The sequence below is a fragment of the Pinus tabuliformis genome, chromosome 7, assembly GCF_031772625.1.
Source record: "Pinus tabuliformis cultivar Carrire ecotype Pingquan chromosome 7, CPIR1, whole genome shotgun sequence".
In the NCBI taxonomy this organism is placed as follows: Eukaryota; Viridiplantae; Streptophyta; class Pinopsida; order Pinales; family Pinaceae; genus Pinus; species Pinus tabuliformis.
In genome coordinates this window covers 646,737,568-647,025,925 of record NC_142293.1, presented here as the reverse complement: position 1 = coordinate 647,025,925, position 288,358 = coordinate 646,737,568, and the positions used below count along the sequence as shown (strand labels likewise).

General features: G+C 39.2%; 1 protein-coding gene across 1 annotated transcript; it reads right to left on the bottom strand.

Moving 5' to 3' along the window:
• Positions 1 to 66,380: 66,380 nt before the first annotated feature.
• Positions 66,381 to 261,222, bottom strand: LOC149249109 (peroxisomal membrane protein 13-like). The gene is made up of 5 exons (XM_089458636.1): positions 261,067 to 261,222; positions 170,762 to 170,980; positions 92,825 to 93,147; positions 67,002 to 67,094; positions 66,381 to 66,893 (listed from the first exon to the last, which is right to left on the bottom strand). The coding sequence occupies exons 1-5, from the start codon at positions 261,077 to 261,079 to the stop codon at positions 66,681 to 66,683; spliced, it is 861 nt and encodes a 286-aa protein (XP_089314762.1). The 5' UTR covers positions 261,080 to 261,222; the 3' UTR covers positions 66,381 to 66,680.
• Positions 261,223 to 288,358: the final 27,136 nt, after the last annotated feature.

Genomic DNA, 288,358 nt, shown 5'->3' with positions numbered 1-288,358 from the left:
CTACAACAAAATGGGGCACAATTAGAACTTTGTTTTCTCTTGCAGCTCAAAATAGTTGGAAGATACACCATATGGATGTTAAAACAACTTTTTTGAATGGTGATTTGAAGGAGGATGTTTATATGTTTCAGCCTGAAGGTTTTGTTGTTAAAGGAAAAGAGCAAAAGGTATGAAAATTGGTTAAGGCTTTGTATGGACTGAAACAAGCATCTCGTGCATGGTATGAAAATTTAACTGAACACCTTCTCAAGTTGAATTATAAGTTATTTGATCTGGATGATGCAAATCTTTTTGTTAAGAAAATTGGAAAGTCAATTGTATATTTAGTTGTGTATGTGGATGATGTGATGATCATAGGAAACTATGATGACTATATAGCATTCGTTAAAAGAGAATTATTGAAATTTTTTACATGACAAATTTGGGTTTATTACATTATTATTTAGGGATTGAAGTTGATCAGAAACCCAAATATATTTTTATTTCTCAGAAAAAGTATATTGGACAGTTATTGGATAGATTTGGGATGCAGGATTGTAACCTTGTCGCTACTCCTATGGAGCAGAATTTGAAGCTTACTTCCACTGAAGGAAGTATGTTTGAAGACCCAACAAAGTATAGAAAACTTGGTGGAAGTTTAAATTTTCTAACTACTACTCAACCTGACATAGATTTTGTTGTAGGGATACTTTCTAGGTTCATGTATAAGCCATGTGAAGGTCATTGGAATGCAGAAAAGCGAGTTCTCAAGTGTTTGAAAGGCACTCAAACATATGGCATCAAATATTCCAAAGTTGCAGATTTCCATCTCACTGATTATTTAGATTATGATTTTGATGGAGACAAGGAGAATGGAGTCTCTACTTCTGGTTATTTGATGAGTCTTGGGTTAGCAGCCATCAATTAGAGATCACGCAGGAAATATGTTCCTGCTAATTCTACCATTGAATCCAAATATGTTTCAGCAGCTCAAGCTACAAAAGAAATCATTTGGCTTCGCAAAATACTTGAAGACTTGCAGGAGAAACAAAAGGCTTCAACTCCACTACTCGTCAACATCTCTTCTACAATTCAGTTGGCCAAGAATCACAAGTTTCATGATTGAAGCAAGCATATTAACACCAAATATCATTTGATTCGATATTATGTAGAGGCCAAAGTTATTCATCTGACACATTGTCCTACTTCAGAGCAGATCGCAGACATATTTACAAGCCACTGGGACGTGAAAAGTTTGAAACATTCAGAATGTTACTCAGCATGTTAGATGTCCCTTCGGATTAAGGGGGTAATGTTAACTAATCATTCAGGATTTTTATTGTATATTGTATAATATGTAATTAGTTTTACATTCAGTTTTTACAGTTAATAAGTTACTAAGACACAATTGTCTCGTACCTAGATTTCGCATGTATAAATAAGTAATTTTATCACTAATATGACGCTCTTTCCTTGTAATCTTTCATTGTGTTCTTTTATTGTGGAGTTTATTTGGGCTTGTACAGTTTTCAGATTGAAACAATTGTATTATAAGAGATCTACTTCTCAATTCAATAAAATATCAATAATAAAGAAGAGGGTTTTCCCAATTGGGTTCCTTGTAAAAAAAGTGTTGTTCATCTGTGTGGTCGTGTTTTTATTTATGTTCCTTATTCTACTGCAAATTGAGTAGAGAAATTATGTGTCTGTAAGAAAATAAAGTGTTTTTCATATTGTTCTTATCAGCAGATCGGAATTTCATGAAAATTCTACATCAAGAAGGAGAAGAAAAGACAATTTCCTGATATGGTTTGAAGCACCCGAGCACTAAAGAAATAATCTGAGCAAGCTTAACTTAAATAAGCCAATATGATTCTCTCATGAATGCTGAATTAAGGAGGAGGCTAGCAAAGTTAGCTAATTCTGGGAACAAGCTTGAGAGATTGCAGGTCGAGGAGATAAGTTATGTACAAATTTGGTGAAGAAAATTCTCTATCTTGTAGGTTGAGTTTGGATCCCTGACGATTATTGAAGGAAATATTTTAACCAAATCAGAGCTTGGTTCTAAAGTATATTTATCTGTACAAGTAGGCTGAAGGGACAATAGTATTTCAGAAATCCGAAATTGTAGAAGAGAAGTTTTAGAAGTCCAAAAGTTGCAGAGGTGGTACAGTGGTATGGTGGTGTAGTGGTTGTGTGAAAAATGGAGAAACGTATACCCCATGTAATAGAGAAAAGTCTTGAAGGAGCCTAGATGAGTTGGATTTATTAAATATAGAATCTCTATGGCAAGACCACAATCCTATACCAATACCTCATTTCCTTGGAATCAAATATTTGAAGTAAGGCAACTTACTGAAAGTTACAAGACTGTAACATCAAAGTTCTTTTATAGTAACCATGGTGAGCCCTAACTAGAGGGCCGACATTGCAAAATAAGCTTCATTCCTATCATCCACAATAGGGGAAGATTGACATATATAACTCAAGGTTTGTTTCAAGAAAGAAGCTATACTTGGAGTATAGTTTGAATAAATGTACAACAACTATAGGATAACTCTAACCACTCTAACGAGACTTAGTGAAAGAGCATAAATAGTCTCATAAAAAACAAATCTTGCTTGGCATTCTAAAGATCATTGGAAGTCAAACTTTGGCTTTGGCATCTTGGAATCAATAAGAAAGATCATGACATCAATGGAAGTGACTATGTCTTGTGAGAACAAGTAGAAGGCATTTGTAGCAGATTCTTGCGATCATTGAGGACTAAGGTATGTATTCCTTGAGGTACGTATAATTGGTTTTATGCATATAGGGTCTAGCATGAATTGTATTAGGGTTTTTGTGACATATTTGATTCTAGGGTTTTGTAATATTCATCTTGTTGAAGGTTATTGGTAACTAGGATTTGTAAACCCTAGTTGGTATTAGAAACCCTAGTCATATGGAAACCCTAACCCTAATCTACTTGTTCCCTCATAGAAATCATAACTCTTGATTTATAGGGTTTGTAGGTAGTCTAGGGTATATATCAAGGATGGAATTAAATGAATTCTAAGGTATTACATCATGTCCCTAAAGATGGTTAGGGTTTGTACTTGGAAACCCTAGGAACTCACCCTCTAAGATTCCATGAAATCCCTAGATTAACAAGACTAATCATTATGCTCTTGTGCTTGTACGTTTTGCTTGGGGTGACTAATGCAAGCACACCATGATGGAAGAAAAATGAGAAGGATAAGAAAAGAAAATCTTGTGCTTTGGTGAGAATGATGGACAAAGGGAACTGTAAAGACCCTGTAATCAAGTTCATTAAAGGAGTAAGCTTGCGTTATTGTATGTTTTGATTTAGTATGGCATCATGTGACAGTAGCATGTCTAGAGTCTGCCTAGTTAAATCATATAGTCTTTCATAAATGAAAAATTTGATATCAACTTGCATAAGGATCATCCTTTCATTGTCTAACATTATGTTATACATAGTCATTTTTGCTAAGGGGGTCCTCAAGATCCTATAAAGAATCATCAATTTGGAGGTTCTTGAAGAAGCATTGTGACACATAAGGATGATAAGGTGCAATTGGTCAAGTTGTAGCCTCACAAGGATAGAGATCCATTCCTCTTTGAAAATGAGATTTTGAATCATTTAAGGTCTAATAGCTAGATGATTGAAAGAAAGCATAGTAATGCATATTTAAAGATAGATTTTGGATAAGACTTATATAAATCTTGCAAGAAAAGTTTATGATGCCTAGAAAAATGAAGTTGACTTACTCTAGAAAGAATGAAATATTGATATTTTGTCATTAGAATCTAAATGTTCAACATCTAACATGATCTCCGGAAGAATATGGTAACTTGGTAATCAAGTTGGATCCTTGGGCACTCTAATGCATAAAGGTAGACTCGTGTGGAGATGGTCTATGAATATGTTTATGCCATTTTTAGAAGGTCGTCATGATGAGGTAATTATGTTGTTAACATCTATTATTGTTTATCTAGTTAACATGTTGTTTTTCTACATAGAGGAATGTTACAGATATTCATGATGAAAATTGAGGTAAGTTCAAGTGTGTGGATGAAAGACTTGAACATTGTTGAGAGGAGCTCAATCTTTGAGACCTAGCAATTATGAAGATCAAGATGTGTTCATCTTGTGATTGGAAAGTAGCAGTGTAAGAAGATAACTTGAAGGTCAAGAAGGAAGATCACTTTCGTGAGGAAGCCATGGCTTGCTAGAAGTTTGAAAGGGCCCAATAGAAAGCCTTAATTAATAAAGCCAAGACAAAAAGTGATGTGCAAGATGGATGACCTGGAATCTGTTGTGATAATATGGCTCCATAATTCATAATACCATGAAAGGAAACATGATATGTACTATGAGATGTGACGAAAAGAGGGAGCCATGTGATTTTATGAAAGAAAAGTAAGAGGATTTGTGATTCTGAAGTTGGGAATCTCATCTAGGTTTGAGAGGCAGTAAAAGGAGTCTCCTTGAATAGGAGCAAGATATATTCTCTAATTAAAAGGAGAATAGGGATATCCTCCTTGATTAAGTATGGTTGGACCCGGTTCTCCCCGTGTCATGTACTATGCCAAGACTAACAATTGTAATTCTAGTGCATGCATCATGGATAGGGATAATGATTGCTTTTTTGGTTCTCCTTGTGTCAAGTACTATGATGGATTAGGACTGATGTCCCAAGTTAAGTACATGGACATGGATAAGGAGAAGGTTTGATTGGATAAGCATCTTGGACAAGCATACTCGAGTCATTTAAAGTGATGGATAGGATGAAGATCCTAAGTCACATGGACTTGGATAAGAATGGTCTGGTGGTAGGAATACTCCAGGTATCCTAGGTGGAGTATGTACAATGATGAGGTGGTATGGTGTCCTATGAAATTACTCCCACCATTGTGCTCTAATCTTGTGAGAGATAGAGTGTACCTGTCAAGGCCTTGGATAATGTGACAACGTTGGCTAAGATGAGTGATGCTTATCAATCTGGATCCCTTCTTATGAGAATATTTCAATTTGATATGGACTTATTTATGTTGAATAAAATGTAACTAGGTTCACTCTTCATAAATGTACTTTTGATATTTTTATTTGTTCAAGAAAAGAAATATTATTTTTATAATATATGTCAATGAGTTTCTTGCTCATTGAAATAGGTCTAACACTATTTAAAGTGCTATAGGTGAGTCAAATAGAAAAAAGAAAGGGTTGAAGACCTTAAGGACATGTTACATCTTGTATGTGTATGTATTATGGTCAAGAGAATACCTCCAAGCAAAGTCACAAGCATCCTCCAAGCAACAAAATCCTAAAAAGAAGAAATCTGAAGCATGAAAGTCAAGTCGGCCTCAAGTGAGCCTAAAAGAAGGAGAAAGCACCTATATATAAGGGTCATACTCCAATCCAATACAACGCACTCATATCTCTAAAATTAGTGCAAAAAACAAGGAAGAAAAAGGGTGAACAAGTGACAAGAAAGGGAGCCTCTAGTGCAGCGTACAAAGAAGAATCTAGGCCGAAGTTGAAGGGATTGTTTTCTAGGGTAGAAAATAGTCACACATGTGAGAAACAGAGCCTCTTCTTGCAGTCATAACAAAACTATCATTACAGTCACATAATATCATTGTTTGGGTGCAGATCGTAGACCTAAAGAGCCTCCCACTCAAGTGAGAAAGAAAGGAAGGAGAGTGAAGTAAATAGGGCTGATTTGAAGCTTATAACAGCCACACGTGCAAGAAAAGAAGGACAACCTGTGGTCATCACATCAGCACTATCACATCCACATATATCTCATTATTTAGAGTTCAAACTAGGCCTACAAGGCCTATCTATTAAGCATAGAAGAAGGCTATGCAAGTGAAGAAAGGAAGACAAGTCTAACATAGTTTTGTGAGGAGAATCACTCGCACATATGTAGAATTAGGGCTACATTGCTTTTGCCCTAAGTCTGCAACAATTTTCAGAAGAAGTGTCGAAAGAAGGAAGACGAAGTGTTGCAAGAGGAAGTGATCTTAAAAGGACTTGACTTGTGCTTGGAGGATATTCTTTTCAGGGGTCTAGGGTTTGGCATTGATTAATAGAAGCTTCAATAAGAGAAATTCATGAAAGGGTTTTCCTCTCAAGAGAAGAGAGGTTTTAGCCCTAACAGAGAGCCAACATCTTGTGTTCTTGTTTTTATGTTTTGGTAGCAGTTTGATGAAGTACATGTTGAGATTGCAACAAGATTATGGAGCTTAGTGAAAAGAGTCGCCTTCACTAAGTGGGCCCGCAGGCAAATTATGGCACAAGTTCTATTTTTGATCACAGTGTGAGTGATCACAATGTGGGCGACCAAAGTGTGGGTGACCACAGTGTGGGTGATCAAAGTCTATTTTTAGACTGGCTGTCAAAAATAGAAAAGTCAAATATTATTGTCTCATAATAATATTTGGACTATAAACTTGATCTTATTCTCTTGGAGCACTTCAGTTTGAGCTATAGATGTGGCCCATGCAGCTGTCAGAAGGAAGTACGCTTTTCTTATGAGTCAGTTGAGTTGTTGCATGCATGACTTCAGTTAGAACTCAATCAGTTGAGTTTGGTGGAGTTGATTGTGGAGTTGATGGAGTTGTGTTCAGTTTGACTTGGTTAAACTAGTTGTAGTTAGTCTAACTGCAAATAGACTAATGATGAGTTGTTAAACTAATTATTAACTCATAATACAACTATAGAATACATCAGTTAACTCAGTTGCATGTCAGTGCATGTTCAGTTCAGCAGGGACAAGTGTTAGAGAATCAGATTGCTATCAGTTGTGACTATAGTTGTGCATCAGATCTTGCACAATCAAGGGATTGAGTATGCCAATGAGTTTGCTCATGTATTTTCCCAATTTGTAGCTTCTACACACGTCTTACACATTGTGAGTGATTCTTTGGAGGTGAAATACGAGTTTGGTAGACCATTCTCATTCAATTATTGAGTAGGTATTGAGCAGTGGAGGTAGGCAAGCAGTGGAATAGATTTGGAGATCAGATCTTAGCTGTATTGTGTGTAACAGGTGGAGCTGGTACTGGATTGCTTGTGATAAGCATTGTACTTTGTAATGTTACATGGTCTCAATCATTAATATACAGATAGTGTGGGGTTTTTAGCGAGATGCTTTCCCCGGGTTACATACTGTGTTAATGTGTGAATGCTCTTGATGTTTTATTGTTATTGATGCTGTTATATTGATGATCAACGTAGAGGAGCTTATGTATTGTGTATGTATTCCGCAATAGTACATGATCAGGATAATCTCTGTTGAATATGTGTTAAATTATTCAAAATTTCTACATGGTATTAGAGCTGTTGATCATCAGATCTACTATTCAGGAAGTGTTTACATTCTATTTCTTCAGGCAGAGTCTATAATCGGGCAAGTAGCCTCTGGATTCATCCTTCCTTTGGAAGGTGAGATATCCAGTGAATGCCCATACAGTCAATCTCTGTACGAAAAATGTTGTGTTCTCACGAATCTTAGATCCGAGGCGGTTGAGTTGGTTGCTGGTGGAAATCGAATTTGCAGCAGTGTTGTTGAAATGTCTTTCAACGGATTGCAAATATTATTCGAAAGCAAGAGCGACCTGGCGCTCAAGGATAAACTCAGAAACAATAAAGGTGAGAATGGATCTTCGTCAAAGGGAGCTGATGAAGAGAATTGTGCTTTGGCTGCCAAAGCAAAGAAAGGGAAGAGCAAGAAAGCTTCTTAGTCTGGTGCGAAAGGCAAGAAGAAGGATATGTCCAAGGTGAAGTGTTTTCACTGTCACCAGCACGGACACTATGCCATTAATTGTCCGCAGAAGAAGAAGAAAAAGCAGGCTGCTGGATCTTCAGCAGGAGAGGCTCTAGCCTCACAGTTTGAGCTTGATTTTTCATTGATCACATGCTTGGTTTCAAGTGTGATGGGATCAGTGTGGTTCTTGGACAGTGGTGCGTCTTTTCACATGACGGGAGATAGAGATTTGTTCTCTGATCTGGAGGACAAAGATCTTGGAGTGCACATCGAGATGGGCGATGATGGTAGATACAGTGCGACCGGTATCGGTACCATTTCCTTTGAGAGGGAGTCTGGTAAACCCTTCGTATTGAAGGAAGTCATGCACGTTCCAGGATTGACGAAGAATCTCATCTCAGTGGCGATGTTAGAAGACAAGGGGTATGATGTTGTTTTCAACGAGGGAAAGGCTTTCCTGCGCAGCAAGACAACTGGTGAGAACCGAAAGATAGGGGTTCGAGTGAGGAACCTTTATCAGTTGCATGTAGATGGATGCACAGCAATGGCGGGCAAGGCAGAAGGATTGGTGAGCCGAGATGATGGCGAGTTGTGGCACAGGAGATTGGGTCACCTTCACCATGGAGCCTTGGAGATACTGCAGCAGATCACTACAGGGCTTCCTAAAGGCACACTTGCGCAGTCAGATCAGTGCAAGGGGTGTACTTTGAGGAAGTTTGTGAAAGCCACCTTTCACGAGAAGGATAGTCACGCCACGATGATCCTTGAGAGAATTCACACAGACGTGTGTGGACCTTTCTCAGTTGCTTCGACAGCAAAACACAGGTATTATGTGATTTTTGTTGATGATTTCTCTCGTAAGTGCTGGATCTTCTTCATGTAGAAGAAGAGTGAGACATATTCAAAGTTCTGTGAATTCAAAGCATTGGTCGAGAAGGAGTCGGGGAAGAAGGTGAAGGCTCTTAGGAGTGATAATGGTGGTGAATACATCTCGGATGAGTTCAAGGATTTCTGCAAGGCAGAAGGGATTCGTAGAGAGCTCATAGCTCCCCATAACCCACAGCAGAATGGGGTAGCTGAGCGGAAGAACAGAACGATTGTGGGTGCTGCACGGGCAATGTTGCATGATTAGGGCCTACCCCTTCACTTGTGGGCAGAAGCATGCAATACAGCAGTTTATGTGCAGAACCGTTGTCCTCATAGGATACTTGGCATGAGTACACCTGAGGAGACTTATTCTGGTAAGAAGCCTGATCTTTCTCATTTGAGGATTTTTGGTGCTAACGTTTACATGCATGTGATGAAGGATGCCAGGAAGAAGTTGGAGCCGACCGCAGAGGTTGGGATATTTGTGGGGTACAGTGATACGCCCCACAACTATTGTGTGTATTTGCCAGACAGTGGTAAAACTGTTGTGCGACGGGATATAAAATTTCAGGAGGAGAAAGCCATGAAGTGTTCACTTGAGAGGGAGCTACACTTGCATGCAGATGAGGAGCTATTAGTTCCTAAGGATGAGCTTCAGGACGTGGATCAGCCACAGGACGAGGTTCATGGAGTGGAAGAGACCACTCATGCAGCGCCGACCATCAGAGGGCGAAAGCGCTTGACAGAAGCTGAGCGACTGGCTCAAGATGCAGAGAAAGTTGTAGGACCACCTATAGCCCAACGCAGGCAGAGACAGTCACCTAATCGGTACACTGGATACATGGCTCTGATGAGCAAGTTTGTTGTGACTGAGCCATCCTCTTTCGAGGAAGCTATGAAGGATCCTGCATGGGTAGATGCCATGGTGGAAGAGTATGATTCTATTGTCAGAAACAGTGCATGGGAGATTGTTCCTAGACCGGAAGGGAAATCAGTGGTGGGTTCGAGATGGATCTACAAGGTCAAGCAGGCAGCTGACGGGAGTGTGGAGAAGTACAAGGCAAGATTTGTTGCCCGAGGCTTTTCACAGATAGAGGGGATCGATTATGAGGAGACCTTTGCACCTGTCGCAAGGTATTCTTCCATACAGACGATTCTTGCTCTCTCAGCACAGATGGGATGGCACATTCATCAGATGGATGTGAAGACTGCGTTCCTCAATGGAGTCATTGAGGAGGAGGTGTACATTGAGCAGCCTGAAGGCTTTGAGGTCTTCAGCAGTGAGTCGCATGTGTGCAGGCTCAAGAGAGCGTTGTATGGGTTGAAGCAAGCACCACGTGCTTGGTACACACGGATAGACAGCTATTTCACAGGACTTGGATTCTCCAAGAGCGAGGCAGATCCTAAACTATACCAGATTGTGGTGGAGGGTAAGTTTCTTATCATTGTACTGTATGTTGATGATTTGATTCTAACGGGTGATGAGTCGTTAATACTGTCATGCAAGAAGGATCTTGCTACAAAGTTTGAGATGAATGACTTGGGCCTCCTTCACTATTTCCTAGGATTGGAAATATGGCAGCGCATTAGTGGACTGTTTGTTTCTCAGGGCAAGTATGCTCAAGAGATACTGGAGAAGTTCAACATGCATGGCTGCAAGCCTGTTGATACTCCTCTTCCTGGAGGTTGGAGGAAGGAGGATGCCACTTCGGGAGAAGAGGTGGATGCCACTGTTTATCGACAGTTGGTGGGGTCGCTGATGTATTTGGTCAATACACGACCTGATATATGCTATGCAGTTAACCAACTTTCACAAGCTATGGTTAAGCCTACCAAGCTCTTCTGGAAGGCGGGCAAGCATGTATTGCGCTACTTGAGAGGCACATCGGGATATGGTTTGTGGTACAGACAGGAGGATGAGGTGAAGCTATGTGGCTTCACGGATGCAGATTGGGCAGGGAGCCCAACGGACAGAAAGAGCACATCAGGAGGGGTCTTCAATATTGGATCGACAGCAGTTTCTTGGTACAGCAGGAAGCAGAGATCCGTGGCACTCAGTTCAGTGGAGGCCGAGTATATGGCAGCAAGTTTGGCTGCATGCGAAGCTATATGGATGAGGAAGATCCTGGTTGGTTTGTTCGGTTCTCATTTGGATCCTACTGTGATTTACTGTGATAACCAGAGTTGCATTAAACTCTCAGCTAATCCTGTATTTCATGATAGATCTAAGCATATTGACATCAAGTACCATCATATCAAAGATTGTGTGCAGCGGAGGATCATGTTGCTTTCATACATTCCAACGGAGGATCAGGATGTTGATATTCTGACAAAGGCTCTCACCAGGAGAAAATTTGAGTACCACCGAGGCAGGATAGGGGTTGCTGATAATCCATATCTTGTCGAGAGGGAGTGTTGAGATTGCAACAAGATGATGGAGCTTAGTGAAAAGAGTCGCCTTCACTAAGTGGGCTCGCAGGCAAATTATGGCGCAAGTTCTATTTTTGATCATAGTGTGAGTGATCACAATGTGGGCGACCAAAGTGTGGGTGACCACAGTGTGGGTGATCAAAGTCTATTTTTAGACTGGCTGTCAAAAATAGAAAAGTCAAATATTATTGTCTCATAATAATATTTGGACTATAAACTTGATCTTATTCTCTTGGAGCACTTCAGTTTGAGCTACAGATGTGGCCCATGCAGCTGTCAGAAGGAAGTACGCTTTTCTTATGAGTCAGTTGAGTTGTTGCATGCATGACTTCAGTTAGAACTCAATCAGTTGAGTTTGGTGGAGTTGATTGTGGAGTTGATGGAGTTGTGTTCAGTTTGACTTGGTTAAACTAGTTGTAGTTAGTCTAACTGCAAATAGACTAATGATGAGTTGTTAAACTAATTATTAACTCATAATACAACTATAGAATACATCAGTTAACTCAGTTGCATGTTCAGTTCAGCAGGGACAAGTGTTAGAGAATCAGATTGCTATCAGTTGTGACTATAGTTGTGCATCAGATCTTGCACAATCAAGGGATTGAGTATGCCAATGAGTTTGCTCATGTATTTTCCCAGTTTGTAGCTTCTTCACACGTCTTACACATTGTGAGTGATTCTTTGGAGGTGAAATACGAGTTTGGTAGACCATTCTCATTCAATTCTTGAGCAGGTATTGAGCAGTGGAGGCAGGCAAGCAGTGGAATAGATTTGGAGATCAGATCTTAGCTGTATTGTGTGTAACAGGTGGAGCTGGTACTGGATTGCTTGTGATAAGCATTGTACTTTGTAATGTTACATGGTCTCAATTATTAATATACAAATAGTGTGGGGTTTTTAGCGAGATGCTTTCCCCGGGTTACATACTGTGTTAATGTGTGAATGCTCTTGATGTTTTATTATTATTGATGCTGCTATATTGATGATCAACGTAGAGGAGCTTATGTATTGTGTATGTATTCCGCAATAGTACATGATCAGGATAATCTCTGTTGAATATGTGTTAAATTATTCAAAATTTCTACAGTACACACACACGCTTTAATAATAAGAAGAAAAAGATTAAGCTAACAAGAAAAGTAAAAAGACTCCACAAATTGTTATCAAGTAACGAAGAATCACACTACACTACCTTACCCTTAGATTCTTCAATATGGTATCATAGTTAAGGTGACACATTAAGGAAAGGGAAACTCAAGAACACTCATCTAGGGGAAGCATCTACAAAGTTGAAGCATCAAGCCTAGAAGTCTCAATCACTTCAAGGACAAGAAGGGTATACAATCCATCATTCATCAAGGAGGTCTACAAATCTAGAATAAGAGCCTTACATAAAGGCACCTACAAAGAAGAGCAAATTGAAGCAAGACCTACATCAAGCTACAAGTCTTCAAGCAAATCTCATCATCAAGCAAGTCCACTTGGAGAAGGAAACCTGAAGAACGTCAAAGTACAAGGAAGGCAAGACATCAAGTCTTCAAGGAGGAAGAAAATCCATCACATCTCAAAAATCTATCAAGTACGTGTCCCCTTCTGAATATACATCAATGTCTTTTTTCAAGGAAAGCAATAAATTAGTAGGTACCAATAACTTTCTTGCATGGAAGAAGAGCGTTGATCTACTTCTCAAGGAGAATGAACTCCTAGAACAAGTAAAAGGGAATATCACTATCCCTGATAAGGAACAGACTCAAGCCTTAGCCAAGTACAATAAGGATGAGACAAGAGCTCAAAGGATTCTAATAGAATCAATCAAAGACTCTCTCATTCCCTATGTCTCCAAATTCGAGACATTGAAAGAAATTTATGATAAGCTAGTAGAGCTAATCTCGATATCCACAATCGGAGAAGTAAGATCTCTAAGGAATCAATTGTACAAGATGAAGATAACAAAGGAAGGAATAGCTCCCTACTTCATGAAAATATCTGAAATGAGAGATCAACTTCAAGAGCTTGAGGAAGTCAAGTCTGACAGAGAGATGACAACTGTAGTACTCAATGCTCTACCTGAGGAGTGGGGAAACTTCACATCAAGAATATATGCAAAGAAGGAAGCAACCACTCTCAGTGAAATGTGGTCTCTATGTAGAACAGAGGAAACCAGACTCAAGACAAAAGAAGACTTGGGATCAAAGGAGCAAGCATTTGCTACCATGGACAAGAGAAAGGGTAAATTTGGCAAGTTTGGTCCACAAAGAACTAAAAACAAAGACATGTCCAAAATCCAATGTTTTGGATGTCAAGAATATGGAAGCTAAAAAAGGAATTGTCCTAATCTTAAGAAGGACAACAACAACAGAAGAAAGAGGGAAGAAACTCACATAACTCAAGAGGTGAAAGAACAAGGAAAGAAGCAAAAGAAGGAAGATCCTCTGAATCTCTACTATGACTAGGTCAAACTCTTTACTTCTAGACTTCTTTCAAAGTTTTGAGTAGGATAGGAGCATGTAGGAATAGATTAAAATTTCATGGCTAGAAACATCCTCTAGAATCTAGAAGCATGATGTACATAAAGTTCTATATACTCATGAAGATGTAGCATTTATGATAAGAACAAAAAAATGCATAAGTAGAAATATCTTCTAGAATATAGGAGCATGGAAGATATAGCTCAAGATATTCATGTAGAAGAAGCATACCTATTATAGGACCTCATCCACGATGAAAGGAAAATTGATCATGATTAAGAATCTTAGAATACCTCCATCACAAAAAAGAAAAGAAACATTTGCAAGGCAAGGATCTTTAAGATCCTACGATAGAATCTTCAAAAGAAGGTTCATGGACCAAAGCAGATGTCTCATTGGGAATCCCATTCATGGGATTCAAGAAAATGATGATATGAAGACAAGCGAAGATGAAGCAAGAAGGGTCATACCAAGGACAACCAAATGAAGCTAAGATGATCAAAGGAGAATCAAGATGAGGTATGTATAAATCAAAGGTTTAGTTATGTTATCATTTGTATATTATTGAGTCATGGGAATAGCTCTATAACATGATCAAGTATGAAAGAATCTCTTTTACCATAGAAATGCTTGAAGGCATGCACTACATTGCAATGAAGGTCAACAAAAGAATATTCTCGCATAAGGAGCATAAGATTGCTGACTAAGAAGTAAGAAGAAATGCTGACAAGTCCATAAAGCAAGCAATGAAGGAATTCTCTCACAAGAAGCATTAGATGGTTGACCTATCTATTTGAGAACAAGAAAGTGAAGAAATATATCAAGCATGTGAAGAACACCATGATCACCAAGAATCACTATCTGACGAAATGCTTTGAAGATATCTTCCGAAAGAAGGCAGGACAACTCTGATAAAGAAAGAAAGGACCCTTGACACCTATCAAGGCCTTGGAAATATGAAATATGAAGATAACTGATTCTACTCTACAAAGATGTTGTGATGAATAAGCCATCCAGTGAAAGAAAAAGAAATGTTGAAGCAATATCAAGATGAAGTCATAATGGGCTACTAGGTCAAATCATGTAAACAAGAAAGTACAACAAAGCTTCCATGAGAAGGGTATTGCGAAGCATGGAAAAGATGACAAAGGAGTAGCCAAGATGACAAGAAAACCTAATGTATGACATGAAATCCACTTTCCACGAAGGAAGCAATGACATGAAAAACTAGGGAGGAAATTGATCGATGGATGGTGCCCTACCTAGAATAACTCGGAACAAAGACTTCATGACATCAAGAAAGGAAGGAGATCAAGCAATCGAATAACCCACAAAGAAGAAGCTACTAATGAAGGAAAGAGTCCCTAGTTTAGAGGGAGCTTTGATAGGTCCCTAATCAAGATGGAGTTTTGAATCACCCATAATTACAAAGGAGTGACAATTGTGTTTTTCCATTTCATGGGTCATGCACTAGACCATGACTAACAACCGTAAGTCTAGATGAAGGCCATGAATGGAAATGTAGACACAAGATATACACTACATTCTTGTCTTCAATTGGGAAGAAAGAATGCGAGGATTAGGTAATCACTTGGAATCTGATACTCTTTGAGGATCTGTAGGGCATCCAAGAGAAGAGTAGGCAACAGGACCAATATTCTTTGAGGACTGGGAACCCAAGATAAGAATAGTCCTAGAAGGTCATACTCAATGAACACCCGGGTGGGTATGTACCTTGAGAGACAATGATGAAGGTGTCTATAAATCATTGGTCTCGCCAGCATGTTGGCTCGTGATCTCATGATGAGATGGAGTTATTAGTCAAGGCCTTGTACTATGACAATGCTGATGGATATGATGTTATAATGGATGGATTGAAAATCTGGTTTCTATTATGTGAATTCTTCAAGATTGATAATAGCCAAACACCTTGTAATTTTGTATAAATACCTCCCTAGTTAAGAGGGAGTGTTGAAGCAAATGTAACTAGGTTCGGTCTTCATAAATGTACTTTTGATATTTGCATTTATTCAAGAAAAGAAATATTATTTTTATAATATATGTCAATGAGTTTCTTGCTCATTGAAATAAGTCTAGCACTATTTAAAGTGCTATAGGTGAGTCAAATAGTCAAAATAAAGGGTTGAAGACCTGTTGTAGCAGCTACAACCACCCTCCAAAATTTGTCCTTAGCTTCGTTTTGGAGCCTCCCTACCAACCATCCTAGCAGCATGTCTTGCGCTGTCAAGTACATCAGCTTCATTGGTTTTTCAACAGCTTGTCAACATGTGCATGATATCTTTCTTCACTCCCCTCACAGGTTTCCACTCCAAACTTGGTCCAGCTACTGGTTGAGCAGCTCCATCAAGAAATTGCACAATTCTAGAGGGGAACCAACCTTCCCTCCAGAAATTGCGCAAATCTGAATCGCAGTCCGCTAGGGTCAGAAATTGCGCAATCCTGTCAAACAGCCCTCCCCTAGAAAATTGTGCAATCTGGCTTAGCAATGCAGCTTAGCCCAGAAATTGCACAATTATGGGCAGTAGTCAGTTGATCCTCCCAGAAATTGTGCAATCCCTCTAGATAGCCAGCCCAACTTCCTCCCATAAATTGCGTAAAAATCTCCCTCAATCAAGCAGGTTGTTGCATGTGCCTTCAGGTTGACAGGTTCCCTCTAGGACCAAGAAAACTTTACTTGCATGCATGGGCTAATTTTTCCCGAAATAGAAAAAAGAAACATGCAAAAGCATCCCTAGATTTTAGGGAGCTATTTTTAGCAGCTGGAAGTTACATGCAAAGATCGCTTTAGGAACTTTCCTCCAAGTGTCACTTTTTCCTATATTTGTGGCATGCGTGTCATGAGCCCTAAAGTTATTTGTTTGACACTTCAGATCTCATTCTTCACATCAATATTAGAGCTCTAACATCCCACAACACATCCAGGAGTCTTCGACACATCTAGGTCAGTTGTTTCCAGGTAAGCCTGTTTTACTTGTCTTTTGCAACATTTCTGTCTCTTTTTGTGTTTTGGCTTGTGTGAGTGTTATCTGCTTGATTTATGTGAAAGATTTATGTCATTTGCATGCATGTTAGCACGTACAAGAAACAATTTAGTTTTCATTAGAATCTCACCATTGTCACATGCATGGCACTGTTTTGCATGAACAGTCGCTGATTTGGTGACTCGTTTCACACAGATGCTTGTTGTTCCCTTTTATAAATCTTGCATTCGATGTTTTCATGCATGATCATTCACTCCTACTTACACTCAGTATCACCATGAATTCACATCTTCATTTGCTTTTAGTTTCCCATTGGCGAGTCTTGGAAACCTTGGCCCAGACTCTGCCTTGCCCGAACAACATTGCGCAATTCTGAGAGGAAAGGATCTGCCTTCCTCCCAGAAAATGTGCAATTATGTCCAGTCACTACCCTCCAATATTTCTTTGTACAATTCTAAGAGGAAGTGACTACTGGCCCAGAAAATTTCTCAATGCAGTCCCTGGGCCTGCATCACTTGCCAGCTGAAATTGTGTATTGCATAATCTCAGCACCCAACAGGCTAGTCTAGATTACATATTACGTAATTCTAGCAGTCAACTAGCCTCTCAACAGTGGGGAATACCTTTTGTGCAGTTCTGGCAGTTAGTCTCTTGGATTCCCAGTGAAAATTGTGCAATCCTTGCCAGTCAGTCCCCGGGTATGTTGCATGTCATCCCTCAAGTTTGCTTTATTTTTAACTGACAGATTTATTTCCATGCATGTCGCCATGTCTTTAGATATAGCAGGTGTTCATCCATCTCTCAGCAGTTTGGGATCAATGGCCTCCAAGAGAGCAGGGTCAAAGGACACCGACGAAAGTGCAACTAGAGAATCAGTTGAGCAAGTGTCTACAAGTTTGTCGATTTATGAAGACACCAATTTGATCATAGACAAGGACATCAATCTGAAATGTCAAGAGGTCAATGATGCATTCTCAGGCACATTTGGGGAAGATCTCGAAGACTTCCAAGTCTATGTGAACATTCAAAAGTCTGGCTTGTACCGAATTTCATGCAAGTATCTCGCGTTCCCATGCGCGGACATGATACATTGGATCGTCTCGCACACTGATCCTGAGACGATGACATTAAGCAGTGACAACGAAACAGATATTTCTACCTTCAGGGCACAGTATTATTAGCAAATGTACCATTTTCTGAAGCCAATGATCACCATGGAGACACCCTTCAACATGCATACCCAACAGCAATGTCAACTCCAGGGATGTCTTGAATAACTGGGTGAAGGAGCCAGCCAAATTCAAGATGACATCCAACCAGATTTACAAGACGAAGATACTGCGGAAGGCATATCAATACTTGGTCATCTTTGCATGTCACTTGTATGGCCAAGAGAGCATCGATACCTTCCGGCGGAGTTGGGTGATCGCGTTGGACCAACTAGTCAATGAAGGCAAAGCATGCAATTGGTCCGACATGTTGGCTCACAAGCTGAAGGAACAAGTAGCAGGAGATCGGCAGCCGCCCAAAGGTTAGCAAGTAGAAATCTACATGTACGCCTACATCTTGGATGCAATATGTGCCCGTAAGCAGTTCCTGGGCATGAAGTGGGCATGGACATCAGCGAAACCTCTGTCAATACTTATTGTAAACTATTTTCTAAATGCAGCTTCAGAGGGTTTATCACACAGCTGTTGGATCATTTTTTCACCCCGGTGTATAAGATGATATTTGAGCATGATCTACCTTGCATTTCTAAGTAGCGATGGAGGCATTGATCAACATAGCGGATTGGTATGCCTCATTGTCTGACACCTTCATACAGATGTACAACGTGGAGAAGCCTCTGCATGTTTTGTAGAAGTTTTCCATGGACAAGCTCGTCATGCAAGAAGGGTCATACCACATCTTAGCAGGACTGTTAGCTAGGTTGCACTGAAAGAAGAAGGCACATTGGCCCACACTTCTGTTGCAGATCAAGTTGTACAAGATACAAAACCTCAAGCATGCAGATTTTGAAATAAAGGCGATCAAGAAATATCCCTTCGACACCCAAAATATAACCTATATGACTCGCATTGTTTGGTGAAGTATCACTGCATGAGAGTACAGTTTTTGTGGATCCACGGGACATGTCATTGAGCAGAGGAAGACCCATGGAGATATTGTTATAGCTTCTCCTGGCCGAATGAACCGATTGGCATCACTGTGGAATGGTTAGCGAAGCAGCATGAAGTAGCATCCAGGAGAGAACCAGTAGCAAAGGTAAACATATCGGCGCGTGACAAAGGCAAGAGAAATATTGTTGATAATGAAGAGGAAGAACAAAGCTGCAAGTTTAGAGCAGATCCACTTGTGCAGAAAGTAGCTTTGGCAATTGAGGCGAAGAGGCAATAGCGCGATAGGAGGACCGTGCAAAGGTAGAGAGAAAAACAGAGGATGGAGGAAACAGTGAAGGAGTTGCATGAGTTGAAGGAGAAACTCTGGAAGGAACAGGGGTTGCACAGACAGGAGAAGGAATCACAACAAGAACAGGCACAATAGGGGGCGCAACATGTACAAATAGATGAAACTGCACCCGTACAGGTAGTAGACTCATTCAAAAAATTGCCACAAAGAAGACAGGGTGAGCAGTCGTAGGAGCAGGACTTTGCTCAAGAGATTAAATGAGTACTTGAGCAGATGGATACAGATATGGAGCAGCAAGAGTTAGATAAAGACATTGTCCTCATGCTTTACCACCAAGAGGTCGAACCATCATCTTCACCGAATCTGAAAGCAGAGAAAGTCCCAAGCGACCAAGGAGACACTGAGATCCTTGGAGACAATCCAGAAGAAGAGATGCACAACATATCATTCGACGAGTCGCAACATAGATTTGTGAAATCACGCAGAGTGTCTACTCTGAATGACAACACTCTCCTACATAGTTTGAAGAATGAGTGATCGTATCTGACTTCCGCAAGCATCCAGCAGCATTGGCTGATGCTACCAGAGAATATGCCAAATCCACTAGCTCGAGTGTTCGCTTCTTGATAGTTGAGAACGAACGAATGGCTAAGGAGTTACAAACGGCCAAGAAAGGAGGAGAACTAGTTACAGCATCCACCCGAGAAGAGTTGAAGAAGGCGATACTGGATGAAGTATCATCCCTTGAGATAGTCATGCGGGCATTGTATTCCAAGTTTGGTACTGTGCATAAGGAAATTTTCCATCTCAACAGTTGGCAGCAGCGATGTGCTAGGAAAGCATGTCCCTTGTCAAACTTGCATATTGTTGTTGACTACATGAAAACATGAACAATGAGATACAAGGGAGCCCCATTATACTTGCCCAAAATGGTGAAGCTTAGAGCGATCGAGTTGAAGGCATGCATCCAAAGTCAGATCTGGAACTATGAAGAACTCCCGTAGCTCATCACTAGTTTTTAGGCTTCCCATGCACGGGTATTCAGGTGTATGGATGTTGTTGTGCACGCACATGTGATCCCACATATTGGGACACTCACCGAGGCAAAGACAAAGGCACAATTTTGACTGGATCTTGGTAATCAGTGCAGACACCATGCATCAGTATGTTGCTGATCTGGCCAGACTCAAGACAATGATGCACATGTTATTAGATGAGCTGGACAGAGGAGTGAGATAAATGTACCCAGATGCAATGGAGGCAAGAGTACATTTCCAGAAATATGTCTCCATAGAGTACACAGACACCATCGCGGACTACTGAGCTTGGCATAAGTTTGCCATCATCGACCATCGTGAGGATGTGGAAGAGTTGGTCTTCCCACAGTTGTTTGAGTCATATTGATGTCTTGCATGGCTTTCTCAAGCCTATTTTGTCTCACATGGGTACATGTGAAAATTGTATATAATGTCTTGTCAAGTGGAAGTTCAAGTGTCGATAGTTGAATGTAACAGTCATAGAGTAGATGAACAGTCATGAGGGTAGATGAACAGTCACAAAGGGGAATGTTAAGGGCCACCCCACCCTTTTCTATATATAGTCCCTTATAACTCATTATAGAGGTTTTTGGTCAACCAAGCTTCTAATAGGAGTATCTTAGAGAAAGCTTTGAGAGTATTGTAATGATCCTTGGATTCTCCACTGTGCAGAGCTAGTATATCTCTTTAGAGGAGCAAGTGGTAGTGACTGTAACGTTCCACTGTCAGGACTAGTGGTTGGTCATGGTTGTACTGTATGATTGGAACTTTCACTTCTTAATATAGCAGAGCCAACATGTTTCATGCCTATGTTGTTATTGTATTTCAAATAACTTGTTTACTCTAATGATATATGTATGTTTGCTTACGCATGCATGTATGGAATTTTTCTGTATAAGAATGTATGAATCTTACTAAAATGTGTTGTTGGTTTAACCATCACTTTGGATTTCTAGCTTACTTGCCTTCCAGTTTGTGATGCATCTTTTCTCCTGTGTTCCCTTCTTAACTCCATGCTTTCACAGGTTTCCAAGGGGCGCACTCACATCACCCTCTATGTGTTAGAACCGTTCATGCACCTTCCTTGACTTGCCGCATATGTTAGACCCTTGCTACCAATAGGGACATCTTACTTTCCTTTGCGCGCAACCGCTGTCAAGGCGATACCGTACGACCCACTGTGGGGACTCCTACACCAAACGGTTTAAGTTCTAGTTGGGACTTCTTACCGGGGATATCCCTTGACATGTTGGCGGGTCTAGCATTGTCAACAATACCTTAAGGATGTGCTATACCTTGTATGTGTATGTATTATGGTCAATAGAATACCTCCAAGAAAAGTCACAAGCATCTTCCAAGCAACGACATCCTAAAAAGAAGAAATATGAAGCATAAAAGTCAAGTTGGCCTCAAGTTTTCTAGTCGGATTTAAGTCGGCCTAAAAGAAGGAGAAAACACCTATATATAAGGGTCATACTCCACTCCAACACAACACATTCATAGCTCTGAAATTAGCGCAGAAAACAAGGAAGAAAAAGGGTGATCAAGTGACAAGAAAGGGAGCCTCTAGTGCATCGTACAAAGAAGAATCTAGGCCGAAGTTGAAGGGATTATTTTCTAGGGTAGAAAATCGTCACACATGCGAGAAACAAAGCCTATTCCTATATTCATAATAGCACTATCATTATAGTCACATAATATCATTGTTTGGGTGCAGATCATAGGCCTAAAGAACCTCCCACTCAAGCGAGAAAGAAAGGAAGGAGAGTGAAGTAAATAGGGTTGCTATGAAGCTTATAACAGCCACATGTGCAAGAAAATAAGGACAACCTGCGCTCATCACAACAACACTATCACAACCACATATGTCGCATTGTTTACAATTCAAACTAGGCCTACAAGGGCTATATCTTAAGCGTAGAAGAAGGGTATGCAAGAAAATAAAGGAAGACAATTCTAACATAGTTTTGTGAGGAGAATCACTCACACGTATGGAGAACTAGGGCTACATTGTTGCTACCCTATGTCTGCAACAGTTTTCGGAAGAAGTGCTAAAAGAAGGAAGGCGAAGTGTTGCAAGAGGAAGTGATCTTGAAAGTACTTGACTTGTTGTGGGAGGATATTCTTGTTAGGGGTCTAGGGTTTGGCATTGATCAATAGAAGCTTCAATAAGAGAAATTCATGAAAGGGTTTTCCTCTCAAGAGAAGAGAGGTTTTGGCCCTAGCAGAGAGCCAACATCTTGTGTTCTTGTTTTTATGTTTTGGTAGCAGTTTGATGAAGTACACACATATGCATTAATAATAAGAAGAATAATATTAAACTAACAAGAAAAGTAAAATGAATCCACAAATTGTTATCAAGTAACGAAGAATCACACTACACTACCTTGCCCTTAGATTCTTCAAAAGTTGAGTCATTATGAATACCTCCCTGGTTAAGAGGGAATGTTGGAAAAGTAACTAGGTTCAGTCTTCATTATTGTCATATGATGTAAATAAGAAAGAAAAAATATTTTTGGCATGGGTTTCATGCTTATTACATTTTGTCTTTATGTCAAGAATTAATTAAAATGCCCCTAGGATCATCATGAGTCTAAGTGTCAATGTAAAGAATTTATTTGGAAAATTGTAATCATGTAACTGATGTATAAGCCATTATACTCCTCCAAGCTTGAGCCAGACTTACCTTGTGCAAGTTGGCCTTGAATATGAAGCATTCAACCTTCAAAGAAGTATATATATTGATGAAGATCTCGATTCATTTGAAAAAGAAATGTGTGGTTCAATCTGAGGTGAATAGGAGCATAAGGACAACGAGAAACATGTCAAAGAAGCAACCTTGGACAGTTCACTAATTTTTCTGTTGAAGTCACCCATTCAAGATCAAAGTTGCAGGATGGTTCGCGTTACAGTCACTCGTATAAGACCAAAGTGGTAGCCACCCATATAGACCGAAGTGGGAGGATATGTTCAGAGGGTCGAGACCCTTAAAGTGTAGAAGAGAGACTTCTTGATTTGGACTTTAACTCTTGAAATAAAGACTTGAAGCTTGGAGGAGGTTGGGCTTTGGCATTTGGATCTTAGAGGTCTCATTTTGATTTGATGCTAAAAGAAGGAGATTGCTCAGTTTTTCCCCAAGTTGTGGGGTTTTACCCTGACGTGGAGCATATATCTTATGTTCATTTGATCTTCGTTGTTTTGGAATTATTTGATGAGAAGAAAACAAGTATAATCAAGTTAAGAAGAACCTAATAATCATAGATAAATGTCAAGAAAGGAAAATGTAAAGTTAAACATGCTTCCCTAATCAATTTTCCAACACTTTCCTCTTGGAAAATTTTGAAGCTACATGAGTAAGGATGAAACTAATTTCTACTGTTGATGTGTTCATGTTTGACCATTGGTTGACCATTGGTTGAATCCTACCATGAAAGGACAATCAATGGATTCAATGCACATAGTTTATGGTCTTCCACATCTCCATATGTTATTACTTCTTGTTTTGATATACGATATTCATTTATATGTCTAGTGTAAGACACCGATGGAAATTTCTATCAAACAACAACATCTCTATGTTAAAAGGTGTGTTGTCAAAGGTTGCTCCATCAAAATATAAAACCCAACAGGGACCCTAAGGTGCATATAGCTTATGACTTAAGAAGATTATTGTCTATGAGTGTTGATATGGAAGTCTGGGACAGAACTATGCAAACAATGGACCTCTTTTTGCAACAGATCAAGATCTAAAAAGGAAAATATGTGATTAAATATACATGTGCGATAGTATTTGGAGCAAGGCCAACCTAACCCACAAATTTGTTGACATTTTAATTTTGTTGGAGCTCACCTATAATTGTTATTGAAGTTAATGAACAAGTGAACTAGGACTAGGTTTTCAATACAAAATACTAAACTGATATAAACAAGGCTAACCTGTGAAAGTGTAAAAATTGGTATGGTTTGAAGGGACTAATCCCTTTGAAAAGTACCTCTACACCAAGTAGATCACTGGAAAGCATTTATGTCTCAATGTTAGTAACATCTCAACACATTCACCAATTTCAAGAACTTTCGTAGGTAGGCAAAGACGTATGTAGATCATATAGCTCGGTGGGCCTCGTAGTTTGTGAGAAAGAGTGAGCATATCATAGAGTATTTGTTTATTTCACTCATTGCAGCATATATACAAATTTTTTAAAGTAAATTCTACTTATTTTCATCATTTTAAAGGGGTTTAACCGATCATGAAATAGTGAATGAATTAATGGAACATGATCTTACTAATTGTGACAACATCGTCGACACTTCGGAGCAGCTTGTCCATTCCCTTAGGGCTGAGTGTGGTGAGGAGGATTCTCACAATGGCCCTGGTGGCCAAAAATTTGGCTTTCTAAGCATCTAAGCCTCTTACTCAAGTATTTTGTTCCTGCTCCTTTACTATGTTAAATGACCCAAACTCATCAAATTCCAATACCATCCCTGCAAATAGTAAAAGAATGAAACACATAAATTAAAGCCTAAAGATTCAAGTGTGGTTGCAAAAAAAACAATGGATTTTGAACGAGAGACCTAAAGTGCATGTACGCTCTTTGTGGAAGACTAAATGTGGGGTGGAAATGCATTGAAGTTAAAAATGGAATACCTTGACACCACCAATGGACTGAAGATCCCATGGTGAGGTTCGTTATTGGGTCTGCTAACGATAAAACTCCAATTCACGACTCTTTGCGATCTCATTTTCGCTTTGTCTTTGTGAAGAGTGAACAAATAATGTAAATGAAGTTGGGTTGGGAGGGGTTTTGTAAAGAAAAAGTAACAGGAGGGGTTTTGTAAAAAAAATAACGCTCAACTTTTTCAAAAACGTTGAAATTTCCCTTCATGAAAAAATAATAGAGACAATATTTGATTTTCACTTACATCATATTTTTGTTGTATTTGAGAAAATATGATGTAAGTGAAAATCAAATATTTCCTAAGGCTCTACTTCCATAAACTTTAAGAGCAAAATCATTACATAGAAACCATAACCTTAGGGAAACAAGTGCTCTTAACTTGGTTGTATTGAAAGCATATAAGTGTTCTTGCCTATTAGATGGGTGCAAACAAAAGAGAGTATATAGTAAGTAGATTTAATAGTTATAATCAAGTGTTAGTTTCTTAAAATTCATATGAAAAAATTGGAAGGAATAAGGTATGTGATGGGCCTCTAAATTAGACATAAATTAAGGCCCATCTAACCATCTTTCAGCACATTAAACCTCTCTTATTGCATTAGATAATGTATTTTTAACTTTAATATGTTAATTAGGATGGTTTATGGATAATTGCATATTGGTGCCTAATATTATTTATTTTTGTGGAATATTGTGAGAATATCGGGCAGATTATGAAGATTTGGAGGAAGAGATAATTTAGGGACTTGCTCCCTACTAAATGGAGGATCAATATTAAATAATAAATCAACAAGATATTTTGGAATTATGACACAAATTGTGGAGCTCCAATGATTGAGAAAATCTAGGAATGTGTTCTCTGCCATTTAATGCAAATTCTTAGTATTGGGAGCTAAATCCACTAATCAAGGGATTTTAGTGGGAAAAGGTTCCTCCTTTCATGGGGAATGATTCCTAATAATTTTTTATAAGTACCAAGTCGAATTTGCCTCTAGGGTTGGATTTTCTTAGTCTTCTTGTGGAGAGAAATCGTATTTTTGCAACTCCACTTTCTTTTCTTGCAGGGATGTAATTATATTGATGGAAATAATGAAGATTGTTGTCATGTTCAGCTTCTAAATCTTGGTCTCCTTCATAGGACTTTGACTTTCCTTGGGCTTGGCCATCCCAGGAGCCTCAAAGACCTTTTGTATCATTTACTTTTTTCTTTTCACTCTTTCTACACATGCATCTCTTGTTCTTTTTTTCTTTTTCTTTTTTCTGCATTTAGTATTAATGATTTCTTTTTGTAGGATTCGGTTCAATGGTTGAAGTAAGTTCTTTTGTAGGATCACAAGCATAATTTCATCCTTGTAACAGCTTTGGAAGGTCATAGTAATCATTGAGCTACTTGGATTAGCTTGCTTATTCCCAAATCTAAATTTTTGGAAGTCCCTTGTGGCAAATAACAATAAATTTCTGTTATTTTTTAGAGCATGTTAACGAGCTTCAATCAATTTGACTCCACTTGCATAAAATCACAAAAACATTCTAGTTGATAACAAAAATTACTCCATTTCAGTTGCACTTGATTAGGTTAGGAATTTTATAGATTTACTAGCTCACTAGTTCTCAAATTTCTAGATTTTAGACTAGTAATTTTCTACTATTTTTTAGCGTGGGTTAACAGAGGTCTTTTTGAGTGATTCCACTTAGAATGGAAACCTAAGACATCCTAATCAATAAAAAAAATTCTCATCCAATTCGGATTTGATTTTCTTTGTAATTTGGTGAATTATATTTTCCTGTAGTAAATCTGTTGTTTCCTGTCATACTCTTCCAACATGTATATACTTGCCCATATTTGCTCAAAAAGATTAGTTTTGGTCCCTTACGGTTGAATCATGACCCCTAGGCTATAAATCAATGATTAGGGAAGACTAAAGACCACTTAGTACTTGCTTATTTATCCATGCAAAACATTTCAGCTATTTGGGCTAATGGACATATTTATGAAATAGGTAATACAATGATGATTGCCACATCCAATGAACTTTGTTAATGGATATAAACTCTTTGAAATGTAATGGTTGACATGTAGTTCATGATATTTATTTTATGCAATTATAATAGGTTTCTTTCCTTGTATTTTCCTTCTTGCAATAGGTTAAGGTTTCCATTTCGAGCATTTCATTTTCTGCAATTAGCTTAGGAGTTGATTTCATTACATGCACTCCATTACATCATGACAACGAAGGAATGACACATTGTATGCTACACACATAGTGTTGATACCTCTTAAGTTTTTACAAACCTCCGGTTGGTAATTCAAGTTGGTAGCCTTGGGAGTTGCAGCATTCTTGTTGCAATACCGAGGCTCATCACTTTTTGGTGCCATTGCTGAGGACATGTCAAAGTATGCATTGTTTTCTTCCATAGTTGATTCATTTCTTTTTACTTTCTGCAAAAACAAAAAATATTTGCATTAGGCATATTTAATTTCAAAAACAGAAGAGTGCATTGCATTAGTGTTTTCATTCAATCATAAAAACAACAAAATTTGCCTCTAACACCAACCCACCCACCCATTTGATAACGTAGTGCAGTAAGAGCCACATCACCATCCACTTTTGTAGGTAGAAGAAGAGATGACAAAGAAGGTAGAAGAAATGGATGGAGATGATGACAATGAGGAAGATCCTCTTGGATTTCCCTTCAAGATACTAATATCAATGTGCATATGAAGAACATACCTCCATCTTTTCTTCCAAACCTTCATGGTCTAAGGTTAGAGGATTCAAAAACCTTTCTCTTTGAATTTGAGATCTTATGGTTACTTATTAAACACTCAAAAATTGAGATTTTTTCTGGCAACATTGAAGGATAGAGCTCTTAAATGGTTCATGAGTTTAGGGACTAATTTAATAAGATCATGGAGTAAGATGCAAAAGATATTTCTTGAAAAATATAAAGATCATGATCTTATAGAATAAATATTTAGAATGAATCAAAAAGAAGAAGAGATTTTAGAGGATCTAATAGAGAGGTTCAAGTATAATGTTAAGAGGGAAAAACTACATCGTTTAGGATCTGCCACACTAAAAACCCTTACTTAGAACAATTAGGGATGAGTGGATTGATATCCTTGATCTCATGAGTAGAGGAGATATATACCAATTATCGTTTGAAGAAATTTGTAAAACATTCAAACACATATCAAGAGGAAAAGAGTAAGTAAATCAACATCAAGATTAATAAGTCAAGCTAAACTTGGAAATTTGTTTAATGACTTTAAAATAGAAAGTCTTAGCAGTCTAACCAAACAAGTAGAAATATTAAGAATGCGAGATGAGGAAAAAGAAGATGTTGATATTTGTGTTGTCCATGCAAAATCTCATGATGTTAAATATTGCCCCTCATTACCAAGGTTGAAGGAAGTTTACCAAGAGGACAACGGAGAAAGTCAATTGCCAATGCAACTATGTTATGTAGCTCCAAGAGGACCATGACAACCTATTCAACCCAATATGATGCAAGAGCCTAATTCACAATTTCAAGCTAATGCACATCCATCTCAAAGTAATTGTAACACACCCTTTCCTTGGAAACCTTGGCCATCTCAACCCCAAAACCAATCTTGGAAACAAGGTTGGCAAGGAACTTATGGGAGCCATCCAAAATATCCTCAATATTTTCCTCAATATCCTCCATACCCAACTCCATGTTATCCCTACCATCCACCTCCACCGCAACCACAACCCCAACCACATCCATCTCAAATACCCACTCAACTACATGTACCACCATTTCAAAACCCACACAATGAAGTAGCTCAACCCACTTACAATGCTGAGGTATAACACTTCCAAACATCACCTCTTGATCTAAATGGTATTCATCTTAGCTCAGGAAGAGTATTGCAAAAAAGAGATACTCATGCTATCATTGAAGGACCACATCCAGAAGAAGAAGATTCAAATGAGAATACCAAAGGATCATGGTTGAAATTGATGAAGAGCAAACATCAAAATCAAATATTGATAAATATCCCTCATGGTTACCATCAAATCCTCCATGTGTTCAAGAAAACAATCAGCAAAAAGAGGAATATTTGAAGGTCATTAAAGAAGAAGACATCCAAGATGATCCAAATCAGCAAGTGGACCAAGGGCATCGCAACTATATTGAAATATGGTTCCAGATAGTCATTAAGTTGCAATAACACACTCTTCTTAAACAATTCCTAATCTCATCTCAGTCAAAACATTTGGTCTCTTACATTCAGGTACATGTCAAAGCATACATTTCAAGCCTACACATCAGTTTGTTTGTCATCTTGATGTGCACATGGCTCCATTGGAAGTATTATTATACTTGAAAGAGATTTTGTTTTTCAAGTAGAGTAGGGTAGAAAAAATAAAAATGAAAAAAAATAAATAAAAAATAAAAAATCTCGGGTAGAATGAGGCGCCTAAGATTAGCTCTTTGATTGAAAACCTCCTTTGAGCTGCCTAGGCAGACCTACTAGTTGAAAAACTCATTGAGGCGGCCAGTAGGTCTAGAAGAAAAAAATAAATAAATATGTGCTCCGTGTATCTCTCTCTCATAAATGCAGTGCTCTCCAACCTCTATAAGCAACCAAAACAAGTTAGCCACCAAAAGAAAAGTTGATCACAAGTCTAGTCAAAAGAAGTCAAATTTTGACTTTCTCCTCCTTTACTCAAATGCTCCAATAGGACCAAGGCCATCCAAATCCCATCACCCTCATCTATTTCCACCATCCACTCATCATTTCCAAACTTTTACCACTCATTTTCCTTATTGTCCTTAAATACTACTGGAAATCGTGTAGTTACTACAAGAAACATAAATACATAGAGAAGAAAACTATTTTTGTCATATTTTGAAAACCATGCATCCATTTTCCAAGTTGTTTCAGGTGGAGATTCATATGGATTATAGTAACATAGTCAAGAAATTTCAGTGCACAATTTTTGAGAAATCAACATCCATCACCTACAACCATTTTTAAATTTTCTCGATATTCGTGCATCCATTTGAAAATTTATTTAATGGGGAGATGCATATGGATGATAGTAACATGCCCAAGAAATTTTAGTAAATTCCATTACACGGTTTCCAAGAAATCGACCTCCATTAACTTCAACCATTTTTCATTTTTCGCAAGATTCGTGCATCCATTGGCCAAATGTTTTTTATGGGGAGGTGCATAAGGATGATAGAAACATGCTTTAAAAAGTTCAAATCAATCCAGTATACCATTTTGGATATATGGGTTTAAACAAGCTGCTACAGGGTTTCCTATAGTATTACAAGATGTCATAGTTTACTACAGGAAATAGACTGAAAGTTATATGAAGGTATGGAAGGTGAAATAAAGTGTGGGAAAGGTGTCTAATGGTGGAATAAGGTATAGGGAAGGTGAACATCACCCATGGCCAAGCCCAACACTCCAAGAAATCTGATTTTTACTAAGATAGCTTGCTCATGGTAACTGGAAGACAAAGGTTTAGAATCACCAAGCTATGAAGACCTGTGCAGAAGCAAACAAAGGAAATTATCACCTCTAGAAGACCATGGACCAATCATGAACTCAGTAGCAACATGCATGTATCTCCAACAACCATCAGGTAGGTACACGTATGCAATATTCTTGACCTCTTCTCTTGAGCATATTATAGTTAGAAATTTGTTGTCAATGCATAAGGGATGAGGTTTAATAAGCTAAGGACGGGTCAGTAGTCTCAACCACCTTCAAGTAGTTAATTGCAGCTCACTCCTTCACTCATGCAATGTGGAAAACCCAAATTAGGAAGGGTGATGATTTCAAGGAATGGGGACAATAGTTAAAAGAATAAATTTCTACAAAGGCCAAGTCACCACAACACTCCAATCCCTCCATCCACTTCATATCCACTATCTATCCATCATACACCCATCCCATTTCATAAGAAAAAAATAATATTTTTCAAGAACAAACCCTACACTCTGTCTCACCCTAAAATTTTCTTGAAAAAACAAATAGAGCACATCCTCTCCATTTTCACAAACCTACACTACTCCCTCTGAGCCCTAGCATCATCCTCCAACCCCTCTACATCATTTCTCATCACTCCCATACAGTTAGAAGACCCTAAAAGAGAAGGAATGACTGCTACAGGAAGGAATAATGTTGCTACAAGAAGGAAGAAATGAAAAAATTGTGCTAAAACCCAAAATGGCAGTGCCTAAGAGAGACCTAATTAAAACAGAAAACTCCAAGGCCATTAGGCAATCATATAGGCCACAAAAGAGAAGAAGAAGGAAACAAAAGGCAAGAAGACATTTACCATCAAAATAGAACTCAAATTGCAGTGATAAAAATAGGTTTTCTAAGAGGTCTCTAATCTCTTTCTAGATTTTTTCCAAGGCCTAAAAAATGTTATAGAAAGGCATGGAAGTCAAGTTGAGGGCCTATCCTAGGCTCAGACTATCATTTCTGCTCAAAACAGGTTTAAACAAGCTACTACAGGGCTTCTTGTAGTTACTACAAGAATTACTACAAGATGTCCTAGTTCTCATCTAAAGGCGTTTTGAAGATTTCATAGGTGTCCAAATGGTGGAAAAATGTAGCAAAAGGGTGGAAAAATTTGTGGAAGACCTTGCCAAACTGAAATTATTCAAGAACCCATATTGAATGAGGGGCTAATGTTCTCAAGAAACACTGCCATTTTTTCTATGCACAAACAATTTTTGAAAAATGAGTGAAAATGGAATGAAGGTTTCAAGGGTGAGGATATGAATGAAATGGATCTACAAGCCAATAAAGTTCACTTGCAAAGAGGAAAGTTATGTTTTTTTGCTTGAAATATTGTTAAACGATCATGAAAAGAACAACTACATTTTTGTGCTTGTCCTTGCATAATTTACAACCAAGATTCTTAAGAGAAAGGACTGAGGAATGCACAAGAGAGAGGCCACCATGGCCATGAATGAGGCACAATGAGGTCAATAAGTTGCTCAGAGGATGAGCAACACTTTCAGCAGGGGGGTATGATGGGCCTCTAAATTAGACATAAATTAAGGCACATGCCTCTAAATTAGACATAAATTAAGGCTCATTTGGTCATCCTTCAACACATTAAACCTCTCTTTTTGTACTAGATAATGTATTTTTAACTTTAATATGTTCATTAGGAAGGCTTATGGATAATTGCATATTTGTGCCTAATATTATTTATTTTTGTGGAATATTGTGAGAATATTGGGCAAATTATGAAGATTTGAAGGTGGAGATAATTTAGGGAATCATTCCTTACTATAGGAAGATCAATATTAAATAATAAATCAACAAAATATTATGGAATTATGGCATAGATTGTGGAGCTCCAATGATTGAGAAAATCTAGGAATGTGTTCCCTACCATTTAATGCAGATTCCTAGTATTGGGAGTTAGAACCACAAATCAAGGGATTTTGGTTGGGAAAGCTTTATCCTTTCATGGGGAATGATTCCTAATCATTTTGTATAAGAACCAAGTCGGATTTTCCTCTAGGGATGGATTTTCTTAGTTTTCTTGTGAAGAGAACTCGTATTTTTATAGCTCCACTTTCATTTCTTGCAGGGATGTAATTGTATTGATGAAAATAATGAATATTGGTGCCATTTTCAGCTTCTAAATCTTTGTCTCCTTCATAGGACTCTGGGTTTCCATGGGCTTGGCCATCCCAGGAGCCTCAAAGCCCTTTTGTATCATTTATTTTTCTTCTTTTCACTCCTTCACATGCATCTCTTATTATTTTTTTTTCTCTATTTCTGCGTTTAGTATTAATGATTTCTTGTTGTAGGATTGAGTTCAATGGTCGGGAAATCTTCATCCTTTCATGGGGAATGATTCCTAATCATTTTGTATAAGAACCAAGTCGAATTTTCCTCTAAGGGTGGATTTTCTTAGTTTTCTTGTGGAGAGAACTCATATTTTTGCAGCTCCACTTTCATTTCTTGCAGGGATGTAATTGTATTGATGGAAATAATGAATATTGGTGCCATGTTTATCTTCTAAATCTTGGTCTCCTTCATAGGACTCTGAGTTTCCATGGGCTTAGCCATCCCAGGAGCCTCAGAACCCTTTTGTACCATTTACTTTTCTTCTTTTCACTCCTTCACATGCATCTCTTGTTCTTGTTTTTTTTCTCTATTTCTGCATTTAGTATTAATGATTTTTTTTTTGTAGGATTGGGTTCAATGGTTGCAGTAAATTCTTTTGCAGGATCACAAGCATCATTTCATCTTTGGAACAACTTTGGAAGGTCATAGTAATCATTGAGCTACTTGGATTAGCTTGCTTATTCACCAAATCTAAATTTCTGGAAGTCCCTTATGGAAAATAACAGTAAATTTTTGTTATTTTTTAGAACATGCTAATGAGCTTCTATTGATTTGATTCCACTTGCATCAAATCACAAAAAAATCTAGTTAATAACAAAAATTACCTCATTTCATTTGCACTTGATTAGGTTAGGCATTTTATAGATTTACTAGTTCTCGAATTTCTAGATTTTAGACTAGTAATTTTCATGGGTTAACAGGGGTATTTTTGAGTATTTCCACCTGGAAGGGAGACCTAAGATATCCTAGTCAATAACTAAATTTGTCCCATCCAATTTGGATTTGATTTGCTTGGTCATTCGATGAATTATAGTTTCTTGTAGTACTCTTCCAATGTGTATATACTCGCCCAGATTTTTTCAAAAAGATTGGTTTTGGTCCCTTAGGGTTGAATCATGACCCCAAGGCTATAAATAAATGATTAGGGAAGACTAAAGACCACTTAGGACTTGTCTCTTTACCCATGCAAAACATTTTAGTGATTTTGGCTAATGGACAAATTTATGAAATAGATAATACAATGATGATTGCCACATCCAATGAACTCTATTAATGGATCTAAACTCTTTGAAATGTAATGGTTGACATGTAGTTCAGGATATTTACTTTATGCAATTAGAATAGGTTTCTTTCCTTGTATTTTCTTTCTTTCAATAGGTTAAGATTTCCATTTCAAGCATTCCATTTTCTGCAATTAGTTTAGGATTTGATTTCATTACATGCACTCCATTACATCATGACATCGAAGAAAGGACACATTGTATGTTGCACATATAGTGTTGATACCTCTTAAGTTTGTACGAACCTCGGGTTGATTATTAAACTTGGTAGCCATGGGAGTTGCAACATTATTGTTGCAATATTGAGGCTCATCAATATGTATCCTTCTTTATGATCAAAACTAGAGGGGGGTAGAGTATGTATGCCTTTGTAGACTTAGCAATAAAATTGTTGCGCGGAGGTGGGTCCCCTGTCCCACAAATAGGGGGGTCTCATACACCAATTTGATGTCTGGCTTGGTCGTGACCTTAAAATTGGATAATAATAATAATAATAATATTCAAATTGTTGTGTGAATGGGGTTATAAGGCCCTATGTTTTCACCTTGAGAAACTATAGTTCTCTCCAATCACTCACATATTTTAGGTTGTTATAAGAAAAGTTGGTGCTTTGCCTTAAGATGTGAACATTTCATTTTAAGCAGTGCGATAATGTGGTTTCAACAAGGCATTAAAATATGGAACGAGCATGCACATTTGGGATGTTAGTGTTATGTTTTTCTTGAGGCATGAATGCACATCTAGGAAGACTCTAAGGGTTTAATAGGTGGAATAATTAGAGAGGTTGGGGGGGGGTGTAGTCTCACTTAGTGGTGTAAAAAAGTAAGTTAAGCACCATAAGAAGTTGTGAAGCAAACTTAATACATTTGACGAGTTGCATGAAGGCAACTTGGTAGTGGTACTAAGTGAATATTCCTTGATCGAAGTTCATACCCTGTCCTTGGCACTACCACTTTGCAAGATGAAGAAGAAATGTGAAATAGATGTGCAACCCACTAAAGAAGTTGGCAAGGTTGTTGCAACATATACAAGTGGTTATGTCATGTTGCAAAAGGAGGTGTTGGAACTTGGAAGGTGACCATTGGAGTATATTTTTTATGGACTGCCAGAGAGGTGCAAGGATTTGATAAGGAGAAAATTATACAAATCCAACAAATATGCTATATTGGGTTAGAATATTACTATTTTCAGACCTCCAAAGTGGAAGGAGCATTTTATGGAGGTGTAGTCTAAGTGCTTGGGTGCATGACACATCTTAAGGTTATATTGGACTTTTGGTGTGTGTTAGTGGTGTTAGTGCATTGTGTTTGATGAGCACTAGCTAGAATGTGTTCCATGAAGGAAAAAAAACCCACAAGTTTGAGATGACTTAACCATTTGGCATTGTTAGGTCTCTTATGCCCTAGTTTTGAAGAGACAACTGGAACCATCTTAGAGTGTGATGGGTTCTTTCATGGACTTAGGTAAACTTACATGGGTTAATGTGTAAAGGTACCCAATAAGTTGATGAAAATGATTACAATTCTTACTTATATATATTGTTTATGATATAAGATTAATTTATTTTTTTTGGAGAATGAAAGAGGAAGATAAGAAAGAAAATACACTAAGGTTTTGTTGTAAAATCAAAAGGAAGGAAAAATGCCTCTTTTTAGGAGGATTGTTCAAGTTTTCTCTCCAATAGGACTAAATTTTAGTTGGGGCTAGGGAGTTGGACTCAAAAGCATTGATTAGGCACTCAAAATCCAAAACCTGACATATCCAAGCTAGTCCATTAGATAAATTCATCTTGGGCAAAGGTTACAAAGGCTAATCTCCCTTCTTTAATGTGGGTTTTAAATCTTGCATTTAAGAATGATAAAACAAGATCATAGTATTGAAAGGAGGTCCTTGATTTTACCAAAACTTAATGTGAATGCTTAATCCATAGTGTGATTCTTTCTATTTAGGTTTGGCCTTGAACAATGAGATCTATCTTTGGGTCCATGTAATAAGTTTGTTGTTTCATTTATGTGTTGAGAAGGTCTTAAGGGCTATAGGGGATAAGATGGTTATTTTTCAATACCCCTCCCTTGAAACCTTGTAAGGAGATGGTGTGTCTCATTTTGTTGTCATAATATTTCAACCACAAGCTCTTCTTGTGAGGATCCCCTTGAAGGGAGGGTATGCAAAGGAAATGGAAAAAATCAAAACTTCATGTTGAGTCAAAAAAGGAATATATATTGTAGGTGTCTCTAGAGGTCTTGACAAAGGTGAAGGGGAATGGAGTTTACCTCCTATTGCAATGCCTTCTATTCCACCATTAGAGGTGCTAGAGGGCATTGACTTTAACAATCATAGGTGAAAGCTCATAGATATCTTAAAAATGAGAAGGTAGGTGTGATTTAATATAGGTTAGATTCTTTAATGGTTGAATTTTTGGGTGATATTTCATAGCAAATGGAAAACAATGAAACCCTACCACCTATATATTAAGTAGAGTATGAGAAAATATTTCCTAATCTTCAAAGAGTCTAATCTCCATTTTTGGTCCATGAGATCCATGGTAGTTATGTTTAAGTGTCAATCACTCGTGTCAATTTTGGCTCTAAGTAGACAGGGAAACATGGAAGGAGGTGACCCCCTTAGAAGAGTTCAAAAGGGGAAGACCACATAAGGCCTTACATAAATATCTAAATCAAAGGACCTCCCTCATAAAAATGTCTAGAGATGTATTGAAATAATCTAGACAACGACACATCCAAATATTGATAAAGATAATAGAACATCCCCTCAATCTCACAATAAAAGGGGCACCTATAGATGAGGTGATCCTATAACTCTATTTCTTGTATATGGCAAAGCTAGCAAATGTTATTGAGAAGAGGAAGATCGCGATGATTAGTTTCAACCTGACAACAATGTAAACCCACCAAGGTGGATCAATTTTTAGCGATAAAAATATATATTTTTTAACTACTTTATATATTATATACATATGTACATAGGTGACATTGAAATATTTTACTTAATATGGACATTGACATATTTCATTTATAAATCACTTTGTCTCTATTAAAATATCATTATTTTATTGATATTTAAAATGCATTTCAATTTTATTTAACCTTGCATAATAAAATATTTTATTTATAACATCCATTGAATATTATTATTATTAATAATATTACTAATGTTCATCGAATATCCAACAGAAACATTATCGTCGAATATCCAACGATAATTGTGTTCATTAGATATTCGATGAAAGTTGAGGCTTTTAAAAAAATACAAAAAATGTAAGTAAAATATGACAATACAATTGAATTGTCGGAGTATAGTGTTGTATTTTCCACCCATATGTACTAGTGCATTAAGCCATTAACCACTAACCCTTAAACCCCCTAGACCTCAAACCCTTGGCCCTCAACCCCCTAATCTCTAACCCTTTACCCTTTACCCTTAACCCCTGACTCCTAAACCCTTAAACCCCTCAACTCATAGAATCCCTAAGCCTTTTCCCCAAACCATAGGTGCTAGTTAATGGCTTCAAGGGTTAGATTTAAGCACCAAAAGCTTGGGGGTTAGTCGATTTAGGGGTTGAAGGATCAAGGGTTATGGGATTTAAGTGTCAATGGGTTAAGGGGTTAGGGATTAGGGGTTAAGGGTTAAGGGTTAGGGTTTAAGAGGATAAGGGGATATGGCTTAGGGGGTTAGGGATTCTAGGTTAGGGGCTAGGGATTAATGGGTTAGTGGCTTAGGGTTTAAGGGATCAAGGGGTTAATGGGTTATGAATTATGAGTGTAGGGGTTGAGGGATTATGGCTTAGAGGTTAAGGGGATAGGGAATTTAGTGGTTATGGGTTGTGATAATTGGGCCCCTAATCCACTTGACACAACTATTTGGGGTTCCCTTATCAATTTCTCTCATTGCCTCCCCTCTAGGCCCCCTAATCCCTATGCCATTCAGTGATAACTCCCTTCTCATTCTCTAATGCTAAGATTATAGATCTTAGTAAACCATGTTTGGACCTCCCACTTCTACCCAACCATGTTATCATTATGTTCCCTTGCCTCGTTCAATACACCAAAAGATAACCCTACCCTAAAAGTCATGAGAATTGAACATTTGGAGGTGTTCATTTAACAACTGTGTATGAAATTAATTATCATGACTTATTTTTTTCCGGGGGGGTGTTATATGCTCTTTGTAACTGATAAAAAAAATTCAATTATGTCTTGAGAATTAGAATTGTAGCACAAAGAACATGGTTGAAAATCATTTAATGGCTATAGCAATTCACAAACACTGACAATTGTTTTTCCTTTCTCCTTAAGTTTTGCAATCCAATTTGACTTAAACATGCTTAACAACGAAAAAACCAATTTTCAATACTTCAAGTCTCCCAAAATTTCTATAGACAACTATCTCTACTTTGTAATTTCAAAAATATCAACAAATTCACAATCTCATATATTGGTCAGAAGAGGCCATCATCAAAGTGAAACAAATACCAAGAATGATCTATGTTTACTAAAACGTATAATAACATTGTTGCCCTAATAGCAACTAAAAACTTCTATAGTCAGTTGTTGAACTTTTGAAACCAATTACAAATCTTCAACCACAAGTTGTTTTCTAATGAGGATTATTGCCATATCTTCCTTGGTTTGACGAGGAAAAAGAAATATAATTTCATTGATTATCAAAGCTAGACCAAATGAATTATTTGCATACGTCCAAAACCTAGGATTTCTTATCCAAAATAGGTCCTAAGCACATCGATAAAACCAACTTTGTTTTGATTTATCATCCAAACATTTTGTACAATTACAAGCTCACCTCTAATTCATTGTCACTGAAAATGTTGAAGATTTTCACAAATGATATATATCCTGAACAGTTGGACAATACAAATAGTTGTCATTGTTATTCTTCCATTTATATGCTCTTTGCAACTTATTTGAAAGCTCAATTTTGTCCCAAGAATCAAACTTGTAGCACAAATAACATGGTTAATACATATGATTTGACCTAGAAATAGTTAATACCAAAATTTAACAAAAAATTTCTTATTGTGTAAAACAAAAAAAAACAAAAAAAAAAAAAAAACCAACTTTATCAAAACTTTTAACCAAAATTTAACAATTTTTTTAGTGTTAATACTAACACCACCATTACAACAGGATATATTTCTAGTGCTAATATTGCTATTACAACAAGATATCCCAAGAGGGATAGAAAATGCAAAAAGTTTAATAATAATATGTATGTAGAAGATGGTCTTGAAACTAGTGATTTCATGAAAATCCATGGGACTGTAGTCAAAATAATTGTATGTTATTTAGTTTTTTACATAGATTGTCCAAATAATTTCATAAATCAAAATTTTTAAACCAAAATTTAACAAAAACTTTTATGGTGCTAACATTAGAACCACCATTACAACAAGATATATTTCTAGTGTTGACACCACCATTATAGTAAGATATGCCAAGATATATGGAAAATGTAAATAGTTTGATAGTAATGTGTATGAAAAAGATAGTCTTGAAACTAGTAAGTTCATGAATCCATAAAACTGTAAGGTCATTGGCATCATCATAATCGCGGTCATCATCTTCATTATCATCATCATCAATGCCATCATTGGCATCATTGCATTATCATCATAATCACCATTCATGCCATCATCATCATCATCATGATTATGGACATTGTCACCATTTGTTCATGATTATAGGTGTTGCAAGAAATATCATCGACCCCAAAAATGTGACGAGTGCTAGAAAATGGTAGCTTAGGACACATATGATATATGCAAGAGAAATAACAACTCTATTTTGAGAGATGATCGATGATGACCATCATCACCACCATTGTCATTGTCATTATAATTTTCATCATCCTCTTCATTGTCATTACTGTAATTTCCATCATCATTGTTGTCATCGTCGTCATGGACATCATCATCATTGACATCATCATCATCACTCATGCCATTATTGTTGTTGATGATGACAATGATGATAATGATGATCAGATGATGATGACTTGGATGACGACACCAAAGATAATTATTATGATTATGACAATGATAACATTTAAAAATTGGGAAGTTTGGCCAAGGTCATTACCATCTCATCATGATAATCATTCTCACTGAAACCACCATCGCCTTTATCATCATAATCACTATTTATGTCATCGTCATCATCATCATCTTCATTATCATCATCGTCATGATTATTGGCATTGTCATCAGGTGTTCATAATTGTCAATGTCATAAGAAATATCATCAATGCAGAAAATATGATGAATGTTTGGAAATGGGATGAAAAAACGAACACGAAAATGGGAGCAACAATAGATGCAAAATTGGATGAAAAGAGGATGCAACATAAGTAAATGTGAAACAAGACATAAAAGTGGATGCAAAAGCAAATGTAATAGTCAATTCAAACTTGGACGCAAAATAGGATGCAAACACGGATGCAAAAGTGGAAGAAAACATGGCTGCAATAGTAGGCGTAAAACTTGGCACAAATTGTGGTGAAACAAATGTGGATGCAACAACAGACGCAGAAGGGAACAAACTTGGATGCAAAAATGGCGGGCTAGTTGCAAGTGTTAAGGATAATCATTCAAAACTAGCAACTATTCCTTCAAGTTCGGGTGGAACTTCTTCTCGGTTTTCATTTGGAGTATCAGTCATCAACCTCCAATGTTAGTTATTCTGCTAAAATATCAGAACTGTTTAATTTACCTGGTATATGGCAAAACTTCATTTTTTCCACGGAACCAAAAGGAAATAAAACCCCAGTACATAACCTTATCACATCCACCATTCCACAAACCTTTAGTGCATTAAATCTCTGTCGTCGATCTCATTCCTCAATCCAATGGTTATCGCGTCACCCGCTCGCCAACTAGCTTAACCGATCTCCACCGTCAATCAATCCCGCTTGATCCAATGGCTATCACGTAATCTCGTATGGATTCTTGCACAACCGATATCAGGTCGAGGGCGCGCGATAAAAGTAGTTTTCTCATGCTACGTGTCACCCGCTAAGGGTAATCATGTGAAATTGTAGAATACCACTTACCACTTTTTGTCCGTGTGAGACACTGCTTACACCTACAAAGGCCGCTCTACTATTCTAATTAACCTTGTGGTAAGTTTTTAAAAATCCTGAGTGCCCTCCTAAGGGAGAAGTGTGCAATTCCATAAGAATCTTTTGTTTTAGCTGGGAATTCTTACAGAGGTATAACCGATCTTTGTACCATAATGAATCATTTATGATTCCAATGTGGAAACATCTAGTGAACATAATTGTGAAATTACACCTCTTTTTGTACCTTCTTATGAAATTTCAATCCGATCCCCAGAGAGAAAGTTATGACAATTTTCCCCAGGTCACCTGTTTTGAATGTAATTCAGGAGTCTGCAAAAAGACCAACTTCCTCAGATCATATCTCTGCAAATATCTCGCGAAAAGCTCTGAAATTCGGACCCAAGGTTCAACGCGATTTCTTCTCAAATGGGTTTTTTTTGCGACTTCTAAAACATCACAGAAAAAAAGTTATAGCGAAAATGCCATGATGACCTGTTTGGAGGAGCAAAACCCTAGAATCCAAAGCTCTGATACCAAATGTTATGAAACCAGCTCAAGAAAATATAGAAAAGATAGATCAACGCCTTAGAATTCAGCCTCTTCGAGGGGGCAACCTCCTTTACATTACATAAATGAACAATTCTTGGATGATTCAAATGACAAAACCTCCTTTCTATATATAGGAGTCTAAGGAGTCACAATATAATCCAGCCGACCTAACAATAATAATATAAAGCCACAAAAATAACAATAGAGGGATTCTATGGGGCACAAAAATAACAATAAGGGGGTAATAGGGGCACAACAATATAAATAAGGGGTATAACTACAATAGTAATGGGGTAATCACTAGTATTATAGGGACCCAACATGTTGGCATGCGATGACAATTCGATTTGTTAGATATGTCGATCAGATGATTCAGATCTTCTTCTGGGTTTCTCATGAATCTGTCAGGTTTCCTCATTCCACCAAACTTAGCACTTCCACCAAATTTATTTAAATACACAGTGAGTGAAGATTTAGATGCGACAACACAAGATTATGCAAAACTCAGGTATATTTTGAAGGAAATTAAAACCTCCGGGATTTGACCATTTATGCACAGTATTCACAGAGATACAGAGAGATTCCAAATTTTACATTCCAATCTTCTTAAGCCAAAATCTATCAAAATCCCATTCAACTAATTCAAAACTTACATAAATACCTGTATATACAAAAATCAGATCCTAAATCAATGGATCGAATCTGCCTAATCCTAGATAACATTTAATCTGCATGATATTCTCCTCGAGAATCTCAACTAAGCCTAAATACTTGAATTAATTACAAGATAATTCAAATCCCTGAATTCTAGCCCAAATCCTATCTAGAAAGCTTTGTAAAGTGACAGCTAAAGGATCCCACTCCTTTGCTTGTAAACGTTTTTTGTATTTTTGGAATAAAATTCGAAATCTTTTGTCTTCAAGCCTCATGCTCCTGCATCAGACTCCTAAGGACAAAATTATTCATGGTCTCCTATCCGTGAGCTCTTCTATAGAATTTCCCAACTTATGTGGCATGGCATCTGTCAACCAGGTAGCATCAGCAATCGGTTGATCCTTCCACTTGATCAAATACTAAAAATACTCCTTTCCTCTTGTCTTTTTAAACAATCTCTTATCTAAAATCTTTTCTGGCTACAATGCCTTTGTTGTAGGTAATTGTTTTACCCAATCAACCTCTTGTTCTTCTTTATCTTCTGTTGTATCATCTGCATTTCTATTTTCATACCTGTACAAATCAGCAACATTGAAAATTGGAGATATTCCAATGTCAGGGGGTAATTCAATTTCATATGCATTTGCAGAAAATTTCCTCAAGACTCTGCATGGTCCAATTTTCTTAAATTTTAACTTGTTATACTCCCTTTTTGGAAATCTTTCCTTCCTTAGGTGTGCTAAAACCAAATCTCCAACCTCAAAATTAACTTCTCTCTTCTTCAAATCTGCTCTGCTCTTATACTTTATGTTGCTATCATGTAACCGTTGTTTTACTTGTTCATGTATTGCTTGAATCTTTGAAGCAAAATCTTCTCCTTTAACACTTCTCATTTCAGCTTTTCCCAAGTCTCTTAATTCAGACACTCCTCTTGGGTGCATTCCATAAACTATATGGAATGGACTCTTCCCTGTACTCCTGTTATAAGAATCATTATAAGCATATTCATCCTGTGCCAAAATTTGATCCCACTGTTTTGGATGTTCACCTACAAGACTTCTCAGAAGATTACCCAAGCTTCTATTTACAACTTCAGTCTGTCCATCAGTCTGAGGATGATAAGCTGAACTGAAACTTAGTTTGGTACCAAGTTTCTTCCACAAGGTCCTCTAGAAATGACCAATAAATCTGGTGTCTCTTTCTGAAAAAATTCTCTAATAGGTAACCCATGCAACCTTACAATCTCCTTAAAAAATAGATTAGCAATGTGAGTAGCATCACTGGTTTTATAACATGGAATAAAATGTGCCATTTTAGAAAATTTGTCAACCAAAACATAAATTGAATCATTTCCTCTTTGAGTTTTTGGTAAACCCAAAACAAAATCCATACTTACAAGGTCTATCTGGAATAGGTAATTGAACATAAAAACCTGTGTTTTGGCTCCTTCCTTTCGCATACTGACAGACTTTACAATTTTTTACATACTTCTCCACTTCAGATCTCATCTTTGACCAGAAATAAAACCGATTTAACTGTTCATAAGTCTTTTCTACACCAAAATGTCCTCCAAGTCCACCATTATGTTTCTCCTTGATTAAATTTTCTCTCATAGAGCAATTTGGTATGCACAGCTGATTTCTTTTAAACAACAATCCTTCTTGCAAGAAAAATCCAGCCACTTACTTCTGTCTAACAAAACAAGATTCTTCAAATGCCTCTTTAAAATCTAAATCTTTCTCATATAATTCTTTAAGAATATCAAAACCCGACACTTGAATTTGACTTTCCTAAACTATGATACATTTTCTGCGTAAGACATCTGCTACTTTGTTTGATTGGCCATTTATATGTTTTAATACAAAATTAAAACTTTGAAGATATTCTACCCATTTTACATGTTTCTGATTAAGCTTTGGTTGTTGCATAATAAACTGCAATGCATGATTGTCTGAATATAGTATAAAATCCTTAGACATCAAGTAATGTCTCCACTTTTTCAATGACTGTACAACTACATAAAATTCCTTATCATAAGAAGAATATTTCTTCTTTGATTCATTCAGTTTTTCACTGAAATAAGCTACAGGTCTGTCCTCCTGACTTAAAACAACGCCAATAGCTTCTCCACTAGCATCACATTTCACTTGAAAAGGTTTATTAAAATCAGGCAAAATTAAAATAGGCTTCTCAGTGATCTTTCTTTTCAACAGCTGGAAGTTCTTTTATGCATCAACAATCCATTTAAATGGTTGTTTATCCTTCTTTATAGTGTCAATAATAGAAGCATTGATCTTACTAAAATTCCTTATGAATTTTCTATAAAAACTAGCAAGACCATGAAAACTTCTTACCTCAAAAACACTTTTCGATGAAGGCCACTCTATGATTGCTTTTATCTTCTCTGGATCCATCTTTAATCCATCAATAGAAACAACAAAGCCCAAATATACCAACTCTTCCTTCATGAATGAACATTTCTTTAAATTTAGCAGTAACTTTTCTTGTTGTAGCTTCTGTAAGACATAATTTAGATGTCTCATATGCTCCTCTTTAGATCTGTTGTAAACTAATATATCATCCAGATATACTATTACAAATTTACCAATAAATTCTTACATCACTTCATTCATAAGCCTAATAAATGTACTAGGAGCATTTGATAACCCAAAAGGCATTACCATCCATTCATATAGCCCTTCATTTGTTTTAAAAGCAGTTTTCCACTCATCTCCTTCTCTAATCCTTATTTGATGATAACCACTTTTTAAATCCAGCTTTGTAAAATATCTTGCTCCACTTAAAAAATCCATCAAATCTTCAATTCTAGGTAAAGGAAATCTGTACTTGATTGTTATTTTGTTGGTTTCTCTTGAATCAGTGCACATTCTCCAGCATCCATATTTCTTTGGACTCAACACTGTTGGCACTACAAAAGGACTCAAACTCTCTTTAATCAGTCCGTTATCTAACAATTCCTGAACCTGTTTTCTGACTTCTTCATTTTATGTGGGAGTCATCCTGTAATTTGCTTTATTTGGCAAGTTTTCCCCTGGAATCAAATCTATATGATAACTGATTTTTCTAATGGGTGGTAACTCATTAGGCAAATCATCTACAATGATATCACAGTGATTTTCCAACATCTCTTGAATTTCAATTGGAAATTCAGAGATTTTAGTGGAATTAACTATTACCTTGGGTTTCCAAATCAATGCAAAATTTACCTCATTCTCTTCAATCTACTGCAAGTATTCTTTTCCAATCAGCAATAGTCTTTGGATCAGATTTTTTTGATGCATCCTCTTCTTCCATAGGCAACAATGTATGATTGACACCATCTTTGCAAAATTTGTATGTGTTCTTTTTCTCATCATGCATAGCTCCTCTGTCATACTGTCAAGGCCTACCCAACAATATGTGACACACATCCATAGGCATCACATTGCACAGAATTTTGTCTTTGTAGCTACCCAACTGCAACTCCACTTTACATTGTTCCTTCACTAACAATTGATGTCCATTTTGAAGCCATGACACCTTGTAAGGTGTTGGATGTTTCTTTGTCTTTAATTTCAAATTTTCCACCACTTCTGTAGAGATCAAATTATAGGTGCTGCCACTATCAATTACCATTTGACAGCATTCTCCTTAAACCTTGCACACAGTCCTAAACAAAGTCTTTCTCTGCACTTGTTCAACAACTTCCTTTGTTAGTTTAACAAAACTTTGTTAACTACCAAAGATTCCCCTTTCTATGGTACATTTTCTTCTGCTGGAACCTTTGTTGCTTCCTCTTCAGTCTAAGCAACAATTACATTTCTCTGATTTCTCTCTGCATTTTCTGGGCACTCATAGGCTATGTGTCCCAGCTTGTTACATCTGTAACATATGATTTCTCTTCCTCTGTCTCTGCCTCCTCTTCCTCTGAAAAAACTCCTTCTGCCACTTACATCACCTTCAATGGGTGTATGCTGATTCGAGCTACTGCTAGCTCCATTTCTAGGTGTTGTAGATCTTCCTCTACCACCTTGACTTCCTCTTCCTCAAAAAGTACCTCTACTTATGGAAGATTGCTTCCTCATGAGTTTTTCTTCAGCCTTCAATACCATCTGATAAGCCTCTTCTACTGTTTTAGGAGACAACACACTTATCTCATCTTGGATCTCCACTCTGAGACCATTTATATATCTTGCAACCTTCTCGTCTGTATCTTGAATTTTTCTAGCTCTTATGCTCACTTTGTAAAATTCCTCTGTGTATTCTTTCACTGTCAAAGACCTCTGACTAAGATTCTGCATCTGTCTAAATAATGACTATTGATAATCACTTCACAAAAACTTACCTCTCACCTTTGTCACCATCCTATTCCAATTTTTAATTGGTTTCTTACCAAGTCTCCTTCTTTCTGCCTGCACTCCATCCCACCAAAGTACTGCATGTCCTTTCAATTTTGTGACAACAAATTTACTCTTTCCTTCTTCCATTTCTTCATAATCAAAGAATTTATCCATGTCATTAATCCAGCTTATCAACTCCTCAAAGTTTAAACCTCTTGTATAAACAAAAACCTCAAGTTTGGGTTTAGATGTGGATCCTAACACTGATTTAAAAAATCTCATTTCAGGAGTAACTTCTGCAGGTTCCTCTTCTTCTGCAGCTTCAACTTTAGGCTCACTGACATCTCCAGCATCTGCATCTCTTTGATTTCTCATTTCCACTGCTTCTAATCTAGCTTGTATCTATTGCATAGCTTCCAACACTTCAACATTTGCAACTGGTATTCCTCTTCTTTAATGACCACCACGTCTTCCTCCAACTCTGAAAGCCATGTTGGATTTCCTTTTTTATTTTTGAGATCTTGCTTAGTGTCAATAGGTTGCTTTGATACCACTAATGGTGGGATAGTTGCAGGTGTTAAGGATAATCGTTCAAAACTAGCAACTATTCCTTCAAGTTCAGGTGGAACTTCTTCTCAGTTTTCCTTTGGAGTATCAGTCATCAACCTCTAATGTTAGTTATTCTGCTAAAATCGCAGAACTATTTAATTTACCCGTTATATGGCAAAACTTCATTTTTTCCACAGAACCAAAAGGAAATAAAACCCCAATTCATAACCTTATCACGTCCGCCATTCCACAAACCTTTAGCACATTAAATCTTCGTTGTTGATCTCATTCCTCAATCCGACGGTTATCGCATCACCTGCTCGCCAACTAGCTTGGCCAATCTCCACCGTCGATCAATCCCGCTTGATCCAACGACTATCGCATAATCTCGCATGAATTCTTGCACGACCAATATCAAGTCGAGGGTACGCGAGAAAAGTAGTTTTCTCATGCTACGTGTCACTCGCTAAGGGTAATCACGTGAAATTATAGAATACCACTTACCACTTTTTGACCACGTAAGACACTGCTTACACCTACGAAGGCCGCTCTACTATTCTGTTTAACGTCTGCGCTTGTTGGCACGCGATGACCATTTGATCTGTTGGATCTGTCGATTAGATGATTCAGATCTTCTTCTGGGTTTCTCGTGAATCTGTTAGGTTTCCTCATTCCGCCAGACTTAGCACTTCCGCCAAGTTTATTTAAATACACAGTGAGTGAAGATTTAGATGCGACAACACAAGATTATACAAAACTCAACAAAAATCAAAAATATTTCGAAGGAAATTAAAACCTCCGGGATTTGACCATTCATGCACAGTATTCACAAAGATACAGAGAGATTCCAAATTTTACATTCTAATATTCTTCAGCCAAAATCTATCAAAATCTCATTCAACTAATTCAAAACTTACATAAATACCTGTATATACAACAATCAGATCCTAAATCAATGGATCAAATCTGCCTAATCCTAGATAACATCTAATCTACATGATATTCTCCTCGAGAATCTCAACTAAGCCTAAATACTTGAATTAATTACAAAATAATTCAAATCCTTGAATTCTAGCTCAAATCCTATCTAAAAAGCTTTGTAAAGTGACAACTAAAGGATCCCACTCCTTTTCTTGTAAAAAAATTTTAAGTCTTTTGTCTTCAAGCCTCATGCTCCTGCATCAAAAAAGGAGGCAAACTTGGATGCACAATAATATGAAAAAAAGGATGTAAACGTGCACACAAGTATGGATGCAATAGTGGACACAAAATTAGATGCAAAATGAGATGCAAAAGTGGACATAAAAGTGGATGCAAAAACATACACAATATTCGATGCAAACTTGGACACAAAAGAAGATGCAAATGTGGATGCAAAAGTGGAAGAAAATGTGTGTTGCTAAAGTAGGTGCAAGATATGGTTCAAATAGTGGCGCAACAAAAGTGGATGCAAAAGTGCATGTAATAACAAACACAAAAAAATATGCAAACTTGGATGCAAAACAAAATGCAAAAAGGAATGTAAAAGTGGATGAAAACATAGGTGTTGTAACACCCCCTCCTCCCAGGTCCACCCAAGCAACCTGCCAGCCGGGATAAACATGTGATGAGAGAGGCTACTATAAGGTATTCAACTTCTTTGGTGACCTTAAGGAGATGGAACCAATGGAACATATCAAACAAACTCATCCACATTAACAACACCACCCTCAGGAGACATGTCAGCGACTCATACATCTTGTCCCTGAGTCCCACTGATTATTTAAGCCTTTTAACCCATGGTTGCTTTCATGCTATAGGCATGACATCGTCCAACAACCCAAAGTTGCTCTCATAGGCCTATGTGCCAACGACTATAGACTTTTCTCAACAGACCAGTGCCAGTGGTCTCAAGATTTGAGCCACTTTTCTAGCCCATAATCCCGGCCTCTACCCAGAACTTGCCACAACCTTCAAAATCCATCAAAAACATGATAACAATGCTGATAAATAAAAAATCAACCTCACGACTAGGCCTAAGCAGCACCAACCGGGACTTACATTCTGTCAAACACTTAGGCATCAATGTAACCTACAGGTCTAAGATATAAGACAAAGCATAAATGACTGAAAAAGCATATGAAACATAACCAAAAGGATCACCTCCTTCTCCATTGAACTATTATATCATCAAAAAGGTCTTGCATCCATCCATTTAACAATTACAAGTAAATACATGAACAACCATGATATGAACCAATCATTTAACCATGCTTATAACCAACATAAAACCATACAAATATCAGAGATATGACAACCATTAAATCTACATATAAACCAATCCAAAATTAAGAGAACTTAGCTTTTATTAATCATACGCAAATCTGACCAGGTCCGGGACTTCCACGTACCACTCGACTATAGACATGGCTGAACCAATTCTTCTTTCGGCTAGTCACCCTCGTGCCATATTCCAAGCATGAATGTGGGATCTCATAGAAAAACCAATCCATGAACAACCAAGGGAATCCAAAGGTTAAACCACCTCCACCCTCATCAAACCACGATCACACCAAAATCGGTGCTCCGATCACAACCGAACCGAACTTGGAATGCCATTTGGAATCCATCACTATCCTTGAGGAATTTTCTATCTCCTTGTCTCTTAGGCTTTACCGCAATCCAATCCCGGATCACTAGGCCCTAAACCAAGACCAGTCTCTCAGGCTCTACCGCAATCCAAACCCAGATCACTAGGGCCTAAACCAAGACTTCTCCCTCAATATTTATCATGTATCCTGCCAAAACCGGTCAAGGGATTCCTAGGCCTTTAGGAATGAACCTTGAGACCACCTCTACCCCAAATTCTGAAATCCATCCGGCAAACCAAAGCTCAAAACCGAGATAAACATCCCAACATACCAGGGCATCCAGCAAAAGGAAAGGCTAGGATGAAAACCACTATCATAACCTGGGAAAACCATGCCACCGACAACAAGAGGACCATACATCAACATGCAAATCCATGGATGTTTAACCAGTGGTCACTCTCATGCTATAGGAATGACAGCGTCCAACAACCCAAAGTCGCTCTCATAGGCCTATGTGCCAGCGACTGTAGACTTTTCTCAGTAGACTTGTGCCAGTGACCCAAAATTTGAGCCACTTTTTCTAGCTCAAAATCCCGGCCTCTACCCAGAACTTGCTTCAACTTTTAGAATCCATCAAAGACATGATAAAATGTTGATAAATCAAAAATCAACCTCTAGACTAGGCTTGAGCATCCTCAACTGGGACTGACATTTTGTCAAACACTTGGCATCAATGCAACCTATAGGTCTAAAATACAAGACAGAGCATAAATGACTGAAAGAACATATGAAACATAACCAGAAGGATCACTTCCTTCTCCATTGAACTATTATATCATCAAAAAGGTCTTGCATCCATCCATTTAACAATTACAAGTAAATACATGAAATAACCATGACATGAACCAATCATTTAACCATGCTTATAACCAACATAAAACCATATAAATATCAGAGTATGACAACCATTAAATCTACATATAAACCAATGCAAAAGTAAGAGAACTTAACTTTTATTAATCATAGGCAAATCCAACCAGGTTCAGGACTTCCACGTACCACCCAACCGTAGACATGGCTAAACCAATTCTTTCTTTCGACAGTCACCCTCCAGCCATATTCCAAGCATGAATGTGGCATCTCATAGAAAAACCAATCCATGAACAACCAAGGGAATCCAGAGGTTAAACCACCTCCACCCTCATAAAACCATGATCACACCAAAATTGGTGCTCCAATCACAACTGAACCAAACTTGGAATGCCATCTGGAATCCATCACTATCCTTGAGGAATTTTTCATCTCCCTGTCTCTCAAGCTTTACTACAATCCAATCTTGAATCACTAGGCCCTAAACCGAGACCAATCTCTCAAGCTTTGCCGCAATCCAAACCCGGATTGCTAGGCCCTAAACTGAGACTTCTCCCTCAAGATTTATTGTGTATCCCACCAAAACGGTCAAGGGATTCCTAAGCATTTAGAAATGAACCTTGAGACCACCTCCGCCACGGATTCCGAAATCCATCCGGTAAAATGCAAGGCTAGACTGAAAACCACTATTATAACCTGGGAAAACCATGCCACCAACAACAAGAGGACCATACACTAACATGCAAAGCCATGCATGTCAAAACTAGGTAGGAAATCACACAGTCAAAACATACTGCCCATGGAGCTTTATAACTTAGCTCATTGCAGTATTTACAATGAAATACCTGCTCAAAAGCAAAACATCATGACAACATGACAATATAAAAATCATAATAACATGACACCCATACCGCTTATTGGAGCTTTATAACTTAGCTCATGGCGATATTTACATTCGTATACATATACAAAAACATCAGCAAAAAAATATGCCAAACTTATACCAACATAAAACCAAAATTGGTTTGCCTCAACTAGAAATCAATGAAGGATACATGACCCGCATCTGATCCGCCATCTCCCATGTAGCTTCTTCAGGCCCAAAGTGCTTCCACTACACTTTAACTTGCTCTATGGCTTTGTTCCTGAGAATGAGATGTTTTCGCTGCAATATGCACTGAGGCTTTGACTGGAACTCTCCTTCTTGCTCCACCTGCAATACAAACCAATCAATAACATGATCAACATCCTTTATATACTTCTTAAGCAATGAAATATGGAAAACATCATGGACTTTCACTGTTGGAGGCAGTGCAAGTTGATATGCCACTGGTCCAATCCTCTCAAGGATCTCGAAAGGCCCGCAATATCGTGGTGCCAACTTGGCACATGAACCAATCCTCAAAGAGATTTTCTTGGGCTTGATGCGCAAATACACATGCTCCCCAACCTGAAACTCCTTGAATACCCTGTGCTGATCCGCATAACTATTCTTTCTATTCTATGTTGTCTTTAGATCCTTCTTTATAACCTGCATTTCCTGCTCCATGTTCCAACATGTCTAGTCCAATAAGTACCATGTTCACTAGATCACTTCAGTTGATGAGAGTGTTACAACTCCGCCCATAAAATGCCTTGAAAGGACTCATCCTCAATGACTCTTGATAACCATTGTTGTATGAGAAATCAACCAATGGAAAATACTCCTATTTCTTCTGTGGGTGCATCACGTACATCCTCAACATATCCTCCAAGATCTTGTTGACCCTCTCTGTCTGTCCATCTGTCTGTGGATGATAAGTTGTACTGAAAGCCAACTCTATACCTAAACCTACAAATAGCTCATTCCAAAACTTGGAAGTGAACTTTACATCCCTGTCCAACACAATCTTCTTTGGAACACCATGTAGTCTCACTATCTCTCTGATGAACACCTGTGCTACCTCACTGGCTGAATATGTAGTCTTTACTGGAATGAAGTGAGCTACCTTGCTCAACCTGTCAACCACAACCATAATAGAGTCATGCTACCTCATTGTCCTCAGAAGACCTGTGATGAAATCCATGGAAATAACCTCCCATTTCCATTCCGGAATCGCTATAGGTTATAGTAAACCACCTGGATGCTTACATTACACCTTGACTTGCTGACAATCTAAACATCTAGCCACGAACTCTGCCACTTCCTTCTTCATATTCGGCCAATAGTAGAACTTCTTCACCACCGTCAACATCTTCTGATATCTTGGATGACCCGAGTATGGCTTGGCATGAAACTCCCTCAAGATAAACTTCTTGAGATCACTGCAATTCGACACATAGATCATGTCTCTAAACCTCACCAAACTATCTGTCGTGAGACGATAATCTGCATCCCGATCACCTGTACCTATCCTTGTACTTGTACGTGCACCTGTACCTATACCTGCACCCCCTACCTGTACTTGTGCTTTGCTATAGCCTGTGCATGATCTCCATGGATTTGTCATCCTGTTGTCCTGCCTGCAAGATCCTATCCTGTAACTCTATCCCATAAAAGCTCATAGTTGCTATATGATTTACCTGGAACTTCCTGCTAAGAGCATCTGCAACTCGGTTCTCCTTCCCTTTGATATATCTGATCTTGAAGTCGAACTCACTAAGGGTAGCCAACCATCTAGCTTGTATGTCATTTAGATTTAGCTGGTCAAACAAATACCTCAACCCATTGTGATCGCTCATCAATGTAAATCTCCTGCCAAGAAGATAGTCTCCACATCTTCAATGCATGTATAATCGTTGCTAGCTCAAGATCGTGTGTCAAGTAGTTCTACTCGTGCTCATTTAGTTTCCGTGACTCATAGCACACTACCTACTCTTCTTGCATGAGAACTCCACCGAGTCATCTTTTGCAAGCATTTATACACACTACAAACTCCTTGTTTGGATCCACAATGTTTAGCACTAGTGCTTGTGTCAACAACCGCTTAAGCTGCTCAAAACTAGCCTCACATTCCTCTGTACATTTGAACTTATTACCTTTTTGTTGCAATGATGTGATAAGATGTGCAATGCGTGAGAACTTCCTAATTAACTTCCTATAGTAACTTGCCAATCCCATAAATGATCTCATCTCATCCACATTCTTAGGAGTTGCCCACTCCGTGATGACTCTTATCTTTTCTGGATCCAATGTTGACATTTTCATAAGCTCTAATGAAATAGTTTAAATGCATCATGTGAATAATTAACTATATAATATTTTTTTTAGCAGAAACGAGATTATTGTGTTATATTAACAAATCTACCAAGGGTGCAACTAGTACATCGCATTTGGGTTTTACATTGGGTTCCTACTCCATGCATTTTCTTTGAAAATTCCCTTTGGATTTCAAATGTAATTTTCCCTTTTCTAACCATTCAAGTTTCTACTTTTATAAGTGTTGATACACTAGAAAAACTAACAAAATTAGGAAAAATTTACAAAACATGGAGAATTTACTAAGGACAAAGAACATCTCATGGCCTAGCTTCCTTTATTCAGATCTACATTGATGCTTGAAATTGATTGATATGTTGATATTTTGTTCAAAGATTACTACAACTCTTCAATTTGTTGCCTTAAACTTGTTATTTCATCTCTAGTCTTCTACATGGTAGTTCTTTGATCTATAAGAATCTCCATGATTGAAGTGAGGCTTGAGGTTAGTTGTATCTCATTTGTAGCGTATTCATTTCAATCTACAATGAATTGATTTTCTCAAGGATTTTCATATGTTTGTCTTCAAAATCCCTTGGGAAACATTACAATTTCTCTACTTTGAGTAATTTTATTCATAGTTCTCAATATATCATTGTTGGGATAGAAAGGTTTTGATACTTTTACTTTTAATTTTACGAATATGTCATAGTAAATGAGGTTTGATATGAGGTTTGAGGTTTGGTAGTTTTATTGTTCACTGTCTTATGGAGTTTTCATATTATAAAAAGTGACTTGTTCAAGATTCCATTATTCCCTCATTTGTCATTATTTAACAACTAGGATAAAAATGTGTTGTTTTAAATCATTTGGTATGTAGAGGCATAACAAAAATTACATTTGCATTCTCAGCTAGGATTTCTCCATTCTAATAGACTATGAATGTTGCTTCTAAAATGGCTTTTGATTACAATGCCACAAACAATATGGAATAAAATGACCTAGGTTATAAGCCAAAATCCTCATGTGACAAGAAAAAGAGGCAATCCATCCAAAATACACATCATAATGTGGTTACAACAAAAAACATATGACACCCCTATTCTTGATGGCCTCCAGAATCTTCAGTGCCCAAACTTGTTGAGTTCCCTACTTGAGCCAAGTAGGTTGTCCTACCTAATAATGGTTGATTAGGATGTGTTGGATTGCTACCATATAATTGAGTCCAATTTTCCCCTTGTAGTCATGGAGGAATTGAGTACCCATACCTCACACTTGCACTACTAACCCCTGCATTAAGTGGAGGTGTCTGATAAGCATACATAGGATTGACACCTGCACTGGTAGGAATATAGCAAGTGGGTAAACCCCCATTTTGATAGCAAGGGACTTGGATGTTTATGAGGTCTTAGAATAATGGTGTATTATCTGCAATATGGTCTAATGTGTTTGACATCATCCTGGTTTCATTAACTATGCTTGCATCATTGTCAACCATATATGCATCCCTTGTTCTTTTTGAAGCATTTGTTGAGCCTTTCTTGATTCCTTTTCCTGCCTTGCCAATTGTTTTTGATGGTCCTTCTCTTGCCTTACTTTCTCTCTTTCAAGCCTTTCCTTTGCTCGACGTTGTGCTACAACAATCCTTGTTGCCTTCTTTTCCTTGGCTAAATCCTTCTTTTTTTGTTTTAATTCCTGAATTTCAAGTTTCTTTTGTTCAAACTCAACTAATAGGGTTATATAGTCTTCTGAGGTGAGTAATTGTGAACTTTGTCCCAAACGAAGACTACCTAGTGTTCTTTGTTTTTTTTTCATTGACACTCTCTCTACTGATAGCTTTAAGAACTGACCAAGTAACTTCTCCTTCCCTGCCCCCTGCATTTCATTGCTTGACACTTGCGTTTCCATATTAGAGACAACTGATTGAACTATATTGTTCTCTTCATATGATTCCCCATTATGTGCACTATCTTCTTCCATTGATCTAATTGTCCATAAAAAAATGAACAATTTCATCATTCAATTATGTTGGTTGTGAAGGCATGTTCCTCCTTTCTTCAGATTCTTGAGACACTATGTTTGTTCATACTCATCATGGCTTCTGTCAACCACGATGTTGGGGTTACTTGGCTTGGCAATGTCAATTGGTCATTGTTGCATCCTAGTGCAATATCAACAATATCATTTCCAACCACATTCTCATTGTTAATTCCATGATCAACAAAGTCATTAAGAATATCAACAACATAAGTTCCATGTTCTTCAGTTGGTAGAACAACCTCCATGTTACTGTCAATTGGTTCATGATTATACTGTGTTTCACTTATATATTCATCATCATCACCATAGAAGTGTCCTTGAGAGGGAAATTGTTGAGTTTCCACGATCTTGGGTCTAGGATAGAATTTTAAAATCTCTGACACTACCAAACCAAGAATTTCAACATAACTACTTTGCACATCGAATATAAACAATAGTAAATCACACATGAACATAGTATTAACAACCTTTTACAATTTTTAACCCAACTTTGTTATATTAATCAACATATAATACAATAGTGTAGGGATCTCGTACCAAGGATAATGGCCGTCATACATCCGCTACTACAAGAATACAAAACTGGGGCTTGGTGTAAATACATCGACAACCAATCTTCCCTCAACAAGATACTTTGTACATATGGATGATGAAGTCGACTCTCTCATCTCCCCTCGATCGTACCATGTACTTGCCCAGCCCATTGGCTTCTAACCTGTAGCTCCTGTCTCTATCAATGCTCCAATTCCATCTTGCCACTGAATCTCGGTTGTCAATCTACTCTCTAGTTGTGCCTTAGTCCATCAAACCCACAACACATCGAGACTCTGGTCGAGTTGTTCACAGCTCCACTTGTGAACAACTCTCAATCTGCCCATTACTTCTCCTCAATTACTCAAGGACTTCCGCCCACTACGGTCTTCTTGCGCTGCTCTAATGAAGACCAACATAGGGCACGGAGAGCTGCCACCTGTCATTACAAGATGTCCATCTCCCACAATGAACATGGGCTAGGATGGCTACCCATCATCTGTTGTAGAATTCCTTCTCCACACACAAGCCTCAGGCTCCACAAATTGTTTCTGGTTGATCAGAACCTTGAGCTCAACAACTACCTCTCTTGCAACCACCAATGCACATCAAGGTGTTTCTCACCAGGCTCCAACTTGGACACTATCTCGTTGTCCTCCAGTATACCATTAGTGCCCAATCCACGTCCACACTTGGTCCACTCTCATGTTGCCCTCCTATAGACCACGAGTGACCAAGTCCATGCTGTAGCACAGGCACCTAGTTAGGGCATCCCCACACCTAGGAGACCCTTACACATGGTTGCCAACAAAATTCTCCACATCCACCCTTGCTCTGCAATAGAGGATTTATTGCATAAATCTAAGCTCTAAACTTCACTATGAAATTGCCCATTGGTTAGGGCTTCTAACATGCCACGTCATCCCTACCTCCTTAGCTTCCACAGTCTTGTGGCATGCTCCACAAGGGTCAGACCACCCTCCTTTCACCACAAAACAGTGTCCAATAACCACAGCCTTCAAGAACAATAGCTCAGCCCTCTTTGCATGAGCTCGGACACCCTCCAGCCAATGTTTTAAAACTCTGACTCCGACTCCGACTTGGCCAAGGGTCGACTCTGACTCTTACTCCGACGCGTTATTGACTCGGCCAACTCGATTTCAATGACTCGGTCATTGTAAAAAATACATTAAATATTTATTTTTTATAAAAACACATAATTTTAAAGATTTTCATTCATGTTTCCAGAATTCAAACACACAGCATTAGAATATAGATAGAAGACAACATATGATCAAAGTAGGCTCATGAATATATCCATTATACCAAAATGGCACCCAGTGCACTGTCCAATACATACACGATGATGATATAGAGATCAAAACAAAAACACATAACCAAGGAGGCTATAAATGGCCTCTACAACAAAATTCTGTGACCATTAATATTGGCTACTGCTAGAGTTGCCAACATCATCTGGCTCAGTGTTACTTAAGAGCGGGAGCGAGAGCGAAAATGGGAGCAGAAGTGACATTTTTAGAAGCTCCCGGTTTGGGAGCAAATACCGGAGGAGTTCGACAACCAATGTCACTAACGTCAAGGTACATAGAGGGATTGGTGCTCTTGATTAAATACGAGTTCCATACCCTAATACATGACAAAATTCAATGGAAACATTGCAATCCCCAACCCTGAAATCCTGAAAAACTGATAAGTCTGCTGGATTTTGAATGAAATCTAAAATTCTACTTTCTCCATATGAAATCCAACGAGGCCGGAACCACTCTCAAACATCCTGAGTCATTTCATGGTAATGTTAAAAATTTAAGTAAAAGAATGAAAATGAAGATCAAGGAGAATGTCACTTTTACTTTAAGAATTTAACATTACCATGAATAGCATATCAATACTAGGAGAGGGAAATGGACCCCAAAGACCAACAAACCAATTAATAAAACCATTTGGAGTCCCCCACACTCAGAAAAAACATAGAAAAATAAAAAAAATTGCATTTTTGGGGGTTCACTGGCCGCTTTCCTTGACCTGGCCGGGTTGATACAGACTCGGCCGAGCCCACTGAGTTAATACCAAGTCGTCTTGAGTCATGCAATGACTCGGCCGACTCGGTATTAACTTGGCCGGCCGAACTAGTTCAACCACCGAGTTCAAATTTTTTTCGTCGACTCGGACCAACTCGGCCGAGTCGGTTCTGAGCCAGCCGGATTTAAAAACATTGCCTCCAGCAGCCCTGAAACAACCTTGTAACCTCTTTGTATGTCCTCTTCTTGCTGCGACCTCAAACAAATGTGTTTCCCTCTCCAACAAGCTCTTTGTGAGGTAAGTGTTGCACAAATGGATGAGGAATAAGACTCATACTCACCCTCTATTTATACCAAAGAGAGGGGCTCCAAAACATCACATTTTAGGGTTGTCCAACTGTCATGAGCCTAACATAACCTTAGGCCGACTTTGACACTTATGGTGTCAACCCCAAAATTACATTCAAACTTTTATATCTCCACTTCTACAACTCAGAATTCGATGATTATCGAAGTGTTGGATTCTCCTTTCCGCCCCCTATCATTTCATGCCATCACATGTAGAAATGTGCTCCCAAAAATGCCCAAAACACGATTTGGTGCAAAACCCCAAGCTTGGGTTCCAAGCCCACAAGCGTACTTATGGCACTTTGTCCTCAATCCCCGAACCCTAGGTCTTGAAGTACCTCCCAAGCTACACAAAAATCAACACTCCCTCTTAGCGATGGAGGTACTTCCAAGACTAGGAAGTAACCATCATCATCCGGTGACACTAGTCTATCCGGCATCCATCACTGCATCATACCCTTTAGAATGAACTCGACAATCTCAGTAGTGCCTCTACCTCATCACATCCGAACCTGAAGATCCTGAACCTCCATAGAGATGCTCCCTCTAAGGATAGACTCTCTCTATGCCTTACATGATCTCCACTAGCTCAATCCTGCAAACACTCATCCTCCTGGATCAAATACCACTCGTGCAAATCCCACCAATCTTGAATATGCAACATCACGATCCGATGAAGACTCTAGCATGCCAATATCACATGAAGCCATCTTGATCAACCTGATCTCGTCCATGCCAAAAGAACCTTCGAGTTGTCCCAACCATCCATGACAAGTCAACGGAAGTCCATGATCAACAACCTGCCCTACAACAAATTGTTGTTCACTGAGCTCACCACCAATCCACCAAAACTCCCAGCAAATCTCATTGCCAAGCCAGTCAAGACCACATCTCCCTGTCTTCAGCTGAACTGTCTGCTCCATGATCTAAACGCTGACAACTCTCTCTGAGTTGCTTTGTTGTGCACACTTTAGTTCATTGTCCCTCAAAGTAGCTCAGACATGCTCTGATACTATGTTGAATTTCCACGATCTTGGGTCTAGGATAGAATCTTAAAATCTCTGACGCTACCCAAGAATCTCAACAAAACTACTTTGCACAGCGGAATATAAACAATAGTGAATCACACATGCACAGAATATAAACAACTTTTTACAATTTTCAGCCCAACTTCGTTATATTAAACAACATATAATACAACAGTCTAGGGCTCCCGTACCAAGGATAATGGCCTTCATACATCCATTACTACAAGAATACAAAACTGGGGCTTGGTGTCAATACATCGAAAACCAATCTTCCCTCAACAATATACTCTAACCATCTGGATGATGATGTCGACTCTCTCACCTCCCCTCAGTTGTACCATATACCTGCCTGGTCCTTCGACTCCCCATCTGCATCTCCTGCCTCTATCAATGCTCCAATTCTAGCTGGCCAATGAATCTCGGCTATCAATCTGCTCTCTAGTTGTGCCTTAGTCCATCAAAGCCACAACACATCGAGACTCATGTCGATTGGTTCACAACTCCACTTGTGAACAACTCTCAATCTGCCCACTGCTGCTCCTCAGCTACTAAGGGACTTCCGTCCACTATGGTCTTCCTGCGCTACTCCGATGAAGACCAACATAGGGCACAGAGGGTTGTCACATATCACTGCAAGATGTCCATCTCCCACAATGAACACGAGTTAGGAGCACTGCCCATCATCTATTGTAGAACTCCTCCACACATAAGTCTCAGGCTCCACAAACTGCTCCTGGTTGATCAAACCCTTGAGCTCAGCCACTGCCTCTCTTGCAACTACCTTTGTCCATCAAGGTGTTGCTCACCGGGCTCCAACTTGGACACTATCTCGTTGTCCTCCAGTAGACCATAAGTGCCCAATCCACGTCCACACTTGGTCCACTCTCACGCTGCCCTCTAACATACCACGAGTGACCAAGTCCACTTTGTAGCATCTGCACCTAGTTAGAAAATCCCCACACCTAGGAGACCCTTACACACAGTTTCCAACAAAATTCTCCACATTCGCCCTTTTCTCTGCAATAGAGGAGTTATTATAGAAATCTAGGCTCCAAACTTCATTGTGAAACTGCCCATTGGTTAGGGATTCTAACATGCCACATCAACCCTACCTCCTTGGCTTCTATAGGCTTGCGGCATGCTCTAGAAGGCTCAGACCACTCTCCTTTCACCACAAAACAGTCTCCAGTGACCTCCGCCTTCAAGAACAACAACTCGACCCTCTTTTCATGAGCCCGGTCACCCTTCAAAAGCCATGAAACAACTTTGTACCCTCGTTGTTTGTCCTCTTCTTGTTGCAACCTCCAACAGATGTGTTTCCCTCTCCAACGAGCTCTTTGTGAGGTAAGTGTTGCACAAATGAATAAGGAATAAGCCTCATACTCACCCTCTATTTATACCAAAGAGAGGGGCTCCAAAACATCACATTTTAGGGTTGTCCCACTGTCATGAGCCTAATATAAGCTTAGGCCGACCTTGACACTTACGATGTCAACCCCAAAATTACATTCAAAAATCCACATCTCCACTTTTACAACTCGGAATTTGATGATTCTCGAAGCATTGGATTCTCCTTTCCGCCCTCTATCGTCTCATGCCCTCACATGTAGAAATGTACTCCCAGAAATGCCCAAAATATGATTTGGTGCAAAACCCCAAGCTTGGATTCCAAGCCCACAAACCTACTAGTGGCGCTTTGCCCTCCAATCCCTGAACCCTAGGGCTTGGAGTACCTCCCAAGCTACACAAAAATCAACAGAAATCATATTATCATTTGCAACTGCATCTTCCTATTCATCTGCTTCTTGCACTTCAACATCTTCTTGCACATGCCATTTTTCTTGACCATCCACATGAAATGCCTAGCTACAACCAGTGTCATGCATAAGAGCATCATAATTCAGTGGCCAAATTTCAATCCTCCTAAAGCCAACCTTGATATTTGATGGTGAGATCCCTTTTAAAGACTTTACTTGTAATCTCTACTAGCTCAAACCTTTTCACTTCAACCCCTAGATTCCTTTCCATCCAAGAAGCTCACTCTAACCTGAAATAGTTATTAAAAGGACCAAACGCACTGACATCAAGGGGTTGCAATTTGTGAATGCTATGAGCAGGAAATGTTAACAAGTTGATGCCCAAATTGTTTGTCTCCTCAATTTTTTGCACAACAATGTGGCTTCCATGGCCATCTAAAATCAATAGGTGTTTGTTCTCAGGTGAGACACCACCTAGTATAGATGCAACAAAGTGACAAAGCCAATTCAAAAAAAATTCTTTAGTCATCCATGCATGGGGATGTGCAGCCATAAATGCACCTGGTTCACAATTTTATATATAGTTTTTCCTTTGATTTTTACCTTTGAATAGATAAAACCCTGGGATTGAAGCACCAATTGCATTGACACAACATAGAATAATTATCCACTCCCTACACTTAGGAAAAATATTTGGCATGTTTCATCTCCCTCTCCTGACAATTACCCACATGCCACAATTCCTTCATTCCTGTAAACCTGTTTCGTAACAGTTCCATATATGGTCAACAACATATGAATGCTTATTGTATGCACTAGAAAGAGTGTCATGGAACATAGACACAATTGCATGGCATAGATATAAATCTTTGCCTCTATCAAGGCCCTCAATTGTAAGCACACCGGATCGCTACATATATGGAACCGATACAAGGTCTTGATGCCTTTTTTTAAACCCGAACCACTAGGATTTAATGGGAAACCCATCTTTGAATGGGTTTGGCCTCCCCTAACAGATTCAAGCAACTGTGGATTTGAGTTGTATCAACTCTAGCCCATGTCCCAATTAGGCCATCTCCTTGCACCACTCAACCACCTCTGTGTCCTCCTCTTCAATCATAACTGTAAGAAGCCCTCTATGTCTTGTACGAGTGAGCCCATTTATCCAATAATGTATTGATGAGGGAGCAATATCATGTTTTTTTGCAGATGCCCAAACTGAATATCCATTAAACTCTATATCGTCAATTGCAGTTAACATGTCTTCTTTTGTCCAACCTCTTATAACGTTGATCTTCTTAGTTGAACTTGCCCCTTGGACTGTGGTTGATGGTGTCTCTGTGGTTGACGGTGGAACAACATCAACTTTTGCTGCATGGTAATCCTCAACAACATTGCTAGGAGCAATGTTGAAATTCACATGATATGTCCTATCCTCATCTAATGAAGGGCATCGCAGCTGGGCACCCATGGTCACTCGTCTGCCACTTCTCCTTGTACGAGCAACATAACTAACTCTTGCCATAGATGCAACTACTTGCAAATTTATTGCATGTGTTTAGTTAACAATAATTGAAATTCTACTTTCTTATAGGCTATTAGTGTTTTTGCTTTCCTATAGGAAATTAACATGTTAGTTTATTCAGAATTTTTATCAAATTTCAATATAAAATTTCTAATAACATGGATTATAATAGACACAATTCACAATAAAAAAAATAATAGCAGCTTAACAAATTTTCATACATATGCCTTTTTGACAGTATCCTTGAAGAATCAAATCAACGAAAGGCATTTGTTATATGTCTTCAAATATATCAGTCATTGTTTTTTGATAACCTGTTTTTCCACTTAAAATACTATGATTGTATTTGCACTTGGAAAATCGCTGTCAATATGTTGAAATTGACCTAGAATTGGTTGTATGTCTTCAATTATATCAATAAATGTTTTTGATAAAATGGTTTATACGTTATAATAAAATGATGTAGACATTGGAGGAATTTCAAATAAAAACAAGTGACACCTAGTTCCTTTTTTAGTTAAGACGTTGATCTGGTCTAGTTCTTTTTGATAAATTGTTTTATGACTTAAAATAAAAAGATGTACTTTGTTTTAAGGCCCAAAATATATGGTTAGTTTGTCAATATTGTTGTTATTATAGATAACACTCTTCTTGCATGAAGGAAGCTCGAGGATCGTCTTAGTAAAGGTTATATTGAGTTGTTAATTACCTTTTAAAAGGTTCAACCTCATGTCCATGAACACTAACTTTACCAACATAAAACTCAATTAATTTCTTTATAATGGTTAGTGATTCTCCTATTGTGGGAATGGTTCTTAGTTTGCCAATATTGTTATTCCTATAGATAACACTCTCCCAGCATGAAGGAAGCTCTAAGATTGCCTTGCTAAAGGAAATTAGTAGCGCAATAGAAGCTTTAGACTCGCCTTGGTAATGGATAGTGATTCTCCTATTGTGGGAATGGTTTTAGTTTGTCAATATTGTTATTCCTATAGATAACACTCTCCATGCATGAAGGAAGCTCTAGGCTTGCCTTAGTAAAGGTTTTATTGAGTTGTTAATTTCCTTTAAAAATGTTGAGCCTCATGTCCATGAACACTGACTTTACCAACATAAAACTCGATCAATTGCTTTCTAATGGTTAGTGATTCTCCAATTGTGGGAATGGTTCTCAGTTTGCCAATATTGTTATTCCTATAGATAACACTTTCCATACATGAAAGAAGCTCTAGGCTTTCCTTAGTAAAGGTTCTATTGGGGTTCTAGGATAACCAAGTTGATGTGTCTATCTATGATAACTTGAATTTGAGATTTGAACCTAGATAATCGAGTTGATGTGTCTATTTATGAGAAACGCAATTTGGTCTGACGAGAAGTAGGACTCTTGATTTAAGATTATTCAAAAAGAAACTTTTTTCCAGCCCTAATCAGTCCAACTTTATGAAAAATATACATCAACCCAAAAGATCATTGAAAGTTTCAAAACCAAGTCACATAGAATTTGCATAGAATAGCTAAGTTGATGTCAAGGAATGATTTACAAGATCTGCCGAGAAGTAGGACTCGGCATTTAAGATTATTCAAAAAAAACTTTTTTCCAGCCCTAATCAGTCCAACTTTATGAATAATATACATCAACCCAAAAGATCATTGAAAGTTTCAAAACCAAGTCTCATAGAATTTGCATAGAATAGCTAAGTTGATGTCAAGGAATGATTTACAAGATCTGCTACAGAGAATAACCCAATAAACCCTTATTTATAAAATCAGTCTTCGGAGTAGGTCATGTGAATGCTCAACAACAACTACAAGTCTCTAAATAGCCACCACTGATCCAACTGAAGTTACCAAGAGGCATGACTAAGTTTTGTCTAGGTCGAGATTTGCATTAATAATATGGTCAAAATTTGTCACATTAAATCCTCCTAGAACCCAACGAAAATGCCTCAAATTTGTCTCATACATGGTCAAAATACATCACAAAAAAAATGCATTAGGTATTCTTGAATAACTAAATTCACTTTTGAATAATAGGACTGGAACCATAACTACTAGCAACCTGCAAGGATAAATGTTTTACAGTTCAATGTTGTGTGTGGATTTCATGGTTTCTTGTTGTTGTTTGTGCATGAGGCAACCTGCAACGATAAATGTTTTGTACAGTTCAATGCACAGTTCAATGCTTTGAGTGCATTACATGGTTTCCTGTGACAATTTGTGCATGAGTTTATACTGGAAATGAGTTTATACTATATAGGTTGTCTTGGAAATGAAAAGCAATAAGAACAGTGACAGTAAATGACTTGAAATGAGATCACATAGCTTGAGACAACTGAAATACATATTGTTCAAAAATTGAAATAAATAAAATGAAATACATATTGTGCAAAAACTTAAAAAAATTAAAATGAAATACATATTGTGCAAAAACTTAAAAAAATTAAAATGAAATACATATTGTGCAAAAATTTAAATAAAGAACCTAAATATAATGTGAAATGTTCTCTGATGGTATGTCTCTAGGGTTGGTGAAAGTTCGAATGTTGAAAAGCAAATTTAGCAAGGGTATGTCTTTTATAGTTTTTTGCACTTGAATTTGATTGGTAAAAAGCACTGACATGGATTGCAATCTCTCATTTTGAATGTGTGTTCTAGATTGATTTGGATGTGATCCAATGGTTGGGAATTTGTTATGGTTCATCCTTGTGCTTTGATCTGTTTTAATGGGAAATTTAATCGTTTGGGTGTCATTTATTGAACACAATGGGTTGAATTGTTGAATAACACAAGAGTTATGGCTGACATACATCAATATTTTATATGTGCAGGCATGAATGTGCATTGAGATACTTAAGTTCCAATTCAGTTTAGTGGGGGTTGAAATGATGGGTACCTTGTACTAGTGGAAGAGGGCATTTTGGGACAATTTATAGTCTTATTTGTTTTCTAGTTGGGACAAAATGTTTTGTACTCTTGATATTTAAAAGACTATTTATGGATAGTTGTGGGCCCAGTCAACATTTTGGGAAATTTTGGACATAAATTAAAAGATATTTGCACTTAATGTTATATATTTTGTTTAAATATTGGTTGCACATGTGTCAATTTTTTGTGGCTTGGTGGGACCAGTACTATAACCACTGGTCCCTGCACAACATTAGACATCTCTCTCCTAGTTTCAGATAGATTATTTTATTTTTTTTCTTTTTCTAGTTTGGTTGTGTCTAGAGCGGAGCTAAACCCAATGTTGGATGGAAAAACGATCTGCTCACTTGTGATACACTTTCACCAAGACTGTTCAAAGCTTGATTGTGCCAATAAACCCATGAGACAATTCCCTGCTCCCCCCACCCCTACATGTGGCTCCCACCTTCAACCCCTCTCTATGAGTTTTAGATAGATCCTTATTCTCGTAAATAAATTCCCCAAACCATTCTAGTAAAAAAATCACTGCAAAAGCAAAAATGGAACACAAATGCAACTATCTGACAGTTCACAGTTCATACAAAGTATTTAACTACATTTTGAACTTGTCATGTGACATTCATTAAAACAGGGAAAAAATTAATAACAATAAATCTCGCTTATTTAAGCTGCACATGTAAGCAAGGAACGTGGCTACCTTAATCCGTAAAAGTCACCTAACCAATGAATAAAAGAAACATAAACTTATATGCACCAATGAATAAAGGAAATGTAAAACTTTTCTGTACCAAACTCAACGAAGCAAATATGATAAAACAATTAGCATTATTGCCTTATTATCAGCAAATGGCACCATTCTATGTCTATGAAACAGACTGAAATAATCATTTATAAAAGTGCACCTTAGGTCCCTTTAAAGCTGTTTTCTTGATTTGATCTTTTCCATGTCTATAACTTGAACTTCCCTTAGATTCCCCACAATAAAGGGAGACAACAAGTATCAATACAAGCAAAGGACACCCAAAACATGAATTCACATGGCTATTATTTTTCGGAAATCTACTGAAAAATCATTGATCAATGTAACCACAGGGATCGCTGCAGATTGTTACTGTGGCCTACCACCTTTGTCCTGCCAGATATTGTCCCAGGGACCAGCTAACTGCTTCGGGTTTTCAACAAAATTGCGAGCAGATGTCCCTTGCCCTGGAAGTGCTTCACTTCCCCCTTGAGGTCTGATTCTTGGTCGTCTCAAAAAACCAAGCAATCTTAACACAAAGCGTGCAAGCTCGCCATATAATACACCAGAGCAATCAAATAGCTTCACCATTATATACAATCCAGAATAACAGATTAGATCAACATAATGAGCATAAAGATAGTACCAACATCAAATTTATGTGTGTTATGGAATCATGAACAAAATTACCTGAAGAAGGGCTGTTATGAAAAAATGAAATGCCTGAGTATTTTCATCAACAAGGATAGAAACCCGACCAAAAAATGTCACAACCCCATGCATCTGTGTTTCAAAATACAGATAAAAAATTAGGACAAACAAAACCTACAGTGATTCAATTACCATGTGCCATATAATTAACCAGCAATAAAAATCTCTCTCTCTCAATAAATCTTTCTTAATGGCTTGGTTTTTAGGCAGGAGAATGAATCAACTCCTAGGTATTCCTATTTTTTTTCATTAGCACTTGGAATATCGGTGTTTAGTACACTTCTCTAGTTAGATTAAGATAAGCCTTATGGAATGATTGAAATTTTGTGGTACCTGTCTGATAAAATTGAACACAAACGAAGAAGCAATCTTTTCAGATCAATACATCAGACAGTAAGGCAGGCCAGACCTTGAAAGGAAATCAATTAGGCCTTTCAGGACCAACCTGATGACGCACAGTCAGGACCTTACAGCTTGAAAGGACGAACCCGGTAAGACCAACCATGAAAAGACCTTACCCAACTACTCCAATAAACCTCAGGCTACAGAGAGAGTTATATAATTAAATAATTTTGTCAATTGTTCTGCCTAGCTCTTTTGAAGGAGTGGGAAGAAAATCTCTAATTATGTGCATCCAAGATGTAACCCAACTTTCACATAATGGATACTGGATCCCCAGGAAACATGGACAGAAATGGGAGATCATGCCAATAAGATCCTTGGCCCACGATTACTTCTAGTTTAGAAATGCTGAAATTTGACGAAGCTGCCAAAGGTAGCCGCAGGTAAGCCTGAAATTTTTTACTTGTTGGCTAAAAGTTGTTTCCACTAATGAACGGTGAACCAGAACAATCAGCACTTGTTAGTAATTGAAAAAAGGAAAGCAGAATGGACTTTGTTGGAAAGTATAAAGTTTAATAGAGGTGACTTACATAAGATGCTTTCCTAATATTCACTATTTTCAAATCAAAAGAACCTTTGAACCTTTAACGCTAGCATATTGTCAAGCCCACTATTGTAAGAAAAATGTTGTGGGTAAGAATGTTCCTCGAGAGTTTCTACTGAAAAGCAAAAACTAGAGTTAAGTGCAACAGCATAAGTTTCATGGATTAATAATCAAATCTCCAATATAGATATCCAGAAACTGTGTTCAGTTACTTTAAAAAAATGATAAAATGAAAAGGATTATAATTTATATCATGCTGTTGAGCATCAATGACCAAGAACACCATTGCTATGGGACATAACCTCCTGCAAACCGTAGACAAATACTAACTTGCCACACACATGCCAGTAAGAGTGATAACTGTAATGAGAACCACTTGTACCAGGTTATGCACACTGTAAAACCTCAGCTCAATAGCTAAGCAACCTCAAGACAAGTCACATGGATGATGGATCCCAATCAACATCACTGCTGAGTCCCAACACTGTCTGGTTTCAAGCAGGAAGCTCTTTGACTTTGGTTACCCTGGATAATAAGCATGCAGTTCCAAGAAATCCACCAATATCCCTTCCAGAATCCAAAATCAGCAATGGGTCATCATACATCAAGGAAAATTTTAAGCATGAAAAATTATCTTGAAGCCTAAAAACATTGGCGAAATTCACTAGTCCATAATATACAAATTAGAAAATGTTGATTGATGTATTTGTAAAATTATTCAAATTTATGATGATTTTATATATACTCTCTATATAATGTTTGCGATTTTTAAGGTAAAATAATTTTATATTGTAAAATTTGGGTGAATCATTGCTATAAAATATGGAAATTGGTGAATCTTTTTTTTGGACAAATCATGGAAAATTAGCCCACTTGCGAATATTAACCCCTAAAATTTTCCATGTCATACATGCGAGGTGAGATTTTGCAATGATCTTGCATTGACACAAGTATTTCACTTCCTACATGTTAATTTTAGGTATGTTCTATGCTTAGAGCAATTTATTTCAATTTTCACAGTTAGCTCAATATATTTTCCAGATTAGCAATCACATCAGCATTAAAGTAAAGTGCAGATAGAACATAAACATAAATCGCAGAAGACAAGCCAAGACAAGAGGACACAAGATGTGGCGCTAGCCAGGGACAAACCCCAATGTGGGGAAACCCTTGATCAATTCTTCTTATATGTTCTTCAATAGTTCAATAGAGAGAGCGAGAGAGAGATAATACGTTTACAACAGAAGTCAACACTTTGACTTATCTAGATAAGAGCATAGATCATCTCTAAGAAGATGATACATGAGATCAGTTGAAGACAAGCTGCATCAATTGATTCTCCAAGGTGACTCCTTCACCTATTGTTGTGCTGCATTTCATCATCATGTTGCACCTCACAGCGTTGCACCATGCTACACCCATCATCACTATGTTGCATATCATCACGCTTCATTAATCATGATTGTACCCATCACTGTACTCCATTATGTTCCATTGTTGCACCATATTGTCATACTGACCTGTGTGCTGGTTGCACCTTGCTTGCTTGTTGTCCCTAGCATGCTTGTTGTCCTTAGCATGCTTGTTGTCCTTTGCTGCTAAGTACCATACAGTTGTCCCAATGTTGGTTAGTTGTCCCTTGCATGCTTCTCTCCTTCGGAGACAGATGCTCCAGCTGAAACCCAGGATAAACACTCCAGCAGCTCCTCAGCTCCAATCTACCCTACAAAAAACCCCAGCATCAACCTCTAGGGACTACGTCATCCTTTTCTACCCTCTGCATCAGCTTTCCCGGCAGTTCTGGTAGTTCCCAGCAGTTCCAACTATTCTCGACAATTCCGGCTTCTGCCCTCTGCGTCATCTTTCCCAGCAGTTCCGGCAGTTCCCGACAGTTTCGGCTGTTCCAGCTTCTGCCCTCTGCGTCAGCTTTCCCGGCTGTTTTGGCAGTTCCCGACAGTTCCGGCTGTTCCCGGAAGTTCCGGCTTCTGCCCTCTGCGTCAGCTTTCCCAGCTGTTCTAGCAGTTCCCGACAGTTTCGGTTATTCCCGGTAGTTTCGACTTATGCCCTCTGCGTCAGTTTTCACGGTTGTTCCAACAGTTCCCGACAGTTCCGACTGTTCCCGGCAGTTCCGACTTCTTCCCTCTGCGTCAGCTTTCCCAACAATTCCAGCAGTTCCGACAGTTCCCGACAATTCCGACTGTTCCCGACAGTTCCAACTTCGGCCCTCTGTGTCAGCTTTCTCGGCAATTCCGACTGTTCCCGACAATTCCCGCCAGTTCTGGCTTCTGCCCTCTGCATCAACTTTCCCAACTGTTTCGGTAGTTCCTGACAATTCCGGATTCTGCCCTCTAGATTAGGGCAGCGTTATCCCGTAGGATCTCTCCTCCTACTAAAACCCAAAGACAAGTAGAGCGGAAGAGATCCCAAGTGTGTTGAAATGACTTGAAGGCCACCTCTATTTATACTAAAACGTTGAGCACAAGTGGGGTTTATTTGGTTGCTAGCCAACCTTGATGAATTGTCCCATAACACAAGTAAATTCATATCTCCATGAATACTTATTGGAATCGGATGATCTTTAGATCAATCCTACACCTCTCAATGAGAGGGATCCAAGAAAAATATCAGCTTCCATTAATAAGATGACCCACATGGAGTTTGGCCCTAGTTGCCAATTTTAACACTCCCTCTCAACTAAGGAGAACTCCATCCGTTGATCCATATGTCCGACTGTACTATCTCTCCCATCAGTGCCCTGCACTACTCTGCTAAGCTCTACTTTGCTCTGCTCCGCTTTGCTCTACTCTGCTGAGCTCTGCTCTGCTCTGCTGAACCATGAAGAAGAAGAATTGATCGAGAATGTCTCATACCATTCTCTATACTGACTTGAAGTCAGTTTCATCTAAAGAGAGTCTGTCACATCACTCTTACTGACCCGAAGTCAGTTTTATTGATCCCAGATCAATATCACAAGAGAGTGTCTCAAACCACTCATATTGATCCCAAATTAGTTTCATTGATCCCAGATCAATGGAGGTCATCCTAGCATAGGGAGTACAGTAGATACAACGATGCGTCCATCGATAGTACTACTATGGTCCCTAACCCATTTCCTTGCTCATTGATCAAATGAGAGGTACTTCCCATGAGTCCCGCATTGCATGGATAGGATGCCTCGACAGGAGAACTAATCATCTTGTCCACAGGAGAATGAATCATCCTGCCCCACAGTTGCCGCGGGAGAACTAATCATCCCAGCCCACAGGAGAACTAATCATCCTGTTTCACAGTTGCCACGAGAGAACTAATCATCCCGGCCCACAAGAAAACTAATCATCCTGTTCCACAGTTGCCACGGGAGAACTAATCATCCTGGCCCACAAGAGAACTAATCATCCTGTTCCACAGTTGCCATGGGAGAACTAATCATCCTAGCCCACAAGAGAACTAATCATCCTGTTCCACAGTCGCCACGGGGTATCACAGGGGAAGGTTGAACCTGTCATCCTGTACATATCGCACCACCAGGGGAGGGTGAGTCGCCCTGTGGTCGTATGTTGCTCCAATAAGTACCCCAAGCACCCCAAAGCTCCCAAAGCTCAATGCATGCAACATGCAAGACCCTTATAAGAAGGTCTCTCAACAACCCCAAGTCGTTCGGGAAATTCACACATTTGACCATTCCCGGGGCTTTGACAAAATGTCTGTGACTCGTACATCAGTCTCAATGTGATGGAGCCTCCTCGCTCATCGACTTACCATATCCCAGATAAGGCAGTATCTGATGTCTATCTGCTGGAGCAATCATAGAATACGGGATTCCTCGATAATCGAATCCCCCCTCTGGTTGTCACAGAGAATCACAGTGGTATTCATCATGCATACAAACAACTCACTGAAGAGCTTGCACAACTAGGCAGCTTCATACGAGATCATACTCGTAGTTATGTATTCGGTCTCGACGGTGCTTATAGAAACCGACTTCTGCTTCCTGCTCATCCATGATATCGAAGCAGAACCCAAAGAGAACCAACGCTGAGAAGTGCTCTAGTGATCCTCCACACTGCCTGCCCAATCAACATTCAAATAATCATGCGACTTCATATTTTCGGCAGTGTATCTCAATCCATGAGAGATTATGCCCCGAAGATATCTCAGAAGATTCTAGCACCAATCCAGTGAGGCTCAACCAAATATGAGCTCACCATGCTAACTGCAAAACATATGTCTAGACGAAAGTTCACCAAGAACATCAATGCAAATGAGTTTATGAAACTCAAAGGCATTTCCCAAATCTAGTCTGGCATCATCACCATATAACTTCTAAAAGTTAAGATCCTCGAGGTAGTCACGGGCTTGTTGTTTAGCATTCCACATCCGAAATCCAACTCCCTCTTACTTCTGCAAGTGAGAGGGTCTGCACCTGTTTGAAATAGGTCGTCCTCAGAAGGTGCTAGTATGAGAGGTCTATCATCCACAACCTTCAAACGATGGTTTGGATCGGCTTCACTCTAAGTGAAGCTCAGCTTCATCTGACAGCGATCAATCCTCTCATACTATGCCCGAGGAATTTTTCTTGAAGCCATAAAGGGATTTCTTCCACCTACATACGTGAGATTCCTGCTCATGAATCTCAAACCCCTCGGGTTGTTCCAAACTTGTGGACTTGCTACATGAGGGGAATGGTTCCCTTGTAATATTTTCCTTCGGTACATCTAAGACATGTACTTTCATGCTCTTTTTGAATTCAGGCATCCCTGTCACCATCTAACTCATAGACCTCCGGTGTTATGTGTCAATGGACATGGTCCCCAATGGACTTCTTGCAACTTAATACAACTCTGAACTCAAAAACATCTTTGAAAATTCTATTTTCAAACACATACCTTTCCATCAATGAGTGCCACCCTGTAACCTTTGACTTCCATTGCCGAAATGGACACCAGATTCTTCTTGCGATCAAGTACATAAAACAGATTCTGTAAATGAATCGAGTTACCCTCATTCAATTGAGGGGTAACATTCCCTACACCCTTTCCGGGACAGGCGGCATCAGCTCCAAGTATAATCCCATGGTTGTTTCCATCTCTACCAAATTAGAGAGTGCACCCTTCTATCTGATGAAGTGCCTTGAAGCACTACAATCAATAAGCCAGATTCCCAAAGAATCTGAAGGAGAGGGCCAATACAAGATAACGCTTCTTTATCTTATCAAAAACAGCATTTGATTCTTCATACCTGGGGTTCCTTCCCTTCTTTGAAGAGTCGGCCATTTCCTTGATGACCTGCTTTACCTGTCATTCCTTTGATCATTGAAGATATCCCTGGAATAATTGTTATCTTCATCAAGAGATGTGTCTCTGCCATTCAAACACTCCTTCGCATAATGGCTGAACTTATTGCAACCGAGGCATCTGCCTTTCCTTCCACCCTTAGATTCGGACTTCCCAATGAAGTGATCTTTAGGTAGGCCGTTAGAAACTTCCGTTGCACCATTCTGATAATATTCTCTGCTTCGACTTCACCCTCGGTGAATTTGAAGAGGGATGAGGAACCTACCGATCCTTTTGTCCTTTCCCAACTATCTTCAGTGACTGCTCTTTCACTCTTGCTTGGGCATTGTCTTCACCTCAGCTCTGATTCCATGTTAATTTTAGGTATGTTCTATGCTTAGAGCAATTTATTTCAATTTTCACAGTTAGTTCAATATATTTTCCAAATTAGCAATCACATCAGCATTAAAGTAAACTGCAGATAGAACATAAAAATAAATTGCAAAAGACAAGCCAAGACAAGAGGACACAAGATGTGGCACTAGCCAGGGACAAACCCCAATGTGGGGAAACCCTTGATCAATTATTCTTATATGTTCTTCAATAGTTCAGCAGAGAGAGAGAGAGAGTACATTTACAACAGAAGTCAACACTTTGACTTATCTAGATAAGAGCATAGATCATCTCTAAGAAGATGATACATGAGATCAGTTGAAGACATGCTGCTTCAACTGATTCTCCAAGGTGAATCCTTCACCTATCTTGTGCTGCATTTCATCATCATGTTGCACCTCACCACGCTGCAACATGTTGCACCAATCATCACTATGTTGCATATCATCACGATTCGTTAATCATGACAGTACCCATCACTATACTGCATTATGTGCCATTACTGCACCATGTTGCCATACTAACCTATGTGCTGGCTGCACCTTGCTTGCTTGTTGTCCCTAGCATGCTTGTTGTCCTTAGCATGCTTGTTGTCCTCTGCTGCTAAGTACCATACAGCTGTCCCAATGTTAGTTAGTTGTCCCTTGCATGCTGCTCTCCTTTGGAGACAGATGCTCCGGCTGAAACCCGGGATAAACACTCCGGCAGCTCCTCAGCTCCAATCTACCCCACAAAAAACCCCAGCATCAGCCTCTGGGGACTGCGTCAGCCTTTTCTGCCCTCTGTGTTAGCATTCCTGGCAGTTCCGGCTTCTGCCCTCTGCGTCAGCGTTCCCGGCAATTCCGGCAGTTCCGGCTTTTGCCCTCTGCGTCAGCTTTCCCGGTTGTTCTGGTAGTTCCCGACAGTTTTGGCTATTCTCGGCAGTTCCGGCTTCTGCCTCTGCGTCAGCTTTCCCAGCTGTTCTGGCAGTTCCGGCTATTCCCAGCAATTCCAGCTTCTGCCCTCTATGTCATCTTTCCCGGCTATTCTGGCAGTTCCCGACAGTTCTGGTTGTTCCAAGCAGTTCCGACTTTTGCCCTCTGCGTCAACTTTCTCGGCAGTTCCGGTAATTCCAACAGTTCCGGCTGTTCTTGGTAGCTCCCAGCAGTTCCAGCTTCTACTCTTTGTGTCAGCTTTCCCAGCAGTTCCACAGTTCCCGGCAGTTCCAACTGTTCCTGACTATTCCCAACAATTCCGGCTTTTGCTCTCTGTGTCAACTTTCCTAGCTGTTCCAGTAGTTCCCAGCAGTTCAGCAGCGTTATCCCTTAGGATCTCTCCTCCTACTAAAACCCAAAGACAAATAGAGAGGAGGAGATCCCAAGTGCGTTGAAATGACTTGAAGGCCACCTCTATTTATACTAATACGTTGAGCACAAGCGGGGTTTATTTGGTTGCTGGCCGACCTTGACGAATTGTCCCATAACACAAATAAATTCATATCTCCATGAATACTTATCAGAATCGGATGATCTTTAGATCAATCCTACACCTCTCGATGAGAGGGATCCAAGAAAATTATCAGCTTCCATTAATAAGATGACCCACATGGAGTTTGGCCCTAGTTGCCAATTTTAACACTACTACTTGTAAAACCTCTCTTGCAATACATTTAATAACCTAAACAAAACCTCTGCAGTCTAATCTTCAAGAAGAAATATATGTCCCCACCATATCAGTGATCTTTTCAAGCTCTCGCCAGTCAATAACAGGATAATGAGCCACGTGATTACGGATTCTTCACAAAAAGGAATGCTCAATAACAGTCATCTGCTCATTCTCTTTAATATGTTCTCTGATCTCTGTGCTCAAAATCCCAAAGGCCTCTCCTCTATGAATATCCTATGGTCTTCATAATGATGTTTGCTAGCTCTATGCAAAATCTCAGTATCCTGCTGTTCAAACTGCAACAATAGTTTTCACAATATCAGTAAGATGCCCTGCTTCATCCTGCATATTTTTGCTTCAATCTCTCCAAGGAAGCTCAGGATCTATTGTGATCTTCACATTATGATCCCTGACCTCTTTTTGATGATCATTGATCTCTGAAATGGTTCTTGTATAATGAGTTGCCCACTCCTCTCTCTAAGCTTATAATGCTGTAAGTTTCGTTCTTTATCAACTTATTTTGATTAATTCACGCAAAACACACCTTTTCTTCTTTTTCATTTATCATTCATCAATCATACTTATTTTCCTTAGTAGTATCCCATGAAAGAATTTGAATAAATCAGATCTGCATTTCACATTTTCATTTTCACTATTTTTTATTTTTGTGCTCATTTTTTCTGGATTGCAACCTTGAACACTTGTGGCATAATATTTCACATTTACTCTCAAGTCTGTAGGTTTCTAATTACCAGATCGTATCTCATAATGAAGAGAAGTGCTATCCTCTGTGAGTTTACATTGGCCTATGAATTTTGCAAGTTTTAGTGGCAAATCTATCATCGGCTCTAAAATTTGTTAAAAAATGTGTGGTCCACTCCACATGTTACAAAACAGTAACACGTGAGACAACTCTCGACAATACATAAGACGCAATCCAATTTATGAGTTATCTTGTTCACAAGTTACCTCAAAAAAATGGGTGATGTGGTGCACATCTTCTAACTTCTTGCTTCCAGAGGAAAATTCACCACTCAAATTCCTTTCTATAAGTTCTTGTCTTATCATCGTCTGCTAGTCCCTATAAATGGTCTAAAAACTGCAATATGTACATGAGCCATCTGATTAGTCCTGGAAATTACTTTATACCCCGCTCCCTATGACAGCACCACTACATTACATCTCTATGTCATAATGCCATCTCAACCAATCATTGGTTATTTGTTCATAACATATCAGTGTGCTGATTAGTAAGAAAAATCAACCATCATGGCCCTAATGCCTTTGTGGAACTTTTGGCCAGTACAGAATCCAGATACAATATACACATAGGGTTTCCAGCCAAATAATCCATGACCTCCAAGCCAATTGATATAAATCATAACATAAATAGGCAAGACAAATAAGCTGATCTTACATGCATTATCAAGTAAATCAAGAAGTCAATTTACCCCAGAAATTTATCGTGTTACCCTTCCCTTGTTAAAAGATCCTGAATTCTTGAAGGCTAACAATTCACAAGGATGAGTGTTAGCATAAAGCAAGACTTCTTGAGTTCAAGGGAGACGTGACCATAATATGCATTGATGTTGCCCAATCGACTGAGGGTCATGTTTTCTCATTTCACATAAAGAGTTCTGGATTGGCATGGCTGTGAAGGACAGCTTAAGTAGATAATTTTTCCTATTAGTAAATTTTAGCAACTTCTTCATGAAGTCTTCTTTTATTGAAATAGACATGGAGGACATCATATCGACAAGGCTTGGGAAATATCTTTGCTCTGGAAAATGAAATGAAAAACTACATAGGAGGGATGATGAATGGGATCTCAACAGAATTTCATCAAACATATGGAGAAGTCAACAACATTCTCAGGCATCCTATACGGATCTTCACTAAGAGAGGTGGCCAAGTCTTATAAGGCACTAGTAGAATCATGGAGTATGTTCAGGAGCGCATAAAAATACAAGGATAAAGTTCAATGATATTTACACATGCACTATTACCATCATGCAGGCAGATAAAATGATGAATGAGAAGACCGCCCATCAATTACACATAAAATGTTAGGAAGTAATGTTTATTTAAATATAATTAGTCAATATGTAAGGGTCAGGTGTACGACTATCCAAAGAAGTTGTAACTCAAAACCCACAATAAAATAAGATGTACACAAATGAAGTCAATTTTAATTCAAATCATCTCCTCTAATTTGTGTTCTCTAATGCAATTTAATTCTCATGCCAACTAACTAACAATGGTATCAGATTCATATTGGTTCTTAGGCATGTAATCAAAAGTTCAAAGAAGAGTTGATGTGGGATCAAGTTCAACAAAGAGGGCCTGTGTTACGAATATAAATTACATAAAATAAAATGAATATAAATAATAAATAATCAAATGATGATTATCCTAAATAGTCATTAGTTAAGTGAAAAGGCATGTCTAAAAGACATGCCCAGTCATGAAAGGACACCTCCCAGTCATGAAAGGACACCTCCCTAGGTAAATAAGCAAGGCCTCATTGTAACATTCAACATATCCTTGTGCATTTCATATATATTAATAAAATATTATTTATAAATACATTTGTGTATTTTTACATTAAAGTCAACAAGCTACAGTTTTGTTGCTTCAATGGTATCAGAGCCATGTGAGTCTTTGAACATTATCCGCCGCGCAATACATCGTTAAGTTTTCACCCTGAATTCATTGAGAAGTTAAGTGAAATTCAAGAGACGTTTCAGCAATTAAAAAAATCATGTGCAGAAATTACAGCATGTCTAAAGGGAGAATACATTGACAGGAAGGAGACTAACATTAAAGAATGTTCTAATCAAAAAAATGATGCAAAACGGAATATTGAAGAAGTTGATCTTGATGTGGATGAGGATTGTGTAGATCAAGATGATGATCTAGATGAAAATGATGTCGATGAAGATTATGTAGATCCAGATGATGATTTGGATGATGTCTATCTTGAGAAAAAAAAGATGAACAATATCATAACAATGAGGAAGATGCTGAAAAAGACATTGATGATGATGATGAGGTTGATGTTATTATATCTGAAGAAAGAACAAAAGCTTTGTCAGCAGAGGCAGCAAGGGAAGTTGGCAGTAACATTACGAATACGGGTTTAAAATTGGAGCTGGCTAGTGTGGAATTGGGTGTATATGATGCGTCAGAGAAACATGAGGATTATGAATTTTCAAAAAATCCAAAAGAGCTTACTGCACTTTTTGAGCACATATTTGGCTCTGACGAATTTAAGAAAGACTATGAAGATCTCGAAGATCAGAAGGCAAGAGCTGAGGAGAAAACTATTAAGGATCTCCTAGATATACCAGCATCAAAATTGGTGTTAATGTGTAGTTCGATAAGAGTTCTTGCAATGGGGAACTTGATAAAAGTACAGGACAAATGTAATGAAGCATTTAAAAAGTTGGTTTTTTTACAAGCTACAGTTCTTCATCTTCCCTTTGATGCATCCCAGTCAAAGGAATTGAAAAATTTGAAGTACGAACCAAGGGATTTGAATTTCCATGAGATTCCCTTGAGTGTTAGCTGCATGGATTTTGATGATCGAAGGTCAAGTTCTCATGCCTTTGAAATCTCTTCCAGTGATCTTCAGCATTTCGGGAATTTGCGGATACTTAGATTTCCAATCGAACAACAGTTACTAATTTATCAGGGCAGGTTCTCAACGATGAAACCACCATGGAAGAAAACAAAGTTACTCACAATATTTCCCCCGCCGTTATGCTATCGAAGACCAAGGCATCAACAGCTAATACACAATAGACCCCACCAGCTTCTGAAGCTCACCTCCCATTTACCCCTCCTACAACCACTACGCCCACTGTTGTTACTGAAACAACCGTGGAAAATGCAAATGCATATAATCAAGAACTTTCAACTCAACCCACAACTGCAACAGCCACGAATTATGTAATGGAAAAACAAGGCACCGATATCCTTTATGAATTCGCAGTGGTGATCAAATACAGACCATCATTGCTCATCAGCGAAGGCATCAAGTGCGTGGTCACGCTTTATCTACCCTCTATCCTATGTCCCACCTATCGTCGTGCTCCATCGTCTGATAACAACCACCATAGCCCAACCACCACCAAAAACCTCTACAGCAAGTCCGCTGTGCAACAACCACTGTGCAGCCATTGTCCACCTATGGCCTATGCCATCATTTGGCTGCTCGATCTGCAGTTGGCTATTCAATCGCCGAAGTAACGTGAACACCCAAGTCGTCGTTGCCCACAAGTACAGTCGTAGTCTGCAAACGCCGCAATTTCCTTTGTCATCCACGACACCACATCTGTCCCCTCTAACCACTAATCGGCCAACATTACTCTATCCATTGACCACTAATTCAGCCGCCATTTTGTCACCACTGCAAACCATTCAAACCACCTCATTCCGCCACTGTCTCTCTGCCTCCCTCGACATCGCTCAACATTGTTGCCATTTGATAGCAAACTGGACCACTTCCATCAATTTCACGCCAAGAGAGTTGTTGTCGCCTGTAAAAATTGCTATGTCAGTGAAATCCACAGCGAATAGCCACCGTCAGCCGCTTCACCCTCCGAAAATCCCTATCCGCCGCGTTCCCTATCCCTTGCCACCGTATTTTTTTCTAACAGTCGGACCTGTCTACCCGACTGTCCCAAACGTTGACTCTATTCGTCGTGACTGGTTAAGGCGGTCATCCGTCCTTGGTAATAACAATTAAAATTAAGTTGTGGAGGTAACAATTCATTATTATATGATTTATTATAAATTTTATATAATAAGTATTATATAGTAATTTAATTTTATAACAAAAAAATAAATTACTTAAAAAAATAAAAATAAAAATTGTTATTATTTAATTTATATATATATATATATATATATATATATATATATATCTATATGTATGTATATATATGTATGTATATATATATCTAATAGATAACCCCAGGTTCAAGATAGTGTTACCAGCGAATTATACAAGTTGAGGTACCAGTAACGTCGAGTTACATATGTCGGGATGACAAACGCAAGATGAACAAAAAAAATTGTTAGCAATATAGCTTTGAGGACAAAGCTTTTGAAGGCAAGGGCAATGTTACGAATATAAATTACATAAGATAAAATGAATATAAATAAATATAAATAATAAATAATCAAATGATGATTATCCTAAATAGTCATTAATTAAGTGAAAAGGCTCATGAAAGGACAACTGCCTAGGTATATGAGCAGGGCCTCGTTGTAACATTCAACATATCCTTGTACATTTCATATATATTAATAAAATATTATTTATAAATACATTTGTGTATTTTTACATTAAAGTCAACAAGCTACAGTTTGTTTTGTTGCTTCAGTCCAAGACTAGAAATGGCCATCGATAAAAAGGAGTTATGGCTAATTCAAATTTATAAAGATATAGGTATTTTATTCTCAACCAATGTTGCACGAAGCAGGGATGCTTTTTGGAAGTGAAGCGTCAAAAGCGTCATTTTCCATAAATCCTCGGCAGTGAAGCATCCCCGAAGTGTCTATTATATCTATATATATATATATATATATATATATATATATATATATATATATATATAGTGCCAAATTAGTTGCAGAATATATCAAAGCATACATATTGTAAAATTTATTTATATAGGACCATTTGAGTACAATAAGAAAATAGGAGTGCATCTGGGCTTGCACAAGGCAAGCTACAAGCCTCAAGTGGTCAATATATGAGTGCCTAACTGCTGTAGAAGTTTGTCCTCCAGAACTCTGCGCTGGCCCAGTTTTTTTGCACTACTGCATGTCTTGAGACCCTAATTCAACCCCTCAAATCTGCCCAGAAAATTCTGTAAAATTAGCGCTGAAATCCTTGCCAAAAACCTAGTAAAACCCATAAAGGGTTTGCTCTGGTTTTGACCCTCAAAATTCGGCCCCAAATAGCTTGGCCCTTCTCCACAACCAGAAAATATCACTTGTAGTAGAGAGTGATGTTTGTTGCTCCCAAATTGCTAGAAAAATCCCCACAATTACCCTCCAACCAAAATTTGAGCAACCCAACTCCTCAATCCTCCACCCAAGTCTCCCCTCACTTGTCACCTACAGGTGACTGTGTAGGCCTGTAGATGATGACACAGTCTCTACACCCAAAAATCCGTACTGCGTGAGGGACTCTCGCTTCTCTTGCAAAATCCTCCTCCTTTACTTGGAATTTGGCCAAGAAACACCCCAACAACAATGTAATTTCCAGCTCCGACATCAATCTCCCTCAATAACTGTGTGACTCTTTCTTCTGCGTCCCAGCTGTACTAGAATGACGTGGTACCTGTGTGATGCCTCTCTCCCAGCCTCCAAACAAAGATAAAATCCTTTATAGAGTGGCACTCAAAGTCCACTGAAGAAAGGTCGAGCTTCACTCCTTGGGAAGCTCTTGTGCTAAGCAGCACTTGTAACTCAATTGAACAACTAGAGTAACAATTGATTGTCAAAATGTCAAAAGCCCCAAATGATGCTTCTTTCCTCTTATTTATACTTGTTGGCCTTTGGTCTCATGTGGGTCCCTCCTATGATTTCGACCTTCCTTAGGAAATTCGGACTCTCTACTAAGTGGTGCGTATTATTTGTGGGAGGGTGGCACCCACATTCCACTAAAAAGCTTTTCGACCTACTTTTCCTAAGTCTTTCCTCCAAATTTTTCCCTTAGACCAAAGTTGACAAAATTTACAAAATTGGGTTCTCTCACCTTAGAAAAATATTTAGGAAGGGACATTACAATCCTCCCCTCCTAGATGTTGCTTGTCCACAAGCAACTGCAAAGATGGGTGTTGCAAGATTTGTTCACTTTCCCATGTAGCGTCCTCTTCCGACAAATCCTTCCACTTGACCAAATGCTCTCTGATTACCTAGTTCCTCAATCTCCTCTCCTTGGTCTCCAATATGGACTTTGGTGTTAAACTAAATGCCCCTCATCATCCAAGGGTGGCAACTCAGCTTCTGTTGTAACCTGTTGCCACAACATCTTTTCCAAGCATGAGACATATAACATGTTGTGGATCCGGCTCTCTGAAGGTAGCTCCAGCGCATAAGCCGCTCCGACTCCCTTGATCACCTTATACGGCCCATAAAATCGTGGTCGAAGTTTTTCTGCCCCCTTCTGCTTTAGTGAAGACTGTCTATAGGGCTGCAAATGTAGGTAGACCATGTCCCCTACCTCAAACTGTCTCTCCACCCTATGCTTATCAACATACATCTTTTGTTGATTTTGAGCCACCTGCAAGTTGTTCTTGAGAGCTCGAAGAATCTCCTAACTCTCTTGAACCCAATCCTTTGCCCCTGGGGCCCTACTATCTCCAAACATCAGATCAGAAGAAAAAAAGTGCATCACATCCATAAAGTGCTCGAAAATGAGACATACCAATCGACATGTGATAAATGGTGTTGTAGCAGAACTCTCCTAGATGAAGCCACTTTACCCACGCTCTTTGCTGCCCCGTCACATAGTCGCATAGGATCCCTTCTAACCACTTGTTCATGATCTCGATTTGCCCATCTGTCTATGGGTGATAGCTTGTGCTGGGCGTAAGCTTTGTCCCCACCAACCGAAACAACTCCTGCCAGAAAGCCCCCATAAATCTGTTTTCCTTGTCACTAACAATGGTCTTGGTAAGACCATGTAATCGGAAGACCTCTCGAAAGAACAACTTGGCCAGCTGAGAAGCTAAAGATCTCGATGAGATGGCGAAGAAATGGGCGAACTTGGTCAATCTTTCGACCACAACAGAAATGCAATTTTGCCCCTGTGCAGCTGAGAACTCCGTGATAAAGTCCATGGACACACTCTCCCACTTCCTCTTCGGAATGGGAAGCAGCTGTAATAAATCTGCGGGGTGTAACAACTCTACCTTGTACCTTTGACATTCTACACACTCCCACACGTGCCTCAGCACATCTCCCTTGAGGCCCCACCATGAGAATGTCTCCCTAATGGCAGGATATGTCTTGAGGAACCCAAGGTGTCTTGCTAGAGGGGAATCATAGGCTGCCTGCATAATCCTCTCCTTGAGCTAAGATCCTGGAACCAAGTATATCCTGTCCTTGTAGTAGATCACGTCATCCATCACCCGAAATCTATCATCCTTGTGTGTGCCATTCAGAATCTCGCAAGCCTGCCTATCTTTGGAGTACTCAACCAAGAGTTGAGCCTTCTAGTCATGAGTAACGTCTATCAAAGATAGTACCACGAACCTCCGGGAAAGTGCTACTACTACATTGTGCTTCCCCTTAACATACTCAATCTCAAAGTCATAGGCTTGGATCTTTCTCACCCACTTCTACTATCGCTCCTCCAATGACTGGTGCTCCAGGAAAAATAGAAGACTGTTTTGGTCAATCTTTACCTTGAAACGGTTGCCCACCAGATACTGTCTAAACTTGGCCAATGCATGCATCACGGCCAGCATCTCCTTGTCATAGACAAAGTACAACCGCTCGTGGGGTAGCAATTTCTTGCTCTCAAATGCAATAGGATGGCCTCCCTGCGTCAACACGGCCCCAACTCCCTCCCAAAAAGTGTCACACTCCAGCACAAATGGTCGTGTGAAGTCAGACAAAGCCAAAACAAGACAGCTACTCATCACCTTCTTGAGGCGCTCAAAGGCCTCCTATGCCACCTGCGTCCACTCAAAAGCCCCCATTATTTTCAAATCAGTGACGAGTATTGCAAGCTGTGACAATCCCCTCACGAATCTCTTGTAGTATGTGCAAATTCCCAGGAACCCTCTCAACTCCATCACATTCCTGGGTGTGGGCCAATCCAAGATGGCCCTAATCTTCTCCCGATGTACCTTCACTTTGTCCTCCCCAATCACATGCCCAAGGTACAACATCTTTGTTAGTCCAAATTCACATTTGAACATCTTTGCATACATCTTTTGCTCCTCAAGTATGTGAAGCACTACCTCCAAATGCTGAAGGTGCTCCTCCCAAGTCCAACTATAGATGAGAATGTCGTCAAAGAAAACAAGGATGAAGCGCCTCAATTGCCCATGAAACACATGGTTCATACATGACTGAAATGTAGTTGGAGCGTTGGTTAGCCCAAATAGCATCACCAAGAACTCGAAATGTCCATAGTGGCAACAAAAGGTAGTGTTAGGGATGTCCTACTCCCTCACCCAGATCTGATGATACCCTGAGCGCAGATCTATCATAAAGAAGTATTTCGCTCCTCTAAACTCATCCATCAACTCGTCAATGTGCGAGATGGGATATCCGTTCTTCAGTTTTTTCTTATTGAGGGCCCTATAGTCAATGCATATGCGTAGTGTCCCATCCTTCTTCACCAACACCAAGGAAGAAGCGAAGGGACTCGAGCTAGGCCGGATGTGACCCAACTTCAGCTGCTCATGGATGGACCTCTCTATCTCGTCTCGATAGGCCTTTGGGTGCCTATACAGAGTGGTGATGACTGCGTTCACCCCATCCTCCAACTCAATAGTGTGCCCGAACCCACGATGTGGTGATCTGCCTGGTGGGATCTCCCAAAACCCCCTGGTGCCTCTCCAACAAGGCCAGTATGTCTGGATGCACACGCTGTGTCGGAGCCCTTGTCTCTAAGATCCTCAACTCGATTGCCCACTCTACGTCCCCATGTCATAGATCTGCCTCCATCCGGTGAGTTGAAATTGTCTGGGGTGGATAAGAGTGTATTCCCCTCAATAATACCAGCTTCCCATCTGACCCCATAAACTCCATCTCTAACTTCTGCCAGTCAATGGTGACCCTCCCCAATGAGTACAAATGTGGACACCCAACACGATGATGGTGTCTGGGACATCAACTACAAAAAAGTGATCAGTGAGTGAGTAGTTCCCCATCCTCACAGTCAACCCGGGAACATACTTCGTGCACTGCATGGTCTAGTCTCCTGGCACCAGCACGGAGAACCCCTCAAATGTCTCTGTTTGAATGCCCCTACGCTCCACCATCTGAGCATCAATAAAGTTGTGGGTGGCCCACTGTCTACTAGGACTGACACTCGCTGCCCCTATACCATGATCCATCCCCCTGTACCTGAGTGTCAAGTACTTCGGTACTCCCCGAAGTGAAGCAAGGACTCCCCCAAATGGGGCAAACGGTCCTCCTCTAGGTGGTGGTGGTGGTGGCCCTCCTGATGACTATCCTCCCTCATCTCCTTGCTCTACTCCCATCTCAGACTCCTCATCTGGCTCACTATCTGAATACACCTCAATGAAATGGGCCTTGCCCTTGGTGCACTTGTGCCCGAGTGCCCAAGGCTCCTAACACGTGAAGCACAACCTCCTCCTCCTAAGGTCTCTTCGGGTCTCCTCATCCATCTGGCCATGTCTAATGTCTCGGTTCCCCTGTGGGGTCGTGGGTCTAGTGGGAGCGAAAGCCCGGGTCTTGGGCACTGCGTCAATCATATCTCGGGTCCTTGAGATAGCATCCGTAAGTGATATTGGATTGTAAGCCCTCACCTAACCACGCAAAGGCTCAGCAAGCCCCTCCACAAATAGCATGATCAGTCAGGCCTTTGAGATGTCTGTCACCATCACTACCAGTCTCTGGAACTTCGTAATGTAAGCCTCTGCGCTACTAGTCTGCCTCAGATGGGATAACTCCCTAAAATGTAACTCCAGGTCGTTCCTCTCAAATCTCTCCAGCAACCCCCAGGTGAACTCTATGTAAGAGGTGATATGGATGTGTCCCAATGTGATTAGCCCATGATACCACCACTCCTGGGCATCCCCCTCCAAATGAAGAGTAGTGAACTGTATAGCATCGATTTCCTGCATGGGGTTCAAGTGGAAATATGTGTCTAACTTCGTAATCCAAGCCCTAGCTGAACTCTTGGCCAACCCATTAAAGTTAGGGAGTGTAACCTTCCCTGCTATCTTCTGCACACCCTGGTTAGATGGTCGCCCTCTATAGTGTGCTCCAGCCCTTTTAGTATGTCTCTCCTTGGGGTGTATGTAACCTCCAAAAGACATCACCTGCTTAATCTGGGCATCCAACCCCTCATACTCATCAACTCTAGACGCAACTGAGTTGACCAAGTCTACAAGCGGGTTTGGCTCCCTCTCCGGCTTTGGCTCATCCACAAAGTGAGGCATAGTGGGAAGCCAACCTGCCCACATTGGGAAGCATGTGGGGGTTGATAAGTATTGTTGCCCCCTCTTGCTCTGGGACCTCCATCACCATGAGGCTTCCCCTCCAGCCTTCCACCCATCTGCAACCCCGTCACCTACTGCATCATGTCCATCATGAGTTGCCCTTGTCTTAACATTTGTTGATTGGTTCTCAACAGCTCCTCCAAAACTTGGTTTTGGCCCATTTGCCTGGGCTGCTCGTTGTCTTCTTGGTTGTCCATCCCACCTCTAATATTTTCCACTTCGGTGTCCGAAAATGGATCTGGGCCTCCTTCTCTACCTCGACCCCTGCCTCTGCCTCTACCACGACCTCTCTGGAAAACCAATCCCTTGATATCTAGGTGGCATCACTTGCTCCTATTCCCCACCCTGGCCAAGAACATGCTCTGATACCACTGTAATGTTCCTAATAGAAATTTTACAGTGATAACCAAAGACATGCAATAAATTCAACACAAAATATTTTTAGTGAACACCCATAAAACAAAAAATGCTCCCAGAACACCAAAATGGGAAATTTTATTTATATAGAACTGCTGGAGTACAATAGGAAAATAGGAGTGCACCTGGGATTTCACAAGGCAAGATACAAGCTTCAGGTGGTCAATATATCAGCGCCCAACTGCTGTAGAAATTTGTCCTCCATAACTCTACGCTGGCCCAGTTTTTTTGCACTACTAGCTGTCCTGAGACCTTGATTCAACCCCTCAAATATGCCTAGAAAATTCTATAAAATTAGGGCTGAAATCCTTGCCAGAAACCCAGAAAAGCCCAGAAAGGGTTTGCTCCGATGTTGACCCTCAAAATTTGGCCCCAAATAGCTTTGCCCTTCTCCACAATGAAAAAATATCACCTATAGAAGAGAGTGACGTTTGTTGCTCCTAAATTGCTAGAAAACACCCCATAATTACCCTCCAACCAAAAGTTGAGCAACCCAATTGTTCAATCCTCCACCCAAGTCTCCCCTTACTTGTCACCCACAAGTGACTGTGTAGGCCTGTAGATGATGACGTAGTCTCTCCGCCCAAAAATCCGTACTGCATGAGGGACTCTCTCTTCTCCTGCAAAATCCCACTCCTTTGCTTGGAATTTGGCCAAGAAACACCCCAGCAACAATGTAATTTCTAGCTCCGGCACCAATCTCCCTCAATGACTGTGTGGCTCTTCCTTCTACGTCCCAGCTGAACTAGAATGGTGTGGTGCCTATGTGATGCCTCTCTCCCAGCGTCCAACCAAAGGTAAAAGCATTCCTAGGGTGGCACTCAAGGTCCACCGAAGAAAGGTTGAGCTTCACTCCTTGGGAAGCTCTTGTGCTAAGCAGCACTTGTAACTCAGTTGAACAGCTAGAGTAACAATTGATTGTCAAAATGTCAAAAGCCCCAAATGATGCTTCTTTCCTCTTATTTATACTTGTTGGCCCTTGGTCTCATGTGCGTCCCTCCTATGATTTCGACCTCCCTTAGGAAATTCGAACTCTCTACTAAGTGGTGAGTATTATTTGTGGGAGGGTGGCCCCCAAAATTTGCCTTTAGACCAAAATTGACAAAATTTACAAAATTGGGTTCTCTCACCTTGGAAAAATATTTAGGAAGGGACATTACAGTAACTTAATGGAACACCTCAGTTCTTTCCCTATCATAGTTACGTAATTTGATGTAAATTATGTAAGATTCTAAGGCATAGAGATTTTCATACTTTTAACACGTTAAATGTGCATTGTTGAAAATTTTGAACATTTCATAATTTCATTTAATTTCACTTAATTTCATAATAAGTGAGAATTCATAATTTTGAACATGAAATTCTCACTTATTTTGAACATGAAATTAAATGTGCATTGTTAAAACTTAAAAATAACATGTTAAATGTGCATTGTTCATACTTTTTATTTATAAGTTTTTAAATTTTTTTAACATGTTATTTTTTCATTTCTCATTGGACATTTTGTTTATAGCGTGTTTTTTGTCTCTTGTATTAATCAGGGAAATCATGGAGGGTGGTAGTTCAATACCAACTAAGCGGATATGAAAATACTTCTCCTACAATTCCAAGTGGCCAAGTCCAACAAAGCACAAACCCCAAGAAACCCTTGTTAAAATTTGCGAATAAAATTACTAAAAATAAGAAAAAGAATAGAGGTGGTTGTGAATAATGGATGAGCGCATTATGTAACCATGTGTTTAAAGGAAACTACACTAGGGTGTGGCATCATCTTCTATCCTTATCTGGTGATGGGGTAAAGGGTTGTACATGTACTATTGAGAAAGGATGGATTTGACAAAGCTTCACCTGACTATCCTAGAATTCAATGTAATGAACTTGGACAATGATTGTACTTTTAAAGTACCTAGATTTTCTTCCCATGATATGGGAGACTTGGTAAATCAAAATTCATCAAACCAATTTGAGTTTGTGGGGGTGTCTAATTCTACTAGGAGTAAGACACATGCTAGTATTGCTAATGAAAAAATTTCGAAAATCTACAATATATTACATAGGGATGAGGCCGATGAGGCTATTGCTGATTTTTTTGTGGCAAACGGAATTTCATTTAATGGTACCCATTCTCCACATTACAAAGAAATGATGCAAAATATCATAGTTGCTAGACCTGGATATGCACCCCCAAATTACAACAAAATGAGGACATCATTGTTAGATAAGGGTGTGACAAGAATGTAGAGGTTTATAGACCCCCTTAAACAATCTTGGATTTATTCAGGATGTTCAATAGTCACGGATGGTTGGACAGACATTCAACAAAGGCCGTTGTTGAATATTATTGTTACATCTCCAGTTGGACCCTATTTTTTAAGAGCAATTGATTGTAGTGGGAAACTAAAGGGTGTTACCTTCATGTTTGAGGTATTGAAAGAAGCAATTGATGAGCTTGATCCTTCAAATGTAGTACATGTAATCACAGATGTAGCACCTGCTTGCAAAGCAGTAGGTTTGATGGTTCAAAGTCGATATAGGCATATCCTCTAGACTCCTTGTTGTGTACATGACTTGAATAATGTCCTCAAAGACATTGGCAAAATATCTTGGATTGAAAACTCATTTTTGATGCAACAGATTCACAAATGCACATTTGCAACCACCATGCCTCTTTAGCAATCTATAGGATGTATTCAAGGAAGAAGTTTTTAAAACCTGTAGAAACAAGATATGCTACATACTTTACTCTTCTTCAACATATGGTTGAGGTGCATGCATCCTTACAAGCCACTGTTGTTTCTCAAGAGTGAAATGCATGGTATGAATCTAAATCAGTGCAAGCAAAGAAGATAAGAGAGCAACTTCTCAATGATGATTGGTGGTCTGATTGTCAATATATTGCTTCTTTCACAACTCCAATTCTGGAATTGATTAGGTATGCAGATTTTAGTTCCCCCACCCTTGGGGAAACCTATGAATGTATTGATAGCACGGTAGGAAAGATAAGCCTATAAGGCACATCATTTGTGATAGAAACCCCTCTTTGGAGTTCTACAATGAAATGCACAAGATAATAGATAAGAGATGGATCAAACTCAATACCTCTCTTCACATGGTTGCTTATGCCCTTAATCCAAAGTTGTGTATGGAGAGACCAGACAAAGTTCTACCCATGTATGATGAAGTAAAACAAGGCATTCTTGATTCCATAAGAAAAATCTATACACCTAATGAAGCAAATGTAATGCGGAAATAGTTTATTGATTTTGGTACCTTTGTTAAAGAGTCAACTAGGGGCTAATTTCCCTTCCTAGAACCCTGTTAGTAGTTACGAATAAAATATATATAAAAATACTATAAAAAACTATAAATAATAGAAACCATAAATAATGAATAATTAACTAATAATTAGTGCTGAAGAGTCATGTCTCCAAGGACATAACCATTCGTGAATGGGTACCTACCTAGGTATATAATTGGGACCCTCAGTTTTAATGAAATTACCTCATATCTTCTTGTATGTATTGTTGATGTTCTATCTACAATTACTATCAAATTTCAATGATGATAAGACACTGAAGTAATTGTTGCAAGCATAGAACATACCATAAAATTTAACAACCTTAAACCCTTCCACATTCTCTCAAGATGCAAGGGTGGACATCAACATTTATGCACAAAGAATCCCATTGGATGGTGGAGAATGTATGGGGGGAAGCCCAAGAACTTCGAAAACTTGCCTCATGCTTGCTATCTCGGGTTTCTAGTTCATCGACAACTGAAAGGAATTGGTCCACTTATAGTCTCATTCACTATATTAAGAGGAATAGGCTTACCTCTAAGAGAGCCGAGAAATTGGTTTATATGCATAGTAGTCTTCGCCTTCACTCAAGGAAAGGGCCCTACAGTGCGATGGGATGTTGATGCTGACGATGCTTCGCAGATTGATGACGATGAGGATAATCCTTCACCAGATGCAGGTTTAGTTGGCATACCTTTGGATAGCATTGCAGGCGATCTTGGTATTGATGATGGTGATGATGAATGTGATGATGGCATTGGAGTGCCTAGCGAGGCTCAAGCCTATATGGATAGTCTTGATGCCGAAGATTGCTCTTTATGATATCTTCAACTTTAATGTTATATTTTGGCCTTTGAGCATTTTTGGACCATGTATTACTTTGCCACTTTCGGCATTTGCCATGTTTTTGACTATGTACTACATTGGGCATGCTAGCAGTATGAATATTAAAATGACAAGTTCTTTGATTTTCATCATGTTTCTTAAATTCAAAAGTGTCCCTTGAATCATTTACATTTTCAAATTTTCAGTTTTGCATGCCTAAATAGTAAATGGTTTTTTAAATTTTTTGAAATGTTTCATTAAATCTCGAATGTTGTTCTAAATTAATTTTGATTATTGAATGAATATTATTAATATCAATAATCTTTGATATTAGTATATTAACAGTTAATTTAAAAGTTTTAAAAATATAGTTTTAAATTATCAAATAAAAAAAATATATATCTATATTATATATATATATATATATATATATATATATATATATATAATTAATTTGATATTATATAATATTGTCGCTCCTGATCAGCCATTTCCTGTAAATTTTGGGGAACTTCTAACCATTCCGGACACCCATACCCAAGTTCCCAATGTCCCCCCATTCCAGAAACTCGTGCAACACATTAAAATAAAATTCAGCAAAGCATGGAAGGAAAAGAGAAAATATAGGCTGAATAGAAAAAGAAAGGGTCCAGTGATGATGATACATGGGACTGGAACACTTGGCTTCACCTCTCATTGTATTATGGGCCCCTACACATTGATCAGTAGCCATCCAGAAACCTCAAAATTGATCTCAATTTATGAGGGATACAAATTGAATATGCTCACTCCAAAACCTATTTGGCAAGACTAGGGAAAAAAGTCTATTTGGATAGATAAGTCTTGCAGGTTGTATCAATTTCTTCACCCACCCTTCTCATTTCAGGGAAACCTGAACAGAAGATGGGATACTCCAGATGAAAAGGCAAAATGGATCAATTGCCTCAACACCATGCTCTCTTGGAGGCTAAGGGTCTTCACTTGACTATTGTTCTATAAAGGATTGCCCTCTGAGGAAATATTTGTCTAGGGCAAGATTCATTCACAATATTTTATGCCCATATTGTGGTGGCATGGAAACCATTTGGCATATTTTCTGGAGCCACAAATGTGCTTGGGATTGTTGGAATTTTGTTTGGGAGACTTGGCATCACATTATGTATTAAAAATAAATCTTGGAAAGCTGCTCTTCTCGGTGATGTTGATTCAATTGGCCTACCACATTTCACAGTACGGAAATGAATTAGAGTTTGAACTTTTCTCATATCTTCTTTGGATTCTTAGATGTAAAGCTGCTTTTAGCAGTTCCTTGGTGTCTATCTCTTCCTTTAGAGAACAACTCCTAGCCGATCTAACTGTCCAATTCGAAGTAAAAGGGACTCTTGTTCAGAGAGGTGCAATAGCTGTGATCTTCAGGCACAGTCAAATCTAAAGGTCCTTCTTTTGCCCTTTAAAGAGATTTGCTACTCAATTCTAAATTATTCATGTTTCATATTTTTTCTGCGTGCGCCGTGAATATAAGCTCTCTTTTCCGCAAAACAAAACATTTCAAAATGGATTATAACATCGAGTTTTTCAACCATTATAATCCCTGTTTTTAAGAAGCAATTATAACCCTTTTAATTCCTTTGCTGTTTCTGACAACCATATTGATTAACAATTAAATCCAGATAGATTCACATTTCTAGGTAAGAGCACCTACAGAACAGATAAATAAACCTAATAAAGTCGGAAACGAAAATAAAGAAAATGCACAAATGAAGGAAAACAAAGGCAGGGCTCACCACATGGAGCATAGATTGCCAAAAGCTTGGCGGTGAAGGAGGAGATCCACCAGATGAATTGTTTGGATCTTGGCTGCCATAGCCATATGGACCAACTTGGCCCATTCCATATCCACCCAATGGTCCTCCATACCCATTATTGGACATACCACCTATCACATTAGATCCATATCCCCCATTCAACCCACCATAGCCTGCTCTATACATATTATTTCCAGAAAGACCACCTGCATATGTTCCTCCATGATTCCCACCATATGGACTATTATAGCCATACATACCAGAGCCATTTCCTGCATTATAATTTGTCATCGTTCCATATCCTGTCATTGGTCAAGAGTCAGTAATGAAGGCTTATCATGCAACCTTGAATCTCTAAGTAGCAAATACTACTAATTAATCATAAACAATTATGCAATACATATTACAGCATGACATAGGCAGATGAAAAAAAGTTATGCACAGTAATGAAATGAAAACTGTAACCAGTTATATATGAATGTCAAACCTGTTTTTATCAGAAGGACATGGAGAAAATGAATGCATGAGATGAGAATCTTTGAGATTTATGTTAAAATGTATCTCAAGGCATCATCAAATATCACAGACACGCTATTACTTATAAATAACTTTCGAACAATATACTGACACAAAAAATTACGTATAGCCATTTCTTTGATACCATATCCCTTTTCTGTGCCCCATTTTGGATATTTCACCTAAGCATTGATAGTGTACATGTAAAAATTATGGATTTCATAAATTCTTTCCATTACTTGCACAATTTGAGTGATTGCAGTCAATAACAAACGTTTTTCTATTATCTTCAACCCTAAATATTCTGCAAGAAACGTCTCTTATTTATGATCTATCTTTGGAATTAAATGCAGTTCACTGATTTGGCAAATGCCCAAAGTCAGGGTAAAGAGTGAGTGGAACTGCCAGTTATACTTGTTAGAGAAACATGGCCTGCAGCCTTCTTAATGAATCACAACACAATGATGATTGGCCCAATTTTCGCTTTTGGCTATTTGTTTGCAGGAGTGATATCAAGGTCAGTCCTCTAATCATGAAGTATGGAAATTAGGGGTGGGTTTCTTATATGCATATGCCACATATAATATTGAAGCCAAAACTTTATATAAAACTACAAAACATGTTTGATAAGAATTAGCAACAATTTGTAGATGAATGGGATTACTAGGGAGGACACAAACGAGATTATCGAGGATATCTAATAGCAGTACATCTAGATCACTTGGTTCACCCCTACTAGGGGGTTGAAGCCCGACATGGCCTATGTAGAGCACTCCATGAAGCTAAGAAAGAGTCTCATAATTCAGCCCGCAAGCTCCTACATTGGATGCACGGGTTCAAGATCCTCACGGGACAGTTTTAGGTGAGCTCTCATCAGCTTCAGGTGGGCATTAAGCACCAGATTCCACAAAAGGACAGATTATGCAACTTTTCCTTAGGCAAGCAAAAAAGATAGAGGACATCTTTTCAGATGCCCCCAATATTATGAGATACAAGGTCAATGCCATTGCCCATTTAGAGAGTCTCATAATTCCCTCTCTACATTTTTCTAGTATCCAAATCAAAGACATCTGGAATTATATATGGGAGAAGCCCTTAGGCTTAGATCCTACATCCTTCAACCACCTCCCCAAATGCTCCCAGTGGGCAAGGACACCAAGATAGAGAGAAAGATAATATCAACTCCCAAATCCATCAGACCCCCAGCCCCCAGCAATGAGACCCTACATATTTATTGACATAGATTGCGAGATCATTTCCACCAAACCAGCGAGCAGCCTTACTCCTTCAATTCCTTACAATGGACCTCCTCTTCTAGAAAGATAAACATTGCTTGGGCTAGGTCCAGCTCTTCTAGACAATCATCTATCTAGAGAATCTTTTCTTCAACATCGAACAATAGGAGAGTTAAACATTCAACAATGGATACTTCAAAGGACAACCCCCCCTCCTTCTGGCAACAAGCACTTGGAGCATTGAGGCTCTTTTCCTTGTATCTTCTTCCAAAGCATTGTATTTCACTTTGGTTTTGTGCCAATATCACTTAGATCTTATAGATTAGCTTTGCTATTTGCTTTCTTAGGAGTGGCCTTCACATCCGATATGTATCATCGCTTTTGTATCAATGCGGGGAAGAACCGAGGACCAAATCAATAGTGTGAGATGGCCCTCAAGGCAAGTAAACCCTGTCATTCTTCAAAGACATTTGCATATGAGTAAATAATAAGTTGAATATCAAAGGGACATTGTTTCCCTTTGTTGTACTCTTTGATTTAGCGAACATTGATATAGAAAACACAGAGTGGCATGACCTTATTGAGATTAATCTACTTAATAGCTTATGTACAAGAAAGCACGTACTAAGACAAAGAGCGAGAAGTGAACACGAGTTGTACACCTCACTATCCTTATGAATGTGTAGGTGGTGTAGTACCCATCATATAATCCCTTCTAGAAAATGGATATGGCTTGCCCTAAATTATTTTAAAATGAATCAATAGAATTACATTACAAGGCTCCAATAGAAAAGGTAATGGAACACATTTTGGTAATAATCATAGTTTGTCCAAGGTCATTAACCCATCCAAGCTAATATATCTTAGATGAGCAAAGATTGACAAGTCCAAGGCTTCTATCAACTATTGCCCATTGAATTCTATTAGTTTCCATTATCAAGAATGATGGAAGCAAGTGTGTCCCAATTTGATAGTTCTTTGTAAACGGGGCTTCATCATCACTGCCATCAAAAAAGTTGAGAAGCAATGGAAACTGCACTATTGTTAAGAGATAGAACATAAGACAAGACACAAAAACTTGCTGGAAAAGACTTTAACCCATATTCTCCTTTATTTTAATATTCATTCCAATGATACAAATTTATAGAACATGAATAAAACCACCTCATAAAGTCCAACACCTCACCAAGAGATAAGGCTAGGAGGATGCAAAATCGGATCTAATACACACTTATGATAAAAACTATATCATATAATATGAAATACATAAAGGTTGTGTATGACTTCATGATTGTATAGGGACTTACAAGCTATCAACCCCCCCCCCCCCTTCAATCATAAGTCCAAACAATAATACCAACAAGGAAACATACATTGGTATCACCTCCAAATCGTCATGTTGAAACTCTTGAGTTGAGCCTCAATGAAGATATGCCTTAAAAAAACACCACACCTAGCTGTTGAAAACTCATAGAATGTGAAAAATTCCACTGTGTAAACATGTGAGCCAAAACACTTGCAATTGTTCATTGATGTGAACTCCAATATCCGATGAGAATGAATCATTAGAAGTGAATTAGTTGCCAAGCAATATTGCACATGGAACTATTTGTTCTCTGCTAGGTCAAATGGCCATACAAGTGATCAAAATGTCCACAAAATTACTCTAAAACAATGACACATGTGTCAATCAACATCCCAATCCTATATCTTGTATATGATCCATCTGCAAGGCATGGAGCCATAATTTTTCCAAATAACCATGAAGAAGAAAATCAGGTATCCTTCTCAAACTTCTCAAATCCTTAATCAATCATGTCGAGAAAAACTCGATCGCATTAATGCATGTCGCATAAAAATTAAAAAATGGTAGAAACCTAGAAGTGCCTGTTACCCACCAAAATGTGGGTAACTCCATAGGAGAAAAAATTTCTCCTTCATTAGACAACCAGCAGCCCTACATTGCTCAGTATTTAATATTATGCAATGATCCTCCACCATTTGCAATGGTCAGAATCTCACACCTCTCACCATCCAGCGTTCCTCTTGAGGGAAGGTGGGTAATCATTCAGCAGGCACTTTAACCATCTTGCAATCATGTACTTTTACTTCATGTTTTGGGCATTCTAAAATGGATTATGGGGTGATCAGGATGATTGGCAGATTTTTTTTGTAATCTTGTTCTCTCACTTTACCAGGGAGGTTAGTTTTTTACCCTGGTCTAGTGGGACCTCCTTTGAGGCCTTAAGGTTATAAGAGGGGCACTACTTGGGAGACTTGGACTAAGGTAGTGTGTCCATTGTTGATTTCTAGTAGCATCGGATGTGCTCTAAGCCTCAAAATTTGCAGGGAGGCTAGCACACATGTATTCCAAAATACCTAAAAATCGTTTTGGGAAATTCCACCCGGAGACAGTTTTATTAAAATAATTAATTATTTTTAATGGGTGCCTAAGTATAAACTTACAAAATTAAAATAATTAAAGGGTATTAATCAAACTAGGGCTGAAACTTTTGGAAGAAAATGAGGATCAAGCCAAAATGACCTAAGCCATTGATTAGAATCTAATCTGGGTCGTTGGTTCTCAACGAGGAGATTATAAGAGGGGGGTTGATGGGCATTTGGAAGACACATCAGAGAGAGATCAAGAGATCGAATTTCTCAGAGAGGGCAGCGTAGCAGTTGCTAGAGAATCAATCGAGGAGATTTCTTGTACTGAGGGGCAGGGATAGTTTCCGGAGGGAAGTTTTCTTGGTCCGGAGAGTACAAGGAAAAAACAACATAAAGACATCCAGAGAGGCTGATGCAGGGCCCCGTAGAGCTACGTTGTGGCAGTGCAGAGCTTCAGAGGGAGATTGAAATTCTGCTGAGGAACTGTCAAGATTTAGTGCCGAAGACGGGATGTGAGACTAGGAGGCTAGAGAGCTGAAGTTTCCATCCAGCAGAGGATCAGAAGGAGGTGCAACGCAGTCCCAGCTGCAGTGACGCAGTGACTGCGTGGGAGTGACACAGAACTACGCAGAGGCAGTGCAGAGGCTCATCTCCAGCGCAGATCAGTGCCAATTCTTCTAGTGATAGGTTGAGATTATCTCACTATTTCTTTGCCCAGTTTCTCTCTGTATCAAATAGCCAGTTGGGCATCCAACGAATTGTATTCAAAAAACTACTTCTTAATAATACAAACGCTCAGCGATTGCACCGGTTTTCCCGCATTGGATATTTCCGGGGACATTTGTCCAAAAACAAAAATGTCATGTGTTGTGTATTTCTTTCTTGCTCAGTTTCTTGGTTCCGCATTTAATTTAATTGGTGAAGGTTGTAGTGTATTAGTTTCCGTATTTGTTGTAGGATACAGTAAATAATTTTTTCAGTAATTCAACAAATAGAAGATACTTAATCAGATGCTGCATTAGAAATTTGGATCTCCAAATTTTCACATGGTATCAGAGCACAGGTGAAGCAAGAGAGTAGAGCCGAAAGAGCCCAGCACTGAAGAGGAGGGAAGTCGAAGTGTTGCGTAGGCAGAAAATCGAATCCCCAGAGGGATTGCGCAGTCCAAGCCAGGTGTAATGTTCCAAACTTAAACAAACAATGATATGCAAAAGAAAATACAATTCGTACATAGAAAAATAAAAACGATCAGCAAATGCTCAATACACTTCAGAAATGAGGACCCATTGAGCCATTTTATTAACGAAATGGAGCAAGTACAATAGTATGGAAAATGCACCTAGGCTTGCCTCAAGGGCAAGCTTGACAAAACCTAGGTGATAATCAATAATCTCAATGCTGGAAAATGGTTGCTCCTCTAATGCTCTATGTTGTCTCCTAGTAAGTACACTGCTGGCTGGAAAGGAACTGCAAGAAACCCCGTCTCCGTTACTTAGAAAATTATGAAACTTCAGCCCCAAGCTCCTTGGCCAAAACCCACAAAAACCCAAAAAGGGTTTGGCCTAGATCCAAACTTCCAAATTCAGCCTCCTCTATGGCCTACGCCCTCCAAACTGCTCCAGGAATACTGCCTGCAATAACACCCACAAACTCCTCCTCCAAACTCTGAAAATGAAGCAAACACCACTCTAAGTATTTCCTCAAACCTCCACGGTAAAGCTCAGCCTCAAAGACTGATACTCTATCCACCATGTGAGCACCAAGTGTTGCCTCTGCGCTGGCCCAGGAAGTGTGAAAGTCACCCTGCAAAGCAATACGCTCCACCAACTCCCAAACTCTCCCAAATGTCAACAATCCTCCTTTGCCTCCTCTCCAGAAAATCTCTCACCCAAACTCCACTACGAGACACCACAAGCAAACTCGACCTCCTCTTCATTGCGTCCTCCAATAATACGCACCACCTGGAAGTGAATGTCACTGCTAGAAATCACAATGAAATCCTACTCCTGAAGAAATGAAGAAAACCTTCCTAGGGTGGCACTCGAAGTTCCCCAAAGAAAGGGTGAGCTCTTCGCTTGAAGAACTCATGCTAAACAACGAGTGACTCGACTAAGCAGCTCGAGCAACCAAAGAGAAATCGATATACCAAAAAGATGAATGAGGCGAGGAGAGTTGCCTTCCTTATATAGCTTTTGTGGAGCACTTTTCCCTCCAATTCTTCCTTCATCATGGGCCCTCACTTAACCACCTTCATGCAAAACTTAACCACCTCCATGCAAATTGAACTAGGGATTACGTATTTCCCTAGTGAGGGTGGCCCCCATGTGTAACTTAACCACAACACAAATAACTTTTCCTAAGTCTAATATCCTAATAAAATCGAATGGGATCCACTAGCTCCAAAATTGGCCCCATAATACAAAAATTAATCTTGTTCCAAAATAATTTAGTAAGAGACATGACTGTCCTCCCCTCTCAAATGTTGCTTGTCCCCAAGCAACTTCAACGTCGGATTCTCAAGAATGTGCTCTCCTTCCCAAGTGGCATCCTCATCTGGTAAACTCTTCCAACGCACCAAATACTCTCTGATGATCCTGCTTCTGAGCTTCCTCTCCCTGGTCTCTAAGATGGCCTCTGGCTCTAGAATCAAATGCCCCTCATCATCAAGTGGAGGCAACTCCACAATTGTTGTAACATGCTGCCCCAACACCCTCTTGAGGCATGACACATGAAAGATGTTATGAATCCTGCTCCCTAGTGGTAGCTCCAACTCGTAAGCCACCTCTCCAACCCTCCTGATCACTCTGTATGGCCCAAAGAATCTTGGTTGTAGCTTTTCGGCCCCCTTCTACTTCAGTGTGGACTGTCAGTACGACTGCAATCGAAGGTAGACCAAGTCCCCCTCCTCAAAATGCCTCTCTACTCGATGTCGGTCAACATACATCTTCTGTTGGTTCTGGGTTGTCTGTAAGTTATCCTTAAGAGCCTTGAGGATATCTTGGCTCTCTAGGATCCAATCCTTGGCCTTTGGGGCCCTGTTGTCTCCAAAAACAATATCAGCAAAAGACAAAGCATCATAACCATATAAAGCACAGAAAGGAGTCATACCAATGGACATGTGATGGGTGGTGTTGTAACAATACTCTCCCAGATGCAACCATCGAATCCAAGCCCTTTGTTTCCCTGTCACATAATTCCTGAGATAGCCCTCTAACCACTGGTTCACCCTCTCTGTCTGGCCATCGGTCTGCAGATGATAGCTGGTGCTTGAGGGTGAGCTCAGTGTCAACTAGTTTGAAGAGGTCCTACCAAAATCCTCGCATGAATCGGTTATCCCTATCACTAACTATAGTCTTAGGGAATCCGTGTAGATGAAAGACCTCCCAAAAAAAACAACTCTACCACCTGTGAGGTTGAATATCGTGTCGGCATGGCAAAGAAGTGTGCAAACTTGGTTAGTCGGTTGACTAGCACAAAAATACAATCCTTCCCTTACACCGAGGGAAGTCCAGTGATGAAATCCATAAAGATGCTCTCCCATTTCCCCTCAAGGACGGGAAGAGGTTGCAACAATCCTGCCGGATGGGTCAACGCTCCTTTGTTCCTCTGGCAAGCTTCACACTCCTGCACATGCCTCAACACATCTCCCTTAAGGCCCTTCCAAGTGAAGCGCTCTCTCACTGCCATATAAGTCTTCCTAAACCCCTAGTGCCCAGACAAAGGAGAATCATGAGCTGCTCGAAGGACACACTCTCTCAACTGTGATCCCGAAACCAAAAATATGCGCCCCTTATAATAAATAACCTCATCCATCACCCTGTAGCACTCATTTTCATAGTTGCCCTCCAAGATCTCGAACGCCTGACGATCCTTGGAGTACTCTACCAATAACCGAGCCTTCTAGTCATGACAAATGCTCATGAGTGAAAGCCCGACTGGTCTCCTAAACAGTGAATCCGCCACTACGTTGTGCTTCCCCCACACATACTTAATATCAAAATCTTAGGCCTGCACTTTGCTAACCCATCTCTGTTGTCTATCATTGAGGCCCTGCTGCCCTGTGAAATGGCAAAGACTGTTGTGATCTGTCTTCACCCAAAATCAATTCCCCACCAAGTATTGTCTAAATTTGGCCAATGCATGCATTATGGCCAACATCTCATTATCGTAATGGAATATGACATCTCAAGAGGTAGAAGCTTCCGGCTCTTGAAAGCAACAGGGTGACCTCCTCGAGACCAGACTGCCCCGATCCCTACACCTAATGCATCGCACTCCAATGTGAAAGGTTGAGTAAAATATGGGAGTGCCAATACCAAGCAACAACTCATCAAATGTTGCCTGAGCTCCCTATGTCCATGCAAAAGCCACCTTCTTAGTCAAATCAGTGAGGGGTGCTGCCAACTGTGAGAAGCCCTTCACGAACTTCCAATAATAGGTACAGATGCCCAAAAATCCTCTCAACGCTGTCACATCTCAAGGTTCTGACCAATCCCGAATGGTCCGAATTTTCTCCTCGTGCACCTTGACCCCATCTGCACCTATGATGTGTCCCAAGTACAGCGTCTCCATCAGCCTAAACTCGCACTTGGACATCTTAGCGTAGAACTGTTGCTGCTCCAATATACGCAAGATTGTCTCTAAGTGTTGCAGGTGCTCCTCTCATGTCCCGTTGTATACCAAGATGTCATCAAAGAATACTAGTACAAACCTCCTCAACTGGCCTCAGAACACATGGTTCATGCACAATTGAAAAGAAACCGGTGCATTGGTCAACCCAAAAGGCATAACCATGAACTCGAAATGCCCATAATGACACCTGAAAGTTTTCTTCAGAATGTTGCTCTCTCATCCGAATCTGATGATACCCAGACCGCAAATCTAACTTAGAGAAGCACTTGGCTCCTCTAAGCTCATCCATCAACTCATCAATGCGCGGAATGGGGTACCTGTTCTTCAGCATCTTCTTATGAAGAGCCCTGTAGCCAATACACATGTGGAGAGTCCCATCCTTCCTCTTCACCAGCACAACTGAAGAAGCAAACAGACTGGAACTCGGTCAGATGTGTCCTAATGCTAATAACTCCCTGATGGCCCTCTCAATCTCATCCTTATAGGCCTTGGGATGCCTATAGGGTGTAGTGATGACTACCTGCACACCAGGATCCAACTCTATAGTATGCTTGAATACCCTATCAGGTGGTTGCCCTGGCGGTATATCTCCAAAGACTACTGAATATCTATCCAACACTGCCTATATGTCTGGATGTGGTGGCACAATCTTTCCCCTAGCCTCTGAAATCCTCATCTCTATTGCCCATGCTATGTCTCCATGCCTCAAATCGGTCTCCATCCTATGAGCCGATACCGTCCGAGGGTACGAATACATGCCCCGAAGAACCACCGTCTTGCCATCCTGTCCAGCAAACTCCATCACAAGCCGCTTCCAATCAATGGTAACCTGGCCAAGGGAATACAACCATTGGACACCCAGCACCACATTAGTGTCTAGAACATCTACCACAAAAAAATGGTCTGTCATCGTATAGTTCCCCATAGTCAATGCCAGAGCAGGAACATATTGAGTACACTGCATAGTATTGTCTCCTGGTATTAGGACTGAACACCCCTCAAACTCTGCAATGGTGATGCTCCTCCTCTGGACCATCTGAGCATCAATAAAATTGTGGGTGGCCCTACTGTCTATTAAAACTACGACACGCTGCCCCTGCACTGTACCTTTGATCCTCATGGTCAAGAATTTGGGAATTCTGCACAAAGAAGCTAACACTCCCCCAGCTGGTGTGAAAAATGCACCTCCCTGTGGTGGTGGTGGTGGTGGTCCCTTCCCTACTGGATCCTCGTTGTCTCCTCCACCAAACTCCAACTCCCCATCATCCTCTTGATCACTATCTGAGAAGACCTCAATGTAATGGCCCTTGCTCGCTATGCACCGATGACCAAGTGCCCAAGACTCTTGGCATGTAAAACATAAATTCCTCCTCCTAAGGTCTCTCCTGGTCTCGTCATCCAACTGACCCTGCCCTTGGGTTGATCTCTGCACTGTGGGTGCTCTAGTGTCACTTCCCTTCTGAGGGTAGGGAGTGCGTGAAGGAAATGGAGCTCAGGTCTTGGGAATAGCTCCCTGCAAATCTCGAGTGCAAGAAACTGCCTCCAGAAGAGTAGATGGTTTGTGTGACTTCACCAGTCCCCGCAATGGCTCTGTCAATCCCTCTACAAATGTGTATACTCTCCTCGCATCTGACAAATCAGGTACCATGACTGAGACCCTCAAAAACTCTAAGATATAATGCTCTGGATGTCTTGTCTATCTGAGTTGGGTCAACTCCCTGAAGTGAGCCTCTGGATCCTTCCAATCAAAGCGCTCCACTACTCTCCACGTGAAGTCCTCATAGGAAGTCATGCTGGCATGCCCCAGAGTGGACAAACCATGAAACCACCAATCATGTGCCTCCCCCTCTAGGTGCAATGTGGCCATCTTGATGGCCTCTACCTCTATCATCCGGTTTAGCTGGAAGTATGTGTCCAACTTCTCTACCCAAGCACGTGTTGTGCACTTGGTAGTGCCATCATATGTAGGAAAATACATTTTCCCAATAGAACAGTGCAGCTCATAGTTCTGCATGCCATAGCCCTTCCCCTTCTCATTTTGTTTGAGCTTGCAAAAATCTCTGAAAGTCAGAGCCTCTCTGAAGTCTGCCCCCATGGACTGCCACTCCCGAAAATGCCCCCCCATCAACGATGGATCCTCTCCCCCACTAGTCTCACCCTACGCCAAAGGTATAAAAGAGGGTAAGGCTCGAGTTGGCTCGAGGATTGCCGCTGCACAATAGGTGAAAGGTGATCGAATTGCTGAGAGGCCGCTGAAGTCTCTCCCACTACCAACTCCCGGTGAGTGCTCCGCTCCCAGTTCTACATTTGGATCTCGTCCAACATTTCCTTATGCCCTTTTGCCAAATCACTCAAAGCCTTCAAGAGATTATCGAAGGCTATCTCCTCCCTACTCTTGGGCTCAGCCGCTCACCCATATCTTCTGTTGCCACAGTCTTCCCACGATCCTTTGTGTTTGGAGTAATCTCCAACTCCCTTTCCCTGCTCCGGTACCTCTGCCTCCTGTAAGTAGTATTCTGTCGGTCCTCCTCACTCATAGAAAAAATTTCCCACGGTTGAGCCAGAATCTAAGCTCTAATACCACTATAATGTTCCTAACTTAAATAAACAATCATATGCAAAAGAAAATATAATTCATACACAAAAAAATAAAAACAATCAGCAAATACTCAATACACTTCAGAAATGAGAACCAGCTAAGTCATTTTATTAATGAAATGGAGCAAGTACAATAGTATGGAAAATGCACCTAGGCTTGCCTCAAGGGCATGTTGAAGAATCTAGGGTTGTCATATTAAGGTGATTCTTCTTTTATCATGATAACAATTTGTGAAGTGTTAATGCAATTTTATCTTAGCTTGATTGTTTACTTCATTATTAGCATATGCAAGTTAACTTCATCAAACTGCTATCAAACAAAAAGAGACAAGAACACAAATGGTTGGCTATCTGCTAGGGCCAAAACCTCTCCCTCTTGGAGAGGAAAACCCATTCATAAATTCTTCTTATAGAGATTCCATTTACGAATACCAAGACCATGACCCTTGACACAATCTATCTCTCCAAGACTAAGCCATCAATCCTCTTTCGTGTCAATGCTGAGATCATTACCTTTGTTGTACCACAGCAGTCATCACCATCGTGTTCTTAATTACTACTGCAATACCATGACCTTCATCACTGCTGCAACACCAGGATCTTCATCACTGCTGCAACAACAATGCTGCACCTTTACCGAGATCCTAATGAAATCATCACAGGCATGACTGAGAGCTATATGGATGCACTTTGCTGCACTAAGATCATAGTTCAAGGTCCTTCTCTTAATCAAGATTGCTACTGAGATTAAGGTTTCATTCTGCATTATCATCAGTGATTGTGACTCCATGCAATAAGGGCTTTCTCTCTAATCTTCAACGAAACATTGACTGTAATGTTTTCACCGAGGTCAACATCATTCGTTTACCACTGAGATTACAAGGTGTCCGAGACTGCATACACATCTGAAGTTACAACTATAGTAGACCTCCTGTGGATCTTAGACCCATATCCATCCGAGAGTAAATTCATAGGTGTGTCGAGATCATCAGCTATGCTAAGGTGATATGTCTACACAGATCCGTATCCTAAAACAGAGATGCTAAGGTTGTAGTCACAGATTTATATCTAGCCCAGATCACATGATGATGTTGCGTTTCTTTCCATAGTCATACCCATCCGAGGGCTTTTCTTTCAAGTCACAGGTATGCCAAGAGGAGGATAATCTAAGTTCTGTTGCTCCTTGTACCCATTCGAGGAGGTAGCAGAACCTTAGATCTATCGCACAGAGAAATGCGGATTTGTTGTAGCTTCTTACAGTGGCTCCTTGACTTTGACTGCAGCTCCTTAACCTTGACTGCGGCTAACTGTGGCTCCCTTCTCCATTGACTGCAGCTTACTGCGGCTCCTCTTCCTCCATTGACTACGGCTTACCCTTCACTGCGGCTCCTCAGAGACATCCGAAATTTTCTATCTCATTTTCGTCTACCCTTCATGGTTATTTATAGTGGTTATCCATATATGTAAGCCGACTTTAACTCATGAACCGACGTGTCCATTATTTCAAGCCGACATGACATGCATTTATACATTTTAATTCATTTCTTTGTAGCCGACGTGATCATCTCCTTATTGCTTCGCTTGTAGACTTCGGAGGGCTTGATCTGAGGCATTGACCTTGGTCTTGAAGGGTTGCTACACTAGTTGAAGACTTGTACACATTTACATGGACTCATGACATGATTCTTTGACATAGAAATAAATTCTAGAATCTAAAGACATCAAGAAGAAGCCTTTTACCTAGTGACACTTCTTGCTCATGAAACCCATGCAACAAGATTACAAAAATAATTTATTCTCTTTTATTACAACAAATACAAAGATCATGTCATTATGAAGACCGAACCTAGTTACACTTTCTTCAACACTCCCTCTTAACTAGGGAGGTATTCATAATGGTACGTGGTGATTCTCAATTTGAAGAATTTCTCATAAGAAGAATCGAATTTGCAATCCATCTATTATAGCATCATTTCAACCAACATTGTTTCTATTTAGCAAGGCCTTGACTAACAGCTCTATCTCTCACTTAGATCAGAGCACATAATGTTAGCGAGACCAATGATTGATAGACACGCATCATCATTGTCTCTCTTAGGGTCATACCCACCTGGGTGTTCTCCGAGTATGCCCTTCCAGGACTATTCTCATCTTGGGTTCCCAGCGCTCAAGAATATCGGTCCTCTTGCCCACTCTTGTCTTGGATGCCCTACCACATCCTCAAAGAGTGTCGGATGCCAGATGATTGCACAATCCTCCATTCTTTCTCCCGAACTGAAGACAAGAATGTCGTGTCTAACTCTCCCTCTTAACCAGGGATGAGTTCCAAGTTTCTCTTTACTCAAAGACTTGCTCAAGTTCCTTTGCTCATAGGAACTTCCCAGAGCTCCCTCTTACCCAGGGGCTCTATCATCAGTGCTTTATAGGGTCTTATAGTTGACTGACGATTCAAGACTCCATTGTCATCAATTTCTTCACATGTAGGGTTAGCCATCCATCACTTTCTTCCGTCATGTCATTCCTTCTTTCCCGGAAAGTATCCTTCTTGGCTTTACATCTGGGGCTTCCTTCACAAGCTTCTCTGTCTTCACTTTCCTTCAACAGTGATTGCTCTAGATCACAAGGTACATAGTTGTGACATCCTTCACAACTCTCTTTTCCTTGATCCTACACACATACCCAAACTTTTCCAAGAGATCAGATGCCAAAAACAAATTACATATTACCTTTTGGTGATGGCCTTCTTTCAATGACATCTTCTTGTAGGTATCAATCATCCTACATAAATGTTGACACATCTCCCAATGATATTTGTCGTCAAGGGTCCTCATCTTTCCAGACTTTCATCAAAGTCTATTCATCATTCCGGGAGGTTTCTTGGTCAAGTCTTCTTGATCCTCTGGATGTTGATTGCCTTCCGTCATGGTTGCATATCTCATGATCTCTTCCCTCCTCATATCTTTCATTCTCAAGAGCTTTCATAGTTCTTCAATAGTCATCAACTACCTCATACTACATTATGAGGGCATATTATGTTGATTTCATCTAGTCTGACTTATGTCTTTCTGCATCCTTTCAGAGGAGGAGATCTTTTTCTTCTTGATCATGCTTGATCCATTTTATCTGCAACCACAGAACATGACATCACAATATCAAATACAATTATACGTACCTTATTTTCCTTCCGGTATTTTTCCTGCAACTTCCTTGATTGACAAGATCTTCAATCCCTTGGTCTGCTCCATTCTTCATGTCATTGAGCCACCAACTCATGAGTTCCAAGAGTTGGAATTTCTGACAAGACATTGGTTGCCTTCCTGGACTAGGAGATCCTCTGCTGAGATCTCTATCAGAGATCCTTCAGGATATAGTACATCGCCATTTGGCAAATGTTTCCTTTGAATGATTTCTTCATTTTCTTCAATGTATAACAAGATTCCCAAGAGCTATGTTCTTCATGATTCCATACGAGCTCTTGTTGCCACGATACATCTTACTATATTCATATTTGCAGGGACTTCTGATAGGATCCTTTTGAGAGGGATACCATCTCATCCATAGTGGAGATCCATTACTCCCTTTTTCTCTTGATCCTTTCCTCAGCTTTCTCCATCTGTTAGGTAATCTTTCCATAGTACTAATCTTTTTTTCTGCTTATCTGCACTTATTTGTATTCTATCATTTTGCCTTTCTCTATCTGACATAGAGACCACAGACTGTTGATCGAGGTAACATTTTTGTTTATGGACATCTGTTACCTTGATTATCAATATCAGTATCAATGATGATTATTTTCCCACATCTCTCCATTGATATTTCATGAAGATATTTCTTCAGTCTTTGGCGCCTTCTGCACTTTATTTCAGAGAGTATATTCTTTTGTCTCTCCTTTCTTTCTTCATAGAACCTTAAGAGTTCTCATGACTTCAAAGGAGACCTTGAGGTACTGACTTCACTCCTTCATGAGGATTCTGTCAATCCCACTGCAAGAACTTTGTCTAACCTTGATCATCTTGCATTGATGAAGTCAATAAACCAAAACTTGATTATCGAATAAAAGATACTTACTTGACACATGAAGACAAGAACTTCACCTTGATCATGTTGACAGTAGTTGAAGCAGATATATTGGCTGAGATCCTTAGATTGCCCTTCAACAAATTGTTGATACATATTGAATTGAAGTTGCTTGCCACGATCCATAGAATAGCTTCTGATTTGAGTACTATTCATATACATTCTTAGATCTGATATCTAAAGAAGGATCCAAACTGAGTTGTGGATGATCTTGTCAAAACTGTTGTTGAAATCTGAAGACTGTTGATATCTGAAACCCTTGCTGCTGCATATTGATCTCTGATCTAGGGTTTGATTCTGCCATGTAGATCTTCAGCTGCTTTGATGTCTTGATTCCTGAATGTCTCCTCTGCCCTTATTTTGACTGCTAAAACCATTCACTTTGATACCATGTTGAAGAATCTAGGGCTGTCATATTAAGGTGATTCTTCTTTTATCATGATAACAATTTGTGAAGTGTTGATGCAATTTTATCTTAGCTTGATTGTTTACATCATTATTAGCATATGCAAGTTAACTTCATCAAACTGCTATCAAACAAAAAGAGACAAGAACACAAATGGTTGGCTATCTGCCAGGGCCAAACCCTCTCCCTCTTGGAGAGGAAAACCCATGCTTAAATTTTTCTTATAGAGGTTCCATTAATGAATACCAAGACCATGACCCTTGACACAATCTGCCTCTCCAAGACCAAGCCACCAATCCTCTTTCATGTCAATGTTGAGATCATTACCTTTGCTGTACCACAGAGGTCATCACCATCATGTTCTTTATTACTACTGCAATACCATGACCTTCATCATTGCTGCAACACCAGGATCTTCATCACTGCTGCGACAACAATGTTGCACCTTTACTGAGATCCTAATGAAATCATCACAGGCATGACTGAGAGCTATATGGATACACTTCGCTGCACTGAGATCATAGTTCAAGGTCCTTCTCTTAATCAAGATTGCTACTGAGACTAAGGTTCTCTTCTGCACTATGATCAGTGATTGTGACTCCATGCAATGAGGGCTTTCTCTCTAATCTTCAACAAAACATTGACTGTAATGTTTCCACCGAGGTCAACATCATCCGTTTACCACTGAGATTACAAGGTGTCCGAGACTGTATACACATCTTAAGTTACAAGTATACTAGACCTCCTGTGGATCTTATACCCATATCCATCCGAGAGTAAATTCATTGGTGTGCCGAGATCATCAGCTATGCCAAGGTGATATGTCTACACAGATCCGTATCCTAAGACAGAGATGTTGAAGTTGTAGTCACAGATTTATATCTAGCCCAGATCACATGATGATGCTGTGTTTATTTCCAGTCATACCCATCAAAGGGCTTTTCTTTCAAGTCACAGGTATGCTGAGAGGAGGATAATCTAAGTTCTGCTGCTCCTTGTACCCATCCGAGGAGGTAGCAGAACCTTAGATCTATCCCACAGAGAAATGTGGATTTGTTGTAGCTTCTTACTGCGGCTCCTTGACTTTGACTGCGGCTCCTTAACCTTGATTGCGGCTAACTGCAGCTCCCTTTTCCATTGACTACGGGCTTACTGTGGCTCCTTTTCCTCCATTCACTGCGGCTCATCAGAGACATCCGAAATTTTTTGTCTCATTTTCGTCTACCCTTCATGGGTATTTATAGTGGTTATCCATATATGTAAGCTGACCTTAACTCATGAACCGACGTGTCCATTATTTCAAGCCGACATGACATGTATTTATACATTTTAATTCATTTCTTTGTAGCCGACGTGATCATCTCCTTATTGCTTCGCTTGCAGACTTCGGAGGGCTTGATTTGAGGCATTGATCTTGGTCTTGGAGGGCTGCTACACTAGTTGAAGACTTGTACACATTTACATGGACTCATGACATGATTCTTTGACATAGAAATAAATTCTAAAGACATCAAGAAGAAGTCTTTACCTAGTGACACTTCTTGCTCATGAAACCCATGCAGCGAGATTACAAAAATAATTTATTCTCTTTCATTACAACAAATCAAAGATCATGTCATTATGAAGACCGAACCTAGTTACACTTTCTTCAACAGGGCAAGCTTGACAGAACCAAAGTGATAAACAATAATCTCAATGCTGGAAAATGACTGCTCCTCTAATGCTCTGTGCTGTCTTCTAATAACTACACTGCTGGTTGGAAAGGAATTGCAAGAAACCCCGTCTCCGGTGCTCAGAAAATGATGAAACTTCAGCCCCAAGCTCCTTGGCCAAAACCCACAAAAACCTAGAAAGGGTTTGGCCTGAATCCAACCTCCCAAATTCGGCCTCCTCTATGGCCTACGCCCTCCAAACTGCTCCAGGAATACGGCCTGCAATAACACCCACAAAATCCTCCTCCAAGCTCTGAAAATGAAGCAAACACCACCCTAAGTATTTCCTCAAACCTCCATGGAAAAGCTCAGCCTCAAAGACTGATACTCTATCCACCACGTGAGCACCAAGTGTTGCCTCTACGCTCGCCCAGGAAGTCCAAAAATCACCCTGCAAAGCAATACGCTCCACCAACTCCCAAACTCTCCCAAATGTCAACAATCCTCCTTTGCCTCCTCTCCGAAAAATCTCTCACCCAAACTCCACTATGAGACACCACAAGCAAACTCGGCCTCCTCTTCACTACGTCCTTCAATAATACGCACCACCTGGAAGTGAATGCCACTACTGAAAATCACAATGAGGTCCTCCTATTGAAGAAATGAAGAAAACCTTCCTAGGGTGGCACTTGAAGTCCCCCGAAGAAAGGGTGAGCTCTTTGCTTGAAGAACTCGTGCTAAACAGCGAGTGGCTCGACTAAGTAGCTCGAGCAACCAAAGAAAAATCGATATACCAAAAAGATGAATGAGATGAGGAGAGTTTCCTTCCTTATATAGATTTTGTGGAGCACTTTTCCCTCCCATTCTTCCTCCATCGTGGGCCCTCACTTAACCACCTTCATGCAAAACTTAACCATCTCCATGCAAATCGAACTAGGGAACACAAATAACTTTTCCTAAGTCTAGTCTCCTAATGAAATCGAATAGGGTCCCCTAGCTCCAAAATTGGCCCCATTATACAAATATTAATCTTGTTCCAAAATAATTTAGGAAGGGACATGACACCAGGAGGGAAAAATCTTCGTGGGAAAATCTCTCTCTGAGTGAGTCGACAAAGAGAAATATCTCCAGATCGAAGTTTGCAAGTGTCAGATGGAGCAACACAAAGCAGTTTTCTGGTGAGATGCAGTTTTCTGTAGCAGTGGCTAGGGCAGAAAATTGTGAGAAGGAAGGAGACACTGTTGAGGGAATTTCTTCCTCAGAGAATTCCTAGCCGAGGAATTCGATTTCTCTATTGTTGAGTAGCAGCAAAGAGGAGCAGATCTACTAACTCCAGCAGGGAGTGCATACGCTAGCCTAGTGTTGCGCAGAGGAGAGAGGAGGCAGTTTGACATTTCGTTGGAAGAGATGGTAGCTAGTGGGTTAAGAAATCAGGCCCCCATGTGTAACTTAACCACAACACAAATAACTTTTTCTAAGTCTAATCTCCTAATAAAATTGAATAAGGTCCACTAGCTCCAAAATTGGCCCCATTATACAAAAATTAATCTTGTTCCAAAATAATTTAGGAAGGGACATGACACCAGGAGGGCAAAATCTTCATGGGAAAATCTCTCTCTGAGTGAGTCGACAAAGAGAAATATTTCCAGATTGAAGTTTGCCAGTGTCAGAGGGAGCAGAGCAGAGCAGTTTTCTGGTGAGACGCAATTATCTGCAGCAATGGCTAGGGCAGAAAAGCGTCAGAAAGAAGGAGACACTGTTGAGGGAATTTCTTCCTCAGAGAATTCCTAACCAAGGAATTCGATTTCTCTATTGCTGAGCAACAGCATAGAGGAACAGATCTACTAACTTCAGCAGGGAGTGCATAGGCTAGCCTAGTGTTGCGCAGAGGAGAGAGGAGGCAATTTGACATTTTGTTGGTAGCAGTGTTTTTAAAACCGTTTTTAAAAACCGGTTACCGGTCAAACTGGCCGGTTAGCAAGGCTGCCGGTCCGAACCGGCCAAAAAACCCGGTTTGATAGGGCATTTCTCCATTTTTTAGCCCTAACCGGTGAAAACCAACCGGTTTAGGACAGAACCGGTCCAGTTCTGTCCTAAACCGGCCGGTTTTAGGCATGCCCACTGAAACATGCAAAAAAAGGGATTTTGACTGTGGTTTAGGGGTTTTGGGGGGGAAGTAAAGGTGGGATATATTGTTATGAAAGATCCTATAACTGGAATTCAAAGTGATTTGCTACGTATGGAAGGGGCAGAGGTCATTGGAGTCTACCATGGTCTTGTGAATGAAAAGCTTGTTAATTTGGCACACAGGTATCTGAAAGTCCATCCAAAGTGTTCTTGAATGAAGCAGTAGTATTTTTTTTATGTGTAGTTTAGTTTGATAAAGATCCTTAATATTTGTTCTTGCATAACCATTTTACTTTTTTGTATTCGAATGCCTGTATTGGTATGAAGTTATTAACTACTGCACATTTGAGATTTTCTGTCAAAAGTACAACAATTTTCATGCCCCTTTAAATGAATTCTTTCACAGAAGTTGCAAAAAAAAAATTCTTCAAAGGGATAGTTGCCAAAGTTATTGAGAGCCTAGCCTTCCTGTAACCTGCATGGAACCCGTTTGGTAAGTGCCTCACATATGTTGGCTGCTTCAGAATATCTTTTAAAGCCTGCTTCTGCCACATCTCTCTGATTATCTCCCAGTGTCAAGGAAGCTGATTGTGCCCCCATTGCACTAAGAAGCTCAAATTTAACCTTGACCTAGGCCATAAATAGCAAGAAAGGATTATGAAATGTGCTTAGGTAGCAGATGACATCGTATGTTTGGTCTGTTGGGCTGTGGTCAATGGTTAAAATGGGGTGTTAAGTTGTTAACACAAATGATCCCGATTCATACCTTGATGGGCATAGAGCCATAGAACAGAGCATGCTTTGGCTGAATTTGACAGCTCCCCACATTGAACTCGGACTGAGATAATGTGGACATGGGGTTCATAACTCTCCACCAATAATTTTTTCTTTCTTTATCCTTACCAGAAAAATGACAATTTTTTGTTGTTGTTTACATCCAATTGATCACCCCACCCTCCAGACCATAAGCGAGAGGTATTCCTCATAGCTTATGAAGAGCCTCAATGTCGATTGCCTCACAAATAGTGAACATGTCATCTGCAGGATTTGAACTCTGGTGGGGAAGATAACAGTTTCTTCTCTCAACCACCTGAGTTAGACCTATTTGACAAAAACATGATGTTCTATCTCTGTTGTTTATCCATTTAGACACATTTCCAAAGCTTCAAGTTTCAACAGCTTGGACTTTATAGGCCATTTAGAGCCTCATTTCTTATGTATTTTGTTATTTTGTCGATGATATGTATTGTACTCGGTGCCATTTTGATATATTCACCTTTACATGGTATATAAATGAGCACACTTTGCATATTTTGTCTCTATTGGCTTGGAATCATGGTTTTACATCTTAAAAATAGTTTTATTTCATTAAAAATTAATTATTTAATGTATTTTTTTAAAACCGGTTCGTTTAGACCAAACCAGTCCCGGTTAGACCGGTTCCGGTCGGTAAACCGGTTCATTAGGTGGACTGGTCCAGTCACCGGTTCCGGTTTTAAAAACATTGGTTGGTAGAGATGGTAGCTAGTGGGTTAAGAGATCAGGGTCAGTTGGATGGTGCATCCAACTATGTGATCTGGAAGGCAAGATCTCATGTCTTCTGGATGAGCACGATCTCAAAACCTATGTCGACAATGTGGTAGTTGTACCCGCAGATCCAGATCTACTCAAGAAGTACAAGGGTGAGATGGCAAAGGCCAAGTGATTGATCCTCGATGGAGTGAGAGATCATGTAGTGTTACATTGCTGGCAAAGATACTGCCCGGCAGATATGGGTAGCATTGGCTACGCTATACAAAGGATCTTCCGAGCAATGGAAGATGTACTTGTAGCAGAAGATGAGATCCACGCAGATGCAAAAGGGGGAACGCATTGATCCATTCTTAACGAAGCTTCAGGAAAGCTGAGACTCGTTGGCAGTTGTGGGTTCAACACCTCAGCCTACCAAGATGGTGAGGCTGGCCCTGAATTTTGTTTCAAAAGAATGGGAAGTATTTGTCCAGAGCATTTTGGGCAGAGAGAGATTGCTAGAATGGGAATGTATGTGGGCCGCTCTTCAGCAGGAAGAGATGAGGAGAGACTTAGTCAAGTGCAAACTTGATAGCAGCAGCAACTGTGGGACGAAGCCCAAGGAGGAGGAAGAGAATGCATCCCTTGCATCTAAGGAGCAACAGGAGAGGCGGAAGAAGAAGAAAGATGTTTCGAAGATCAAGTGCTTCCGATGTGGTGAATTTGGTCACCACGCTACACAACGTTCTCTCAAGAAGAAGGACAAGGACAAGAAGCATGATTCGAAGGCTGCATCCGCAAAGATTGAGGAGGAAGCGTTTGCCATGGTTACCTAGATACCTCTAGGGGAGAGGTGGGGTGATCTAGTACTGTAGTTCGAAAGAACTGCAGATGGGCAGGATCCTTGAGTTGTCCACCTCTCAGATCAATACCTTGCTACTGGAGCCCAGATGAGAAGTAGAAGGATGGACCAGCATCAATTGATGCACAGGAGTGTCAAAATGACAGTCGCAATGGCTAGGAGCGCCAGAGACTGAGCAGCGCAGAGCAGGATTGACAGCAGTGCAGACTCAGCAGCAGCACAAAGGCTTCAGAGGGTCCGCGCAGAGACTAGCAGTAGTTAGAACTCCAACAACAAATGCATCATGTTGAACACCTGTTCAGTAATTTTGGATGCTTTTCCATTGCTGATGTAGTAGCAGCAGCAGTTGGAGAAGGTTGAAGTGCAGATGCATTCTCGACAGTGACAGGATCAGCCGTTGTACAGATGCAGCATTTGCGCAGTAGTTGGTGGGCAGCGAAGTCAGACATCAGCAACGTAGAGGAAGATATTACAAAGAAGGGTAATGCTTCAGCAGGTTGCATTAATAGAGCACATTCCTCACTAAGAGGGAGTGTTGATTTCTGGTAGCATCAAATGTGCTCTAAGCCTCAAAATTTGCAGGGAGGCTAGGACACATGTATTCCACAATACCTAAAAATTGTTTTGGGAAATTCCACCTAGAGACAGTTTTATTAAAATAATTAATTATTTTTAATGGATAACTAAGTCTAAACTTAGGAAATTAATATAATTAAAGGGTATTAATCAAATTGGGGGTGAAACTTCTAGAAGAAGACGAGGATCAAGCCAAAATGATCTAAGCCATTGATTAGAATCTAATCTGGATCGTTGGTTCTCAACATGAAGATTATAAGAGGAGGCTTGATGGGCATTTGAAAGACACATCAAAGAGACATCAAGAGATCAAATTTCTTAGAGAGGGCAGCGCAGCAGTTGCTAGAGAACCGATCGAGGAGATTTCTTGTAGTGAGGGGCAAGGATAGTTTTCGAAGAGAATTTTCCCTGGTCCAGAGAGTACAAGACAGAGAGGGCAAAAAGACATCTGGAGAGGCTAAAGCAGGGCCATGCAAAGCTATGTTGTGGTGGCGCAAAGCTTCAAAGGGAGATCGAAATTCTGCTGAGGAACAGTCAGGATTTAGTGTCGGAGCCAAGGTGTGAGACCGGGAGGTCAAAGAGCTGAAGTTTCTAGCGAGCAAAGGATTAGAAGGAGGTGCAGCGCAGTCCCAGCTACAGTGACACAGTGACTGCATGGGAGTGGCGCAGAATTGCGCCGAGGCTCATCTCCAGCACAGATCAGTGCCAGTTCTTCCAGTGACAAGGTGAGATTATCTCACTATTTTTTTGCCTAGTTTCTGTCTCTATCGGATAGCCAATTGGGCATCCAACGAATTGTATTCAGAAAACCACTGCTTAATAATACAAACCCTTGGCTGCTGCACTGGTTTTCCCGCATTGGGTTTTTTCAAGGACATTTGTCCAAAAATAATAGTGTCATGTGTTGTGTATTTCTTTCCTTCTCAGTTTCTTGTTTCCGCATTTAATTTAATTGGTGAAGGCTGCAGTGTATTAGTTTCAGTCTTTGTTGTAGGATGCAGTAAATAATTTGTTCAATAATTCAATAAATAAAAGATACTTAATTAGTTGCAGTGGTAAAAATTTGGGTCTCCAAATTTTCACATCCATGATATTCCCTACTAACCACTTTCCATCATTCCCTGGATTTCATCTACATCCCTTAGGATTTTGGTCATTGGTTCATTGGAATTGGCGCCCCCTTATCCTCATCTTTCAATCTGGGATGGAAACTTTGCAATGAAGGTTGATGGCTAAAAGAATGGTAAAAGCATAAAATAGCCACAATGAAAGAAAAAGTAAATTAAATGCAAAAGACGATCGGGACATTAATTAGCACATGGGAAAAATCATAGCATGAGCTCTACCCCCCTCATTAGCCATCACCCAATTCCTTGTGCACTTGATGTTCCATCACATAATAAAGGAACTCTTGCATGTCTTTGTTAACCACTCAAGTTGCACTTGAAGATTTGTTAAAGGTTCCATAATCAAAGCACAGTCAAAGCATTCATGTACCATTAGATTATGCCATAATTCCATAATTCAACTTCATTTTTCATTAGTTTGTTGTTTAGATATTGTAAAATTGATTCTAGTATGACGAAAAAGAGTCATGTAAAAGGCCTAGGTAGCTTAGGACTTTACTAACAATTGAGTTCACTCTATGGAATTTTTTTCCTCAACCCATTATTTGTGTTTTTCAATGCTTATAATCAACTAAGTTTTTCTCCTAGATATACCCCAAAGCTAGGGTGTGGCTTGATGGTAGAGTCTTAGGTGAGCCCTAGTGTCTAGAGTTAATGTATATTACCATACTAGATCATCTCTAAAGTTTCGCAGAATTTGGTTGAGTCTAAGAGTTAGTTTTTAATTGTTAAAAATTCCCCACTGGACCGGATTTTTAATAATTATTTGATGTCAAATGTAATAAGTGTTGTCTATAAAAGTTGTAGGGGGTATGAGTACTCAAAATTAGACCTCTACACCTCAATTTTCTATTTAGACACACATTGAGGGTGGAAAATGATTAATTACCCCTCAAAACCCAAGTTTTATAAGTTTTGGTAAAAAATGGCAAATAATGAGTCGGAAAATAAAAATGGGCAGAAAATAAAAATTTCTCTCCAAGTGAAAATCTGAGAAAAAATGAAGCGGATTTTCCCTAGAAGTAAAATCAAGTCAAAAAGGGATGGGACTCCACAAATCAAGCAATAGAAACACCAAGGAAAATTCGATGGTCCAAGAGAATAGCTAAGATCCCAGCAACTCGAATTTTTTAAAGGAGATTGTCCAAGTTAGTTGACTTGAATGAGTTTTTTTTGAGGAAAAATATGGAGAATACTTTTAAAGTGGTCCAAACCACTCTGGCATTGAATATCCACTCCACCCAGCTACTCCTCCAAGGCAAACAACTATCCTCCTCAAGATCTGTGCAGGGGCAAAGAAGGGTTATGATTTTCTTGCTTCAATCTAGACATTTCTCCTTTGGACCTAGATGTTTTCACTTGGAGAGGGATCCTCTCACATATTTTTTCTATAAATTGAGGTTGTGGCTCCTCGTCTGATCATAGTAAAATCGAGCTACTTGGCTAAGCGAAGCTCTACAGAATTTTTGTACTGGAATTTTTTCTTATCTAATAAAGAAAGACTTTGGGGGCACATGCTTTGTGGTGTTATTCTTCCACTTCTATGGTAATATTTTTCTGGTTTATTTTTGCTTAATGCTCTAACACGATTTGATCTATAATTTGTTATTTTCATATGCCATTTTTGGATTAATTTATACAAGGTATCTTGTGTAATTTTTTGGATTGGAGGACCACTCTAGATCTAGAAGCACTAGTGGGTTTTTGGTTGAACCCCTAGTCTTCTTTTTCATTGTGTAGTCCAATCCCTTGTGGATCTAACAAAATCTTTTGAAGTGTGTAGAGATCTATAATTTTCTAAATCAGATCTTGAGCGTTTGGGGAAGTTTTTGGTTGAACCAACCAACTCTCAAGGGATAGAAGTGGAAGAACCCACATCAATTTCTCTCAAAGGCTTATCAAACGATTTATTTGAAGAGGGAGTTTCCTTGCCATAGTTTGAGAAAATTATCAAATTTTAAGATATATTTCTCTATTAATGCGCTTTTACTGAATAATCTAGCTTTTTGAGAGCTTATTACTTGCTTGCGCGCAGAGCTATCCTCATACTCTTTCAGTTAGCATTTATTTTTTATGTATATATTCTAACCATTTTGTATATATATTTCTCTTGTATATAAATCACATATTCCTCTTGTATATATTTGGATGTTCTTTTCTATGCTTGCGCAGATCTGAAGGAAGATTAAGGGTTTGGCTTGGAGATTTTTCCTAAAAAAATTGTAGGTGGATGCTTGAAGATCAAGGAGACAAACATTTTGGAAGCTAAAACCTACCCTAGTTCGTGGATCAAGCCACCATCTTCATCTCTCTCTCTTGTGCACGCTAGACGGCTAGGGTTTTAAAAACAAATTGAAGGGTATTTTGATTTGGGGGCTTGGGAATTTATAAATATATCATTTTTGAAGGCCATCCATACCCTTGTTCGTGGATCTAAGAAGAGGGTTTCTCTCCCTCTTGTGCACAAATCTTTCATCTATAAACCCTTGACATCAAGGCTTGAGCAAGGATCTTTTGGAGGAAGCAAATCGTTTCATTTAAGGAAATCTACATTGTAAATTTTGCCATAATCATTGTAAATATTTCTCATTTGCATTATTGATATCTTAAGGAAGGGTATTGGCTCTTGAAGCTTTATTTTGTAAACCCTCCTCAAGATCCTAAACCCTCACTTCTCTATAAGAGGGTTTCACTTGTAATAATAATAAAAGAGAATTTTTCTTAGAGGGAGCTTGGGGTTTTTCCCCTTGGTATCCTATCTCCTCATTAGGTAGGAGGATCCTTTGGATGATTGCTTCTTGTTTTTCATTTAGCTAGTTTTCTTACTTACTTTGCACTATTAGCTTGGTTTATTTTCTTGCTCATTGCATGATCTAATTTCTAGATCTAATCTCTAATTTTCATTTTTTGTAAGTAGTCTCCATCATTTTGGAAATAATTCACTTTTGTTTCGTTAAGCAGCGTCACTAGCTACTTGATCTAATTGGCATTGTTCATTGAAGTGGTTTCATTAGCTTCTTAATCTAATTTGCCTTTGCTTCATTGAGTAATTTGCATTTGCTTCATTGGTCAATAAAACATTCTAAATTCACTTTGTGATCATTAAAGTGGAAGGGTATTTCTATATCGATATTATTAAGATATTTCACAATTGAAGCATTTCACTTTATTTGTTAATCTCATTTGAAGCAATTGTTAACTTAGCATCTAACTTGCATCTTTAGATCCCTAAAATTTACGTCCAAGCCTAAGCTTAGTTGATAGACATTTAGGAACACTTCCTCAACTATCATTCAATCTCCCTAGATTTGAGTTTGGATGAATGGTTAAAATGCATACCTCACAGTTCTCTTGTGTGGATAGATCCCTTGTAGGAATGAAGGCATGTTGGTTGTCTTGAAGTCCTTGGTGGGTATCGTTAATGAAGCCATTGCTTCCTCATCCTAACCTTCTTGCATCCACCTACTAGTTCTTACCAAGTTGAAGGAATTGAGGGGAACTCAAAACTTAGAATAGTCATATAATAAAATTTACCAAGACCACATTTATTTCACACTCACATATAACCTTGTTTCATGTTACACACAATTGGCTATTGTACAATTTAGATTGTGAGCTTATTATTTACTTGCAAGCATCTCAATTAATATTCTTGTACTTGTCTATTTTATTTTCATGCTCATGTTAATTGTTCTTTAAATGTTATATCATACTTGAGCATCTCTCTTTAAGTACAAGCTTTATTCTATTGCAAGATCTATTTTCATCTTGGTGCTCACATCTCAAATTTGTATATAATCTATTGTGGTTTTGATTCACTAATATTTGTTTTGCAACTTGTTGTAGCTTGAAAAGACTATATCTCATTGCAAGTATTGTGATTTTATTTTGAGCATATATTTCTTGCAAGTATATTTGGCACTGGTCTAATCATAACTTGCCTTGTAGGATATCTTGTTGAATGTAATTGATTTATCTGAATTGTTGATTCGTATATGCTCATGAACATTTATACTTGCTAAAAAAAATTATTTTTCTTTCCAAGTTATATTTCAAGTTTGCCTAATTAATTCACTAATTATCTCCTAGACCTTGTTATCCTTAACAACTTTTCCTTTAGAATCATCCTTAGGGACCACCCCCCTTAGCTTAAGCTAGGAGAGAGCTTAAACGGAGAGAGTTAGGAATAGGTGACAGCCCCTTCTCTAAGCGTTGCCACAAAGCACACACCTTGTGGGGTTGAGGATTTTTCCCACTTGTCTTGGGTGTGAAAATATGTGGACAACAGCCCCAACCCTAAAGAGCAATACAAAGATCCGACCCTAGGGGATAAACAAATACCAAGTCATTAAAACCAAGCTTGGGCTCCTTAGCTATAAAACCATCCAAAGCATTATCAAAAAAAGTAAAAGGTGCACCAGAGGGGAGGAAAAAGCAGGTCAAGGAAAGGGGTAACGCATGCCTCCACAATTTCTCCCTCCTTACATCTATACACTCAAGATGATGATGATGGACCTCCATTAGCTAGTTCCATGGCAATGGCATAAGCACCTATGGATTGAAAGGTTGACTTAGGACCTGTCACCTCCTATAGGGGCTGAAAACACCTAATAGGGTTGAATATGTAGCCATCCCTAACACAAGTAGAGAAAAGTTTTACAGGACTTGGTCTAGTTAGATATTTGAAGGTGATCTCAATTTGAAGTGTCACTATGCCCTTAACAATTAACTATGGCCCACTATGATCCATCCATGGTCATTGTCCCTAATTATTTGTGGCTTTCATTTGATCTTGAGATGGTTTTTCCATGTGTTTCTTCACACAATAGTAGAGCCCTTTGAGGGAAGACTACATTACTCCACTACATAGCATTCCCAAGTAGTTTTGGACCTTCCAGAGAGTAGTTATGACCTTTCAAATGCAATGTTGTCCCTCTAGAGCAAAGCATTGAGCACTTTAATGGTTCCATATGATGGTTAACACCTCGGAGCACGCTAATATCCTCTTGCTTGGTGTTGTATTTACTTGATATTATACCCAGTGGACCCAGTGATCCAGGTGGATGTTGGGGGCCACCCACCTATCCCATTTGAGCCCCCACAACTGTCTCTTTCAGTCTTTTCAGTTTCCTAAATTGCAACACAGTTTACTATTTTTAGCAGTTTTTCGGGTCCTGAACTTCCGGAGCTGTTTTGAGGCCCTAAACGACGTTTTTTTGGGAATCTGGAGCAACATGGGTCAATGGATCGATGTTGCCTCCCAAAGTGGTAGTACTCAGATAGATCTTTCTAACGAGCTATCGTACGCGTCAAACGGAGATCGTATGCCAAAATTACGACCCCGGGAAATTGATGAACCAATTTACCCAAACAGGGCCCACAATTTGGCGTTTCATCTTCTAGGGTTAGGTTTTGGGATGTGAAGGGTTTTCCATTGTTTCTCAACAATAAATAGGCCTTCGAGCCTCATTGTAACTCAGTTCAGAACAGTTCAGAGGCATGTAGCCGCACATCTCTTCTCAGAGATCAGCTACCATCGCCCTAGCTGGTTTATTTCCATTTCTGGTTGTAAGCATATTTCAGTATTTTACAGTAATGAAATGAAGTATTATTTCCGCTGCATCTTTGTGTTTATGGTTATCTCTGTATTTTATTGCGTTCCTGTTTAAATCTGGATCAGTGGTATCAGAGCGGTCTGCTTTTTTTCTCTGTTTTTCTTTGCATGTCCCCAACGAGGTCGGGATATAAGGAGTTAGGGCTTGAACTGGTCGAACCCTTGCAAGACCAGCCTCGCAAATCTCGACGACCTCCCATGGCGGATGAGAAGAAAGACGAGGGGGCAGGAGATCCTATCAAAATCTTGCTCGAAGAAGCCCTCGAGCGGCAAAGGAACGCGATGATGGATAGCTTTGCGCAGATCCTTCAGCGACTACCCAGAGACGACGCATCGGCTTCCAACAGCGACTCTGGAAACGCCACACCGTTTAAGGTACAAGTTAATTTTGAAATCCCCATCTTCGAGGGTCAAATAGACGTAGATGCCGTAGATAAATGGTTAAATCTGCTAGATGGATATTTTTCTGTTCATGAATTTTCCACTCGGGAAAAGATTGTTTTCGCTCTTCTCAAAGCAGCCCCCCACGTCAAGGACTGGTGGGAAACCTACTGCGAGTAGAAGGATGAAAGTACAGGCTCACTATTTTCAGCCGCACCTACTTGGAATGACTTCCGGGATGCCATCAAGGAGCAGTACTACCCTGTCGGAAGCTATGAGGACAAATACATCAAATGGACCACATTGCGGTAGGGACGAGACCAAGATGTGCCGGAGTTCACAAACATTTTTCATACCCTTCGCACACAGTTGGGTATCAAAGATTCTGAGCTGCATCTGGTACTCAAATACCGCGGCTGCCTACACCGATACATCCAGGAAGAGATGGGGTTCTTGAACATCTCCTCACTCGGCACAGCATACCAATACGCTGTCAAAATCGAGCAAAAGTTCAAACAGAAGAAGCGAGACTTTGGATCTGCAAATCCGAAGCCCAAAGGACAAAGCCAAGGCGGGGTGACCCAAGGCAACCCGTCGAAGCCGCAAGAAAAGAACAATACCACGAAGCAAAAGAAGGACACAGGAAAGTGGTGTGAGTTCCACAAGAGTCCCACTCATAACACAAGTGAGTGTCGGACCAAGCAGTCGCTGGTGGCCGAGTTGAAGGCTTCCGAATCAGATGCATGTTCTGACCCTGAGCCAGAACCTAACAAGGGGAATGGCAAAGGGAAGCAGATCATTGATGCAGATCCCAGCGCCACTGTTGCCACTGCCAAGATCCAGAAGAGGGGGAGCGTCTTTTCCACTCACAGATGTGGGTGAAGGGTTCGCCGCTGCAATTCATTGTCGACAGTGGTAGCCAAAAGAACCTCATTTCAGCAGAGGTCGTGAAGCGGTTGGGCCTACCGACTACACCACACCCGCAGCCGTATAGTATCGGGTGGCTTCACGAAGGACGAGATCTGAAAGTTCGCCAGCAGTGCCGCCTTCCCTACAGCATCAAGCCCTTCATAGACGAGGTATTGTGTGATGTTACACCTCTGGATGTTTGTGATGTATTATTAGGCCAACCATACTTATGGAGGCGACATGCTGTGTATGAGTCAAAGCCTCGTGCTGTCATTATTTCTTTAAATAATTCATTATACAGGATACCAGAGGTAGCCCCACCTACTGCCACATCTTTGATCACTGCTAAGAAAGGCAGCAAGCTCATCTCCCAACAAGGAAATTTATCTGTCTGGTTCACCCCCAAAGTAAGGGTTCCTCCACGCAGCAGCAGCAGCAAAGGGATACGGTCATGACAGAACACAGAAACAACTTCTCCTCACCCATAGGGGTACCACACAAGTTTCAGGTGGGCGACAAATTTTGGTTACATCTGCAGAGAGAACGCCTTACCAGGACCCATCAGAAACTCAAACCACTCAAACATGGTCCTTACACCAGTACTAAGGCTACGGGCAACAATGCTTTGAAGCACAGCATTCCTCCATTCCTTCGCTTGCATCGAGTGTTCAATGTGGACCATCGTCGACCATGCTTTCCACCATTTCTGGACACATCAGAGATTGCAGAACAGCTCACCAGAGACCCAGCTCAGCAGAAGCTTCCTCATCTCAGGGAGGAACTCAACGCAATGGGGACCATTGCTTCCTAAGGGGGGAGGAATGATCCAGGTGGATGTTGGGGGCCACCCACCTATCCCATTTGGACCCCCACAACTGTCTCTTTCAGTCTTTTCAGTTTCCTAAATTGCAGCACATTACTATTTTTAGCAGTTTTTCGGGTCCTGAACTTCCGGAGCCGTTTTGAGGCCCTAAACGACGTTTATCATGGACCCATGTTGCCTCCCAAAGTGGTAGTACTCGGATAGATCTTTCTAACGAGCTATCGTACGCGTCAAACGGAGATCGTATGCCAAAGTTACGACCCCGGGAAATTGATGAACCAATTTACCCAAACGGGGCCCACAATTTGGCGTTTCATCTTCTAGGGTTAGGTTTTGGGATGTGAATGGTTTTCCATTGTTTCTCAACAATAAATAGGCCTTCGAGCCTCATTGTAACTCAGTTCAGAACAGTTCAGAGGCATGTAGTCGCACATCTCTTCTCAGAGATCAGCTACCATCGCCCTAGCTGGTTTATTTCCATTTCTGGTTGTAAGCATATTTCAGTATTTTACAGTAATGAAATGAAGTATTATTTCCACTGCATCTTTGTGTTTATGGTTATCTCTGTATTTTATTGCGTTCCTGTTTAAATCCGGATCACCCAGGATGCCTACAAGTTGGCTTAACATTGTTTCATGGGTGTATCGGAGCCCAGATGATGATGGTCATCCCTGGGGTGACAAGGGAGGGCTTGTACTCATTCTTGGAGCCCCAACCATGGAGAGAGATAGTACTATATCACCCATCTAGCCCTTGAGACAGTGATGTAGGGAACCCATAGCATGGTTTTTGGATATGGAGGCACTTTGAGGCACTTCTTAAGGCTTCCCCTCAGTATTTGGATTTGAATATGATGATGGGGCATCTTCCTTAACCCATTCCACACTTTGTTTATTGCTCAAAATGGAGATGATGTCATGCTTTTGGAGGACATCAACCCACACGTGTGGGAATTTATGGCATTATTTTATTGCTTTGAGCTATGGGATTGGCTTCTAACCCCTTGTTTTGTCAAACACTCAAATTCAAACTTGTTTTCGAGCTTGTAGGCTTATTATTTTGTAAAAGTGAAGGGATAGACCTCATATAAATAGAAGATACCTCTTATTTTTTTCATCATCGCACATGTAAATTTGGCCTCCTTAGAGAGAGTGTGAATTGCCTTATCTATTTCACTACTTGGTAAAAATGTGAATTTTGTGGAGCACATTTATATTGGAGATTGATTTTTGCATTGGAAATGTCATTTTGGGATTGAAAGAAGGCTTTATTGGAGGAATTTGTACCACTAATTTTTCTATATTTTGCATGTGAATCAATTTATGCTAGGGTTTCTAAATGTCCATGATTTAGTGCATATTGTTTATTGGAAATCTTGATGAAGTTTTGCATGTTAAAATTATTCTTCCTTGAAACCTATAGAAAAACTCCTAGGGTGCATCTTCTATATTTAATTTCTCCTCTCACAAAAAAGATATCTAGGGTTTTACAAGAGGAAAATTATTTTGCCTCCTTTACTCCAATCAATTTCCATCTTCCTTTAAAATTTGCCCTAAAACTCGATTTACCCAACTATAATTAAGCCCTGGCCAAGGTTGTGTTGATCATAGATTATTAAAACTTATATATATATATATATATATTTTTAATCTCTCCTAATATTTTTAAGGAAAGTCGCTAGGGCTTTTCTAGGTCCAACTTTCCATAAGGGTGAGTTTGAGTAGATGTTTGTCGATGAAATTCCAAGGTTTGCCTCCATAAACCTTTTAAACACAAAATCTAGCATTGATTGTGGTAAAAGTTAAAACCTCCCTAAGTAAGGCTAACACCATCCTTTCCAAACTCCTTTGTGCCATTAAAACCCTAATCCCTAGCCAAGCTTCAACTTCAAGCCTGATTGAGGGTTTCCCCTTTTACTTTGTCGATTTTTAATCATTAAGGAAATCCTTTCTTTGACTTCTACATGTATGGAAACTCTTTTATCATCGTATATCAATAAACCCTAATCTCTAGTGGTCCTTCTCCCCCCTTACTCCAATCACTTTTTCCCCCTCTTCCCATATTGGAAAACTACTCCCCGCCCCCCCACCCTACTCTGTAATATTCCTAAGTGGAATTTAACAGTAAATACCAAAGCAATGAACTAGGAACAACAAGATAAAATTAAAAATCGTGAACACAAATCAGAACACCGAGAAATCCAGCAGAACTATTGAATGGTGGTGTCATTGTGATGCCAACATCAGTGATTGAATGTTCTTAATATTTGTCATCAAATGAAAGCTCCATTGGTCAAAGCCCCTGGAAAACCCCAAAAGCCCCACGCTTGTTGAAGCATTTGGGGATGAAGAACAAGTATCTTAGACTTGGGACCATCATTGGATTCTTCTCGATTCCAATGGTATGTGGCTCATCATGAGATCCCTCACGGTTGGAGAGATATGCTTGTTTAACGGAGAAAACCCCCTCAAGTGGGCAAAAACCCTAAAAGGAAGATGACGTGGCAAAGTGCTATTGGGCAAATTTGGCAAAGTAAATTATGTCACAATTCATAACAAAGGGATGGGATTATAATTATTTTATTATTATTATCAAATCTTGAAGGAAAATGTCAAATAAAATATTCAAGATAAATATTTAAGTGATGTATTCAAAACTTGCAAGGGAAGTTGGCCTCATGATTTTTGGCTCCATATTTTGAAATTTTAAAAATTTGTTTCGCTTCAATCATCAAGTCGGCTAGCCTAATTTAATGTCTCTCCCATTTTTCACCAAAATTGAAGTCATTGATTCGTTGCTCTGATCAAGAAACCAATGTGTCGAGAGTTCGATTCCACATGAGGTTCAACATGCTTTGTGTTGTAGCATAGTTCAACAAACAATTTCATCATTCTACTTTCCTCTGCTTGAAGTATCGTGATACATCTTACGCGGGAAGACAGATCTCACTGAAGAAGGTAGAGAAACGGATTTGATACAAAAAAGACAATGGATGGGCCAGTGATTGGTGCATTTTTATTGGTGGAATAAATTTTAAAACAAGTCTTGTGGTTATGGTGATCATGCATAGGCCTTGAATAAAATGACCCAAAAAATAAATTGGATCTTCAGAAATCAAATGTGCACAAGTCAAACGGAGTAAACCTTAATCTCAAATATACAAAAGGTGAGACATAGGTGTACCTCTATGAAAATTCCTTAAACCGGAATTCCTACTGCAACAACTAATGATATTTCTCCTACTTGTTAGATTTACATGAACAAGTTATTCGTTGTTTCCTATAGAAAACATTGAAATACATACACTGCAGCCTACACCATTTAAAATAATATGTTGAAACAAGAAACTGAACAATAGAGAAATATAACACAAATGACACAGTTATTTTTGGACAAACGTCCCCGTAAAGACCCAATGCGAATAAACCAGTGCAGCAGATATGAGGGTTTTTATCATTAGGGAGAAGTTATTTCTGAATACAACCTCTGGATGCCTTGCTAGCAATCCAGTACAGAGAATATCACTCGGCAAAAGAAATTAGTGAGATTACCTCACTCTACATTGCAAGTCCTAACTGATCCGGCAGCTGAACCAACAAGTTCCCTGGCTACTTCTGTGTTGCCCCTGCGTGGGCCTGCGTCAGCCTCCAAGGCACTGTGTCACCTCTGTTCGGAATCGATTTTCTCTCAGGAGCGGACTCCAATAATCCTGGCTCAGATCGTGAGCCTCCTCAGCGAATTTCGGACCTCTGCATGGAAGGCTTCTGCACTGCTCTGCATGAGTCCTACGTGAGCCTTTCCTAGCTCTGCGTCACCCTATCTGCCAACTGCGTTGCCTCCTTTGTGTGTCTCTTTGCCTCTCTGCTGAGTATTCTTGGCTCCGGAGAAGATCCTCCAGCCAAAACTCTCTACCCCTCTCTGCATGATCACTACGAAATCTCTACGCTACCTCTAGCTTCAGCAATTTGATCTGACTGATCAACTCTCTCTGTGTCTTCTAAATGAACCTCAAACTTCCTTAAATAATCTCCTTGTTGACATTCAACGGCCCAGATTAGAAGCTAATCAATGGCTAAGATCATTTATGCTTGATCCTCGTCTTTTCTAAAAGTTACACCCACAGTTAGATTAATACCCACTAATTAAATTCCTAAGCTTAGACTTAGGGACCCATTGAAAATAATTACTTATTTTAATGAAACTGTCTCCGATGGAATTTCCCAAAAAGCTTTCTGGGCTCTTTGGAATACATGTGCCCAAGCCTCCCTGCAAAATTTGAGACTTAAAGCACATCTGATGCTACCAAAAATCAACAACCTCTACGGCACAAGTGCGTTGGGTATAATCGTCTCCAGCAACAACTTTTCGACATATGATCAATTGTTACATTAACTAAATCACACTACCACTTAAGTGGAATAGTGTGGGCACGCTAAGCTTTGTATAATTGGCTGGCATATAGTTAGTTACGTCAGCAACATATGATGTTTCGAATGTGAATTTCTCTCCATTGTCACTAACGCCGAACTTGTTTAAATTTGGGCAGCTATGGGACAAATTTCCCATAGGAACCCATTTGCCCCAACTAAAGCCCCAAGGAAGAATTCGAATCGGTTTAAGATAGATTTTATTAATGAGTTCATGGTTCTCCTTAATGTAATGAGCAAACAATTATTTAATATTATTATTGACATTTGATGAAACGATTTATGTGGGCAAGTAATAATTTTAATTCATCTATGATCGAACTTCTCCAAGTCGGCTTCATATCCTCATGTCAATCTTCCCCTAATGGATGCGACTATTGACACATTGAATCAACTATATATATACCTGTCATTTTTCAACACAACCAATACAGTGGTAATCTTAGTGGTTTGTATAAGTATCTAAGGCTCGCGTCAATTTGTGATTCTTATTGTCATGGCTCTAATGCTCAAAAAAGAAGCATCACATATATTATCTGGAACATCGCATGGATAGGATAAAAAGTCAAGATCTAAGATTTCATTTGGGATGTTTTCTATGGCTTGCTCATATGCATTACAAGCTCGCATCACAAGTAATCTATGGTTCACATTTAAGGATCGCACCGCAAATACAACAGAGACTTGCAATACATCTAATAGTGACTCACATATATAATAGAGATTCGTAATTCATCTAATAATGGCTCACTTATCTATATGGCTCGTTCTACTTTATTATATCTCCAAGGTTCGTTATGTAATCTATGGCTCGCATTCTTTAAAAGCACATTACAATGGATCGATCCCTTCAACACATGTATCAGTTGTTCGACTCTATTATTATATCATTCGGTATGGCTCTCATATAACATCATATTCTTCTATCGCTTGCATTCTTTTCTATAACTTGCACAGTGGCTCGCACTATTGTATATGGCTTGCGTTATTATTTATGATCCGCATAAGTTCCCATGGCCTGCACTCTATCTCTTAGGGGTTCGTACTATTGCTTGTGGCTCATACTTCAATCGAATCATGGCATCTCTTGACTTTGTGGTAACTTTGTTATATTCATTTGGATTAGCTCTATTCACACAGTGATGCTATGACTTTGAGACTCTTAATATAACCTAATGACCATGAGATATGACTAGTGTAAATGAAATATGATAACAATAACCTTCTTCGTATATGAAACTCGATGATAGATTATGATAGTGACCTTGCTCTTATGAGGAAATAACAGTGATTTTGATATGTATAGTGATCTTTTGTATTGCAATGATATGGTACATTAACCCTGTTGTAACCTACGTGATAGTAAGACAGTGATACATGATGATAGTGACCTATCTTAATAACATCCTTGATAAATAGTGATGGCATACTCTCGTTGGCAGTGGCCTTGTTATATGGCAGAAACCTCAATACCATTGTATCTTCTATATGGCATCCATGGCAATGTTAATTTTAGGTATGTTCTATGCTAGAGCAATTTATTTCAATTTTCACAGTTAGCTCAATATCTTTTCCAAATTAGCAATCACATCAGTATTAAAGTAAACTGCAGATAGAACATAATATAAATCGCAAAAGACAAGCCAAGACAAGAGGACACAAGATGTGGCGCTAGCGAGGGACAAACCCTAATCTGGGGAAACCCTTGATCAATTCTTCTTTTATGTTCTTCAAAGTTCAGCAAAGAAAGAGAGAGAGATAGTACATTTACAACAAAAGTCAACACCTTGACTTTCGATATCTGCTAGAGATCAGTTGAAGACATTATGCTTCAACTGATTCTCCAAGGTGACTCCACCTATCATAGTGCTGCATCTCGTCCATTTGCTGCACCTTACCGTGTAGCACCATGATGTACCATCAGCGTGCTCGACCTTGATGACCATGTTATGCACTTCATGTTGCTGCTCTTGTTACTTCTCTTTGAGATTGCTACTGAGGTGGTCTCTACATATTCTTAGAGCTCATGATCTTAAAGGACAAGGTCAAGCCTTGTAACTGCACGTTACTATAGGTTATGTAACATCATGATCTGAGGCTGTTCATCCTTATCATTCTCATTATGTTGAGACTGTAACCATCATAAACATTACTGCTTATGATCCTTGTCATTGTGACTGCATATTAATATGCTGAGCAAGTGTGTTGTACTGATATTCAGATTGAGATCACAGATCCGAATACTGTGCTATTCAAGTATGAGAATCACAGTCATCATGGAAACTCATTCCATCATCATGGTAGAGATAGTATGCCGAGAGTGTAGATCCATTTTTTGCAACCCTAACCAATTATGTCAAGGCTGTTACAGGGATACCATCTTTAGGATCAATGTGATCTTCATTAAGCCGAGACTGAGATTGTAACTGTAGAATGTCAATATTGTACCTCCGAAAAAGATCAGAGACATCTTTATGCCAAGACTGTCCATCCATTCGAGGTTCTTTCTATTCCATTCATTCGAGGTTCTGGCTTGACTGCACTTTATACCTATCCAAGGTGCAGTCAAGCACTTAGACAAAAAGGTGCCCTAATAGAATGCGGATCTGCTTCTTATACACATGAAATTTCAGAGAGACAATGTGAGATCTATCCCTTCTTGATTGTGGATCCCTGCACCCTTCTTCACACAAAAAATTCAGAGATAAAACCCAAGTTCTGTTCCTCCCATTATGTGAGCTCTGTCCTTCCTATATAGCGTATACATGTACCCAAAATTCACGTGGAATTTCAGAGAGGAATGCGAAGTTTTGTATCTTCTTTCACTGCGAGAACAGGTCTCCTTTGACTGCGTTTTAGGTGTCTCCATTGACTGCATTTTAGATGTCTCCATTGACTGTGTTTGATCAGCATACTGCAGCTAGGGCATCATACTAGGCCAGCGTATGCTCTTAGTGTCTCTCCTTCACCAAAAACCCAAGACGTGGAGAGGAGGATATCACATGAAGAGGATATGTGTGTCTCAAATGACTTCAAGTCCTCGTCTATTTATACTAAAACGTAGATGATGAATAGACATGACTATTGGGCTTCTGAGCCTACATAAGTTGCTGGCTGACTTGATTATTCGTCTTATAACACAAATAAATTCATAACTTCATAAATACTTATCAGAATCGGATGATCTTTAGATCAATCCTACACCTCTTGATGAGAGGGATCCAAGAAAAATATCAGTTGCCATAAATAAGATGACCCACATGGAGTTTGACCCTAGTTTCCAACTTTAACACTCCCTCTCAACTAGGGAGAACTCCATCCCTTGATCCATATGTCCAACTATACTATCTCCGCCATTAGTGCCCTGCACTGCTCTGTTCTACTCAGCTCTGCTATGCTCTGTCAGCTCAGCTCAGCTCTGCTCTACTCTATTCAACTCATCTCTGCTCTGCTCTGCTCAGCTCTGTTCAGCTCAACTCTTCTCAGCTCAGCTCAGCTCAGCTCAAACTATGAAGCAGAAGAAGTGATCGAGGACGTATCATACCATCCTCCACTGACCCAAAGTCAATCTCAGAGTGTGTACCACTGATCCCAGACCAATCCTCTACTGACCCGAAGTCAGTTTCATAGTGGGTACCACTCTCACTGGTCCCAGACCAGTATCATTGATCCCAGATCAATGAAGGTCATCCTAGCATAGGGAGTACGATAGATACAACGATGCGTCCATCGATACTATTATGGTCCCTATCCTCATTTCCCTACTCATTGATCAGATGAGAGGTACTTCCCATGAGTCCCAGACTGCATGGGTAGGATGCCTCGACAGGAGAACTAATCATCCTATCCACAGGGGAACGAATCATCCTATCCAATGGATGCCACGGAGAACTAATCATCCTGGTCTACAGGAGAACGAATCATCCTGTTCCACAATCGCCATGGAGAACGAATCATCCTGGCCCACAGGAGAACTAATCATCCTATTCCACAGTTGCCACAGAGAACGAATCATCCTGGCCCACAGGAGAACTAATCATCCTGTTCAGTGCGCACCACCAGGGGAGTGTGAATCACCCCGTGGTCGTATGTTGCTCCAGTAAGAACCCCAAGCCCCCAAAGCTCAATGTATGCAACATGTAGGACCCTTTTACAAGGATCTCTCGACAATTCCAAGTCTTTCGGGAAAATCACAGATTTGATCTTTCCCCGGGGCTTTGACAAAGTGTAGCGACCTGTACATCATCTCATTGTGATGGAGCTTCCTCGCTCATTGACTTACCATATGCCAAATAAGGTAGTATCTGATGTCTATCTGCTGGAGCAATCATTGAATATGGAATTCCTCAATAATTGAGTCCCACCTCTGGTTGTCACAGAGAATCACAGTGGTATTCATCATGTGTACAAACAGCTCACTCAAGAGCTTCTGCAACCATGCAGCTTCACACGAGATCATACTCGTAGCTATGTATTCGGTCTCGGGGGTGTTTATAGCAACCGACTTCTGCTTCCTGCTCATCCATGATATTGAAGCAAAATCCAAAGAGAACCAGCACTGAGAAGTGCTCTAGTGATCCTCCACACTACCTGCCCACTCAACATTCGAATAATCATGCAGTTTCATATTTCCAGCAGTGTATCTCAATCCATGAGAGATTGTGCCCTAAAGATATCTCAGAAGATTCTTGGCACCAATCCAATGAGGCTCAACCAAATATGAGCTCACCATGCTAACTGCAAAACATATGTCCAGACGGAAGTTCTCCAAGAACATCAACGCGAATGAGTTTATGAAACTCAAAGGCATTTCCCAAATTTGGTCCGACATCACTACCATATAACTTCTGAAAGTTAAGATCCTCGAGGTAGTCACAGGCTTGCAGTTTATCATTCCACATTCGAAATCCAACTCCCTCTTACTTCTGCAAATGAGAGGGTCTGCACCCGTCAGAAAAAGGTCATCCTCATAAGGTGACGGTATGAGAGGTCTATCATCCACAACCTTCGGGTAATAGTTTGGATCGGTTTCACTCTTTATGAATCTCAGCTTCATCTGATAGTTGTCAATCCGCTCATACTATGCTCGGGGAGTTTTGCTTCAAGCCATAGAGGGCTTTCTTCCACCTGCATACGTGAGATTCCTGATCATCAATCTCAAACCCCTTGGGTTGTTTCAAACCTGTGGACCTGCTGCATGAGGGGAATGGTCCCCTTATAAGATTTTCCTTCGGTACATCTCAGACATGTACCTTCATGCTCTTTTTGAATTTAGGCATCTCTGTCACCATCTGACTCACAGACCTTCAGTGCTATGTGTCAATGGACATGGTCCCCAGTGGACTTCCTGCAACTTGATACAACCCTGAACTCAAAAACATCTTTGAAAATTCTATTTTCAAACACGTACCTTTCCATCGATGAGTGCCACCCTGAAACCTTTGACTTCCATTGCTGAAATGGACACTAGTTTATTCTTGCGATCAAGTACATAAAAGACATTTTGTAAATGAATTGAGTTACCCTCATTCAATTGCGGGATAACATTCCCTACACCCTTTCCGGGATAGGTGGCATCGACTCCAAGTATAATCCCATGATTATTTCCATCTCTATCAAATTAGAGAGTGCACCCATCTATCCGATGAAGTGCCTTGAAGCACTACAATCAATAAGCCATATTCCCAAAGAATCTGAAGGAGAAGGCCAATACAATATAACGCTTCTTTATCTTCTTAGAAACAACATTTGATTCTTCATTCCTGGGGTTCCTTGCTTCCTTTGAAGAGTCGACCATTTCCTTGATGACCTGCATTACCTGTCATTCCTTTGATCATTGAAGATGTCCTTGGAATGATTGTTATCTTCATCAAGAGATGTGTCTCTGCCATTCGGACACTCCTTCGCATAATGGCCAAACTTATTGCAACCAAGGCATCCGCCTTTCCTTCTACCCTTAGATCCGAACTTCCCAATGAAGTGATCTTTAGGTAGGCCATCAGAAACTTCCGCTGCGCCATTCTGATAATATTCTCTGCTTCGACTTCACCCTCGGTGAATTTGAAGAGGGATGAGGAATCCATTGATCCTTTTGTCCTTTCCCAACTATCTTCGGTGATTGCTCTTTCACTCTTGCTTGGGCATTGTCTTCACCTCAGCTCTGATTCCATGTTAATTTTAGGTATGTTCTATGCTAGAGCAATTTATTTCAATTTTCATAGTTAGCTCAATATCTTTTCCAGATTAGCAATCACATCAACATTAAAGTAACCTGCATATAGAACATAAATATAAATCACAGAAGACAAGCCAAGACAAGAGGACACAAGATGTGGCGCTAGCCAGGGACAAACCCCAATGTGGGGAAACCCTTGATCAATTCTTCTTTTATGTTCTTCAAAGTTCAACAGAGAAAGAGAGAGAGATAGTACATTTACAACAGAAGTCAACACCTTGACTTTTGATATCTGCTAGAGATCAGTTGAAGACATATTGCTTCAATTGATTCTCCAAGGTGACTCCTTCACCTATCATAGTGCTGCATCTCGTCCATTTGCTGCACCTTACTGTGTAACACCACGCTGTACCATCACCGTGCTGGACCTTGATGACCATGCTATGCACTTCATGTTGCTGCTCCTATTACTTCTCTTTGAGGTTGCTACTGAGGTGGTCTCTACATATTCTTAGAGCTCATGATCTTAAAGGACAAGGTCAAGCCTTGTAACTGCACCTTACTGTAGGTTATGTAACATCATGATCTGAGATTGTTCATCCTTATCATTTTCATTATGTTGAGACCAGTGTTTTAAAAACCGTTTTCAAAAACCGGTTACCGCTCAAACCGGCCGGTTAGCAAGCTGGCCGGTCCAAACCGGCCAAAAAACCCGGTTTGGAAGGCAGTTTCTCCAATTTTTGGCCCTAACCGGTGAAAACCGGCCGGTTTAGGACGGAACCGGCCGGTTTGTATCAAACCGGCCGGTTTTAGGCATGCCCACCATAACTTGCAAAAAGCGGATTTCTAACTGTGGTTTTGGGGTTTTGGGGGGGAACTAAGGGTGTTTTCCCTCCAAAAACACCCTCTCCAAGCTATAAGAAGCCCCTCTCACTCTCATTTGTCTCACACAACTGATTTGGAGTGTTTGTGAGTGTTTGTGAGTTTGTTTGTGAGCTTGGAGAGTGTTGAGTTTTTGCTGAAGTAGTCATCTTGGAGTTGGAGTTGGAGCTATTTTGGAGATAGTGTGTAGCTGTCAGTGGAGTTGCCATCTTCAAGAGGAGGCTAAGGAAGCTAGTTTGCATTTCCAGGTAAGGATTTGCACTTGAAAATTCCTTATTTGACTGTTGTCCATGAATTAATTTTTTTTATGTGTTATAAACTTCTCACTTCTATGATCTACCATCCAGGGAGTCATCATGCCTCCAAAAGCCAGAGATACTGCATGGGCTCATTGTGATATGATTGATGGCAAAATGATCCGCAAATATTGCCAAAAATCCATTCAAGGAGGGGGTATTAACAGGTTCAAGCAACACTTGGCTGGAATAGGAGGCCATGTAAAGCCATGTGGAGCACCAAATGAAATAATAGGGCATATTAGGGCAGAATACCTTCAGAAGTTTGAGACTCAAGTCACTGAACCAATAGAGAAGTTTGTGACTGCAAAGTTTGGGAGTCGAGACTCAACCGAGTTTGATGATGATGACTAAGACTCATGAGAAGTTTCAACTTCAAGTGATAATGTTGATCACTATTATAGTATTTACTATTATCATATATGTAGAGTCTAGACTGAAGTCTTGTAGTAGGCCACTGGCCCCATAGTTTGTAGGCTTTGTTTTTGCACTCTAGAGGCCATTTAGAGCCTCATTGCTTATGTATTTTGTCGATGATATGTATTGCACTCGGTGCCATTTTGATATATTCACCTTTACATGGTATATAAATGAGCAATCTTTGCATATTTTGTCTCTATTGGCTTGGAATCATGGTTTTAAATCTTAAAAATAGTTTTTTTCATTAAAAAATAATTATTTAATGTATTTTTCTAAAACCGGTTCGTTTAAACCAAACGAGTCCCGGTTAGACCGGTTCCGGTCGGTAAACCGGTTCATTAGGTGGACCGGTCCGGTCATCGGTTCCGGTTTTAAAAACATTGATTGAGACTGTAACCATCATAAACATTACTGCTTATGATCCTTGTCATTGTGACTGCATATTAATATGTTGAGCAAGTGTGTTGTACTGATATTCAGATTGAGATCACAGATCCGAATACTGTGCTATTCAAGTATGAGAATCACAGTCATCATGGAAACTCATTCCATCAACATGGTAGAGATAGTATGCCGAGAGTGTAGATCCATTTCTTGCAACCCTAACCAATTATGTCGAGCCTGTTACAGGGATACCATCTTTAGGATCAATGTGATCTTCATTAAGCCGAGACTGAGATTGTAACTATAGAATGTCAATATTGTACCTTCAAAAAAGATCAGAGACACTTTATGCCAAGACTGTCCATCCATCTGAGGTTATTTCTATTCCATTCATCCGAGGTTCTGGCTTGACTGCACTTTATACCTATCCGAGGTGCATTCAAGCACTTAGACAAAAAGGTGCCCTAATATAATGCGGATCTGCTTCTTATACACGTGAAATTTCAGAGAGACAATGTGAGATCTGTCCCTTCTTGATTGCGGGTCCCTGCACCCTTCTTCACATGAAAATTCAGAGATAAAACCCGAGTTATGTTCCTCCCTTAATGTGAGCTCTGTCCTTCCTGTATAGCGTATACATGTACCCAAAATTCACGTGGAATTTCAAAGAGGAATGCAAAGTTCTGTATCTTCTTTCACTACGAGAACAGGTCTCCTTTGACTGTGTTTTAGGTGTCTCCATTGACTATGTTTTAGATGTCTCCATTGACTGCGTTTTAGATGTCTCCATTGACTACGTTTGATCAGCATACTGCGGCTAGGGCATCATACTAGGCCAGCGTATGCTCTTAGTGTCTCTCCTTGACCAAAAACCCAAGACGTGGAGAGGAGGAGAGCACATGAAAAGGATATGTGTGTCTCAAATGACTTCAAGTCCTCATCTATTTATACTAAAACATAGATGATGAATAGACATGACTATTGGGCTTCTGAGCCTATATAAGTTGATGGCCGACTTGACAATTTGTCTTATAACACAAATAAATTCATAACTTCATAAATACTTATCGTAATCGGATGATCTTTAGATCAATCCTACACCTCTCGATGAGAGGGATCCAAGAAAAATATCAGCTGCCATAAATAAGATGACCCACATGGAGTTTGGCCCTAGTTGCCAATTTTAACAGGCGGTGATTTTGATAGGACAGTTATGACCGTGATGGCAGTGACCTTGATGGCAGAGACCTTGTGTATGGAAGAGTCTGGCAATGTATCTCTGATGTTTGATGATATCATGACAGTGATGATGACACCTATATTTTCTAGTATACAAAGATATGGCAGCAAACCTCTATATCATTCAGTTCACAAATGAAGTTGTGAACTAACTTTAGTAGGCCCTAGGAGGCCTGATATGATTATCTCATTCTCATTGTACTTTGTATCTCAAATGAACAATTGATGAAGAAGAGTTTGGTTGGGTTCTCCCCCTTGTGGGTTTTTTCCCTGGTCTCTGACCTAAACGCTAGTGTCCTTATTATGCATGCTTTCCTTTTGTTGTTCTTTATTGTTCAGCTGCATTGTTAATGTCAGTGTTGATAATATCGCCGAAATATCGGCGATATTCGCAAATATCGCGATATTTTCGGCGAGCCGAAATATCGCCCCCAAAAAATCGCAATATTTTCATGTTTTGAATTTCTCGCGCGATTTCCGATATTTCGGCGATATTTTAGAAAATATCGCGAGACGATGGAAAATATCGCCGGTTAGGTTGAAATCGACTTATAAATTGGTTTTTGAGTTTTTGATGCACGTCATTTTGTTTTCGTGAGAGCTGGAGACGGAACCGGTGAGGGTTTGGCTGCGATTCGCGAAGGAGGGTTTGGCTGCGATCGCTGCGAACAAGTATGAATCCGACATCGTCTTTACTGTTCAGGAATCCACGAACGCTTCCCCAAAAGTCGAATATTGAGTTTACGCTGTGGTTTTGAATCTGCTGTGGAAACGTTGCAAGGAGGTGTGATATACTTCTAGTCTGCTTGCTCCCAAACGCAACCTCCAAACGCTGCTCCACTGTCTCAAATTAATAAATTATCAACCGCTTCCCAGCAATTTATTTATTTAGCGGCAATAAATACGAAATACAATAAGCAGAAATTAAATTAATAACTAAAAAAATCACGGAAAATGATGCAGAATTTTATCTAAATGTTGGGCATGCAACCCAATGTGAATTCTATACCAACAAATACTGAACCGGAGTGCTGAAAACAGCAAGTTTAGCAGACTGTAATCGTTGTCTTTATGCCATTTAGACTAATTTTAAATGTTTTTATTTTTTATTTTTATTTTGTGTATTTTTAATGTTTTTAGTTTTTTAAATGCACTGAAATCAAGAAAGATATACAGTTTCTCTACTAAAAAGTAAAAACATAATTACAGCAAGCTATCCTTGCTGTGATTTAACGTATAACTGAATTAAGTGTTGTAAAATCCCTAATTATATGCCCGGAATGCCTAAGATAAACAATTTTCGATATAGGTATGATGGTTCACTTTTATATAAGGGATTAATAACTATTAGTCAATCTACTAGTGCCTTTAATGGAGTCGAAAAACATGCAAATAAGAAAAAAACAAATAGCATAGAAAAACATTCCGAATCCTACCACTCAAGTTTTGGTGAAACTAAGATTGGTAGCATGGAGAAGTGTAAGGAACGTAGAAGCTTTACATACAAAAAAGTTAAAAACACATGGGATAGTCATCGAAGAATGCTCAATGCCTTTATTACCAAGGGTTGTAAGATGAACAAGACCTTGACAAGTCTGGGCAGCAAGGACTGACAGTTAAACAAATTAACTGTCATTTTCTTAAGAATTTTATATATTAAAAAAACAAGGGTTATATATTACATTTTTTAAAATTTATTTAATCTAGGCTGGGAGCTGTCTCTGAAATTTGAATTATAGATAATAAAAAGTTAAAAACCATTGGCTGTATCAGAAATAAAATTACGCAGCAGAGTTTAAATCAGAGAGGTCAATGATCAATCACAAATTGAAAAATTGCTACATATAAGTTTATAACTCATGATGATGAAATACTTTTAAAGTTTTATATATGTGATGTTGTTTTGTTTGAGTCCTTGATTGGACAATTATCACTATCAGGGATCAGCAGGATATGTGATGTTATTTTGTTTGAGTCCTTGATTGGACAATTATCAGGGATCAGCAGGATTTGGTATCGCCTTTGAAGTTTGATGTATCATTTCTATTTGACATCATATATATCAATGCCTTCTTCATATTTATGTGCCAATGTGTTTAGTTCATGTTGTTATTGCTTTATATGTTTAGAAATCTGAAAAAAATGAATATATTATGCATTTTTTATGCTTGCCGATATTTGCCGATATTTTGCCGATATTTTCGCCGATATTGCCGATAAGATATTTTCCGGACCCTCGCCGATATTTTCCCGATACCGATATTATCAACACTGGTTAATGTTATTGTTCTCTCTACATAATTGCCAATGATGTTATGATATTATGGGGTGAATGTAATATGTAAATGATGAAAAGATTGAAGATTGCAATTATCTACAACAAAGAACAATCTAGCCCAAAAAATTTAACAGAACTAGGCCACGTGATTATGCATGCAAATTCCACGATTGATTTAAATAAGCTACGTGGACAAAACAGAAGGTGCATGTAAATAATGTTGCCTTTGTTGCGATGATTGGAACAAGTGATATGAAGCACAACTAAAATGTAGAATTTTGCCAAAGAAGATCTCCAAGTGCAATTATACATTGCCATGCAGCTTGATATGTTTCGTATCTAAACAGATTATGAGGAGCACATCACAATGAAGCCACATTTGGTATATTTTAAATTTATGTTACTCGGTTATAACAAGTATCACTGAGTTCATAGCGAACTAGCAGAGACTTGGGTTTGTGGTGGGTCAAATTAATATTTTTTTATTTTCGGTCAACTGTTATTTTGTCAAATGGTTAACTATTTATGGTGTTCCCAAAAAGGAAAATTGTAGAGCATTTAATTTCATATATGGTCTGACATAAGCACATGTGAGATAGGGTTTGTTATTCAAAAGGACAAAGTAGTTGAGGCTTCGTGCAAAAGTAGATTTGGTTTCTGACAGTGCGTTGATGAGCAAAGCTACCAAGGTTTTTCAGGTATGTGCCATATGTCTATAGCTGAGCTGAATATTTGACATAGATATTGACAAGATAGTACTAATGTGAATATGTATGACAGTTAGGGTGAAGATATGCTAACAAGGTTTGACAGAGGTTGCAAGAGTGAACGTTTGATTGCAGAGTATACAAGACAGAGCTCCCTTGACAGAATATGGTTTGACAGTTTAACATTGCATATATATTACCTGCTGAAGTCGGGGTTTCTAAGTTGTAGTATGGGTTTGTTTCCTATTATGAGCAGAAGCATTAGGGTTACTGGTTGTTGATCTGAGATACATTGTTGAGAACATATTGATGCTGCCAAGGTATGACAATGTGTGGATTATAAAGCTAGGGTTTGATGCACAGAAGCAGATTTGATTGTTGAAGCAGAGTTTGTATTGCAGAGATCAGATTGACTGTTGAGCAGAGTTTTGATATTTGATTTGAGCAGGACAGACATTATAGGGTTTGTTGCTGATATTCAGAGGTTCATACTAGCATAGAAACTATTGATGCAGTGAGCACAACAATTACGGTTTGATCTTTTGAGCAGGGAGAATTAGTATTGCAACTGACACCCTTGTGCCTGTATTGCAGATTGACAGAATCAACAGTTTGTTATTTTTTATAATTGATATTGAGTACAGGTGCATCCAGTGTGAAAATTGTGAAACGTGGTCCGCCGGATGATTAGGGTGGCAGGGTGGTGCTAAGGCAGGTTGGAGACTGCATAGGGCATCGGAGCGTCCTTCCGGTTGTAATTCGTAAACAAGGTGTTGGAGCATCCTTCAGGTTGGCCTGTAAACCAAGACATTAAAGCATCCTTCTAGTTGCAGTTGGTAAACCCGGGAATTGGAGCGTCTTTCAAGTTGGAGCCTATAAACCAAGGTGTTGGAGCCTCCCTCAATTGGAGCAGAAAATATTGATGTACGTTTTATTGAAGACAAAATATTAAGAAGCGTTCAGTGGTTTTTCTCCTGGAAGCTTTTCCATCTAAAAATCTGTGTATTGTCTTGATGTCATGCATTGTTGAATGATGTTGTTTACTGTTCATGTGATGTTGAATTATGTTGATATAATGTTAATGATAATTAATGCTCTGTGAAGTTAAAAATATTAATTGAAGAGAAATATTGATTCACCCCCCTCTCAGTATTTCCAACAATTGGTATCAGAGTCAGGTTCCTTCAATTGCAGCGTAACAGCTGGAACGCAGATCTCACGTGAATCAAGATGGGAAAGTCAAGGAAGCAAGCCGCCAAGCGTTCAAAGGAATCAAAAGAAGTCCTTGACATTGAAATACATTCAGAACCTATTACAAAAGACAAACAGAAACAAGTTGGTCCAATTCCTCTATTTAATGAATCAAGTTTTGTATTTTAGAAAGGCGGAATGGAAGCTTAATTGGGAGCTATTAAATATCCTATATGGGATTGTGTTGTTTCTGGAAATAGTTGTACTGATTGTTGAAGAATCTAGGGCATAATAATTAATGAGATACTTCTTGGCATGATAACTATTTGTGAGGTATTTTACCTTTAGCTTATTAGCACAATCTTTTACTTGATATCATTAGTGTGTGTATTTTTTACTTCATCAAATAGCTACCAAAACAAAGAGACAAGAACACAAGATGTTTCTGCCAAGGCCAAAACCTCTCCCTCTTGGAGAGGAAAACCCGCACAAAATTATTCTTATGATTCCAATTGATGAATACCATGACCATGACCCTTGACCTATAATGCCGCTCCAAGATCAAGACACCAATCCTCTTCTTCGTCATTGCTGAATTTATCATCACTGCACCACTGAGATCTTCCTTCTTGTTGTCATCACTGAGAACATTATTGTGCCTCTACTGAGATACTCATTATGACAATGAGATCATTGCTTCTACACCATTACTCCATCTTCACATAGATCATTGTTGCATCGTCTCAACTGCACCATCATTACTGTGTCATCTTGCTGCACTACTACAGAGATCTTCTTGAGACCATGGTTGTGACTATACTTAGATCATGACTGTGTCTTGATGATATGCCGAGACTGTATGATCCTCTCCATCGTAGATACACCAAGACTGCGAGATCAAGATTGTGACTGTGTATATATATAAGTCGAGACAGAGTATGACTGAGGTTCTTCGTATGCATGCCGAGACTGTAACTTCCGAGACAGTAGTCACTGAAATTGAGAAGAGACCGTGGTCATGAGACTGTTATATTTCACTGTGATCATCACCGAAGATAGCAGAGGTATCCGAAGTCCTTTTTCCCACAAAAAAATCACAGAGAAACCCGAGATTATGTGTCACTGTGCTTGCCCGAGATTTCAAAGATCTTATGTGAAGATTTCACTGTGCTTATCACCGAGATCTTGTACCTTATTGTGCCATCGAAGTTTCAAAGTGATCTGAAGTTATGTCCTCCTGTGATTACTCCAGTTGCGTAATTATAGGTGTTAGTCCATGTATGCAAGCCAACGTGAACTTAGTGAACCATTGCGTCCTTTTATTGAGCCGACGTGTCATCTATATACTTTGAAGTCGAATTGACTGTCTTTCACATCGTTTTGCTAGCAGTCTTCTTCTTTGGAGGATGGTGCTTGTCTTAGAGGGCTAGTTGACACTAGGTTGACCCATATTCATGCTCAAGAAGAGATCTTTATCATGACTTTGATTCTTTGACTTTCCTAGACCTATGGAATTAGCAAGAAACTCATTCTTATAATTTACAAAAACAATATTTTTTTTTCTTGACAAGTACAAAGATCAAAATTACATTTGTAAATACCAAACCTAGTTACACTTTCTTCAACACGATGAATCAAGAACAAACAATTCAAAAGCCATGAGTATCATTTTAAGTGTCATGCCAGATTCTATGATATCCAATGTAGGTCAATGCTCATTGGCCAAACATTTTTGGGAGAAACTTCAAAATCTCTATGCAGGTCAAGACCATATAGGACAAGATAAAGATGATGATAATCGTGCTTCAAATCAAGCGATCCTCAAGTCGAAGAATCTGACAATGAAGAAGAAGAAGAAGCAGAAGTAAACATGGAGAAAATATTGACTAGCGCCTTATGTGATCTTAATAAAGTAGGAAGGCAAAATAAGGCACTCGAAGAAGAAGTTGCCCCTCTAACACATATGTTAGTTTTTGTAGCATTGGATGTGTTCTAGCCACAAAAGTTGGTGGAAAGGCTAGAATACATGAGATCCCCAAAATCCAAAAATCATTTCTGGAAATTTCACCTAGAATTGACTTAATTAGATTATTAACCAGTTTTTAAATATTTCCTAAGTCTAAACTTAGGGAATATGGTTAATTAATCAATATTAATTAAGTCAAGAAAAGAATCATCTAGACACTCACACAGATCGATCCAGAGATGATCCTAGCCATCGATTATGTTTTAATCTTCGTCGTTGGTGATCCAACAGAGGATTATAAGAGGAGGTCGATGTGGTGATGGAGAAAACACTTGAGCAGTTTGATTTCTTGGCAGATCGATTTCCAAAGTAGCATTAGTTAGTTGTCGGAGAGAGTTAGAGATCGAAGTAATGAGTCAGGTGCAGAGACAGTGAGGCTGGAGGAAGTATTCCAGATCCAATGAGTGCATTTGCAGAGAGGCAAAAGAGCCACAGAGAAGATGACGTAGGCGCTCCGTAGTAGCTTCTAGAGGCAAATTCGATTTGCTGAGACGGAAAGATGTCTTCAGTTCCAAAGGCCGGGAAGGAGTCTGAAAGTGTCGAAGAAGCATCTTTCCAGCCAACAGAGGGAAAAACGACTTCATCAGAGACTAGTCAGAGGCTTAACATCAAGCAGACTGCGCAGAGCAGCGGAAAGGCTGACACAAAGGGTCAAAGGGCAGAGTTTCTGAAGGCAAGTTGTGGCGGGGTTTGCCTGTGGGGTGAGGAAATTCCTCACTAAATTTTTGCCAGTATTTTTCTTTGTAGGATTCCCAGATTTCAGCATCTAGTTGTACTCAAAATTTCTCACTGCTGCATAATAATAAAAACCCTCACTGTTGCACCTATTTTCCCGAATTGAGTTTTTCCGGGGACTTTTGTCCAAAAATGATTGTGTTATATTTTATGTGTGTGAGCAAGCATTTCTCAGCTTCCAATGTTTTATTTTTCCGCAGAATTTTTTATTTGTTAAGGTGGCAGTGTGTTTATTTCAATATTTGTCATAGCAGATAAATTGTTAATTAATTAACAATTAGAAGAAATAATACCAGTTGTTGCAATAGGATTCCAGTGTAGGAATTTTCACAAGGTATCAGAGCGCAATTGATCAGCGGAAGAGCTCAGAAACGATGGAAAGGAATTCTGCTGCTCAGCAAGGGCAGCAGGCCGAAATTCCCCCAGGATAGCGTAGTATTTCTGCCAGGAGACCGAATTGGTTGAGGAGGTTCATTTTTTTCTGAGTGAGGGGTAGAAAAATTCAATCCTTCTAGATCAAATGATTCCAAAGGAAGAGGGAGAAACTCAGTGCTTTTGTTGGGCAGATCTCTAGCTGGACGCAAGGTTTTTTCAGAAGTACGCTGAAGCAGAACTAGCGTCAAGGTGGAAGAGAGAAGAAAACACACACAAAGGGAAAATTTTCCTCAGGGAACTTCTAGTCTCAAGAAGATCAATTTTCCTTGCAAATCGGCAGTAGTTGTAAGCAGATCTTCTCACTCTAGAAGGGAATGTGAGTAGCTGAGCAGCAGCCACGCAGAAGGAAAGATGAAGTTTTCGACAGTTCGTTAAGATGGCCACTGCTAGGCTTTGTGATCAAGACAGGTTGGATGGAGCTTCCAACTATGTCATCTGGAAGGCAAGGATGTTCTTCCTTTTAGATGAATATGGCCTGAAAGCCTACATTTATGCACTAGTCGTGGTTCCCCAGGATGCAAATCAGCAAAAGGAATATAAGAACAAAACGGCATGGGCGAAGCATTTGATCCTAGATCGAGTCTGAGATCATATTGTCTCACCTATAGCTGGCTAAGATACTTCCAACCAGATGTGGGATGCTCTCTCCACTTTATACTAAGATACTTCCGAGCAACGGAAGATGTACCTAGAGGAGACGCTGAGACTCATCTAGATGTAGAAAGGGGAACGCATAGACGCCTACCTTACCAGAATTCAGGAGGTTTGAGACCAACTATCAGCTGTTGGGGCAGCGCCTCAATCCACGGAGCTAGTACAATTGGCACTCAATAGCTTCTCAGAGGATTGGCAAGTCTTTGTCCAAAGCATATTGGGCAGAGATAGGCTACAAGACTTGGATAGAATGTGGGCCAATTTGTAGCAAGAGGAGTTGAGACGAGCTCTATTGAAGAGCTCCATCAGTGGCAACAGCAACGGATCGATGACAGTGAAGGAGGAGGAGAATGTGGCCCTAGCATCAAAGGGTCCCAGCCAGGGACAGGGGGAGCAGCGAAAGAAGAAGAAGGACCTCTCAAAATTCAAATGCTTCAGGTGTGGTGAGCTTGGTCACTACAGTACCCAGTGTCCTCTCAAGAAGAAGGACAAGGAGGAAAGGCAAGACCAACAGGCAACTTCTGCAGAGATCGACAGGTTATCCTCCAGGTTGGAGGAAGACTTCACTATGTTCGCCAATATGCCTCTAGGAGTGAGGAGGGGTGATATGGTATTGTAGTCCCAGAGAACTATAGAGTTTGGGCAGGGTCCTTGAGGAGTCCACCTCTTGGATCAGTACCTTGCTACATGAGCCCACAGTATTCAGTAGCAGGATGGGTCAGTGGCAGTTGATGTTGTCAGTACCAGAGTGACAATTGCATACTAGTAGTAGTGAGACGCTGAGGAGCGCAATGCAGTGTTGATAGAAGAGCAAGTGGCTCAGTGTAGAGTTGGCAGCAACACAGATCCTATAGTGACAGCGCAGATGTTAGTAGCAGTCGGAGACTCGGGAAACAAATGCATCATACTTAACACATTTGGCTCAGTATTTTGGATGTTTTTCAGTTGCAGATGTTGCAGTTGCAGCAGCAACAGATGAGAGGGAGTTGCAGTGCAGATGCAGTGTTGGAAGCAATATGGCAATGTCAGCAGCAGCACAAATGCAACGTATATCAAAGTTGCCCAATGGTTAGTGGGCAGTATGGCCAGACATCAGCAGCATGACAGGAGATGATGTAGAGACAGCGTGTTGTAGCAAGGAGCGCAGCACTAGAACACATTCCTCGCTAAGGAGTGTTATTTTTCGTAGCACCGGATGTGTTCTAGCCACGAAATTTGGTGGAGAGGCTAGAATGCATGAGATCTCCAAAACCCAGAAATCGTTTCTGGAAATTCCACCTAGAAATGACTGAATTAAATTATTAACTAGTTTTTGAATATTTCCTAACTCTAAACTTAGGAAATATGGTTAATTAATCAGTATTAATTAAGTCAAGGCGAGAATCATCTAGAAACTCACATAGATCGATCCAGAGATGATCCTAGCCATCGATTGTGATTTAATTTTGGTCGTTGGTGCTCCAACAGAGGATTATAATAGGAGGTTGATGTGGTGATGGAGAAAGCACTTGAGCAATACGATTTCTTGGCAGATCGATTTCCAGAGTAGCTGCAGTCAGTTGCCGAAGAGAGCTAGAGATCGAAGCAGTGAGTGAGGGGTAGAGACAATGATGTTGGAGGAAGTATTCCAAATCTAGTGAGTGCATTTGCAAAGAGGCAGAAGAGCCATAGAGAAGCTGATGCAGGGGTTGTGCAATAGCTTCTAGAGGCAAGTTTGATTTGCTGAGAGGGAAAGACATCTTCAGTTCCAGAGGCCGGGAAGGAGTCCCATAGTGCCAAAGAAGCATCTTTCCAGCCAACAGAGGGCAGAATGACTTCATCAGAGACCAGTCAGAGGCTTGACGTCAAACAGACTGCGCAAACGTTGATGCAGAGGGTCAGAGGGCGGAGTATCTGAGGGCAAGTTGTGTCGGGGTTTGCCTATGGGGTGAGGAAATTCCTCACTAGATTTTTACAAGTATTTTTCTCTATAGGATTGCCAGATTTCGACATCCAGTTGTACTCATAATTTCTCACTATTGCATAATAATAAAAACCCTCACTGCTGCACCGGTTTTCCCGCATTGGGTTTTCCCGGGGACTTTTGCCCAAAAATAATTGTGTTATATTTTGTGTCTGTGCTAGCATTTCTCAGCTTCCAGCATTTTATTTTTCCGCAGAATTTTTTATTTGTGAAGGTTGCAATGTGTTTATTTCGATATTTGCCATAGCATAATTAACAATTAGGAGAAATAATAACAGTTACTGCAATAGGATTCCAGTGTAGGAATTTTCACAACATCAAGTGCAAGAAGCAGAAATGAAAGTGAAAAATTTGACAAACCAATTAGAAGTATATGTTCAAAAGTGTGAGGTAGAAGTCAGCCAAAAGCAAAAGGAACTTGATGAAGCAAGTGCAGAAATAGACAAGCTCATGAAGGAAAGTGAAAGGCAGAAGGAACAAATGCAAGACTTCAACCAAGCAACTAAAAAGGTTACTCTTCTAAAACTCCAAGTAGAAGAGGCAGAAGAAAAAAGAAGAGTCTTTAAAAGATGGTTTCAGGAAGATATTTCTCAAAAGCAGATATAGCTTGATGTTGCCTAAACTGAAATAGACAAACTTAGGAAGGAGAAATTGTTGGATGACGAAAAGAAGAATAATGACATGCCTAAATATAAGATGAAGGAAAAAGAAGCAGGCGAAGCTCAATGGGGCGAAGGCACAAGCTCCAAGTACTCAGAGAGTAGGACTGATGAGAAGCCCGATAGTAGGATTCCTCAGAGATCAAATCGAAATGGACATAAGAAAGTTAAAAATATTACTGCTCGAAGAAGTAATCAACAAAAGGTTGCACATCCTCCAAAGAAGGATAATTACAGAAGATCATTAAGACAGGACATCTCATCCAAGTACCCTAGCATGTTTAATGGTTATTGTTTCTCATGTTCTAACTTCATGCATATGGCTAGAGATTGCAGAATGTATGATAGAAATGATCATCAAAGACATTATCAAAACCCTAGAAACAAGTTTGCAGGATCACAAGACAGAATTCAAAATGGCTTCGTCAGTAGAAAGCATATGTCGTTTGCTCCATCATTCCGGGCCAACATTGAATGTTACAAATGCCATAACTATGGGGATATAGCTAGCGATTGCAGGTACAAGATGGAAGACAAGCCTCACACTAGGTACAAGAAGGTCTAGAGAAGAAAACAATCACAAGATCAAATGAATGGAAAAGTCTTTGTAGTCATGCTTTAAGGTTTTGTAAAGTCGAAAGTCATGATGAATTTCCAATGGAAGATGTAAAAGTTCAAGATGATTCGGCCAAAGAGAGGGTTCATATGTTATTCTGAAGAATTCAGTTTGATGACTCCATGTCCCTGTGAATGTTGAAGATCTATATTTTTTAACAAGATGGTAGATGGCAGATGTGAAGAATTCAAAGCAATGGTCGGCATGGTGGATAGTTTAGTCAGCTTTGTGAATCAGCAGGTTTTGAAAAGAAAAATCATGGAAAGCATAGGAGGAGGAAGGAATTTTGTCAGAAGGAGTAACAATATGTTTCAGGAAAAGAAAATCAAGCATCTTTTAAGGGGGAATCACCCTTTGCCATTGATGTCAAAGGGCAAGAGAAATCAAGAAAAGAAGATCATAGGCATGGAGTTAGGAGGGGCAATGATCACAGGGGATGTGTTACCATCAATGAGAAAGGGGGAGATTTTTGAATGGTGTTGTCATTGATGCCAACGTCAGTGATTGAACACTCCTAATATTCGACATCAATTGGAAGCTCCATTGGTTTAAAGCCCTTGGAAAAGCTCAGAAGTCCCACACTTGTTGAAGCATTTGGGGAAGAAGATCAAGGATCTTGGGCTCAAGACCATTGTCATGCCGATTCCAACGAGATGTGGCTCATCATCAGATCCCTCGTGGTTTGAGAGATATGCTTGTCTAATGGTCAAAACCCCATCAAGTGGGCAAAAACCCCAAAAGGAAGATGTTGTGGCGAAGTGTTATTGGAAAAATTTGGCAAAGTAAATTATGGCACAATTTATAAGAAAGGAAAGGGATTACAATTATTTTTTTATTATTATCAAATCTTGAAGGAAAAATTTCAAATAAAATATTCAAGATAAATATTTAAGTGGCGTATTCAAAACTTGCAAGGGAAGTCGGCCTCGTATGATTTTTGGCTCCATCTTTTGAATTTTAAAAATTTGTTTCCCTCCAATCATCAAGTCCGCTAGCCTAATTTAATGTGTCTCCTTATCCATAAAAGGCAACGTATCTCATCCATTATGGCATGGATCTAATGCAATATCATTTGAAGTGATTGTATTCTAAAATCCTTTTCAGCCCTATGGAATCTTGTACATCTTTGAAGAGATCGAACATCTTAATGTTACGGGTTTATGGCCTATAACTGACTGGGATTCATTGGGGTTGAGTTACACTTGCAAAACCTCACAAAAACAAAATCAAGGAGCTCGTTAAGTGCGGACTACTCAATATATATTCTGCAGCCTAATTATCTAGCTACTTATACTTTGTGGCTTCTGTATGTCCTCAAGAACCAGCGAAGAAACAAGAGAGACGTTGCTCTGATTAGGTAATGTTTTGAATGATTTCTGAAGCCTCATATTTGCGGTATACCTATACCACATCTATATCTGTTGTATATCAATGAGTTGATTTTATTTTTGAGCGGAAGGATATATTCCAATTGTGGCACAGTGTTTCGCTCCATTACATGTCTGAAAATTGCGTTCAAGACTTGATATCCTATAATCTTTGTGGGTCGAGTCAAGGTATGTTTCTACGAGAAATTTTGGCACCCATTTTTCACCAAAAATCAAGTCATTGATCTATTGCTCTGATCGAGAAGAAATGCATCTAGAGTTTGATTCCACATGAGGGTCAACATTTTTTTGTTGTAGCATAGTTCGGCAGACAATTTCATTGTTCTAGTTTCCTTTGCTTGAAGTATCGTGATACATCTTACGCATGGAGACAGATGTCACTGAAGAAGGTAGAGAGATGGATTTGATACGGTGGATGGGCCAATGATTGCCTTGTTTTCATTGGTGGAATAAATTTTAAAACAACTCTTGTGGTTCTGGTGAACATGCATAGGCCTTGAATAAAATGACCCAACAAATAAATCGGATCTCTAGAAATCAAATGCGCACGAGTCAAATGGAGAAAACCTCAAGCTCAAACAAATAAAAGGTGAGAAATAGGTGTACCGCTATGTCACAAGTGCGTTTGGGTATCATCGCCTCTGGTGGCAACTCTTCGACATATACTCGATTATAACATTGACTAAATCACACTACCACCTACGTGGAATGATGTGGGCACATTGACCTTTGTATAGTTGGTCGGCATATAGTTAGTTACCTTAGCAGCATATGATGTTTCAAATGTGAATTTCCCTCCATTGTCACCAACGTCGAACAAGGCCACGTGATTATGGATGCCAATTCCACGATTGATTTGAATAAGTTGCGTGAACAGAACAGAAGGTGCATGGCAAGAATGTTAACTTTGTCATGATGATTGGAACATGTGATATGAAGCAACTAAAACGTAGAATTTGCCAAAGAAGATCACCAAGTGTAATTATACATTGCCATGCAGGTTGATATGTTTCATATCTAGACAGATTATGAGGAGCATGTCACAATGAAGCCATATGTGGTATATTTTATAATTTATATTTAATGTTACTTGGTTATAATAAGTATCATTAAAGCCCTGAGGGTTAGATCAATTGGTCGAGGTCTCGTTGCTAAAGCACCTTGCCATTGGAAGGTCACAAGTTCAATTTTTCTTGACACCCTCGAGGTTAGGCTCAGATTAGTTTGAATGGGGGTGTGGTCCATTTGGGTGAACCTACCCTGATTTTCCACGGAAAAAGAAACAAAAAAAACAAGTATCACAGAGTTTATAGCGACCTAGCAGAGACTCGGGTTTGACTCCTTTCTAGTGGGTCAAATTAATATTTTTTATTTTTGCGTAATTGTTATTTTGTCAAATAGTTAACTATTTCTAATGTACCCAAAAAGGAAAATTGTAGAGCATTTAATTTCATATATGGTTTGACAGAAGCAAATGTGAGATAGGCTTTGTTGTTCAAAAGGCCAGAGTAGTCGAGTTTTGGTACAAAAGTGGATTTGTTTCTGACAGTGTGTTGATGAGCAAAGCTACCAAGGTTTTTCAAGTATGTGCCATATGTCTATAGTTGAGCAGAATATTTGACAGAGATATTGACCAGATAGTACTAATGTGAATAGGTATGACAATTAGGATGAAGATATGCTAACAAGGTTTGACAGAGATTACGAAAGTGAAGGTTTGATTACAGAGTATATAAGACAGAGCTCCCTTGACAGAATATGGTTTGACAGTTTGACATTGCATATATATTGACTGAGTCTAATCTGCTTCGTTTGATCGATATTCTAGCTACCTTTGACTAAGATTTTCGCAGAGTTTAACCGCAAGAAGGCCGAAGTTGACCGCAAGAAGGCTGAAATTGACTACAGATTAACCGCGGGTCTAACCATAGGAAGTCAACCGCAAACCCTTTGACTATAGAGGTCAACCACAAGTCAAAATTGGACTGCAGGAGACAAGTTGACCAAGATGAAAAGTTGACCAAAAATGACCATTTTGAAGGCTTGACCAACATTGACTAAGATGGGATTTTGACCAAGTTTGACTAGTGAATAGACTTTGATTTTGGCACATATTTCTAGAATATTCCTTGAATTGTAAATATTGCTAAAGAACAAATTTCTCCTAGAAGAAAAGTTGTTGGGTTTTTCCCAAGGTTGGTGTTAATTTTAGGCAACAATGGTATGTTCTATGCTTTAGAGCAATTTTACTTCAATTTCTTTATTAGCCCGGTATCAATATTCAGATTAGCAATCACATCAACATGATAGTAAAATGCAGATAGAACATAAACATAAACAGTAGAAGACAAGCCAAGACAAGAGGACACAAGATGTGGCACCAGCCAGGGACAAACCCCAATGTGGGGAAACCCTTGATCAAATCTTCTTTTAGTCTTCAATAGTTCAGTAGAGAGAGATAGTACAATTTACAAATCTGATCATTTACAACAGCAACAAAAGATCCCTAACAAGAAAAGTCAACGCTAGTCAGCAGTCAAGAAATTCGGTCTCCTGAAATTTCGGCCTCTTGAAATTTCGGCTTCCTGAAATTTCGGCCTCCTGAAATTTCGCTCTCCTGAAATTTCAGACGTGTGGACAGAGAGAGGCCCAGAAATCCAAAACCAATCAATGAAGAGAGAAAGAGAGAGAAGTGTGAAGATGAGTGTGTCCAAATGAGGCTAAGTCACCTTCTATTTATATGCAACATTAAGGATGAATAGACGTGACTGTTGGGCTTCTAAGCCTACATAAGTTTGTTGGCTGACCTTGACAATTTGACCATAATCAAAATAAATTCATAACTTCATTTGTACATGTCAGAATTGGATGATCTTTAGATCAATCCTACACCTCTCAGAGAGAGGAATCCAAGAAAAACATCAGTTGTCGTAAATAAGATGACCCATGTGGAGTTTGGCCCTAGTTTCCAATTTTTACACTCCCTCTCAACTAGGGAGAACTCCATCTGCTAATCCATCTGCCAATTTGTACTATCTCTGCCATCAATGCACTGCTCTGCTCTGCTGAACTATGAAGAAGAAGAAGTGATCGAAAATGTACCAGACCATTCTCTACTGACCTAAAGTCATTGCCAATCAAAGGAGAGTGTGTCATACCACTCTTCTTGACCCGAAGTTAGTTCCAATCAAAAGAGAGTGTCTCATACCACTCTCACTGACCCGAAGCAAGTTCCAATTGGTCCCAGATCAATATCAGTCATCCTAGCATACGGAGTACGATAGTACACGATGCATCCATCGATAGTACTATGGTCCCTATCCTCATTTCCCTACTCATTGGCCAGATGAGAGGTACTTCCCATGAGTCCCAGACTGGATGGGTAGGATGTCTCAACAAGAGAAATGAACCACTCATCCTACCTACATGTCGCCAAGGGGTATTGTAGGGGAAGGCTAAACCGCTCACCCTGTACACAGCAAACCACTAGGGGAAGGTTGAACCACTCACCCTATGGTTGCTCATCGCTCCAAGAAGTACCCCAAGCCCCCCGGAGCTCCCAGAGCTCAATGTCCATCTCATACAAGACCCTCATAAGAGGGTCTCTCCACGACTCCATGTCGTTCTTGGAAGGCCAAGAACTTGACCTTTCCCAAGGGCTTTGTTAAAATATCAGCGACCTACTCATCAGTCCCAATGTGATGGAGCCTTATTGCTCCTCGTTGTACCGTATCCCGAATAAAGTGGTACCTGATATCTATATGCTTGGAGCAATCATGAAACATAGGATTCTCTGATAATCGGATCCCACTTTGGTTGTCACAGAGGATCATGGTGGTATCCAACACATGTCCAAACAGCTCATTGAAGAGCTTCCTCAACCAGATAGCTTCACAGGAGGCCATACTAGCAGCTATGTATTCGGCTTTGGCGGTGCTCAAGGCAACCGATTTCTGCTTCCTGCTCATCCAAGATATCGAAGCAGAACCCAAAGAAAAACAACATCCAAAAGTGATTTTACGATCCACCACACAGCCAGCCCAATCAACATCAGAATAACCATGTAGCCTCACATCTCCAGCAGTGTATCTCAGTCCATGAGTGATTGTGCCCCGAAGATATCTCAGAAGATTCTTGACACCAATCCAATGTATATAATGAGGCTCAACCATATATTGGCTCAATGTGTTAACTGCAAAACACATGTCCGGACGAGAGTTCACTAAGAACATCAGTGCTCCTATGAGTTGACGATACTCATAAGCATTTCCCATTTCAGGTCCAGCAACACTACAACATAACTTCTTAAAGTTAAGTTCCATTGAAGTAGTCACAGGCTTGCAGTCCACCATCCCAAATCTTTCCAATATCTTCACAACATATTTTCCTTGAGAGAGGAAAATTTCACCTGTCTTTTGCCAGACTCCAACCCTATGAAATAGTGCGTCGGTCCTAGGTCCTTCATCTCAAATTCAAAAACCAACTCCCTCTTACATTTGTCAATGAGAGGGTCTGCACTTACATCAGCTCCATGCTTGATTTTGTAGAGCTATGAGGTAACAACCGATTTGTCCTGGGGTCTAGGGAACACATCCCAGACATCATTCTTCATAATTAACTCGTATTCTTTATTCATAGCATCCTTCCATACTTGATGCTTCATGGCTTCTTCGAATGATGAAGGCTCATTTTGAATGATAGTGCTCATGGCGGTCAAATATCCTTGATACCTATCCGACTTATTGCTTTCATAGAAAGTCCCCCTTGGTGCAATGTGTCTGTCGGCATTTTCAAGAGTCTCCCTAAGACATGAGGGTCTCCTTTTGAAGGAGGAGGGCTAATGAGGAGGAGGATCAATAGGATCTGTTGACCACTACGTGTCAATGACCCATTACAGTACACCCCCTTTTTCGCAAAGGGATAGCGCTTGATCGATGTGTTCCTGCCATCCAGCTATCTTCATTAGCCTGAGGATCATCTTATAATGTAAACCCATTTTGCATGTGTATAATGTAAATAATCTCAGTAGATCCATGTCGTGTATGTAATCACCTAGGTAAACCTACTTTTCTGGTGACGATCTACATTTCGAGAGGTTTTTTGTCTCACCAATCCATTCTCGGATGGTTGGCAGAGCTTTCTTTCAGCCCTACCCCAAAGCCGAAATGGATTTTGTCACTGGGATCTTAGGGGAGTCCTAGTGTTCTAGATCGAGTCTATGTAAAAGTGATTTGGGAATAATCCTAACTATTTGGTTAGGTTATTTTATTACAAATTGCTTGATCTGCTAGATTATATTTGTGTCGCAGAACTGGATAGTCTGTGAGGGTCTTTTGTAAATGGGTTTTTCCCCTTGAGATGTAAAAAATGTAAAAAACATGATGTAAAGTGTCTTGAGGGTTAGAAAAATAATGTCCCCTCATAGGTTAATTAATTAAATTTTCTGGCCAAAATTAATTAAAATCCTAAGCCAGAAATTTGATTAATTCTAGGTCCTAGGCAAATTTAAATTCTCCAAAAGAAAAATTCGTTGATCCTTTAAAAAAAAAAAATTAAGAGGTCCAAGGACTAAGGTTAATTGATTATTTTGCTAAATTTTATGCCTTTGGTCCCTGGGTTAAGTCAAAGTCAAAATTTTGAGGAAATTGATTCAAGAAATTTAAGTTTTGAATTAATTAAATTGCATTTAATTGAAAAATTCGAAATTTCCTCGATATTTAAAATTTCAACGGATGAAATTAAAAGAAATTTTGATCCTCATCAATGGACGAGATTGCTTTGACAAGGATCACTCGAACTAGCCGTTGGAGGATTTATCTTTAAATAGGAGGTCATTTGTCAGTCAGTATCATCCGATCTCTGGGTCGTGTACTAAGCTCTCAAGCTCTCTTGTATACTTTTTTGAATTAATGCAAAAGTCTTTGGGGTTTCAACGTGTTGTAGTGTTCCTCTTCATGAATTTATGCTAACATTGTTTTAATTTCTGCTCAATATTATGTGAAAACTATTAATCAATAGCACTATTAGAATAATCTGAATACAGGTATCTTATTCAGTTTGTTTGATCTAGGGTAACACTTTTAATTTTTTATTGAAGTAGCGGGTATCTATATTTCTTCAAAATTTTATTGTTGTTCTATTTCTCTACTTGATTTGCTGGTTGATCTAGTGTTTGCAGAAGATCTCTCAAGTTTTCACTAAGCATTTGGGGATAGTCCTCGGTTGGACCAGCCAACTCTCAACACATATTTTCTGAAGAGCCTACTTCATATAAGCCTCAGGATTTATCTAACGATAATCTTTTTTCTGCCGAGTGTATTTGGGCTAGTACCTCTCTAAAATTTCAAAATCTTTTAAATATTTTGTGGAAATTTTTATAGATCTGGCTATTAAGAGTCTTAGATTATCAGATCTGGGAGCGGAGTTGGACTCATACTCCTCAGATCTGATAGATCTGTAAATTATTTGTATAGATCTGTTATTTACTTGTGTAGATCTGAAATTTTGTAACATAATTTTGAATTTTAACACTTGGGTTTTTTGGGATTTTCTCTATTTTTGTACATATTGGGTATGGGTTTTTCTCTTTTCACTTGTGTAGTAATAGATCTGAGAAATCAGCAAAGAAAATCTTCAAATCTGAGCTAGATCTAGACCTTGGATGGCAAGATCTGGGCTCAAAGATTGTTTGCAGGAATAGATTTGAGAAATCAGCCAAGTAAATCTTCAGATCTGAGCTAGATCTAGACCCTGGAGGGCAAGATCTAGGCTCAAAGATTGTTTGCAATAACAGATCTGGGAAAACAACCAAGTAAATCTTCAGATCTGAGAATTTTTCAAGCAGGTATGGGGGTTTTGAGACAGATCTAAGCCCTGGAGGGCAATATCTTATCCCAAATCTTTTTACAAGGCCAACCATTAAATATTTTGCAATAAATCTGAAGATTTGAAGCAAAATATTTTTTCAAAACAAGAGTTTCAAGTTTTGGGGCTCCTAAGCCCAGATCTGCCTTCTCCTAGCCCAACGCTAGTTCTATTGGGCCTAGTACTAGCTCTCATTGGCCCCAGATTCACTTACTCCATTTTTTATTTGAATATTTGATTTTATGAAGCTAATCATTGGTGGGTTTTTGCAGAAAATTTGGTAAAAATTTGTGTTTCAGATATTGAAATTTTTTGGCAACTTGGGCAAGTGATCTTCAAGGCCTAAGGCCTAAGGGTTTGATCTCTAAACCATCTTTTTCCTCACTGTTTGCTGTAACAGTCATATACCTTCCTAATAGTAGTGAAAAACACATCTAAGTCGTCTAAAATTAACTAAAAAATTGCTAAATACATTAATAAATCATTTATGTTTTGATGTGTATCAAAAATTTGGCATAAATCTACATTTTGGGTCATTGTTATTTTTGAATAATTCTGTTTCTGAAATCTGAAATATAATAGTGGCAAAATTTCATGTGGGTTAGCCTAAAATTAGTTCCTAAGTTGTCTAATACATTAAGGAATTAATTTCTTGAGTTGAGCATTCATTATTAGGCTTATTTCATGTTTTAATTGTTGGCTATAATAAGGATATCAGATCTGATATAATTCTGGAAATCACATCATAACAGACTGAAAATTTTTGATAATTCATGTGGGCAAGTTTGGAAAAATTTCGGTAAATTTTTGGCATAAAGACATCATTGATAGCTTACTATTTTCATTGTCATATTGTTGTTGTCATAAAGTTTTTCTCACTGATGTCCTAAAAATTAATTCCTAAAAATTAAGTACTCTGTCATGGAATTGTGATAAAATGCATATCTTTTGTTTCATAAACTGAGTATTTTTTTAACCTCTGTGACATTGATATCGAATTGAAAAATTGTTTTTGTTCTCTTTGAGTTAAATTGTATCAAGAAGATTTGAAATAAGCTGGTGTTTTAACTATAGTATCTTCAAGAGTTTATTTTCTAAGTCTTCATCTAAAAAGAAGCGAGCATTTCATTTGGGTAATTAAGGGCTTTTGCGGCATAAGTGTTTTACCATTCTCGAGTCTAACTTCATCTCATCTTCTAGTGAATTTGCATATAACTTTGCATAGATAAAATTTACTTCCAAGCATAAGCTTGGTCGATAGACAGATAGATCTCCATCCGTATTTCCTTGAGAAGCCTATTTTAATAGTACTTAAAACGGTGACCTTGCAGTCGTCAGAGACACAGTTCTCTGCAGCGCCAAAGGCACCGGGTATGTTAAAAGTTAAGGAGAGGTATCGTTAATCACACCTTAGTGTGCTTCTCCTGATCTTCTCTCTGCCAATTACTATGAAATCAAACTCAACATAGAAAGGATTGAAGGGTTCACATTTAAATAGGCATTTAAACTAAAATTAACCAAGATTCTTGCATCTCACATTAGTTTTAGGTTTTGCATTTCATATAAGATAGTCATTCATCTCAGCAGCAGTTGCTAATCGATTACTTGATCTTAATTTCTCTAGCAAGATCGTTGACTCCATAAGGCATTGGTATCAATCGTTTAAAATATAATCAAATCCTATAAGTCTTGCTAAATCTTAATCAAGTACTTGGTCGCTTCACTGTGTCTCCCGAACTGGTTGGTTCCCAACTAGTTCTTCTTCATTCCACTTTTCCATAGGGTCTACCCCCCTTAGCCTGTTGTAGGGAGACAACTTAAACAGAGAGATTGGGGATCAGGGTAACAGCCCCCGATTTGAACCGTTGTCACGGTGTCTAGACATTCTATGCGAGAACATTTTTGGCGCCGTTGCCGGGGATATTTTATTCTCGGTGCTTCAACGACATTTGATCTTCATTCTCCTCATATCATCTTTATTCATTTTAGCCGGCAACGCCAACATTTTTGGCGTCGTTGCCGGGGACATTTTATTCTCGGTGTTTCACCAACATTTCCTCATCATTATTCTCATTTCTTGTCTTTTCATTTAAGTCGATAACGACAACATTTTTGGCACCATTGCCGGGGATCGATTTATTGGGCCTTGGCTTTACGACATTCATCTTTCATCTTTCTCATCTCTCATTTGAGCCGGCAAAGACAACACTCCTTGGCACATCTCATCTTTTCCTGTCAAGCGACACAACATTTCCTAGTGTCATTTGATCTTTTCATCGCCTTATCTTTCATCATCTCATTAATCGTTTCATTTGCACCTTTAGCACTTGGACATTTCGGTTCATTTCTTGTTTGGGTGGCAACTCTATTTCTTCCATTTATTATTTCTCAGACAAGAAGCCCCCCCTTATATACGGTTGTTTGTTGCCTTTTGGATCCTAGAGTTAGATTCATGTTCAAGTGGCGACTCCACTTCTTTCATCTTTTACAAGAATTTCTACTAGAAGCTCGCTTCTTGTGGATCTCTTGATTTTCTTGAGCAGGGATCTCTCTCTATCATCCATTTGGTTTCTCATTATTCCTTCAAGCAAGTCATCATGGATGATTCGTTTACCCCGTGTCATTTTACTGATTTTCTCTATGATATTCCGGAAGTGGCCATTCATAAATTGTCTTTGTTCTCTGGTGGTGATTCAGTAGCTGTTAGAAAGCATCTATGCAAGTTTACTCATACAATGCTCATATATTGTAGTTCTCCCCAGTATGATCATGAAGATGTCAAAATGCATCTATTTGCCTTTTCTTTAGAGGGTGATGCTTTGAATTGGTTTAACAATTGTCCTAAAGATTCTTTCGCTTCTTTACAAAACATCGTCAATGCTTTTACGGATAAATATTGTTATCAAGGTAGCTCACCTTGTGCCCCTAAAATTATGCAACAAAATGAAAGTGATGTTGTAAAGGATCCAGTTGTCAGTGAAAGATTTCAAGACAATTCTCCATATCAGAATGTGCCATCCACTTGTGCCGTTGCAAGACGAATCCATGACAGTGGGAAAACAAGGACAAGTTGTCAAATCAGTGTAGACAATGAAAGGGAAAATGGTAAGCAAATTATAGAAGAACTAATGCGGCTGGTGAAAAATATGGAGCTTAATCAAGAAAAATTTGTAACTGATTACGTCAAGGATATCAAAACTTTATACACCCACCTAGAAAAACGTGGTAAGGAGATCGAAATCATGAAAATTAAACACTCTGATCACATAACCAACATGCAAAGTCAGCATGCTAAGGAAATGGAAACCATGAAAGCTAATCATGATAGGGAAATTTATTCTATGCAAAGCAAGTTATTAGCCCTAGAGGAAAATATGACGATCATGGAATTTAATCATTCAAATCACGTGATTGCCATGGAAACAAGTTATCAAGAAGAAATAAGTTTGATTCAGAACAGATTGTCAACTATGGATGAAGAAATGACCATCATGAAATACAATCAGTTAGCTATCATACAAGCAAATCATGAGAAAGAGATAAACTCTATGCAACATTGCTTGATGACCATAAAAGCAGATAATGACAAAGTAATAAAAGATATGGAAGCTAGTCAGATATGTCTTCAGAATAAGTTATTGAGCATGGAGGAAGACCATGCCAAGAAAGTCAGTGTTATGAAGGTTGAACACTGTAACCAGATGGATGCCATAACAATACAGGTACAGAAACTTCAACATCAGTCAGAGGATGAAAGAAACAAGGAAACGTCAACGGATCATAAGCTTCCCTATCTACTGCAACAAGCTCCATCTTATTATGAGGTCCTTTGGTCCATTGAAAAGTGGCTAATTGAAGGTGACCTGGATAAAATAGAAATTAATAATCAGGTTGATGCCCACACGGTTAATCCACCAGTCACAGAATATCAAGTTATAACTCATGACACCTGTGAGACTGATCTATCATTCTTGACAGAGCAGATGCAGAATGGAGAGAGACGTCATGCATATCTTACATACTTCATCTGAGAGTTTTGAAACAGAATGTTCCACATCGTCAGTGATATAGCCTGCCACAAAGAGAAAGCGCAAGAGAAAGAGAATGAGAAAGCGATTTGCATTAGATGGCCACGAGCAGCTTGATTTTCGGATAGGAAAAAGTCCTACCGTATGCAGGATTGGACATGGCACATCTGAGAAACAGCCGACAGATTTGCCTGAAGGCAAGCAAATGCTCATTATGCACTATATTGAACGCATCTGATGCCATGGGGCATCTTTGTATTGTATTTCTAACCTTATGCCCTGTTATTTCAGTATTTCATTTTGTAGTTAGATTGGGTTTTTCACGTTGTTCGACTAGTTAATAAATGAAGAGATTATATCTTTCCTATGCTTAATGTTATATGATGATTTTTGGATGGACGCTACTTATGTTTTGTTGTGTGTTACGTAGATGCAAATTCTAGATTCTCACATTCCTCCAGTGCAGCAACGTATCCCCAAGTAAAGCCAGATGTTGACCACTACGTGTCAACGACCCACAGCAGTACACCCCCTTTTTCACAAAAGGGATAGCGCCTGATCGATGTGTTCCTGCCATCCAGCTATCATTATCAGCCTGAGGATCATCTTATAATGTAAACCCATTCTGCATGTGTATAATATAAATAATCTCAACAGATTCGTGTCGTGTATGTAATCACCTAGGTAAACCTACTTTTCTGGTGACGAACTACATTCCGGGAGGTTTTTTATCTCACCGATCCATTCTCGGATGGTCGGCAGAGTTTTCCTTCAGCCCTACCCCAAAGCCGAAATGGATTTGTCACTGGGATCTTAGGGGAGTCCTAGTGTTCTAGATCGAGTCTATGTAAAAGCGATTTAGGAATAATCCTAACTATTTGTTACGTTATTTTATTACAAATTGTTTGATCTGTTAGATTATATTTGTGTCTCAGAACTGGGTAGTCTGTGAGGGTCTTTTGTAAATGGGATTTTCCCCTTGAGATGTAAAAAATGTAAAAATCATGATGTAGAGTGTCTTGAAGGTTAGAAAAATAATTTGTCCCCTCATAGGTTAATTAATTAAACTTTTTGGCCAAAATTAATTAAAATCCTAAGCCAGAAATTTGATTAATTCTAGGTCCTAGATAAATTTAAATTCTCCAAAGGAAAAATTCGTTGGTCCTTAAAAAATAAAATTTTAAAAGGTCCAGGGACTAAAGTTAATTGATTATTTTGCTAAATTTTATGCCTTTGGTCCCTGGGGTTAAGTCAAAGTCAAAATTTTGAGGAAATTAATTCAAAAAATTTAATTTTTGGATTAATTAAAATGCATTTAATTGAAAAATTCGAAATTTCCTCAATATTTAAAATTTCGACGGATGAAATTAAAAGAAATTTTGATCTTCATCAATGATTGATATTGCTTTGACAAGGATCACTCGAACTAGCCGTTGGAGGATTTATCTTTAAATAGAAGGTCATTTGTCAGTCTGTATCATCCGATCTCTGGATCGTGTACTAAGCTCTCAAGCTCTCTTGTATACTTTTTTGAATTAATGCAAAAGTCTTTGGGGTTCAACGTGCTGTAGTATTCCTCTTCATGAATTTATGGTAACATTGTTTAATTTCTGCTCAATATTATGTGAAAACTATCAATCAATAGCTCTCTTAGAATAATCTGAATACAGGTATCTTATTCAAGTTTTTGGATCTAGGGCAACATTTTTAATTTTGATTGAAGTAGAAGGTATCTCTATTTCTTCAAATTTTATTGTTGTTCTATTTCTCTACTTGATTTGCTGGTTGACCTAGTGTTTGCAGAAGATCTCTCAGGTTCTCATTGAGCATTTGGGGATAGTTGTCGGTTAGACCAGCCAACTCTCAACACATATTTTCTGAAGAGCCTACTTCATATAAGCCTCAGGATTTATCTAACGATAATCTTTTTTCTACAGGGTGTTTTTGGGCTAGTACCTCTTTAAAATTTCAAAATCTTTTAAATATTTTGTGGAAATTTTTATAGATCTGGCTATTAAGAGCCTTAGATTATCAGATCTGGGAGTAAAGTTGGACTCATACTCCTCAGATCTGATAGATCTGTAAATTATTTGTATATATATGTTATTTACTTATGTAGATCTGAAATTTTGTAACATAATTTTGAATTTTAACACTTGGGTTTTTTTGGATTTTCTCTATTTTTGTACATATTGGGTATTGGGTTTTTCTCTTTTCACTTGTGCAGAAATAGATCTGAGAAATCAGCAAAGAAAATCTTCAGATCTGAGCTAGATCTAAACCCTAGAGGGCAAGATCTGAGCTCAAAGATTGTTTGCAGGAATAGATCTGAGAAATCAGCCAAGTAAATCTTCATATTTGAGCTAGATCTAGACCCTGGAGGGCAAGATCTGAGCTCAAAGATTGTTTGCGAGAACAAATCTAGGAAATCAGCCAAGTAAATCTTCAAATCTGAGATTTTTTCAAGCAGATCTGGGGGTTTTGAAACAAATCTAGGCCCTAGAGGGCAATATCTTATCCCAAATATTTTTACAAGGCCAGCGATTAAATATTTTGCAATAAATCTGAAGATCTAAAGCAAAATATTTTTTTCAGAACAAGGGTTTCAAGTTTTGGGGCTCCTAATCCCAGATCTGCCTTCTCCTAGCTCAACGCTAGTTCTATTGGGCTTAGTGCTAGCTCTCATTGGCCCTAGATTCACTTGCTCCATTTTTTATTTGAATATTTGATTTTCTAAAACTAATCATTAGTGGGTTTTTGCAAAAAAATTGGTAAAAAATTGTGTTTCAGATATTGAAATTTTTTGGCAACTTGGGCAAGTGATCTTCAAGGCCTAGGGCCTAAGGGTTTGATCTCTAAACCATCTTTTTCCTCACTGTTTGCTACAGCAGTCATATACCTTTCTAATAGTGGTGAAAAACACATCTAAGTGGTCTGAAATTAACTAAAAAATTGTTAAATACATTAAAAAGTCATTTATGTTTGATGTGTATCGAAAATTTGGCCTAGATCTACATTTTGAGTCACTGTTATCTCTGAATAATTCTGTTTCTGAAGTCTGAAATATAACAGTGGCAAATTTTCTTGTGGGTTAGCTTAAAATCAATTCCTAAGTTGTCTAATACATTAAGGAATTAATTTCTTGAGTTGGGCATTCATTATTAGGCATATTTCATGTTCTAATTGTTGGTTGTAATAAGTATATCAGATCTGATAAAATTCTGGAAATCACATCATAACAGACTGAAAATTTTTGATAATTCTGGAAATCACATCATAACAGACTAAAAATAAAATTGTTGAACTGAGAAGGGATCAAACCATCCTAAATCAATGTTCTGCGGAATCTTGCGGTTATCGGATACTTTGTGTGAACTTTTATCACAAGACTGAATTGCACTGACATTAATAGTCTTTGGAACAATAGCTTGTTGTTTCTGATCTGAGTGATACAAATATGCAGTTTGATTGAGTTGTCTGCTTTGGTGATTAGGATGTCGATAGGGAGTTTTTGTGGTTTGATTTCCCTTTATCATGTATGTGGCAATATTCTGATTTACTTCAGGTGACGATTTTGTTGAGTTAGTTACAAAACCTTCACTTGGGATGTTCATCGTTTAAACTGCAACATCTAAGTGTGTCTTTTCTTCAACTGGCTTGTCTTCTTCTTGAGTTGTGATATTCACTGGATTGAAATTTATTTCTTTCTCTTCAACTTGGACTTCTACATTCGATGCTTCTTTCTCAATAAGTTGTTGTACCTTATTTGCCAATGACTTCTTGTCCTTTTTGAGCTTCTTAATTTGCATCAGTGGTTTTTCACTATGGTATTTAAGCCGAGAAACTTCTTCATTTTTGTCAGTGGTGATCTTGTCAACTTCTCTTTGCATGTTTAGTATCGCCTTTTTACTTTCTTGAAGAATTACTTTTGAGATATCTTGTATTTTTCTAGCGACGCTGAATCTGGCTTCAAGGTAACATCATGTAGTGTTATTTTTTTCTTTTTGTGGGAAAATGTCAAAAAATTCTTTTTCGTATTTAAGATAAAGGACCGTAGATTTTCCATCCAGGGTGAGCCCAAAACAATGTCACTATCGTCAAAAAATAAGGATTTCATAGTAAATTGCGAGATAAAAGTATAATCCTCAATACTTAGTTGTAGATTGTTTATGTCATATTGTTTGTCACTTGTGTCAACAAAATTTGTTTCAATTATATTCGATTCAGGAATCACTAATTGGTTAGCACATTTAGGACTAACATAATTACTCTCTTCAGTAGGACTGATAGAGATTATAATATCTCTTCTTGCAAGTGATCCTTTGATTTTAAATAGTGTACCGACACATTTAAAAAAGGTTTTAGGAAACCTTTCATTACTCGTCTCCATTTTTCTTTTTTGGGATGAGCTTTAGGGTTCTAAAAATATTTTTTTTAATCTTTTTAAATATATTTTTTTTAAATACTTGTAAAAAAAATTCTTGGATTCCTTATTAATAAAAAATATTTTTTTATTCTCTTGTAACTTCCTAATTAAAACTACCTTCAAACTGTTTTTTCCCTCTTGACTCTTCTTTCTTTCCTCTACTCTTTTTTCTTTAACCTCTTAAAATTCTTTCAATATACAATAATTTTGTTTAGCTTTGAATATTCTTTTATATAAATATTTTCTTTTTAAATCCCCCACTATCAAATAATATTCTTTTTCTTTAAAAGCCACAAATATAATCCTCTATAATTCCTTTTTCTAGTCCTCTCATTTGGCACTTAAATTAAGTGACCAGTACAGAAGGACATGATTCTTGGAAAGAGTTACTTCTCATTCACCTTCATAGCCCCACAATTTCCACAATTTTGTTAACAGGCAGTGGCCAATCCTGCATCAACAGTTGTTCGAATCACCTTCCTGACAGAAGTACAAACGGGTGCTGTTTTTTTTCTATAATTCGATTGTACAGAATTCTATGTGTTGCGACATAAGGTGGGACAGATAAGAGAAGTAGCAGTCGCTGATTGCAATGTACAGAAACTGCTATCCAAAGAATAGCGACAACTGTACAATACAACAGTGCACAATGGTATCTTTCGAAATTGGAATACAATATGGAATGCAATTGGTTCAAAGATTCCCCGACATATTTTTTCATGCAATTATTAGTTGATACACAAGCCTTCGTTGATAGTTCTTTTTAATCATGAATTTGTTGGCAGAAAAACCAAATCTGGTTATAAGTAATTAAATGTACAAAAAGTTCATTTTATTAGCTATACAATGGACAAAAATTCGGTGGGTGATTGGCAGATCAATCTTCTTGGATGGTGGCTAGACAGTGGAGTGACCGTTGGTAATCACAATGATACCCTCGAATTGATAGCCACTTCTTTTCTATAGAATGGCTGATGGTGCTGATTTATTTGGACTTCTAGACAAATTCACTTTTTTCTTTTTTCTTTTTTATTTTAATTTTCTTTTCTAAACGCTTTTGTCTTTTCTTTTTTTCTTTTTTTTATTTTCTTTTCTGAACGATGACTGTTGAAGGCATAGATAATTCCCGGTAGCAAAATTTTGATTTTGTTTTACCTTGTACAGAATTGTTGGAATGATCTTTCTTTTCTTTTCTTCTTTTAATTTTAATTTTTTAAATGATTTTTCTCTTGGGCATTTTTTTTAATAATATTTTTTTCCTCTTTTCTTTTAAATTTTTTTATAATCATATATATATATATATATATGGCCTGATGGCGAAATGGAGAATCTCCCAACTTCTTGTCGCGAAACGCTTCAATGACAACAAAGTTGATGAATATCAATGGCCAAAGGCCGGATCAAACTGGCTCTATGCAGCGGTTAGCAGCCAAAGGATCAAACAGCGTTGATACCAAATGGAACGAACAAAGTTCGTTCTTCAAGTTAAACACTCCAGAAGACATGGAATATGTACATCTCCATTGAGATACAAGAATATATATTAAAAATGTATGAATAAGAATGATGATACAATTGAGAGTGAGGGTCGTGTATATATAGTCAGGTAAGTACCCTTTCACAAACGGTCATGTCTCCTTAGACATGCCTCTTTGTTTAACTAATTATTATTTAATTACATATTATTATGATTATTATTTATTATCTATATTTATTACTTTTACATTAATTATATTCATAACAGTGTGAATACGTATTCCCTCCCGTGGAAAGACGTCTGTAATGTTTTATTAAACGCAAGCACTAAGCTTTTAACACATTCACTGTTGAAATTTCTAAGTCTATCCGTTAGAAATTTAATTTGTTTTCTTCTGGTTTATTTCTTCTATTTGTTTAAATTCGAACAAGTTATTTAAAACATATAAATAACAAAATAAACACAATACAGTGTCAACATCTACAGATCATCAGCTGAAAAAAAACAAACACACAAGTGACACCGTTATTTTTGGACAAATGTCCCCAAAAAACCCAATGCGGGAAAACCGGTGCAGTTATTCTAAGGGTTTACTATTATGCAATATTTCCTTGAGTACAACTGGGTGCCAAACTGGCTCACCCGACAGAGAAAAATAACTAGCAGCAATACCTCTTTATTCGGAAACGGTATTCAGAAAACTTGTCCCATGAAACCCTCTCCAGTGACTTTGAAGCTCTACGCTTGCCTTCTGGCCTCTGCGTCAACCCCAAACCCCTTTGCGTCAGCCCTCTAAGGCACTGCACAGCCTCTGGGACCCTCTACGTCACTCCAGTTGTTCTCTGCATGGATGACGTAGTCCCTCTGGCCTCTGCGATGTCTTTGTTGGGCTCTGCGTGGCCTGCTCTGGCTGCTGCTTCTCGCTCTCTGCCTCTGCGTTGGTCTCTCGGCACTCTCTACCTCTCTGTCCAGTACTCACTGCCCCTCGCTGCTGATCACTGATTTGACTTTGCTTAGAAACCCCGCTCTATCAAATCGAATGACTGATCACTCTGGTGTGTTCTCCAACTGACCCTCAAGCCTCTTCTTATACTTTCCCTGTTGGTCCTTCAATGACCAAGATTAAATCTCTAATCAATAGCTAAGATTAGATTTGGTTTGATCCATGACTTTTGGAACATTCTAACTCAATTTTATATTAATACCCTTTAATATTTTATTTTTCCTGAATTTAGACTTAGTAACTCCATTAAAAATATTAATTATTTTAATATCTCCCAAACCGGTTAGAATCTGCCCAAACCATTTATGGGTCTTGGAGATCTCATGTACTTTAGCCTCTCCACCAATTTTCATGGCTAAAGTACATCTGATGCTACCACAAATCAACACTCCCTCTTAGCGAGGACTCGCTTTATAAATATAATATTTAATATTTAAGAAATGTTATATAGTTGAAAAAAATGAATTAGGAAATTTTAAATTAATTTATATAAAAATTATATATATTGAATTAATATATAAAATATATATATATAATAAAAAATATTTAAATTAGAAAATTTATCAATTAATTTATATAAAAAATTATTTATATATATCTATCTATATATATATATATATATATATTGCGATGAGAGTTGATTCGGGTGAAGGAGACTTGGCAACAAAGGGAAGAAAGAGATTAGGCCTTCCATTTGTAGAGAGGAAGTTGTTGTTTCCACTCATAGAGAAAGACAACGAACAATGAACATTTAATACCATAATATGTCATATGATAGTAGACTACAAGACATAGTTCATTTTGTTATTTGTACTATGTAATGTGTATTATTAATTTTGGCGATAATGTTGATGATTGAAATTGGAAACATAAACTTTATGATATATTGAATGTTATGATAATCACTAATGATGATGACAATGTTTAGGCTGAATTGATGATGATTTGTTTATGTTGAATTCATGATAATGATTATGCATTTTTAAATATAGAATCTAGATTCTAAAAGATGAATGGTAATATGAAATTTTTATTTTGTTATATATGTGTGTGTGTGTGTGTGTGTGTGTGTCGTTTCCTTGTCAGATCATATCCAGACTTCTTAAAAAATTGTTGTATCTGTGTCAAACCCCATATCCGTATCCATTTCAGTGCAATTTAGCATTTGTACAATAAAAACATGCATAGGTAATGAATGATAGAATAGAATTTTCCCATGGGGGGTTTCTTGAGTGCAAACTCCTAGTGTCCCTTGCTTGAAATATGTTTGAGTATATTTGCTGTTGAATCTTAAACAAAACAAAATATGCAAATAACCTAAAAACATGGACCAAAGCTTATAAAGAGGCCCATTCACAAATTTGGAGTCCACTTGCATTTCTACAATTTAGTATGACATGCGAAATAGAAAAATAAATAATATTTCATCCCCACTTAGGAAAAAACTACAAGTAAACCCAATGCTATAAACTTTCTAGTTCCCAAGCATCACACAAAACCCCCTCACAAAGTTGTTGTCCCAAGTAGTCGAGGAAGCAAGGAGATCAATACACAAATGGCATCCTCAATGTTATAGTGCTTAAAATGACTTATTCAATATTGCTGCCAATAAGTGCTACATAAGTTTCTTAACTTATACCTCAAAATGATAAAGAGCAATTTATAGAAGCTTCTATTGTGGGCCAATCAAAGCTGTAAGACACTTTCTACAAACAAACAAAAAATTGCAGACATTTCATATGCATTCTATTAAAAAAATTATAGAAATGGCATAGAATATTTCACCTAAAAACTTAAAGAGGATAAAAGAATTGAAGAGACACTAACTACAATAAAGGAAAAGTAATGTCAATTTCAAACTGATGTGTATTACTTATGAAAGGGTTTATTTGCAATTTTTGAAAAATGAATGTCATTAACACACAATAGTCTTGCAAAACAACCTATCAGCTGAAAGCCTGAAACCTATAGAGTTACCAAAGGAATTTCCTCTAGTTTCAAGTATGCAAATGAAAGCACACTTTTACAATAAAATTCTTTGTTATCCTCCAACTAATGAAACAGTAAGCTAGAAGTAATTTCCAAATCAAGGATGAACATGGTGCTAACATAGGATGTATTTATGTATACCAACTGCAACAAGATAAATTTTCCCAATCTCAGACACTTCATGAGTCATAAGTGTAAAAGAAAAGCTTGCATATTTACCTCCAGAGTTCCGTTCCCATGGCCTTTGTGGCACAGGCCTGGCAACAATGCCACCACTGCGAGAAGGTAGATAGCTTTGTATGTTGTCATTTTTCTCTTCAGGTTTTGTATCTCTGCATGACTCTCCAACATTATTTGTGCTATTGCCAATTGACGGCGATCTAAATGGAGAAGGACCAGAAGACCCTCCAACTCGCTCCCAAGGCTTTGGTGGTGCACCTATTTAAGACAATAACAGCCAAAAGAAAAGGGGAGACAAGGCCCAAAAAGGAGTTAAGAATGCTATGATTCATTTGTCTCATTTTGGAAACAATATAATATTCTCAAACCATTTATTCTGCAATAAGATATGAATTAAATATCTTATATACTAAAACGAGCATCATAACATGGTAACAACATTGAAAATTTAATACACGGAAGACTACACGAAAATAAATCAACCTCTAACTCTAACGTCCATTAAAGCTAATGCCAGTCAGTAACAAGAATTAAACAAAGAATATGATGGACTCAGGTAGGTTTAGAAAACCTCGAATTCAAAAACAAAATTGGGAAAAAAGAAGCAACAGATAAATAAGGAAAAAAAGTGAGTAGAAAGACAGAAGAAGACGAAGGCCATCTCAAGCAACCCCTTGTCAAATATCGAGGGAATAACCGTTCAAATCATGAAAACATGGATGTTAGAAAAGAAATATTGACAATTTTTACATCTTTGTAACATCGACAATATTGATCAATTTAGTTTTTCGCAGTTGTGAAAGTCATCCATTGTTGCTTTTGGATGTGAAGACTGTGTTACAAGTTTTGGGTATCTGATCTTTCGAGCAGATTCTCTGCTCATCTTCAAGGAGAAAGAAAGGACGATATTGAGAAAAAAAGTGAGATGATGCGACTTATATTAATGGACAATACTTTTATACATTTCTTGCCCATTGAGCTCAAGCTCAAAATATGACCTGATGACAACTTATGATATAAGAAAGTATCAAAGAATAAGGATCAACGAGCATCAATTTACAGACCATATACAAGTCACTAGGAACATAATTGCTTACTTCCATGTTTGGAATTCTTTATTTACCAACCACTCATTCAAAACAATGATATATTTCAGCCTTTGGTATTAAACGCTCTTGAATAGATAGAATAATTTGTTAAACCTTACAGTAATTTGTTCGTGAACACTCGTATAATTTCAAACTGACATCATCCATTGACACAAAATATATTATATCAATATGGTGATAGACTAATAAGATAGGCAAAGAAGGAAGAAAACAGAAAGCAAGCCTCATTTCACTATAAAAGCACATAAAACCCTGACACAGTAACCCAACCTTTTTCAATTGCAACCATCTGAAATGCCCACCAAAATGGCTTCCAGCGTTCTAAACAGTTCCATGACAGAGACCAACATCACAGCTTATTTGGTCCCAGTCCAAACGGCTTTCCATTAGAATTTCATCTTCCAAATAATTTATGTTTTTAACATGATTTCTAGCATCTTCTTCAAACCGAAAAGGTGATATATATCTTTGTAATTAAAAAAAAAAAAAAAATTGAGAATATTATAAGCTTTATTTATTAAAGATATGCTGCTTCAAGGGAATTTATGAGAATACAAGTTTATGGTAACATAAACATTTGAGAAGCTTCTGTAATATACTGTTATATGAAGAGAACCGTAGGTATAGAGTATTCCGGGTCGCAAACTCCCAGCAAAGTTGCAAACAAATGGTAAGAAGCCATGTTGATGGTCAAGCAGGTTTTTGCTGCTATTGCAGTCTTTTTAACGTAGAAAGAAGCAATAGCCATGATGATAGCCAAAGGCTCATAGGAAGTTGAAAAAACAGCAAAGGCAAGCTGTTCGATTTCTAGGAGGGATCATTGTAATCACTCACAAATTGGCCCTTGTGACATTATTTGTAGACTCTTGAAAACCCCTATGCCGAAATTATATAAAATTTCGGTGAATTTCATGTGACACATTAAGATTTGCCTAAAGTCAAACTGCAACCTTCAAATCTGGCAAACCTAGTAACTTAGATACTAACTTTAGAAAATGAGAGTACCTCTTCAGGGCCATGAGACTATAACAAAGAGTCACATCGGAAGGCATGGCATAACAAAAGGTATTACCAAAGTGTTTCATATAAATTCACTTGGATAAAGTGTTTCATGGAAATTTACTTGGATATGATAGACATGTCTACAGTCACAAGTAGATATTGATTATAGAAGTAACACCTTAAAATGAGCAAAATCTCTCGGAAGTTTGTATGGTTTCTCTGAGATGTTAGCAGCTGAAACTGGCCCCAATATTAGTATAGAAAGTGCAGAATTGTCAATTGGATCTAGCTCAGGTGTTTAGGAAGGAGGAATGTTATCTTCCCCGCCTGGGTTAAAATCCCGCTTGTATCTATTTCGCTCTTTGTGAACCAATTGTTGATGAGGCCATTAGCCATGAGAAATATCTCACTCCCACTTGCAGGCAAGAGGGTGGGGTGACTAGTTACATGTAAAAAGAAAAAGTACAGCATTGCTTAAAAAGATATGATCCAAATGTTTCTACATTCTGTATCTCTTCATAAACAAGGTATCATCTCATTACACACACGTGTGCGCACATGAAATTTTATTGTGTCACTTGATTCTCAGAAAACAGCATTGCTTCTGTTTCCGGTTGAACAAGGACTTGAGTAGAAGAGGTAGATAACCAGCTAGAAAAACAAGATGGAGTTTGTAAAGGAGATTCTGCAGTGACGAAATTGGAAAGTTTAAAATCACCTGAACAACTATGCAAAGAGAAATAACTTGTCACTCACTCAAAGCAGGATAAGATTCTTTTCAGAGACCACATGAGAATTTTTTGGAATTTTTCCCACGCAAGATGTATCAATGGATAGTGAGAGACCAGCAGTGAACATAAACAGATTTTATATAGAAAAAATTACATAATCAAATTCACATTCTCAGTTTTATTTAACCAAATTTAAACAGGCAATTCTTTCAACTCTTGGACTATTTTTGCACTGATATTTAAATAAATCAGCATGTTCTCTCAACAAAGTAGAAGAAAAAGAATCACATGAACCAATATGAAATGGAGAAAGAAGTAGACAAAAGGAAAGAACCAACAAGAAGTAGATAGTTGATAGAAGTAGACAAAGATAAGGAAGTTGAAATGGAGAAAGAAGTAGACAAAAGGAAAGAACCAACAAGAAGTAGATAGTTGATAGAAGAGGCTGATGAAGAGGTGATGGAAAAGGTCAAGGTAGAAAAGCAGATGTGGCCTAGAGCAAGCAAATGTTGTGTCCAAAGTTGGCTTTCTTGGAGTGCCACATAAAAAAGAACCTGTCAACATAACTGAAGAAAATGAAGAAAGAGCCTTAGAGGTAAGTTTACAAAAGGACCATATGAAAGATATCTAATGAAGAGAGTTAACACCACTGTACTGGCAACCAATTGAATGGAAGAGAATGGAACAAGCAGCAGAAGGGACCCGATTGCTAGAGGAGTTTTCTCAGATAAGCAAAAGTACAAATAATCCTTTTAGACAAGCATTTGAAACAGGATCAGAGTGGTTAATGATATGTACTGGACAAGAAGGGTTACATTTCGATGCCATGACAATTGTTCGTTTTGAAGCTACTATCACTATAAGGCGACAAACATTTTATTGATAAATGAAGAAGTGATAGATGTGATTGTAATTCCACATTAATCTCGAAAGTCATTCCTCACAACAAATTGGGAAGCTATTGAGAACAAAATTAGAGTCTAAAGGTTCTAATTAACCTTTGTCGTAGGTAGATAATATTGTCGGAGACGTAAGAGACTTAGTCAGGTGAACATAATACTTTCCATGCAGCAGAGGGGAATGGAACAACCAGCAGAAGGGACCTGATTGCTAGAGGAGTTTTCTCATATTAGCAAAAGCACAAATAATCCTTTTAGACAAGCAGTTAAACCAGGATGAGAGTGGGTAATGATATGAATTTTGAACTGGACAAGAAAGTTTACATTTAGATGCCATGACAACTGTTCGCTTTGAAGCTGCTATCACTATAAGACGACAAACATTTTATTGATGAATGAAGAAGTGATAGATGTGATTGTAATTCCACAACATCAATCTCAAAAGTCATTCGTCACAACAAATTGGGAAGCTATTGAGAACAAAATTAGAGTCTAAAGGCTCTAATTAGCCTTTGCCCTAGGTAGATAATATTGTCGAAGAAGTAAGAGACTTAGTCAAGTGAACATAAGACTTTCCATGCCAATGTTAAGTCTAGCCAATGGGTGAGAAATGTATGAGTGAAATCCCCAGTGCATTTTGATCTAGAATAATGGCAACTCCCCTAAATCAATTGTAGTTATTGCCTTGTGTTATCCAATATGATACATGAGGATGATCCTAAGCACATTGCTAGATGTCACAAATACTTGTAGGTATTGTTAGAAAATTGGAAAGGCAGAAAGACTTTCTCTTGTTGATAACTACTTGTGATTTCTTTGAGTTCTTATCATCTTTCTTGTGTTCTTCTTTTATCTTAACTCATCAAGCAATTACCAAAACCAAAACACGAAGATCAAGGATACCAGATGTAGGCACTCAGCCAGGGCTAAAACCCCTATGTAGGGGTAAACCCAATCAGGAACTCTTCCTTCAGTAATTCGAATTGAGATTGACCAAGACCTTAGACCTTCCTCCTCCACCAAGTCAGCATTCCAATACATCAACCTTCAATAGTCTCTTCTTGTTTAGCAGCTACAACCTAGCATTAACCCAGAAATTTCGGCCCTAGCTTCACCAGCAACTTTAGAATTTTGGCCTCCTCCAGCGACTGCATAATTTCGGCCCCAAACAGCAATCCAGACCTTCGTACGTGTGAGATAAGAGAGAGAAATTTTGGCTTCTTTAGCAAGATGTTGGCCCCCTCCTTTACTAGACTTTTCCTCTTCTCCCCTTGAAATTCGCACTTTTTCTTAGCCCAGAAACTGCAGATCGAACTTGTTTTGTTGGTGCTTCAAATGAGGTCGAGTTGCTTCAATATATAGGCTTCTTCTGAGGTCGAGTTGCTCCAATATATAGGCTTCTTGTGAGGTTGAATTCCCCTGTTTGAGGTCGACTTGTCCTTCCTTGAGGCCGACTTGGTGGAGGAGGCCTAGAAGACCTAAAATACAATAAAATAAATTTCTTCTTTGACAAATAAATCCCAAGAAGGGTTCTTTACAATATGACATGGACAAGGACACTTGACATAAACCCTAGAAGCCTACAATGGAGGCTTTGACCTAAAAACAATTGACCCAAGCATGAAAACCATGCTTTAATAAGTCAATTTCTTTAATAATAAAATTTCTTTTTCTTTCATTTGACAAACATATTTCATTATGACTTAAATACGATTATGAAGACCGACACTAGTTACATTCTTCAACACTCCCTCTTAACTAGGGAGGTATTCATAATTACAAATATATAGAGGTAAATGGAAGATCTCCAAAATGAACTATGAAGAATTCTAGCACACTTAGTGTTGCGGACTGAAACCTTGACTAGGGTATTCTATCCAGGTGGGGCTAAGATGGACTCAAGCTTTTAACCAGTCTAGGTACCATCAGGGTTACTTACTAACTATCAACCCAGGGATCTAGGTGCGTATCCAAGGTCATAGCTCCAAGACCAACACCACCCTCCCTCTTCGAGATCTAAACATCAACATAAAGGTCGACCAAATGTCCTCCCAAGCATCCGCCATTAGATGCTTCCATTTGTCCAAGCATGCTTCTAGAGTGTTCAATCTTCTTGTGGAGAGATTTACTTGTTCAAACACAAACCCCAATCAATAATAAACTTTCAAATATACATATACAAGTAAACACAAACCTTTGGGGTTCTCAATCATCTTGATGCCACTTAGTTATTCATATTCAAATATTCGGAAGCTTTTCTTCTTTCATTTCTTCAGCAGCACCAAGACATCCTCAATACATTGCAGATCTATTCATTCTCTAATTTCTTCTACAAGGTATCCATCATGACTATCATAATATTCCCTCCCTCTCAACTGGGGAGATGTACTCTTTTCTTCTAACCATGCTCCCTCTTAACTTAGGGAGATCAACAATTTTCTTCTTGTATAACATCGGAGAAGCTTCAACCTTTCACAACTTCATCAAGGTTATCTTGATTATCATCATCCTTATAGTTTCCTTCATCATACTCATCATTATTTTTCAATTACAAATATCTCCAACATCTTGAAGATTATGTACCAGCAAAACTTTAATAGCAAGTACAACCAAATACATATACAAGCATGAGGTTATGTCAAATTATACATATAGAAGCATGAGGTTCCAATGTATAAACATAGCAATCCCAGCATTACCAAAACTTCAAAAGTTCGAGATTTTAGACCTTATCATTCAATCCTAATAAGTTAGGTTTTCTCGATCATACCAAAATCCCAAACATGACATCATCAATAAAACTTCAACTAGCATTCCACAATATCCCTAAGTAATTTAGGGTTTCATCTATTCACATTAGCATACCCTTCGGTTAGGGTTTTCCAAAACCTGTCTAGGGTTCTACATAGTCAATCAAGAATATGAGTAGGGTGGGTAGATTTATCAAGAGATGAATCACCCAAACAAGAATCACTAAGATTCAATACAGCTAGTCATAACAAAGTTAATAATAGATCATCAAATGAATAATCCTTTTAATTAATGTATTTAAAGAATACCTTTGTTTCTTGACTAACGTTGTCTTGAGAGATCCTCCTTGCAAATGTTTTCCCTAATCAAGAAAATAAAGAGAGAAAGGTGATTAGTATTTGATATAATCAAAACTAAACGAGTACAAAAACCCAAAACTGAAAAGACATAAGATACTTATCTCTGGGACTTGTTGGGGGCTCCCTCCAAAGCTTGAGGGAAACCTACAAACTTATAAAAACAATACAAAAATGTCTTTTACAAAATATGTTAAAAACCTAAAAAATCTAAAACATATAAAAACAAGATATGTAAAGCTACAAGCAAAAGACTTAATAGTGTAAGTCCCTAATGTCAGGTTCTTCAGGCTTGACTTTCTTTGAGTCTCCTTCTATAGCAAGGTTGGCTTGATCTCTTCCTCTCTTCTTATTCTTTGGATTCTTGGGACAATCACTTTTGTAGTGACCCATCATATGTCATTGATAGCACTCTATCTTGGACATGTCAATTTTCTTCCTCGGTCCCTTCGATCTCTTTCCTTTATGATGAGAAACATAAGCATTTGATACTCCTTCAAGATTGGCAACCATTGAGATCCTTAATTCTTCTTGACTACAGGTGGTCCATAATTCTTCAAAGGTAGGAGCTACCTTCCAACTGTTGAGACCTACAGCAAATTCACCCTACGAGGGTGGCAATCCTAATAGAGCAGTGATCACAAGTTCTTTGTCTAGAACAATCTCATCAATGGGCAAGAGATCACCCCTAAGTCTAGCTATCTTCACAAAGAAGGTTGCCATAGTATCTTCTTTAGTCATCTTCATAGTCCTCAACTCATTCTTCAAACTTGCAACTCGACCCATGTTCTTAATAGTGAACAGCTTCGACAAGGCTTCATACATCTCCTAAGCATGATCGATGTTAGCTATGAATGGGACAAGATTGTCTTTTATCCCTCCCACCATCAGAGTCATAGCCACGAATTCCAAATCCCTGAATTTCACTTTGTCGGCATCACTGGCTTCTTCTGTAGGCTTCTTTACATTTCCTTTTACCAAATCTAGCACCTTGTTCTTCTCGAGGATTAAGTCAATCCTCTTCTTCCAAGATCTGAAGTTATATGCTCCTTCAAGTTTGTTCTCACCCTTGATTGAGTTAGACATATATAATAGACTCCTTCCCTGAGATAGTACCTATGAATGGATCAAGTGCTTGAGACTGCCTTTTCTTCCTTCTTCACCAAAGCTTTGATACCATTTTAGAAAATCAGAAAGGCAATAAAGAATTTCTTGTTCTTGATAATTACTTGTGATGTTTCTTATTATTACAATTCTTTATATCTTCTTTCCTTAGTTCATCAAGCAATCACCAAAATCAGCGACACATAAAACAATAGACACCAGCTGTAGGCACATGCCAGGGAAAAACAGCGCTCGATGGGAAAACCCAGTCAAGATAATTCTTCCTTTCGATAGTATTCTTTGAGACTCTTCAGCCTAGACCAAGACCAAACCTTCCCTCCACACCAAGTCAGCCTCCCAAAATTTCGACCTCTTCCCAGCAACTTCGGCTATGCAGCAACAGGCAGCTTCCGGCAACAATGAAACTTGGAAGACTTCGATCTCCCAATCCAGGACCCAAAACAGAGAGAGAGACACCAAAATTTCGATTTTCCTTATCTCTTTAGACTTCCCCAAACTCGCATTCACTTCGGCTTCCCAGCAATAGACTTTGCACCTTTTCCCAACTATAAGAGAACTTCGCACTTCTGCCCAGCAACAAGAGATTTTCACACTTCTTCCCAACTACAAGAGAATTCAAACTTGTGAGAGAATGATGCTCCAAATGAATTCGATGACCTTCCTTTTATAGGCTTCTTGTGGGGTCGAATATGGTACTTAGGCCGACTTGATCTTCCCTTAGGCCGACATGGTGTGGAGGTTACATAATTCATATTTGACTCAATACTTAACCTTTTTACATGATTCAAAAGCCCAAGAAGGGTTTCTTTAAATGCACAATAACTCTATAGACTTAGCTTAAATCTTAGAAGTCCTCAATGGGGACTTTGACCTAAAACATGGTGACCCAAGCATGAAACCCATGCTTTAATAAGTCACAATAATAATAATAATAATTATTATTATTATTTTCACTGAGACAGTGAGCTCTGCAACCTGTGAGATCCGCATTCTGCGCGATCTGTAGCCTACGTACGAGTCCGCTTTCTGCGCGTTCTGAACCTGCGAGAGCATCCACCGAGGGCTCTGCTGCAGGCTGCAGCCAGCCGGGCTGGATCTGCTGGCTCTTCATGGAGAAGCTGACTCCCTCTCCTCCTTCACCTTACACTGTTGAGGCCTTCAAAACCTTGTTGGCCTCTCTGCCCAAGAAGAAATGCATGGAAGCAGCAAAGTTTGTGAAAAAACTTGAAGATATCCCTGAGATCGCCCTTCCGCCAGAAGGACCGATCCAAGTAGCCTTGTCTCTGGCAGATCGTGCACTGGTTGGTCAGTTTACAGGACTTTGGCCTTCCCCGAAATCAACTGAGAACTGGGTCGCCAGGAACTGGGCACCTTTGATAAAAAACAAGGTAACCTCTTACTTCCTCAGGAGAGGATATTTTCTGTTTGAATTCTCTGCAAAAGAGGACAAAGATCTCATTTTCAGGAATGGCCCCTACTTCATGGGCCCTCAAGGTCTGTATTTAAATAAATGGACGCCAGACTTCGATCCGGCGGTGGATGTGCCTACAGCGGTCCCGGTGTGGGTGAGACTCCCCAATCTCCCAGTTCACTGCTGGAACTAGGAATCTTTGAAGCACATAAGAAATACCCTTGGAAAATTTATAGACAAGGCCAACAGCAAAGATCAATATGACTGTGCCAGAATCTGTGTGGAGGTGGATCTGGAGGTCGGACTACCGGAGGCCATCAAAATAGTTGTAGGTCCTTGGACTCATGTATAGAAACTGGATTATGAGCAACTGTCGTTCAAATGCCGGAAGTGCCACGTCTACAGACACTTTGCCAAAGACTGTCTGTCCAAAGGGGTGGAAGAAAAAGGGAAGGAAGATGGATGGAACCAGGCAAAGCGCTCCAAAACTTTTCACAAGAAGAATGCAAATGTAAATGCTAAAGCTCCTCAAGCAGGTCCTGCTCAGAAACCATCCATGGAAGCCAAGGGAATAAATTCGAGATCCTTGGATCTGAAATCATGACCACCCAGGAGACAGAAATCCCAAAGGAGGCCTCTCCATCTAAAGCCTCCCCCTCCACCAAAGTGTACCAGAGAGATCCAAAGGGGGGATATCAGAAGAGGAGGAGGAAACCCAAGGGTCCGAGGAATCGGAGGAAGAAGGGGTGATAGGTGAATCCCAGTCTTCTCCTACAAGAGGACGCAAGTCTGCAAAGGAAAAAAGAGAACAAGAAACCTATAAGGACAAGCTTCAGGGCAGCCAACCAACGTTAGAGAAACTCCTAGCAAAAACCTCGAAGACGACGAGGATTCAATCCCAGGGCTCCAAGGGAGCTCATCAAGGCAAAAATAAATGATGAAGATAGTCTCCTAGAATTGTAGGGGAATGGGCACCACAGCTAAGAAGCAATGAATAGTTTAATAAGGTTGGAAGCCCCGGAGATCGTTCTCATCCAGGAGACTAAATTGGAGGACACAGCTTTCCTCCAAGCAAGCAAAAAATTTTGGAATAAAAGTGGAGCGCATGTAATTTCTGCCCATGGAGCATCGGGAGGGCTTGGGTCACTCTAGAACACAAATAAGTTTTCATTAATCTCTGAGTCCCTGAATACCCATTGGATTTTTTTAAAAATGCAGCACTTAGAATCCAAGGAGATTATTTGTCTATTCAATGTGTATGCTCCTAACAATGCAGGTGAGAAAAAAAACTGTTGGGACTCCATCAAAAGTCTGGCAGATCTAGAGAATCTGGAAAACATAATCATAGCCGGAGATCTAAACCTCACCCTCCTCTCAACAGAAAAAAGAGGAGGTAGCATAGTCAGAGATCCAGCAAGAGAATGGGCGGAAGACCTCATGCAAGACTGGGACCTGCTAGATATAAAGCCGGTTACTGGCACGTTCACATGGTCAAATAAGAGAGTTGGACCGAGTCACATAGCGGCAAGACTTGATAGATTTTTTGTTCAAAGTTCCTTCCTGCTTCTTGGGTTAGAGACTAGAATGCGTATTCTCCATAGCAGTGTATCAGATCACAAGCCCATTAGCCTAGAGTTGTTGACTTCTAAGGATCTGGGGCCTATCCCTTTCAGATTTAGCTCTCTATGGACTAAAGAGACAGACTTCATGCAAAAGGTCAGAGATTGCTGGAAAGATCCAGTCAAGGGTTCCCCTTTTTTTGTTTGGGAGGAAAAACTTCGAAGAGTAAAAGCTATGCTGAAAGGCTGGGTTAAGACCTTGCCCAATCCCGTTGTTGACAGAAAAAAAATCCAAAGCGACCTAGAAAAGCAGCACCTCCACCTAGAAGCTGCCGAAATCACCAAAGAAGAGCTGGACAAGGAATCTCAGTTACAGCAAAAATTCCATAAGGCTTGTCTGGCAGAAGAAGAATTCTGGAGGCTCAAGTCAAGGAGTCTATGGCTCAAAGCTAGCGATCGAAATTCTTCATTTTTCCACAAGCAGGCTCAAGCCAGGAAATGTCGTAATTCTATCTCTGAAATCAAAAAAGAAAACTGCACCTTAAAGGACTTTGCCAGCATTAAGAAGGCAGCTTCAGATCACTTTGAGAAGATGTATAGTGAGGACATGGAGACTAGCCAAAACGACAATCTGCTAGATGTTGTTCCCAACCTCATCACATCTAAAATGAACCAGGCCCTTGAAGGCAAAATCACCAAAAATGAAGTTAGGGAAGCCCTCTTTGCAATGGAACCCGACAAAGCCCCAGGACCGGATGGTTTCACGCCCAAATTTCTTCAAACCTGTTGGCAAATAGTTGAGAAGGAGCTCTTTAAAATGATCCAGAAGTCCCAAGAGTGTCAGAAAATTGGAGGCTGCACAAACTCGGCTTTTCTCGCCCTCATCCCTAAAGAAAAAGGTGCAAACTCATTTAATAGATTCCACCCTATATCATTATGTAACATTGGATATAAAGTGATTACCAAGGTAATAGCAAACAGGTTGAAGAAAATTCTCCCCAAAATCATCCCGGAGAATCAAGATGGATTTATACATGGCAGACAGCTAGTAGATAATTTCAGCCTGGTCCAAGAGGCGATTCATTCCAGCCTTCGTTGAAAAGAAAAAAGTATTGTCATTAAACTAGATCTAGCTAATGCATTTGATCGTGTAAGACACAGATTTTTGTTTGTTGTTTTGAACAAGCTTGGATTTGGTCAAAATTTTATCAAGTGGATTAGAGCTTGTATTTCGAAACCCTGGATTGCGCCTTTAGTGAATGGCAGGGCTGCTGACTTCTTCAAAGCTTCTAGAGGGCTGAGGCAGGGGTGCCCCCTCTCACCCCTCCTCTTTGTGTTGCAGGCCTCTGTCCTCAGCGTCTATTTAAACAAGAAGCAACAAGACCAAGATATAGCTGGCCTATGCATAGAAAGAGGGGTTAAGAGCATCAACCACGCCCTCTTCGCAAATGATACCTTGTTGCTGGGGGCTGCAACTCAACACTCTGCAATCAAATTTAAAGAAGTGGTGGAAGACTACTGTAAAGTATCGGGCAATGAACTAAACAAGGGTAAATGTCATATATACTACTGGAATATCTCAGTTGCTTCTGCAAGTTCCATAGCTAGATGTCTAGGCTTTGCAGCTTCAGCATCTTGGACCTCCTTTAAATACCTTGGGCTGCCCATCTTTCATAAGAGGGCTTTGAGCAAGGATTAGCATCCCCAGATAGAAAAATTCAAAGCAAAAATGCAGGCCTGGGGATCCTCCTGGCTCAACATTGCCGGAAAATCAGTGCTCATCAAATCCGTGCTTAGCAGCCTGCCACTATTTCAATTCTCTGTTCTTTTGGCGCCTATGGGAATCATTAAGAAGATGGAGGAGCTAATCAGGAAATTTCTTTGGAAAGGAGGCAAACATAATGAGAAGAGAATTTCTCTGGTTAATTGGGAAATAGTCTCCAAACCGCTACAGGAGGGAGGATTAAACTTCAAAAATCTAAGTATACAAAATTTAGCAATGGGAGCCAAACTGATTTGGAAAATCATAGCTCCAAATCCAGGATGGGTTCAACTAGCGCTGTGGAGGAAATATTTCAGAGGACAGAGACTTCGGTGCCTGGAGCAGCCCAAAAACCAAAACAGAACCCCCTTCAGCGCTCTAATTATTAAAACTGGCCCGCTAATAAGAAACAACGCCTACTGGATACCAGGAAATGGCAAAAACATCAGGTTATGGGAGGATAGCATCATGAACAGGCCTCCGCTGGTGGACTCGAATCTCAAGATCGAGCTTAAGGCATGGATGGATGAAATAAATATAAAAACGCTCTGGGACATATCGAAATGGTGTGGTGACAACTGGTCTGGCTGGAAACAGATCACAGTCCCACCTGCGTTGCAATCAGATTATGCTACGCTGTTAAAGATGCTGCATGGGATGGCTCCGTTGCACGCAAGAAGAAAAGACACGAGAGGCTGGGGACCGAAGCAGATCGGCTATACAGTGGCTCAAGGCTACGCCAAATACATGGAGAGACCCCACATACCTCCTAATCCGGCGCCCTGTGTTGGTATTTGGAACTTCCCTACCATTCCAAAAATTGATCACTTTTGCTGGCTGCTATGCCATCAAAAAATTCTAACAGATGACAGGCTACAGAAAAGGGGCATTCTAGGGCCATCAAGATGCACACTATGTAAGGAAAGTCCAGAATCCGCTCTTCATCTCTTGCTGGAGTGCAAATACACAGGTCTAATCTGGCACGAGCTCCTTGGACCATCGAATTTTATGCCCACCTTCCCCCACTATGTCCCGGACCTGTTTGTTGGGTGGATGGCCAGGTGTCCAGGCCCAAGTCCAAAAAACAAGATAGTTAAAGCAGCATGGACTGCTCTGCCCAAATTCATCATCTGGCAAATCTGGTTGGAGAGGAACAAAAGAATTTTCAGAAATAAGGAACAGAACTTTAGACTAGTAGCAAATACAGTGAAAGGTCAGTTAAATGAGTGGCTAAGAGACAAAAGCAATGACACAAATCTAAGCCGGCAGGATATTGAGTTTGGAGCATCCCTCAACCTCAATTTCCACAAATTGAAAACCTCACCTATACGTCTCAAAGATTGGCAAATCAGGAAAAACGAAGAAGAATTTCAATCTTGGCTGTCCAAACAAACACTCCCCTCTCTTTTCTTTGACGGGGCAGCCAAGGGAAATCCAGGAATGGCTGGAGTAGGAGGGCTCATTATAAATCCAGAAGAAGCATCTATACACAATTTTGCATGGGGACTGGGCCACTCCTCAAGCATACAAGCTGAAGCCATGGCCCTGTTTCAAGGGATCAAACTGCTTAAAGAACTGGGACACATGGAAGCAGTTGTTTTCGGCGATTCCCAGGTCATCATCAAAGCAATGGCGACCAACACAAATCCAACATATCTTCGACTTGCAAGGACAATTACAAGAATTAAAGGCATGACAAAGCTCCTAAACTTGAAATTGTTTCATCCTGAGAAACAACAACAAAGAAGCAGACATAGAGGCAAATAAGGCAGTCCAGCTAGTTGCCAGAACTATTCTCAGAGATAATGAAATCTCTTGGGACCCAATTCCCTAAATTTTCTATGTTCTTCTGCCTTTTATTGAATCAGTTTGTACGCATTCATAAGCTTGGGAAATTAGTAGCAAGAGTTCATTTGATAAATTGTAAAAAGAGGCGATTCATAAGCATATGCGCTATGTCCCGCTTGTTGGAGAGATGCCAAGAAACCAACTTCACTTTTTGTAACCGGAATTATGGCCTTTTGCCAAATATTTAATGAAATCCCATAACCATTTCTGTAAAAAAATAATAATAATAATTATTTTCTTTATTCTTTTGACAAGTACATTACATAACGACTCAAGTACATTAATGAAGACCGAACATAGTTACATTTTCTAACAATTTTCACATTGCTCTATGGATGAAGGCCTCTTGCATTAGCGCCCTTGCTATTGATGTGATTTTTCACACTTGCTATGGTTTATTATGAGGTTATGATGGTAAGTAGGTGGAGCACTTCCCTCTTGCACACATGTTGAGATGCTCACCTATTTTTTATGTCTAATTTATTACTAGTGGGCAAGGCCTCCCCATCTTCTTGACATATGGCTTCATTCCTAGCAACTTTGGCACCTATGCACATGTGATCTTGACCCTTCTCCCTCGGACATAGTTGGTGTCACACATTGAGACTCCAGAGGGTTTGTTATTTTAGAGGTGATGCCATTTATTTGGTTAAGAGGTTAATTTGACTTTGGAGGCTATCTTTAGCATCAATCTACACTTGGCATTGTATCTCTCTCTCAATTTGGGATCGATTTGCTTTACAGAGATTCTTTCCACACCACTCGATCTCTTGGAGGCCCACACATTCCATATATGAGTTGGACTAGCACATATTTACATGGGTCGGCCTCATATCAAGAAGGAAAAAGGTGGACATTTGAGCTTTGGTGGTTATTTCTCACATGCTTGGAGGATTCGTCCCACTTCCTTGAGCTCATCAAGATGGAGATTTGTACGTGTCATGGCCACTTATATGTTATCGTTTCTTTGATTTGTTTCATGGAGTTATCTTGATTGATATCACTTGTTGATGCATTTGAATAATAGATCTAGGGTTTTAGCATGGAAATTATTATTTTATTGGAGGCTTTGAACTCCTCATCTATATAATATGAGTTCCTTCTATTGTAATGATTGTTGAAAGTTTGTACAGACACTTGAGACTATAATTGTCTTAAAGGTGTTTTGGAACTTGAGGTTTACGCATTTGGAGTTATATTGTTGAAGTGTAATGTCGCTATTATGGTTTCTTCAAACACAAGAAGACGGATTGTAACCATGTAAATTTGTTCTTTGCTTGGTTAAGTTTATATGTGAATTATTTCCATCTAAATGTTCATGCTTACTACTAGAAAATGCTAAAGAGGAATGTCATACTTCTTGGTTTGAAATGGATGGAATTTACTTCTCTTTGTAGTTGGCATACTCTCTTGATGTATTGGAATATATTCCTTAATTCAGATTCATATAAAACCATTTTCTGCATTCTAGGACAGCCTTATAAGACTGCTAGAAATTGGTTATTTGAAGTTTTTATGAGAATTGAAATTAGTTATTCAATTCTCAGGTCCCTGACAATGGGTGGAGTGTCCACCTGAAACATTGGATAGGATTAAAAATCCTTCACACAGTTTCACCTGCAAAGTTTCTCTCAATCAAGAAAAAGCCTATCAATATATCTATAATATTCCAAATTGAAATTTACCGCAGATGTTAGATGCATGAACTAAGCTATAGCAAATAGTTTTTTCTACATGGGCACCATTAAATATAACATAAGAAATAGGGTAAATAACTAAGCCATTTTATTAATGTGGAGAACTGAGTACACAGACAATAAGAAAGATAGAATCTGGGCTTGCTACAGCAAGCAAGGCAAGATCCCAAGTGAATATGATGGTACCTGTTACCCCACCACTTGTGGGTAGTGTATATGGGAGAAAAAATTTCTCCTAGAGGGTCCTCGGCTGGCAGCCAGTAGCACCTTGTAGTCCCCAGATAGCTTGATGTGCCATTTTCTTCGCCACCTAAGCCAGCACTGTGGTCCCTCACCCATCTTCTATGATTGTATGTTTGAAGGTGGGCCTTTGACCCTAAAGGCATGACTTTTCATTGGTATAGTTGAGTAGTTTTCCTTACTTGTCATGAGCACTTTTGGACATGAATTTGTGGCGGGAATCGGTGGAAAGAGTGGGTTAAGTTTGTATTCTTGTCTCCATTGCCCGATTTCGTGGTTACCCTTGTATCTTAGTCCCGTGGGATCTCCTTTACTGGCCATTAGATTTAGGGATGGCACTACATGGGAAATCCCGATTTTGGTTGTGTGGTCCCACTTCCCAATACCACCTACATCACTCTCATTCCATTAATTTTAGCCCTATTCATCTATTTTCCCATCAAAGTCCACATGTGTCCACTGAGTCCACATAGGGTTAGCCTCCCCCTCCCCTTGTCCACACCTTGGGTTGGGCCTGGAACGATGCCCCAGGGTTGATGCAGCTAAAAAGAAAAGAAAAAGCATAATTTGGCCACTCTCAACAAGAAATGTACCACAAAATGCAAAAGATGGCCGAGAGATACAAATTTAGCACGTGGGCAAAAGCTAAACATGAGCTCTACCCTTAATCTATGAGCCCCCTCCATCATTAAGGAACCCATGATTGTCCCAACCCCTGGTGGGCGATGAACTGCCCCCACCCTGAATGGGTATCTTTTGATGCCCTAACCACAATTAAATCCTGTAAATTCTACTTAAATTTAAGAGTTTTAATTTTAAACCGGAATTTATCAATTTGATACACAGATACATACCTTGCTTCCAAGTTTGAAGTCGATCCCGCAATGTTGTAGCAATTAATTTGCCCCATTACCAAAACACCAAAACCTCCCTGCCAAACTAAGCACAATCTCGGTACCCAGCTCCAAAATACTTCAAAATTTGAAGTAATCTAGCCCCTGCGACCAAAAGCTTCAAGAACAACTGCTCAAATTTCCTCTTTGTTTATGACTTTCTTCGTATTTCCTTCTTTGTCTGGGTGAGAACAAAAGAACTTTTCATTTATGTCCTCCTCGATTCTCTTATAACATCCCCTCTTTCACCGCCCTCCTCCATCGTCTCTGTATCCTGGTTTAAAATAAGGTTTTATGGCTTTGAGTTTGTCACAGGTGGAGTGAACTCTTGCGTCCAAGTTGCTCCTTTTGAATTTTGGAGTAGGATATTTATTTCATAAAGTGGCATTACAATTATTAAGTTCATACATTACTACCAATGCGTTATTACTTTTATTATGTTTTTAATTTGACTCATATTTCATAGTTTAATTTAAATTTATACTTTAATTAAAATATTTTAATTTAATTCTTATTTATTTAGTTATTTATTAATTTTATAAATTTAATTCATTTATAAATTTAATTTATATTTCAGTACCTTTATTATATCTTTGTTTTTTATTTAAAGGATATATATATATATATATATATATATTTTATTTCGATAATCGATTCGTCAACCTAAAGTTAGACATTTTACATATTAGCCAGTATGTATACTAGTGCAATACATGCGGTTCATGCGTATGTAGCTATCATATGGATGTGTCATATGTATACTAATATTCACATTCTGTTTGTAATTGTAGGTGGGTCATTACATATCCACTGCTACATATTACACATCATGCTCTCCATCCCCTGGAGCCCCGAGCAGTTAAGAAAAGAAAATCAATCAAAGGCAAAAGGCATATGAAGAAGGGTGGAAAAACAAAGATCGGGGTAACTCATGTGCCACGATTTGCCCCTTCCTACACTCATATACCCAGGTATGGGCTTCCCTTATTACAGCTACCCTTGCACCTTGACATGTGGTCTGGATGATTCCTTGATCCCCACTCCATTCCATTATTATATCATTTCCCTCCTACCACTTAAAAGTAGTACCATGGACATGCCAACCCTTTTAGAGGTTGAAACCACCTAATGGGATCCTTAATTAACCCCTTATTGAGCTTGGAGACACTTGTACATGCCAAAGCCCACTATGGAAGGGCATGCTACCATGAAGTGACCCATTGATCCCATGACTTGTGAGCTTTATTACTTGATTATTCTAATGACTGGTTGTATTGGAGGGCAAAGGGGACGCATTGGATCTTATACATGATTACAGGTGGGTCTCCATTTGGGGATTGGTCTCCCTATACAAGGTCCTAACCTTCCAGAGGGCCACATTAGCACTTCTAGGGTGAGCGTTGAGAGACATGGGCCTCCACCATAGCAGATATTACTTCATGGACCCCCAGTAGCGTTCATTACTTGCTCATGTTCCACCTTTTGGATGAGGATGAGGATGATGCAATTGGTCCACCATGCCCAGCTGGCTCCACCATTGCCCATACACTTGGCAGATGTTCCAGGATGCCTCCTGCTGTAGAGCGAGGACTTGTGTCATTACTCCAGCCCTTACAGACAGTCTACAAGCATATTTTATCCATTTGGAGACCCATGAGGATGTCCTTGTGCCCCCACACCCACTTGGGAGCACCACAAGTTCTTACTTAGAAAACAAGGGGCCAACCCCTCGTCCACTATGTTTGGAGTCAATTTCTACATCATGGCAACCCGTGGACTTCATTAGGCCTCCTCAAAGGTCCAATGATTCACTTTATTGATCATTTGGCCCTCTTGAGAGGCTTATTTATGTATTATTGAGCTATTTGGTGGGATTTTCACCAAAATTATTGTTATTATTCACATTATTTTATTTTTGGGGCTAAATTAGGCCAAATTAGCCAAATTGAATTCATTAGAGAGTGTATAAATAGAAGTGAGATGAATCATTTTGATCATCATCACTTGGATTGGGTTATTTTTCTCTTGTGAGATTTTCCCTGTCCATTTTGGAGGATGAGTTTGGATGTTATGGATGAATTTTGATGTTTGGATATCTCTCTCTTATCTTGGAGCTTCATTATTGGCATAATTTGATGATTGGATATACTCTTTTGTACATGTAAGTACTATTTTCATGCTTATTCTTGTTATTTACTTTGTCACATGAATGTTGCTAGGATTTTCGCTATACAAGTCTGAAATTTACTACTTTTTTATACGAATTAGTGGAAATTGTGATCTTTTATAGCGTTGCATCATGTCATGGGCCATGTATGAATGGGTGAATGTTCATAGAGATAATTTGTGATAAATACATCTCGATAAGTCATCAATTCTTGCAAATCGAAGTATAAAGTCCTTGAAGCAGTTGCTCTCATGCCCTAATGCCATGCGAAGTTGTTTTAAGGCCTCCTTGATTGGGTGAACTCTTTCCAAACCATAAATTCTCCTTGACTCCATCTCTCCCAAAGGACAAGGCACTAATCCTCCATAGGTGATCACTTTCAACGCTTATTCTTTTCACCTCCCTCTTTTTCTAGGCCTAGCCTACATAGGTCACCTAAGGCATCAATTATCTCACAATCTATCCATCCAAACACTTTGATTTTTGGTCCACAACTACGTTGAGGTTTGCTCTATAAGCCCTCCAAATTTCAAGCAAATTTGACGGTGGGATCTCGAGATATAGCAAGCCCTAGCTCAAGGACCCATTTTTTGCCCTAGTTTTCCCTTGGCTGGTGTCCTCATTAGGATCATTGAATTCAATCCTCAAAGAAAATTTGCCCTTTGATCCTCTTCTCCTCCCTTATTAGGTCAAGTCCCTGATTGGGTGATCAACTCCATACCCTTGACCTAATTTTGGGTTTGCTTGGTCCTGTGTGGTCCCACAACCCATTGGTGCCAATTCCACAAAGACCAATTCTCCATAAGGTTTTCTAGACCTAGGAATCATCTTTGTTTGATATATTCCCAAACCCTAGCCTTGAGAATCCTCTCAGCCCTTCCTAGAGAGCATATCACCTTGCTTCTCAAGCAAGCAAACCATACAATTGAGTCTCTCTTGTAAATAGGCCTTAGGAATCACTCCTCATCCTTTCATTGACTCATTCATCTAGTGATTCCCTTTAAACTGGGTCTCCTCCCATCAATGAACGTCCGTAAAGAGCAGGGAGCCTTAGCTGAGGTGACAATGTGTTATCACTCCATTGTTTCCCTAGACCTAGCAGCTGCCCTTTAGGATCCCCTCCTAGGACCCCTACTAGTTTGAGCGATAATAGTACCCAAATGTCGAAGATTGCTCTACTACCAAATCTGCGTCCACCCAAAAAAAATTGTTGTTGCTGCTAGAAAGGAACTGCTAATTTATCCCTCCAAATTGCTCCAAAAATTCTAAGAAATTAGCCACAGGTACTACTCCACCAGCTCAACAAAACCCGAAAACATCTCATGGACCCAAGTGGTGGAAATGGTCCTGGGGTAAACTATGCGCTCCAACAATTTCCACTGCTACGTGCTGGATGGGACTAGGAATTCTGCTCTCATAAGTGGTCAGAAAATTCTGCAAAATTAATCCTAGCCTCCTCGCACCAAACCCACAAAAACCCATAAAGGGTTTGGGTTGAATCCACCGACGCCCGTGACCCCCAACAAGTGCAAATTGCTCAATTTGGCCAAAAAACACCCCACAGTTCAGATACTGTTGAATTAGGCCCAAATCTCCCTCCAAGAAATCCTCCCTAACTCCTGTGAATTTCTCCCCTCAATCACCAAGCAAATCCCAACTCGAATGCTCCCCAAATTTTGAATCTCTACAAGTGCACAGAAGTTGTCAGTAAACCCCTGCGTAGGCCCTGGAATAGACAAAATCAGCCCTCTAAAATGTAGCACTCTCACCCATGCAAATCACCAAGGAAAACTCGTTCTCCCTTAGGATAATTCTCTACAAATTCTTTGGCCAATACTCCATTGATTGCTAGCTTCTCTCAATCCCCATGAAATTCTTTTGCGCCCTTGGAGTAGCAGGCACCAACTAAAAGAAACATGTAGAATACCCCCTCAATGATCCGGAATCAACTCCCCAAATTCTCTCCTACAGTGACACTTGAAGTTCACCAAGGAAGAGTTGGAATTTCCACTTTCCTTGTGCTAGACAGCACGGTCGTCTTGGCTAAACAACTCAAGAGAACTAAGGTTTGAATTGTAAAATGACCAAAAGATAATCCACAAAATGAGTCCATCCTCCTTTTATAATTTCTCCTCATGCCTCTAGACTCCTTTTTTTAATATTATTTTATTGGTGGGGGCCATTTTCCACTAAGTCACTTTTGCCACAATTTAATAAAATAATAATTTGCCGCTATTCTCCGATAAAATAATACTATCCACCTTTTTTATTAATATTACTAAAATTGGGCATAATTCCTTAGTGACTCCTATGCTCACAAAATTGGGGATATTACAGTCCTCCCTGCCAAAAATTGCTTGTCCTCAAACAATGCTCGAAAAAGCGCTTCCTCTCTCCACTGACCCAAACTGTCACTGCAAACAATACCGGGATTCTAAATGTGCCACTGAGTCACCCTGAATCCGTGCACCATTCTGTCATAAATGGATCCCTTAATACTAGGGTCCCACACTGCGCCACTCTAATTACAACTAATTGCCCATCGTGCGCATACCGTATCCTCGTCTCTTGGAACCCAATGATGAAATACTTACAAAGGCCAAATACATCCCACCTAGGCATCTCCGTGATGCCAAGGCCTACCCATCCAAAGCTAAACCCGAACCTGTGCATCAATAGGGAAAGCCTGCCTCGCAATACAATGAAGGACTTCGCAAACCCCATGTATCAACCCAAGAGTGAACTAAATCACTCTCTGCCATGACTCCACTCATCACGAGATAGAGTGTTCTATCAACTAACTGAATCCTCAAATCCCATAACCACACTTGTTGCAACATAGCTCTAATAACTGTTGGAATCCATCTGTGCCTCTTCTCTAGTCCCTGCATGCAATCAATATATAGGCCCCATATATCATGAACTAATTTGATGCATGCTAAATTGCCCTAAGTCTGCCACTCTGTAGTACTGATGACTGTTGGAAGCCACATATGCCAAATAGCTACCCCATGAATGCAGCCAATAGATGGATATCTGATACTCGCAATCGACTCAGTGTATGTGGACCCATCCTGCTCTTGCCAACCATCACCACTAAGTCTGCCATCCGCCCTCTCGACAATGTGCCAATACAATGTCTAGAGCCCGGACACCCACTTGAAAACTACCTCAATCATACACAGTCTCCTCTCCTCATGCAGCGTCCCAACGTGCCCTATGGAAAGAGTGGCACATGTCTCCCCCATGACCAGCTCCTCAGGTGAAGGTTGTTGAAGAATCTAGGGCAAACTAGTGTAGTGTGATTCTCCGTTACTTAATAACAATTTGTGGAGTCTTTTTACTTTTCTTGTTAGCTTATTCTTCTTCTTCTTCTTATTAGTGCATATGTGTGTACTTCATCAAACTGCTACCAAAACATAAAAACAAGAACACAAGATGTTGGCTCTCTGCCAGTGCCAAAACCTCTCTTCTCTTGAGAGGAAAACCCTTTAGTGAATTTATCTTATTGAAGCTTCTATTGATCAATGCCAAAACCTAGACCCCTGACAAAGGGATCCTCCAAGCACAAGTCAAGTCTTCACTCCTTTCTGCACCTTATGTCTGGGCACTTCTTCTGGCACTGCTTCTGGCACTTTGTCTTTCAGCACTTCTTCCTCCAATTAGAGTCCTTTCACCTTTGCTAGAGAGATGGGCTCTTTCGTTAGGCTTGGGAGTCCTTCTAGGCTTGATCTCTTACCCAAACAATGGACTAATCACTAGTTGATGCTATGGCTCAAATAGACCCTTACTGCATCTCGCACGTGTGACTGTTTCTAGGGCTAGAAACAGCCTTTTATACTTCGGTCTTCTGCTTTCTTACTTCGCTTGAGAGTATTTCTTCCACATTGGGGTAGGAGGCCTTGTAGGCCTAGTTTTATCCCCAAACAATCAGAAATATACAACTGTGATCTTACTGTTGTTATAGCCACAAACTGTCCTCCATTCCCTCGCACGTGTGACTGTGTATACCCTAGAAAACTGTCCTTCAAACTTTGTTGTTCTTCCTCCTTTCCTCGCTGCCCTAGTAGACCACCTTCCTTGGCTTTCTTCATTCTTCTTGACCTCTTCTTCTTGCGGATTTCAGAGCTCAAGTTGTGCATTGTATTTGGATTGGACAGCCTCTATAGATAGAGGATTGTCCATCCATTTAAGCCGACTTGACTGACTGCTTTTAGGCCAACTAGTCCTCTTAATTGTAGGCCGACTTTGAGGGCAGTTTCATGGCTGATTTGTTGAGCATACTTAGGATAGTTTCCATGGTGTTGTAGCATGCTTGAAGGAGCTTCTTCAAGGTGCCATTGCATAGGAGTAAACTTGACTTTGCTTGGAGGTTTTCCCTTTGACTTAATATATATATATATATATATATATACATGGTGTAACATGCCCTTAAGGCCTTCAATATTTTCTCTTGACTATTTGACTCACCTATAGCACTTTGACATGTGCTAGAAGTACTTCAATGAGCAAGAAACTCATTGACATATATTATAAAATAATATTTCTTTTCTTGAATAAGCACAAATATCAAAAGTACATTTATGAAGACCGAACCTAGTTACACTTCATTCAACACTCCCTCTTAACTAGGTAGGTATTCATACAATATTACCAGGTGTTTGGCTATTAAAAATCTTGAAGAATTCACATAAGAGAAATCAGATTAGCAATCCATCCGTTATAGCATCATATCCATCAACATTGTCATAGTGCAAAGCCTTGACTAACAGCTCCATCTCTTTACGAGACCATGAGCTACAATGCTGGCGAGACCAATGATTTATAGACATATTCATTATTGTCTCTCAAGGTACATACCCACCCGGGTGTTCTCCAAGCATGACCTTATAGGACTATTCTTATCTTGGGTTCCCAACCATCAAAGAATATCGGTCCTCTTGACTACTCTTGTCTTGGATGCCCTACACATCCTCAAAGAGTATCGGATGCCAGATGATTACCCAATCCTGCCATTCTTTCTTCCCAAGTGAAGACAAGAATGTTGTGTCCATCTTGTGTCTACATTTCCATTCATGGCCTTCATCTAGACTTACGGCTGTTAGTCCTGGTCTAGAGCATGACCCATGAAATGGAAAACACAATTGTCACTCCTTTGTAATCAGGGGTGATCCAAAACTCCCTCTTCATCAGGGACCTGTCAGAGCTCCCTCTTAACTAGGGACTCTTTCCTTGATCAGCAGCTTCTTCTTCGTGGGTCCTTCAGCTGCTTGATCTCCTTCCTTTCATGATGTCATGAATTATTTGTTCAAACATCTTCTACGTAGGGCACCATCCATCGATCACTTTCCTCCTTGGTTTGTCATGTAATTGCTTCCTTCGAGGAAAGTGGCTTTCATGTCATGAATCAGGTTTTCTTGTCATCTTGGCTACTCCTTTGACATCTTGCCCATGCTTCGGAATATTTTTCTCACGGATGCTTCGTTGTACTTGCTTGTTTACATGCTTCGAACTAGCAGCCCATCATGACTTCATTCTGATATGCTTCAACATTGCTTTTCCTTTTGTTGGATGGCTTCTTCAGCACGACATCTTTATAGAGTAGAATCAGTTGTCTGCACCTTTTATATCTCCAAGACCTTCATAGGTTTCAAGGGTCCTTTCTTCCTTTATCAGAGTTGTCTTGCCTTCTTTCAGGAGATATCTTCAAAGCATTTTGTCAGATAGTGATTCTCGGTGATCATGGTGTTCTTCACATGCTTGATCTCTTTCTTTATTTGCTTCTTCTCAGATGAATAGGTCAACCATCTAATGCTTCTTGTGAGAGCATTCCTTCATTGCTTTCTTTCTGGACTTGTCAGCATTTCTTCTTGCTTCTTAGTCAGCAATCTTATGCTTCTCATGTGAGCATATTCTTTTGTTGATCTTCATTGCATTGTGGTACATGCCTTCGAGCATGTTCTTGGTGAAAGAGATTCTTTCATGCTTGATCATGTTATAGAACTATCCCATGACTTAATAATATACAAATGATTACATGACTAAACTTTGATGCATACATACCTCATCTTGATTCTCCTGCGATCATCCTTCAGTGTGGCTCTTCTTGCTTCATCTTAGCTTGCCTGCATATCATCCTTTTCTTGAATCCCATGAATGGGATTCCCAATGAGACATTTGCCTTGGTTCATGAACCTTCTTTTGAAGATTCCATCATAGGATCTTAAAGATCCTTGCCTTGCAAATGTTTCCTTTTCTTTGATGATGGAGGTCTTCTAAGATACTTAATCATGATCAAATTTTTCTTTTATCATGGATGAGGTTCTATACTAGGTATGCTCCTTCTATATGAATATCTTGAGCTATATCTACCATGCTCCTATATTCTAGAAGATATTTATGCCCATGCATTTTTATTCTCATTATTAAATGCTACATCTTCACGAGTATCTAGAACTCTATATCATGCTACTAGATTCTAGGGGATGTTTCTAGCCATGCAATTTTAATTTATTCCTAAATGCTCCTATCCTACTCAAAACCTTGAAAGAAGTCTAGAAGTAAAGAGTTTGACCTAGTCATAATAGAGATCCGGAGGATCTTCCTTCTTTTGCTTCATTCCTTCTTCTTTCACCTCAAGTCAAGTGAGCTTCTTCCCTATTTCTTTTGTTGTTGTTGTCCTTCTTAAGCTTAGGACAATTCCTTTTGTAGTGTCCATATTCTTGGCATCCAAAACATTGGATTTTGGACATGTCTTTGTTGCTTGTTCTTCGTGGACCAAACTTGCCAAATTTGCCCTTTCTTTTGGCCATGGTAGCAAATGCTTGCTCCTTTGATCCCACACCTTCTTTTGCCTTAAGTCTAGTTTCCTCTGTCCTGCATAGAGACCACTTGTCATTGAGAGTGGTTGCTTCCTTCTTGGCATATATGCTTGATGTGAAGTTTCCCCACTCCTCAGGTAGAGCATTGAATACTACAGTGGTCATCTCTTTGTCAGACGTGACTTCCCCAAGCTCTTGAAGTTGATCTCTCATTTCAAAGATTTTCATGAAGTAGAAGCTATTCCTTCCTTTGTTATCTTCATCTTGTGTAATTCATTTCTTAGAGATATTACTTCTCCGGTTGTGGATACCGAGAATAGCTCTACTAGTTTATCATAAATTTCTTTTGAGGTCTCAAACCTGGAGACATAAGGAATGAGAAAGTCTTTGATTGATTCTATCAGAATCCTTGGAGCTCTTGTCCCATCCTTATTATACTTGGCTAAGGCTTGAGTCTGTTCCTTAGCAGGGATAGTGGTATTCCTTTTGACATGTTCTAGGAGTTCATTCTCCTTGAGAAGTAGATCAGTCCTCTTCTTCCATGCAAGAAAGTTATTGGTTCCTACCAATTTATTGCTTTCCTTGCAAAAAGACATTGATGTATATTCAGAAGGGGACATGTACTTACTTGATAGATTTTGAGATGTAATAGATTTGCTTCAAGACTTGTAGCTTGATGTAGGTCTTGCTTCAATCTGCTCTTCCTTGTAGGTGCCTTTATGTAAGGCTCTTCTTCTAGCTTTGTAGACCTCCTTGATGAATGATGGATTCTTGAAGTGGTTGAGACTTCTAGGCTTGATGCTTCAACTTTGTAGATGCTTCTCCTTGATAAGTGTTCTTGACTTGCCCTTTCCTTGATGTGTCACCTTACCTATGTAAGGCTCTTCTTCTAGCTTTGTAGACCTCTTTGATGAATGATGCATTGTATGACCTTCTTGTTCTTGAAGTGGTTGAGACTTCTAGGCTTGATGCTTCAACTTTGTAGATGTTTCTCCTTGATTAGTGTTCTTGAGTTGCCCTTTCTTTAATGTGTCACCTTACCTCTGATACCATGCTGAAGAATCTAGGGCAAACCAATCTATTGTGACTCTTTGTTACTTGATAAAAATTTGTGGAGTCTTTTTACTTTTCTTGTTAACTTATTCTTCTTCTTCTTCTTATTAGTGCCTATGTGTGTACTTCATCAAACTACTACCAAAACATAAAAAACAAGAACACAAGATTTTGGCTCTCTGCCAGGGCCAAAACCTCTCTTCTCTTGAGAGGAAAACCCTTTAGTGAATTTCTCTTATTGAAGCTTCTATTGATCAATGTCGAACCCTAGACCCCTAACAAAGGGATCCTCCAAGCACAAGTCAAGTCTTCACTCCTTTCTGCACCTTATGTCTCGGCACTTCTTCTGGCACTTTGTCTTTCAGCACTTCGTCCTCCAATTAGAGTCCTTTCACCTTTGCTAGAGAGATAGGCTCCTTCGCTAGGCTTGGGAGTCCTTGTAGGCTTGATCTCTTACCCAAACAATGGACTATTCACTAGTTGTTGTTATGGCTCAGACATACCCTTACTACACCTCGCACGTGTGACTGTTTCTAGCCCTAGAAACAGTCCTTTATACTTCGGTCTTCTGCTTTCTTACTTCGCTTGAGAGTCTTTCTTCCACGCTGGAGTAGGAGGCCTTGTAGGCCTAGTTTTAGCCCCAAACAATGAGAAATATACAATTGTGATCTTACTATTGTTATAGTTACAGAGTGTCCTCCATTCACTTGCACGTGTGACTGTGTATACCCTAGAAAACAATCCTTCAGACTTCGTTGTTATTCCTCCTTTCCTCGCTGCCCTAGTAGACCTTTTTCCTTGGCTTTCTTCATTCTCCTTGACCTCTTCCTCTTGTGGATTTTAGAGCTCAAGTTGTGAGTTGTATTTGGAGTGGATAGCCTCTCTACCTAGAGGATTGTCCCTCCATTTAAGCTGACTTGACTAACTGCTTTTAGGCCGACTAGTCCTCTTAATTGTAGGCCAACTTTGAGGGCAGTTTGGTGGCTGATTTGTTGAGCATACTTAGGATAGTTTCCATGGTGTTGTAACATGCTTGAAGGAGCTTCTTCAAGGTGCCATTGCATAGGAGTCAACTTGACTTTGATTGGAGGTTTTCCTTTTGACTTAATATATATGTTTATACATGGTGTAACATGCCCTTAAGGCCTTCAATATTTTCTCTTAACTATTTGACTAACCTATAGCACTTTTACATGTGCTAGACCTACTTCAATGAGTAAGAAACTCATTGACATTAATTATAAAATAATATTTCTTTTCTTGAATAAGTACAAATATCAAAAGTACATTTATGAAGACCGAACCTAGTTACACTTCCCTCAACAAAGGCTCAATGATGAATCGTATGCCACCCCTGCAAAAGATCACCTCATCTCCCAACTTGTGGCTATCAACTTGTGCACCGACCCTGCTCCTCCACTAGAGAATATCTATCGAGCCCCTGAGGCACTGAATCTCATAGCGCCGTCTCAAGAAAATCTCCCAAATCCTGTTATCCACACTATGGGTCTAGATCAAACACAACAAGGCTTCCCTCAACTGTACGTGGTGCCAATGAGCGGAAGATGTGTGGGTTTCGATGGGTATGAACAAGAACCTATGTGGACGCTCCCAGCCCGTCCTGTGACCGATCCACTCTCCCGACCTGGGTATGCCCACCCCAATGGCATGCCTGACATCCTTGTCGAGGAATCTCCCTGCTAATAGCACTCCCTTAGTCCGCAGTGCAGCAGCACACACTACTGCATATAACCATGTATCCTCATGTCTCCTAGCATACCACTGCACCCAATCGCACATCTTTGTGCACCGCGAAACCCTGCTACATGCCGCTGCATCATCTTGGATCAACTGGTATCCCTCCTGTATCGATGTGTCTGACACTCTATGACGGAATGCACTGAGGTGTGAACCACTCCTCCTACACCACGGTGCAACCCAGCACACCACTACGCACCACTTCACACCTTCGTGCTCCTCCGCATATTGTTGCACACCGCTACATACCCCTATACACCCCTGGATATCAAGGTCTAAGACTGAGTCCATAGCCATCATCCCGCATCCCCTCAGGGTCGCCATCTCTACTGCCACTCTGCTAGTAAGCCCTCCATGATGTGAGCTATATCTCCATATCTGCCCAGATAGACCTAAGTGGCCTAACTCCTCACACGCTAATGTGAATGACACTACTCAGGCTATCCTCAATAGCTCCTATGTCCAATATACTAGTGAGAGAGCTCTCTCTCTCCTCCGCTGCTACGTGTCGCCCGGCCAATGGAATCGGCCATCCTCCCCTTTTTACCACTCATGGTTTCTTATCCACCCGAAATACCACCTGCACCGTTAATCCCGCCTTTCTCATTGATTATCGTTCGAACCTTTTCGAACCCAATGACCGTTGATTTGATTCATCGATGACAGCGACGGTTCCTCCAAACTGCAGCACCTCTGGATAATCTCTACCGTCCATCCCATGATTCCGAACTTTGCGACTTAATCTAGGCAGTTATTAAACTGAAAACCCAGTTCGTCGATTCCAATGGCCCTCGTGCTCGACAAAAGGAAAGCGGACAACACCAGAAGAAGAAAAAGCACCTCAAGCATTACAAATCCAAGGAAGCACAACAAACAAGGAGTAGAATGCAAAGCCAAAGGAAGAACAAGAAATCAACTCAAATGGAACCACAGTGGCACATTACAAAATCAGCAGCACAAGTAATGAAGGAGAGAACTTGGTCAAATATGAAAAGAAAAAACATCCAACTCAGGAGCAAACAGTGTATGAGCCTTGAAAAACTGTTAGAGAACCCATGGCATGTAAATTTCTCTTTCTAATAGGTCAGTTTGTTAGGTAGCACACTAGAATACCCATAAAAATACATGAATTCTTGAACACTAGCCTAGGAGAAGAGACTACATTCCTATCTCCTGGCTTAGATGTTTATCTTTTTGCAGTTGTTTGTAATAGGAGCTTGCTCCAACAAAGCTTTTGATAATATATCAACTACCCGACCTTGTTAAAAAAAATATATACTAGTGAGAGAGCATCGTCTCCATACAATACCCTGTCTAGTGGCCTACCGATGCCACCTCCTCTTATCAACTCATGCCAGAGTAGGCTAATCATCTTATAATCCCATGTACATCCTGTTATCGTTTTGTATTTTTGAGGTTGAGGGAGTAAACACATTGGACAACATCAAAACCACTTTGGAAGCTAGGATCTAGCCCTGCCAACTTCAGAGAGGGATCTCTCTATTTAATTTAGCTTTGTTTTATGTAAATTTTAGGCTAGCTATGATTGTACTTGTTTGTTTTGTTTGATTGGTTTGGTTGATTTGAGTGTTATAATTCAATTGGTCTATGGAGTCTACGAACTAAACTGGAGTTTTGCATCAATTTTTAGAGGAGTTCTCACAGGGCAAGCTAGGTTGCACTAACTGGATCTTTTCATAAATTAAATGAATTGTGGAATAGCAGAAGTGTAAGGTTCAATAGAAACCAAGGAGCAATTAAGAATTCCTTGATCTAACTTCAGTGGAAAACATTAAAATTAACAACAGCCAAAATAGGGCGCTCTAAATAACGAATCCTATTTATCATAGTTTTTGTTGATTAATTCGGATATTTAGAATAACGGAGAAAGGAAAAACAATGTTTAAACAAATAGACAAAAGAGACAAATCACCGAAAGGTCCTGGTATTAGTGATGCTCAAGTGCTTTGAAAATTACAATATGCAGAAGGAAATTACATTCGGTAATCAACCCTTGATACTTCAAACAGTGAAGTATTTATAATAAAAGTCACAAAATGCTTTACAAAACAGTTGTCAAATCGACAATGTATTATTAGCCTAATTACAAACTATATAATCTAATCCTGGCAAAAGAATAGGCCACGTAGGTTGTTGAAAAGAAAGGTGGCCCTGTTTTGATGGTTTCGGTTGTTGAGTCAACCTGAAACAATGTTGCGATGCAGAACTGTTAATTTTAGGTATGTTCTATGCTAAGAGCATTTTATTTCAATTTTCACAGTTAGCTCAATATCTTTTCCAGATTAGCAATCACATCAACATTAAAGTAAACTAAAGATAGAACATAAACATAAATCGCAGAAGACAAGCCAAGACAAGAGGACACAAGATGTGGCGCTAGCCAGGGACAAACCCCAATGTGGGGAAACCCTTGATCAATTCTTCTTATATGTTCTTCAATAGTTCAGCAGAGAGAGAGAGGGATAGTACATTTACAACAAAAGTCAACACTTTGACTTATCCAAATAAGAGCATAGATCATCTCTAAGAAGATGACACATGAGATCAGTTGAAGACATGTTGCTTCAACTGATTCTCCAAGGTGACTACTTCACCTACCATTGTGTTGCATCTCGCCATCTTGTTGCACCTCACCGTGCTGCACCATGCTGCACCCATCATCATAATGCTGGACCTCATGACCATGTTGTACACATCATACTGCTGCACCATGCTTGCTATGTTGCACCATGCTTGCCTTGTTGTCCATGCTTGCTGTTGTCCCATGTGCCTTTGTTGTAACATGCTAGTCACTGTTGTCCTATGTGGCATACAGCTGTCCCACTGTTCATTCCAAGTTTGCTTGTTGTCCCATGCATCTTTGCTATGTACCCTGTTGTCCCATGCATCTTTGTTGCACTAGTCAACTTGTTGTCCCATGCATTTTAGCAGTGCTATGTAGCCTATTGTCCCATTTACTTTGCTGCACTAGTTAGCAGCACCATGTAGCCAAGTTGTCCTATAGCCCAGCTGTCCTATTTACTTTGCTGCTGTCCACAACACTGTTGTTCCAATGCTGCCTTTACAACTGCTTATATGGTGACTGGTTATGGCATCTGGCAGCCCTTACACACCAAGCTATCCGTCCACGAACAGTAGCATATTGCTTCTATTCTCCTTGGCGTAGTTGCTTGCCTATTGTGCTATTAACCGTCCTGTTCCCACGCTATCCCTACAACCCTTTCATGTTGTCTAGGATAGCCTCCACGCTATCCCTTTGATCCTTCATGCTGCAGCTAAGGCTCCACTGTCCACACAACACTTCACGTTGTCTAGGGCAGCCTCCACGCTGCCCCTTTGGCCCTTCACATTAGCGTCCTCCTTCTTCTTGAGCTGCCTTAGTATAGCTTCGTTAGGGCTGCCTTTAGGTCTTAGTGAGGGCTGCCTTTAGGTCTGCGTTAGGGCAACCTTTAGGTCTGCATTAGGGCAGCCTTTAGGTCTGTGTTTTAGTAGGGACTAGCATATAGGTTTAGGGCTGCTTCTTGATAGTGTTAGGGCTTTTCTTCATGATTGTGTCCTCTAGATTAGGGCAGCGTATTTCTTCTTGACTGCGGCTAGGGCAGCCTCTTATCCTCCAACATCTAGGGCTTCCACTCCTAGATTTCTCTTCCACTAAAACCCAAGACAAGTGGAGAGAAATCAAGATAGAAGTGTGTGTGAGAAATGACTCTCAAGTCATCTCCTTTTATACTAAAACGTTGAGCACATGTGGGGTTTATTTGGTTGCTGGAAAACCTTGACGAATTGTCTTATAACACAAATAAATTCATATCTCCATGAATACTTATCGGAATCGGATGATCTTCAGATCATTCCTACACCTCTCGATGAGGGATCCAAGAAAAATATCAGCTGCCATAAATAAGATGACCCACATGGAGTTTGGCCCTAGTTGCCAATTTTAACATGAACTGATTGTCGTGCTAGTTGTTGGGCTAGCAAGTTGTTTTACTACTCCTGAATTATCCTTCAATCCAGTAAATCAACCAATTCTTCCCATCTCTTTTCATCTAGCACTGTCAATTTTATTACCCTGCGGTAAATTTCATCTACCTCTGTGTATTTGGCAAAAGTTGGCTTCACGATAAAAATATGTTTTACCTCATTCTGTACATGGAAATCGTTTGACATAGTTTCCAAAAACGCCTTTGTTGTCATGCTGCCCTTAATTCCACTGAACTTGATGCTGCTTTTGGCCACTTCTTTCATCTTCAGGATATAGTCTTCCTGAGTGATCAATTTGTCATTTATAACATAGATACTGGGCAATCCCTTTTGGATTAAGGCTTCAATTCTGTTTGTGAATCTGTTTACCTGCAACTCTAAGGTTTCACACCTTTCTTCCATTGTTTTCAAAACCAGCCGACTCAGAACCAACTCGGCCAAGTTGGTCCGAGCCAATGCCCAAAATTCTAACCTGGCCATGGAAACGGTTCAGCCGGTCGGGTTAATACCGAGTTGGCCGAGTTGTCTAACAACTCAGCCGGCTCAGTATTAACCCGGCCAGCTCGGCCGAGCCTACAATAACTCGACCGAGTAAGAGACAACGGCCCACACAAACCCGAAAACTGCAATTTTTTTTTTTGTTTTTTAAATTGGGGGACTCCAAACCAATTTATAGTATTCCTATTTGGTCTTTGGGGTCCATTCCCCTCTCCTAAACCCTATTTAACCCACCCAACCCCTCTCATTCTCTCACAGCCATCTCATGCATTTGAGTGAGAGTTTGTGAGGAGTTATTGAGTTTGTTTTTGGAGCAGCAGTGAGGAGTCTTGGGCAAGCATTGACCTGGAGTGAGGAGATTCTTGGGCAGCCATTTGGAGCAGCGTTGAGGAGTTGGTTTCTTGGAGCAAGCTTGAGGAGGCAGTGTGCCTGGAGGTATTTTTTTTCACTTGTAGAAATCTGTTTTTTCTTATTAAATTTTATGTGAAAATCTTGAAATCCTAAAGAGTGTTTTTTGTGAAAGAAATGAACATTGAATCAATGTTTTTTTTTGTTTTCATTTTCAGAATTTTTACTTTCATTTCCAAGTCAAAAATTGGCACCTAGAGTGAAAGATGCTGCTTGGGCATATGTTGAAATGGTTGATAGTCAAATGCATTGCAAATTTTGCCATAGGAAAATTAAGGAAGGTCATCGGGGCATTAATAGGCTGAAGCCTGAAACAACACTTGGCGGGGATTAGAGGCCAAATTACTCCATGTACCTCACCAGAAATTGGGGAGATTAGGAAGGATTTGTTAGCTAGCTTTGAGAAGTTTAAAGAAGACAAGCATAGGCAAAAAGAGTTAGAGGCTAAAATTGGGAGGAAGAAGAATATACAAAAAATGTTGGCTACCAACCCCCATTTTGATTTTGAGGGTTCTTCCTCTATCCCTTCTACTGATACATCCAACCCCTTCCAATATGTTCCTCCCTCTTTTGAGTCTATTCAAGAAAAGGGAAAGGGTAAAATGAAAAAGGGTGATATGAATATCAAAAGTTATTTCACTCCCTCCTCTCCATCAGATGCACATGGTCCTCAAGCTAGTAGAAGTCAAAGGCAGCTCACTTTAGATGACCATTGGAAGAAAGAATTGAGGGAGACTGCTTGTGAATACATAGCTAGATGGTGGTATGTTGATATCCTCTTCAATGCTTCCCGTTCACCATATTATGAGCCTATGTTTGATGCCATACATGCTGCTGGAAAAGGCTTCAAAAGCCCTACTATGCATGAGCTAAGGGGGTATCGTTTGCAGAAAGAAATTTTATCCATTAATGACTATTTGAAAGATTTCAAGGACTCATGGGCAAGAACAGGATGTACCATCATGTCAGATAGATGGACTGATCAAAGATATTGTACCATCATAAACTTTCTTATCTTCTGCCCACCGGGAACCATGTTTCTAAAATCAATTGATGCATCTGATAAGGTAAAAGATGGGCAATTGTTGTTTCAGCGATTGGATGAGGTTGTTGAGGAGGTGGGGGTGGCTAATGTTGTTCAAGTCATCACAGATAATGCCTCTAACTATGTTCTTGCTGGTAAACTGTTAGAGGAAAAACACAAGGCCATCTTTTGGACCCCATGTGCTACACATTGCATAGACCTCATGCTTGAGGATATTGGTAAATTAGATTGGATCAAAAACACTGTAGATCATGCCAAAAGCATAACAAAATTTATCTACAATCATTCATGGATTTTGAGCTTGATGAGGAAACACACAAGGGGCAGGGATATTATTAGGCCTGCCATCACTAGATTTGCTACTCATTTTTTGACATTGCAATCTATGCCTTCACAACATAGAAACTTGCAAAATATTTTTTCCAGTAAAGAATGGAATCTAAGCCAGTGGTCTCACAAACTAGAAGGCAAAGAATTGAAAATGAAAGTTAATGAAGAAATATTTTGGAGAAAGGCAGCAGAGATTGTGAAGCTTGCTGAGCCACTGGTTAAGGTGTTGCAATTGGTGGATGGGGAAAGATTGGCTATGGGCTTCATTTATGAGGTTATGGATCAAGCAAAGGAGCAAATAAAGAGGGAATACAAGGATAAAGTGGCTAAGTATGGGCCCATTTGGGAAATCATTGATGAAAGATGGAACAATCAACTCCATCACCCTATACATGCATCTGGGTATTTTTTGAACCCACGGTATCATTATAAAGCTAAGACGACAGGAGCTTTGAGGGGGGGGGTTAGAGATGGACTGATTGACTACATTGATCACATGATCCCATTCGAGTGTGATTAGCTGGAGATACACCGACAGGTCACAACCTTAAGCAATGCCTCAAGTACCTTTGGGAAGAACCTAGCAAAGATTGCAAGGGAAACAGATGAGCCAGGTAAACAAAAATTTCAATTTTCAAATTCTTAATACTTATTTTGTTAAATCGTTTATAATTTGAAAGTTGGATATAATTTGTAATTTTGTTGAGCTAACTCATTACACTCCTATGTTTTTTGCAGCACAATGGTGGGAGGCTTTTGGTAGCCATTGTCCTGAATTGCAGAAGTTTGCAATTCGTATTTTGAGTCAAACTTGCAATGCTACTGGGTGTGAGCGCAATTGGTCTGTCTTTGAGAGGATTCACACAAAGAAGAGAAACCGTTTGGATCAAAAACGGTTAAATGATCTAGTATATGTCCAATACAACCTCCGGCTCAAGCGCAACCAATTGCTGAACAAAAGACCTGATTCAGATCCCATTGTGTTGGAAGACATTGATCCAACATTAGATTGGGTAGTGGAGAGTCATCCAACAGAGTTTGCTTCTGATGAGGATATGGATTATGAATTACAGACGATAGCATCACTCGAACATAATGTTCAGTTGAATGCAGATCCTGATCCACTTGTACCAGCCTCAGCCTCAAAGCCAACAAGTCCTCCAGTTGCAGGCGCTTCCTCTGCTCAGCCATGACAGAAGCGCATATCTCGTCTATCTCAACTTGCAGCTACTGCACAGCCTGCTAGTGCTACCACTTCTACAGTTGCAGTTGGAGATGATGATGAGGAGGAGCCATGGGGCCCCCTGTCTGACTCTGATGATGATCCAGAGATTGATCCACATGATCTTGGCTCCTCTGGCAGTAGCCAGTAGTATTGGTCACAGTTTAATTTTGTTGTAGAAGCCATTTCTAGCCTCCTTGGTTATGTGTTTTTGTTTTGATCTCTATATCATGATCATGTATGTATTGGACAGTGCACTGGGTGCCATTTTGATATAATGGATATATTCATGAGCCTACTTTGATCATATGTTGTCTTCTATCTATATTCTAATGCTGTGTGTTTGGAAACATGAATGAAAATCTTTAAAATTATGTTTTTTTATAAAAAAAAAAAAAATATTTAATGTATTTTTTTACAACGACCGAGTCATTGAAACCGAGCCGACCGAGTCAATACCGATACTGAGTCCGAGTCCGAGTCCGATTCGACCCTCGGCCGAGTCGAAGTTTTAAAACATTGCTATCTTCCAACTTATCAATGAGATTTCGCTTTGTCAAGACTTTATTGACTTCCAGAATGGTGGCAGTGCTATCACTGATTCCTACCTCCTCCAACTCATACTTGGATTTTGAGTTTAAGAACTTGATTATATTAGAGACTTTTGTGGGCATCTCTCCCAGCTTTTCTCTTCCTTGCACAATAGTTTCTGTAGCCTTCTCTATCAGTTCTTTCTGCTCAAATATGATTTGGATAGAAGGCCAAATCTCATTCATAAAGTCTAATATATTCAACCAAATAGTTTCCTTGGCTTGGGCCAAGGTCTGACCAGTTGAAGTGTCTCTCTCTCCCTTGTGCAAATTTTCAATCAGTCTCTGGGATTTCTCCATTTCAGTAATCCGAGCAGCTTCAGCTTTGGTCTTTTACACTTCCAAAGCTTTGATTTGGCCCTGCAAAGTCTCAATCTCTTTTGACTGTAGTGACATGTTATGTAATGTCTTTGTTACTTAGTCAACACTCAGTTTGAGTAGAAGAAGTGGTTGCAGTAGTTGCTCTTGTTGATGGAAGCTGAGAAATAGGTATGGCATCTAGGGGGGCAATGGCCATCTTTTGACTATCTTCCTTCTCCTTTATCATTTTCTCCAATTCTGCCTCCATATGCCTAATCTGTATATTTTGTTTTATGATCAATTTCATCATATCTGCTTTCTGTGCTTCAGTTTCTTCAATATCCTTGGTCATTGGATCCTCTGTGGCTAGCAACTTGAGTTGCTTTCTTAAGGATGCAATGTCCAGGTTCCTCTTTTTGACAATCTCCTCAGCAGCATTGACATCTTTAGGGTCATACCTTATCTTAATCACCAAGTCTTCCAAAGATTTGATCCTGTTATCCTTTGCCAAAGAGGAGACTTTTTCCATCTTCAACTGTGACTAGACATTTGCAAAAGAAACCTACAATTTAGAAAGTGACATTGTAGTGTTAGTTAAAGTGGAGGATATCATTTCACCGATTTGCTTGTGCATCTCCATTTGATCAATGGGATGTATGTCCTTTGTGCTAAATTCAAAAGTTGTGCTCTTGTAGTCTGCTGTTGATTTTCGCTGTGGAATTTGGGCCTCAAGAAAAGTTATCTGCATTTTGCCATGCTCTGTATCAAACACTGACATCAACCTACTTTGTGAGCTGGAGGTATACTTCCAAAATTGGTTATAAGTGCTATTCTTTAGAATTTTGTTTCTGAGCTTTATCTCCCTGTATCTGTCAAAAACTATCTACTCTTTTTCTGTTTGGACATTCCATGACTCTAGCTTAGTTTCCTTGTGTCCTTGTGAAGATGAAGGTTCAGAAGGAGATGTTGTGAATTTGGTAGTTGCAGGCGGTGAATCTGTGATGATGATGGTTGCCTGCTCTTCAGTTTCTTTGTCCAATTCTACTCTAGGAGATACCTTTGCTCTCTTCCTATAGCTGATTCTGAATTCTTTAGCTTCACTCCCGGTTGTAAATGATGATCCTTCCTCCCTCTGTCTTTTGCTTGATTTTTCCTGAGGAATAGGAGTCTGCAAACTAGAAGTAGAAACAAGTTGTTCTTCAGCTTCTTGCAAGGTATTTTCTGCCCACTCCAGCTGATTGGCATACTGTTCTATGTTTGGCCTTGAAGTATGAATGTAAGGAGTGTTTTTGTTCTCCACTCTAAGCTTTGAGATGATGCCACAGGGGTCATAAGACCATGTAAAGCTCAAACTGAACTTCATTTCTTTAAGCATTCTATCTGCCTCTTCACCTAATGTCCTTGTGTTGCACACAAATGGGCCCACCTATGTCTTTATTCTGAATTGTGCCTTCTTCTTGGCCACTACAAAGTGGATGTCATCTGAATTCAGCATCTGCCTAATATACTCCAGGGCAAAAATCCTCATTGGGAGGTATTTGGGGAGTTTATAGGGGGCCAATTCACAACCATATACCCTGATTTCTGTGTAATTTTGGTATAAATACCAATCCCCGGTCTTTGCTTGGTCTGACAAATGCAAAATTCTCTTGATTTCCTCACTGATTCTGGGTTGTACTGCACTGTTCAGAATGTTCATGGCTGGATGAACAAAATCTTCAATAAACTACTTGTAGGTGAATTCTTGTTGTTCTCTCATGACCAATGAGGTCCAAAAGATTATTGGTTGTTGGTTCCCTACATCATCCAGCTTCTGCAATGAAAAACTGAATTTGTCTGCCTGATAATAGAGGAACATATAAATCAAAATAGAGGTGTAATTGAACACCTGTTCTGTAGGAAACTTTATGAACTGTTCATGGATATTATCAGCCAAAAATTGACTGAAGTTGAACACAAAGGAGGGAAAGTTGTTTGTGGAAAAATGGAGAGGAATCCTAAAATGGGCTCATCTACCCACTGATCAGAATGATAGCCTAAAATGTAAGAAATTATGGAAATAATTTGCTTGGCTTGATCAGGGAAAATGGAAGAAGGATATGGAGGATTCTTTTTGGATAATTGGGGATTCTCTGGCAAGAAAATCTCAAAAATTTTGGCTCTGGTGGCAAAGTCCAGCTTTTGATAAAGTTGGGTGAAGGCTTCTAGGGAGAAAGGCGCAGCATTTTCCACAGTTGGGGCCAACGTCATTTGGTCAATGGATTAGGCTGTGATGGTGAAAAGAATGTCATCTGTACGGGCAATGACGGCTCTTTGGGCAGGGACATAACAAGCTTGACACCTTCTGGTAAATTCTAGGGCTTGGAATGCCAAGGGGAAAATATAATAGGGGAGGTTTGACTCCCAGAGCCCAATTTCATCGGTTTTGTCTGTGTGTTTATCCTCTAACTAGCAATACAATTCCAGAAAATCACAGTTACACTGAGTTTCACTTATCCTGTAATCCCTATCAACTATAGGTATATGATCTAAATCTACAGAAGGGGGAATTAAAGGATTAATAGGCTTATCTTGAGTCTTAGTTTTGGGAGGCATAAAAGTCTGAGTATGGGATGAATTTGCAAAGGAGCTTACCGAACACAGCAGAATAACGGACTGTCAGGTGAAAACAGAAGGAAATGTTAGTTTTTGTAGTACTTTGGCCACAGAATTTCTCTAATAGAGATCGATATGGGAAACTATGAATAACTGAAAAAACAGGAGTGAAAAGGGGTGAGAATGACAGGCTCAGGAGCTTTTAAACGCTGAGAATAGTCCCGTTAAGAATGGCGTAGGACCGTTAGGCTGAACGATTACCCAGGAGAAATCGAATTGAATGGAGAACGGTCGTTTTGGCCAGGAACGCATTTAATTGGTTCAACGGTCATGCATGTGGCAGGCGAAGAGTGGTGGAGGGAAAGTGGTGGGGCGCAGAAGAGAGGATGAGGGAAAGCAGTTTCCGGAGGGGGTAGTGGGTGTTTAATGGTTTTAGTGGGGGGGTGCGAAATCACCAGAGGGCGACACATAAGGGATGGGGCCCAGCGGGAGAAACTGCTTTCCGAACCCCTTCCCCCTCCCCCCCGGGCGGTAAAGACAGAATGGAAAGGGGGGCCCGAAAACAGATGAGGTCCGTTGATCAAAGTTGTGAAGTTGATTCTAGGTCGAAGTTGTGAAGTTGCTAGGTCGAAGGTGCTGAAGTTGCATCAAGGTCAAAGTCGTTGAAGCTACAAGGTCGAAGTTGTTGAAATTGTTGTTGGCATCGAAGTTGATGGAGAAGTTCCTAGCAGGTCGAAGTTTGTTACTGGAAGTTGTTCAAGAAGGAAAGTTGACTTGGTCTTGGAGGGTCTTAGTCAAGGGTCATAGAACTTGGAATTCGTCAATTGAAGTTCTATAAGAAGAGAAGAATTCTGGCAAGATTTCCTCTTAGTTGGAGAGGTTTTGGCCCTGGTTGTTCGCTTACATCTTGTGTCCTATTGTCTCATTGTTCTTTATGATTTGGTAGTTGTTTGATGATAGAGAACACTAATAATAATAAAGGAAAGAAGAAGTTAATCAAGTAGAGTAAAAATACATCACAAGCAGTGATCAAAGTAAGAGAAATCACCTACACTCATTGCCCCCCTTGATTTCTCAACATGACCGATCTTGACTATAAGCTTTCTCTCTCACTGTACCAGAGGGTTAGTCTTTAGCCCTAGTCTAGTGGGACCTCCTCTAGTGTGGTTATAGGAGGGGCACTACTTGGAAAACTTTGATTGAAATATCATGTCCATAGCCATTCTATACATAGGACTTCTCACCATCGCCTTGATCTCACATCCATCCTTCAGGGTTCTTGTCTTTGGTTCTATTGACCACAATTTTTCAACAATCCGAGAAAGCAGTACACAAGGAAGTCGAGAAAAATTTTCGAGGATCAAAGTCATCATTCAACATGAATATATCATTGTAAACCCAATTTTTGCAAAGTCTATTGTAAATGATGCTAGTATGACAATTTAATTATGTAACAACACCTAGGTAAGCCTCTGATTTTGGCAGAGGATTTCACCGTAGGAAGTTTTTTAACCTCCCTGAATTATGTGTGTTTGTAAACACGCCTAATTGGTAGAGTTTTTCTTCTAGATATAACCCCAAAGTTAGGGTGGAATTCATTAACAAGGTCTTAGGTGAGTCCTAGTGTTTATAGAGTCTAATGTAAAAGTGAGTTTAAGAATCATTTTAGTGCATAGATCCTCGCAATTAGAAACCATGGCTAAATTATTTTATTATAAACACACTTGGTTTCATACTAGATCATATTGTGTCGCAAAATTGGGTAATGTCTTGAGGGTCTGGTCTAAATGTGTATTTCCCCTTCTAAGGGTTGAATTAATTGTAATATTTTGATGTAAAAAATATTTTAGTGCATGGTCCCTCATAATCAGACACCATGGCTAAAATATTTGAGGGTGGAAAAATTATTAATCCCCTCTAGAGTCAATTAGTTAATTTCTATGGCTAAAATAAATAAAAATCATAAGCCAAAACATTAATTGATTTTTGAGTCAAAAATAATTATAGAGAAATTAATTTCTCTCCTAGTGGAAAATAATCAAAAATTCGTGAGCCAAAAAGAAGTCAAAATTTGGAGGTCCTCTACCAAGGGAAAAATGGATATTTTAAGAAAATTTGAGCCCTTGGACCTTGGTGGTTAAATGAAAGTCAATTTTTTGAGGAAATTAATCTAAAATATTAATTTTTGGATTAATAAAAATTGGTTTTTAAGAGAAATTCGATTTTTCCTCAAAAATAAAAATTCGACGATGGAGATTAAAAGATGGTCAAGTTTGTCCAAATGAGGTCCAATTAAGAAAAATCTGACATTAGGGACTTACATTACTAAATCCTTTGCTTGTATCTTTAGATATCTTGTTTTATATGTTTGATGTTTTAGAATTTATAGGTTCTTGACATATTTTTGGAAAAGACATTTTTATTGTTTTTATAAGTTTGTAGGTATCCCTCAAGCTTTGGAGGGAGCCCCCAACAACTCCCAAAGATAAATATCTCATTTCCTTTCAGTTTTTGCTTTCATGTACTCATTCAATTTTGATTATATTAAATACTAATCACCATTCTCCCTCTATTGTCTTGATTAGAAAAAACATTTGCTATATTCTCAAGGAATATGAAAGAGGACCACTCCAGATAAGGTTTGTCAAGAAACAAAGGTATGTCTTAAACTACTTTAGTAAATGTTTATTCATTTGACAATCCTTTACTAACATTGTTGTGTTTAGCTATATTGAATCATATTAATTCTCATTTTGGGTGATTCATCACATGATAAATCTACCCTACTCCTATTCTTAACTGATTTTATAGAACCCTAGACAAGTTCTCTGGAAAACCCTAACCTAAGGGAATGTGATTGTGAATGTTTGAAACCCTAAACTACTTAGGGATATGGTGAAATGCTATTTGAAGTTTTATTCATGTTGTCATGTTTGGGATTTTGGTATGATTAGGTAAACCTAACTTAGGGTTGAATGATAAGGTATAAAATTCGGAACCTTTGAAGTTTTGGTAATTTCCTTGGGTTTACTATGTTCCTATATTGAAACCCTAACTCATTAGGGTTTGGTGGAATGTGTAAGCAAGACCCTTATAATGTCTTAGCACTGATTTCCTTAGTATGTGTGTCTGTCTGATCAAACCCTATATGTTATATGTCTAACTTTTATTGATGTTTGTAAAGTTGGGTTTGACTAACACATGATATGAAATGCCTTTCCATGATGCTGGAACCTTAGGTATATATAGATATGTCCTTTTGGTTGAAACCCTAGATTGGTCTAGTATCTGTCTAATGTATTAATGTTTTCGGACATATGATATGCTTATGCATGATAATAAATTCCTAGATATGTGTGTTGACCTAGTTATTGATGGTGATAAGTCTTAGGATTTAATATAAGTCCTTGTCTAAGATTCTAGGATGATGATATTTGGAAATCTAAGGTTTTGCAACTAAAACCTAGTAGTAGTTAAAATCTCTATTATGTGTGATATAACAATCTGAGATTTATTTATATAATGATTGTTGAGATTGTCAAAATGAAATTCTAGGGTTTTGGAGTTGAACCTTAGTAGAAGTAAAATCCTCTAATGTATGTTGACAATATGATAATTTGAGATTTGTGTAAGATTGTTGAAATCTAAGTTTTAGTTGGGATCAATGTTTGATTGAAAATCTAGGGTTTGCAACTAACCCTATTGGAAGTTAGTCATATTAATGACTAAGCTATGATTGGTTTTGATTGATTCTCTTGTATGAAATCTAGGATTTGTATGAAACCCTAGTGGAAAATCTAACATATGAATTCTAAAAGTTGTTAGATACCTTATAGATCTATATTTGTTTGAATTGTTTCTAGGGTTTGCTATATGTTGTAGTAGGGTATGTTACACCTTTGAAAGAAACATTGAAACCCTAGATGGAATGAAAGTTGTTATGAAGTAGTCTAGGGTTTATGACAAAGTCCCTAGCAAGATGTTGAAGAGTATATGTCTCTTGTTTGTAATTAAGTTTGGGTATCTAATATGTATAAAGTTGAAATGCTTCTGTAATTCTCATATGGCTAACTTCATGCTTCTATAGTTTTGGTTGTACTTGCTATCTAAGTTGTGCAGGTACACAATCTTCAATATGGTGAAGATGTTCACTGATATGATAAGCATGATGGTGATGATGATAACTCTGATGAAATGGTTGGAATCCACGAAATATTCTTCGATGACGAAAATAGAAGAGATCTTCCTTAGATTAAGAGGGAGTGTGGATAGAGAGATGCTCCCTGGTTGAGAGGGAGGGCATAGCTTGGTTTTGATTGAAGAATGAATTTCAAAGTATATGTTGTTGCAAGGGAAGTAGGAAAGGAAAGTGTATGATTGAGGAATCTTTTGTCAAAGATTCAGTTGATAGTCCTCTATGAAAAGTTGATAAGCAACATCAAGTCATCTGGAAGACCCCGAAGGTTTGTATTTGATTATGTACATATGAAAGTATATTATTGATTGGGGTTGTGTTTGTACAGGTGAATCTCTCGAAGGTGTTGATAGCATGTTGGTTACCAATCAGTTTGATTGGGAGAGATTTGTTACCTTGATCTGTTGGATCTATGAGTGTTGAGGCTTTGTGAGTGAAGCATTATCTGGGAGGACATATGGTCGGCACTTTGTGTTGATGTCTAGGTCCCGAAGTTGGAAAAGGTGGTGTTGATTATAGAGCTCTGTTTTTTAGATACACGCCTGGATCATTGGGTTGGTGGTTAGCAAGTAAGCCTGATGGTACCTAAAAGGGTTGAAAGCTTGAGTCCACCTTATTCCCACTTGGATAGATTGCCCTGGTCAGGAATCTAGTCTGTGGCATTGTGGTGCCTAAATTGTTGAGAAACCAATGGATAGATTTCCCTACTCAGGAATCTAGTCCATGGCATTGCGGTGCCTAAAGTTCTTCATTGTTCATATAGTTTGAGGCCTTCCATTGTACTTGTATATGATGAATACCTCCCTAGTTAAGAGGTAGTGTTGGAAAATGTAACTAGTTTCGGTCTTCATTTAATGTATTTGAGTCATCTTATAATATACTTGTCAAAAGAATATAAAAAAAGAATTTGTATTATTATTATTGTGACTTATTAAAGCATGGGTTTCATGCTTGGGTCACCCTATTTTAGGTCAAAGTCCCCATTGAGGACTTCTAGGATTTATTCTGAGTCAATAGAGTCATTTTACTTTTAAAGAGACCCTTCTTGGGCTTTTGAATCATGTAAAAAGGTTAAGTATTGAGTCAAATATAATTTATGTATCCTCCACACCAAGTTGGCCTAAAAGAGATCAAGTTAGCCTAAGGACACTAACTCGACCTCACATGGAGCCTATAAATACAAGCAAATCAAATTCATTTGGAACACACTCTCTCACAAGAGTTTGGTATCTCTTGTAGCTAGGAAAAGTGCAAAGTCTGTTGTCGGAAAGACAAAGTATGTGCAAGTTTGGGGAAGTCTAAGGAGAAGGAAAATATCGAAATTTTGGTTCCTCTCTCTCTCTGTTCCGTGCCCTAGATTGAGAGATCGAAGTCTTCCAAGTTTCACTGTTGCCAAAAGTTGCCTATTGCCGGAAGCTGCTACCTAGTCGAAGTTGCTGGAAAGGGGTCAAAGATCTGGGAGGTTGACTTGTTGTGGAGGGAAGGTCTAGTCTTTGTCTAGGGTGAAGAGTCTCAAAGAATGCTATTGAAAGGAAGAATTTCTTGATTGGATTTTCCCCTCGAGGGGGATTTTTCCCTGGCATGGTGCCTACATCTAGTGTCTATTGTTTTATGCGCTGGTACTTTGGTAATTGCTTGATGAACTAAAAGAAAGAAGATATAGAGAATCGTAATAACAAGAAACATCACAAGTAATTATCAAGAATAAGAAAATCTTTTTGCCTTTCTGATTTTCTAACACTTGGCTGGTTGGTTGTTGTTGTTGCCGAAGTTAGAAGTCCTTCTTAGAAAGTTGAACTTGGGAGGCTTGCTACTCACGGTGGTCTCGCTTGACCTTTGTTTCAATTCTACCAACTCATTGGACAGAGACTTGATAGTGCGGGTCAAGCTCTCAAGATCAATTGCTTCCTTTTCTTTGGCCTTGCTTACGGAGGCCTGAGACCTTTTCCCCGTGTCTTTGGAGTCTTTTGTTGATTCGTCATCTGCGATGACTCCAATCGCATGCAAGTCCTTTTCAACTGTGATCACCTCTTCAAAAGTTTCAGCCAAAGTTGGTTTCACAGTTCTTTTCACGAACTGTGCAATGCTTGATGGTAAGGCAGATGTGAAATAGTTGATAGTGATGGAGTCATGAGGTTTTGTGTTTGGTGGAAATATGTTCAAGATATGGTTAAACCTCTGATTGAAATCTTTCACCTTTTCTTTTTGCTCCATCTTGAGATTGCCCAGCTCTTTTAAAAGCATGGTGGGGGTTTTATCATCAGCAAATTTTTCAAGAAATAATTTCTTAAAACCCCTCCAATTTTGGATCGAGTTCAGAGGAAGGCTATGATACCATACAACTGCTCTACCATCTAAGGTACACGGAAACAGTCTACATGCAACATCATCATAACATACCTCAAGTGTTTGCAGATGTAGGTAGAAGTTGTCTAGATGGTCCTCCGCCTTTATTGCTTTGTCAGGGTCATACTTCGTTAATAGCTTCTCTAGGTGCCTTGGCATTTTGTGTAACACACCTGGCAGTGCAAGTGGGCCCTGAGTCATCCAGTCTAGATCTTGGTCTGCCATGTCTTCGTCGTTGTTTTCCCCTTCTTCGTCAAAATCTGATTGGTTTTCTTCTTCTTCTTCTTCACCGCCTAACCCGCGGAAAGTATCGTCCGAGAGCACTACGTTATCACCGTCACCATCGTTGAAGGTTGGAGGTTGTTCTGGTTTTTCTGCGTTTTCTTCAGAATCTGCTAACTCTTCAAGGGTGGCGAGAACCAATTCTTCAACTGTTGAGACCACTATCCCAGTGGGGGTGGTTTGGTTCTTCTTTGGAAAATATGGAAGATTATCTACTCTGGGTATCAATCCGATAGCTCTTGCAAACTTTTGGGTGATGGGGCGGATGGCTCGAATCTGGTCGTAAGAGATTTCGTAAGGTTGTATAGTCTCAGGCTAGGAAGAATTACCAACTTCAAGAATGTGCACAGGGGAGGTGTTGGGAATGTTACTGCCTTGACCAAAGGAAGTAAGATTGGGGTTGGTGAGGTTATTAGCCATAAAAATCTGGTTGCCCTCCTTCTAGCACCAAAAATGTTGACGGTGTTAGACCCGCCAACATTTAAGGGGTCTCCCCAATATGTGGTCTCAATTAGACCTCACACCATTTGGGATAGGAGCCCCATCTGGAATATGGCTCGGTTGTCGGTTATCTTAAAGATATGCCTTGGCTCTAACTGTCAGCAAGAGAGAGGAGTGCAAATGCACCTTCAAAAAGCAAGGGGGTGTGCCTGGTGAGTATTCGATTGTATGTGTGTCAAAGTTCTTTCACTGCGGAGGGGAGGAGAAGTGAGCCTCTAAAAGAGAGGTAGTAGTACCACCCTAATAGAGACACACATAAACAAGAAGGATCCGTACAACACCAAGCAGAATAGTCCACAGAGATGCAACGGTCATTGCAACCAATGTAACGAGGAAGATCTGTCTAATATCCAGCGGAATAGTCCACGAGGATGCGACAATGATAATAGCAATTACAGTACATTCTCAATATTATAAGTACCAAAATAATCGAAATAGTTCAACTACTTTAGCACAGATGAAAGCGAACATGAATTACAAACATTCACAAAATAGTCTTACAAACATCCATAATCCATGCATGAAGAACGTGCTGGCCCATAGGGCTTCTTATATTAAGTAAAATTTCCAAGACACATGTATACAATGAACATCACTAGCTCCAATAGTGGAGCGTTGGAGCCACTCCTTGCTCCTCAAAAGAACTAGCTTGTCTCTCTAATGCCTTGTGGGAGGAGCCAAGGTGAAAAGTCCTTTGCTCTTACAATGAGGGTGTATATATAACAATGAGGAAGTGATGCTTCACCTTCCTTATGACTCTTCATCTACCCTCATGACTGTTTGACTTCCTATGACTTTTCAACTTTACATGACTCTTCATATTCCATACATGTCCTTTGGACTTCCACTTTACAATACATTTTCAAAACATAATTTACATCATTAACCACAATGGTGTGGCATGTGACAACTCATGACATGACATGACATGACACTGCTGACATAGACTGCTTGATGATGTGGCAATGTCAAGCCACTATTGCTACTGTGTGTTGCAGGTCTTCTTGAGAATGTTTTTCTTTTCACCTCCACATGGTTTGGTGATAAGGAATCTTCAATGATCTTAAGTCTTGAATGGTGATCGCAAACTGGTTTCCCTTTGCTTTCTCTTGATTGATCAGCTTGCGTAATCAGCTACAAGAATGTCTTTCAACATGTTGCGCTCCTTCATCTCCTTCTTCATCATCTCGCCATGGCATAATAAGGTACCTATTTTTGCAATTCACTCATGACGAGATGACATCAATATGAAAACCCCCTAGTCTAAGATTGTGCATATTGATCCATTGACTAAGCCAGAACCGAATGGAAGGCTAGGAAAAGGGCTTAGTGACTGTGCAGTTCAGGCAGGCAAGGGGACCCTTGAGCCTTGAGACTGCGCAATGCATAGTTCAGGCTAGGTTGAGGGAGCAAACTACGCAATTCTGAGGATCAGTGTGACAGGCTGAGCACTAGGTGAGCACATTGCACAGCTCTAGGAGACAAAGGACGCTGGGCCATTGAGCATTTGCATAGTTCAGGAGCTCAAAGATGAACTTGAGGCTAGAGACTACGTAATGCACAGTTAAGGCCAAGTTGGGAGAAGGAATTGTGCAATTTTGGGAGTTAAGGTCAGGGCTTGAGCACATAAATTGTGCAGTGAAGCAACCCTGGGAGGCAAGAAATGCGCATTACGTAGTGCCAAGAGGCAAGGTCACAGCTAGAGGACTAAGACTGCGCAATGCGCAGTTCAGGGAGACCAAGTGAAGCTAGGTTGCTTGGTCAGGAAGCTTTTCAGAAAATGACTAAGTGCGGGATCAATGAGACTGATGTGAACAATGATAAGACTTCGATTGTGATCACACACTTAGAATACTTGACGACACAACAACATAGATCATCCAGGACACATGACAATGCATTTCCCTCTATGTGACAGCTTTACGACAACTTACAACAAGTGCGACACTTAAGATACACTTTGCGACAACTGTGACGACACTTGTGCAACAGTGCTTGAAACTTTGGAAATGAGTGTGACGGATGTTTACATGGTTAGAACAACTCATTTACACAAAGGTGACCTCTTGAAACCACCAGAACAAGCTTATATACATGATGTGACAGCTAACATGCGAAAAGACGACATTTTGCCTATCTTGCAAAGGGGACAAAAACTCCTCAAGAAAACACATGGAATGAGTTTCAAAGTTTGTGATGATAATGTACAAGACCAAGGAAGGCTCCGAAATTGAGCATAAGCCAAAATTTTGGAGGGTGTTGTAGCAGCGACAACAGAACCCTATCTTTGAGTGAGCTAGGGTTTTGAGGTCTTCCCCTTGTTGTTGCTTTTAGTAGTCCTTCTTAATGCTTCTTAATTTGTTCGACCCATCTAAATCCTTTCTTGATGATTCGATGTCCTTCGTGTTGAATGATCTTCTTGTGCTTTGGTCCCTGAGTATCCTTCTTTGAGTTTCCCCTCCTTGATGTAGTCACCTTAGCTTTGATACCATGTTGAAATATTTAGGGGCAGCAAGATATGCGATTTCTCTTACTTTGATAATTGTTTGTGATGTATTTTTACTTAACTTTATTAGCTTATTCTTTTACTTGATTATAATTAGTGTTCTTATCATTAAACAACTACCAAACAATGAAGAACAATGAGACAAGAGGACACAAGATATAGGTGATCAACCAGGGCCAAAACCTCTCCAACTAAGAGGAAACCCGCAAGAATTCTTCTCTTCTTCTAGATCTTCAATTGACAAATTCCAAGGCCTATGACCCTTGACCAAGACCCTCCAAGACCAAGTCAAATCTTTCTTTCTTTCTAGCAACTTCTACAATTTCGATCCCCAGCAAATTCTTCTGCAACTTCGACCAGCAGATTCTTCAGCAACTTCAACCCAGCAACTTCAGTGTTATGACCTTTCACATCTTCAACCTAGTTGCAACCTCACAACTTTGATGCAGCTTTACAATTTCGATGCAGCTTCATAGTGTAAAAATTTCTCATTTCCCACCCCGGTTTTCAGTTTCACCTTATTTCTCCAAAATAGTTAAATGCCCTTTCCCATATCCATACATTCAACAACTGGAAAATAAATTTTGCTGAAAACACAAATTCTGGAAAAATTACAGAATGCTGGAAAATGCAGAAATAAATATCAGCACATACAGACAGCCATTTAACACATTTAAACACAGTGTTTTTTGATCAAGGTGACCTTGGAAAAACCCCCTACAACTCTTGGGGAAAACCAGTTCGAGAGCTCTTTCTTATTTTTGAAAATGCTTTTTACAGTGAGAAATATTCAGCAAAAATCAACAAGCAAACTTTTACAACTTATCTCGTTTTCTGTGCCTCAGCCAACTGGAAAAACTGCAAACAGCAAAACTGAACAGCAATAAATGCTATACGGCATCCTCGATTTTTGTGCCAAATTTCAGCGTGAAATTCTACTGTACGGCCTGCCTAGAAACTATTGTACGGACTGCTGAAAACTGCTATACGGCCTGCTATAAAACGCTGTACGGCCTGCTCCAAAAACGTTGTACAGCCTGCTCCAAAAACGCTGAACTGCCTTTCTAGAAAATCGTGCCAAAATCCTGCCTTTCACTGTGTGCTAACTCAGTTATATGGACTTTCTGGAATGCTACCTTGGAATGTGTGCCAAGCTGCTGCCTCCTTCTCCTCCCTGTCCAGAAATCTCCCTTGCTCTCTTGCTCTCCTTCTCTCAATCTGCTCATAAAAGAATGAATGACCTTTTCCTCCTTTTCCTCCCTTAATCTAACCCTAAGTGACTTTTCGGTAATCCCTAAATCCAATCGCTGAAATAGATTGAGATCTAGGACTAAGATTAAATGCTCATTTAAATCTCACTTTCTATTTTTTAATTCACCCCACTTTAATAAAGACATACTTAGTCATTTATTTCCAAATTCACTTTTCCTTTCTAATTTTACATTGACTTTATTAAAGTCACTTTAAAATTAGACTTTAGTAACTTTATCACTTAAAGTCACTTTTAAATTAGATTTGAATTTATAAAAATTATAAAGTCACTTTAGGAGAAAAATTAAATTCTTTTGGACACTTTTCCCTAGGCCAAAGATCAAAGCCTTAGGGAACCACATGTCCTCCGGTACCAAATTTCAACACTCCCTCTTACCAAGGAAGGTGTTCCTCACCACACCCATCTTGTCTCTGAAGTAGTCATGCTTGCACCGTGGTAAGGCTTTGGTAAGAATATCTGCAACCTGCTCATCAGTGGGAATCTACTCAAGCTTCACAGCGCCCTTCTGAACACAGTCTCTGATGAAATGATATTTGATCCCGATATGCTTTGACCTGTCATGAAATACTGGATTCTCCGTGAGTTTAATGCAACTCTGATTATCACAGTAAATCACTGAAGGTCTCAACGGCTGACCAAATAAGCCAAACAACATCTTGCGAAGCCAGATGGCCTCACAACTAGCTAGACTGGCTGCCATATACTCTGCTTCTGCTGAACTCAATGCTACTGACTGTTGCTTCCTGCTGAACCATGACACTACTGCTGAACCCAACCCAAAACAACACCCTGAAGTGCTCTTCCTATCAGAAGCACAACCTGCCCAATCAGAATTAGTATAACCTGCCAGTCTCACTCCATCCCCCTGCCTGTAGTCCAGACCATAATCCACTGTCCCCTGCAAGTACCGCAAAATGTGTTTTGCAGCCACCCAGTGAACCTTCCTAGGCTCACACATAAACTGACTCATTGTGTTGACTGCAAAACAAATATCTGGTCTAGTGTTGACCAAATACATCAAGGAACCAATCAGCTGCCTGTACAATGTGGGATCCACCAACTCGGAATCTGAAGCATGAAGCTTCTTCCAGTTGGTGATCATCGGTGTCGACATGGGTCTACAATCCTCCATGTGGAATCTGCCAAGGATGTCCACAATATACTTCCCTTGCCCCAGGAAGAAATGCCCCTCCTCCTGCCACACCTCCAAATCCAAAAAGTAATGCATCAAGCCGATGTCCTTCATCTCAAACTCCGCCACAAGATCTCTCTTGCAATGCTCTATGAGTCTCTCTGCACCTGTAATGACCAAGTCATCCACATACAGCACCAGAATGAGAGGCTCCTCACCTATCACAATAAAGTAAAGGTTCGGATCTGCGTCACTCTTTGTGAAACCCATCCCCTGCAAGTATGTATCTATCCTGGAGTACCAAGCTCTGGGAGCTTGATTCAGGCTATAAAGGGATTCTTCAGTCTGCACACATGGGACTCCTTCCCATGCACCTCAAAGCCCTGTGGCTGCTCAATGTACACCTCCTCCTGTATGAAGCCATTGAGAAATGCAGTCTTCACATCCATCTGGTGGATCTTCCAACCCATCTCTGCTGCTATCGATATAATGGAGCGGATCGAAGTATATCAAGCCACGGGAGCGAAGATCTCCTCATAATCAACTCCCTCTACCTGGGAGAACCCTCTAGCCACAAACCTCGCTTTGAATTTCTCAATGCTACCATCTGCAGCATGCTTTACTTTGTAAAGCCATCTGGAAGTAACCACGAACTTGCCCTCAGGCCACGACACCACCTCCCAAACATCATTCTTCATGATAGAAGAATACTCCTCCTGCATGGCCTCTCTCCAGACCTGCTGACTAGCTGCCTCCTCATAGCTAGAAGGCTCAGAGTCAAAGATGCTGGTAACCATTGCCATATAGCTACAAAACCTCTCAGGTGGTCTACTCTCTCTGACCGGCCTCTTAGGCTCAACAACAGATGTGGCATCTCTCAAGGTGTCCTGAAACCACTTGGGCTTCCTCTTCCCTGAGCACACTTCTCCCGTAGGAGAATGAAACTCCTTCTCCTCATCATCATCAGGAGCCTGAACTCCTGGTTGTCTGTCTGCTATCCTCCTGCCTGCACCTGAACCTGTAGAAGCTGAGGTACCGTGTGAACTGTCCATCAGTGGGCTCCCTAGTAAACTGCTCTGTGAACTGCTCTGCATGCTGCCCGGAGCACCAACCCTCTGGCTCGGCGAGCCACTGCTCACTGACGGACTTGACATCCTCATAGATGTACCTCTGGATCCTCCTAATCCCTGCCCACTGGATCCCTGCGACTGACTCAACTGCTGCTGAGGGTCTGGCTGATCCAGATACTCTAACTCCCATGACCTCCTAAAGGCCCTATCCTCCTCGAACTTCACATCCCGCCTGACAACAACTTTCCTCTGTGCAGGAATGTAAATCCAAAAGGCCTTTGAGGTCTCACTGTAGCCCACAAAGATACACGTCTCTGCGGTGGGCTCTAGTTTGGTCCTCTTCTCCTTGGGTATGTAGGAGTATGTGATGCACCCAAAGATGCAAAGATGACAAATATCAGGCTTCTTCCCAAAAAAAGCCTCCTCCGGAGTCATGTGCCCCAAGGCACGATGCGGACTCCTGTTCTGCAAATAAACAACTGTGTTGCAGGCCTCTGCCCACAAGAACAATGGCAACCCCTGATCATGTAACATGGCTTTGGCAGCCCCTACGATGGATCTGTTCTTCCTCTCCGCAACCCCGTTCTGCTGGGGGTTGTAAGGAACAGTGAACTCCCTCCTAATGCCTGCCTCCGCACAATAGTCGACAAACTCTCCAAGGGTGTACTCTCCCCCATTGTCCGACCTTAGGGACTTGATCTTCCGACTGTCTGTGTCTCCACAAGAGCTCTAAACTCCTGAAACCGCTTGAAGACCTCACTCTTGGTCTTCAAGAAATAAATCCAGGTCCTCCTAGAGTGATCATCAATGAATAAAACATAGTACTCATATCCACTCAAGGAAACATGAGACATCCGACCGCTCACACCAGAATGAATCAAATCAAGTATCCCAGTCGCTCTGCTGTCACTGCTGGGAAAAGGGGATTTGGCAAACTTGCCCATCGCACATCCTCTGCAAGTATCAAAGTGATCAGTACTGAAAACTGGCACACTTGTAGTGATCTCCCGCAATGTCCTCAAGGCTCCATGATACATATGCCCCATCCTGCGGTGCCAAATCTCACACAGCTCAAAACTGCTAGCTCCGCTTTCGGTACTACTGCTCAATGCCAAAAGGGGCTGGAATGCAAACTTGTACACCTTTGCATGGCGTACACCTATCACTCTAGCTGAATCAGCTGGAGTGCCCCTGGGATACATCAACACCTGTCCTCCCCTGAACAATACCTCCTATCCTCTGTCCTCCAAAGCTGAGACAGATATGAGGTTCTTCCTCATTCTTGGCACATAAAGAACATCTGACACCTTCAAGGGAGGTTTGGACTCCCTCTGAAATGTCAGTGTCCCCACCCTGACTGCTCTAACAACTCTGTCATCACCGGGTACTACCTCTATATCAGTGTCACTCTCTGGAAGCTCTGAGAAGTACTCACGGACTCCTATCATGTGACGTGAAGCCCCACTGTCCACATACCAGATACCTGAAGATGCTCCGCTAGTCAAGGGAAAAGCATGCTCCCTCTTAACCTCTGTGGCAGGTGATCCTGCACTAGAGGACTTACACGCAGTGAACGCAAACTCCCGGTCAAAAAGATCTGTAAAGTCATCAACCTCTGCTGAAGCTGCCATGCTCTGGTTCTTCGCCCCCTTCTTCTTCTTCTCCGGACACATAACTGCATAGTGTCCCATCTTTTGACAATTCCAACACTTCACCTTGGAATAGTCCTTCTGTGTGTTATCCTGTTTACCTTTACCTTTGCCTTTGCCCCCACCATTGCTTGTGGAAGCCTGCTTCTTCCCTTTGCCTTTCTTGCCTCCTGCCACCAATGCTACATCCTCATCCTGCTCAGCTGACTTGGCTGCCCCAAGCTGACCTTTCCTGATCTCTGTCTGAATGCAATCATCCCAAAACCTCTCCCATGTGGGAAGGGTCTCACGTGCACAAACCCCATCAGCAAAGTTCATCCATGAACGCGGGAGGTCATTCACTGCAATCCGCACCAACTCAGTGGGTGGAATGACCTCTCCAACTGCTGCCAACTCCTCTCTCACATTAGTAATCTTTGTGAGATATCCAGCTGCACTATCATTACCCATCTTAATGGTCTTCAGCTTCTCCTTCAGGACCATTTTCTGGTTCTCATTGGTACTCTAGTAGAGATTGAACAACGCTGTCCACATCTCATGGGCATTTCTCTTTCCTCTCACGAGAAATGCAATGGTCTTTGACTCCGTCTAGAATCAGTCTCTTACCCCTGTTGTTCTTTTTATTATACTCAGCCAACTGAGTAGCATCAGTGGGCACAACAACAGGGTTCTGTGTGGTATGCACCATGATGTCCCAGACTTTTGCCTCCTCAAAGATACTCTGCATTCTCTCCTTCCAAACGTTATAATTGCTATGCCCATCCAACCTATCCTCCACCCTCAATCCCAATGACATCCTGTTGTCCTAAAACTGAAAAATAGCATTGTTGTAGTAAAAATAAAACTGTTGTTTGTGAAAAATCAGCTTGCTGGAATTTTCTGAGTGAAAAATCAGCAGACTGCAATTTTCGTCCTTGCTGTCCCAAACTGCACTTCAGCACTCAACCTCTGATACCATGTAAAAATTTCTCATTTCCCACCCCAGTTTTCAGTTTCACCTTATTTCTCCAAAATAGTTAAATGCCCTTTCCCATATCCATACATTCAACAACTGGAAAATAAATTTTGCTGAAAACACAAATTCTGGAAAAATTACAGAATGCTGGAAAATGCAGAAATAAATATCAGCACATACAAATAGCCATTTAACACATTTAAACACAGTGATTTTTGGTCAAGGTGACCGTGGAAAAACCCCCTACAACTCTTGGGGAAAACCAGTTCAAGAGCTCTTTTTTATTTCTAAAAATGCTTTTTACAGTGAGAAATATTCAGCAAAAATCAGCAAGCAAACTTTTACAACTTATTTCGTTTTCCGTGCCTCACAGCCAACTGGAAAAACTGCAAACAGCAAAACTGAACAACAATAAATGTTGTACGGCCTCCTCGATTTTTGTGCCAAATTTCAGCGTGAAATTCTACTGTACGACCTGCCTGGAAACTGTTGTACGGACTGCTGAAAATTGTTGTACGACCTGTTGTAAAACGCTGTACGGCCTGCTCCAAAAACGTTGAACTACCTTTCTAGAAAATCGTGCCAAAATCGTGCCTTTCACTGTGTGCTAACTCAACTGTATGGACTTGCTGGAACGTTGCTTTGGAATGTGTGCCAAGCTGCTGCCTCCTTCTCCTCCTTGTCCAGAAATCTCCCTTGCTCTCTTGCTCTCCTTCTCTCAATCTGCTCATGAAAGAATGAATGACCTTTTCCTCCCTTAATCTAACCCTAAGTGACTTTTGGGTAATCCCTAAATCTAATGGCTGAAATAGATTGAGATCTAGGGCTAAGATTAAATGCTTATTTAAATCTCACTTTCTATTTTTTAATTCACCCCACTTTAATAAAGACCCACTTAGTCATTTATTTCCAAAGTCACTTTTCCTTTCTAATTTTACATTGACTTTATTGAAGTCACTTTAAAATTAGACTTTAGTAACTTTATCACTTAAAGTCACTTTTAAATTAGATTTGACTTTATAAAAATTATAAAGTCACTTTAAGAGAAAAATTAAATTCTTTTGGACATTTTTCCCTAGGCCAAAGCTCAAAGCCTTAGGGAACCACCTGTCCTCCGGTACCAAATTTCAACACATAGCTTCGATCCAGCTCCATAGCTTCTTCGATGCAGCTTCAGAATTTTGGCATGGCCAGTGACTGTAAAAACCCTAACACGAAAGAGAGAGAGAGAGAGAGAGGCCCAAAAATTCGATCTTGCTCTTCTTCTCCTTTTTCGTCATTTTCAAGTTTCTATCATGTGGAGATCGAGCTTGCTGATAATGTATCCAAATGAGATCGAGTTCCTTCTTATTTATAGGCTCTTGAGGGGTACAAATTGCTATCTTTAGGCCGACTTGTCCCTTCATGTAGGTCGACTTGATCTTTGCACCATGACAAGGTCTTAGAGGGTCATTTGACTTTCTTTTGACTCAAATAAATTTTCTTTACAATATGTGACATGCCCAAAAGGGCCTTTCATACATGACAATGACTCAATTGACTTGTAGACTCAATGACAAGCCATAGAAGCACTCAATTCATGCTTGACCTAAAAATAAATCTCCCTTGAGCATCAAACCCATGCCTCAAGAATAACAATAATAAATTTATTTTTCTCTTTTCATAAAATCATGATTACATATGTCATTATGAAGACCGAACCTAGTTACATATTTCAACACTAATTAATTTACCTCCAAGCATAAGCTTAGTTGATAGAAAGATAGGACCACCTTTCTCATCCAGCTTGTGAAGCCTAGACCCTCTTTCATGGTTAACATAGTGATCTTGCAGTCGTCAAAGCCATAATCTCTGCAGCGCCGGAGACATCAGGTGGTTAGAACTCCAGGGGAGGTATCGTTAATATAGCCTTTGTTATCTTCCCTTGGGTTTCTCTCTCACAACCTACACTAGAGACTAGCTTCAAAATAGTTGAGAGGAAGGATTCACCTAGTTAGGCATCTAATTTAAAATAAACCAAGATCTTGCATTTCACTTAGTTTTAGGTGTTGCATTTCATATAGGATAGTGAAGCATCCTAAAGCAACAATTGTTCATCCAGTGACTTGGTAGATAATTCACTAAAGCAAGTATTTTGACTCCATTTAAGGCACTAGTCTTTCAAAGTAATCTAATATAATCACTAAACTTGCTAAATTAACCAAGTTGCTAAGCCATTCAGTTGTGTCTCCCGAACTTCTTGGTTTCTGACGAGTCTTTCATCTTCACATTTCATAGTGACTATCCCCCATAGCCTATTGTAGGGAGACATCTAGAACGAAGAGGGCGGGGATCAGAGTGAAAGCCCCCATCCTGATTGTTGTCGCATCTTGCCTGTATAATTTGGGCGACAACATTTTGGCGCATTGTCGAGGAGAATTTTATCTTGTTCTCGACGCTTTAACAACATTCTCCTAATCTTCTTCTCATTCTCATTTTCTTATCTTCATCATCACAACATCCTCTCGTTTTTATCCGCGCCTATACATTTGGGTTAGTTTCTTGTTTTGGTGGTGACTCCACTTATTCATCCATTAACAAGGGCCTATACTAGAAGGCATCCTAGTACCTTAATTAAACCTACTCTTGATCCTGAAAGGGATCTTAGATTTCATCTAAACCTAGTTGCTTCTAGTAGGCAGCTCATCTTTCTCGGACAAGAAGCCGTCCCTGATATCCACTTACTCGTCCTTGATCTCATTAACCCATCATGGATCTTTTCACTCCTTGCAACTTTGCCAATGTGCAGGCATATCCTCATGATCTTCAAGATTCTGGCCTGGATAAGATACCTATGTTTCGAAAGAACAATGCGATCAATGCAGAAGCCCATCTCAGAAAGTTCATAGCCTTCCTAGTTAAACATGCTAAAGGAGTTGTATATAATCATGAATATGTTAAGATGAGGCTCTTTGTTCTCTTGCTAGAAGATGACACATTGTAGTGGTTCTTAGATAAACCTGATAACTCTTTCAATTCTCTACAAACCATCATTAATGCGTTTAAAGATAAATATGGGGATAAGAGAGAAGGAAGATATTTAAATCTATCAACAACATTAAGAAGAATGAAAATGAAACAGTTGAAGAATTCAACCAAAGATTCAATGGCATTATTGAGGAAATGACTGAAGACTATAAGCCTCCTGACAAATCCTTATTAGAGCAGTATCTTAAAGCATTTGTTGTTGATACCTCTTATGAGATAATACGTGCTAAACCAACCAATTTAGTTGTTCCTGAAGCCATATCTGAACAATTGAAAAAGGACAAGAAGGCATCTGGCAAGTCTGAGATTCCTGGTTTTAAAAGAGGTCTAGTCAGAGATAAAGGAGGTAGAGCACGACCCAATCAAGGAATTAACTCAAATGATCAAAGAAATGAGAATTGAGCATGCTAAAAAAATGAGTGTCGTGCAAGCTAGGCTTGTTAAAATGGAACGAAATCAAGCTCAAAATATGTAGCCTAGAAATAATAATAATAACTGAGGTAATAATAATGCATGGCCAACAAGGAATCCTCCAAATGAGCAGAGGCCTCCTAATCTTCCTGAATCCACCAATGTTGTTGATCAACCTATTATTTTTTGCAAACCTTGTGAAGGGTTCCATGATGAAAACTTGTGTGTCATTGCCAGAAGAATCCTAGATGAAGGAACCAGTGAATGAATAAATAATGTTGATCATAATTCTTCAAAGAATAATGGTTGTAACGAGATGATCTCTTCATCTTTCACCATTAATAACTTCAATGATGAAAGGGATCCTATTACACATATATATGGTGAAACATCATCTCAAGAGAAGATTCTGGAAATTGCTAGAAGTAAAGGTTATACCTATCAAAAGAAATGCAAAGATCAATATTAAAAGAAGCAACAGGTTGCATCTAAAACTTATCAATCAGGGCTAAAAATTGATTGGGTTGCATGGATAAACAGTGCTAAACTCTCAATCCTGGTCTTAGAACTTCTGAAGATACCATCTCAAAGAGCTGCATTTTTCAAGGCCTTAGGCATATCTCAACAGGAGAAGTCTGATGTGCACCATAAAGATGAAGAAATTAAGTTAAAGGATCTAAATTGCTATATGACGAATGAAGATAATCAACCTTTCTTCTTGACCCTTGAAGTCAATGATTGCTTGCTTCACAATAGCATGCTAGATTCAAGGGCCTCAACTAATGTCATGACTAAGAAAGTTATGGACCAATTGAACCTAAGAATCTCTAGGCCCTATCATAATATTTGCTCTATGGATTCAAAGAAGATTGAGGTCTTGGGTGTAATCAAGGATTTGCAAGTGGCTCTAGTTAATTACCCATACAGAATAATCATCATGGACGTTGTTGTGATTGATGTGTCGAATATATGGGGAATGCTTTTATCCAAGAAGTTCGTAGTTGATCTGGGAGGATGTATTCAATTAGACTTATCATACATTTCTATTCCTATAGCAGTTGGTGGTATGGTTAGATTGCACACGAAGGTGGAAAGAAGGTATCATGTTGAAAACCCAAAGAGGCCAAACAATGAAGAGGTTGAACCAGAAGGGCATCCTTCAAAGTATAATGCAGTTGTGATTGAATTCTTCTAGCCTCACCATCATTTTTCTTCATCTCATCTCCCAAACAAGAAAAGAAGTAGGCTTGAATTTGACAAAGAGGTGCAGCGTAGTGACGAGGTCCTTCATCAACCTAAGAGGATCAGAGTTCGACAAGGGACATCTGAAAAACAAGCTATGGACCTACCTATAAGCAAACAGGTGTTCCAGATTGTACCATAGGGATGACATATGATGCCATGGAGCATCCTCTATATTGTATTCCTAACCCTACACTCTTAGATAGGATTTCGCTTCTGTCATTAGATAGTTTCCTTTTCATGTAGTTAAGTTTTATATTTCATATGTTCGAATAAGTTTTTCCTATTTCAGCAAATGTTCTTTGATGTATACATGATGATTTTGATTTTGAACGAATATCCATTTGATGCACTTTAGTTTTCTTGATACAGGATTCTAGATTCTCACATTCCTTCAGTGAAGGAATGTGTCCCCATATGGAGCCAAATGTTGACCAAAATTTTACTTGCCAATAGTCCGAGAAAGAAGTGTACAAGGAAGTCAAGAAAAATTTTTGAGGAACAAAGTCATCAGTCAGCATGAACATATCATTGTAAACCCAATTTTTGCAAGGTCTATTGTAAATAATGCTAGTATGACGATTTCATTATGTAGCAACACCTAGGTAAGCCTCTATTTTGGCAAAGGATTTCATCCTAGGAAATTTTTCAACCTCATTGAATTATGTGTGTTTGTAAACACGCCTAATCGACAAAGTTTTTCTTCCAACTATAACCCCAAAACTAGGGTGGAATTCATTGACAAGGTCTTAGGTGAGTCATAGTGTACGTAAAAGTGTGTTTAGGAATAATTTTAGTGCATGGTACTTCGCAATCAGAAACCATGGTTGAATTATTTTATTATAAGCACACTTGGTTTCATACTAGATCATATTGTGTCATAGAATTGGGTAATGTCTCGAGGCACTGATCTGAATGTGTATTCCCCCTTCTAAGGGTTGAATTAATTGTAATATTTTGATGTAAAAAATATTTTAGTACATGGTCCCTCACAATCAGACACCATAGCTAAAATATTTGAGGGTGGAAAATTTATTAATCCCATCTAGAGTCAATTAATTAATTTTCCTGGCTAAATTAAATAAAAATCTTCAGCGAAAAATTAACTAATTTTTTAGTCAAAAATAATTATAGAGAAATCATTTTCTCCCAAAGTGAAAAATAATTAAAAATTTGTGGGTCAAAAAGAAGTCAAGTTTTGGAGCTCCTCCACCAACGAAAAATGGATATTTTAAGAAAATTTGAGCCCTTAGACATTGGTGGTCAAGTTAAAGTCAAATTTTTGAGGAAATTAATCCAAAATATTAATAAAAAATGGCTTCTAAGAGAAATTCGAATTTTTCCTCTAAAATAAAAATTTGATGGTGGAAATTACAAGATGATAAAGTTATTTTTGACAATCGAGATTATTTTGACGAGGGTCAAGCCAATTAATCGTTATTTTCCACTTGGAGGGGTTTTCTCTATATAAGGAAGCCATTTAACTTCTATTTCGCATCTTTGGATGAAGTAATCTTGTAACACATGTATTGACTTGTTGTTTTGCTTTAAACATTTTTCTCATTATAGAAATACTTTGGGGTTCAATACATGGTGTTCTTCTATCTATTGATTTGTGGTATGTATTGGCTATGTGTTTATCCTATATTGTGTTGAAATATTTATTTAACTGTTATTTCATGTGTCGATGATAAGAACATTCTATTGGTACGAGTTATCTTAGCTGATATGATTCACTATATGATCTAACAGTTTATCTTAACATTTAATAGAAATTTACGAGTACACTGGCCCTTGGGCTCCAAGTTCACAGACTGTGGGGAAGAGTTGACCTTCATTAGGCTCTAAGCTTTCATTGTGGTGAATTATTTTACAGGAGGGTTTTGGCTGGTCTATCTGTCGAAATTATTCATCCATGCAATTTATTTAAAAAATCTTCTTAAAATTTTGTTTTGATCTTGGGCTAAAAGGATTTAACATGCTAATAAGAGCTAAAATAATTATTTTGTAAATATTTGTAAAATTATTTCTAGCCCTTGTTTTAATTTTATGGCACTTGGGTTTTGGGGTATTGACATTTTGTATATATTTGGGGTTTTGGGAAATTCTTTCATTCATTTTTGCAAGTGAATCTTCAAGCCCTCAAAGGAAATCAATTTTTTTGTGGAAGATCTAGCCCTAAGGCTAGGGTTTGAAGTGTTTCACACCTCCAAGTGAGACGTCCAACCTAATTAAGCATTTTCGTTGGGGTTTTGTGGCAGATCTAGGCCTAGGAAGGCAAGATCTAACTTCTAGCTTCCCTCCAAGCTCAACGTCCAGCCACGAAAGGAAGACATTGGCCGTCAAGGAAGCGAATTTGGCATTTTGTGGATATTTTTTTGTGATTGCAGGGTTTTGAAATTTCTTAAGACCTCTAAGGCTTAGTTGCCACCTTTTCTAGCCTAGTTGTGGCCTCTCCTCCTTCTACGTCAGCCTTTCTTCCTTGTTTGGGTGAGCCACAGGCCCTTTTGGCCTTGTTCCCTAAGGCCACAAGACGTTAGGGCCTTGATCCCTTGCCATCAGCCCTTCTAGGGCTCTTGGCTGCGCTTTTTTTGGGCCTCCTACCCCTGCCGCAGCCCTAAAAGGGCCTCCCTTGCCTAGTCGCAGGCCTTTAGGGCTTTGCCGCAGCCTTAGAGGGGCCTCAAACCCTCTCGCCCCCCCTCCTTTGCCCCTTTTCCCTTAGTTGTAGGCCTCTAGGCCTTGTCGTTGCCTCTAAGAGGCTTCTCCTTCTGTGTCGCAGGCCTTTTAGGCCTTCTCTTCCCTAGTCGTGCCCTTCTTACGCCCTCTTCCCCTCGTCGCTGCCTTTCCCCTAGCCTCCTTGCCCTAGGCCTTCTCTTCCCTAGTCGTGCCCTTCTTAGGCCCTCTTCCCTTTGTCGCTGCCTTTCCCTTAGCCTCCTTGCCCTATCATTTGGCCTATTAGCCTTCCTCTAGCCCTCATTCATTCATTATTTAGTCATTGAGTTGTTTTGCATTGGTTGGTGGTCTCTAACAATTTGTTTTGCAGCAATTTTTTGGAGCTAACATTGTGGTTGCAGGTGGACAAGTTCATTGGAAGACAAGCTACACATCTACAAGGCCATAAGGCCCTATTGGATTGCCTTCTAACCCTCTTTGTCTCATCACTGTTTCATTTCAATTCTGAAACATATTAATGACAACAGTGTATTCAGGGCCTAAAAACATCTAAAAAGGTCCTAATTTCATTAATCATTCACCTAAGTCATAAAGGTTAACCTTGTGGTTGAATTGATTGCATATAAGCAAAGTTTGAAGGAATGTTGGTTAAATTCAAGATCTGTTATGTTTGCTACAGCCATCTAAAATCACCTACAGCAGTGGTAAATAACATAAGAGTGGCATAATAATTAACTTGCAAGCATATTTCATCATTGTTAAATCATTGGCATTAGTTGGGCTTGTATTGTTTGACATATTTTGTCATTTCTCGAAGGTTGTCATAGAATTTTGAAGTCTAACATATGTTGCACAAGGTCTGATATAAACATAATAGTGGTGTCAAAAGTTGTTGACAGCCATCTAATTTCATTGCACATTCAATCCTAGCATATTTTGCATCTGGGGTAAGTGTTGTCTAGTGAAATTAGGTGTTTTCATTACTACTGCAATCATTATCTTCTTGGTTTCCACCTTTGCATCTCATTGCATTTTGCATGCATTTGCATTATTGCATTTAAGCATATCTCTGTTTGCATTTTCATTGACAAACATAAGTACTCTAAAAGGTTAATTGAATTGATAAGATTGACTTATTGCTCTAGAGAAATAACATTGTTGATGAATACTCTCTTTCTCCCATTTGATAGCTAGCATTATTGTGACATTGAAATATCTCTACTTGTCATTGCTAGAACATCGTTAAAGAAATGGATAATTGGATAATTGGTTACATTGTTTCTTGTGGATTTAATAACTTATTGCAAGTGAGCTTCACAACTAAGTTTATAATATTGCTAATCAAGTCACTCTTAAAGCACTTAATTGATAATCATAATTGTGACAAGAGTAATCTTGAAGTAATATTAAGAAGTTGCTAATTGTGTTTCAAGATTTTCATCATTTAATTGGCATTGTTGAAAGAAGCATTGAAGTTGTTTATTTTTAGTCATTTCATGAGCAATTATCTGTGGCGCCATCTATTTCTTTCATTGAGCACGTTCTTTTGGTGAAGATTGTCAATACATTTTGTTAAGTACTTCATTGTTCTAAATTGAATATCATTGTAATTTTCCTTTAAGTACTTAAGATCCCTTAAAAACTTCACCTAAAGATAACCACTCATATCGTGCACTTGCATTCTAGGATTAGCCTTGCACTAATTAATTTAGCTCCAAGCATAATCTTGGTTGATTAAAAGATAGGACCACCTTTCTCATCACCTTGGTTCCTATGGGCACTAGATGAGCCCCCTCCACATTAAGGAACCCATGACTGTGTGAACCCCTAGTGGGCAATGAACTAACCCACCTTAAAGGGGGTATCTATTGTTGTATCCTGCACATCATGCCCTCATCTACTAGAGCCCCGAGTAGTTATAAAAGAAAATCAACAAAGAGCAAAAGGCATATGAAGAAGGGTGGAAAAACAAAGGTCGATGTAGCTCATGTACCATGATTGCTCCCTCCTACATTTATACACACAAGTGTGGAAAAACAATGGTCAGGCCCCAAGGTAGCTCATGCACCACAATTGATCCCTCCTACATTTATACACCCAAGTGCGGGCTTCCGTTACTATGGCTTCCCTTGTACCATGACATGTAGCTTGGAAACTTTCCCTGACGCCCATTCTGTTCCACCATTATATCACATACCACATACCACTTGATGGACGTACCATGGATATGTCACCCCCATTTAGAGGTAGAAACCACCTAATAAGGTCCTTGGTTAACCCCCTTATTGAGCTTGGAGACACCTATACATGCTAAAGCCCACTATGGAAGGACATACCACCATGAAGTGTCCATTTGATTCCATGATTTGTAAGTTCTTTCACTCGATTACTCTAATGATTTGTTGTATTGGAAGGCAAGGGGACGCATTGGATCTTATGCAAGATTGCAAATGGGTCCCCACTTGGGGTTTGGTCTCCCTATATGGGGCCCAAGCCCTCCAGAGGGCCACATTGGTACTTGTAGGGTGAGCATTGAGAGCCATGGGTCTCCACCATAGCAATGAGCAGATTATCACTTCATAGATCCTTCGGCACTATTCATTGATTACTCGTGTTCCACCTTTTTGATGAGGATGATGCACCTGGACCACCCTGCCTAATCGGCTTCACACTTGCACCACACACTTGGCAAGATGTTCAAGGACCCAGATGAGGATGTGTCTTACCATGGGTAACAAACGAACGGATTATGTCATCATTCTAGCCCTTATAGATGGCATACAGGCATTATCGATCCACTTGGAGACCCATGAGGATGTCATTGTGCCCCCACACCCACTTGGGGGCACCACATTGGATTTGCTTGGATATCAAGGGGCCAACCACTTGATCGCTATGTTCAAAGCCTATTTCTCACCTTGGCACAATTTGGACTCCACTAGGCCCCTTCAAGGGCCAACTGACTGATTATTTTTCCCTCTTGAGGCTTATTTTTGTATTATGGAGCTATCTTGGTGGGCTTGTCACCAAGGGATGTTATTGTTGCACATTATTTTATTATTTGGGACTTAATTGGCCCAATTAGGCAAATCGAACTCTTTAGGAAGGATATAAATAGATGAGAGGTTCATTCATTCCTCTCATCATCACTTGGATTGGATTAGTATCTCTTGAGATTTTTGCACTTGTTCTCTTGGACGAAATTTGGAGTTTCTTGATGCACTATGATGTTTGGATTTTCGCTATTGTCTTTGGAGCTTCTATTTATGCGAAATTGATGAATGGATATACTCTCTCTCTCTTGTAAGTAAAATTTAATGCTATTTCATTTTCTTACTTGTCTAATGCATGAGATTTTGTATCATTGTTCTTGTATGGGCCATAAGTAATGTGAAATTCTTCTTAAAGCCTTGAATAATTGATATATTGCATGCGTTGTCATTAAGAGGGAGGGTGAATGTTCCTAGAGGCACCCTAATAGGTTAACAAGCCTTGAAACTTCATTTCTTTTGCAAGTCAAAGTATAAATCTCTAATGACCTAGTTGTTGCACTTGGAAGGGCTAGCAAAGGTCAATTAGGGCTCCTTAGCATATGAAAATTCTCGATCTAGGTGTATCTTGACTCCATTAGCCCAAAGAGACAAGGCACTGATCCTCGCTTTCCTTTGGTGATCAAAATAACCCTTCTTTTCTTCCCTTCTCCCAATTCTAGGCCTAACCCTAGAAGGCCTCCTAGGGCATCACACGAAATCATTTGTAGCCATCAAAAACCCTTGAAATTTGGTCTAGAACTGCGTTGGGGTCTTCTCAAGGGGTCCTCCAATTTTGAGCTCAATCTGACAGTGGAATCCCGAGATATTGCAAGCCCTAGCTTGAAGATCGTTCTTCTCCCTAGGTCCCCTTGGGTTAATGTCTTCATTTGGATCATTGCATTTTAACTCCAAGAGAAAATTATTCCTATGATCCTATTCTCCCAAACCTAGTCAAGCCCATCAACCCCACACCCTTGACCTAGTTTGGATCCACTTGGGTTCTTTGTGGTCCTGCAACTTTGTGATTCAAATCCCATAAGGATTACATAGAAACCTTTCTCTTTAAGGATTCTTGGCTCTAGGATACCTCTTATCAAGGGATATTCTGCATATCTAGGTCTAAGTGTCCACTCAGCCCTTCTGAGTAAGCCCATCACCTTGCTTCAAATGCAAGTAAGCCATTTATCTAAGCCTCTCTTGTCAATAGGCTTTAGGAATCACTCCTTATCCCAGAGGGGTGGAAAAAGCAAGCCGAGAAAAAAGGTAACTTATGCCTCCATGATTGCCCCCTCCATATTGTTGAGAAATCTAAAGGGCTACAACTAAGATGATTTCTCTCCAACTTGATAATTGTAGTGTACCTAGGGGGGATAATATGGGGTACAAAGGGAGGTACCCAAGGGAATAATGTAATAATGGGATGGGCCATAGTAATAAATAAGGTGGTTAACCTGTATCATGTAAGGGACCACAAGTAGTTAGTAATAATGTAATGGGCCCATGGTATTAGATAGACGGTATTGAGGGAACCATGGTAATGACACATGGTATTGTATGTATGAGGCCTATATAGAAGCTAAAGACTCCCCATTGAGAGATGTCAAGGAATATTGTATGAATAGGCATATGGCTTGTGGAGTGTTCTCCTTCCTTAAGGAGTGAATGTATAGTGTTGCCCTACCTTAAGGGTTGATCAATAAAGTGAATCATTTCTATCTATATTCATATCTTGTTATTACTTGAGTTGATTTCTATTATCATACATTTTTGGGTTAGATCTTGTTATTTTTGGTGATTATTCTTGGGTATATCATTACTATCATAATTTTCAAATCAGATCTATAACAAGTGGTATCAGAGCACTTTCTTGAACAAAAGTGGAGAATTTTTTTTACATTTTTTGCAGGAACTTTCTGGGGTGGCGAGTTTGCAGATCAGATCTGTACGTTTTGGGGCAAAATCTGCAAAATCTACTTGCAGATTTGGATTCATTGTGAAAAAATGCCCAAGTTCAAAAAAAAAAAATCGGCCAAATTGGAGTTCGAATGAAGAAGATATCGTTGATCTAAAAATCAGTGGTGTTGCAGACATTTTTTTAGGGCGGCAAATTTGCAGATCAGATCTATATGATTTGGGGCAAAATTTGCAAAATCTAATTGCAGATCTGGATTCTTTGTGAAAAATACCCAAGTTCAAAAAAAAAAATCGGCTGAATCGAAGCCCAGATGAGGGAGATATTGATGATTTAAAAATCAGTTGGGTTGTAGACATTTTTCCGGGTCGGCGGGTTTGCGACATAAATCTATACGTTCTAGTGTAAAATCTTCAAAATCTAATTGTAGATCTGGATTGCTTGTGAAAAAATACCCAAATTCAAAAAAAAAAATCAGTCGAATCGGAGTCCGGATGAGGGAAATATCGCTGATTTAAAATCAGCCCTTTTTTCAGAAATTTTGGTGACGGCGAAAGACCGCAGCGCGGATCTGAAATTCCAATGCCTAGATCGAGATTTCTACCACATGGGAAGATGCAGAATGGTTGTTCCATTTTCGAAAACAGGTCATAATAGGGATTCTGAGCAATATTGACGGAATTGTGGCCATTTCAAATTTTAGCCAAGTACGTGAATTTTTTTCCAAACCTTCATGGCTTCTAGCAAGGAATTTTTTACAATGAATGATAAGGGTCCTACTATTGAAGAATTTATAGAATATCACAAATCTCGACGCAAACAATTTTGAGTAAGTCACCTGCTATTTAATCTAAAAGATGAAGCTGTTAAATGGTGGGACTCACTTGACGATTCAGTGGTGCAACTTCCTCATGAAAAACTAGAAGAACTTCTTTTAGAAAATGGTCCCAGGTTAGAAAACAAGATAAGGGGAAACATGTGGGGTTATTTCCTACTGGTATATCCTTATTGCAGATTCATGGATTGATTCAGAATGAGAAAATCATTATGTCTATAAATCCGAGTTGCAAGCAAAATCTCATAAATGTCAACTTGGCAAAAAAATTACAAGTGCTAGCAAAACACATTGAAAACACACAGGATGTGCAAGTTTTTAAGATTTGAAGCTTTCAATGGATAAGTATGTGTTGCATGGTGATTTTTATACTTCATATATGGATAACATGGATGTTGTTTTGGGATACCCTTGGATGGAATCGGTGGGTACTATAAATATTAATATGCAGAAGAAATTCCTGAAGCTCTGATATAAAACAAAAAAAAAATTACATTACAGGATATTTCCATCAATAAACAGGTAGAGTCCAAGGAGGGTGAAGCAGAAGATGTTCCAGGGGCTGACATATCAGATGATGAGCCAGTGATGATCGACAATCAAACACAAACAGAGGCTAAAGCATAAAAGGTTACAGGTGCTGATACATCAGATGAGGGCTCAGTAGTTGAAGTAATATTGGAAGATAAGGCACCACAACATGCACCAGATAACAGTGAGGCTCCAGTAAGGGGTGAATTAAATAAAAAGACACCGTGGGTTAAAACTTCAACATATCATCACCCATATCACCCTGCAAGAAAACAACCAACAAGATGGCAACAAATTAGCTACAAGGACAACAACCCCCGCATGACAGATAGAGAGGAGCGAAGATCCACCTACTACACATCAACACAGAAGAGTTGCCACGGTCAACTTCCATCTCAAGCGAGCGAGGCACCAGCAAGATCGAAGGTTCACCTTTCTCTTGGATGGCTAGATGCACGTGCATGGTACCAGTGGACTACTCTTTTGAGTAAATCTTATTATTTGTGTTCTTCCCATGTTTTGGGAACAAAACATGTTAAGGGGCGTGGAATGTAGTGTACCTAGGGGGGATAATATGGGGTACAAAGGGAGGTACCCAAGGGAATAATGTAATAATGGGATGGGCCATAGTAATAAATAAGGTGGTTAATCTGTATCATGTAAGGGACCACAAGTAGTTAATAATAATGTAATGGGCCCATGGTATTAGATAGATGGTATTGAGGGAACCATGGTAATGACCCATGGTATTGTATGTATGAGGCCTATATAGATGCTAGAGACTCCCCATTGAGAGATGTCAAGGAATATTGTATGAACAAGCATATGGCTTGCGGAGTGTTCTCCTTCCTTAAGAAGTAAATGTATGGTGTTGCCCTACCTTAAAGATTGATCAATAAAGTGAATCGTTGATCAATAAAGTGAATCATTTCTATCTATATTCATATCTTGTTATTTCTTCGGTTGATTTCTATTACCATACATTTTTAGATTAGATCTTGTTTTTTTGGGTGATTATTCTTGGATATATTATTACTATCATATATTTTCATATCAGATCTATAACAATAACTGCTTGTGATGTATTTTTAATTTTTTTGATTATTAACTTCTTATCTTATTATTATGTTGTTCTTATCATCAAACAGCTACCAAAACAAGAAGATCAACAATACATAAGAACACAGGATGTACGCTGCAAGAACGGGCCAAAACCTCTCCACTTGAGAGGACAACCCGCAAATCTCTTTTCTTCTTATAGATTCTTATTCTAAAACCTCTAGACTAAGACCAATACCCTTCCAAGACCAAGTCAGACCTTCTTGATGATGTGCTTCCTTTATCCAAGTCAAACCTAGTCAAATCTCTTGCAGTTGCACAACTTCGAGCTCTAGCTACAGAATTTCAATCTCTACGCAGGTCTGAAATTTCCAGCCCCTGCAACAATTACTGCTTCCATGCATGTGAACAATTTTTGGGCTTCCAAGGCTTCCCTAGACCTTTGCATGGGTTTCTCCTTCTAGGGCTTGTAGGTGACCTAATAGACCTTCCTTCAACCTTCTTTCTGCAATTTCCTCAACTTCGACCTTGCAGCATCAAAACCCTAGCCTTCCTCCTTCACACGTGTGAGAGAAAAAGAGAGAAATAACCCAAGCCTTCGTCCTTCGTCCTTCTTCTTTCTTCACTAGCCTTCTTCTACTTCTCCTTCGCTTAGATGATGAGAAGATGAGTGAGTGTCCATAGGAGGTCGAGTTCCCTCCTATATATAAGCTTCCAAGGAGGACGACATGCCCTAATGAGGCCGACTTCTTAGCTGCCAGGCTGACTTGGTCTTGGAGGGTATTTTGACACTTTTAAATACAAAAATAATTCCTTTTACAAGTTACAATGTGCCTGATGAGGTATTCTTCATATGGCATTGACTCTTTTGACTTTTGACCCTAGGACAAACCCTAGAAGCACTCAATGGGTGCTTGACCTCTAAACAAAAGACCTTGAACATGAAACCCATGCTATAAAAATAATAATAATAAATTTTCTTTCTTTTTACAATATACAAAAATCAAAAGTACATTTCATATTTATGAAGACCGAACCTAGTTTCACATTTCAACACTCCCTCTTAACTAGGGAGGTATTCATAATGGTACATGGGCATTCTCAAACTGAACAGATCTCATAAGAAGAGTCAGATTGGTAAGCCACCTCATAAGCCATTTCAGCTTATCTCTTTGTATCATACCAACGAGCATTGTCACATAGCAAGGCTTTGACTAACAACTCTATCTCTCCACAAGATCAGAGCACAATGTTGGCGAGACCAATGACTGATAGACACCATCATCATTGTCTTTCAAAGCACATACCCCACCCAAGTGTTCACAAGGCATGTCCTTTTAGGACAATTCTATCTTGGAATAACACATCCTCAAGGAATTTCCTCTTCAACTACTCTTACATCTTGGATGCCCTACCTCATCCTCAAAGAGTATCGAAAACCAGATGTTTACCCAATCTTCCATTCTTTCTTCACAAAGTGAAGACAAGAATGATGTGTTTATCTCTCCCTCTCAACTAAGGAGGATATATCAACCAATCCAAGCTTGTCTCTCAAATACACAAGCTTCTTATTAGGAAGAGATTTTGTCAAAATGTCAGCTACATGCTCATTAGTGGAGACATATTATAGCTACAACACACCATCTTGCACCAGCTTTCGTATGTGGTGATACTTGTTATTCATGTGTTTTGTCTTTCCATGGAACACTGGGTCTTCAGACAACCTTATACCAATGTTATCAAAACTGAACTGGTGATCGAACCGAAAAACCTTGTGGACCGGGAAAAGGTCATAACAGGTAAAAAACTGGAACAAAAAAAAAAAAGAAAACCAAACAAACAAACAAAAACAAAAAAAGACGATTTACCAAAAACACATAAAATATTCATATTTTAAAGAAAAACATATATATTCATGTGCATCCATATGAATACAAACCATTTATACACAAATATACAAAAGTTCTCATTTACATAGCACGCAAAGGTGCACATAACCAAAATAGCATCGAGTGCAATCCATCTTTGAACCGAAAATACATCAACAAATAGGCTCTAGATGGCCTCTAGCATCCAAAAAAAATCATTCTACAAATATGCCTACATATCATCAAAATCATTGCCTATATTGGGGTCTTTGCCATCAATATAACCATTTAGGCATTAAAATAAGATAGAAAAAAATGTAGCATGTCATGTTAAGATTTTGTTTGACTGATGGGTATATTTTTAGTAGAGTCATGATAAAGGGGTTCGACAACCAATGCCACTAACATCAAAGTACATAGAGGGCCTGGTGCTCTTTATTAAATACTAGTTCCATACCCTCGTACATGACAAAATCCAATTGAAATGTTGCAATCCCCCCAATCCTAAAATCCTGAAAAACTGTTAAGTCTACTAGATTTCGAGTGAAATCTAAAATTCTACTTTCTCCTTATGAAATCCAATGAGGTTGGAACCACTCTCAAACATCTTCAGTCATTTCATGGTAATGTTAAAAATTTTCATTTTCATCCTTTTACCTTAAGATTTTAACATTACCATGAATTGCATAGCAATACTAAGGCCATAGGCTTGATTATTACGTTGAGGGTCATAGGCTTGAATATTAGGCTAGCCTATGGGAGACTAAGAAGTGTGTCAACCAACTAAAAACTTAAAAAATTAAAAAAAAAAAGGCAAAATTTCTCTGCACGAAACCAATCCTGAACCGGCCAGTTCGGTACCAAACCGGCCTATTCTAGTTCGAACCAGTTTGGGCCAAAAAAGGCCGGACTGGCAAGTTCCACCAGTTCCAGTCCAATTCTGATAACACTGCCTTATACAGCTAGTGTTACCACAATGTATCACCGTAGGGTCCATCAGTCCTTCAAACAAGTCGGACAGCAGCTTCCTCAACCAAACAACTTCTCTGCTTACTCACAGGCTGCAAATGCAATGTATTAAGCCTCAGCACTACTCAAAGCAATTGATTCTTGCTTTCTACTCATCCTAGATATCATGGAGGATCCCAAACTAAAACATCCTTCAGTAGTGTTTCTCCCATCCATCTCACTGCCCCCCAGTTGGAATCCGTACATCCAGTCAAGTGGACATCATTCTTTCTATCATACTTTAGGAAGTAGTGGATTGTTCCTTGCAGATATCTCAGTATATGTTTGGTTGTTATCCAATGATCATGCTTGGGTTCTACCAAGAACTGACTGAGAATATCCACTGCGAAACAAATGTTTGGTCGAGTATTTACCAAATACATTAGTGAGAAAACCAATTGCCTATACCTTGTTGAATCCACAGGGCTTGATTCAAAACTTTTTAGCCTCTTCAAGTTTGTGATCATAAGGGTTATCATAGGTTTGCAATCCATCATGTCAAACTTTTTCAGCATCTCGATCACATACTTTCCTTGACCTAGATATATCTCATCAGGGCCTTTGCCAAACTTCCAACCCCAAATAATAGTGCATCAACCCTAGATCCTTCATAGAATTATGCTGCCAATTGCTTTTTACACTCTTAATTGCAACCTTCCACCAAGTTTCCAAGATGTGGGGACGAGGGAGCGGGCATATGTAGGAGCAACCTTTGCAAAAGCTCACCACCAATTTTTTGGAAACATGGGGGAACATCGAGGTCTTTAACACAAGGGACCCCGACAAAAATAGTAAAATAAAAATATTAAAAAATTACAAATATATCATTGAAATTTTATAATTTAATTGTCTTTATCATTATATAACACTTACATCATAAAGGATAAATCGATGAATCATATAAACGATACAAACATACATGTAATAGTAACACTGTACAATGAAAATAAAAGTTTAAACCATATTAAAGTTCCAATGGCGAATACTGAATATTGAAATAAAAGTCAGGTTTGATACATCAAGATTTAAATTTTTATAGCGTCAAGTCTAAAATATCATATATCAAGATTCAAAACAAACTGAAGTCTGAAACAGAAAAGTAGATAACATAAGAACATATCAAATGACAAATGAGCATAATTGCTCAAGGTAATGCCCCGCTAGTCTCTCCAGCTGCTGCATGAATAAATTAGGATCAACCATGTCACCATCTGAATCAGAATCACTTGCAATCTCAAACATGCTAAGTGGCACACCAACCAACCCATTTTTGTCTCATCAAGTCCCTCCTCCATATCTACCACTGCATCATCCTTTGGATCAACATCCCATCATGTTGCTAGTCCCTTCAAATACTCAGGTGTCTTCCTATGCTCAAGAAGTAGGTCACTATGCACAGCAACTAACTTCTCCACTCTTCTAGAGGTAAGCTTGTTCCTCTTGATAGAGTGGATGAAGCTATATGTGGACCACTTCCTCTCTGTTGTAGAGAAACTAGCAATCTGAGACAACAAACACATAGCTAGATGTTTGAGCTTTGGAGCACCATCCCAATGCTTCCTCCAACAACCAATCGAGTTATCCTGGGCTAGATCTATGCGATCTACCCGAGCACCACGTGTGTTGAAGGGGCCACTAAGAGATGCAAACTAAACAAATTGTATTTAAAGTTTTTCCCCCTCATTCTCATTGTACATCTTTGCAATTACATCTAGGAACCCATTCTTTACTTCAAGATCATCAGTAGGAGGCACTCTCCTAGGCTTTGACTTTATTAAAATTATTTGACCTCAATTTTTTGGGAAACAAAGGAAACGTTTCCTTTTTTGGGAGGAAACGACCCTCTTTGGAGTTTTCGTGTGTTTCCTTTTTTAGGAACGTCGGGAAACAACCCCCAGACATCCCCACGTCCCCGAAGCGCAAGGGATAGAGGAATCATGATTCCTAGGTGGGGGGACACGTCCCACTCGAACACTGCCTTCCACACCTGAGAAGATCATCCACATATAGAAGAATGATTACAGGCTCATCCTTCACAACCTTGATATAGAGATTCAGATCAGCAAAACTCTTCGAGAAGCCCAATCTTTGTAGGTATGTGTCCATCCTTGCATACCAAGCCCTTGGTGCTTGCTTAAGGCCATAAAGTGCCTTCTTCAACTTGCAGACATGAGTCTCTCTATCTTTTACTTCAAATCCCAAGGGTTGTTCTATATAGACTTCTTCATTGATAGTACCATTCAAGAATGTTGTCTTGACATCCATTTGATGGATGTTCCATCCCATCGATGTTGCCAAAGAGACCAACGATCGTATAGTTGTATACCTTGTTGTAGGTGCAAATGTCTCTTCATAATCGATGCCTTCTTGTTGGGAGAAACCCCTAGCCACAAATATTGCCTTATATTTATCAATACTTCCATCTATTGCATGTTTAATCTTGTAGAGCCACTTGGAAGTTACCACAAATTTGTCTTCAAGCCTAGGAATGATCTCCCAAACTCCATTCTTCATTATTGATTGATATTCTTCATTCATGGCATCTTTCCATTCTTGATGTTTGACAACCTCTTCAAAAGTGGATGGTTTTGCTTCAATCAATTTTGTCATATAGGCTACATACCCTAAATATCTTTTAGGCTTCTTACTTTCCCTAAATTTACCTTTGGCTGCTCCATGTCCCTCTACATCTAGAAGAGTAGACTTTAACTAATTAGGTCTCTTTCTACTCTCAGGGATGATGACTTGTTGCACAAGTTCACTGGGACCTACTTCATGATTTCAATCTTCTTCCTCCCTAGTGCACTCTTCTTCAAATATTGGAAGTTCTTCATCATCAGAGTAAATCGGGAGATCCTTTAATTTCTTGAATGCAAGAATTTCATCAAAGATCACATCTCGGCTCACTTCTATTCAGTGTTTTTCCTTTATATAGATCCCATATGCCTTTGAAGTACTACTATAGCCAGCAAATATTCCCTTCATGCTTGTAGGATCCAAATTCTTTCTCTTATCTTTTAGAATGTGAATATAGACAGCACAGTCAAATATTCGGAGATGTTCTACGCTTGGTTTCTTCCCAGTGAATGCTTCCTCAAGAGTCATGTTATCTAGTGATCTGTGAGGACTTTGATTTTGAACATACACATCGGTTTTTGTTGCTTCACCCCACAGAAATTTAGGCAAGTCTTGATCATGCAACATGGCTCTAACACTTTCCTCAATTGATCAATTCTTTCGTTCAGCAATTCCATCTTATTCAGTATCAAATGGGACTATGATCTTAGTACCTTTATCCTCCTTTCTGTAAGGTTCTCTACTTCAGCTTTGAATTCTTGAAATTTGTCGAATACTTCATCCTTGGATTTCAGCAAATAGATCCAAGTTTTCTTTGAGTGGTCATCAATGAATGTTACATAGTATAGATGACCTCCACGACACTTTATAGACATAGGACCACAGACATCAGAGTGAATGAGATCTAGAATTTCTTTTGACCTTGAAGCACTGCTTCCAAATGGTCTCTTAACATTTTTACCTAATGTACATTCCTTGCACACTCCTTCATGATCCTCCTTGAGTTCAGGGATGCCATTCACTATCAAATTTAGAGTTGGTAAGATTTTGTAGTGAAGGTTTCCAAACCTTCTATGCCAAAGTTCACATGGACTTATTTCAATGTGAACCAAAGCTTGAGAGAGAGCAGTCCTTCACAAATCCCAATGATTTTTACATTGTCAATGCTAGAGCTTTTATCCCATACCACAACCTTTCCATCTATAAAAGCGACTCTATCTCCCTTATCTTCTAGACATGAAATAGAAAGTAAGTTCTTTTGCAAACCTGGTACGAACAAAATGTTATTGAGATGAATGTTTCCTCCATTTTCCAGCTCCAGCGAAGTTGATCCAATTCCTCTTACAGGATAGCTCTTCTTATCACCAAGTTCAACAGAGTAGGAAGATTTTCCTCTTGATAAGGTCTTTAGTTGTTTGTGCTCACCTGTCATATGTCTTGATGCTCCACTGTCGATTACCCAAATATTTTCATCTTCAAACGTACTTGTAAGTGTTGAGAATAACCCTTTTTCCTTTGTAGAAGTCTTGGTCATACTATTCTTGATTGATAATAGGAGATTCCATAATGCCTTGATATGACTTGCCACCATAGAACATTGCTTAAATGATTTCTTCAAGGATGTAGTGATCTTCGTCATGCCCTTAGCCAACCTTAGCTCTGATACAATGTTGAGAAATCTAAAGGGCTGCAACTAGGATGATTTCTCTTCAACTTGATAACTGCTTGTGATGTATTTTTTATTTTCTTGATTATTAACTTCTTCTCTTATTATTATGTTGTTCTTATCATCAAACAACTACCAAAACAAGAAGATCAACAATACACAAGAACACAGGATGTAGGTTGCAAGCCAGGGCCAAAACCTCTCCACTTGAGAGGAAAACCCGCAAATCTCCTCTTCTTATAGATTCTTCAAATGACGAATTCCAAGACCTCTAGACCAAGACCAATACCCTTCCAAGACCAAGTCAAACCTTCTTGATGATGTGCTTCCTTTGTCCAAGTCAAACCCAGTCAAATCTCTTCCAATTGCACAACTTCAACCCCCAACTACAGAATTTCGACCTCTACTGCAAGTCTGAAATTTTTGGCCCCTGCAACAATCACTGCTTCCACACATGTGAGCAATTTCTGGGTTTCGAAGGCTTCCTTTTACCTTCGCTTGGGTTTCTCCTTCTTCTAGGGCTTGTAGGTGACCTAATAGACCTTCCTTCAACCTTCTTTCTGCAATTTCCTCAACTTCGACCTTGTAGCATCAAAACCCTAGCCTTCCTCCTTCGCACATGAGAGAGAGAGAGAAATAACCCAAACCTTCATCCTTCAGCATTCTTCCTTCTTCACTAGCCTTCTTCTGCTTCTCCTTCACTTAGATGATGAGAAGATGAGTGAGTGTCCATAGGAGGTCGAGTTCCCTCCTATATATAGGCTTCCAAGGAGGACAACATGCCCTAATGAGGTCGACTTCTTAGCTGCCAAGCCGAATTGGTCTTGGAAAGTATTTTGACACTTTTAAATACAAAAATAATTCTTTTTACAAGTTACAATGTGCCCGATGGGGTCTTCTTCATATGACAATGAATCTTTTGACTTCTTGACCCTAGGACAAACCCTAGAAGCACTCAATGGGTGCTTGACCTCTAAATAAAAGACCTTGAGCATGAAACCCATGCTACAAAAATAACAATAATCAATTTTCTTTCCTTTTACAATATACAGGAATCAAAAGTACATTTCATATTTTATGAAGACCTAGCCTAGTTACACATATCAACACATACATTTATACACTCAGGATGTGGACCTTCATCAGCTGATCCCTTGGCCATGACACATAGCCTTGAAGTATTTCCCCTCCATTGCCACCATTATCACAAACACCTATGAATTGAAGTGTTGACCTTGGACATGTCACCTCTCCTTAAGGGATAGAAGCACATAATAGTGTTGATTACCTAAACACCTCTAACAAGGTAGGGAACACTTTTACGAGACTTGGTCTAGTTAGATATTTGAAGGTGATCCTGATTTGAAGTCTTACTATGCCCTTAACAATTAAGTATGGTCCACTATGATGCATTTATGGTCATTGTCTCTAATGAATGGTTGCTTCACTTGAAATTGAGATGGTTTTGCTAGGTGGGCCTTCACAGAGTGACAACGCAGCAAAGGCCTTGGGGACACACGTATTCCATGCTTACTCCACATGACGCCTAAGTCATACTACACTTTCAGAGAGCAGTGAAGACTTTGCAAATGCAACGTTGCCCCTCCACAACAAAGCGTTGGGCACTTCGATGATTCTAGCAATTGATTGACACCTCAAAGCACCCCCGGATGCTGAAACGTTGAGCTCACTTTGCTTAGTGTTGGAGATTTTTGATGATGTACCCAATGGACCCAATATGCCCACAAGCTGGCCTTAACACTCTTTGATGGGCATGCCTTAATTTGGAGTCCAGATGATGGTGATGATCCTCACGATGATTACGGATGACTTGTACCACCTCATGGAGCCCCAACACTAGAGAGAGATTGCACCATGTTATCTCGATGGCACACATGAAGATGACGTAGGACACCCAGAGTTGGCTTTTGGACACATGAAGATGTTTTGACTCTTGAAGCTTAACTTAAGGACTCTTCCTCAATTCATGGTTGATAATGATGGCTGGAAATGCATCTAGCCCTTATCTTGCATTTTGGAGCTTTATTAGCCCTAAAAAGGGCATGACATCATGTTTAGGAGTTTCAACCCACACTTGTGGGCAATTAGTGGCATATTTTATTGTATTGAGCTATTGGGTTGCCTTGTAACCCATTTTCTTCATGTCTACTCAAAATTAAACTTGTCATAGAGCTATTCGGAAAATTAATGGAAGTGATTGACCTCATACAAGTAGAGGATCACTCCATTCTTGTTTCTCATCATCACACAAACAATTCTCGTATCACCTCGCTAGAGAGTGCGAGTTGCTCTTTTTTGCTCTAGTTGGCAAGATGTAGTCTTTTTCATGGTGTGAGTTCTTGGATTGGAAATCTTTTTGTGAAGATCTTTCTTTGGGGTGGAAAGAAGGTGCCTCTTGGAGAATTTTGTGAGTTTTAAATGCTTTATCATTGAAATTTTGCATGCTTCATGTAATAAAGTAGGGTTTCTTTGTGTTGTGACTAAAAGCTACAAATTTTATGAAATCTTGCCATAATATTGTATGCAAAATTGTTCTTTTCAAAGCCCATAATGCAACTCTGAATGTGCATGCATTATTTAATTTCTCCCCTCACAAAAGAAATAGCTAGGGTTTCAAGTGGAGACCCAGGGCATTCCCCTTTATTCCATAAAACTTCCTTTTTCTTCAATTTGATCTATGAAATTGACTCCATTTTAGCCCTAGGAGAAGGCACTAGCCATTGGTGTGTTGATCACTCAAAACCTAATAAAATCTACCTTCTCTCTCTCTTTTATCTATTTTTCCTAGGCAAAGTTAGGGTTAGGGTAAATTTAGGGCTTCTTATTTTATGGATGAAATTGAATAATTTTTGGATAAAAATGTTGCTCTTAATTTAGACTTTATTTTGGATATTTATTTCATGCAAAATCTAGCATTAAAACCATACAAAACCTAATATTTGAGGGTGATGTCATCCTAGCTATTGTAAGCTAGCGCATGGTGAAAATCTTTATTTATCCTTAGCTCTCTTGCCTATTTGATGACCTTGGCCCTTTGTAAATCAATATTTTGAGGTCATTTCCTCTATCTATTTTTTGCTACATGCCATTACACTCCCTATCTGTTAAGAACCATTCAAACCCTAATTTATAGCAAATCCTTTCTTCTTCAAGGTCCTAAGGAACGTTAATTGAAATTTCAGGCCTTCTTATCTCAACCTTTCCAAGGTTTGGTAGGTTCTTTCCTTGCCCTTTCTTCTCTCCCTTCTCTTTATTTGTTGAATACTTATTGGGTGATTCTTTCTCAAACCCTAAAATGCCTTTCAGGGCTATCTTTGAACATCCAAGCCTTAGGATTTGCCTCTAGGGAAGCCTCCCTTACGGGGATTTCATAAACCACAATAGAGCAAAAGACAAACCATCGAGTTGACAGTGGGTGGTTGTATTTTGTTGCCCTTGACCTAGGTTGCCTAGTGTTAAAATTGGAAACTAGGGCCAAACTCCACATGGGTCATCTTATTTATGACAGCTGATATTTTTCTTGGATTCCTCTCTCCGAGAGTTGTAGGCTTGATCTAGAGATCATCTGATTCTGACATGTATAAATGAAGTTATGAATTTATTTTGATTATGGACAAATTGCCAAGGTCAGCTAGCAAACTCATGTAGGCTTAGAAGCCCAACAGTCACATCTATTCATCCTCAACATTTGCTATAAATACATGATGCCTCTTCCTCATTTGGACACACTCATCTTTACACATCTCTCTCTCCTCATTGATTGGGTACACATTTCTGGGCAGCATCTCTCTCGCACATGCGAAGGAAAGGAGGACGAATCTCTGTTTTGGGCGTTGACCAAATTTCTATGACAGTTTGACCAAGCGTTGACCAGCAGCGTTGACCTCTTTGACTGCGATTTTTGGTGGAGAATTTATATCCCAGCAGGCCACATTTTTGGGCAAAGAAATTGAGGCAATTCGTTGACTTTGACCAGCATTGGCTGCAGCTAGGGCTGACCACAGGTTGACTATTTGACCAGATTTTGACTAGGCTGATTTCGAATTGTTTTGCGGGCTGATTCATCTTGTTGTTTGGAGGCCAAAGTTGACTGAAGTTGACCAAATTGTTGAGGGTCAAATCTGCCCTGTTGACCAAAGTTGACTTTGGCTCTTTTGTTGTTGTTATAAATTATCAAATTTGTAAATTGTACTATCTCTCTCTGCTGAACTATTGAAGACTATAAGAAGAATTGATCAAGGGTTTCCCCACATTGGGGTTTGTCCTTGACTGGTGCCACATCTTTTGTCCTCTTGTCTTGGCTTGTCTTCCACTGTTTATGTTTATGTTCTATCTGCATTTTACTATCATGTTGATGTGATTGCTAAACTAGATATTGATGTTGGGCTAACAAAAGAAATTGAAGTAAAATTGTTCTAAAGCATAGAACATAGCACTGTTGCCTAAAATTAACACCTAGTGAGGCTTTGCACTAGGCTTGCTAGATTTTGCAGTAACAAACCCGTCAATTGATAGGTGTGTGTGAGAATGGTGGTTGCGGAGTGGAAAAGACTTCAAGGCAAGGTGCCATAGCCAAATGACTAGCTAATGGAGGTCAAACACCTTAAGTGTATAGATCTAAGGATGGAGCAATCGTGAAGGCATGAGTTACACATTTCCTTAGCCTACTTTTTCCATCCCTTTGGTGAGCCTTTTACTTCTTTATAATTTGTTTTAATTTGGGTGCATAGCTCAAAACCCTAAGCTTGCTTTTGAAATTTTTCATTATTCTTTAATAATGAATTAGTTTATCGTTCATTAGGGTTGGGACAATACAAGAGTTCCTTTTATAGATGAAGCATCATGTGCTTGAGGAACTGGGTGATGGCTAATGGGGGTTAGAGCTCAAGCTAGGCTTTTGCCCACACGTTAATCAAATGTCCCAGTCGTCTTTTGTATTTTATCCTTTTCTTTCATTGAGCCTTTCTTATGCTTTTATCTTTCTTTTAGTTGTATCAACCTCTTGGGAAAAATTTTATGGGCCCAGACTCAAGGATGAGGATGAAAGGGTGCCAATCCCAATGACTAATGACCACCAATAGGAAGAATAGAGATGAATAGGGGAAAATATGGGAACTGGTAAGCATGCAATAATCATGGACATGTTACTTTAATCAGTGCCTCCCCAATAGTGCCCTTCCTAAACCCTAAGTCCTTAGAGGAGGTCCTACTAGACTAGAGTCAAAGACTAACCTCCCAAGTGAAGTGAGGGAACAAGAATATAGTCAATATCGGTCAATCATCCAGTTTTCCCCTTGATCCATATTAGTATGCCCATAACATTAAGTAAAAGCACATGATTGCAAAATGGTTAAAGTAACTATTGATGGATGACCCACCTTCCTTCGAGAAGATATGTTGGATGGTAGAGTGGAAACTAACTAGAGCAGAAAGTGGAGGCTCTTAGCACCATGTCATGTGTTGATAATATAGTGTAGTTAGCTAGTTGGCTATCCAAGGAAGAGTGCATGATAACTCCAATAATCGTTGGGGCTTTGTAGACCTATTACTTGTACACACATAGCAAATTGTTGATAGCAACTAAGCATAGAGAATCAAACTCATGCCTCCACAATTGCTTCCGCTAAATATTTTTGTTAGGAACCTAGTTGTGTGTTTATTCAATAATCTATTGCTTAGAATTAAATATCAGGTGTTGGGTTGCTGGAAAAACTAACATTGTATTAGAGCCAGAACTCTGAATAGATCTCGGAATCACAGGTGTCAGGTTCGGACCGAATCACCGAAGCCAGGTTCGACTATGATCATACAAACAAAAAAGAAAATTAGGGTCGAAGTAAGTCGGACAAACTATCCGGAGAAAAAAAAATACAAGCCGAAATTTTTTTGCAAGCACAATTTTTTAAAACAAAAAATAAATAAAAAATAAAAAAGGGTTGCAGGGGTTTGACAGTTGTGGTGGTCAACAGCCATAGACCCATTGCCAACCCACTCAACTGACCAACTGCAAAAGTCATAGCCGACAGGGAGCAGCTCGGGCTTCCATAGCTGAGTGGTCAAATGCATAGGAGTTGCGACAAAGACTACAAGCCCAGTTGACGCAAAAAGGAACAGTCGCAATCGTAGGACTAACAAAACACAGTTTTTTTGTGTCATCCAAGCACAGATTGGTTGAGGGCAGAGATTGGTCGAACGGCATAGTTCACGTGTGAACAGATTGCAAAGAAGAAAGGCCCACACAGAGGCTATAACATTTGCAAGTGAACAAAAGAGAGTCGAGTCACGGCAGCTGCTCAAGGAGATCTAGTGGCAGGCACAGTAGAGGATCCAAGGTCAATCAATAGTGGCACATAGCAAGTTAGGGGTGAGCACACACCGCCAGTCACTAATCAAGACCATACCACAACACGAGAAGGGCAGATTGAGGACAACGGGTGGTAGTGATTGCCAGCTAAGTCACAAGGTGCCGCCAAGGGCTACAGATCAGGCCAGCAAAGTTGTTGGGGATCAAAGACAGGGCTAAGCTTAGGGAGAAAAGAAAAGCCATCAATTGACAATGAGTTGAGGAAAGGCAGGCTACAGCACATTGAGCCACCAACCATAGTGGATGACAACCTGCGGCTATCAAACTTGACACCAAGGTCGACAAGCCCAAGAATGCTCGAGCCACAATGGGGTGGGGGCGTGTAGCCGTTGAGGCTCACGCAACCACAGAAGTCAAGTCACATATCAGGGCATCCAACAATGGTGACAGTGCAGTATTGTAGGCAATAAAGATAGACAAGAGGGATAGCTATTGAAGCAGTCACCAGGAGCAACATAATGCAACGACAAGGGAAAGCGTAGCAAGAAACGACACCTGTAGAGGACATGGAAGACCTAGCTGCCACCACAGTTGCAGCCTCCAACAATCACCTAATGCGAAATTATTAGATGCAACAAGTGCAAGAAAGAAAAAAAGAGGATCGCAAGATCATGCTGAAACCGTCAAGAGACAATCGACAACAAGAATGAACCAAGGGCCGCGTAGTGAGTTGCCAACCACTGTGGGTTTGAGTGCAGCTGCTAAAGCCAATTGATAGGCTCATGAATAGATTTTGGGCTGACAGTTAGCAATAGTCATTGAGGAAGGTATTGAGAGGAAAAACAAACCGATAACACACAAAGGAAGCCACCAGACTTTGGTAGAGCATGTGCATAGGATATCGTGCATGGTTGAAGTCAAGGATCACAATGAAGCAAGTCGAGGAAGAAACAAGGCCAGTAACTTGCACAGGTGTTAGGTCCGACAAAGCAGCCAACAACAGTGTCACAGGATTATTGGTAGAGTGGCAATAGCAACAGCAAGCTGGTAGCACGTGGACAACAGAAGCTCAACCAGTTGTCAACCTGTAACAGCCATGAGAGGGTCGCGGACCAATTTGCAAAGGTGGGTAATGCGCAAAGGGGTCAAAGCTCGAGGGTAGAAACGGAGGAGTGCCAATAGGAACTAGAGTTGTTGAAGCAACTAATTGGGTTGTGAGCGGAGCACACAATATTCAAAACCGACTGGGTCGAACCACTAAGGGGTCAAAGTTTCAAACCAACCACTTCATGTTGAAATTCTATGCAAGTACAATAGAATACAATTTTCTCTCAGATAGTTACTTCCTAAATATTTTTCACATAGTATTTTACTTCACTGCTATCATAGAATAATTAAAAAGAAAAAACTCAGCAACAAATCCAGCAGAAATAGTAAAGACAACCATGCACAATAGAGACAATAATTATACCCTGGGAAACCCAACCTTGGAAGAAAACTCAACAACTTTTCTTAAGAGAAATTATTCATCAACAAGGTTTAGAAATCAACAATTTTCCTAGAAATATATGCCAATATCCAAGTCAAAATACTAGTCAAACCTGGTCAAATTCAGTAGTTGGTCAATGCTAGTCAAAACTAGTCAAAAGTCAACTCCAGTCAAAACTTTGGCCTACAATCAATTGCAGTCAACTGCCTATGGTCTTTGTTCAATCTTGCAGTCAGATTTGGTCAACATCCTGTAGTCAAATCCAATCAAATCTCTATGGTCAACTTCGGTCAAACTTGGTTGATTTCTCACATTTGCGGCCTCAAGAATGTTGGTCAAACTCAATGATAAAGAGAGATAAAGGCTTCCTCTTCATTAGTCTCTGAGTGAGGCGTCTTAACATCTTATTTATACCCATTGAAGGGGTGTGACAACCCAAGGGACACATGCCTTCACCAGTTGGCCGACTTGACTTCTCCTGGGTATACCTCCCGATGCAACACATAAATCAACAATTCATTAGGCTTGGGGGTCAACCGGTCGGTTTGGCCATAAACCAACCAATTCCATCATAAACCGACCAAGTCATTATCAGGTTGATCTCACATTTGTGGGGGATTCTGAGACCATTGATGGTGATTTTCCAAGTGGTTTTCCTTTATCTTTCATTTTCATCTTTTTACTTAAATTTTTAACATTATCATGAAATGAATTAGAATGTTTGAGAGTGGTTTCCATCTCATTGTATTTCATATGGAGAAACTACAATTTTAGATCTCACTGGAAATCAAACAAACTTAATGTTTTCAAGATTTTAGGAGTTGGGGGATTGCAATGTTTCCATTTGATTCTATCATGAGTGAGGGTATGAGATTGGCATTTGATCAAGAGCATGAAGCCCTTTAAGTACCTTGATGTTGGTGTCATTGATTGTTGAACTTCGTTGATGTTGATGGTATTGATTGTTGAACCCTTCTACCATGGCCTTAACAAAAATGTACCCTTCACTCAAAGGAAAATAATTGGTTAAACATGCTAAGCTTTTTCTACCATATTATAAGGTAGAGGAGATGAACTTCACTCAAACCAAAATCATCAGTTAGGCATGTTAAACATTTTCAATTTCCACCATATTATAAGGTTGAGCAATCCAAGCCTGAAGACTTTGAGCTAGATGATGTTTATGTAGATATTGTTGATGATCCCATTTCTAGTAGTGTTGAATCAATGATGAGTTTGATGAGTGATCAGTTGATTAGTGATTCGTAGTTTTGATGTCTAGTTTTGTTGTTGTTAGTACTACTACTAAGGTTGCAAAGGAGTTTGAGGAGTCCTTTGGCTTTGAGCCAAATGATGTTTATGTAGCTCCTGTTGATGATCCCACGTCTAGAAGTGGTGATGAGTTTGATCATGATGAGGAGTGATCATGTTGGTCACTGATATGTAGACATGTAGTAGGCCAGTGGTCTCATAGCTTTTAGCATTGTTTTTGGACTTTAGTGGCCATTTAGAGCCTCATTGATTATGTATTTTGTTGTTAATATGTATTGCACTCAATGCCATTTTGATATATTCAACTTTACATAGTATATAGATGAGCAAACTTTGCATATTGTCTCTATTGGTTTGGAATCATGGTTTTAAATCTTAATAGTTTTTCATTAAAAATTAATTATTTCATGTATTTTTTTAAAGACCAATTCATTGAGATCTGACCAATCTGATTTTTACAGTTCGGGTTCAAAAACCAGTTTGATAGGTGGACTGGGTTGATCATCGGTTCCAGTTTTAAATAATATGGCAAAGCACAATGCGCAGAATACATGTTGCAGTAGCAATTGGGCATATGGTTGCAGTAGTGCACAAGTCGTGTGGAGTTGCTACAGGGTGTTGCTGTGTGTGGAAAAGCCAAGGCCTATGAGGGCTTGACTGCTGAGACAGTCTGAAGGATCATGCTGCGGGCAGGGTGCTGAGGTGGGCCTGATCGAGTTGTTGCAAGATGTAGTGGGCAGCAATGAGCTGCTAAGGAAGGGATCTGAGGTGTTTGAGCACCTAAAATGTCATCTATAGTGTGAAGAGAAACAATCTGAATGTAAACATGGCAAAAAGCTTGATTTATGTGCACTAAACTTATGGTTGTTGTGCCATTAATGTGAGGCAGAAAACAATGATAGAGCATATAGGACTTGGGACATCAATCCGGAGAAGGATAATTTGGATAATAGAGCCACAACTCTAAAGTACATGGAGGCTGAACTTTTGGCTAATGAGACTTGGGACATGTGACTCATGGTGGTGCTTGTCGCAGTGTTCCATGACCACTTCCTACTACTCCTATCATTAGACGATGGAAAAAAGGTTAGAAGTTTTGTGTGACTTATATGTTGAAACTTGAAACTTGAAGGTGGATATTAGGCTTGATCACTGGATGGCAATGTTATAATTGTTAGTTGATGTTATCTTTGGACAAACTAGTTGATGCTTTAACAATTAAATTTTAAATCTACTATGGATTACATTTCTAGCTTCTTCAAGTAGTATTTGTCTAGAAGTCACACCAAAAAATGTTTTCATATTTTCTGTAACTAATTTGACATTCTGCATTGTTTTTTTGAATATGTATGCATCAAAATATACTAAAATACATATTATATGAAAAATATTCTCAGAGATTTCTGGAAATTGTCACTCCATGCTCCTGCTTCCCACTTCTGCTTGGCACTTCAGTCCGCTCCCAACAGCACAAAATTTAATGCATCACTTCAGCTTTCACAGGTGGGGGCACCTACTGAAAGAACCGAATATAAACTAGAGCAATTCTATGACAGGAAAGGGGATATATATATTACATTTTACTTTTAGGGCATCGTAAGAGGATGTGTAAGTGGTAAGTTATAACTCTGTTTGGCATTCATCTGTTCGGTTCCCTACCAATCTAGAACTTGGCAACCTTTAGTCCCCTGCTAGGAAAAGAAATACAATAATAAATCTGCCAGCAGGAAACTGGCTCCTGCTGCAAACGATGACCACAATAGAAGAAATAGTAAAACTTTTGGAATATACTACTTTACCTTAGCAGACAAGGATACAGCGCAAGTAGTCCACTATACCAGTTATAATGGTTCAGTAGATTGTCGTTTAAGATCTTTAATTTCTTCCCTATGGCTAATGGATATATTTAAAAGAGAATTAGACGTTGAAAGGTGGAGGGCAATTGATCCCCTTGAGAACAGAATCGGACTTCTCTAGCCAGGACCCGCGTTGGAAAAATATCCTAAGGTAGAGAAGTAGAAATCTTGCGGATGTTAATTATTTTTAAGACTTCAATGCCATTCTATGGAATACAAAAGGATTGCAAATATTTCTCCCTTCCAATGAAAGCCTGCACTTAAAATTTGCTATTCAAAAGCATCAGAATACTAGTGTATATAGCACATTTTATTTTATGGCTAGCGTTTCTACTGTACAAACTGTTTTTAAAAGAACTGGTAGCTTTAATACTTAAGAGAAACAGCACGTGTAAGAAACATTTATGATTTCAGAGTTTTGAAGCAGGTTACATTTGGTGAGCCCTTCAAACAGAAGGAATAGCTTGGAGGTCATAAAACATCGCTATCTAGGAGTAGAATCCAGCACATCAGTCATTGCTGATGATATCATGCTCCTAACCATGTTAAGGAATAAAATAGGGATCTGAATTCTTGAAGAATTCTGAGATGAAAGCAAACCCGAAGTCCTTCCAGATTCATGCACAAATGTTTTTGGGGAAATTGAAAAAACTTGAAATTCGAGAATTGATCTAAAATGCCAATGGGAATTTGGTTCACTTGCGAAGACAAATATTGGGTCATACACCAAGTATCCATCCTTGCTGTGGCTTAACCCACCCGAATGGCATGATTTTTGAATGAATGAGTCCAGGTGTAAGTCCTCGGCAATTTTGGCAGAATAACTAACACCTAAGCCAAAAGAAGACTACTCTACGTGGTGCAGGTCCAGAGCATTTCTCAAACTTCCAACAAAAAATCTAAACAGAGAACCGAGAAAAAACACCCTTGGACATACGAAAAATAACAAAAACGAATCAAATTGTCCCCAACAAAACCCATAATTGTCTAAAACGAACCAAATTGTCCCCAACAAAACCCAAATTGTTCAAAACTATGGATTAAAAACGCTCGGCTCTGTCAAGGATGACTGGGACTGCAGATATATGGAAGACTCGCACACGATACTTTCACACCACGCGTGATTGCAAAACAATTAGTGTAATCTTTTCAATTAATCAAAACCTGTCTGGTTTAGCCATCTTGCAGCTCAATTTACAAATAAGCAGAGCCCCAATACAATGGTAGTAAAATTCGGCCTTCTGTAACTACAATTCAAAAATTCAGTACACATAGCAACGTATTTGTAAATATAAGACCTACCTGAGAGGATTAATAATATAAGGGCATCTTAACCTGAATTTGTTTCTCGTTGTATCATTGTTATCATCTGGATACTGATCTCTTCGGGGTTTGAAGAAATATGTAGGTTTTAAATAAATAGACGCTAAAGTTCAATGAATAGCGCAATGAATGGAGTGTGCGATGGAATGCTTACCAGAATTCGCCATGACAAGACTATCTGCACAGACATTCAGTCGTTCGTCATGGTGGAATAACCCGGGCCAACTCCTTGTTGCAATAATCAAATATACTCTTCATGGTACGAATGCTTTACGCATCCATGCATGAGTGAAGTCGGCTTGTTCATATGACACGTCATTTCTTATAGCGTATTATTTGGTTCCCACCCCATAAATCTGCAAGGACGCGTAAACATTTACAGAAATTACTAATTGAGAACGAAATCCAACGATAAAAGTAAGGGAGGATGATACCCACAACCATGTAAGGTGTTTGTCAATGTGATAATATGAGGATATGTGACTCAAGGAATGGTTGTGACATATTACGAGGGAGGGATGGACGGACCTAATAATTTAGATCATATTTAGATTCTTTTCCATGTTAATTTTGTTGTTGTGAATTTGGAGTACGAAATTCGCTATTTTGTGAAGTCTTTTTTTCTCAAAAAGCTCACTGAGATTGTACAACTTTATACTATTATCAAACTGACAATGAATATCTTCATATGCTACGCATTCTTTGATATAATGTCATTTTGTTTCCACTGCTCCTATGTTGCAAAAAATGCAAGTTCTTTCTTTCCACTCTTTTTTAGGGGTCGCTCATCTCCCCGTTTCACACATTAGATTATGGGAACTAGTCCTCAACTGCGCAATTAATATTTTAGCCTCCACACAAGGTTAAATTCTTTGACATAATATGTTTTTCTTGCCTACTTGTTTTGTCCACATCGCAGGCCTAAATTTTTCTAACACCGACTTTTTTATCTCCTCCTTAGCGTGAGGACAGTGATGCAGATTTATGTCCCATTTGCCTAACCACTTTTTATTTTGCTTCATCCACGTCTTTTTCTGACGACTTAGCTCTTCTTTGACAACCAACTTGGGCCATCGGTGCTTATCCATATTTTCAACCTTCTTTAGGTAACTTAGCAAATGAATGATCATTGAAGCCTCAATTGGAAACATACCAGCCTCAACTAAAAGTATATCATATGGTACCATTGCTTTGACTTTGAGGCTACTTGTGATTAGATGTTTTTGGATTCTTTCTATTTGCCACCATTTGAAGCTTGACATGTTCCTCTCCCATATCTCGCAACCATAGAGGATAATTGGCACCATTAATAAACCAAAGAGGGTTTTCTTAGTCTTCCAATCCCATAATTATGCTTGTCTACACCTGTTTTGAAGAAGGTAAGAAGCTTTCCACCCTCCTTGGATTCTCTTTGATCTACATGTCTCCCAGCTGAGCCTGTAGTGGAACTCAATTCCTAGATATTTGTACTCATCTACAACCTCCAAGGGGTTTCCCTCAAAGAGAAAAGTAAAGTAATGTTTCTTTTTTTTCAGGGAGAAAATCATGACTTTAGTTTTGTTGATATTTACTTGCATTCCCGCATCTTGACAAAAGAGTTCCAGAGCTTTCAAGTGCTTTCTCAAACCTATCACGGATTTAGAAATAAGGATAAGGTCATTTGCATATAAAAGCAGTTTCACCACATATCTTGCTAATTGGATGCCTTCTCCTTCGATATTGCTTATCCATTCTTCAAGCTTATCAATATATAAACCAAACAATGTGGGGGAAAGAGGACATCCCTGTTTGACTCCTATGTCACTGCCAAAGCATTTAGACATACCCTCCTTCGTTCTGATTTTGGCTCTAATGCACTCATATAGCTTATGAACAACCACTCTATATTCCTTTGGGACCCCTAGCTCTTCCATTCTGTGCCATAGCTTATCTCTAGGGACAATATCAAAGGCTTTTTTGAAGTCAACAAAGCAACAAAATGCTTCCCCACCTTGGTTATCCCAAACTTTTTCAATGAGATGCCTTAGAGTGATGCAATGATCAATGGTAGAATGCTTAGGCCTAAAACCAACTTGCCCCTTTGCTCTTTTTCCCTCTTTTTCTGCCCACTCGTTGATTTTTTTCTCTAGCATGCTCCCAAAAAGTTTTCCAAGAAGAGGGTTGATCATAATAGTATGGTAGTTAGATGGGTTATTGATGTCTCTGGTTTTGTGAAGAGGTATAACAACACTAGTTGTCCATTCTCGCAGAAAGCTACCTTGATTGACTCTGTTAAAGATCTCCTTGATGTGTGGGGCTAGAAATGATCTGAAATGGAGTAGATTAGTAATGTTGTACTAATTCCCCATTCAAAATAAAACCCAATATGCTTATCATTTGCTTATCAAGTGCTTAAGGATTTACCATTTTTTCTTAATTAACTAATTCCCATGAGAGTTTCTTATGAATGTTATACACAATTTAACATAAAATATATGATGAACAACAGCAAAATAACAACAAAGAACATCAAAATACAACACAAAACACAGAGATTTGATGAGGAGTTCACCCCTCTTGGGCTACGTCTCTGTGTCCAGCTTCCAATGCTTGGGCCTCTCTATTATGCTCAAAATTACAATAAAAGTGTGTTTACAATGCGCAAATGCCTCTGAAACCTATCTCGATGAATTCAGAATAGCAAAAATTGCTAGAATTGTCTCTTTTTCCACCTAATTTGGATAAGAACTGAAGAAGTTATGACCTCTCCCAGTTCTCCCACAATTTGCTCAACAAATTCCCCTTTTCCAGCCACTAACCATCAAATTCGGCCTGAAATCCGCCAAATTTGCCACATTTCGGCCACCGGAGCCATACTTCCCAGCAGGTTCGGAAATTGCAATTGCAATCGGCTATCGGCGGAGAAATGGGCGCGTATAATATGCCACACTTTTGAAACTGCGATGGCGGACTTAACGATTTATGCACCACGGTTCATAACAATTTTGCGTCCGTTATATACCGGTTTGTCGCAATCAGCGCGAGACCCGAACATTCCATACATTGCAGCCTATTCTCTTTTCGCATCTAGTTCCATCGACGTTTCGCTATCGACACAAGCAGGGTGATTCTTAACAAGACTTCTTGCTGCGATGCAATCCATGTGATATCGCATATCGCATCTCAGTGGGACCGGGGGGCGATTTTTAACAGAAAACTTATGCCAATGCAATGCGATGGGCCAATTTGCGGGACTAGCGATAGAGTGACACTTGGCGCCTCCCGATTGGTTAAAGAGACTTGAACTGTTTGGTGAATCCACTGAATTTACTCAATGAATTTATTTGCTCTGTCTATTTCGCTATGTCCATCTACAGCTACATCTTTCTCAAAGATGAAATCCAAAGGCGATTTAGGAAAATAACCAAGACATGCCTCAAAAGGTGAAGTTAGAGTAGAAGAGTGTTTTGCTCAGTTGTAAGCATGCTAAATATAATGCAATTGTTCATCCCACAACTTAGGATGTTTGTTGCAATATCCTCTTAGCAAATGAATAATTGTCCTGTTAACCACTTCAGTTTGACCATCTGTTTGCGGATGGAAGGTTGTACTTTTCTTCAACTTGGTGTCCATCAAGTTCCATAAATTTGACCAAAAATTCCCAACAAATCGGGAATCAATGTCACTTACAATAGAAGTAGTTAATCCAAAATGAACCCATACATTTTGAAAGAAAATTTGAGCTGTTTGTTCAGCTGTAATTTGTTTTTTACAAGGCATTAATATGCACATCTTGTTGAACCTATCCACAACTACGTACAAATAATCATGACCTTTTCTTGATAAAGGAAGACCTCCTACAAAATCCATAGAAACACTCTCCCATGGATGTGAAGGCACTGGAAGTGGTGTGTACAATCCTAGTTTCCTATTACTAGGCTTACTGACTGCACACAATGAACAACCTCTGATAAAATGTGACACACTTTCAAGCATATGAGGCCAGTAAAAATACCTCTGAAGATTTTCCATTGTTTTACTTACACCGAAATGTCTAGCAATAAGAGAAGTGTGCGCTTCCCTTGTGACATTTACTCTCTCTCCCTGTGGAACACAAAGTTTTCCAAAATGATACAACAGATTATCATGTACATGGTAGTCTAATTCCTCAACTTGGTGGCCTTGGTTCAAGTTTGAATATACCTCTTGAAAGTCAGCATCATGTGCATATTGCTCAACACAACTTTCAAGCAAAACAGAATGATTCTTGAGTAAAATGGCTACATTAACAACCAGTCTAGAAAGCATATCAACAACTTTGTTATAAATACCTTTCTTGTACTTGATTACCAAGTGGAATTATTATAAGAATCCCATCCAACAAAAGTGTCTTGATTGCTGCAATTTTGTTTGAGATTGCAAATATTGCAAAGGTTGATGATCGGTGTAAATAATGGTTTATTTTCCCATTAAGTAATGCTTCCATTTCTTCACACTTTGCACCAATGCGTAAAGCTCTTTATCATATGTAGGATAGTTAATAACAACACCATTAAAAATCTCAGAATGAAATGAAATGGGCTTACCATGTTGTTAAAGAACTGCACCAATGGCATAGTAACTTGTACCTGTTTGTATTTCAAATGGTTGTTTCAAATCCGGTAATGCTAAAACTGGGGTTGAACTGATCTTTTGTTTTAAAGCATCAAATGATTTTTGTTGTTTGCCTCCCCACTGGAAGATAACCTTCACGTTGGTCAAAGCATGTAGTGGAGTTGCTATGGAAGAGAAATTGACAGTGAACTTCCTCCAATACTACGCTGCTCCCAGAAAACTGAAGAAATTTCAACCCCCACTCCGGTTATCAGTTTTCCTTATCACTCCATGCATTTAGTTTTATATCCAAGCATGATAAAAATTCTAAAATCTAGAAATCATAATATTTTTCTAAAAACACAAATTTAGAGATTTCACAACTGCTGAAATTGCAGAAATAAAACAAAGCAAAATTATGACAGCCACGCATAGAAAATAACACAGTGATTTTTGGTCAATGTGACCCTGGAAAAACCCCCTACAACTCTTGGGGAAAACCAGTTTGAGAGCTCTTCTTTATTTCTGAAAATACTTTACAGAGAAACTGAAATACACAGTAAAAATTCCAGCAACCACAAATTACAACTTATCTCGATTTATGTGCTTGAACTCCACCTCGAAAATCATGCCAATCAGCAAATAGCCAAAATAGAAATTTTTACAACAACAAAACAACACTAAATGTTGTATGAAAAGCCTCTAAAAATGTGCCCAGAACTTGTTGTCCCTCTTCCTCGATTTCTATGCCTTTCTCCTGCTGTACGGTTTTCCTTGGGATGTGTGCCAATAAATGTTGCTGCCCAGATTTGTTGAAATGTCTTCTTGCTACTTTCCTTCACTGCTCAGAAATTTTCTCCTTGCTCTCTCTTCTCTTTCTCTCAAATGCTTATGAAAGAATGAATTGATCTTTTCCTCTTCTCTTCTCCTTTTATTCTCTAAATGACCTTTTGGGTTACCCTAAGATTTAATGGCTGAGATTCATTTAGATCTAGGGATGAGAATAAATGTGCATTTTATTCTCACTTTCTATTTTTTAACTCACCCACTTAAACAAGGACCCACTTAGTCTTTTATTTCCATAGTCACTTTTTCACTTTCTAATTCTTCATTCACTTTAATAAAGTCACATTTAAATTAGAATGTAACTTTACCACTTATAAAGTCACTTTTAAATTAGAATATAACTTTACCACTTATAAAGTCACTTTTAAATTAAATTGACTTTACCACTTATAAAGTCACTTTAGGAGAAAAGTAAAAAATAAAATTGGACACTTTTCCCATAGGCCAAAGATCAAAGCCTTAGGGAACCACTTGTCCTCTGGTACCCAAATTTTAACACTCCCTCTTACCGAGGAAAGTGTTCCTCACCACTCCCATCTTGTCTCTGAAGTATACATGCTTGCCCCGTGGTAAGGCTTTGACGAAAATGTTCGTTGCCTGCTCATTTGTGGAAATGTGCTCAAGCTTGACAACTCCCTTTTGGACATAGTCTCTAATGAAGTGATACTTGATCTCAATATGCTTTGACCTGTCATGAAAAACTAGATTCTCCGTGAGTTTTATGCAACTCTGATTATCACAGTGAATTACTGAAGGTCTTAATGCCTGACCAAATAGACCAAACAAAATCTTGCAAAGCCATATGGCCTCACAACTAGCCAAACTAGAAGCCATATACTCTGCCTCAGCTGAACTCAATGCAACTGACTGTTATTTCCGGCTGATCCACGACACAACTTCCAAACCCAACCCAAAACAACATCTGGAAGTACTCTTCCTATTTGAATCACAACCTGCCCAATCTGAATCTGTGTACCCTGCCAATCTCACTACATCACCTTGTCTATAATCCAAACCAAAATCCACAGTCCCCTGCAAGTAACGAAGAAGTTGTTTTGCAGCCACCCAGTGCACTCTCTTGGGCTCACACATGAACTGACTCATAGTGTTAATTGCAAAACATATATCCGGTCAAGTGTTAACCAAATGCATCAAACAATCAATCAACTGTCTATATAGAGTAGGATCCACCAACTTTGAATCAGAAGCATGAAGCTTCTTCCAGTTAATTATCATAGGTGTAGACATGGGTTTGCAGTCCTCCATGTGAAATCTGCTAAGAATATCCACAATGTGCTTCCCTTGTCCCAAGAAGAAATGCCCCTCCTCCTCCCACACCTCCAATCCTAGAAAATAATGCATCAAGCCGATATCCTTCATCTCAAACTCTGAAGCAAGATCTCTTTTGCAACCCTCAATAAGTCTCTCTGCACCACTAATGATCAAGTCATCAACATACAACACCAGAATGAGAGGCTCCTCACCCACCATAATGAAGTATAGGTTTGGATCAACCTCACTCTTTGTGAAACCCAATTGCTGCAAGTATGTATCAATTCTCAAGTACCAAGCTCTAGGAGCTTGCTTTAGGCCATAGAGTGCCTTTTTCAATCTGCATACATGGGACTCCTTCCCATGCACCTCAAAGCCCTGCAGCTTCTCAATATAAACCTCCTCTTGAATGAAGCCATTGAGAAACGCGGTCTTCACATCCATCTGGTGGATCTTCCAATCCATCGCTACTGCAATCGATATAATGGAGTGAATAGATGTATACTAAGCTACGGGAGTGAAGGTCTCCTCATAGTCAACTCCCTCGACCTGTGAGAACCCTCTCGCCACAAATCGAGCCTTGAACTTCTCGATGCTGCCATCTGCAGCATGCTTTATCTTGTAGAGCCATCTAGAAGTAACAACTGATTTACCTTCAAGCCTCGACACTACCTCCCAAACATCGTTCTTCATAATAGAAGAATACTCCTCCATCATGGCCTCTCTCCAGACCGTCTGGCTAGCTGCCTCCTCATAACTAGAAGGCTCAGAGTCAACAATGCTTGTTACCAATGCCATGTAACTATAGAACCGCTCAGGTGGTTTACTCTCTCTAACTTGTCTCTTTGGCCCAACAACTTATGTGGCCTCGCGTAAGGTATCTTGAAGCCACTTGGGCTTCCTCTTCCCTGAGCATATTTCTCCCACCGGAGTGAAAGAATCCTCATTATCATCAGAAGCCTGAACTCTTGAAGGCTTGCCAACTGAGCTCATGCCTGAATCTGTGCTTGTAGACGCTGAAGTACTGTGTGAACTGTCCATTTGTGGACTACCCTGTGAAATGCTCTGTGGACTGCCCTGGATGCTACCCGAAGAACTACCCACCTGACTCTGAGAGCCACTGCTCACTGATGGACTTGACACTGTAATCGATGTACCTCCTGATCCCTGACCACTGGATCCCTGTGACTGACTCAACTGCTCCTGAGGGTCTAGTGACTCTGGATACTCTAACTCCCATGACCTCCTGAAAGCTCTCTCCTCCTCGAACTTCACATTCCGCCTGACAACCACTTTCCTCTGCGCAGGAATATAAATCCGATAAGCTTTCGAGGTTTCGCTATAACCCACAAAGATGCCCTTGTCTGCAGCGGGCTCTAGCTTGGTCCTGTTCTCCTTGGGGACATAGGAATATGTAAGGCACCCAAAGATACGAAAGTTCCCAACATCAGGCTTCTTCCCAGAAAAAGCCTCCTCCAGAGTCACATTCCCCAAGGCATGATGTGGACTCCTATTCTACAAGTACACAACAGTGTTGCAGGCCTTTGCCCACAAAAATAAAGGTAACCCTTGATCATGAAGCATGGCTTTGGCAGCCCCTGCAATGGATCTGTTCTTCCTCTCTACAACCCCATTCTGTTGGGGTTAGTAAGGAACTGTGAACTCCCTCCTTATGCCTGCCTCTACACAAAAATCAATAAACTCACCAAGGGTATACTCCCCTCCATTGTTCGACCTGAGGACCTTGATCTTCCTACCTGTCTGGGTCTCCACAAGAGCTTTGAACTCTTGAAACTGCTTGAATACCTCACTCTTGGTCTTCAAGAAATAAATCCAGGTCTTCCTGGAGTGGTCATCAATGAATAAAACATAGTACTCATAGCCACTCAATGATACATGAGACATCTAACCACTCACATCGGTATGTATCAAGTCAAGGATCCCGGTCGCTCTGCTGTCACTGCTGGGAAAGGGGATCTTGCAAACTTCCCCATAGCACATCCTCTGCATACATCAAGGTGATCAGAACTAAAATCTGGCACACCAGTGGTGATCATCTGCAATGTACTCAAGGCCCCATGATACATGTGCCCCATCCTGCGGTGCCAAATCTCACACAACTCTAAACTGCTAGATCTATTGTCGGTCTTGTCTTGGGAGCTACTACTCAATGCCATCAGGGGCTAGAATGAGAACTTGTACACCTTGGCATGGCGCACACCAATCTCTCTAGCTAAAGAAGCTAGAGTTCCCCTAGGATATATAAGCACCTGCCCTCTCCTGAATAACACATCATACCCTCTATCCTCAAGTGTTGAGACAGATATCAGGTTCTTTTTCATTCCAGGTGCATATAGAACATCTGACACTTTCAAGGGAGGTTTGGGTCCCCTATCAAATGTCACCATACCGATTGCTCTAATAATGCTATCATCACCAAGTACTACCTCCATATCAGTATCACCCTCTGAAAGCTCTTAGAAGTACTCTTTGATTCTTGTCATGTGGCGGGAAGTGTCACTGTCAACATACCAAATGTTAGAAGATGCTCTGCTAGTAGCGGGGAATGCACAATCCCTCTAAACCTGTATGATAGGTGATCCTGCACTAGTGGCCTCACAAGCTATGAACCCAAACTCCCGATCAAATCTCTTTGAGAAGCTCTTTATCTCTGCAGAAGCTGCCATGGGTTTGTCTTTCCCTTTCTTGTTCTTCTTCTCCGGACACACAACAACATAGTGTCCCAACTTTTGACAGTTCCAACATTTGACTTTGGAATAGTCCTTCTCCTTGTTCTGCTGCTTGCCCTTACCTTTGCTTTTGCCTCCACTATTGGAAGCTTGCTTCTTTGCTCTGCCCTTCTTGCCTCTTGCTAATAATGCCACATTGTCATCCTCCTCCACCTATTTCGCTGCCCCAAGATGATTCTTTCTGATCTCATTCTGAATGCAATCATCCCACAACCTCTCCCAATTGGGAAGGTTTTCCCGTGCAACAATGTCATCCACAAAATTCTCCCAAGTCTTGGGAAGACCATTCAAAGTAATTCTCACCAACTCAGTGGGTGCAATGATCTCACCTACGACTGTCAACTCATCTCTCACTGAAGTGATCTTTGTGAGATATGTTGTAGCACTGTCAGTCTTAGCCATTTTAATGGCCTTCAGTTTCTCCTTTAGGACCATTTTTCTGTTTTCATTTGAGCTCCAGTAAAGACTGGTTAAGGCTGTCCACATCTCATGTGCATAAGTATTTCCTCTCACATGAGGAATGACATGGTCTTTGATTCCTTCCAGAATCAATATTTTTGCCTTATAATTCTTTTTGTTAAACTCTGCTAACTGTACAGGGTCAGCAGGTACTGCTACTGGGTTCTGTGTGGTATTTACCATAATGCCCCAGATTTCTGCTTCCTCAAAGATGCTCTGGATTCTCTCCTTCCATGCACTGTAGTTGTTCTGCCCATCCAACCTGTCTTCAACTCTTAAACCCAAAGACATGTTTCATTGTCCTACCAAACTAAAATTTTCAAATCTGTGGTAAAGGTTTTTGTTTTCTGTGTAAAAATCAGCTTGCTGTAATTTTCACTTTGTTGTCCCAAACTGCACTTTTCAGCCAACCAAGTTGCGATACCATGAAGAATTTCAACCCCCACTCCATTTATCAATTTTCCTTATCACTACATGCATTTAGTTTTAAATCCAAGCATGATAAAAATTCTAAAATCTGGAAATGATAATGTTTTTTTGAAAACACAAATTTAGAGATTTCACAACTGCTGAAATTGCAGAAATAAAACACAGCAAAATTATGACAGCCACGCACAGAAAATAACACAGTGATTTTTTGTCAATGTAACCCTGGAAAAACCCCCTACAACTCTTGGGGAAAACCAGTTTGAGAGCTCTTCTTTATTTATGAAAATGCTTTTACAGAGAAATTGAAATACACGGTAAAAATTCCAGCAACCACAAATTACAACTTATCTCGATTTCCATGCTTGAACTCCACCTCAAAAATTGAGCCAATCAGAAAATAGTCAAAACAAAATAATTTACAGCAATAAAACAACATTAAATGTTGTACGACTAGCCTCGAAAAATGTGCCCAGAACTTGTTGTCCATTTTCCTCGATTTCTATGCCTTTCTCCTGCTATATGGTTTTTCCTTGGGATGCATGCCAATAAATGATGTTGCCCAGATTCACTGAAATGTTTTCTTACTGCTCTCCTTCACTGCTCAGAAATTTCCTCCTTGCTCTCTCTTCTCTTTCTCTCAAATTCTTATGAAAGAATGAATTGATCTTTTCCTCTTCTCTTCTCCTTTTATTCTCTAAATGACCTTTTGGGTTATCCTAAGATCTAATGGTTGAAACTCATTTAAATCTAAAGATGAGACTAAATGTGCTTTTTATTCTCACTTTCTATTTTTTAACTCACCCACTTAAACAAAGACCCACTTAGCCTTTTATTTCATAGTCACCTTTTCACTTTCTAATTCTTCATTCACTTTAATAAAGTCACATTTAAATTAGAATGTAACTTTACGACTTATAAAGTCACTTTTAAATTAGAATGTAACTTTACCACTTATAAAGTCACTTTTATATTAAATTGACTTTACCACTTATAAAGTCACTTTAGGAGAAAAGTAAAAAATAAATTTGGACACTTTTCCCTAGGCTAAAGATCAAAGCCTTAGGGAACCACTTGTCCTCTGGTACCCAAATTTTAACAAAAACTCCTTATTTCTGTGACTAATTTGGGTATTGGCCAATTCACAATGACCGAACTTTAGAGGGGTCAATCTTCAGCGCACCTCCTCCAACTATGTGGCCCGAATACACTTAGGAAGTTTTCCCGAATTCACATTTAGACATCTTCAAAAATAACTGTTCTTTTTTCAAGACATCTAACACTTTCCTCACATGCTTGACATGCTCTTCTCGTGATTTGTTGAATATCAAAATATCATCTAAATAGACAGTTACAAACGCATCAAGGAATGATCTTAAAACATCATTCACTACTCTCATGAATGTAGCTGGAGCGTTGCAAAGACCAAAAGGCATAACCAACCACTCAAACAATCCCTGTTTGGTTTTAAAAGCAGTTTTCCAAATATCCTCCTCAGCTATTCTAACTTGATGATATCCACTTCTCAAGTCTAATTTAGTGAAATATTTTGCATTCTTCAACTGATCTAGCAAATCATCTATTTTGGGCAGTGGGTATCGATTCTTTATGGTAATTTTATTCAAATCTCAATAATCTACACACATGCGCCAGGTTCCATCTTTCTTGGGTACCAAAACAATTGGTGAACCACATGGCGAAGTAGAGGGACGAATTACACCTTTATCTAACAATTCCTAGACTTGTTTCTTAATTTCTAAACTTTCCAGAATTGACATTCGATAAATACCGATATTTGAGAGTGGGCAGTCTTGTTGTAGCTGAATTTCGTGTTGAATTGCCGTTTTTGGTGGCAATCCCTTTGGTTCTTGAAACACATCTCCATATTGATTGACCACATCAACCAATTCATCTTTCAGCTTCACGTCACAACCTGCAAAGGATTCATGCTCTGTGTCATTCTTTTGCTTGATCATAAGGAGCACGAGATTCTTGCTGGAATTGACCAATCACTTCATTTGCCCTGCGCTTGCTAAAGACAGATTAAGCTTTCTATGATGGGGTCTCACAATATACTCCACTCCATCTTTGAACACATGATATTTATTCTCAAATCTATGGAAAATGACTTTCCAGTCATACATATATGGGCTTCCCAACCCAATTCCAGAAATCCAGCGGCACTACATCTAATTCGACTTCATCAACGAAATTGGTAGTAAAAGCAACCCTGAAAACACATTTCCTTGTGACTTGAATATTTGCATCCTTGGTTATCCAACCCAACGGATACGGTTTATGATGAGGCACAGTTTCCATATTCAACTTCTTGACCAAGTATGTAGAAATTAAATTTGTCTAGGATCCACAGTCAAACAACGTATCAATCTTGGTTTGTTTGGAAATAACTCTGATATGGGATAACTCAATTCTGTTTTCTTCATTTGAAACGTTATTGGAGTTATTTGCTGCACTGCTTGCCACGACTTCCTCTTTACTTGTTTTTTCCATGGCTTTTCCTTTAGTGATTATGGTTGCAACCTTTGTTTCATCACCTGAGTCGGAACCCAAGTCTTGTTGTACAACAATGTTTGTCTTATGTTTCCCTTTATTGTTAAATTTATTCGGTCTTAATTCAGGATGAAGCTTCTAGCAATGCACTTCATCATGGCTCTCTTTGGAATAATTCTTGCACACGGGTTTCTCCCCTTCTTTCTTAACAGAAGCCTTTTTCTTCTGCTTTCCTTTAGATTTCTTTCCTTTTTCACCACTCTAGAATGGCTTCTTCTTACCTTCTTGTACATTTTTCCCTCTTGCTTTGAGATGTGTAGCTTGAACACAGACCTCATCAAGATTCGTGGGATTAAACATAATAATGGTGTGTTGAAGAAATCTATGCAAACCTCCTATGTATTTCAGCAAAGTATCTTGTGATTGCAAGTCTACTCCTAGCATAAGAGCTCTTCTCCTAAACTCTTGAGTATACTCTTGCACATTTTTACCTTTTAAAATTTTTTCCAATTCATTATAGCTTTTTGCATATGAGCTAAAGGGTAGAATTGTCATTTTATAGTAGCAATGAAATTAGACCAAGTAATAGAGATCTTACCATGTTTTTTGATCTCATCTTGAGTCCTTGCTTCCCACCAAATGAGTGTCTCACCCTCCATTCTCAATGAATCCAAATGAATTTTGATATCATCCTCTTGAGGGTCCTGAATTCTATAATACACCTCTAACTGACGAATCCAATTATCAAGCTTCTCTGCATTCACTTCACCATTATACACAGGCAACTCGAATTTAACATCTAGTTTAAGTAGAGGTGATTTTCTAGCTCATTTTGAAGAATGATGATGAGTATGAGTAAGATTTTATTAGTGGAAGAGTGTGAATATGCTTATGAACAAGAAGATGAATAAGATGGTGGAGAGGGTGGAGGTTTGTCTCCATTCCCATTACCTCATTTTCCATTACCTCCTCCTGAAGAGCCTTCTCCTTTGGGAGGTTTGGAACTTTCTCCTTGCAACCTGCTATTCCTCTCTTCATAGAGGATCTTCACCATCTTTATCATATCAAAGAAAGCCTTTCTGAAGGTCTTCTCATCTTTTGTCATGTTTGTAGGTTCTCCTTCATGAGACATGATCTCTGGAGTCTCAACTACAATGTGAGGATGAACTGGTGTTGGAGATTGTGGCAACCTTGCTCTTCTTCCCCTTGACCCAACTTCAGGGCTTCCAACCAACTTTCCTTCACCTCTTTTGAGTTTTAACCTTGTTAGCATGACACAAAACTAGCAAACAATACTCCTTCTTTGCACAAGCAAATATAGTAAGCAAAAACCAGTGCTCCGATACCAACTTGATCTGAAATGGAGCATATTAGTAATGCTGTGCTAATTCCCCATTCAGAATAAAACCCAAGATTCTTATCATTTGCTTATCAAGTGCTTGAGGATTCACCATTTTTTCTTAATTAATTGATTCCCATGAGAGTTTCTTATGTAAATGTTATACACAATTTAACATAAAATATATGTTGAACAACAACAAAATAACAACAAAGAATATCAAAATACAACACACAACACAGAGATTTGATGAGGAGTTCACCAATCTTGGGCTATATCTCCTTGGTCCAGCTTCCAATGCTTGGGCCTCTCTATTATGCTCAAAAGTATAACAAAAGTGTGTTTACAATGCTCAAATGCCTCTGAAACCTGTCTCAATGAGTTTAGAATAGAAAAATTTACTATAATTGTCTCTTTTTCCACCTAATTTGGATAAGAACTAAAGAAGTTATGACCTCTCCCAGTTCTCCCACAATTTGCTCAACAAATCCCCCTTTTCCAGCCACTAACCATAAAATTTGGCCTGAAATCTACCAAATTTGCCACATTTCGGCCACAAGAGCCATGCTTCCCAGCGGGTTCGGAAATTGAAATCACAATTGGTTATCGACGGAGAAATGGGTGCACATAATACGCCACACTTTTGAAACTACGATGAGCAATTTGCGATGGCGGACTTAACGATTTATGCACCACGGTTCATAACAATTTCACATCTGGTATATATCGGCTTGTCACAATCGGCGTGGGACCCAAACATTCCATACATTGCAACCTATTCTCTTTTCGCATCCAGTTTCATCGGTGTTTTGCTATCGGCATGGGCATGGTCATTCTTAACAAGACTTCCTGCTGCGATGCGATTTTGTGATGTGATCCATGCGATATCGCATATCGCATCTTGGTGGGACCAAGGGCTGATTTTTAACATAAAACTTATGCCGATGCAATGCAATGGGCCGATTTGTGGGACCAACGACAAACTGACACTTGGCACCTCCCAATTTGATGAAGAGACTTGAACTTGTTGATTGTGCACTTATTTTGCCTCTTTAGCAAACTGATCAGAACTCATTTCCGGGAGCATTTGAACTCCGTTTTCAATGAAATGAGTTGTGTTGGATTCAGATTTCCGAGATCTATACAACCATATAGTTTCCATTCCATTCTATGAAATTTGATTTTTTAGCACAAACTTGAGCAACTAATCAAGAAACTTCACACCCCATTTTAAAAAAAATTCCTGCATACTATCAATGTCTTGCGCTTTACTATTTGCTAGTTTCTTTATACCTTGCTCAATATCCCCAACCTAAAATAGCTTTGTTGAGGAGACAATTATGGGAGGCTTACTTTTCTCATTCGTCCACTCATATAGAATTTTTTCGTAGTCTAACCATTGGGCATTTGTGATATTGCTTTCTATTTGTTTTTTCTTGTGTTGTAGTTCCTTCCAGAAACCTTTAGGATTATGTTTTCCCAAAGAAATCATTATCTCCTCCTTGCACTCACATAGCTTTATTTTATTTGATCAATTGCTTATATATAATCTTGTTTTCTTTACTTGACTTTTCTTTGAGGTATCTTTTCGCCTCCTTCCACTCCTTGTCATACCAAGGATTAGCTGGGAAGGTATTTGAGATCCTCTTCATAGACTTAGATCTCTTGCATACAATTAAGGCTTTGTGTATTAAGGGAATCAACATACTACTGCAAATATATCTTTTATCTCTTCCATTATCCTCGTAGCCCCTATTGTTGTTTTTGGCCAACTAAAGGTGTTCTTTAAGAGCGGACCTGAAGAGATCTTGATTTTCTTGATTTAGGATAATTCTCCCTTGATCATGAACTTTCTTGTGTGAGTGTTGAGTATGTTCCCCCTTTTGACATTCCGTATTCATGCCAAGCTTAATAAGGAGAGGCAAATGGTTAGAGTCTAGCTCTATAGGGAAACACTCAATACTAAAGTTCAACAACTTGGGCATAGCTCTTTGAGAACATATAACATAGTCTACTGTGCTTTGCCCATTGTATGTTTTACAAGTGATACTATTGGACCTCGACCAATTTTTCATGCCATTACATATAACCATGTCATTTAGGGTACAAAGGCCTAATAATTCTGCTCCAAAGTGAGAAACCTTCCCTTTCTCATCTTGTGATGTCCTCTTCCATGGGTGTTCTTCATTCTCTCTTAGCCATAATAGATTGTTATCCTCCCTCATATCACTGCCCAGCTGAATTGATTGATTATTTGTTGTTCTAACATTGAAATCAACAATTAGAAATATTTCTCCCTTAGTACTGAAGTTTGAGATATCTCTTTTTAGCGTTGCATAGGGGTCTTCACTATCTAGGTTCCTTTTTTTGTATAATTTTGAGCTTTTTGGAGCAAAATAACAAGCAGCCAACCATATTGTTGCATCTATATCTGTTATTTTCAGCCATATAAATTGTTTATTTGGGTCTTCTTTCTCCAATTTTATAATCTCGGTCCACCTTTATTTTATTAGGATTGTTATTCCTCCATGTCCTTTACCTGATTTAGTTTCTTCATTCCAAATAGAGATTTTAGTGTATCCTTCAAAGTCTAGAACTCTACATCCATTATGCTCATGTGTTTCCATAAGGCAAATAATGTCTTTATCCTCAACTATGGGCCCCAACCCTGGTCCTCTTCTCCATGGGTAACCTTTGCGATTCAAACTTACCAAATTTAGGTACTCCTATGGGGCCTTGAATCCCTATTTCTTGTGTGTTGATCTATCAATGACTTGGGCTTTCTCATTTTTCAACCAAGCCCACTTTCCTGCCTCTCTTATTGATTTTACTTTCTCCCATTATTTCCTCCTTTCTTCTTGTTGGGTGAATGTAGAATCTTCGTCTAAGTAGATACAAGTGACTTTAAGCAGCCCTCTATTCTTTAGGATCTTAGACTTGTCCTCTACGTGTTATGCAACCAACTCACAAAATAGAAGAAAGATATATATCAATGACTTAAAACGTAGCCTCTTCGAGGGGGAAACCTCATTAACATTACACAAATGAACAATTCTTGAATATACAAATGATAAGACCTCCTTTCTATATATATGAGTCTAAGGGGTCACAATATAATCAGAGCCGACATAACAATAATAATGTAAGGGCACAACAATAACAATAGTGGGCTTCTATGGGGCATAATAATAACAATATGGGTACAACATGGGCACAACAATAACAATAAGAGGCTACAATGATAATAATAATAAGGGAATACACTAGTATTATAGGGACCTAACATTATGCTTCTTAAAGTAACTCTGACATGTCTATTCCTTCCTGCTCCGATATTCTTTCCTATCTTGTTGGCCTGTTGAATCCCCCCTGTCCAATGCAACTCATCCTTGAGAAATTTCCTTACTAGAATATTCGTTCTCTCTTTTTCCCCGAAGTCCTTCAATCCTTTGATGATGATATTTACCACTTTTTATTCTCTGCCCTTTTCCTCTCTCATCTGCCTCTTGATTTGTTTTGCTATAATTTCCTTTGTTCACTTGTCAGTTCTTTTACTACCTGCGCCCATGATTTAACCTCTTTTATTTGCTTCGTTAGCTTGTTTTCTCTTATTTCCATGTCTACCATTAATGACTAAAATTTTTCCATCCGAATTGTGCTAGCTGCTCCCGTTGGCTCTAATTTCCATTTTTTTTTTATTAAGTTGAATAGCTCTTGTTGCCCTTTCTCCATTTGGTTTTGTAGGCTTCTTACCTGCTCTTTTAACAACTTGTTCTCTCTTTCAATCCTCCCTCTATCTTTTGTGATTTCCTTTATTTGGTTGTCTTCTTGTTTTACTTTTGCCTCCAAAATTTCAATCCTCTTTTTCATGTTCATGAGCTCATTTACATAAAGTTTTGGAGACCATACCAAAGGTGAGGTTGTGGGACTGTATAGAGCTTTGTTGCTTTGAGGTCCCTCCTCTCTACTCCCTTTGTTTAATGCAGAGGTTTCAATTCTAACTTGCTTTGTCTTGTATGTTTCCCGGGATGAGAGTGCCTCCTTCCTTTTGTCTTTGTTACATCCCTGGTCAGTCTGGTTCACTATAGTATGGTACCTTGTATTTGTTGCCACATAGTAGTTTTTTGTTACTTTTTTTTAGTAAAATCATGATGAGTCTATTTTCCTGCAACTGTTTCCTTTTTCTAACTTGTCTGTGCTTTAATATCCCTAGGTATTGCTTCTCATTTACAAAGATCCATTTATCACTTGAGCTACTTGTGTTAACTTGCTGAAACTCTAGTAAAAGGGGTTTCCATTATGTGTCATGATATATTTCTGTAGGCCTTCTCATTGTCTCAAAACGGTTTGCAGTCCATTTTACTATTCCAAGATTGTTTGGGCATATGTTTTCAATTGGAAATTGGTTAACCACAGCTCTATGATCTTTTGGTTTTCTATTTCCTTGCTCCACTTCAAGAGTGGGAGTGGTTTTAGATGATACTTTGATGCTCCCTACCACCTCGATTGCAGTTAAAAATGATTTCTCAGTGCCATCATGCAACAAAATGGGGGAAAGTTAAAATTTTTGTCTTAATAATCAACAAAGGGGTGAAAATGTGGCAAACATGTTCTCGCAGCACTTTGCAATGTCCTCTGACCTTACTTGTAGCACCTGTTGCCACTCAACCTAACCCCTTTAACCGCTTAACCTAGCCCCTAGTTGCCACTCCTCGACCCCCCTCACTCGGGCTCCCTACACACAACCTCACTCCTAGAAGTCCCTGACTCCTCTCTGCAACACTCCTCTCTCCCTCACATGCCCTCCTTAGTCTCCCCTCACTCACAACCTCCTCTCATCTACAGTAACATTCCTCTCACCCTCAGCCTTCTGCCACACACTCCATCACTCACCTCTTAAGAAGCGAAGGTACCCCAACGAACCATGGGAAGGCATGAAAGGAAATCACACACTCACCTCACTCCTCACGCAACACTCCCCTCACCCTCCGCACTCACCCGTTGCTGAAAAGAGCAAAGCAGGGACCCTCCCACAGTATAACTCAGTACTCAACAACAGTCCCCTCACACACCAACGACACTCACTCTCCAATAGCACTCCCAACGACACTCACACTCCCTCACACTCCAACGACACTCACACACCCGCAGCAGCACTCCCTCACGCTCCAGAACACCCCATTCACACTCCCCAACACTCCCACAACACGCCCGCAACAACACTCCCTCAAAAGAATCCAAACCAATGGTTCTTGAGTGGCCACACAATAGATCAAAATGTAATGATGATACCCACAACCATGTAAGGTGTTCGTTAATGTGATAATATAAGGATACGTGACTCATGGAATGGTTGTGACACATTACATGGAAGATAACCATTAAGTATTGATAAGCGATGAGAGTGATAATGGATATTAATCACATGATAGAGGGCATTCACAAGTGATGCTACTAAATTAAGGATAGAAATTATCATATAAATTTAGTTGAGGAGATGTTGTAACTTTACAAAGAATATTTATAACTTAAATAAATAAATTTATATTTATATTTTTAAAATAAAATTAAAAAGAAAAGTAATAGGTGTAAAGTAGTTTTTTTATGCTTATATTACTATGAATGTGACATAATATTGTGTACTATTTATAGATATATTAATTAAGTCCTATATTTATAACATAAATAAATAAATTTATATTTATATTTTTTAAATAAAATTAGAAAGAAAAGTAATAGGTGTAAAATGGTTTTTTTTATGCTTATATTACGATGAATATGACATAAGATTTTGTGCTATTTATAAATATATTAATAAAGTCCATGCATTACATAGTATACAATGTTGGGTATTGGATAATACAACCCTCCCTGTGTGTTTCACAACATGTGCTTAACCACCTTTCAAAGATCCGTTAATTCTTGTGATGTATCTATTTACTAACACCTATGGGTTTTGGTGTAACGACAATTGTGATTCCAACAAGTGGTATTAGAGCCAAAGGTCTCGAGCTCAAAACACCCCCAGCTCGCGTTGGGGGTGAGATTGTTGGGCATTGGATAATTCAACACTCCTCATGTGTTTCGTGACATGTGCTTAGCTGCCTCTTGAGGATATGTTAACTATGGTGATGTGTCTATTTATTAACACTTGTGAGTTTTAGTGTGACGACAATTGTGATTCCAACATATAGTTCAAAAAGATAAACTATTAAAACATATTTCTTCGAGTGACTAAGTCAATATTTCACTGATAGGCGTTTATATGTGAAATTTAGGTGGATGAAGGTAGGTGAAATTTTGAACGAATGATGTAGATTTAATGTGCCGAGAATATGCTTTGTCTGAAACATTATCCATAGCTAGAATTTACACAGCGCAAAGCGGGTTGAGTGAACGGGGTCAACACCAAGTGTTGCAGAGAGTATTTCTCAAACTCCATTGTCGGCGGCTCCATTTTTCTCAACCTATTGCCGCGGACTATTATTGGTGTTGTTCGCTGGCTCAACAAACAAACAATTGTGTTAACCTGCAATAAAAAATGGGGAATTTGGCAGTTACACCTGTGAGGTAGAAGGGTGGATTTCTCAGCCAAAAAGAGTTACGCAGACTTCCTCACGTTCAACAAACAAAACCCGAGAAATGTGCTTCGAATATTGATGTGGAACCTAAGTGTGAAAATGACAAGTAATGTCAACCTGAGGTGTAACTAGAGATAGAATGCATCCAAACGACGGACATAAACCTGGATTCGGGAACTCACCTGTTATTGTGCAAGCTAAACTATAACTTTCATTAGTATTTCACCATAGTCGTTGAGTATTCTAGCAGCAAGGAGAATTCTGGTACCAAATCTTAGCAACGTTAATCCAAACGCATAAATTAATGGCTAAAATTGTTAGAAAACCCTAGCCATCTGATGCAAACAATGGAGTTCTAAACGTTCTTTACCTGTTGGTGGCCGAAGACTGCCTTGGACCTTCGGTGGGAGCTGGTGCCGTGCAGCTTGCAGAGGTCGGGTAGGCTCAAGCACCAGAGCGAATGAGGGTTCTGTGCGGCGGATGGGATAGGGTTCGGTTACCCTAACTTCCTATTGCTGAATCACAACTGTCATATCCATGATCCACTATCTATGATGGATATTAGCCCTCATGCCAAACATTCGACTTGCAATTTCCAGTTGCAATCTCCTATCTTCAAGAATGTTCCAGGACCTAAAATTTGGTTGAGGCTTATGAATAGGTCTGTTATGTGACCGCTAAAATGTCAATAATAATATCATTCATTGCCGTGAGGATTTATGACCATTGTTTATTTTATAACCCAACTTATTCTATGGACAGAAGTTGCCTCGTTGGTTAATAAATGAGTAGTGTATGTCAAATTTTATATACGTATTTTTTATTATTATATATATTGCATTTATGTTTTTAAATTTCATGGATAGATCTATTACAAAGATTTATGAGTGATAGTTCAAAATCATAGTGTGGCTGTTGAATAAGCCGCTAATTTGTAGTTAGAGATGGATTGAAAACTCCAAAAATGTTTATAAGTGCAGCAAAATGAATGTCTTCATGAAACTATTCATGTGTGTTCATACTAGGTCTGAAAGGAAAGGAAAACATGAGGCAGGCATGACATTGAAATTAACAAGGTTTCATAAGAATTTCAAGAGAGTTACTTGACCAGGTAATTGTTCCCGTAGAATCAGGAAACCATAGAGTTGTTTTTCTTTTCCACCCTATCCAAAAAATACTATTATCATGCCACCTGCTGAAAGTCGTTTGCAAAATATTTTTAGCATTAACATTGCATAACATAATTTCAAGATGATAGTGTCTGCTTTTCTTTTTCAATCATTAGATAAGGGAAAACTAGTAGTGCTCGCCAAGAATTGGAATAATCTCAAATCCCTGGGAAATTGGTGGGCAGGGAGCCACGTGGCACAAATATAATTATTTAAATTTATTAAAAGTAAATGAAACCTAACGAACACTGTAACACATTACAGTTGTTAATAAACATTAAGACTAAGCATATGTTGAACATATTTCCTTGAGAATCAATCTAGGGTGTCAATTAAATATAAAAAAAAAGTCAAAAGATTCTCATCCACCTTAAGTTGGAAGTTGGATTAGGCATGAAATTTGATACATACCTAAAGCGATCACAAGGTATTGATGGAAGTTGGATTAGGCATGAACTTCGATACATACCTAAAGCAATCACAAAGTATCAGTGGAAGTTGGATTAGGCATGAACTTCGATACATACCTAAAGTGATCACAAGGTATCAGTGATGTCCAAAAATTCTATGGTTAGTTGCAGACGATAGAGCCATTGACTTGGACTGGAAACATTGTGAATGAGACTTACGATTAACCAACCCACAAAATCTTAGGCCATCTGACAAAAAAAACCCTAAGATATCGGTAGTGGAGCTCATGCTAAATGTGAGCGATAGAGTTAACTTCAATATTTTATTTATTGTTGATATTGAAATATTTTCTATATCTCCATATATAAGAATGTTGAAAGAGTATCACACAACTAACTTGGATAGACAAAATCCTAAATTCAACCTAACTTTGGATTTATCAAGTACTTGAAGAGATCAAATGCCTCTACCTACAAATTTTTCCTTAATTTTTAAGTTCGAAATTAAGATGAAGCTTGACATTATATATATACAAAATGTGAAAAGAGATTAACCTTTAAAAAAATTACATATCACGAACATTATTAAAATACTTTTTAATAATAATAATAATAATCCCTTGGGTTTAATATTATTCTATTGGGTTTATAATCCCTCGAATTTATAATAATAATCCCTTGAGTTTAATATTATTCCCTTAGGTTTATAATATCAATCATGGTCAACTATCGTCAATCATAGCCAACCATGGTCAACTATGGTCGAATGTCGCATTGTGACAAGGATTGTATCAATATGAAAATCAACCATGGTCAACCATGTTTATTTTAGTGTTTATAATATTTATCTTACAATTTATATACTTTGGGTTTATAATATTATTCCCTTGGGTTCATAGTCTCTTGGGGTTTTAGTATTAATCCCTTGGGTTTATTATTCTCTTCGGTTTATAATATCAATCCCTTGGGTTTATAATATAAATTATGGTCAATCATGGTCAATCATAGTCAACCATGGTTAACCATGGTCAAATATCACATTGTCACAAAAAATTGTCTCCATGTGAAAATCATGGACAATCACGGTCAGCCAGGGTTGATCATGGTCGACCATGTTTTATAGAATGAAACATGGTCAATGATGGTCAACCATGGTCGAATGTCACAATGTAACAGGATTGTCTCAATATGAAAATCAACCAGGGTCAACCATGATTATTTTAGTGCGCACAATATTTATCTTAGGGTTTATATACCTTGGGTTTATAATATTAGTCCCTTGCGTTTAATATTATTCCCTTCAATTCATAATCCCTTGGGGTTTTTAGTATTGATTCCCTTGGATTTGTAATATAAATCCATTAGGTTTAGTATTCCTTTGGGTTTATAATATCAATCATGGTCAATCATGCTCAACCATGGTTAACCATGGTCAAATGTCGCATCGTGACAAAAATTGTCTCCATGTGAAAATCATGGATAGTCATGGAAAATTTTGTTCAACCATGGTCAACCTTGATCATGGTCAACCATATTTTATAGAACCAAACATGGTCAATCATGGTCGAATGGAGCATTTTGACAAAGATTGTCTCGATATGAAAAACATCCATGGTCAACCATGGTCCAAATATCAATCCCTTGGGTTTATAATATAAATTATGGTCAATCATGGTCAATCATAGTCAACCATTGTTAACCATGGTCAACCATGGTCAAATGTCACATTGTCACAAAAATTGTCTCCATGTGAAAATCATGGACAATCATGGTGAACCATGGTCAGCCATGGTTGATCATGGTCGACCATGTTTGATAGAATGAAACATGGTCAATCATGGTCAACCATGGTCGAACGTCGCATTGTGACAAATATTGTCTCAATATGAAAAACATACATGGTCAACCATGGTTCGACGTCGCATTGTGACAAATATTATCTCGATATGAAAAACATCCATGGTCAACCATGGTCCAATGTTGCATTGTCATAAGGATTGTCTCAATATGAAAATCAACCATGGTCAATCATGTTTATTTTAGTGTCTATAATATTTGTCTTAGGGTTTATATACCTTGGGTTTATAATATTAGTACCCTGGGTTTAATATTATTCCCTTGGTTTTGTAATCCCTTGGGATTTTGGTATTAATCCCTTAGGTTTATTATTCTCTTTGGCTTATAATATCAATTTCTTGGGTTTATTATTATCTTAGGTTTATAATATCAATCATTGTTAACTATTGTCAATCATAGCCAACCATGGTCAACCATGGTCGAATATCGCAATGTGACAAGGATTGTCTCAATATGAAAATCAACCATGGTCAACCATGTTTAGTTTAGTGTTTGTAATATTTATCTTAGGGTTTATATACCTTGGGTTTATAATATTAGTCCCTTGGGTTTATAATATCAATCATGGAAAATCATGATCAATCATACTAAACCATGGCTAACCATGGTCAAATGTTGCATTGTGACAAAAATTGTCTCCATGTGAAAATCATGGATAATTATGGTTAACCATGGTTGATCATGGTCAACCATGTTTTATAGAATCAAACATGGTCAATCATGGTCGAATGCATCATTTTGACAAATATTGTCTCGATATGAAAAACATCCATGGTTAACCATCGTCCAACGTTGCATTGTGACAAATATTGTCTCGACATGAAAAACATACATGGTCAACCATGGTCAAACATCGCATTGTGATAAGGATTGTCTCAATATGAAAATCAACCATGTTCAACCATATTTATTTTAGTGTTCATAATATTTATCTTAGGGTAATACCTTAGGTTTATAATATTAGTCCCCTGGGTTTAATATTATTCCTTTGGGTTCATAATCCCTTGGGGTTTTAGTATTAATCCCTTGGGTTTATTATCCTTTGGTTTATAATATAAATCCCTTAGGTTTAGTATTACCTTGGGTTTAAAATATCAATCATGGTCAATCGTGGTCAGTCATACTCAACCATGGTCAAATGTCGCATTGTGACAAAAATTGTCTCCTTGTGAAAATCACGGACAATTATGGTCAGCCATGGTTGATCGTCATCAACCATGTTTTATAAAATCAAACATGGTCAATCATGGTCGAATGTAGCATTTTGACAAATATTGTCTCGATATGAAAAACATCCATGGTTAACCATGGTCCAACATTGCATTGTGACAAAGATTGTCTCGATATGAAAAACATACATGGTCAACCATGGTCGAATGTCGCATTGTGATAAGGATTGTCTCAATATGAAAATCAACCATGGTCAACCATATTTATTTTAGTGTTTATAATATTTATCTTAGGGTAATACCTTAGGTTTATAATATTAGTCCCCTAGGTTTAATATTATTCCCTTGGGGTTTTAGAATTAATCCCTTAGGTTTATTATTCCCTTGTGTTTATAATATCAATCCCTTGGGGTTTATTATTCCCTTGGGTTTATAATATCAATCATGGTCAACCATGGTCTAATGTTGCATTTTGATAAGGATTGTCTCTATATGAAAATCAACCATGGTCAACCATGTTTATTTTAGTGTTTACAATATTTATAATATCAATCATGGTCAACCATGGTCAATCATAGCCAACCATGGTCAAATGTCGCATTCTGACAAAGATTGTCTCAATATGAAAATCAATCATGGTCAAGCATGGTTCAATGTCGCATTGTGACAAAGACTGTCTCATTTGTAGTATTTATCTTAAGGTTTATATACCTTGGGTTTATAATATTAATCCATTAGGTTTAATATTACTCCATTGGGTTTAAAATGCCTTGGGTTTTTATTATTATTCCCTTGGGTTTATTAAATTGTGTTTAATTATTTTTTATAATATTTGCTTATGTGTGCTATTATTTATTTCTAAAATTATTTTAAATTGTTATTCATTAATTTATATTAATTTATTATTAATATGTAATATTAATAATATTAATAATATTGTATTATATTATTAGTAATGTTGATATCGGTTGATATATGCCTATCGACATTTATCAACCACATTTATATTAATATAAATGTGGTTGTGCTAGTATTATCACGATTTGACACAAATACATATAGTAATAAAAAAATTCTTGAGACACACCATAAATCCATAATCAACTTAGTAATGGTAAAAAATACAAAATCAACTTTAATAGAGAACATTAACTTTGTTATTATATTATTGTTGAAGTTTAAACAATCATCCTCATTTTAACATGATTAAAAAAAAGGAACAATAATTTATTAGAAAAGAAAACAATATATAATAATAATAATAATAATAAATAATAGAGGCAATTTGCATATGGCATTGATACCGAGTTAATGGAACAAATCTAAATCTTTGAAGCACCATATATTTTTCTTCTTGAAGCTCAAAATCTATATGGAATTTGGTTTTGAGGGGGGTAGGGATACTTAGATGCTACAATTTTTTGATATCATTTTGTTAATGAAAGAAGGAAACCATGCTCATTTTTGATAGAGTAAATTGTCCAAAAATGTTTTAGTCACCAACGAATAATGTATATATTTTATCTCAAAAATATATATGTCTTTTTTTCCTATTGAAAAGAAATAAACAATAGAGTCAAAATAATAATAATAATAATAAGAAACAATAAATTAATAGATATATAATTGTTTTATTTTAAATCTTTTAACAAAAGTATGGAATATTAATTTTAAATGTGCTCATGGGGTGTAGAAAAATTGGTGAATGGGTGCATTGTTAATAGATAACAAAGTATTTGGAAAAAACTTTTAATTCTAATTTTCTGAATGACATGATTCCAATAGATGTCACTTTATAACTTTAGCAATTATGATTAGCAGTTTCACATTAATTGTAAAAAATGTCAAATTAAAATAACCCGCATGCTAAGAAAAAAAATCCTTAGTTCATATAGTTGTATTTTTGTAATGGCGATCTTTATTAAACTCCTACACAAAACCTACACAAAGAGGAGAAAAAAAAGATTATTAATTAAAAGCAAGGTGTGCACAATTTTTTTTTTTAGGGGTTTTCTTGTTATTTTGTTGTTAAGTGCATAGTGCAAGTGAACATAAAAAATTTGCAAAAACCAGCAAAGACCTACC

What these genes read in the sequence shown, in the direction of transcription:
- LOC149249109 (XM_089458636.1), bottom strand. An exon ending in GGCAATCTATGCTCCATGTG is followed by an intron (nt 67,095 to 92,824) that starts GTGAGCCCTGCC and finishes TTTGAAACACAG; the next exon opens with ATGCATGGGGTTGTGACATT. An exon ending in TCATAACAGCCCTTCTTCAG is followed by an intron (nt 66,894 to 67,001) that starts GTAATTTTGTTC and finishes ATAATGGTGAAG; the next exon opens with CTATTTGATTGCTCTGGTGT.